We start from the raw sequence: 288358 nt of genomic DNA, 5'->3' as shown, positions 1-288358 counted from the left end.
AGGGCCTCGCAAAGACCTGCCGCCCATAGCCTCGCAATAGATAGGGCCGCCTCTGTCTATACCCACTGCAGTCAATCGCAATCCCCCTGAAAAGGTGATCTCCTACAAAGGTTACGAAACTTGGATGTAATAAATAATGATGAAAATGTAACCTTCAGGCAAAAACGTAATCAGTTTAAAGATCATTTATTCTCATAAAAAAAAACAATACAAACTGTCACTTACATGAGAACAATATTTAAAAATAATAATCTATGAATATTACTTATGATAAACATATATAAAGAAAAACAGGTATAAAAACTAAATATAAGTGTGTGCACTAGTGTGAAAAACGTAATGTAAAATAGTTACAATTACACGTGTTTTAATAATACATTGCATTATTTACAGTGCAATTTATATGAGCATTATTAAAAAAACAAAAAGACAGAAAAATAAATAGGGAAACCTCATTAAACTCCTGGTATAAATACGTCACTTCATTTAAATCCACGTCCTAATTTAAACCTCTATTCTATCTGCACACTATCTAATGCCCGCGACGTCGTCCGTATGAATGCTATGAAGCAGCAAAAATACAATGCCTGCATCTAGGCTATATGTGTTCTCGACTGTTTGTGAATAATCATGGAATATTCGAATTAATTACTGTTAATTATATCATTTTTGTACCATCTGTACGTACCTTACTCAACAAACAAATAATTGACTGATTGATTGAATGCCACGCTGCTAATGAAATGAAGGAAGAATGTGTTATGTGTTACATCGTATGCCCAAGTTATTAGCGATTCAGTATTTTTTTTTATGTGTGTGTTTTATTTATTTGTTTGTTATTAATTGCTGGCGTTCTACTTGACGCTGAGCAACTGCGAGCCGGCGAGCATTAGTTGGGCATGCTCATGCCGTCAAGAAGCTGCTTCTTCAGATGTTTCAGCGGCACGTTAAGAGGCCATTCCCTCTGCATTTTCTTGACGCCGAGAAGTTGCCACTTCAGGAGTCTCTGATGCAGGCTGTGTGCAAAGAACTTTCTCCAACTTTGACTTCTGCCTGATGTGCTTGAACGTTCGATTCTTGCTGTCTAGCAAATGTCATAGCTCTAGCTCTTTGAGAGCTCTGTGAAAGATTGGATTTGCGTTTGCAAGTCGTAATTATTACCTACCCTTAAATTAATAAACTTATCAAGCGATCTGAGTAGCTATAACCTAAAGAAATTACAACAAAAATAATTAATCTACCTTCGCTATTTGATAGAAACATTAAACAAAGAAATTAAAGTCCTGAACATAAAAATAATAATAACAAATCTAGAAATTACTTGTTGAAGATCACTTTTTACGTAGAAAAAAGTAACTTAAAAAATAAGTCATCAGCGTCGAATTCTAACGCGCCATCTACAGAAGAACTCCGGGAGTAGTAGGGAGATGGGACGGAGAATTCCGAGAATTCGAATTAGGGGAAGTCAAACATAAAATGTCAATAAAACCACCTAAAAACACCCAAGAATTTTATTAATTTTTAAAACATAAATGCAGTTTCTGTGGCAAAGCCGTATTAAGCATGTAGATATTATAGTGTATCGCAGATTTTTTTGTAGATATTTTAAATATACACATATAAAATTTAAAAGATATTTAGAATCAAATGAATTATGTAAATCACTCCAAAAAAACGTCAATGGCATTAATATATTTCACTTGAACATAGGTACGATCTTTACAGAAACATTTTAATGAGCTATTGGTTATGCTAAACAAAAGCATGAATTATATACATGTATTAATATTAACAGAAATAAATATAAAACAAGAAGAGGTAGATTTATATGCAATACCAGGTTATGATAATAAATTCTCCTATACCAGAGAAAGTAAAAAAGGAGGAGGAATTATAATTTACGCCAGGACTAAATTAAATATAGAATTTAAGAACATGCAATGCACAGCAGCCGAATGTATATATGGGAAATTATTTATAGGTAAAAAACCACTACATATCTTCGCGGTATACAGACCCCCTAGAAAAAAGAAAGAAAGTTTTGTGACACAGCTGGATATTTTATTGCGAAACCTGCCTAAGAGTGATGAGATAATTGTTATTGGTGACACAAACATCACTATATATACAAATAAAAATGACTCATTAACAAACAAGTACACAACTGCCTTAGCCGAATTAGGCCTAATAAACGCAATACCGAGTTCGGAAGCAACACGAGAGGAGATCGTGAATGGCCGGCTGGATACGTCATGCATTGACCACGTGTGCGTGCGAACGAGACAGGAGACGTGTGAGGCGTTCGTATTAGAGTGTAATATATCGGACATCAACATTCCGCATAGCAACAGCTGTGAAGGTGAATACGTACGAAAAGTTTTATATGATGAGAATCTTATCGCAGATAAACTAGATAAATACGATTGGCATAAACTTTTACTAATTACGTGTCCACTAATTTCATATAATAACATTTATTCTATTTTTAGCAGTATTTATTTGGAATCTCGAAATGAAAATATAGTAAAACAGAAGCGAAAAACTCAACCGTGGGTTACCAAAGACTTATACTGCATGCTTCTAAAACGAGATGCTTTTTCGCGCGTGGAAAGCGTCCTATAATAATATTAGCAATCGATTACAGTACACAAAATTCAGAAATAAAGAAATAAATGCTGCTAAAAATAAATATAGGCAAAGTCAAATAGAATTATGTAAAGGAGATTATAGGAAAATATGGAGGAATATTAATAGCTGGATAGGAAGGGTGAAACCTAATATAGATAATGTAATTATGAAGTACATAGGAAAAACCAATAATTTGATAAATATTTGTGATGAATTTTCAAAAAGTTTTACGAAAGAAATCATAGATTAAAACATGTTTGTAATATGAAATTGTTAGACCGAACGACATATGTAAACCTAAATAATGTATCCTTCAGATTTGCTAAACCCTCATCGAGGGATATTTATAAAATAATCAACAGACTTAATATTGAAAAATCTCCTGGTATAGATAAGATAAGAGTTAAAGACTTAAAATTTATCAACGAAAAGATTAGTCCAGTTTTAGCGCATTTTATAAATATTAGTGTTTTAACTGGATTATATCCGAATATATTAAAAAGTGCATTAATTAGACCTGTTTATAAAAGTGGTAGCCATTACGAATATACTAATTATAGACCAATAGCAATGTTATCAGTGATAAATAAGATTGTTGAAAAAATAATTGTATGACAAGTTTGCTCTTTCTTAGAAAAATTCAGTATGTTGACACCTCACCAGCACGGCTTCAGACAGGGGCGCAGCACTAAAACAGCGCTTATCAACTTTTCCAACTTTATAAATGATAGTCTAAATAGTGGAAAGCAGGTAATAGCTATCTTTCTAGACTACAAAAAGGCATTTGAAACTTTAGACCATGATATATTGCTGCAAGCCATGGAAGAATGCGGAGTGGGGGGTAAAATGAATCAGTGGTTCAGAAACTACCTCTCTAATCGGACAATAAACACGATGATAAATGGAACCACTGGTGAAGAGGCTAAGGTGACCCTAGGGGTGCCGACTGGCTCTGTATTTGGCGCTATTGGGTTTACAATGCTTGTCAACAGTGTAGTTAACGTCGTGCAAAAATGTAATATTTATATGTATGCTGATGACATGTGCCTATTATATGCGTCTGAAAACATAGATAATGCACAAAGGCCATCCAAGACGATTTCGAAAATATTATAAAATGGGTGCATGACAACAGCATCATATTGAATCTAGAAAAAAACTAAGTGTTTGCATATTTTTTCTACCTACAACAGAAATGCAAAAAATGTAAACTACAATAATATAGCTATAATAGGACATACTTACGAATGTTTACACCGAAATAAAGTAAATTGTAACTGTTCCGCAATATAATATGTAGAAAAATACAAATATTTAAGGATTAGTAGTTGATAAGAACTATAATTTAAAATTACATATTGACGCGTTATGCATAAAATTGAGAGCTATTTTAAGCAAATTTTATCAACTAAGGTACGTAACTAATAAACAAACACTTCGCACTGTGTACTATGCGTTAGTTGATTTGCTTATCAACTACGCTGTTGGTGTGTATGGTCGTACCTACAATACATATACTAAAGAGGTATATATCTTGCAAACCAGATTTATAAAATATTTGGTAAGCAAAAAAGATAAAAATATTGTGTTTATCGAAAACTATATTCACTAACTAAAATACTACCTGTTGATTTAAAAACCAAATTCCAAATAGCAATAGATTTTTATTTTGACGATAGTTTGAGAGTTCCTATAAAAAATAAATATAACTCCAGAAGCGTGAGGGAAGGAAAGTTAATGGTTCCAAAGACTAAAAATTACTACGGCAAAAGATTGAATGAATATGTGGTGCAAGTGAAATAAGTCATATATAACGAGATAGCGTGGCTGAGGAGTGTTCCCAAACTAAATAAAAATGCAGTTAAATTTAAGATGAAAAATGCGCTGTTGAATAGCATTGAATAACTCTCACTGAATGTTTTTCAATGTTATTCAACAATGCTTTATGCTAATATAGTATATAGATTTAGTAAATGTTTTCTTTTGTCTAATTTTAATAATTCTTATAATGTTTAGTTGTAAGTCCTAATAGTTTAGATTAAAGTAAGTAGTAGTTAAGTATGTACACATAATTAAATGTTTTTTAAGCGCATTAACTTGCCAACAAACTGTTGAAGTTTGGCAAGATATATTAATAAGTTAAAAGTGTACTTATTTAATTTAAAAAAAAAATAAAAAAAAATTAAGTTCTATAATTCCTTACAACTTCTTATACTTCCATCTTTGTCTATTTTCGCAGCGTTCGCCAGGAAAACTCTTTCTTATTATTTATTTATTGTAATATATAAAAAATCAACCTATATACATTTAAAAAACCTTTGTGTTAATCCAGGGTGTGAGCTTCCTCTATACAAAATTTTATTAAAATTGGTCCAACCATTTACGCGTGAAGAAGAAACAAACATACATACGCACTCACAAACTTTCACCTTTATAATATTAGTGTGATTTAGCAATTACATTTTATTATACATTATAATATTTGTAACTCAATGTGCAATTAATGTGCCGCACGCGTGAATACCTTTTAGATTAACTACCAGATTTTTTTTCTAATTACTGACACTTATCGTATTATTTTGGATAATTCACACTATATCTCAATAAATAATTGCCTATCTGTTATTCTGATATGCAAGCTATATTACTGTATATATTTCTTTGTGCGTCTGTTGTAACTGAACTCCTCCTAAACGGCTGGATCGATTTTGACCATTTTTTTTGTGTTTTCCAGTGAAGTTGAGATTGGTGAAGATTCTCAATTCCGTCCATATAATATTTGTCGGAAACAGATGGACAGATGGACAAAACTTTAGTACCTTTAGTAGTAGTAGTATTGGTTTTAGGTAACGTGTAAATATTAGGCATGAATTTTAAATACGTTATTTTCACTTTCATAAATTATATTGACTGAGAGAATAATATGTAAATAATACTATAAGTTTCACAAACTACCATACATTTGAATATTATGATAATGGCGATGTCATAATGTCATAAATTGGTGACAATCAATTTGCCAGAGTAACGTTATAAATGATGCAATGGCTGTAATATAATATTGGCCTACAGCGCGGTGTCCGGTTCTACGAGTTACAGAAATCGGTACGAGAAACTTTAATTTAACATGATTGATTTCATCTGACAAGTAAACCTATTGTCTTATCGCATAATATTTTATTCTCTCTCATTGAAATTGAAAATAATAGATAATATATTAATAAAAAAAAAAAAAAAGTACGGTTTTTGGTACGTGTTGTTTTTGGTTTTCATTTGTGTAGCCCAGGTGTCTTCTCTTGAAATCTAGATGAGAATAGCTTGACGTAGGTACCATTCTTAGAAGTAGTCTATTCTGTTTGGTTAAAAATTTTGGTGGGAAGAAGCGGATGTAGTACGTTTTGGAAGATCTGATGAATGAATTGAATCAATAGATTCTAGGTTCCAATTTGACTCATCTACTTGCAAACTAGCCCAACACATTGCTAAAGTATTGACACTTCTTAAAGGAAACACCACCATGTGAAGGGATCTTACTATTTTGTTGAAACTTTGAGAGACCTCGCGTTGTCAAGCAACTGAAGTATGTAATTGTAACAGGATTTGAAACTATGCCTACTTTTTTCTTTACTATTATGAGTTTATTATTTGAGAGTATTTACTTCAATATTATGAGTCTCTATTATTAAATTGAAGTTATCATTACATTATTCTTGTATAAAAACTATTTCATTTTCGTAAAAGTACTTATTGCACAACGAAGCTACTAGATAATGCTTTGTTAAAAATATCTGTTGTTATAATAATGTTACATTAACTTGCAAATTACTCTAATTAGTGTAAGTAGAATAAATTACGTCATAGTTGTACAGATTCTTATTATATAAATTAAAAACGTACAAACATCCACTTGCAATGTTAATTGCTAAGTGATCTTTGACTGTACTATTTGTATCTGGCTGGTTTTTATGACATTTCAGGAATTGATCAATAGAAAGGGTCTGTACTTTTATCAATAACGCTAGACCACACATATTATCTTTACCCACTCAGCAAAGTGATAATAAACAGGCAGGTATATACTTTAACTAAATGTAAATTTAATTTTGAAAAAATAACCTGGGTTGGTTCGTTGGCCGGGTAGTCGAACTTGCTAGATTTAATCTGGTTCCCAACAGAGAGCCTGGTGCACCCACCTAACAAAACCATCCAATTGCTATTTTTCTAAGATCTGTGCGTAGTAAAAAGACGTGTAGGTAAACGATTAAAACCGCTGAGTGCCCCGTGTCGATAACTAGCGCCAAGCTCACTTACTTTACCACATTATGGGTACCTCAACGGCGCCTATTTCTGCCGTGAAGCATTAATGTGTTTCTGTCTGTAGGGCGCCGTTGCTAATGAAATTTCGGGGCAAATGAGATTTAGCATCTTATGTCTCAAGGTGACGAGCACAAGAGTAGAGCCGCTCAGAATTTTTGGATTTTTTAAAAATCCCGAGCGGCGCTGCATTGTAATAGGCAAGGCGAATCAATTACCATCAGCTGAACGGACTGCTCGTATCGTCCCTTTTTTGATTGCTATCACTTAATTGTTTAAAGTTAAGCTTTAACATTTACGTTTATTGGAACGAGTAGCAATGACTTTCATGCTACTTCTTTTCATTAAACATACTAATTATTATTAATGTAATAATTAGCAACAAACGTTACAATCGTATTAGCAGGTACACTTTACAAAGACATTCTTATGATTACGTAATAACAATGAGGTGTTCCCGACATGCGCGTGCGACACAACAACCTCCTTCGAAAGTCATTGTCGGACTACCTGCTCGCACGCCCTCAACCCACTCGCACCGCACGCTGATTACACCCGAGCTAAGATGAATACCGAATCATCGTCGTGCTCGCTTCTTGGCTCGACGTTCTTGACTACAACATTTATAATTTTTATGTAAAATTATCAGAAGGCCTGATTTATCGGTTACCATTACTGGATATATTTATGACAAAAATCCAAAATGCTATACCATTATTTTATATACATAATATTTCCTGTGCCAGAAAAAAACAAAACTCCACAAACATGGTTCAAAGGAAACGAAATGTTCACAATGCTCCTTAATATTTTGTTTATTATCAAATGTCATTATTTTTTAAATCTACAGGAGATAATATTGTGAATTTTTATATCTTATTTTCTACATACAATTGAATTTCATAATTGGTGTTATTTTTTTCTCTCAATAAAGTTTCTTATCTTATTTAAAACAACATCAATAATAAATCGAACATAAAAAATACTACGTAATTGTTTTCAGAGTAGATAATATATTTTAATTAAATTATAACTGCTATATAAAGTCGCCGACAGAAATCCGAACATTGATCCTTCTGAGTGAAACTGTAGTTTATTTGTAACATAGAAATAAAAAAAAATCCTGCATCTAAAGAAATTAGCTCGAATTTAATTTTATAGTTAAGACATCTGCCATACTGAGCGGCGATTGGGTGAGAAGGGGCTTAAATTTTTTTTATTGGTCATTTTACGTCGCATTGGCTTCGGTACCAGGACATCGTGGTAAGTTGTTTTTTTTTTTTTATGAGATACTGTGTTCTTTGAAATGATTTTAGTAGTTAATTGTTTGTTTGATGCATTTATCGTAATTACACCACCCTTTTGTGTTTCAGATAAAACTAAAAAAATCATAATATTTTTTTTTTGTTTTGCGGGTATGCGGGATAATAAAATTACAAACATCTTAGAAGAATCAGATATTGATTTCTCAGATGAAGAGAACCCAAGAAAAGAAACCAATTCAGTGCGAAATGATGATAGCAGTGACTCTGACCCTGGTTCTTAGAATTCTTCGGACACAGAAGAAAGAATCCGTCCGGAAGGTAAACATTGTTTGTGCTGTTCTATTGCTGTTACCAACAGTAGTCGTGCCAGAACTATTGGTGGTAGAGGAAAAAACGCAACATCTGTAATATCATCAGCAACTCCTAATAATACTTGACACGATATATTATCTCCTTTAGAGAAACCTTTTTACCAGCCAACAGCTGATGCTTGACATGATGCCTTAAATAGAACATAATAACTTCTGAAAAATGGAGTAGAGTTGAAGATGACGTTTAGAGAGAATTAATTATATTCATCCTCTTTATTTATTTTATTTATTAGAAGAGGGTGGCTATTTGGCTAGTCCAGTTTGGGTCCTAGTGACACCGCGTCCACAATTGAACTATTATGTTCACCAATCATACTAATAGCTCGTCGTCAAGCCCTGCCGCATTTACGATCAGCAGTATTACTAACAGCACCTGGGAGCAGGGTGTAGTCTCCAAGGATGTATGTTTTTTTTATGGAATAGGAGGACAAACGAGCGCACGGGTCACCTGTTGTTAAGTGATCACCGCCGCCCACAATCTCTTGGAACACCATAGGAATCACAGGAGCGTTGCCGGCCTTTAAGGAAGGTGTACGCGCTTTTTTGAAGGTACCCACGTCGTATCGTCCCGGAAACACCGCACAAGGAAGTTCATTCCACAGCTTTGTAGTACGTGGAAGAAAGCTCCTTGAAAACCGCACTGTGGAGGACCGCCACACATCCAGATGGTGGGGATGATATCCTAACTTGTGGCGTGTCGTGCGAAGGTGGAATTCGGCGGCAGGAATCAGGTTAAATAGCTCTTCGGAACACTCCCCGTGATAAATGCGGTAGAAGACACACAATGAAGCACGTCTCTACGCAACGCTAAGTGATCCAGCCGTTCACAGAGCACTGGGTCCCCGACAATTCGAGCTGCTCTGCGTTGCAGTATGTATGCATTAGTCAGGTAAATTCGGGATTGTAATCATAAAATCAGCTATGAGAATTTATTTTCTATCAAGTGATCTTTATACATTATATATAATTATACGCCGACGCCACTCATCAAGAGAAATAGAACTAGATCTGGAAACAAACAAAGGCAGACGAGAGAATGACCGTTTATCGGTCATTGTGAAATAAAGAAAGGCGATACTTACTACCTTCCCGTACTATGCCTATACTCGTATGTACTATAACATCATTACATAAAATATATTTTTTGTTGTAAATATATTATATTTTACACATAAGGTGTACAGAACTGATGTTGTCTATATACAACATTGAGGAAATCTAGATTTTCCAACCGAGATTGTTTTTGAGAACATTTTGTTAGCTATTAAAACGATCTAGATAGTTTTCTAATGAAATTCCCAAAAAAAATGTGTTTTTAGGAGGTTAAAAACTCGTATTATATTTAAATATTTAACTTACCGACATAATAATATGTTAATGCTTTGAGCCACACTAACTTCTTAAATTAATACTTCATACTGTACTATTTAAATATTTGATTAACTAAACACTTATGGGTGGTTTTGTTAGCAGCCGGTTTACGTTATCATCTTTAAAATCTATAAAAGACAAGGTGACTCATAACAAAACAGACAGCGCGAATGGTATATTTGCTTCTTTTCCTATATCGAACTCTATTTATAACATAAAAAAATAGAATCAATATTTTCGCAATATGAACATCGAAACTGATGTATTTTATTAATTTTTCAATAGTAAACAGTTTTTTTTTTTCTATATCCTAAATGGGGCAGAAGATACCTGCAACTTTAAAAAAAAACAATATTTAGAAAAATCGCTATTTTTGTTCCATAAACAATTAATTATTTTGTATATTACGTAAATTGAATTATAAATTTGTAAGTCATAAACAAAACATGACTACATATTCTTTTTCGATTTGCCAATAAAATTAATTACATATTATTAAGGCGGTTGATTCAATAAACCTATTTACGCAGAGCTCAAAGCAATCTTATTATAACATGTGATTATGAAAAGTGAACCTATTATTTTAATTTGATGTGCCTTCCTACTAATAAATATTTATACGATTTGGTCTAGTTATTAAGGTTCGTTTGTTTTAGTTATTATTTGATTGCATAAGACCCCACATAAGCTACACACAAACTCACTTTAAGAAATAAACTGTTAACACGTAAATGGCCAAACAAGAAGTTGACTAGTTGCGTGTGGGTCGCTTTTAACCTTTCAAAAATATAATATTAACCTCAACGTTCCCTATTAAAAATTTTGGTGTTAGGAAAGTTTGACTTACGTACAGTACGTTTGTCAGGCGTACATTCCATGATCAGATTGTATGTACTTGGTAAAGGGTTTGGGAGGAGAGTACGATAAGAAAGAGTTTATACGGGTGGCAAAAAACCAGGAGAGTTAGAGATGAAGGGCGTTATTGAATGAAGATTAGCAAACAAAAGCAAAAAGCAATAGCAAAAAAATATAATTATTTTACTATCTGTTACTTAAATTAAGATTCATTCTGGACAACAACCATAATCTTGCATATAAAAAAGGATAAAAAGCATTTATTTTCTCCAAATTTATTCCTTAAGAATTATTTTTGATGTCATTCCAAATACTACCAACCCTTTGGAAATAAATGGCGCTCTGAGAAAGAAGAAGCGGTGCAAGAAACTTTCCCAGCATTCTCTTTTTACTAAAATATACAATATTGTACTGTCATTGTTGTTGCTATAAAATTATCATAATCTAGTCCCAGGCTATCCGATAACTTAAATATTCAGCTGTAGAGTACTACGATTTACGACAGAGACATTTTTTTAATAAAACATTTAAACGGCCTTTATTATAAAACTATATACATTTAACATTAAAGCCATTATGTATCTAGCCTAATAGATTTAGTTATAAGGAATCCCTTAGTTCTTGTGTTATATATATTTCTAGTTTTATAGGCACTCTATGTTAAGGAGAGAAGAATGCAGTAAAGATTGATTGTATTCTTGTGCAAACAGTTATCACACAATAAGTTACTTTAATAGCTTTTTCCTATTATACTATTTATATGACCTAATTCCTAATACTCAGTATAAATTAAAGCTACCAGCTTAATACCATAATAAATATAGACGAAAAGCAGCCACCAATACGCGTTTCGCTTCCAAATCAGTGGTCATCCTCAATATAATTCGTCCCCTCCAGGGTTGTCCGCAGACAGTCTTGTACAAGTATTTTTTCATCAATTACCTAGGTTTTTGTTCGGTAGTTTATATAAGAGACGGAAAAAGACATTTTGGGAATTGTTGAAATATTTTTCTTTAAAAATGTGATCAGGGCTTTATGAGACATTCACTTATTTCCAAAAAATATTATTGTTATTTAATTTTATGAATTAGGTATATTGTAAGGTCACCTATTATTTCAAGTTTGTTTGATGTGTCCGTTTGTGGGTTAATAATACGCACTCTTACATTGGACGTTTTTAAAGTTATGCGCAATTCAAATCAGGTCTATGTTAATGTTATCTTGTTAGAAAAGATTTATTCTTAATATTGTATTAGCAGTCGACACACGTTAATTTTTTGATTTGGTCCTAAGCAGATTTACTTTAGCTATATTATATTATTTAATTGAAAAATGTTTTGGGTGTTACTGTTGATTTCAGTTTTAATTGCATATGTGCTGTTTAGAATTCACTGGTATATGGGTAAGGTTCAAAATTATCCGGGCAAGCTGCCTATAATTGGACATTTGCACAAATTTTTGGGAAACAGTATAGGTATGTGAAATTTGAATTTATATGTATAATTTAAATAATAGTGTTTATTTATATAAAAATAATTTGAATAACAATTAAATAACGATTTGTTGGATTGTAAATAATTTTATTTTTGGAATTGTTACGATACGACATGGGTACCTTCAAGAAAAGCGCGTACACCTTCCTTAAAGGCCGGCAACGCTCTTGTGATTCCTCTGGTGTTGCAGGAGAGTGTGCGCGGCGGTGATCACTTAACACCAGGTGACCCGTACGCTCGTTTGTCCTCCTATTCCATAAAAAAAAAAAAAAGAAAATTGTCACTCAGTTTTAATTTTTTTTAATAATAGAAATTAAGCTCGGATAATTTCTAAATTTTACACTTGCAAATGATTTTTTAAAAGCACATAATTTTTTAATGAATAAGTGATAGATATTTTTTCATTCCATAGACTTTTATAAAATAAGAAACAAAAGTCACAAAAATAGTATAGTACAATAATATACCGATGCTCATTATATTAATAATTAGTTTTACAAAATTATATTTTATAAATAAAATGCATATTTAAATGCAAAAAAGATTGGGAACGAGTTCACGTCCACTAAAACCTTCGAATATTTTAGAATCTTATCATAATGTGGGAAATAGATGACCTTAAAATCAATTTGTATGTAATATACTATTTTATATATTTTATCCATTTGTTGAAATTATTTTACTATCCGTACTCGATTAAAAAATATCCAATTCATACAAAACAAATTTTATAGATCTGTGGAACCTTCTGAAGAACGTTGCGGAAACATCCTTAAAAACAGGGGAGGTGCTAGTGTTGCATTTCTCCGAGTATATCCCTGCATATGGTAATTATTAGCTCAAACAAAATATATTCACAATTCACAATAACATTAACACAGATTATACTATAATGTGAAGGTGATGCTCTAGATTGAATCCGATCAAGTGTTACGATTTAGCGTTACAAAAGCTTTCGTACCATTTTAAAAACATCTTGTTGGAGTATTTTATTATTGAAGTTGCTTTTATAATTTTGCGGAGAGCATTAAGTTCATCCATAATCAATGAAAATTTTGGAGTGGAATGTGATAAAGATAATATATTATTATGTATTGTAGGATGTTACTTGCGAAGACAGTGAAATCTGTTTAGTATTTATGCAAATATTTTAACATCTATCTAATAGATTTCTTTGAGTATTAGAAAGATGGTATTCATCAGTAAACAGTGGATTCTTATAACATATGCATAGGGAAAGTACAAATTATTTCAAGAAATTAAAAAAAAAGAGAATTATCTCAAAAAACGGGCAATTTTGATTTATTACAGTACGTTTAGTATTAACAGTTGTAAGTTGTAGGGATTTGTTGTAATAAAATAAGGTAAATATTATTTACTGATGTATAAACACGTAGGTATTAAGTCGATCTTAATTTGTATAATGTTGATTTTTAGGAGCTAATAATTTTGACAGGAAAATAAGGTAACTTTAATTGACTTTCTCTTTTAAAATTTACAAACAATAAAATAAATAATTAATGTCGAGTGTGGCCACCACCGGCTGAAAAGAATGCTGCAACTCTTGGTAGCATGATTTTGACGAGTTTTTTATGAGTTTTTGGGGAATATGCTCCCATTCGGTCCTAATAGGATTTTTAAGCTCTTGGGTATTCAGGTTGGGGCTTGTTATTGGCCAAACTAAACGGTGGATCCCAACTTCACATTAGTAAGCGTCTACTCGGTGTGATCGAGCATTGTAATTCATAAACGCAGCAATACTTCTTCTAACAGCTAACGCTGGTTGTACATGAGGAATAGGAGTTCCGTGATGTAGCTTTGTGCATGTAGATAGCCATTATCTACGAAAACTACTCTGTACGATCTTCAGAAGTTATTCCATCCCAAAATATGACATAGCCCCCACCGTACGGTGTAATTTATTCAAAACATACCTCTACATAACGCTCTCCTAGTCTTCTTAGCACTTTACGACGTCGTATTCATAAAATATATAGATTCTCGTTTCATCTGAAAATAAACACTTGCTCCATTCTACATCATCTGTTCACGTCGCAAAATTTTGGGAAAATCTTAACCTTGCAATACGGTAACAGAGTAATTGGACCTTAGGACTTAGGACCTTAGAAGCTTAGGGTCTTAGGACCCTAGCTGGTCTTCGACAAACTTCTTGAAACTTCAGGTCCAGGTCCTCTGAACAGTGGAACGACTAACACCAAACCGTTCCGACACAACATTGAGTACAGCCTTCCTGAAGAAGAGTCACTTTATTACCAGCGATAATCATCTTGTCTGCCATATTACGGTATAAAATTTGTCACGAAAAACCAATTTAAACAAGCTTACATCAACATTAACACATTAAAATAATAACAAACTCTTTTTTAATTTATTTATAGCACAATGTCTAAACACACACCGCTCGAATCGAATATAGAATATTTTTAAATAACTTTGAAATTTTCAAATTTGGATTTTATTTCAAAATAGTTTTATCTTAATTTTACAAATTAAGATTATTTGAATCAACATTATTAGACTTTTGGACTAGGACTATAGTCTGGTGGACATGCTAACCTTTAAATAATTGATCACCTTGAGTATCGAAAATTATTTGAATTCGAATTATTTTGAACAAACCGATAATACAGGTATTCTATATTATAGTTAGGCATGTAAAGACTCATAATGAAGTGTTCCTTAACTGAGGTAGGCGTCGAAGCAGCACGTTATTGTTAGATGTCACTTGCGTACAGAACAGTACTGATGATGCCGTTTACGCGGGCCGGGAAAATTTTTGTCTTCTATTGAGTCCTCTTTTGAGAAGGAGAACCTTACGCGCTTAAGCGCTTACCACTAAAAAAAAACCCTAGGGCAAAGCTAAATTGGCTTCGAATAAGCTGGGCGTCATTAATAGAGCACGGCAATACTTCAAGCCGGCCCACATTCTAGCGCTCTACAAAGCGCAGGTCCGGCCACACATGGAGTATTGCTGTCATCTCCGGTCTGGCGTAGTAGTGCGGTCAGCTTGAACCATTTGACTCGATCACCTGGCGTAGCGTAGAGATTTAACGCAATTTTAGTCACGGACAAAAGCTGTTTATAGTTATTATATATAAATGAAAAGTTTCGGTGTACATTTATAGACAAGTTTATCAGTTCCACGTAACTAAGTTATACCTACTTTTTGAATAATTGCTTGATCTGTTGTTGTTAAATACATTAAGTAACTTTCATATTTTTCCACAATTATCCATAGATTCCCCAATTCGACCTATTTAATAGAAAAAACATTAAATTACATAAATGGTGGATATTTGAGGTAACAAACAAAATCCTTTTTTGTCAATTAAAAGATAATTTATACGTCTAGATATAGCCAACGAATGACAACAGGCCAGATTTATTACTTTAGTGTGCATGCCAGCAACGTCTTACACTCGCGATACGTATGACACTTTGTTTAAGTGAACGTGCGTGCGCTGAAAATAGCATCTAGCTGTTCGCCGCTATTTTTTTAGACGTGTTCACACCTGTCACAGACGTATAATTTATCTTTTTTTATGAATATTATGATTGGTATTATAATATTATATACCATAATTTGACTTACAAATTTACTCAACCTATTGGAAAATAAAACATCTTGACTTTGACTCTTCTCTGGCCAGACTGATGTTAATTAATTAAATTTTTGACTACAAAAGAGCGTGAAAGTTCTGAACAATAAAATATTATAATATAGCAAATACAAGAATAATTAGCTTTGAAAACTAATGACAAATCTATTTTGCAGTTGTAACCGATCCCGATGATTGTGCAAAAATATTGAACAATGCCAATCACAAACCGATTGTTTTACGAAAGTATACAAGAAACTACCTTGGACAAGGAATACTGTTTGGTCCCGGTGAGTCATAACTACAATATTATCTATTTAATATATATATATATATCTCAAAGGTATTTTTGTCAGAATGCCATAATGTCTTTAATGTTTCAAACATCGTTTAAAAATTATGTCCACCTTTATTGACGAAAAATAGGCAAACATTTGAAAATTATACGTTTTTCCTATAAAAAATTTACAGTGCTATCTATTCATAGTACAATAAATTAATTTGTGTTGTAATCACGCGAAGATTACACGCATAGACTATGTTAGGATGAGCTACTAATAATTGTTATTTGGTTGGAGCAGTAGTCGGCAAAGTGTGGCTCCAGAGCCACACTCTCTCAGAGCTCTCTGGCTCCTTTACAATATTTTCATTTAAAAAGTGTGTACTTATGTATGCACGCAAGAAGTTATACTTCTTTGATCGAACGAAACAAAAATCCTTAAAATTATTTATTCCTCGTGCTATTCTACGTTTGTAGAAAGAACAATATTGTTAAAATCTTGCAACGATGGCTTTGAAAATGAATCATTAAATAATAAATACGGCTGGAGGAGCTTGAACCCTTTGCCTATCCTAATAATGGACGAGGCAACCAAAAAAAAAATAACACATGAAAAAAACGTCAGCCTGTTAATTTTGTGTTACAGCGATGCGCGCGTATCTTTAAATTTCATATTTTTTTCATAACGCGCCATAACAACGTACAACAACATAAGTACAACGTCAAAAAAAACTTGATTGGAAAAAAAATACATCTTAATTTGATAAATTAAAATTCGGTCAAACTTTCCAATGATATTATGCAAACACATTGTTCGCTTAGTAAATGTTTATTAAGTATGAAATAACATTTTTTTTAATGTACTATGTATCTATACAGGCTGTCCCAAAGTTATGGGACATGAAGGGAAAGTACCTTAAATATCGAAGATAGGCTATTTTACTGAAATAAGACTTTATGTTATTTTTAAAAGTTTTCTTCTAATTAAGTTATTTTTAAAACTTCTGCATTCAAAGATTTTCTAAAAATTACTTGCCTCGTCTGTTAATCGAACCGACTGAAATGTAAAAAAAACACCTCTACTTTTATAATGCCAATCGAAAGAATGGCCAAAAACTAATAACTCTTCTTAAGTAACATAGTATTTTAAAAGAAAGAAACATCGTAAAATTAATGTTTTCCTACTTGGATTGGTACCCGCACCTTACACCATTAGATTTCTTCTTTTGGGGATACGTGGAAGAAATGCTATACAAAAAACGAAACGAGAACGTGGGCGAGTTACAAACAGAATTGTGCCATATCATATCGAGTATTCACCATAAAATGATAAGAAAATCAACAGGCGGCGGACTCATTAAGAGATTGGCGATTTGCGTAAGACAAGAGGGATCACATTTTGAGCATTTAATTAATTAATTTACAAAAAAATACCCACTTAATTGACTAGTTTCTTTTAAAATACTATGTTACTTAAGAAGGGTTATTAGTTTTTGGCCATTCTTTCCATTGGCATCATAAGAGTAGGGGTGTTTTTTTTTACATTTAAGTCGGTTCGATTCCCAGACGAGGCAAGTAATTTTTAGAAAATCTTTGAATGCAGAATTACTAACTTTTAAAAATAACATAAAGTTTTCTTTCAGTAAAATAGCCTATCTTCGATATTTAAGGTACTTTCCCTTCATGTCCCATAACTTTGGGACACCCTGTATTTATAAAAGAAAGTCGTGTTAGTTACACTATTTATAACTCAAGAACGGCATAACCGATATGGCTGAAAGTTGGTGAGGGGGTAGCTTAGAGCCAGGAGACGGACATAGGATATAATAAGTCATAAAATATCAAAAAAATTACGAAAAAATATTATTATAAAAAAAAATATTTTCTGATACATTTTGTATGGATTGACATTTTGATGACATCTCGAGAATAGAAAGAATTCAATAAAGGTTTTTGTTAGTTTCACGCTACATGAGTTATAAAATACAACTGACAGTGCACGTCATGTTATTCAAGTTGACCGGTTGGTGTGTTTGTTTCGAGTTCCTATTAGCTTATTGTGCCGATATTATCATTAACAATGTCACGACCAAGACAATCAAATTATTCCCGACAAAGACGTAATGCAACTAGGATTCGAAATATTGCGAATGAAAGGACTGAAGAAGAACAAGATATTGCAGGTGAAAAGAATCGCGTTCCTATGGATCGCCTTCGTGCTATGAATCATAAGAGCAAAGCGTAGCAGCCCGTAAAACGGATCGGCTGGCAATACGAAATCGTCCAGCAAAACGTCAGAGATCAACAACTTATAGATAATTTTCGACGCACAAGAAGAAGTTTATGAAGCACTGATTTGAATCGAGCAGCGTTTCGATACGATTGCAGTACTTATACTGTACTGTAGTACTGCTAGTATGCAATAATAGCTTTCGCATTGGGCCGATGGACGTTGTTTGCGAGTATTCTGCGGAGAAACACAAGAATTGTGCTGTCATGTTCTAGAAAACACTCAAAAATACAATGTTTGTTTCCAAATGCCTCATTTGGAGCAGACATCTAAGAACGAGGATTTAATCCGACATTCAAGGTATTTATTTATTTACATACTTACACCCAATACAGTAAAATAATAACATACGTACTATACGTATTCCTATGTATTGTGTATGCTAATTCTAAAAAAAGTGTTTATGAATCAGTAATACGGGTTTTGCTTTTGATATTGTAGATATAAGGACAGATTCACCACCATATTGGATCGATGCAACCTCTCAAAGATGCACAGCTTAAATTTTTACAATTTACTTCATGGGCAATATGGACAAATAACTTGATCGATGTCAAGAGATCAATGCAGCAATAATAATAGCCATTCAGATCTGCAGCAACTACTTAATGAACATTTTGCATGACGAGTTAGCCCGCAAATCTTTAATATCCGATCCGTCTCTCATTCGCCCTGACCATTCAAATCTTAAGGCCAATCCTTGAAAGTTTGTGGTATGAATCAAGACAATCCATTTCCGAAGTTCAATCTATATATATATAAGAGATTTCCACATATATAGTCACTCATCACGATATCTCTGGAACCACTAGAGCTAAAGACTTGAAATTTGGTAGAAATATTCTTTTCACCGAGTAGAGGTAAAATTCCATCCGCAAGAGTTTTTTTTATTATGAACAGAACAACGTCTGTTGGGTTAGCTAGTAATGTATAAATATAAGTTTACTAACTAAGTTTACTGTCAGAGTATTGCAGTCACTGATTTTGAGTAAAACTATTTATTGCGTGAGAAATACTCGCATGAAGTACCTATTTGTCCTATAATTGATTTTAAGATTAGATCTTATAATGTAATGCGGTGATAATATGTTACGAGGTCATTCACTTTCGTAATGGCGTATCATTTTGAGTTACGTCGCAATTTTTACTTTCGTAGTAAAACGATTTAAATTTAGAGAGTAAATATTTGTTACATATTCAGAAAATTAATAAGTTTTATTAAAATTGTATAGTTTGAGTAATTATTGCATAAATAGAATAATGTTTTATTATATCATTACTTACGTACTAATAGTGTTCCTTATTAAATAAACTTACAATAACAGAGTTTTTTTTTATGGAATAGGAGGACAAACGATCGTACGGGTCACCTGGTGTTAAGTGATCACCGCCGCCCACACTCTCTTGCTACACCACCTCTGGTGTGTAGCTCAGATTCAGCTCAGATTCCTCAATCACAGGAGCGTTGCCGGCCTTTAAGGAAGGTGTACGCGCTTTTCTTGAAGGTACCCATGTCGTATCGTCCCGGAAACACCGCACAAGGAAGCTCATTCCACAGCTTCGTAGTGCTAGGAAGAAAGCTCCTTGAAAACCGCACTGTGGAGGACCGCCACACATCCAGGTGGTGGGGATGATATCGTAACTTGTGGCGTGTCGTGCGAAGGTGAAATTCGGCGGCAGGAATCAGGTGAAACAGCTCTTCGGAACACTCCCCGTGATAAATGCGGTAGAAGACACACAGTGAAGCGACGTCTCTACGCAACGCCAAGTGATCCAGCCGTTCACAGAGTGCTAGGCTAGGCTATAGTGACATATATACTGAAATTAAAAAAATTAAAAAAATTATCTTATCATACTGAAATTAAATCCATAGCAATATTATGGTAAAAAAAATATGAAAGAAAGATAAAAATAAATAATATATGTTCTATATTTTTTTGGAATATGAGAAAGGTAAACAGTACGTACCCGATGGTGAGTGATCACCGACGCTCCAACTCTCTTAGATCACCAGAGAAGAAGAGAGGAAATTGGGTGCACTAAATACAACGTGCATAACCACACGATAAAAAGTCGTCGTTAAAAATATGAAAAACCCTACTCCCGATTACTGCTGACATTACATGCTCGTTCCTACAATCGTTACGGCTCGGTGAAATTCGATATACATACAAGAGGCAAACAGGACGTTCAGCTGATGATAATTTGTACGCCCTGCCCATTACAATGCAATGCCACTCAGGATTATTTAAAAACCCAAGAATACTGAGCGGCACTACAATTGCACTCGTCACCTTGAGACATAAGATGAAATTTCACTAGCTACGATGCCCTTCAGACCGAAACACAACAATGCTTAAGCATTACTGCTTCACGGCAGAAAAAGACGCCGTTGTGGTACCTATAAATTAGCCGGCATCCTGTGCAAAGGAGCCTCCCACTGGTAAATGCCCTAAGTCGCCCCTTACGACACCATCGGCTCCTTAGGAGCCTCCAACCGGTATTGCTGCATCTGTTGTTGGGCTTGATGGTACGATTAAATTATATGGTAAGTACCAATCCCACCCGATAGCCTGAAGCCATAATATGCTTTTTTCGTATCCCAGCTCGTTTAGCGCAGTTATTTTTTTTAGTGTTCACATCTATCACAATCTATAAATACGTATATATTATCTCAGATATTAGGAATCAAATGGCAGAAATCGTGATATTTTGAGCAACTGTGAACTGTCTAAATTCTAAATGATCATCAGAAAACGTAGTAAGGATTTTTACCAGTTTGGTAACAAATTTTGGATTTTGATATTAATTGTTTACTCTATATCTTATTAATAATTAATATTATTATTAATAAGTATAATTATTATACTTTATACTCTTTGAATATATTGGGTTGTATATTGTTTCTCATATACATAAACGATCTTCCAAACTTGATAGACGATGATTTTACTCTTTTTGCTGATGACATTTCTATTTTGATCCCATGCTCTAATTTAAAACAACTAGAAGAAAACTTAAATATTACAATAGACAAAATCTCTTGATGGCCAAATAATAATAATAATCTTGAACTTAATATTAATAAAATGAAAATTATACCTTTTAAACATTATAAAAAATCCCCCTTAAATATATCATATTCTTACAAAAATTCACAACTTGAAACAGTTGACACAGCTACACTAATGCGAATTGATTTAGACTCACACTTGACATAGAAGCCATATCTACAGAAATTAAAAAGCAAAATGTCTTCTTTTACTTATGCTCTTTACCAACTAAAACGCGTAACAGATTTCAAATCAGCCCTTACTGCTTATTATGTATATGCACATTCTAGATTATCATATGGAATATTAATATGGGGAAACTGTAGTGAAATACATATTTACTCAACAGAAAAAATGTATCAGAATATTAGAAAATATTCAGCAGATGGATTCATGTAGACCATAATTTATTAAACACAAAATTTTAACTCTTACTTCAATTTACATCCTAGAAGCATGTAAAATTGTTAAAAAACATTCGGACTTATACTCATCACTACCAAATAACAAGCGAAATAATAGAAATTTAAACAAATTAAAAATTCCCCAAACAAGTACGTCATTACTATAATCGAGCCCTCACCACATGGCAATAAAAATTTATAATCACATCCCAAACGATATTAAAAATAAAGACAAGCCTTCCGTATTTAAAAGACATCTTAAAAATTTCTTAGTTTCTAAATGCTTCTACGATTTACCTGAATTTTTTTAATTACACTAAGTGTGAGAATTAGTTATAATATGGTCTGTATTTTTAATATCAGAAGAATGTATAAGACTTATTTATTTTACGTATAACATTGCTGTGCCCTTGCAGGGCGTCACATATTGTCTACCCATTAATATACCTACCACCCTATACCTATTGTAAAATGTGACATGCAATAAAATATTTTGATTTGATTTGATTTGATTTGAATGTTATAAATACAAATTAATGTCCGCTGATTGTTTTTGTTCTTGAAGCCGAAAAATTAACACAAAACGTTGTCATCAGGATTAGATAAAATGTATTATTCCAAAATAATATGTACACAAAGAGAAATAACCTAGCGTACACCTTTCCTAAGGACCGGCAACGCTCCTGTGATTCCTCTGGTGTTGCAAGAGAACGTGGGCGGCGGTGATCACTTAACATCTGGTGGCTTGTTTATCCTCCTCAAATTAAAGTCGAAACGTGGTCAGCTTCATCATGTAGTGGTCTAATTATTTACTTCTTATTATCTTTATTAGTAATTTGTATTTTCAGTATCTGTCTGGAAAGATCATCGAAAGCTCTTAAACCCAACGTTCAATCAACAAATCCTACACAGTTTTTTAGACAACTTTAATGTTCAAAGCAGACAGCTCATAATCGATTTAGAAGAAACTGTCGGAAATGGACCATTTGACCACAGACTGTATCTAGAAAAAAATGCATTAAGGACTATATGTGGTAAGTAACAACTATTATCTGATCTGACTACTTTATAAATATCACAAAGTACAGTTAAGTAAGATCCCGTGTTCATATTTATAAATGACAAAGTAAAGTTCACGACTAGTGCCGCAGCTCGGTATCAGCTCGAACCATTTGACCGTGTGCAACACACAACTTGTGTATCAACCGACCAGATTATAGGTCAAGATCGTCGGAATAGGTTGGATGAGGGCAGCCCAGGACTGATAGTCGTGGAGATCTTTGGGGGAGGCCTGTGTCCAGCAGTGGGCGTCTGCGATGATGAACGCAGAACTGCTCGAATTGTTAAGGATCCAGTGCTCTGTGAACGGCTTGACCACCTGGCATTCCGTAGACACGTCGCTTCATTGTGTGTCCTCTATCTATTACGGGGAGTGTTCCGATATATATAGAGATATATTTAGTATAATAGGTTAATGCCGCCAAATTTCACCTTCGTACGACACGTCACAAATTACAATATTATCCCCAACATTTGGATGCATTGCGATCCTCCACACTGCGGTTTTCAAGAAGCTTTCTTTCACGTACTGCCAAGTTGTGTAATGAGTTTCCTCTTGCAGTATTCCCAGGACTATACGACTTGGGTATCTACCTTAAAAAAAATCGCGCACACCTTAAGCACTCACCCAAGTACCTATATGTTTATAAAGCATGCTGCTAGAAAAATATAAAAGAATTATTAAAAACGTTTATGTGTTGAAGGTTACTACAACGTAAATACCTTATTAATGATACCATATCTTGGAATGGAGCGACCGCCCTGAAGCGATTTAATTGACAATTTTTTATAAGAAAGCTAAGCCGCTAAGTTTCTTGTCCCCGATTCTTCTTAAGTTTGTGGTGTTAAAATTTTTTGAATGAATGGTAGTTTTTGATGTTAAATATCAAAAAAAAAACAAATTCAAAATCACTTTATTCACTTATGAATGTCAAAAAAATATATATTTCTTATTGAATCTACCGCTACTTCGTAAAGGGTTGAGCTAATGAGAAGAAGTAGCAAGAACCTCATTGCCACTCTTTCATATCAAGATTTAAATTTACATCGATATACAAATCATTTCAATTACAATATAATATGTAAAATGATGCAACAAACACACTCAAACGTCAAATAGTCAATGACTTACAAGAGTAAGCCAAAAAAGTAAATGTAAATTAATACAAAAGTTATTGATTAAAGTAGAGGCATCATCCACATACACCATAAGTAAAAAAAGAAATGGTTTAAAATTCAATTTTAAAAGGAAAACATTTGAAATCGAAAATTTTAATTTCATAGAGCTTTTCTGCGTTGGTTTTACTTATTATTTTCTACACCAATTACCACCTGATAATTACCACCAATTACAACCTATTCTCCACACCAAATGAAGGCTTGGATCTACTCTTATTTTATTCATTTCATGTGCATCATATTTATCTGACTTTTTAGCAAGTTTTCGGATGTTGTTGGAGCCACTTCTGAAAGTAAATAAAAGAATGTTTGGTTATTTTTAGTATGAAGCGTGAGAGAATATCGTGAAATACATGCTGTGAACAAATATATTATATTATTATGGTTACAACACAGTTATAGTTATGGTTATGTTAATTTTGACCATCATTTCTGGCATAATTATGTACCTACGCACAAAACTAACACGAATTATGTATTCAATTTGATGAAAAAATGTAATCAATATTAAGGTATTTTAAACAGCCGGCTGATTCTTGTTTTAATGGTATTCAAATACAAGATTTATTGTTATTCTATTCCAATCAAATGCCATAAAACATGAGACTAAAGCTAACATGTATCATTTAGGAAAACTTTGTAGCTTAAGCACGTGGTCAGATTTGGTCCGGCCTAACTATCGGCGGTCCGGTACCATATTCGATGTTATGTCGGATTGTCCATCGCACAATATTTTTATTATTACCCTCCGGACCGTACCGTACGTTCGATGGTCCGGCCGTATCAAATCCGACCATGTGCGAAGGCCTTTAGATTGTTACTATATTGTACTATCAGATACGAATTTTTTCATGTTCAATTCAGAATTTATGGTGTATGTGGATGATGCAGCTACTGTACTCAGTAACTTTTGTATTAATTTACATTTACTTTTTTGACTTACTCGCGTAAGACATTGACTATTTGACGTTTGAGTGTGTTTGTTGCACCATTTTACATTTTACATATCATATTGTAATTGAATTGATCTGTAAATCTTGACATAAAAGAGTGGCAATGAGTTTCTTGCTACTTCTTCTCATTAGCTCAACCCTTTACGAAGTAGCGGTAGATTCAATAAGAAAAATATATATATATATTTTTTTGACATTCATAAGTGTCATTTCCGTGACCTACGTGAATAAACTGATTTTGAATTTGATTTTGAAAAAGATATATAGTCAGTTTGACTCTAGGAACATTATACCTTTTCTGCTCCGCTGCCATTTAACAGCCCATAAAAATATTTTCCGAAGAGCGGCTTAATCTTACTCCTGCCGCCAAATTACACCATGACACGATACAAATAAGAATGTCACCCCCACCATTAGGTTGTCTGGCGTTCCTCTACTGTGATTCCTCTGGGTTGCAAGAGGATATGGGCAGCGGTGATCACTTAAACATCAGATTATCAATAAGCTCGTTTGTCCTCCTCTTTCATTAAAAAAAATAAAGGAACTATAACATCCAAGAGCAATTGTAGTTTGTCTGCTTCTCGTGAATGATTTAATCTTATTTAAAAGAATTGGCGAAGTAGGCAATATATTTACGTGATGATTTTTTTTAAGAATATAAGGGACGAGACGAGTAGGACGTTCACCTGATGGTAATTGATATGCCCTGCCCATTACAATGCAGTGCCGCTCAGGATTCTTGAAACCCCCAAAAATTCTGAGCGGCACTACAACTGCGCTCGTCACCTTGAGGCAAGATGTTAAGGCTCATTTGCCCAGTAATTTCACTAGCTACGGCGCCCTTCCGACCGAAACACAGTAATGCTTACACATTCCTGCTTCACGGCAGAAATAGGCGCCGTTGTGGTACCCATAATCTAGCCGGCATCCTGTGCAAAGGAGCCTCCCACTGATAAGGTGCTGGGAAAGATTTTTTAGTTTATGGCGTGTGGCCGATGGTGGAATTCTCCTCACTACCATTTTGATATAATATAATACTAACTGACCCGGCAAACGTTGTTTTGCCACATAAATTATTATTTTTAGTGTTCGTGATAAGCTTCGTGTTTAAATATAAACAATGTCTAAGGCTAGGTGTATGGTCAGTCGTAGGTGACACAGCACATCACAGTACAGATGAGCAGGGCAGGGCAAGCGAGGCTATCTTACCCCAAAGTAGGCATATCCTGTACTATGGGTAACGACAAGACAACAATATATTTAATACAATATACTTACATAAACATGCATAAATACAAATAAACACCCATGATTCGGAAACAAAAATTCATATTCATCGTATAAATGATTGCACCTACACTAGGTAGGGTCACTAACCACTGGGCGATAGGGGTCGTCGAAAAACGTTTAATTTCACGGCAATTATTATCCATTATAACTCTTTGAATGTCTTCGTATACTAGTCTGGAGGATTACTATCATACAAACAAGGCTCATAATGCACTTATTTAATTAAATGATATGTAATTGAAATAAAATTAAGAATTATCTGAAAAAACAGATGTCCAAGCTTAATTAGCGGTAAAATAACATTCACGCATCGCGCAGAAAATATTGTTTAACGCCTTAGCAACCGAAAGACATATATTTGTAATAGAACTTTTTTTAAAACAATTAGTTTAGAATTCTACACGTCATATTTAACTTTTTGTAAAAACACTGGTTATGTCTACCATTCGGAAAAGTCGTGTTATTAAGTCTTTTGTTAGGCGATGTTTTTCAACATAATCTCAGAAATTGTTCAAAACAGTACCTACAGTAAACATGAACTATGATTAACTATGATTATAATAGTGAGCTAAAAATAAGGTAATTAATGGTCTTACATTTATATTCCTCAGGTTAGTAATGTTATTTAGACAAAGTAATCTGAAACGATATGTCATGTTTCAATGCGGTTTTGAAGACGTTTTACGCCAGAATTATATGCCTTGAATACAATGTATAAATAGCCCAACAACCGGTTTCAGCTGAGTTATGTGGTTTTGGAAGCATCCTATAGGAACTAAGGAATACTTCGTAACAAGGGATACTCATGCGTACCTAATACGCTTAGTAAACGACATAATCTTCAAATCATGTTCTTTACAGAAAAATTGATAATATTCTTTGGTTTATTAACCAGACTTATACAATTATCCTTTGTAGTAATTTATATAATGATAAAAAAAATACAAAAGGCACAATATTATCACTTACAATGGACGTGTGCGCTGCAACATACCGATTTCTTCGAACGAATCATTCGATCATCATCATCAACGATTTTCATTCCCATAATTGTTTTTTCAGCAACGGCACTTGATGCGGACATTAGCAATGAATACAGCGACGAGTGTCTGAAATCATTTCAAGAAATATTAAACATTATAATAGAAAGATTTCTCAACTTCCACTACTTCTTCGACTGTTTTTATAACAGAAGTGGCTTAAGGAAGCAGGAACAGCAATTTATTGGAAATACCCATGTATTTGCGGAATCGGTAAGCTGTTGAAGTTTTTCCGTTACAGTAACTCAAATGGTTTGTTTTTTATGGAAAAGGAGAACAAAAGAGCGTACAGGTTGCCTGGTTTTGATGTTACCCATGTCGTATCGTCCCGGAAAAACCGCACAAGGAAGCTCATTCCACAGTTTTAGTAGAACGTGGAAGAAAAGAAAAAGAAAAGAAAAGAAAAGTAAAAAGAAAAGAAAAAGAAAAGAAAAGCGCGTACACCTTCCTTAAAGGCCGGCAACGCTCTTCTGATTCCTCTGGTGTTGCAGGAGAGTGTGGGCGGCGGTGATCATTTAACACCAGGTGACCCGTACGCTCGTTTGTCCTCCTATTCCATAAAAAGAAACGTGGAAGAAAGCTCCTTGAAAACTGCTTTGTGAAGACCCGCCACACAACCTATGTTGGGGATGATATTCTTATTTGTGGCGTTTCGTGCGAAGGTCGAACAAAACAGCTCTACGGAACACTATCTGTGATAAATGCGGTAGAAGACATACAATCAAGCGTCGACTCTACGCAACGCCAAGTGATCCAGACGTTCACAAAGCACTGGGTCCCCGACAATTCAAGCTGTTCTGTGTTACACGCGGTCAAATGGATCGAGCTGATACAGAGGTACGCCAGGCCAGAGATGACAGCAATACTCCATGTGTGGCAGGACCACTGCTTTTTGCTTTATTAATGGCGCCCAACTTGGCGCAAAATTGGCGATCGCCATCGAGATTTTGAGACCCAGTATTCCGATACTACGCGAGGCTTTAAGGGAAGTGTTGTAGAAAAGCGGTGATATGATGTGTGGTGGTCCTCCGCAGGGCGGTTTTCAAGGAGTTTTCTTCCACGTCCAACAAAGCTGTGGAATGGACTTCCTTGTGCGGTGTTTCCGGGATGATACCTTCAAAAAAGTGCTTAAACCTTTATTAAAGGCCGGCAACGCTCCTGTGATTCCTCTGGTATTGCAAGAGAATATGGGCGGCGCGGGCGGTGATCACTTAACATCAGGTGACCTTATTATTATTATAATTAATATAATATATTGACTAGTCCATGAATATTCTCAATAAATTTGTACAACTTAAACGAAAACTGTAGACTTTGTTATGACAGCAAATGAGTATAAGCTCGAGTCAAATAATACAATTTACATCAGCGCTCTTTATATAGGAGTAATATATTTTTATTATTATGTAGATATAATGATATTATCTTTTCAGATTCTTCAGAAGAAAAGAACAGAAATAGGAAATATGTCCGTTGAAGATGGTTTAACTGGTATTTATTGTTTTATTATTGTTTCACTGCTTCTGTAATTAGCGTAGAAAACAGCTGGCAAAAATAAGTTCTATTAGCTATTATTATTTTTTTTTATTAACGCGAGTGTTACACATTTATGAAACACTTTTAAATTATATTAGCTATTGTTTAACTCACTTACTTAAGGACAACGCATATATGTTGTGATCTCTTTCTATGGATGGCATTATTATTTATTTGCCACATCCAGGTATACTTCATTATATATATATTATTATTTCAAACAAAATTCCTTTTTAGTATCAATCCCATAAACTTTAACATTTTTTCCAGATGCCAAATTTAAACCATTTATATATCAACTATTACAACAAGAGCATGTAACTTTAACAGAACGCCAGGTGAAAGACGAAATAAACGTTATGATTCTTGCTGGGTTTGAAACGAGTGCAACCATCCTTCTATATACTTTAATATTAGTTGGAACTTACCCTCACATACAACAAAAAATTTTTGAAGAGTAAGTATTGTATTCTATCAAAAAAATTATACATTTATTTTTAACATTTTCATGGCTTAATTCTTTCATGGATTTGATATTTCAAAGAGATCCCTAGATAGATAAGATATATGGGATTGGGCAGGATGATGTAGCTAATTATAAATGTGGAAATTAGTTTTTTTGTTGGTTTGTTTGTTACGCTTTGACAACTTAACGACGCCAACGCATCATCAGGAACTCGTTATAATGATAATTTAAAATAGTCACAATGAGGTTCTTGCGCTTCTTCGCATTAAAGCTCTAATGTTATAATAGATATATTGATTTGAGTTGTATAAGTGTAGTTTTTGAACTGAATGAATATTCGATTTGATTTAGTCCACCTGCTTACTTAAGGCGAGGTTTTCCCAACACTTTAGGTAAAAATCGCTCGAACGTAAGATTCGATAGGTACGCATGGACACGGGCGTCGGGCATGGCTGAGAACGAACCGAGCGATGCGGGTCAACGACCGCCGACCCGGAAGGACCAAGTAATATTTTTTAAAACTTACAGTTGCGCTAGAGTACGGAATTACTGTGATATTTTTTATGCATTTTTGAAGTAAACTTTTTTATCTACGTATGAGAGAAATGTTATATTACGCGCAAAATTATGATTTCAACATTATGGATATCGTATACGACATTCTCGAGGCTGCAGAGAACGAATTTGGGATCATATTTGAAATCCAGGATGGCCGCCACGCAAAATTATTTTTTCAACAATATGGGTATCGTATCCGAGGTTCTCGTGGGTGCAGAGAACGAATTTGGGATCATTTCTTAAATCCAAGATGGCCGCCGCGCAAAATTATGATTTCAACATTATGGGTATCGTATCCGAGGTTCTCGATGGTGCAGACAACGATTCTGGGATCATTTTAGAAATCCACGTTGGCCGCCACGCAATTTATGATAACAACATTATGTGTATCGTAACCGAGTTTCTCGATAGTGCAGAGAACAAATTTGGGATATTTTTTTAAATCCAAGATGGCTGCCGCGCAATTTTATGATATATAGATAGATATTTTACCGTGAACGAATTTGGGATCATTTTTAATATCCAAGATAGCCGCCGCACAAAATTATGATTTCAGCAATATGGATATCGTGTTTGAGGTTCTCGGGATACAGAAAACGATTTTGGGATCATTTTTGAAATCCAAGATGGCCGCCGCGCAAAATTATGATTTCAACAATATGGGTATCGTATCCGAGGTTCTCGAGGGTGCCGAGAACGAATTTGGGATCAGTTTTGATATCCAAGGAGGCCGCCGCACAAAATTATGATTTCAGCAATATGGATATCGTGTTCGAAGTTCTCGGGATACAGAAAACGATTTTGGGGTCATTTTTTAAATCCAAGATGGCCGCCGCGCAAAATTATTATTTCAACAATATGGGTATCGTATGAGAGGTTCTCGAGGGTGCCGAGAACGAATTTTGGATTATTTTTGAAATCCAAGATGGCCGCCGCACAAAATTATGATTTCAGCAATATGGATATCGTGTCCGAGGTTCTCGAGGGTTCAGAAAACTATTTTGGGATCTTTTTTGAAATCCGAGATGGCCGCCACTCAAAATTGTGATTCGAGAACCTCGGATTCGATATCCATATTGTTAAAATAATAATTTTGTGCGGCGGCCATCTTGGATTTCAAACATGATCCCAAATTCGTTCTCAGCACCCTCGAAAACCTTGGATACGATATCCATATTGATGAAATCATAATTTTGTACGGCGGCCATCTTGGATTTATCTAACTTCCCTAATATACATACAAAAATCCCGCGTGGCATAATATTCAAAATAATATTACGTACATTTTATTTTATTACTTTCCGACTTCCATTTACCTATATATTTTAACAAATATGCTGTCGCATCATCGTCTTTTTTTACTATGATTCCTGATTTGTACTTGTTTGCTAAAATCTTACGTAATGCGAGCCCGAGAGAAACGAACACAGTACCGTCCTTAACAGTGGTCACGGGCGTACTCACAGATACTACACTATATACTGCTGGCAGGAGCGAGCATACAACCAAGGCGTCGCGTTTGGTTTATTACGAAAAAAATTAATATAAAATAATTCACAAAGCGAATTGATAAAACCCACGATGAATATTTATAAATACTAATAAACTATCGAGTAAAATAAGTTTTGTGTTTATAGCCATCATAGTTTTATGATAATATAAAACAATTCATATAAAAAAGCCTATTTTACCAAAAATAAATCTATTGAGATTTTTTTTTCGTTATCGTGGTTTCGAAACTGCAATAATTTAGATAAAGAAATGAAGGTAAACATGTCAAAAAATTGGAACCGTAGTATTAGTAGAACTATTTTAAGTAGATTTTCAAAAATGTTACTTTTTAGGACTATAGCGCCTTAAGCGTGTTTTAAATCTATCATTGTTATAACTGTATATCAATAGTCTAAAATCTAGACTTATATTTAACCTCGCATGAGTATTGACATATTTTCACCATCGTGATCCTGGTAAGAATCATTAATGCCCAATGTGTACAAAATCTTCTCAAAAATATTGCTCGAACGTATAGCTGGAATACTTGACGACAATCAACCCAAGGAACAAGCAGGTTCTAGAAGTGATTTTTCCACAATAGATCATATTCACACTATTAAACAAGTGATAGAGAAGTGCAATGAATATGGAATGTCATACTACTTGGCATTCATTGATTACAATAAGGCATTTGACTAACTAAATCATAGGAAAATATGGGAAGCTTTAAGTGCACGAGGAGTTAACACCAAATGTATACGTTTAATTAGTAACATATACCTAAATATGACAGCAAAAGTAAGAACAGAAAGTACTGGTGAATATTTTCAAGTAAATCGAGGTGTCAAACAGGGAGACCCTCTCTCACCCAAACTATTTTCTGCAGTTTTAGAACTTATATTCAGAAATTTGTATTGGAATAATTATGGTATTAACATTAATGGTGTACTGCTTAATCATCTGAGGTTTGCTGATGATTTAATAATTATTTGTGATAATTCAAAAAGTCTACAAGAAATGACAGAAAAACTCATATACGAAAGTGAAAAAGTGGGGTTATCACTGAACTTTTATAATACAAAAGTAATGACTAACCAAAATAAAATTCCAATCAAAGCTTTTGACCCAATTACTATTGATTATGTAGATTAATACACATAGCCTCGGACAACAATTAATATCCAGAACAGAAATAATAACGAAGGTAGTATATAATAGAATAAACATAGCGTGGAAGAAATACTGGAACTTAAAAGACATTATGAAGGATCCGAGAATACCAATTAAAGCAAAATTTATGTTTATGCATTTTACCCAGCTTGGACTACGGCTGTCAAACATGGAGCCTAACCAATAAATATTAAGGCACCTGAAACTTGTCAGCATAGCATGGAGAGAAATATGCTCAATATAAAAATATAGGACAGAACACGACTTCAATCCATACGTGAACAAACAAAAATAGCTGATGTTAAATATTATATTAAAAACCTCAAATGGAGATGGACAGGCCACATGATCAGGAACAAAAAGGACAAATGGTCGAAAAACATCACAGAATGGTATCCTAGACAACATAAAAGGAAAAAAGGCAGACCACGTATTAGAGTGGAAGATGACATAAAAAAGCTCCCGCTCACTATGGAAAAAATTGTGGGAGGTCTATGCCGAAAGTCAAGACATCCAATAATTACCGGTGTAATTAGTAATTACCTGCAAATGGAAAAAAATATAAGTAGAATTTAAATATAGGTTAGCATAGACTAGTTAGGTAATGAATCATTGTACATAATTATGGATTGTTAAAGGTTTTTATTATTATTATATTGAAAATTTTCTTATGTCATCGGACCTTGATAAAGCCGCAGTTTAAATTTAATGCTACATTTTGAAGGTATTAAGGCGAAGCAAATCAAAAACGTATAAAAATGCAAAAGATGTTATTACAAGTTGAAATACGAATACGAAAATCCGTGCTGATTTTTTACATAATTTGAAAAAAAAAAAAAACAATCAATTAATTCTAAGCTCAAAAGGTTTTTTTTTAGTATACATTATATTTGGACTGTTAACAAAAACGGATTTCCAAATAGTCTTTTGAAGATTTTACCTAAACAAGATAGAGCATTAATTGCTATTTTTTTATTCTCAATATCAAATATTGATAATAACGCCAACATATCAACGCCATCTCTATTATAGTTCAAAATCACTGGAAAAATTTAAGAGACTACAAATTTGAATTTGACATCTGAAAGGAATTATGCAAGTGTTTCAATGATTAACCAGATGGCGTTAATTTGAAATTTTCGTACATCGAAATTCAATATTTTTTTTTGTTGTGATTGCATAATATACTGTAGACACATATATAGAAGAACTTTATAAGCAAATCCTTATATTTGATATTTAAAATACATTTTAACTTGGAATACGATGCATAATATATTTGATGATGAATCTGTTAAGCCTATTTGTTGATTACAATGACGTTCTTAAGCTATTGTAAAATGTAATCAATGATAATTGAAAAGATTGTCCGTTTCTTGTAAATTTTTTCTCACGACCTCTACTTTTTCCGTACATATGGTAGAGTCAGTAGTTTATATGAAATATTTATAAAGACATTTTAAATGCGTCTATAGTTAGAGCTTTTTGAATATAGTTTATTTGATTTTTGCAGCTGTAAACACTCAAACTTATTAATATGATTTGTAGGCCGTTGCACAGTTCGTTCGTCTGAGAAGTTTTTTCTAACAAAATAATGATAATAGGTCCAAAACTTTACTTAAATTATACTCTACCACATTGAGCTCAAATAAAGTATTATACTTCATTTATCGTATAAATATGATACTAGTATCATTTACCCATATTTCAGGATTGAAGAAGTATTTGGTGACATCGATAGAGATGTTTCAAAAGAAGATCTGGCTAAGTTAAAGTATATAGAAGCTGTGCTCAAAGAAACTACACGGTATTGTCCAGTTGGACCGATTACCGGTCGGAAACTGTTAAGTGATGTACAACTGAGTAAGTACAGAACATTTTATGAATAATGCCTAATTACGAGTATTTCTCGAGTGTTAATTCGGCTTAGATTTTTCTTTCACCAATCTGAAGTGTTTCGCCTCTAGAAGAGGCATCTTCAGGAGATGTCAACTCACCGAAATATGAAAGGAAACTCTATAAGTGTATAGAATTTAGCATTAGTATACAGAATTTTAAAAAATCTCTCACATCCTGCTCATAAGTTATTAAATCTCTTTTTTCTACAGGTCAAGAATCGAATAGATAAAAAATAACTGAAGTAAACTGAAATGTAAGAGAAACATTTAATGTAAATCTATATTATAATATAAAAGTCAATGTATATACTGTGTACTTATGTTAATCTAATAATGGAGAACCGCTGGCCAAATTAAAATGAAACTTAATACAATAAATGGCGATATGTCCATTTCGACAAACATTGTTAGTGCCGGATAGGTGGCGCTGGTGGCAGTGATTATTATCTTTTTTTTTGTTTTTTTTTTTTCGAGAGGAGTAAATTACATTTACGTATTGAAGACCCCGAAACGGGGCCCCTATGTCGGGCTCGGGTGTAAACACCCCCTACCGACTAAAAACCTCCTCTGTGCTGATAGCCCTGAAGGCTTTTATAGCGAAGCCGGGCGGGGGCCTTGGAAGCCGAAAATGTAGCTCACAGGCGCGGGGCGTCTCGGAAGGAGACTCGAACCTCGGACCGCCTGCTCACTAGGCTGGATGGAGAGAAGATCACTAACGATCTAATATATCTGGTAGTCCAGTGGACTCTAGGTTTGAAGCGACTCGCCGGCGAGTGCGGTGATATATGTATGTAAGTATGTGTAAGTGTATGTAAGTGTGTGACTATTTGTGTGTAGTGTTATTGTAGGTGTGTGATTTGTGATGTGAGTGTGAGTGGTGTTAAACGATTACAGGACGAGGACTATCTCGTCGGGCTTTTATTAAAGTGTTTGAATCGTATTATATTAGGTTGTGGCCGCTGGAAATAGTCAAAGTGACGAGTGGCAGCGGTTTGATGTACACGGCCGCGCCAACGTCTTCGAGGGCGGTGTGGTTGGTTTGGTGTCGGTATTGGTGATGGTGTTGGTGTCGCGTTCGCGATCGTAATATAGTCGTCCGGGTCGACTAGTACGTGTCGAGGTCGCCTCTGTTTGTTCCGACTGTGGTCTAGAGGAGTGTAAGCATATGCCTCCCTCACCAAGATATTAGGGTGCTCGGCCACCTTATCAAAGTAGCGTCGCGATATCTCCTTGAAATGTTGAGCGATGGTCGGCAACTCAAGATCGCGATGGAGATCTACGTTACGAACGAACCACGGCGCTCCGGTGGCCGTGCGCGTGAATCTATTCTGAACCACTTGCAAACGCCGCAAGTGGCTCGGCGGCGCGTGGGCAAACACGATGCTTGCGTACGACATAATGGGACGTACGATGGTTTTGTACAATGTCACCTTGTGTCTGAGCGGTAGTTTGCTTCGCTTGCACACAAGTGGATACAGGCGGCTAAGGACAAACCGGGCTCTATTACAAACCGTGCTGATATGTTTTGCGAAGTTCATGTTACTGTTAAACGTAACACCTAAATATTTATAATGTTGGGCCCACGGAATAGGGGTCCCATATAATTTAACAATATTTTAAAAGGCCAAAGATTTTATTTTATTAGTATTAGCAAAGAGTACCGCTGCACTCTTTGAGGGATTGACTTCAATCCGCCATTTTCTGAACCAGTCTCCTAGTTCATTAACGGCGGCCTGAAGCACTCTTATATGAGTCGCGAGGCGCCCCCGAGTGGCGCCATAATAAAGAGCCGCGTCGTCCGCATATTGTGCAATTTGCACTTTATGAGGCTTCGGGAGGTCACTAGTGAAGAGTGAGAAGAGGGTCGGGGACAGAACTGAGCCCTGAGGCACTCCCGACCTGATGGGTCAGGGCGTGGATAACGTGCCTTCTACTCGATAGTGGAAGCTTCGATCAGTAAGGTAGGCTCGTATGATGCGCACGAGCCTGTCTGGCATACCCAGTTCATACAGCTTAAAGATTAAGCCGTTATGCCATAACTTGTCGAAAGCTTTCGCGACATCGAGAAATACGGCTGCTGTAAAGGTACGGTATTGGATTCGTTTTGAAGATTTTATCTAAACAAGATCGAGCATTAATTGGTGTTTGTTCTTTCTTTCGATATAAGTGATGATAAAAATTACATATCAACGCCATCTCTAGTATAGTTCAAAATCAGTGGAAACATTTAAGACACTACAAATTTGAATTTGACATCTGAAAGAAATTATGGAAGTGTTTCAATGATTAACCAGATGGCGTTAATTTGAAATTTTCGTACATCGAAGTTCAAGAAAAAAAATTTGTTGTAATTGCATTTAATGTAGACACACTTATAAAGAAAAACTCAAAAAGCAAAGCCTTTTTTATGTTATTAGATTAATTTCAAAGATATTTAATAAAAACATCAAAGGTACATAATGTATAATATTTATGTTATAAAACAAATACTTATTTTTTTTCTTTATATTTCAGAAAATACTGTGTTGAAGAAAGGATTCAACTGTATGGTAATGTTGTACGGGGCTATGAGGCATCCAATATGGGGACCAGACGCTGATCAATATATCCCAGAAAGATGGTTGGATCCTGATCGTCTACCAAAGAATCCACATGCTTATATGGCGTTTGGATATGGAAAAAGAAATTGTATAGGTGAATGAAAATACGCTATTTTTTATATTTATCAATTTAATGAACGAACACGTATGGGCCTCACTACTTAGTAGGTAATCGCCTACAGTTATAACAGTAATCGAAGCTCGTAGGTCTTCTTTAATTGAAGATGAAGTATAAACTTGTAATTTAGCCTCCACGAATATTAAATTGTTTATGAGGAAAAGTGATCGGTTGAGGAAGACGTTTCTTGCCCAAAACAATACATAGCCGCTCAGAATTCTTAATTAAACCTGAAATTCCGTGCAGCATCGGATGTAAGGCCAGGACTCCATAAGGAGTAGCTGATTTTTCAAAAGACGATGAACTTCGCTATTCACACAACTCGTCTCAGATATTAGACCTGTGCCTTGTAAGCTGGCGGAGTGGAAACGAAAAGAGAAAGAGAGAGTTATGCATAGAAAGAATTCCTAAGATATGATTATATTATTGAAGTGAACTTTAATACAACCAACGCTGATACGAAATAATAATTATTTCCCTTATACAAACGACTAAATAGGAAAATTTTCTTAGAAAAAGCAAGTCATTATAGATATTGAACCTCATTTTTGGAATATTTGTGATAAATGTGATCTTTATATTTTCAGGTAAGACATACGCAATCGTATCAATGAAAGTAGTCATGGTGCACATATTCAGACACTATAAAGTTACCGGCGATTTCTCGAAAGTTCAACTTAAGTTTATGGGTCTACTAAAACCACATTCGGGTCACCATATCAATATTGAGTATCGTAATAAACAAGTTACAAGTTATTGGTTTTTTATTATTTTCAAGCCGAGTTCGAGTGTATTGTGTTAGAATGCAATGTGAGTAAGTAATTCAAATTATTATTTTTAATTACGACCTAATTAATTCAAATTCTATTTCACCAATACGCTACCAGCTTTTATATCATCCTGATCCTATACGTTATTTTAAGGACGAGCATCCTGGTCACCACCATTATACTTACCACAGTTACCATTTACACTTAAGTGAGTGATCACCGCAACCTATTCCTCGTGTAACACCAGAGGAATCACAAGATCGTAGCCGACCTTATAAAGCGTCGAATAAACTAAACAAATGAATTAGAAAATCGAAAACATATTGTTAAGTGGCGGGTGCGGATCAAACTGGAGGCTCCATGGTGAAAGTCAACGGTTCGTCCATTCTAAAAACCAAGAATTAAACTTTTTTCAGCAGTAAGGTCTTTGCAGGCCTATATGGCAGAAGTTCTTCTAATAAAAGATGTCATGAGACGAGCAAGACTGGTGGAAAGCGATTTGCCCTGCCCATTACGATGTAGTGCCGATGAGGTTTAATGAATGAACTCGAAATTTTGAACGGCATCACAATTTTATTGCTCTCGCTTATAGAAAGACTACCTGAGCTGGCACACGTTGTTTTACCATACAAATTATTTTTAGTGATCGGTCGTTTTCTCCGACTTATTTTTTAAATCGGATCACCGTGTAAAAGTCTTTTCATTTTTTGTGTTAATAATTATAATTTAGCCTCACACTCACTGAAAGTGTGTGTGTTTATATTGGTTATAGACTTTTCAAAATTAGTACTGGCTCTATAGGTCATCCGCTAGAAATTTGTGATGATGATGATAGAAGTTATTTTATTTTTTGTCAATATGTTAATATTTTTGTTTCAACCTTTTTATTCTGCTTTTCGGAAGACAATTAATGAAATTGGAGACAAATCCAACAAATTAAAAATCATTAAAATCGGTCATGGAACAGAGTATATTTATGATAATCTAACTAATAGGTATGTTGTCGAAAGCTGCTCTTGGTAACTTTAACCAACCGTCCATGCCGACGTTGCACATGAGGAATGACACCCTGGCCCAAACTGCAAAAGAGAAAGCCGATCTCCTGTGCGCTCTTTTCGCCTCCAACTCGACTCTTGGCGACAACGGAAAAACACCGCCGACCATCCCGCGGTGTCAGAGCTCTATGCCTGAAGTACAGTTCAGACAGAAAACTGTTAGGCGAGCTTTGTTTTCGTTGGACGTCAGGAAGTCGAGCGGGCAAATCATATCAAATCAAAATCACTTTATTCATGTAGGTCACGGAAATCACACTTATGAATGTCAAAAAAATTTTTTTCTTATTGAATCTACCGCTACTTCGTAAAGGGTTGAGCTAATGAGAAGAAGTGGCAAGAAACTCATTGCCACTCTTTTATATCAAGATTTTCAATTCCATCGATTTAATAATCATTACGACTGCAATATAATATATAAAATGATGCAACAAACATACTCAAACGTCAAATAGTCAATGCCTTACACGAGTAAGTCAAAACAGTTAATGTAAATTAATACAAAAGTTATTAAGTACAGTAGCTGCTTCATCCACACACACCATAAATAAATAAAGGTATTCTGTGAGCATTTTATAATGGCCGGATGGCATTTCTCCAATCGTGCTTAGAACGTGTGCCCCTGAGTTGACGCCGGTGCTAACGAGTTTATTCCAGCACTCTTATTCCAAAGGCGTAGTCCCTGACTCATGGAACTCAGCCCATGTCTATCCGATCCAAAAAAAGGAGACAGTTCGGATCCGGCAAACTACAGGCCTATTGCGATAACCTGCTCTCCAAAATTATGGAGAGCATAATTAGCCACCAGCTCCTGGTATACCTAGAGGGTCACTAGCTGATCAACGACTGACTTCCTAATCTTATAGAGAAAAAACATAAGGTAGTATTGCTTGCGGACGACACTACACTGATTTTCAACGTGAAAAGAAACCAAGCTATGTATGACAAAGTGAACGATATTCTATCTGACATCGTGTACTGGTTTAGTGCTAATAACCTGTTGTTAAATAGCAAGAAAACGAAATATATAAAGTTTACGGTACCAAATGTAAAAAATGTTGATGCAAGTGTTTTGTTAAACGGAGAGGTGATAAAATCGGTGGAATCTGCTAAATTTCTTGGCATTTCTCTGGATTCCAAATTGCAATGGGGCCCCCATATTGAAGGATTGGCGAACAGACTTAGTTCTGCAGCATACCCGGTTAAAAAAATTAGACAAATAACTGACATAGATACGGCACGACTTGTATACTTTAGTTACTTCCATAGTATTATGTCCTATGGTATATTGCTGTGGGGTAGCGCTGCTGCGCAGCGACATTACTACAATATTTCTGCTGCAGAAGAGGGCTATTCGCGCTATTTACAACCTAGGCAAGGTAAGTTAAGGAATCAATGAGAGCAAAATTCTAAGAAATTAACATCTTGACTGTTGCTTCTCAATATATTCTTGATAATGTGATGTATGTTCATAGGCACATAAGTGAATTTGCCAGAAACTGTCATAACCATAATGTTTACACCAGGAACAGACATAAGCTTATAATGCCTACTACTCGACTTAGTCGAGTTAGCAAGTCTTTTGTGGGGCGATGTATATACTTTTACAACAGGATCCCAGAAAATGTTCAAAGCAAAAGTATTACGTAATGCAAAAGAATTGTTAAAAAACGTTTGTGTGGTAAAGGTTACTATAACATAAATGACTTCCTTAATGATACCACAGATTGGAAATGGAGCGACCGCCCTCAGGCTATTAAATAATAAGTTTAATTGTACAATGTTACTTTGTTACTTTGTAAATGTTACTTTAATTGTAAAACATATTGCCCATTCTTCTCAGGCCTGAGGCTTCATTTTGGAATGAGTGGTAGTTTTTTGACTTTCAATAAGTGATTTCACATCCTATTTGGAATAGAAATATTTGAATTTGAATTTGACAGTACGGCTTTCGCCATGGTAGGTCGGCAGGTGATCTTCTGGTATACCTAACACATAGATGGGCGGCCGCTATTGAAAGCAAGGGGGAAGGCGTGGAGGGAAGGCGTGGCAGTTAGCCTGGATATAGCGAAGACCTTTGATCGTGTATGGCACAAGGCGCTCCTCTCAAAACTTCCATCGTTTGGGCTTCCTGAGAGCTTATGCAAGTGGACCTCCAACTTCCTCACTGGGCGCAGCATACAGGTCGTAGTCGACGGTTATTGCTCGAACCCGAAGCCCGTGAACGCTGGAGTGCCCAAAGGCTGTGTGCTATCTCCCACGCTGTGTCTTCTGCATATCAATGATATGTTATAATATATAATATTGACACTCAAGTTTGCGCGTTTACCACTAAAAAACCCCATTTGCCGTATCACCGCTCTTCGATATCACTTACCTTAAGGCTTCGCCTAATATCGGAATACTGGGTCTCGAAATCTCAAGCGATTGCCAATTCCGTGGCTATCTGGAGGGCAAAGCCAAATTGGCTTCGAAGAAGCTGGGCGTCACCAATAGAGCACGGCAATACTTCAAGCCGGCCCACATTCTAGCGCTCTACAAAGCGCAGGTCCGGCCACACATGGAGTATTGCTGTCATTTCTGGTCTGGCGCACCCCAGTATCAGCTCGACCCATTTGACCGCGTGCAACGTAGAGCAGCCCGAATTGTCGGGGACTCACTGCTCTGTGAACGGCTGGATCACTTGGCATTGCGTAGAGATGTCGCTTCATTGTGTGTCTTCTAACGCATTTATCACGGGGAGTGTTCCGAAGAGCTGTTTAACCTGATTCCTGCCGCCGAATTCCACCTTCACACAACACGCCACAAGTTAGGATATCATCCCCACCATCTCGGTGTATCAACAGTGCGGTTTTCAAGGAGCTTTCTCCCACGTACTGCTAAGCTGTGCTTGATGAGCTTGATGAGCTTCCTTGTGCGGTGTTTCCGGGACGATGCGACATATATAGGGTACCTTCAAAAAACGCGTATACCTTCCTTAAAGGGCGGCAACGCTTCTGTGATTCCTCTGGTGTTGCAGGAGAATGTGGACGGCGGTGATCACTTAACATCAGGTGGCCCGGCCCGTACGCTCGATTGTTCACTTCTTCCTTAGGAAGAATATCATATACATAATAATTTTGACTTTCATTTCATGTGCCATAGTAATAAATATTGAACCTAAATAGACCTATGTACTGACAGATCCATTATGTTGAATCATAGATATATTAATTCAACAATGACGGTAGATCATTATTAATTGACGGTTACTTGCCAAGACACGATATAGCTTAATTAAATTTTGCACATCCTCTATGTACAAGCGAAAAATATTTAATTTATTATTCATATGATAATCTCACAGCGATACAATTGAATAAAATTTTAAAAATGGTAATTTGTCCAACAGTGGCTTACATATTTCAAATTACAACGGAAGGTTAAACAGTTTCAATTGTGTAGTTGTGTTGTAGTGTATTGTGTTATATTATGTGTGCATCTTTATATATCTCCATCTTATAATAAATTATAATATCATTAAATTTAAATTTTATAGATAAATATTAATGATAGCATTGTGAAATCCGACATGTTTCAACGATATTCACGCTAATTTTGTCATATGTTGACAAAATTAGAAAAAAAAAATACCAACATGTATTTGTCCTCAAACGCGTATCAAATACAATAGGTGAGAACACAGCGCTAATGGTATATCATGCATTCGTGGTTTCAGCTTTACGATATGGATTGGTCATATGGGACAACTCGTTGACCATAGGGAATTTATTTATTGGATAGAAGAAGTGTATATCAGGGCGGTTTGTGGAGCCAGCCATACATGTCGACCTCTATTTAAATAATTGTAAGTTTTATCGCAGCCATGCCTATACTTTTATGAAATAAGCCTATTTCTTCAAAAACATAATATGTCTGATTTCTATACAAAAAGCTAGAAGGTTTTAAACACAAGGTATCCATATAGACTCATAATTCCGTTCTGTAGAAGTGCATCTTTAAGTAGAAATTGTTACAGCATATCTATGAAAATATATAATAAATTGCCGAATGAATTGAAATATTTTCCTTTCAAGGTTTTGAAAAGGAGACTGCTGGTTAATAAATAAGTGCTTCTTAGTTTAGTACTTGTATAGTTGAAATGAATTTTTCAATACAAATCAGAATTATTAATATGAACTAGTCTATTTGATAAAAATATGTTAATTATATACTTATGTGACATTAAATTTGTTGACGTTATACATAGGTACCTAATGATTTTTTTAATTATTTACATCTTGTATCATAATATTTTAAAATTTTAATTGTTTTCATATTAATGATAGAATTGTGAAATCCGACATGTTTTCGTATAACACTAGTGTAGTAAAAATCTTAAGTACAATGTATGTTGCAAATAAAATTTAATTTCATTTCATTTCATAAAAGCGCAAACCTGCGATTCCTCTGGTGTTGCAGGAGAATGTGGGCTGCGGTGATCACTTAACATCAAGACGTGATCGCGTGTTTGTTCATTAAAGAAAAATTAAAATAAAACTAAAGCCCATTAAAGTCTACAAGATAAGAAAGATAATTCAAAATCCGACTAACGATAACAATAATGTATCAGCTAACAGGTTACCTTATCAAAAGTTATTATTATACGTACCTACCCATCAACACATTGAGCCCATTACGTATTCAAATTCGTATTTGGTTATTGATTCAGTAGGTAGGTAGATATTAACTGTTTATTAAATTACTGTGACCCGTGTGTGATCATTGTAACAATTAAGCATTGCGTTACATTATACGAAAACATAGATAATTGAGTTATATAATGTGTATATCTTGTAGTATCAAATAAAGAGCACGTTAACGAGTTTTAAGTGTTATTAAAAACCTAGCGAAATTTAATAGATAATTAATGACACAACGTTAAAAATTATCTTGCTCCAAACTGGGCACAACCTGTGCTATTGGTGCAAAACAACTATAATATATTTAATACAATGCATATAAGTACTAAATCATATATAATTAATATAAACATCCATGACTCGAAAACTAACAGTTTAATATTCATCATACAAACATTAGCACGTCCCGGGATTCGAGCCAGCGACTTCTAGCCTTGTAGACAGAGTCACTAACCACTGGGCTAAGTGGATCATCTTAGTCAATTTGAATGAATAGCATTTTGTCTATTATTGATCTGTCCCCGGTATTTTTTTAAATTTTCTAAGGTATTGAAGGTTTTATTGTTTCAGTTAATAATAGTGGCTCATTTGACCGTGCACCTCCCTGCGTCGTACATCATTTATCGTATTTTAAATCATTAATATTGCGCCACGCTCAAGATTTCACATTTACATCAAGTACTAGGCACATTCATACACTAAGGTATTCTTCATTAATACTGAGACGAATACCACGTAGGACTCGTGCACGCTTCGTTTGCGGTTGGTGCCTTTTAGTGGCCTTTGGTTGGGTCGGTTGGTACTTTACGTCCGAAAAATTCTAACATACCTTACACACGGATAATCGGTGGCTTTTGAATTTAACCGAAACGGCTTAGCATTTAGTTTTGATATATCCCTTCGATTGTGGACGGCATCTCTCAAAATTTCCATAATTTATTCTTCAAGATAGTAGCAAGTAGATGACCAGCTTCTTTACGAGGTAAAGATACTCATTGTTGATAGTTGCTGCTAAGACCTTATTTTTTCTGATTTAAATTTGAACGGCTCAAACATGCATTTATAATATGCAGTGCCACTATGTGCTAGGTTCTCACGATATAAGAACATGTAACCGAAAAGTGAGAATAAATCATATAATATTCTAAGTCACAATTTAAAATCCATGCGTAAAATTTTTAATTAGTATAGCCAGCATTAAACCTATTCAAACCTCATCTTAAATTCAATTCATAAAATTTACATAAAGAAATGTTATTCATGCTCATGAAAACTAGGGAAATGTACATTTAATTTGCTTACTTTCAAAGAAAATTCATAAGTTTCAACCGTGCACTTTTCAAAACTCAGTAAATGAATTTAAAAGGTAAGAAGACGAGAGTATAAAATTATTTTGTATAGACTTCCATTTATTAAATCTAAATGTTAAAACAGCAACTTAAGTGTAGTCTGAGTGATTACTCGTATTATATAAAGAAAATAAAATGAATTTAGACGGAATTTTATCTAGACGATGCGACATGGCATATGGCATCACCGACACGTTGAATAGATGAAAAGTATGAAATCAAATTTAATATGTTTATTAAATCGTGAAGGATGAAAAAATACGGGTTAAACTCCGAGAGCGTCGACAAAAGTGAAAACTAATTTTGGCGCGTTGGACATTTCTTCGATGGGTACTAGGGTAATTGGGTTATGAATTGCATCTTAACTTTAAAATACATTATTATTATTTTATGAATCATCGTTAACAATTTCGACAACTCTTGTATCATCATCATTATCATTAAAATGATTACAATCCAAAATAGAAACTATAGGTTCATGGTAACTAACTAAAATAGAAAATTAAAAATTTTGATTCGTACAAACATACATAATATATATAATCACGTCTCTTGCCCGTGGGGCACGGCTAACACCACTTCTTTCCACTTGCTACGATCCTGACATACTTGTTTCGCTTCGTCCACTTTAATAATTCCCTTCATTCATGCTCTTCGGTTTAGGGTACTCCTACCTACTTGACCTGGCCTTTTTTCAAGAAGTCTCTGATTTGGTTTCGAAACGTCCGCATAGGTGTACTGGAAGACGTACACCTCACTTTCATTCACACTCGTCCTATACACTTTTTTCGTCAATGGTTCTTCATTCATTCTCACGACATGGCCAATCCATCTCAGCATAATTCGAATAATATATAATACTAACATATCTACATTTTATTTATTTGGACGTGTTCACGGTCTTCTATATGTACATGTATATATGCACACAGTGACACACTATAGCTGCATCTCGTAACGGTGTCGCGAGTCCAGAGATTTTGTCTCATCTAAAAATATGTGTACCGCGCTAAATGAGGTTTTCAATTAAAAATTCTATCAAACCTACATATAGTTCAATAATTTTTAATTTCGTTTAAAATACTAATAATATACCAGACCAAAATATGAAGTCTATCATACGAATAATGAAGAAGATAAAGGTTGATATTTTTTATATCATAACTTTCACTTGTAAGTTATAAACATGAAAGTAAGTTCTACTTTTGCACTAATATCTTGAAGAAAAAAAAAATAAACCTAATCTCAAAATAAATATCATTTATTATTACGAACACGGGTTGTTTCTGTTATAGCCTTGACTCAAAATGTACAGACATATCGCGATATATTTTTTAACATACTAAATTTGTTTTAAGTGTCTTTCATTAAACAGATCACTTCTCCAACAGAGTCTTTTTATTACAGGAACATTAGTAGTTCCATTTTAAGTTTTTAGGGACGCGGATGCAATACATAATATTATATTGTATGTCCGGAAGTCAGTACATTTTCACAAGACATTTTAAACTCGTTGACTAGTCTATTTAATTATTAGTTATAACTGTAGGTTAGTTTTGAAATTATTTTGCTAACGGAAATAGCTAAATTAACCAACAAAATACACTGCTGTATTCAATTTATCAAAAAAAACTGGCTAATCAGTTACCATTGAACACATGTATGAGAAGAATAAAATGAAAAACAATCCCATGAAAATTGTAATTCATTAAATAATTTCGTTCAACTCATAATATTAACTCCTAATCACCTAAATTGTTTTCCCTTGAGATATTTTTAATCAATAAGTAATACATGTTAAAAATATTTTGCAGGAGTTTTGAAAAGTTTAATACTGTAAGGTTCATATTAATAAAATATATATATTTTTGTTTTAGTCAGTTCTTATACCATTTTGTATCGTTTATAACTAGCTGCCCGGACTGACTTCATTATTAAATAAATATAAAGTTGGTATTTCCGAGTGATCCAGTTATTTATATCTCAACATTCATTTAAATCTGTAATATCTTTGAAAATATTCATTTCAATTACATGCTGTAAATGGCCATATTGATCTATATTAAACGCACAATGTAAATTTTTGAAGGGACTTATTTTTTTTTTATGATAATAAGGGACAAGACAAGCAGGACGTTCAGCTGATGGTGATTGATACGCCCATATAAGAATATTGAAAAACCCAATAATTCTGAGTGGCACTACAATTGCGCTCGTCACCTTGAGACTTAAGATGTCAAGTCTTATTTGCCCAGTAATTTCACTTGCTACGGCGCCCTTCAGACCGAAACAGTAATGCTTACACATTACTGCTTCACGGCAGAAAAAGGTGCCGTTGTGGTACCCATAAACTTGCCGGCTTCCTGCACAAAGACCTACCACTCATAAAATTACGTAATTAGGTTAGAATTAATGCGGTGTTGCTTAAAATAGCTTCTTAAATAAGCCATTATTTCTTTTAAAAAGTATAGGATCAAAAATGGTTATTGTGGGTTATTCCTAAGGGATAGACATGTGCCATCGCATACTTCTTTAAGGTGTATACTACTGTACTACATGATTTTGTACTGTAGGATTCAGGCAGCGTTTGCAATGTAAGCCCAAAAAATGTGTTCATACGTATATGAGAGAGAAGTTTCTAATGTTTCTAATTATGTCGTAACATCACATTATGTAGAAACCTCTAAAGTATATCAGTGTTTCTCTACCATATAATGCATGTACTATACATATCATCACTGTATCTATTAAAAAACCGCATCAAAATCCGTTGCGTAGTATTAAAGATCTAAGCATACAGACAGACAGCCGGATACGACTTTGTTTTATACTATATAGTTAATTAATAATAGGGGTTAATTAATGAAATTGCCGTTTTATTGTAATAGTTACTTCGAATTGATATAGAACCTTCATGGTTTGAGATTTTTGATCGAAAGTTATTTCACATGGTACCTATGTAGATCTTCTTTTAAAAATGTGCAACATTCGATTATAGACTTTCTGTTTTTTTTTGTAATTCAGCTTAGACAAGAAAGATGGGAAAATTTATTAAATTAGGCGTTACTTTGCGGAAATCCATAATTATATAAATGATTTAAGTTTTCTTTAGTGTTAATTCCGCCAATATTTGTTTTTAAAACAATTCGACACGTGTTTCGCCTCTACACGAGGCATTCTCAGGACGTGTTGTCTCGCCAAAATCTGGCACGAGACTCCTAAAGAAAACTTAAATCATTTGTATAAGAAAGATGGGCTTCAAAGTGCGAGTGATATTTGAATACGAGTTCCGACGTGGAACTAACACGGCAAAAACAGCTCGCAATATCAATGTTGCGTTTGGAGAGGAGACTGCTAATAAACGCATCGTGTGATTTTGGTATAAAAACTTTCGTGATGGAAACTTTGATGTGAAGAACAAGCCACGTGGAAGACCGCCCACACAGGTGAATAAAAATGATTCCGAATCCGAGCCAAACTACCCAGGAATAAGCGGCATTGTTGAAGGTTACCTAATCAACAATATTGACTCATTTGCGAGAAATCAGTAAAATAAAAAAAAAATAAAAATGGATGCCTCATGATTTGACTGATCTGCAGATAGAAAAGTGTGATGAAACATGTGTTGCCTTGTTGAATCGATACAGAAATGAAGGAATATTGGATTGAATTGTGACATGTGATAAAAAGTGGATTATTTACAGTAACTGTTAAATGTTCAGAAATTTATGAAAAAAAAATATATTTTTCGATAATGCTTTTTTATCATTTTACGAAAAATTTATATCAGACCATTTTTGGAGATCGAGTTTAAGAGATTCGAGATCGTCAAAACCATTTCAACCCTTATTTTCAAGATGGTGGCCCTGGAACAAGGGCGGCGACCCTACAATCTTGGTTTAAGCTTTACTCTGACCCCCCCTACACATCAAAAAAATAAAATTGCGTCCTCTAAAAAACGCAAGGTTAGGCCTAAAAAATATAACATTTCAATGGACTATTTATATAATTCTGTTATTTTCCAGAAGAAAACAGCGATTGTTATATTTACGATATTATAAATATTCAACACAGACCTTTGTAATTAATCATTAAAACTAATGGTGCTACATATTAATTTTAAGGGTTGTTTACCCAAAAATGTACCTTTTTAAGTATTATAAATAAATCTACTGTACATTTATAAATAAAATCATGAAAGTTCAATAAACAATGTAATAAATAATTTATTATCTTATAATTGCAGTATTAATAATAAAACACAGAACAACAATTAATTTTAGTATAATTCCTCATAGCCCTCTTCATTATCTTTCATCATCACCTCCGGTCATAACTTCCATGAACTCTGAAATAAAATTATTTATTTTATAAACAGTTCTTGTATTTGTAGTTTTTAATAAAATAAAAGATCAGCTGTACTAAATACTACGCGTCAGATGTGAAATCATCATCAAAGTCTACTACGAAATACAACCAAACACACCGAGTGAGTCCGACTTAGTCGACACGAGCCGACTTTAGCTCTATATAGCCTAGAGTGACAGCTCAGTATCAACGCGTAACTATAAAATAAAGTTTCCACTAAAACAATCGTTCTATGTATAGAACGTCATAGACTAAAATATGATGTTGTAGAATAAGATATTCTAATGTATTCTGTCGCCCACTTCCACCTTCAAACGACACACCACTAAGTAGAATATCATCCGCACTATCTGGATGAGTAGCCTTCTACCACAGTGCAGTTTAAAGTAAATTTCTTTACTACCAAACTGTGAAATGAACTTCCTTGTGCGGTGTTTCCTTGACGATACGACTTCCTTACCAGACCGATAAGTTCTTGCGATTCCTCTGGTACTCGTCAATTCTCCTTCAATAAAGAGTTTGACTCAAAGAAAGGCGCTGTGTGTAAGTATGTCTGTAGCTCCTGTCACTTGCTGAAAGCTATGTATCTGGTGAATGTTTGGATATTTTCAATTCTCGACGAATATGTATTACATAATAAAGTATATAATACAAAATGGGTTCCATATTACAAAAACATATTCTGAATAACTTCGGACTTAGGCGTTGAGTGTTCAAATTTTCTGAATTAGGTTAAACTTTTTGAGATGGTCGTTCTAGATCGTAAGTCATTACTTAAATACGTAATGGGCAGTCTTATTATATATACATATTATGTTTTATATTTCATAGATACATTTATACTAACGGGAAAAACTAATCTCGACAACACAGAGTCTGATTTATTAATATGTGGGCAAAACTTTGAGAATCTTTCCATATAATAAAATTATTGTAATAAATAAAGAAAGTGTAAAGTAAGTACATTGATTATTTTTAAGTTGCAGTATGTTCTTTAAACATAGAACCTATAGAATGTTTCTCTGTTTGTCCTGGCAAAATGTAAGAACTACTGAATGCCGCCGAATTTCACCTTCGCACGACACGCCACAAGTTACGATATCATCCCCACCATCTGGATGTGTGGCGGTCCTCCACAGTGCGGCTTTCAAGGAGCTTTCGTCCTCGTACTACGAAGCTGTGGAATGAGCTTCCTTGTGCGGTGTTTCCGGGACGATACGACATGGGTACCTTCAAGAAAAGCGCGTACACCTTTCTTAAAGGCCGGCAACGCTCTTGTGATTCCTCTGGTGTTGCAAGAGAGTGTGGGCGGCGGTGATCACTTAACACCAGGTGACCCGTACGCTCGTTTGTCCTCCTATTCCATAAAAAAAAAACATTTAGTTAAAATTTTGCGTGAATAATATCAAGAGGTTGAGACATTATAATAGAAAGAACGGTACATAATATAACGTTACATCTATATTCCTGTATCCTCTGCATAGTATTTTTGCAGTTTTATAGAGTCCAAACAGATGATGTCACAAGCAGTAGCCAGTGTAAACGTACCGTCAAAGTCCACAGTTCCGGAACCATCAGAATCAATTTCCTCAATCATCATATCCAAGTCCTCAGGGCTGATTTTGTCATCTAACTCCCTCAGAATTTCTCTCAAGACTTGTGTTGTAATGTAACCGTTACCTGAAAATTTATATAATAATAAGGGTGTTGACACACTTTTACTCAAATTAAAACCTAAACTAGGCATAGCCTACGCATGTGCTATGGGTGCAAGACAACGATATCTTCATTTGATTTGATAGTAAAAAAAAAAAAAACAAAGTTAATGACTAATTAAAAACTATTCGTTACTATTGGTTGGAATCCAAGTTCCATACCCAAAATGGATAAGAACGCCAATTGAGTAATGCGATTGAGATAAAAATGATCCGATAGTTATAAAGAATAAATTTTCAATAGAATATTAATATTTTATGCCATCAAAAATATAACTTGTAACAAAAATCATGTCTCGCAACTCGGTTCTTCTATTATAAAAAGTGGTGAGATCCATATACCAAGTCGGTAAATTTAATCAGTCCCTATTTAAAGGTCCTTCTGTCTGAGGTTATTACTAAATTAGTAAACCTATCAACATTTTGTAGTGACCATGACAATATTGAAAATATTTTATGTTTTAAAGAAATGTGTTTTCAAAGTGTGCCTTATGAGAGTCAATTTCTTTTCCGATACTACTTATTGAGCATTAGGCATTTAGTAAGTATTGCATAATATGTAGATGAACTTGAATTGTTTTGTTATTCAGTAGATTTCTCGTGACAGGTATCGTCATGCTCGCTTAAACGCCTCTGCTTGTGGCGGCGACGTGGGGCGGGTCGTTCCCTTCCCTAAAATATGGTAGAGGGAGGCGATGGCTGGTCCATGCGTCATGCTCGTGAACGGGTGCTACTCGTGGGGGCTGGATGATCTTGTTACCGGGAGGTCTGCTTGATGTGTTTTTTTATTATTATTATTTCATTTAAAGTTAAAGTTATTATATATTTTATTTTATGAAATGCTCACATAATGCCTCTATTTATTTACGGTGTGTGTGGATTGATGCATCTACTATACTCAATAACTCTTGTGTTTATAAGTATTAATTTACTTTTTTCTTTTTTTGAATTACTCATGTAAGCCTTTAAATTTTTGAAATTTGAGTATTTTTGTTGCGTCACTTTGTAAAACAACTAAATTGTAAATCTTGACTTAAAAGAGTGGCAATGAGTTTCTTGCTACTTCTTCTCATTAGCTCAACCCTAAAGGGTTTAGTAAACGAAGTAGCGGTAAATTCAATAAGAAACAATATTTTTATATTTTTTTTTGACATTCATAAGTGTCATTTCTGTGACCTACATGAATAAAGTGTTTTTGAATTTGAATTTGAATTTGAACTTCAACTACATTTTTTCTAAAAGACCTTCAATGTCTCTATGAATATATCTCTGAAGATTTAATCAAAAATCTGTACGGTAAGTGCTTCTTAATCTAATGTATGTATTCACTAATTGAGAATTCCTGCACCTTAATACTTCCAAAGTTGACATTAGATGTAACTCTAAAAAGTGCCACGTAAACTTGCATCACAAGCACCACCTGCATAAATAACGTTGTAACATCATATACAATAATATATGGGATTACAAAGTTATTTATACAACTGGTGTATCTAGAAAAATGGACCGAGAGATCGCAAAATATTTTAGTTTTTTCTAAATTTGAAGCTTCTATCTGCTAGAAATGCCTTAAACTTTTGATGATCGGCCAGTCAGTCAGTCAGTGAGTCAGTGACAGAATTAAGAAACTTGCTTGACTAGCTATAATTTCAAAAAAGGATTGGTTCAAATTGAATGAAATTTGAAATATACCGTCTTTATACAATGTCTGCTCGCTTGCTGAAAATTCAGGCTTTATTAGGCTAATTTTATCAAGAAAGTTATAGATAGGGTGTGGTAGATTGGCCTGAACTGCTTCGATTAAAGGATGGTACGGCTGATTCGCTTGTTTTTGCTCGACTTGGCAGATAAAAATAAGAATAGTAGGATAGACACGGATAGAGTTACATTAAGGAAATAGTAATAAGTTCAAAGGTTGCTTCATTACACATGGCCATCGCGTTACAGCTGGCAGTAACTACTAACCTTCTTTATCATATAAACGGAATGCTTCTTTTAGTTCTTGCTGCATTGCTTCAGTATCCTCTTCTACCATGAACCTAGATGCCAGAGTTACAAACTCTTCGAATTCCAATTCTCCAGATCCTAAAATATTATAAAAACACTAAGATTTCAGAGTGTTAAGACAGATTAATAATATGATATTCAAATTCAAATATTTTTATTCAAAATAGGATTCAAAATCACTTTTTAAACGTCAAAAACTACCACCCATTCAAAATAGACTGTCTCAGACCTGAGAAGAACGGGCGCAAGAAACTCAAGATAAGAAAGATAATTATGTAAGGCCTGACTTTCGAATTAGATTAGAGACTCAGATATTTAGTCAAAACTAAAGTAAATTAAATAGAGAAATCTCCACTAAGCAAAATATAAGAATTGAAAAAAAAAATGTTATAGATTATATAACATGGAACTGCTCAGATATTCTGAGATACAGTACCTACTGTATACTGAACTCACCATCCTCATCAACTTCGTCAATAATTTCTTTCAGCGAATCATCGTCAACAGGATGGCCCAACATCCCGAGGATTGTTCCCACCATCACAGTGCCAATACATCCTTTCTTCTCGTGATCGAAGGCTTCAAAGGCCTTTTTTAAGACTAAAAACAAACTATGTTTGAATCTTCTATCGATAACCACGTTACATCGAAGTGATGATATAATGTATAAGATATAGTTTTGTATGCATTAAATATTTTTAAATAGTGTATATTTTCTTAAGTGACAATTACTCACTGAATGTAACTACAATATTTGTTAAACTATTTTGTAATTACTCTAGAATTTCTTACGAATGAAAAGGTTAGGTACGTTAGAACTGAAAAGCTTCAATGATTTCTTGTTAGTTCTTTATATTCTGTTTTTGTATCTTTACGTCATTAAATACTAATAAAGTTTATTACGATACTTACTGCTTCTTAATAGAAGTCTAAAAAGAGCAAAAATTAATTGACACATATTTAATAGCGACATCTATCAAAACAAGCGTTATTCTGAATGCAATGTATACAATATATGTACAAACGGCATAATTAAGTCTTTAGAGCTAGTCATGTTGTTAGGAATGGCAATATTATAGACACATTAATTATTTTATGAATATACATACTATTAATTTGTTCCTGGGGTAGTTCTTCCTAAAAAACAACACATTGATTAGAACAAATTATTCCCATCACATATTTGTGATATAACACATTTAAATTCAACAGATGTAACCCCTTTAAAACTTATAAAACTTCTACGCACCATTTTCACGTCTTATTTGAGTGAAGATTAAAAGAACAATGAGAAATAATATATGATAGCTGTCAATAAAAGTATAAATACAAGTCCTTGCCACTGAACAAATTGAGCTACAGCTATGATTTGCGTAACAATCCCCAGACTGATCGATTCACATCCCGAATCGAAGCACAAGTACTTTTGTCTGAGCGTTTCATTCGCTTTTAAATAACGTTTAAAGGCCACCTCAATACCGTATTACACTTACGATCTAGAAACAAATATGGCAGTATTGCTAGCCAATTAAAATGCATTGAATATTTTACAACAGCAATATTGGATGTCTGCCAATTAATTATTAAAGTGAAATTGAACGCGCGGAAATTTTAATTTCGTTTAAAATACTAATAATATACCAGACCAAAATATGAAGTCTATCATACGAATAATGAAGAAGATAAAGGTTGATATTTTTTATATCATAACTTTCACTTGTAAGTTATAAACATGAAAGTAAGTTCTACTTTTGCACTAATATCTTGAAGAAAAAAAAAATAAACCTAATCTCAAAATAAATATCATTTATTATTACGAACACGGGTTGTTTCTGTTATAGCCTTGCCTCAAAATGTACAGACATATCGCGATATATTGTTTAACATACTAAATTTGTTTTAAGTGTCTTTCATTAAACAGATCACTTCTCCAACAGAGTCTTTTTATTACAGGAACATTAGTAGTTCCATTTTAAGTTTTTAGGGACGCGGATGCAATACATAATATTATATTGTATGTTTGGAAGTCAGTACATTTTCACAAGACATTTTAAACTCGTTGACTAGTCTATTTCATTATTAGTTATAACTGTAGGTTAGTTTTGAAATTATTTTGCTAACGGAAATAGCTAAATTAACCAACAAAATACACTGCTGTATTCAATTTATCAAAAAAAAACTGGCTAATCAGTTACCATTGAACACATGTATGAGAAGAATAAAATGAAAAACAATCCCATGAAAATTGTAATTCATTAAATAATTTCGTTCAACTCATAATATTAACTCCTAATCACCTAAATTGTTTTCCCTTGAGATATTTTTAATTAATAAGTAATACATGTTAAAAATTTTTTGCAGGAGTTTTGAAAAGTTTAATACTGTAAGGTTCATATTAATAAAATATATATATTTTTGTTTTAGTCAGTTCTTATACCATTTTGTATCGTTTATAACTAGCTGCCCGGACTGACTTCGTTATTAAATAAATATAAAGTTGGTATTTCCGAGTGATCCAGTTATTTATATCTCAACATTCATTTAAATCTGTAATATCTTTGAAAATATTCATTTCAATTACATGCTGTAAATGGCCATATTGATCTAAATTAAACGCACAATGTAAATTTTTGAAGGGACTTATTTTTTTTTATGATAATAAGGGACAAGACAAGCAGGACGTTCAGCTGATGGTGATTGATACGCCCTGCCCATTAAAGTGCCGCTTAAGAATATTGAAAAACCCAATAATTCTGAGTGGCACTACAATTGCGCTCGTCACCTTGAGACTTAAGATGTCAAGTCTTATTTGCCCAGTAATTTCACTTGCTACGGCGCCCTTCAGACCGAAACAGTAATGCTTACACATTACTGCTTCACGGCAGAAAAAGGCGCCGTTGTGGTACCCATAATCTAGCCGGCTTCCTGTGCAAAGACCTACCACTCATAAAAATACGTAATTAGGTTAGAATTAATGCGGTGTTGCTTAAAATAGCTTCTTAAATAAGCCATTATTTCTTTTAAAAAGTATAGGATCAAAAATGGTTATTGTGGGTTATTCCTAAGGGATAGACATGTGCCATCGCATACTTTTTTAAGGTGTACACTACTGTACTACATGATCTTGTACTGTAGGATTCAGGCAGCGTTTGCAATGTAAGCCCAAAAAATGTGTTCATACGTATATGAGAGAGAAGTTTCTAATGTTTCTAATTATGTCGTAACATCACATTAGAAACCTCTAAAGTATATCAGTGTTTCTCTACCATATAATGCATGTACTATACATATCATCACTGTATCTATTAAAAAACCGCATCAAAATCCATTGCGTAGTATTAAAGATCTAAGCATACAGACAGACAGCCGGATACGACTTTGTTTTATACTATATAGTTAATTAATAATAGGGGTTAATTAATGAAATTGCCGTTTTATTGTAATAGTTACTTCGAATTGATATAGAACCTTCATGGTTTGAGATTTTTGATCGAAAGTTATTTCACATGGTACCTATGTAGATCTTCTTTTAAAAATGTGCAACATTCGATTATAGACTTTCTGTTTTTTTTTGTAATTCAGCTTAGACAAGAAAGATGGGAAAATTTATTAAATTAGGCGTTACTTTGCGGAAATCCATAATTATACAAATGATTTAAGTTTTCTTTAGTGTTAATTCCGCCAATATTTGTTTTTAAAACAATTCGACACGTGTTTCGCCTCTACACGAGGCATCCTCAGGACGTGTTGTCTCGCCAAAATCTGGCACGAGACTCCTAAAGAAAACTTAAATCATTTGTATAAGAAAGATGGGCTTCAAAATACGAGTGATATTTGAATATGAGTTCCGACGTGGAACTAACACGGCAAAAACAGCTCGCAATATCAATGTTGCGTTTGGAGAGGAGACTGCTAATTAACGCATCGTGTGATTTTGGTATAAAAACTTTCGTGATGGAAACTTTGATGTGAAGAACAAGCCACGTGGAAGACCGCCCACACAGGTGAATAACAATGAATTGAAAGATATCCGAATCCGAGCCAAACTACCCAGGAATAAGCGGCATTGTTGAAGGTTACCTAATCAACAATATTGACTCATTTGAATCAGTAAAATAAAAAAAATTAATGATTTGACTGATCTGCAGATAGAAAAGCGTGATGAAACATGTGTTGCCTTGTTGAATCGATACAGAAATGAAGGAATATTGGATTGAATTGTGACATGTGATAAAAAGTGGATTCTTTACAGTAACTGTTAAATGTTCAGAAATTTATGAAAAAAAATATATTTTTCGATAATGCTTTTTTATCATTTTACGAAAAATTTATATCAGACCATTTTTGGAGATCGAGCTTAAGAGATATATCGTCAAAACCATTTATTTTTATAACCCTTATTTTCAAGATGGCGGCCCTGGAACAAGGGCGGCGACCCTACAATCTTGGTTTAAGCTTTACTCTGACCCCCCCTACACATCAAAAAAATAAAATTGCGTCCTCTAAAAAACGCAAGGTTAGGCCTAAAAAATGTAACATTTCAATGGACTATTTATATAATTCTGTTATTTTCCAGAAGAAAACAGCGATTGTTATATTTACGATATCATAAATATTCTACACAGACCTTTGTAATTAATCATTAAAACTAATGGTGCTACATATTAATTTTAAGGGTTGTTTACCCAAAAATTTACCTTTTTAAGTATTATAAATAAATCTACTGTACTATTATAAATAAAATCATGAAAGTTCAATAAACAATGTAATAAATAATTTATAATCTTATAATTGCAGTATTAATAATAAAACACAGAACAACAATTAATTTTAGTATAATTCCTCATAGCCCTCTTCATTATCTTTCATCATCACCTCCGGTCATAACTTCCATGAACTCTGAAATAAAATTATTTATTTTATAAACAGTTCTTGTATTTTTAGTTTTTAATAAAATAAAAGATCAGCTGTACTAAATACTACGCGTCAGATGTGAAATCATCATCAAAGTCTACTACGAAATACAACCAAACACACCGAGTGAGTCCGACTTAGTCGACACGAGCCGACTTTAGCTCTATATAGCCTAGAGTGACAGCTCAGTATCAATGCGTAACTATAAAATAAAGTTGCCACTAAAACAATCGTTATAATCTATGTATAGAACGTCATAGACTAAAATATAATGTTGTAGAATAAGATATTGTAATGTATTCTGTCGCCCACTTCCACCTTCAAACGACACGCCACTAAGTAGAATATCATCCGCATTATTTGGATGAGTAGCCAGTGGTAGAACCACAGTGCAGTTTAAAGTAAATTTCTTTACAACCAAACTGTGAAATGAACTTCCTTGTGCGGTGTTTCCTTGACGATACGACTTCCTTACCAGACCGATAAGTTCTTGCGATTCCTCTGGTACTCGTCAATTCTCCTTCAATAAAGAGTTTGACTCAAAGAAAGGCGCTGTGTGTAAGTATGTCTGTAGCTCCTGTCACTTGCTGAAAGCTATGTATCTGGTGAATGTTTGGATATTTTCAATTCTCGACGAATATGTATTACATAATAAAGTATATAATACAAAATGGGTTCCATATTACAAAAGCATATTCTGAATAACTTCGGACTTAGGCGTTGAGTGTTCAAATTTTCTGAATTAGGTTAAACTTTTTGAGATGGTCGTTCTAGATCGTAAGTCATTACTTAAATACGTAATGGGCAGTCTTATTATATATACATATTATGTTTTATATTTCATAGATACATTTATACTAACGGGAAGAACTAATCTCGACAACACAGAGTCTGATTTATTAATATGTGGGCAAAACTTTGAGAATCTTTCCATATAATAAAATTATTGTAATAAATAAAGAAAGTGTAAAGTAAGTACATTGATTATTTTTAAGTTGCAGTATGTTCTTTAAACATAGACCCTATAGAATGTTTCTCTGTTTGTCCTGGCAAAATGTAAGAACTACTGAATGCCGCCGAATTTCATCTTCGCACGACACGCCACAAGTTACGATATCATCCCCACCATCTGGATGTGTGGCGGTCCTCCACAGTGCGGCTTTCAAGGAGCTTTCGTCCTCGTACTACGAAGCTGTGGAATGAGCTTCCTTGTGCGGTGTTTCCGGGACGATACGACATGGGTACCTTCAAGAAAAGCGCGTACACCTTTCTTAAAGGCCGGCAACGCTCTTGTGATTCCTCTGGTGTTGCAAGAGAGTGTGGGCGGCGGTGATCACTTAACACCAGGTGACCCGTACGCTCGTTTGTCCTCCTATTCCATAAAAAAAAAACATTTAGTTAAAATTTTGCGTGAATAATATCAAGAGGTTGAGACATTATAATAGAAAGAACGGTACATAATATAACGTTACATCTATATTCCTGTATCCTCTGCATAGTATTTTTGCAGTTTTATAGAGTCCAAACAGATGATGTCACAAGCAGTAGCCAGTGTAGACGTACCGTCAAAGTCCACAGTTCCGGAACCATCAGAATCAATTTCCTCAATCATCATATCCAAGTCCTCAGGGCTGATTTTGTCATCTAACTCCCTCAGAATTTCTCTCAAGACTTGTGTTGTAATGTAACCGTTACCTGAAAATTTATATAATAATAATGGTGTTGACACACTTTAACTCAAATTAAAACCTTAACTAGGCATAGCCTACGCATGTGCTATGGGTGCAAGACAACGATATTTTCATTTGAATTGATTGTAAAAAAAAAAACAAAGTTAATGACTAATTAAAAACTATTCGTTACTATTGGTTGGAATCCAAGTTCCATACCCAAAATGGATAAGAAAGCCAATTGAGTAATGCGATTGAGATAAAAATGATCCGATAGTTATAAACAATAAATTTTCAATAGAATATTAATATTTTATGCCATCAAAAATATAACTTGTAACAAAAATCATGTCTCGCAACTCGGTTCTTCTATTATAAAAAGTGGTGAGATCCATATACCAAGTCGGTAAATTTAATCAGTCCCTATTTAAAGGTCCTTCTGTCTGAGGTTATTACTAAATTAGTAAACCTATCAACATTTTGTAGTGACCATGACAATATTGAAAATATTTTATGTTTTAAAGAAATGTGTTTTCAAAGTGTGCCTTATGAGAGTCAATTTCTTCTCCGATACTACTTATTGAGCATTAGGCATTTAGTAAGTATTGCATAATATGTAGATGAACTTGAATTGTTTTGTTATTCAGTAGATTTCTCGTGACAGGTATCGTCATGCTCGCTTAAATGCCTCTGCTTGTGGCGGCGACGTGGGGCGGGTCGTTCCCTTCCCTAAAATATGGTCGAGGAAGGCGATGGCTGGTCCATGCGTCATGCTCGTGAACGGGTGCTACTCGTGGGGGCTGGATGATCTTGTTACCGGGTGGTCTGCTTGATGTGTTTTTTTATTATTATTATTTCCTTTAAAGTTAAAGTTATTATATATTTTATTTTATGAAATGATCACATAATGCCTCTATTTATTTACGGTGTGTGTGGATTGATGCATCTACTATACTCAATAACTCTTGTGTTTATAAGTATTAATTTACTTTTTTTTTAGACTTACTCATGTAGGCCTTTAAGTTTTTGACATTTGAGTATTTTTGTTGCGTCACTTTGCATATATTGTAATTTAAATGATTTGTAAAACAACTAAATTGTAAATCTTGACTTAAAAGAGTGGCAATGAGTTTCTTGCTACTTCTTCTCATTAGCTCAACCGAAGTAGTAGTAGTAGTAAACGGAGTAGCGGTAAATTCAATAAGAAACAATATTTTAATATTTTTTTTTTGACATTCATAACTGTCATTTCTGTGACCTACATGATTAAAGTGTTTTTGAATTTGAATTTGAATTTGAACTTCAACTACATTTTTTCTAAATGACCTTCAATGTCTCTATGAATATATCTCTGAAGATTTAATCAAAAATCTGTACGGTAAGTGCTTCTTAATCTAATGTATGTTATTCACTAATTGAGAATTCCTGCACCTTAATACTTCCAAAGTTGACATTAGATGTAACTCTCAAAAGTGCCACGTAAACTTGCATCACAAGCACCAACAGCATAAATAACGTGGTAACATCATATACAATAATATATGGGATTACAAAGTTATTTATACAACTGGTGTATCTAGGAAAAATGGACCGAGAGACCGCAAAATATTTTAGTTTTTTCTTCATTTATACACTAAACACTAGTTTTTTCAAAATTTGAAGCTTCTATCTGCTAGAAATGCCTTAATCTTTTGATGATCGGCCAGTCAGTCAGTCAGTGAGTCAGTGACAGAATTAAGAAACTTGCTTGACTAGCTATAATTTCAAAAAAGGATTGGTTCAAATTGAATGAAATTTGAAATATATCGTCTTTATACAATGACTGCTCGCTTGCTGAAAATTCAGGCTTTATTAGGCTAATTTTATCAAGAAAGTTATAGATAGGGTGTGGTAAATTGGCCTGAACTGCTTCGATTAAAGGATGGTAAGGCTGATTCGCTTGTTTTTGCTCGACTTGGCAGATAAAAATAAGAATAGTAGGATAGACACGGATAGAGTTACATTAAGGAAATAGTAATAAGTTCAAAGGTTGCTTCATTACACATGGCCATCGCGTTACAGCTGGCAGTAACTACTAACCTTCTTTATCATATAAACGGAATGCTTCTTTTAGTTCTTGCTGCATTGCTTCAGTATCCTCTTCTACCATGAACCTAGATGCCAGAGTTACAAACTCTTCGAATTCCAATTCTCCAGATCCTAAAATATTATAAAAACACTAAGATTTCAGAGTGTTAAGACAGATTAATAATGTGATATTCAAATTCAAATATTTTTATTCAAAATAGGATTCAAAATCACTTTTTAAACGTCAAAAACTACCACCCATTCAAAATAGACTGTCTCAGACCTGAGGAGAACGGGCGCAAGAAACTCAAGATAAGAAATATAATTATGTAAGGCCTGACTTTCGAATTAGATTAGAGACACAGATATTTAGTCAAAACTAAAGTAAATTAAATAGAGAAATCTCCACTAAGCAAAATATAAGAATTGAAAAAAAAAATGTTATAGGTTAGGTAACATGGAACTGCTCAGATCTTCTGAGATACAGTACCTACTGTATACTGAACTCACCATCCTCATCAACTTCGTCAATAATTTCTTTCAGCGAATCATCGTCAACAGGATGGCCCAACATCCCGAGGATTGTTCCCACCATCACAGTGCCAATACATCCTTTCTTCTCGTGATCGAAGGCTTCAAAGGCCTTTTTTAAGACTAAAAACAAACTCTTTTTGAATCTTCTATCGATAACCACGTTACATCGAAGTGATGATATAATATATAAGATATAGTTTTTTATGCATTAAATATTTTTAAATAGTGTATATTTTCTAAAGTGACAATTACTCACTGAATGTAACTACAATATTTGTTAAACTATTTTGTAATTACTCTAGAATTTCTTACGAATGAAAAGGTTAGGTACGTTAGAACTGAAAAGCTTCAATGATTTCTTGTTAGTTCTTTATATTCTGTTTTTGTATCTTTACGTCATTAAATACTAATAAATTTTATTACGATACTTACTGCTTCTTAATAGAAGTCTAAAAAGAGCAAAAATTAATTGACAAATAGCGACATCTATCAAAACAAGCGTTATTCTGAATGCAATGTATACAATATATACAATGTATACAAACGGCATAATTAAGTCTTTAGAGCTAGTCATGTTGTTAGGAATGGCAATATTATAGACACATTAATTATTTTATGAATATACATACTATTAATTTGTTCCTGGGGTAGTTCTTCCTAAAAAACAAACACATTGATTAGAACAAATTATTCCCATCACATATTTGTGATATAACACATTTAAATTCAACAGATGTAACCCCTTTAAAACTTATAAAACTTCTACGCACCATTTTCACGTCTTATTTGAGTGAAGATTAAAAGAACAATGAGAAATAATATATGATAGCTGTCAATAAAAGTATAAATACAAGTCCTTGCCACTGAACAAATTGAGCTACAGCTATGATTTGCGTAACAATCCCCAGACTGATCGATTCACATCCCGAATCGAAGCACAAGTACTTTTGTCTGAGCGTTTCATTCGCTTTTAAATAACGTTTAAAGGCCACCTCAATACCGTATTACACTTACGATCTAGAAACAAATATGGCAGTATTGCTAGCCAATTAAAATGCATTGAATATTTTACAACAGCAATATTGGATGTCTGCCAATTAATTATTAAAGTGAAATTGAACGCGCGGAAAGTTACTAAAGTTAATAACTGTATAGAAGTTTTATCTCTCTTTCTGAAAGATTTAGTGTAGTTTAGAGAAACATTATAAGCGTTATCGTATCTGATCTCATAGCAACTTTGTAAGTCATGCCAACTCAGAACTAAGTTTGGAAATAAATTCAATAAGTCTCGCAATTAAGTTAGCTTTTATTGCATTCATTATTAGTTAAAAGACTCATAACATTTGGAGTTCTACATAATATGTCACTATGTATTGGTTTACTAGTAAAAATTAAGCGTGAAATGTATGTTTACGTTTACCGATCTTGATCTTTTGAAATTTTTCCCATTTTGAGTTAGATTAGTTTAGGATTTACTGCACTTGAGGCATTTTAAAGTTTTTATTCTTTCCAAAAAAATCGAATTTTATTGATCCCTTTATGATCGAAATGATTTATAATGTGTATCATTATTTGCTTAGACATTTAAATTTCCATTGAATGTTCTTTCCAATACTTACTTGTGTTTTTATGCTTTGTATAAGCATTAATTTTTCTGCTTGTCTGTTCCCGCATATTTAGATTATATTTACTTAGTGATGAATTAAAATCTTACTCACCTTAAAATCTTACCAGACATTTCGAAAATATATACCTCAGCTCTGCGGAGAACCGGCGCATGAAAATCAGACAGAGGACCTCTTTTATTTAATCAAATTTCATTACAATAAAATTTATTATTTATGTAGCCTGGGGGCAGTAAGTCCATTCGAAAGTTGTAATACTTTTAACAAAGTCATTTAATTTTATGTTTAGTTACATGTACCTACTACATGAACTTTTTGTAACTTATTATTCCCAAAAATTAAGTAAATTATTTAGTCAAAGACAATGTCTTAATTAATATTCAGTTGGAATTTTAATTGATATTATGTACAGTTTATAATCACTTAACAAATATATTGTTACTATAAATTATTTGACAGAATTCTCTCTTTCTCTTTTCAACCAATTATTGTATTACTTGTGTTTCAGCGTGAAAACATGTTATTTAATTATTAATCATTAATTTATTAGCAGACTATAATTAACAAAGAATCCGTTGTTTTTGCCGGCTACGGATGAAATGAATGTGTACGTGGTAGCTTTTCAATTTGCAATCTTTCCCATCATTTATGGTGATTCGTAAACCAGATAATCCAGAACCTCCTTTGCTGTGACTTGGTAGGCCGTATTCATTGAGTTATACTTTTAACTAGTCTTTAGAATCATCAGCTTGGGATAGCTGTGCTATTTTTTTTTTTATGGAATAGGAGGACAAACGAGCGTACGGGTCACCTGTTTCTCACCCACCGTCCTTATTATCTTGTAACACCAGAGGAATCACAAGAGCGTTGGCGACCTTATAAAGTAGCGAATAGACATTGGTACGTGGCGGGCGGGGATCGATGGCTCTCAATATCTTCCCAAATATAAATCACAAGTAGTGCCCGTTCACGAGCATGATGCATGGGCCAGCCATCGCCTCCCTCGACCATATTTTAGGGGGACTACCCGTCCCATGTCGCCGCCACAACCAATGACATTTAAGCGATATATGTATGCATATATATACGATATATTCCCAGGGCCTGGGAATATTACCTGCCCTATAACAGCATCTGTTCAGACCATAGACTTGCAATATACTAGCGCATAGGCAAACAAAGCATGCAAGTGAGAAGAAGAGATTGTACCGCCTTTTTTATTGTAAAGGAAAGAGATTGTATTGTGACTGTAACCGATTTTGGTTGAGAAGTCTTTAATCTTTTAGATATTATCACTAACTAACAACTAAGTAACGCACACATTGACAATTCAAAATTAATCACCAGTACATCAGTGGGAGGCTCCTTTGCACAGGATGCCGGCTAGATTATAAGTACCACAACGGCGCCTATTTCTGCCGTGAAGCAGTAAGCATTACTGTGTTTCGGTCTATAGGGCGCCGTAGCTAGTGATATTACTGGGCAAATGAAACTTAACATTTTATGTCTCCAGGTGACGAGCGTAATTATTGTAGTGCCGCTCAGAATTTTTGAGCTTTTCAAGAATCCTGAGTGCCACTGCATTGTAATGGGCAGGGCGTATCAATTACTGTTACTTCCCATATTTTCATTAAAAAAAAGTCACGCATTATCGGGCTGTCAGATCGTCTATGAACTGTATTGTTATATTGAAGGTGTATGGTTCAGACCATTTATGATGATCGGAGCTCTGAACTTATCACAGATGACATCCGTAAATGATATGAACAGAATGAAATCATTTGTGCCATCGATTTTATCACAATATTGGCACTCGCACAAGAATTTATCAAATTATGTTTTAAATTCAATGAAAGTTAATTGGCATTTGGATTGGCATTACATTTATTATGAGCGTTCATACAATTATTTCATTAAAGGTTTTATCAAATATTATGATGTTATTAAAATAATACTTATTAGTTAGATAAAGTATCTTTATGATATTAAGATAATAGTAGTAATTCGTTTACGATTTACCAACAGGATGGAGAAGGTTAGCGCGAGATAGAGATAAGTGGAAGCAACTGGGGTAGGCCTATGTTGAAAGACAACCTGACCAATAAAGTGGCTGCTGTGCTTAAACATAATTTTATTTAATTTTACTTTTTAATAGATATAAGAAAACATGTTTAATTAATAAAAAGTATATAAGTTTAAATGCATGGTCAGTGAATAAAGGCTTTTATTATTATTATTATTAGAGTAGTAATTCTTAGAAATAACAATTTGATAATGTATAGTATAATATATTAAATAACCGACAGCGCTTTAGTTATCTTTAGTTTTAAAGACGCTAAAAAAGGATTTGATATAATATAATTATTAATTTAACCTGGCTTGTTGTCATGGTTGTCAACAACAACAGACAATCTAGACAGACTTACAAGTAATTCATGAACGTTAACCAAGACTTAGGCTGCTAAAGATTAATTATAAAGGACAAATAATTACATTTGTAGGCAGTTACATCCGGAAGAAGAAGTCGTTCAAAAAGGCAAAATCTTGAATTCTGTATAATAAAAGCTAGTCTTCTTATTTACAATCTTAACATATGATATCTACCGCTACAGTGTCACGTCATTAAATTAATTTATATTAAAATTATGTTAGATTCTCATCGAACAGATTGAAGGATTTATTTCTATTAATAAATTGGTTTTTTAGTAGTTATCTTGGTGTTAGGGAATGATGATCGAAAATACGGACGGACTTTTGACTCAATAGATCTGAGTCATTTGTACTATTATTAAGGAGCTTGAATAAGACTACTATATCATGTTTCTTCCGTCTGTCTGACGGTGAGTTGTGAATGTTTTTATCCGCATTATGGTAGTTGTCCAATGGATGCTCTTTTTAAAATCTTTATGAACCTGGTAGCCCCACAAATCGCCTTACTATGACTTAATAAAACCATTCTTTTTATAACCTCCAATAAGCATCAGTGCCGCAGACCTATTATCTACTATGGCATAGACAAACAAAGTGTGCGAGGGAGAAGAGCGTCATTAACGGAGATACAGCGAGATAGAGAAGGTAAGCGAATCTATTGTTACTGTTATTATATTGACAAGTCGGAAAAAGTCCTTAGTATTTTGAATATAAAACTAGCTAATATTGTGATAATGTTACTGCTTATAGCTACCACGTGGACGAAGTCGCAGGCAGGAGCTAGTTTGTAATAATATAAATAAAAACTTTACTCTTGCTCAAAAGTTGACAAATAGGTATCTTTTTTTTAAATCTAGAAATAACAACATTTGTTTACATGGATGCATTACATATTTATAATACAGTCTTAATATAATGTACTTGATGTAACAAACAATTACAGGTATCTACCACATCATCATGATCATCAGCCGGAAGACGTCCAATGCTGGACAAAGTGGTCGCCATTCAAGGACTTTACTACCCCAACGGCCATCTGTCTGTTAAACTATGTGCCCAGCCCACTGCCATTTCAGTTTTGCAATCACTTGTACTATGTGGGTAACTTTGGTTCTCCTTCGGATCTTCTCATTTCTGATTCGATCTCGCAGGGAAACTCCGATCATAGCCGTTCCATTTCTCTCCGAGCGACCATTAGGTTTCTCATAAGGCCTATAGTTAGCAACCACGTCTGCGTAACGTAAGTCATCACTGGCAATACACACTGGTTGAATACCTTCGTCTTCAGACACTGTGGTATTTGGGACGAGAATATTGTACGGAGCTTCCCAAACGCTGCCCATTTGAGTTGTATTCGACGAGTGTCCTGTTTCACGAAATTGAACCTGCCTAACTGGATTGTTTGCCCGAGATATACGTACTCGTCGATAATTTCGAGAGTACAGTTCCCAATTGTTATGGGAGTAGGTGCGACATAGACCTTAGACATGATCTTCGTCTTGTCCATGTTCATTTTGAAACCTATTCCTTGGGAAGCTGTATTGAGGCCATCGAGCATATGGCTTAAGTCTTCCATGGAAGAAGTCGAAGAATCTACCATATACTTCAATAATTTTTACAAAGTAAATATTAGTTTAAGAGAAAAAAAACATATATGCTAACAAGTAATATTAGTTAACTGATTTAGTATTAAATTATTATTATTTAAGGCTAAGAAATATAATTATTGTGACTACATTTTATTCACATAACTAATACACATAATTAATATTCTGTATATTATTATATTTAAAACAATTTATCTAATATCGATTGTCTTAAGCTGCAAATACTGAATAATAAAAATTTGCAAAAGAAGTCGTTAAGGCAAATAGAATAGACCGTTCCATTGCGATCCGGAGAAACCAATGTTAGCGTAGTAAGTGATCGGAAACTCACATTTCCGTTTGTCAGTGATAGCAATAGTCGTTACTAATGTGTCGTTCTCTGAGTTTCATTTTCAAATGGGCTTTTTTTGACCTACTATTAATAAGTGCTGATTAATTATGGCAAACGTTGTTTTGCCAGATAATTTAAGTATCCCTTGCACGCTCATTGTATGAATTTTCATATGTACTGAAATATCATTTGTATTGCGAATATATAAGTACTTCCAAGTAAAAAATAAAGAGTTCTGGATAGGTAATTACCAACATACCATATGCCTTCTCCGAAACACGCTGCATCTTAAGGTATAAGTATTATTCCGATCGGTTCAATAGTTTTTGCATTATAACCTAACAAAACTACGCCTCTTCATTTATTAGCATAGACTAGCTGATACCCGGGACTTCGTTTTCGTAAACACATGACTAAACACGTAGTACTTATAAATATCTTTATATTTCATTTCATTTTATCTTTATTTCTTAAAACTTTATTAACTTTATATTAGATGAAGGTAACGCCCTATTTTATCAATTTATATAGAAATAATCTGATAGATAGATAACAACTGTAAGTAATCTATCAACTATAATAAGCTAAAATTAAGTTTCTTTTATACCTCCTAAGAGAAGGAAAGATATAAAAATTCTAATTTGTTTTTCATTTTTAACTATTCTTTCAATTTGATTTCTTAATGACGGGGGGTACATCGAAGGAATAATGAAATTGTTGTTTTTATTTCGAGCATCTTCATATTTATTCACCTTTTAAACCTTCTCTGGACTTCCACAAACAATTCAAGACCAAAATTAGCCAAATCGGTCCAGCCGTTCTCGAGTTTTAGCGAGACTAACGAACAGCAATTCATTTTTATAGATTTCTACCGATTTCTTGTTTTACCCTTGACAATGCAAACTTACACAATAGACAAATACGAAAGAGTGGATTTATTATTTGAAAATTACTTTTTCTATGGAGTAAGCGATATCAAGTAAAAGATTATTAAGATGCTCTACAACGATCAAGTCAGGCGACACTTGTAGTTCTCTAGTCTAGTTCTCTACTCACCCCCTTCTCTAGTGCACCCTAGCCTGTATCATATAGTTCCGTTTGACTGAATGAACACTTTCCCGAGCCCCACGACCTGTGTAAACGAGGCTTCACTACACATCTTTAATATAACAATATAATATTGACACACTTTTACTCAAAATGGCTTGCCCCAAACTACTACTACGGCTTGGTACTATGGGTACAAGACAACGATATATTTAATACAAAATACTTACTTAAACATACACAAATACATATAAACAGCCATAACTCGAAAACAAACATCCATATTCATAGTATAAATGTTTGCACCTACCGAGATTCGAACCCGGGACCTCTAGCTCAGTAGGCAGGGTCACTAACCACAGGGCTATATGCGTATCTACTTAAACTTTCTTACCATTTCACTACGGACAGATCTCATCCACTGCGCTGTTGCCTATCAACATTATCTCACTAACTTAGATCATTTATAAGTCTCACGCACACTTGCACGCATGTTTTCATCGGTTATCTAACACCAAGATACTCGATCTAAACGTATAAAGTATCTAAGCTTACAAATAACCAAGCCTTGGAAATAGCTTCGTAGCGTTTTCACGTTCCCATATAAATACCCTCCAAAACGCGTTACGATAATCGGCTGTAATCTCATAACATCAGAAAACCCGCGTTTGCTATTATGATTCAGATATCATTTAAAAGTCGTTCGCCCAATCCATAAATATCAAATACAACTGTTTTCAAACATTATATTTATTTCAATAATATTATAACAATTAAACAAAGATCACAGTTTATTTTAATACACGCTTACGTCACACTGGGCGAGTATCTACATCACATCGTCAATCTTTCTGTAGTTTAATTAATTACAAGACACCTGTACGATCAATTATGACCGTCTAGTACTAACTGATGCGAGTGCCAACACTAGACGACTCATGCACGTACATAACACTCTCATTGTTACACTCAGAGCTGATAATATAATACGTACAAGGTAACATGTTACTAGGAAATATCAGAATTAGCCACCAACGATGTGCTATATACAAGTTATAAGGACATATCATTCGCAGTCTAATAGCGGGGCGACTAAAGTGTGCTTAAAGACAATGTCACCGTCCGAATCAAACCTGAACTGAAAAAATGTTTTACATTGCTGCTTATTCAAAACAAATCTTGGTAAACTGTAGTGAATGCGGCAATTTATAGAAATAACAGTCTTCTAGTAATTTGAGACATGTTCCATATATTATTGCTAATGATGTCGTTGAAAACAATACTGTGGCATTCTAAATGCCTAAAGTATTTATGATGAAGTAACAGCTCGAAGAATCAAGAGTTTGAATTATTTCGAATAAAACGTGATCGGCAATAATATTATGTAATATTGACATGAAATGGCATTTTATATTAATTATTGATTTCGATAAAGTATAGCCCTTATTATTGTTTAACGTCTGTCCTCTCAGTTGCTGGATATTTTTTGTGGGAGTGATTTTGTGAAAAGGGACCGAAATGTTTTACATTTCCTGTCCGGGGACGCGCGTGTTATTTCATTTAACCAATGAGCGCGTTTGCTGAGCAAAGAAGTGTTTACCCACTTTTATATATATCTATAATAATTATTGTAATTCTTAGTAATCACCCAAAATTAAAGAAAATATTCGGCCTTTAAGCATTAATTATACTGAAAGGAAGAGAAGCGTCTAATAAATACAGATTAAATACATTCCGACATTTTGTACAACAGATAAAATGTATGTTCAAAACGTCTTAGATTATCTACTGCTACTAACTATTATCATAGAAGAAAAATTAATATTATTTAGATAAATTTTTATCACAGTTTCATTCATTGAATGAATACTTCAACTCTTATTTTAATTCAGAGACTAACAGAATAAATAAATAATTAAATAAACTGTTTTATTGAGAAAAGTTCATACAAAAAAATATTCTGTAACAAATATATCTGTCAAAACATTGCCAAAAGATGTAAGATATACTCTTGTGGGGACTACAGTTGATTTTGTACTAGTAATAAAAATAGAATATGTGCCAGTTGTGAGCCAAAACAATTGACAACACACGTGATTCAAACCTCGCTTTATAAAACAACTGTACGAAATCGATTCTCTGTGAAAAATTACACGTGAAGCGACCGTAACAGGTGAACAAGACCTCGTCACGTTAATACAATACTCAAGAATTCACCGTTGTACCGAATATGTTCTCTTTTAAAATCGGTATACTAGTGTTTTAGACAAATTTTATGGAATGTAAATGTTATTAATGAAGTTCAAATTACCATATTTATAGCTATAAATAAAGAAAAATCCTGGATTCAAAAGCAGACGACAATGGCTAGACCGTTTCCTGAATGTTGCACATTAAGTTCCTCCTTATTGTGGATCCACGCTATGTTTTTTTTACTGAGACATAGGGTATTAAAATACTCTTTTTGTAATTTATTTATGAATATGTCGTACAGAAAGTGCAAATAAAGCTACTTTATTAAGTTTTGAGACTGACACAATATATGAGGCGCAATTCAAATTGGAAGTGTCAATAGCTGACATTGGCTTGTATAGCTAAACGAAATTACATGAAATGTTTTTTGAGACATCATTCTAAGTTTTATCAAAACTATTTGAATTTATGTACTTATCATCATTAAGTGAGCAATAAGGTAATGATTCTGAATCAAACATGTTAGAAAAGTTATACAAATTGGAACCGAAAGAATGGTATTGAGATGTAATATCTTGGTATCTCCATTTATCTAACTGCTCTTTGGTGGGTTCAATAGCTGATATGTAACTGGCATCATAACTACTGGTGCTATGGAAGGATGTAGAACGTTTAAGATTTGTTAAGTTTTCATCATTAGAGGGCACATAGAATATTTTATTGTTTTCTTTTTCAGCATCTGAATTGGATTGTTTCCTTGGAGGTATTTCTGGTGGGAGTATTAATGCGTTTATTTCTTTATGTTTTACGAACAAGATACGTTTATTCCATCTTAGCAAAGACGGATTGCAGTGTATCAATAAATAAACACAGAGTGCTCCGGAAAGAATTCCAGCAAGGCAAAGTATTATGTATAAATAAAATTTATTGTATAGGACTACAATTAATGGTGACTGAAAATCGGATATACTATAAGAAACACAATTTTGATCTTGAAAAGAGCCACTTCGTAGATCGAAAGGACAAAACGTATATTGGATTCCCGTATTATTAGGATCAAATAATCTTAAAATTTGAGGTATTGTTGCAACACAATACAATTCACGTGGACACGATGTTTGATACCAAAGTAGTCCTTGTCCATGTGATTCCAAAGATGATAATTCCATCATTGTATGGTAATTGTTCTGCACAGAATATTTTGGTACCAACCAATTACTAGTTCTAGATGAACTATTTCCTATTTTATACTTCATTGCGCGTAAATCAGCTGCCTGAATTCTATTAAGGTGACAACTACTATGTCTATATGGTGTTATCATTTGTAGATCGGAGCCATTTTCTAGTCCCAAGCAAGCACCATTAATATAAATAGAATTTGCGAGAGAATCATAATCGGTTGTTTCTTTGTAACCTTTCCTACTTATATTTTCTATGTTTGTGTTTATATCGCAAAAGCCTTCAAAATCTGAGAAACTTAAACCAGTTACATACTCCGGGGAGTGACATATCGGATCAACCACTAAAAGACCATTTCTGTGTAGCCCACGTAAGTCATCATTAGAACAATCACAATGCCAAAAGTTATCTTGTAATGTAACGCTTGGACTTAGGTGTAAAATATTCTTGAAAATTCCATCTGGAACCGTCACTAAATAATTATTATTTAAATATAACATTTCAATTTTTTCTAAATAATCAAATGTTCCCATTCCGAGTGCAGTTATCTTACAAGAATTCAAAAACAATGCGATGCACGTTCGCAATGATGAAAAGCTCGACTTTCCAAGCGAACCATAAAACGGATTCAACGAGAAATCTGCAACACTTAGTCTCGTGAGATTTGTGGAGCCCGTTATGTAAGCTGGATTCCACTGAGAGGTTGCTTTGATATCCAAGAATTCTAAAGTGGCTCCAACAGCCTGTAAAGCGTTACTTGTTATATTTATAAGCTTGCATTCTTTGATATAGAGTTGTTTTAGACTTGAGAGACCTACAAAAGTGTCGGATTCCCATGACGTTATTTGTATGTTCTCCAATATTAAAGTATGTATCTTGCTTGAAAAATGATTTATAAATGCTTGTGGTCGTATGTGTTGTAAGTTTCCGCCAACTATAGCAAGTTCGTGAACACTTGTTCGAATCAAAGACAACCAGTTTGCTGAGAGTGTGGAGTTAACAAAATAAGGGTTTCTCAAAATTAGGATTATGCTGTCGCACTTGGCATCGGCTGTCTGAAAAGAAGAAGGAAATTTATTCATTATTATAAATTTAGTCTTACATTAATTGATCTTTTTAAATACTACATTTTACAAATGCCAAAAAAATAAATTTGATTTTATGTAAATTTACAGCTTATCGCTTGTAATTACAAGTTTGACCAAAAACTTATTTATGTTTTTCTTTAGAAAATAGGACCAATTATGAAAACATTGAAAGAAAACCAATAAAACCTTTGTGTTGCCGATATAATGCCTCTCATGTAAAAGACATTATTATGTTAAAATAGTGTCAAGCAGATTTAATTAATCAGAAGAGAGAACTAATGAATGTTTTTTTTCTGCTTGCTTTTACATTACAAAATTCAATTATTACCTGAGTAGCTTCTATAATATCGCTTTCATAATCACCATATAAAGGCGTATTTTCGCAAACAACACTGCATTGTCTTTCCTTACATCGAGCTGGAGTAATAAATACTTCTCTTGTATTATTCAATGACATCAGCACTATCAGAACAAAGCTTGAAACGATGACAAAGCCAAAGAAGGTTTGCACTACGCATCGCAGCCATCCTCTGCTACATGATGCATCTCTGTGAAATAATACATAGGTAATTAAGTATTGTTTATTAGTTACAAGTGTTGACTGACACGGCAAACGTTATTTTACCATATAAATGAAGTACCCCGCAGTAATTATTTGTATTCCGAATATAAAGGTATTTCTAAGTCAAAAAAATATAGATATCGAATAAGAAATCAGCAACAAATTAAATACTAAAACCTCTCCGTAACACGCTGCACCTTATGGTAGAAGTATCATTCAGATCAGTTCAGTAGTTTTCGCAGTATAAGTGAAAGAAAAACATCGGCACTTCATTTATTAGTATAGATTTATAACTAGGCTAATTTTAGGCTAGTCAACAAGTTCAATAACGTGTTAATTTTTAATAAAACTCCTTAGAGATATGGATGTTTTTCAAAATTCCTTAAATATTAATTGTTCTTGAGTTGTTAAAGAAAAACTATGTGCTTTTTTTCATCTTAATTTGTTAATGAACGCAGAACTGCTCGAATTTCGGTGATACAGTGCTCTGTAAACGGCTAGATCTCTTGGCGTTGCATTGAGACGTCGCATCATTGTTCTATACGGCATTTATCACGGGGAGTGTTCCGAAAAGCTATTTGACCTGATACCTTGTACCGCATTCCACCTCCGCACAACATGCAACAATTTAAGGCGAAGGATAAACAGAAAACACACAAACAAGGTGTTTTTAGACAAGTATTGTGGTGAAAATATAGCACTTGGAGCTATGAACACTACTTTATCATGTTACACATACCCTTAAGTCTTATTTGTAGGTTGATAATGTTTGCTTTTGGTTATAGTTAACACTCCAGAGCTATTTTAATCTACCACTTTTCTTTGCAATTAAACAAGTTTTTTCTCGGCATGACGCATTTGTTTAGTACGACTCTCAGAAAAGTTATTCTTATAGCTTGTACTTTTTTTGTGTAGGTACATTTATTCAGATCAGTAATCAATAGTGAGAATTGTAAGCATCTAAACTGTTTGCGCCTGATAAAATATTACGTTTTCCACGCAAGAATGTTCAAAATATCGGCATTGTTACACAGATGGCGGGCCGACAGCCGTGAGCTCATATCGCTCAAGGTCGCTGGCGTTTAGTTTCGCCTTAAGATATCATCCCCACCATTTAAGCATGTCTGGCGTTTTTCTACGGTGTTCTTTTCACTGTACTTACTTCCACGCACAACAAATCTGTGTGGATTGAGTTTCCTTTTGTGGTGTTTCAAAAATAATGCGTATACCTTCGTAACAGGCTGGCAATGCTCGTTTGTCCTCCTCTTCAATTAATAAAGAAGAGGAACTAACACATGAATATTTAAATTAAGATTTTTGGAAGTGACATATCGAATTTAAAAATATCTTTAACAAAGCAAAAACGTATTAATTAAAGCACTCAATAAAGGCATAAATAATATAATAAAATATAACAGACCTGATCACCGTTGAAATCTTTTGGTGTGGTTTAAGCAAATACCTAAAATTTATCAGCATTTTAGGAATACTGCAAAATATTAAATAAATTTTAAGGAAAATGAAATCCACTAAGCCTTTTCATATTCACACTGGTAGTGAAAGCTTGATTGCTTGGAAATACATTGTGTTAATGAAACAGCGCAATCCTTGTCATGATAACAGTAGATAATAACTCCATATCGTTCATAATACAACTATATTATGTGTTGAGTAAACATTAAAATGATCGAACACGTAATTTCATGGACAAGATAAGTGGTAACTTTCTCTGTAATTACGTGTATTGATATTGGGTCCATTATTTTTCATTTAAGGGTTCCGTACCTAAAAAAATCGCTCATAAGATCACCTTGTTGTCCGCCCGTCCAACCGTATATCAAGACCCTCTACCTCGGGAACGCGTGAAGGTATCGATCGAGTTGAAATTAAAACAAACAAACAAACAAACAAACAAATATTTATTTATTACAACAAAATACAAAATACAATCAGTGTTGGGGTCTCCTTTTAAGCAAAGAGTTGCCTGTAGTAGGAGGCCCCGCTCTTCCATAGCAAAAACATAATAATGAGGTGTTATAATAGATAAGTTGACCTTAACATATACATAATTAATTAGGGGAAAAAAATCTACTAACAATAATAACATACTAAAAATTTATTTATTTGTAATCTAAACTTAATGTGCTGTGTGTGTGTGGGTGTGTGTATGTATGTATGTGATTGTATGTATTGGTGAGTGTGTGTGTGTGGGTGTGTGTGTTACTTTGAAAGAAAACTTAAAGATTTAGTACGTAACTATAAGTAGATTTTCTGTGTCTTCATAATTAAATGACCTTATCCACTCAATTATTATTTTCTTGCATTCATAGTATGATTTTTCATATATATTCTATTTTATTCAATAAGTCTACAGTTTCTTAAAGCTGTGAAAAAATCAAACTTCTAAAAAAAACGATATGGTTACGCTGTAATATTAAAAATTAAAAATTTATATGGTATTTTCCTTTAACCGAGAGCTATGTAAGTTGCCAAGTAATACCGTCTTTAACTACAAATATAAGGAAAATCTGAAACAATACATTTGCAGTTAAATCATAAAAAAATTGTACGGAACCCTTGGTGAGCAAAATCCGACTAGCACTTGGTTATTAATATAGAACTTGTATGATTGAGAGGTGAGACGTTGACTTTGCATATTAATTATTGCAAGCCGGTAAGATTTATGATTCTAAAAGTCTGTGTCTACACGTGTTCTAATAAGACGCCCATGATTATAATATAGACAAATAGTTTGACTAGTAAGTGCTTTTGTTAGATGAGTGGAAAAGAGCTGGTTGTGGAATAGTGTAGGAAAAGCCTGGATACACAAAAATTAAAACAATTATTTGACATTATATTCTGAAGGGAGTGTACTAGTTCTACCCGGAGTGATGTTAAATAACAAATTACTTGGTTTCTAACTGTACCCCAGACCTACCTGACAGGAATAGGTCTAACCTAGCTGATAGTACAAAGTAAATTAACTCAACACCACACCTTATAGTTACGAATGAACAACGTAATGACTGAAATATTATCTTAGATCATTTATACGTCTAGATAAAGTGTGACAGCTGAGAAAACGTCGAATAAATTTAAAGTTGACTGTTATCCTCTATTTTAAGCAAAGCACGCACACTAACACAAACGCCGTAGACAGTGAAAATACTGGGCAAACGAGACATAACATCTTATTTATTAAGAGCACTAGCGTAATTGTGGTGCCGCCCAGCATTTTTGTTTTTTCATCAATCCTGAGCAGTAATGCATTGTAATGGGCAGGGCGTATCAATTACCATTAGCTGAACGTCCTGCTCGGCTGATCCCTTATCGTCATAAGAAAAGTTAAGTTTAAGACAATAATTGTTGACAGCTGATACAGACAGCTGAGCATACAAACAGACTTCGGACTTCACGGTGCAGCTAATTTATCTCGGACAGCGACTAGTCTCGGCAGCGTACAGCGCGAAACTCAATAGTTTTGTCTTCCCAAGATTGCTTTGCGGCCGTATAAGTCGTGTGCATGTGTGCGTGCGTCGGGCGCTCTAGTATGAAGTTAAACCACGTATTGTGTAAATAGTAAGCCTGCCTCAACTATTCTAAACACTTCTATGCACCCCTTCTTTCATTTATTGCCCGTACCAATAATTGTCTCTATATTTTCTTTTGTTCAACATTGCTCAGTAGGTCACATCCAAAAGAATCCACGTTTATATTTTTTTCTAGGAATCATACAAAAATGATTATTAAAATGCTTCCCCACTTGCATTATAACCAATCCTTAAGAGGGGACGCTAGCAGCGTTATTCCTAACAAACCTATTCCCCTTTTTTCTCCCTGGATAATAAAGAGAGAAGATTTTTTGTCAAAAAATCTAGATATGGTAAAGCTGTCTGTACGTTTTGTTTTTTTCAATCAACAATGAACGAAAAACGAAATCAAAAGAAAATATGAAACTTCAAATATCGTAGAAAATGCCATTTTTATACCGCCCGGTTTAGACGAATAAGTAACAATTTTGAAAGGTTTTTAAGAAAAAAGGAAAAAGTACGCACAAAGACTCATTCTTCCTGGAAATATTGTATCAAAAAATTTTTTGGTAGGTTCAATATTCTAGAGGAAAACAGGGAAATACGAAAACTATCGCACTCTTCGGGGGAAGGCTGGAGGTGAGGGGCGCTGGTTGGCCAGTCCGGAGTATAACTTATGAGTTATGGACATAATATATAGTGCATCGCCTAGATACTATGAGTTTGCTTGACGATTTAATAGAATTTATTTATGAATAATTTTTGTGAATGTGAGATGTATTGTATGTAGTGTGTGACTGATGATTATATTAATTTATATAGAATAAATCAATAAAAGTTACCTACGGTTAGACAAGCGTGTATAAATTATACACGCAATCACAAGTATAAGGGCGCGTTTCCACTGACACGGAGCTGGGCGAAACTGAACTTGAATTGATCAATCACAGTAATTGCTTCCATCAGCGATCCGGAGTAGAGATTTCGAGTAGGTAGACACTAGACTGTGATTGTTCATCTCTTGAACCGATAATGTATATATATATTTATTTCGATATATAGGTACTGTAAACATACTAAAATAATATATGTAAAAGGGGGTGCTTATTACACACAAAACATAATATAATTATTCTTCAAATAATTAAGTAATTTATTATATCTTTATTTCTACTCTTCCCCGTACAGGTAAATTTCTTGCAATACGACTGCCAATCAATCCGGGTAGCAGGTATTGGTAGATTTTTTTTCTAGATTTGCTTCCACGTTTTGCATAGATCCGTCATCTTTTTCAATTGTTTCATAAAGTTATTTTCTTAGGGCTCCATTAAAAATAAAATAGAATTTTGACTGTGTAAACATGATAAATGAAATGATAGAACATTAGGCCTATGTCCAGCAGTGGATGTCTTTCGGCTGATGATGATGAAGAAACATGATAAAAAAATTCTTTTCAATTTTAACATGTTTTTGTGAAGTGTATAAAACTAGTACTTAGTTTCATTTTCTATTCCAACTTTCGTATTAATTTCTTCAATTGTATATTGCATTTTACTTCCACAATGGAATCATCATTTATAAGGCAATCAGGAGTAGATAATACCGAAAAAAAAAATATTTATTTTTATTCTCGCATAACCCGCTTTTGACATTGTCCAGTCCAGTTTACTACGAACACACAGTCGTACCGTACATAGTACAGATTTGGGAGTATAACAATGACTTTATCAATTCCGCAATAATTGAGGTTATTTTTCGTAGCTTACAGACTTGTCCAAAATTTACGCAATAATACGCTTGCGCCTCTCTTTTACGCCTACAATTCATCATCACTATGATCAATTGTAGTGTGTTAAAGCTCTACAGCATTTGAACTATAAATTTAACTTACACAGAGGATGCATGTCACTTATCAGGCTCAAATTCTTGCCGAAACTAATTACATTCTTACCATCACCAGTATCCGTAAATTTTTACTTTGCAGTCCAACAATGCAGCACCAGGCGCTGAGCTATATACACTTTTGTATGAACTTTTTGCCAAGAATCTTCTACAACTACTGCTATCACAGGATAGCAATCTTTATCCATTTCTCTGTTTAAAATGGCATGCCTTTTTTCTTCTACCCCTTCTGCGATCAAAGAAGTGCCACTATCTCAGTGTTGTATCTACCAATATCTATCAATTGCATATTGGGCATATTTAGCGTACAAATCTTATAACTATATTTACAATACTACGACTACATAAAATTAAAACTATCATTACGTGGAAGCGTACCAAGAATACTGGCAGCATTACCCCGTTGGATAGCAAGGCTGATCCGTTGACCGAAATAGCTGCCAGCGCTTGGGTTTCCAGTAGCCTTATTGAGGCGCGAAGATAGTATTTTGAACATTCTCCGCGCCTCTGGGCCCCACGGGCCAAGTGTCTCGACACCAAACGGCACAAAGATGTATGACTCACTGAGACCAAGCGTACTACAAATTTTATTTAACAGCTGTGAATATCCATTTCCTGAACAGAAACCTACCCCGGATTCCTTCCACAGACGTGTTATTTATACTTTGTTACAAATTTAGGTTTTCATTATACACCATTTCAATATTTATATATATATATATATATATATATATATATATATTACCTATATTTAAAACAATGTAACGGATATTGATGCGGTTTTTAATAGATAGAAGATGTAGTGTTGGTAGCCCACCACTACAAGATGGTTCGGAACAGGTTGGATGAGGCCATCGCTGGACCGATCGTCATGGCGCTCTTTGGGGGAGGCAATTTGTCCAGTGTTGACGTCTTCGGGCTGAATGATGATATTGATGAGGATAGTAGAGAAACACTGATCATTTTAGAGCTGCCTAATGTGATGTCGTAAATGAACAATTTTGCACATAAATTGCAAACGGTGGCTGAACCGTACGAGATAGATCAAAATGTGCTAGAGTATTGTACAACATTGTTGTTCGACAAAAAAGTGCCCGATAGAGATAACCCACAATAACCATTTTTTATCCTTTATTATTAACGAGAATTAATGGCTTATTTACGAAGCGAATTTAAACAATACAGCATTAATCCTTAAAAAAATAAATTTACATTGTCATTTAATATAGATCAAGATAAATCAATTTAGCTGAATTTAATTTGAATGAAAATTTTCGTAGATATTAAAGATTTAAATTATATATTGATACATAATTTTTTCAGTGGACAGGTAGTGAAATTACTCAAAATTCGATTCACAAGCCGAGTCCGAGCATAGTCAAAGTATAGCTACATTACAAATCCGTGTATCAATAGCAAGGCTAAAAAACTAATTATGAGTACGAAGTAGATAAATGAATCGGGATTTGTGTCGTGCGCGCACCCTATTATAGTCCAGTCAATTTAGACATTCGAAGTTACATAAAGTCCCAACAATCTGAAAATCAGTGAAATTGTTCAAAACATAATTATAAACAATGTTCAAAAGTTCCCTATAATTCCCGTGTATGGATTTTTTTTTATTCAAGGTCAAAGTTCAAAAAAATGAATTTTTCGCGTTTTTCAGCAAAACGGTAAGTTTTATCATAAAAGGACCTATGACAAAAATTGTAGATCATAAAATTATCTATAAAAAATGTATGGATACTTTTTTTCTTAGGAGCCACCGTTTCTGAGATATAACGATTTAATAAGTTATAAAAGTTGTTATCGTCATAATATGCACACGTTTCCACGCGACCAGGTAGTTTACTTAGCGCGTTTTTTTATAACTTTTTGAATCGTTATATCTCAGAAACGGTGGCTCGTAAGAAAAAAAGTATTGATACATTTTTATAGATAATTTTATGATCTACAATTTTTGTATGAGGTACTTTTATGATAAAACTTACCGTTTTGCTGAAAATCGCGAAAAACTATTTTTTTTTACCTTTGACCTTGAATAAAATTTTTTCCATACACGGGAATGATGGGGAACTTTTAAACATTGTTTATAATTATGTTTTGAACGATTTCACTGATTTTCAGCTTGTTGGGACTTTATGTAACTTCACTCTCATTTTTTGGTCTAAATTGACCGGACCATTAAACGCATTACTCACACAAAACACGGGCTATTCACGCACACATAGATCGTTGTGTTTCAGGCGCGGCGCGACGGCAATAGTTTCTTCAAATACCTATTTTTCATATTACCCTTGACCTGGGTCCCCTCTTAACTTAAAATCATATTATTATAATCTAGCCTTAACTCAGGCTACTAAGTAATTCTATTTAAACTTAAACTGCGGGATAGGCTAAACTAAGAATATATAAATATAAATATATATATATATATATATATATATATATATAACTCAATGGAAACCATTAAAACTTCTCTAAATGTCTTTATTAAGGGGAAGCCAATTCGATCATGTGGCTTTTATAATATCACTATTTTTATATTGATTTACTATAATACTAATAATAATACTAGCACTACACTAATTTAACGTTGATAATTGAACAAGAAAATAAAAATGTTATAAAAACTAAAATGTCTTAAAAAGTCCTACATTAATAACTTAATAATCTCTATTTTAGCTTACCTAAGTCCAGTTTTAATTTTAATCACGTAGAATTGCTTATTTTCCTTTCAACTGTTATTGCAGGGTTCGCGTGTTGAAAATTTTTTATGAGTCGCATGCTAATGTTTATTTTAGCTTCAACTTAACCCTACTATAAAGATAACGCAAAACCGGACGTGAAAAAGGGTCAAGGATATTTCCTGAATAACTCAAGTGCTTGAAAAAGGTTCACCGCTAAATGTAAAATTAACATAGAAAATTAATGTATAAATTGAATTTTAGTGGTCATGTATAAAAATTAAGGAATTGAATAAATAAAAATATTTGACCTGAAAGACCGTTTTCACCCATTAGTTTACTTTATAATATTAGGTTGAATATATAATAATCATAAAATTTTGAGTGTCTAATCACAGAGCACGGTAGTGCACGGTTACACTAAAATAACTATTAGTTTTCCTACAATAAGCACGCAGGATAAGAGTAGATAGTAACAGGAGTGAAAAAAGTACTTCCTTGATTATTTACTATACTTATATTTTTAATAAAACCAGAGTTTACACATATACAACAAAACTTCATTAGAATACATTTTAACATATAATAAATGTGACTATTAACTGTACGGAACATGTCACTTAAACATTAAGAACAAGAGCACAGTATATTTATCAGCTAAAACAGTAAAGAAACTGCGTAAAAACATTCGAAACGACGCACGCACACAGACGCAGGTCTCAACAAGGTCACTAAGCGGACATCGCAGTGATACTAGCCGTGGAGCCCTGCGCTACACCTGCTTATGTGTGCGTGAGTCGTTTTGAATGTTTGTATGTAGTTTCCATACTGCTTTAGCTGATATATATATACTGTAACAGGTAATTTTAAATTATTCTAGAAATAGCTACCAGATCTTAACATTGATTATAGCTGTTAAGGTCATAATATAGACAGAATACACATTATTTAACACAGATATACATCGATTAAGCTTCACAACAATTATTAACATGAAAAATACGAAGACGTAACAATAAGTGTGTATATATTATATATGTACCTATATTAACTTAAATCTAAATTGATATGCATTTTAAGGTCCGAATTAATTTTCTTAATTTTCAAGCCAATTTAATGACCACTATAGTTCCAATTTGTGGTTAAAAATTTATATTTCTCAAATAGAAGAATCAATCTCATAATTATAATAAATATTATCATTTAAAATACATTTAAGACAGAAAGATATTGCAAATGCTTAAAACTATATTTATTTTAAGAGTTTATTGGCATTTAAAAACACATAATGATATCTTATAGCATTTAACGGTAGCTTTCATTAATTAATTGATTTAACTTGCGTCAAACATTGTTCGAAGATTAATAAAACACGACATTGAGAGATAAAGTTTGAGTAAATGCTACAATAGGTATAAAGACAATAGACATCTAACACCAATATTATTATATAGTTATATCAGATGAAGCTTATGAGTGTACTTAGCTCCCCCCCAGAAAAATAGTAACTTTTCGATTGCCTCCCTTACACTTTCTTTATATTTGCATTTTGTTAATACGATTACTGATACTGAAACCGGCATATACCATATTACATATTTCTAAAATAATGATCCTAATAAAAATAAAACCACTGAAAAAGTTACGTGCATCTAAATGCATCGTAAATTATATATTTGTAATATTATGTCCATTACTATAGCTTTTTTATTACACAAAAGTTAAATTTTACAATTTAGCAAACCACATCTGTAGTTCTTTAACTTAGTTAGTTGATGTAATAGAAAGTGCAATTAAAGTAAGTATACTCTTGCGTAAATCTTGAAAAGATCCTTTATCCTTTAATATTTTTAATATAAGGGAATTGATACTTCGAAATTTATAACGATATAGTAACACGTTATAATGGCATGTTTCTTTAAAATATTTATAATTAACTTAACTATGTGTGTATGTGCGTGCACTTATGAATTCATTTTGTTTTTATTTACCCATTTAAATATTAAAACGCGCGGTATAACAGGATTTTTATTTTGATAATAACAATGTAACAATAAATATTTATTTACTGTGGCGTTTCTCGCTTGCGGAGAGGAAAGCTTGGAAGGGTTAATTGTTGTTAAAAATACTAAAAGCCACCAATGCTTTGTCACAATACCAGCAATAGAACATTAACTCACCAGTCTGGGCGGCGTACGGCGTGGCACTCAATACTTGTGTCTACCCGAGATTGCTTAATGACCGTGTAAGTCATGTGAATGTGTGCGTGCGATTCGGGCGCTCTAGTATGAAGTTAAAGTACTGCACTTTTACTGTATTGTAGATTATAGGCGAGGAACCTCCACAAAAGTTTTATGATGTCGTTAGGAGTGCGATGGAAAGGAATCGATTATCAATGTCAACCATCAGCCACGAACATAAGTTATTTTGGATACGACCAGTAAGAAAAAGGTTCTCACGTAGTCTGGTACCATGCTGGCTAACGACACGTTAATATAAATAACGTCAAATTTCACTATACTCTAACGATAGTTAAACTAAAGTATCCACGCGTTTTAGGCTGGGTCGCACCAACTAAATTTAGCAATAACAAATATGCGAAAGAGCCGGTTAAGGAAATATGAGTTCCACAATTTAACAATTTTTACATGACGTCCTAAAATTAACTGTTAATCGTAACCGTGCAATCATCGCAGGTTGAAGCTATTGTTAATGTTAAATATCTAAACAGCCACCTGTCAAAAGTTTCAATTAAATATTCGATATTGACTTGATATTTCACTTTTTAACTTTAACTATCCAAGGAATACGATGGTGCAACATATTCCGCACTCTATGTTAAAGTCAGCGTTATTCTTAACGTCAAAATTGACTTAAACCTTAACTATAACAGCTAATATGATGCAACCCAGCCTAAATATTTCAATAAAGTATGTTAGATTTATCTCAATACATTATATCTTTTAAAAAAATTAAGAAATATACAAGATTACAAGCGTTTTATGTATCTAAAGTACATCAACTTTAATAAAATATTAAGACTAAGGGATATGTTTTACGTTTCATTATCACAAGGATAAATTAATATAAGTTTATTTAAATTTATTCTTCACTGATGCACAATCAGTTTGCAGTCACATTTATTAACTACGAAATTACTGCTTACTTAAAATAAATTTTGCTTTAAACTTCTAATTAAATCTACAAAGGTAACTAATACAGGAATCCATCTCATTAAATACGATAATATATCAAATGAGTAAGCAAGAAGGAATTCAAGAGGTAGCGAAAAAGCATAGTTGTTTTCAAGCAACTTTCACAGAGACAACGAGGGATTACTGGTTAGATTAAAACACTAGATTATGTAGACCGACGTTTTGGTCACTGAAATCTAAATTAACAATCTTATTATGAAGATGGTGAATATAAATACAATATTTTCGTGTTTTTGCCTATAAAGGTGACGAGAAAATGCTTGTGAATATTTTGTTTTTTAACTTTCTGCCTACGAGTATGTTATAATTTATAAAAATTGTAGGCAATAAAATAGAATCGCATTTAATATATTATTTCAGGTATTCCGCTTATATATAACACATTTGTGTTTTATCGTCTTTCTTAATACAAAATTAAAACAAGCAAAACTATATAGCACTTAAGTTATATTATTTCTTTATTGTTTTATCTTTTTACTGCATCAGAACGATCAATAGAGGCTCTGAAATTGTTTGACAAACATATGGATGTGTATTGAAATGACCAATATTTAAAATAAATACATCTATCGTGTGCCGATCTAATATACGTAATTTTACATTTAAACTTTATGTAATATACTCGTATTTAAATATTTAACATGGTAAATGCGCAAAAGCTTAAAATACATGTACAACGTTAGAGTTAGAGTAGGGTAAATAATATAAAATATAGGAAGATCTTATAATTTGGATTATTATTAAAAAGAAATTAATATTCCGCTATCAACTAGCTTGTGGAATCACAGTACCCGCATAGAAGAAGTTAAGCCAACTAAACAGCTTTGAACGATATCAAGATGTTTAAATTTACTCTAATGTAAGGCATATGCTACAAAGGTATTTAAAATACGCATATCACACCTACAAAATGTTCCGTATCACAAATTGCCTTCTCAAAATACTACTAATTCAGCTCACAATTGATATGTATATGTTATTGCACAAATTCATCACGTTATAAATTATTTTACTAATCAATCGAAGAACACGCATCGAGCTATCCGGCCACAGTTAGCTCGATTGGTTCTTCTGAAGTTTAGGAAGAGGGAAGGGTTAATTTTTAAATATATTACTTTAGAGCCATCTGTTGGCGAAAATAAGAACATTGACGAAGATCATAGGACAAGTATTTGTAGCGCTTGAGGGTCCGTAGCCCGGTTTTCGTTTGCAGTTCATTTTGTCAAACGGCATTTTGGCAACGCTGTACTCCCGGTGTTCATTGACCATAGTACACACTGTACGCTTTTTTTGCATCATCTCATCATCACGGTCTCTTAGACCCGACAGCCAGGCTTCGTACCACGCCAGGTCGCAGTCACAAATAAGTGGATTATCTGTAAATAAAAATATATTTAAATATAACACTTATAATTACTAAAACCTCATATTTCTTGTTATAAATTGAACTGAAATTTTTAATTGCTTAGATTTTATTAATTTAACTATGTCATTGCAATACAAAGACAATTTAAATTCTGAGCGGCACTACAATTGCGCTCGCCACTTTGAGACATAAGATGTTAAGTCTCATTTAATTGTATAGTGTAATTTCACTAGCTACGGCGCCCTTCAGACTGAAACACAGTAATATTTACACATTACTGCTTCACGGCAGAAATAGGAACCGTTGTGGTACCCATAATCTAGCCGGCTTCCTGTGCAGAGGAGCCTCCCACTGATAATATTGTTAGTTCTATCTTGATATTAACATGGCACTGCCTAAATAATTCTGAAGTGGAACTGCCTAGAGAAATTTGTGTGTGCAAGGTTGGTGCTATATTAAGTACATATGCACTAACACCACCCAGCCAAATTCTCATAACTTTTGAAAATCTAAAGATGTGTGTGGTCCTATTGTTCACGTGACGAAGACCACACCCTTTCATTGAGCAATTCCAGCCACGTTCTCTCAAGTACATACATTAATCTTATCAGATGTTGGCTGTTTAGAGATCCGAATCGCCAACTATCGAATCGGATCATCGACAGTTATCGTTCATTTTGTTTATTATTGGTCGTAATAGCCTATGTGCTTTTTAATTTATATATAAAATTCTAATGCAATAAGTTTCATAAGGTAGGGAAACCGGGGTTCATATCCCAGTACTCCTGCCTCATGGTCCTCAGGGATACACGCCAGCTATAGAGGAGGCGTGTTCTCGTTACACGCATCTATATATCTCTGCATTTCCTTTTATAAATCAAAATAGGCTTCTTCACTTTGGGCAAAATAGTGATAGCATGAACTATGGGTTCAAGGTAACGATATATTTAATACGATATACATACTTAAAACATACAATATTATATATTTTGCCAATTACCATATTATCATGAAAGAAGGATAAAAATGAAAATGAAACAAAAAAAAAACAATTATTTACGAAAACTTACAAAAAGTATCTGTAAATAGCAATGACGTTCTATACATATAGACAATGCACCTCATACAAAATCAAAGCCAAAATATGGCACATGACACAAATGACACCATAATAAGATTCAACTGCTATGTCTATACATTTCTGCGTTTACTCCAGTTTTTAAATATTTTATTAATCAATAGGCAGCAATGTAAATACTATTTCAGTTTCAGCTTATTTCAGCGTATTTTGAATTTAGAACCCTTTTGGACAGTGACATCGGTGGAGAAGCAGTTCGGTATTTTTTTAAACCCAGATGAAAAAGAGGGTTGCTAGGTTCAAGATCTGTTCAGTCGGAGGTTTTTTACGTTTTTAATAAAAAAATCACACTCATATTATAAAGAGGAAAGCTTGCATGTTTGTTTATTGGCTTGTGTTTATATTTGTTACTTCTTGATGTTCTAAAGGGATTTGGATTTAATAAGTTAAGGTAACCTTTAATGAGAGAAACTAATACTCGAATTTAATATTTTTATTTACATAAAATAATTAGTTGAACTGGTTATTTAAATACTTAGTTCCTTGAATCAAATAAAAAAAATATTTAGACTTAGATATCTTTTCCAGGGTATCTTTTTGGTATATTATGTAGTGTGAGCGGACATCAACATATATTTGTATGAAGGCTTTTGTCCTCCTATTCAATAAAAAAAAAATGTTCGCAAGGCCTTTAAAAAAATTTTAACATAAAAACAACCGACTTCCTTCCTTCCTTAAAGGCCGGCAACGCTCCTGTGATTCCTCTGGTGTTGCTAAGAGATTGTGGGCGGCGGTGATCACTTAACAACAGGTGACCCGTACGCTCGTTTGTCCTCCTATTCCATAAAAAAAAAACCGACTTCAAAAATAACAATAATCGTTACTAGAATAAGATAATTAGATTGTGCAAAAAGTACGTAATTATTTTTATACTTTTTGGTGCATATTATATCTATTGTTTTGGAATAGTGTTTTTGAATTCGGTTGTTTTTTGTTATTTTTTCATTTTTAGTTTTTTAGTGAATCTGAACTACACTAACTAATCATTTGTCTTAATTTGTGTAGATCTACTAAATTTTGCAATGCAGCAATGAACGTAACCGCGTTGCAATTTTATTACAGACAGAAATTCTGACATAGATCGCACCCTTACTGTAAGTCGTTAAGGAGTTCCATTAAAGGCATTTGATGTCATTTCTGATACTACTAGATACTACTACCGCTTCGGAAACAAATGGCGCTCTGAGAGCGAAGAAGCGGCGCAAGAAACTCTCCCAGCATTCTTTTTTTTTTGCGCTCTTTTCAATAATAATATACAATATTGTACAGTCATTTCTATCGCTATAAAATAATCACAATCTAGTCCCAGGCTGTCCGATCATTTAGATATTCAGCAGTGGAGTAATAGGATTTACGACAGAGCCATTTTTTTATAACACATTTAAATTTATTTATAGATAATGCCTGAACAGTGGCTGGGACTTTATTGTAGAAGTGTACACATTTACCCTTAAAGCTATTATGTATCTTATGAAGCCTAATAGAATTAGTTACAAGCAATCCCTTATTTCTAGTGTTATAATAATGAAAATCACTATTAAGAGCAAAAAGGTGACGATTTTTGTGAACATATATTAAATTTTCATAAATGTACTGACAATGAACAGTCATAATATGTATTTCTTTAATTTTTTTTTTGAGGGACTGTCTATAACCAAGCTAATATATAGCACGAACAGCTCTCTTTTGCAGTGCAAACACCATATCAATGTCAGCAGTATGACCCCATAGTAATATACCGTACGTCATGATGCTGTGAAAATAACTAAAGTACACTAATCTTGCGGTCGCAACATTCGTGTACTCTCTAATCTTTCTAACTGCATATGCCGCAGAGCTGAGTCTATCTGCTAGATGGGCAATATGTGGACCCCACTGAAGCTTTTTATCTAACGTGATACCCAAGAAGACCGCAGTGTCCACAAGTTCCAATCTCTGGTCATTTATAAGTACGTTGGTTTGTACCTCCGCTGTGTTTGGTGCAATGAACCGTAAACACTTTATTTTTTATACTGTTTAAGTGCAGATTATTCGTCTATAACCAACGCACTATCTTTGAGAGTGCATTGTTTACCTCGTCATCAAAATCCGCACGTCGCCTCACTTTAAAAATAAGTGAAGTATCATCAGCAAACAATACATTCTCATGGCTATAATCTACTACAAACGGTAGATCGTTAATATATATAAGAAACAAGAAAGGACCGAGAATAGAACCCTGTGGAACACCTATTCCCACAGGTTTACCCTAAGACCGTTTGCCATTTACATCGACTATCTGAACTCTATCGCTTAAATATGATTTTAACCGATTTAAGGCTCTATTTTTCACTCCATAATGTTTTAGTTTTAGGAGTAAAGTTTCATGGTGGACGCAGTCAAATGCTTTGGACAAATCACAAAAAATGCCCAATGCATCCTGTGACTCTTCCTAGGCGTCAAAGATGTGCTCAATGGGTCTAGTACCTGCATTAATTGTTAATAAGCCCCTAGTGAAACCAAACTGATTTTTGTTTATTAATTTACAAAAATGCATTTTTAGCTGTTGAAGCAAAAGTTTTTCAAAAATTTTACTAAAAACAGGCAGCACTGAAATAGGTCTGAAATTAGCAGGGTCAAAAGAACTGCCCGATTTAAACAAAGGTATAACTTTGCTGTATTTCATGAGGTCAGGGAACACACCCTCATCTATGAATTCATTAAATATTATTGCTAATTCAGGTGCTATAATGTCAAGTATGTTTTTTACAATATTAGTCGAATGGCCCCATAGGTCTTTTGTATTTTTTAGGTTAATTAATTTGAATATTTTTATTATATCGCTACCTGTAACATACTTAAATTTCAAATCAGTGGAAGATACTGGTACGTGTAATTTAAGCATATCATAGGCTGCTTTTGGCGAAGAGTTAAGGTCTTTGGTCGTGACAATCAGGATTTCGGAGAAGTATTTATCAAATTCATTTGCAATTTCTATTTCCGAATTTATAACGCGATTATTAATATTTAAACAAATAGAGGTGTTACGGCAATTCGATCTACCAGTTTCATTGTTAATTACACTCCAAGTCGCTTTTAATAATAAATATTACTGTTTTTAATTTTATCTGCAATGAACCGTGTTTTCGCTTCATGACAAACTACTTTAAAGAGCTTGTAGTATTTTTTACATATATTTAAAATTCTTCACTATTATTGTAATATTTCTCATAATAAAGGTCATATAAGCGTTTACGACTTTTGTGGATACCCATTGTTGCCCAGTCATTAAAACAATTTTTGTTGTTTACTGTCACCGTTACTGGAGTAAAAATCCTGTCAAATTCCTCACAGAAGGAATTGAAGACTAAGTTATAGTGAAAATTAGCAGTTTCACCACAGTGTAAAAATGGTATCGTATTTACCAAATTATTTTTAAATCTCTCAAGACGGCTACCCGTAACTGGTATAATCATCACCTTTTTTGGTCTGACATTGTCCAATCTTGTATTTACTTTTATAAGTTGCCCACTATGGTCGGACAGAAGATTATTAATTATGAGTTTTCTTGTAATAGTAACATCTGTAAAAATATTATCTAAACAGGTTGGAGTTGTAGAAATGATTCTAGTAGGTTCCCAAAATACATTGAACAAATTAAAACTTTGAAATAAATTTTGAAGGCTAGTACAATTGGCCGAAGGTTCAAGCAAGTTTATATTAAAATCTCCACACACTATAATTGACTTGCTGGTTTTGCTAAATTTTGATAGTACCTCATCAATTCTATGTTGGAATTGTTCATATGATGCAGTGGGGGGGCGGTATACACTTACAAAAATAAATTGCTCTAGTTCTATACAAGCTATCTCAATTATTCTATAGAGAGATTAACAATATCTCTTCTATTTTTACATTTTAATCTATTATTAATAATAATTAGGGAACCTCCGTGTATTGCCCTACTTCTACAAAACGAACTGACTACTTTATGTTCTCTAAAACTAAACTGGAGCTGATGACTCTTACGCCAATGTTCTGTAATACATAATATATCTAAATTACAGCAGCTCAAAAACAGTTCAATTTCTAATTCCTTACTTGAGATACCTTGTATATTCTGGTGAACAATATTTATGAGCTTTATATTATGATTATCCCTAGCAGTAACATTTATATTTGGTGAATGTTGCCTATTTTGTATGATATTGCAAGAGTTGTCCTCCCTTGTCAAATAACTTAATTTAAATTAATTGAAGAAAAATGTTCATTGTGATATTTTTGTACATTAGTACTAAAACATAGAGGCTTGTATGTCGATTATTTTACAATTTTGCCCAATAGAGGCATGTTTATTAAATAATACTACAGAGGAAGTAGTTTGTTGACTAAGACTATAAGCTACTAAAGTAGCCAGCTGTCGCTTAACTCTAAATGGTAGGTATAGGTTACCATTGGTTATTTTCAGTTTATAATTATTGAATTTATTTGTGTCAAATAAAATAAAATTTTCACTGTTGTGGAATGTCGCATTATACAAAGTTGTATTTAATTTAAATATTTTTCTATTTTTCTCCTGTGTCAAATCCAAGGAGTATGGAAATGTCCACATCATCACTTTAGATTTTGTGTTATTTGAAATATTAATTATTTTTTCTATATTTTTAATTAGGTCCTTATTTCTAATATTATGAGAGTTATTACCAAACATTAAACCTATGATCTATTTTTCTTTTAGATTTATTTTTGGTATGGAATTTATGAGGTTATTGAAAGTTATATTGGGTTTCCATATATTTATCTCCTCATAATTCTTTGCAACTGCATTATTTAATAAAGGTCCAAACCCATGGCCAATTTTGTCTGAAAATAATATAAACTTACTTAATGCACTTGTAGCCATACTTTGACTAGTTTTTAATGGGGATACACTTAGGTCTTGATCATTTTCTAATGTATGTTTAGTAGTTGTGCTGGAACAGTGGCACATATTATTATTATTATTATTGTTTATAAAGGATTCAAAGCGTCCCATGTTTTCATTGCCTAATTTAATTTAGCAATCAGCCTGCTTTATATGTTCTGATATTTGCTCCTGCGCTGAATTATGTTTTTGAGTAATGTTTTGCAACATTGTTTCTAGAGAAGATATTGTATTATTTAATATATCTGTATCAATTTTATATATTGCATGGGTCTCTGTTAATTCCTTATTATATTTTTGTAATTTTTTCAGCAACTCTTGGTTTTTTGACCTAATTTTACAAAATTTTTGGCCTAGGAATTGGTTATTAAGGAGTTTGCTACTTTTTGCTATAAACCTTTTGATTTTTAAATATTTCTTTATCTTTTTATGAGACTTTGTTGTAATATAATTCTTATTATTAGTGGAGTTTTCATTTGCTAAATCTACAGATACCATGTTTTGTTTTTGAAGCAATTTAGACTCAAGTATGTTTATTCGACTTAAAGCCCATTCATATTCAGAACTACATTTGTCAAATGAATTAATGATTTTTTGTAAGCTGTCCCTTTCTAAGGTTAAATGTAAACATTTTTGGTGCATATCTGCCAGCTCGGACTTAAGAGAAGAGTTTGTTTTAAATACTTTTTGGATCTCCAATTCACACTCTTCCCGTTCATTTAAAAGTGTTTGACAAAGATCCTTTGACTTCTTTAGCTCCTTAGCAGCACAGCTCAGCTTGTTTTCCATTTATTTCATGGTAGCCTTCCGGGTTTGCATAATGAGGCTTGAAGTATTGGGAACTTGTAGGCAGTAGTTAAGTAACTGTCAAAATATAAAACTATGCATAATCTTGTTATAATAGTGTGTGAGAAGAGGATACAGGTTTACAGAATCTAGAAATTAACTCCAAAAGTGCAGAACTCAATGGTTTACTATGGTTAATTGCCAATTCGATTACTATTTAATTTTGAGGGTAGGGACCTGTCCACTCTCTGGCTCCGCGTAGATTTAGAGGACCGCGTCCGCATCTATGCGTGTGTACAGGTCCCATAGTGGTAACGCAGAAACCGATCATCTCATCTCATCTCAAATCGTAGTCTTGGGTGATTTCAACGGGCACAATGCCGAATGGCTTGGATCACGTACCACAGACTACGTAGGGCGATCTGTGCATAATTTTGCATTGGCGTACGATCTGTCCCAATTGGTTGAGTCGCCAACGCGGCTCCTGGATGTGGATGGCCACATGCCGTCCTTATTAGATCTTCTGCTGACTACACATCCCGATGGTTACCAGGTCATTGTCGACGCCCCTCTCGGAACGTCCGACCATTGCCTGGTCAGCAGTGTAGTGCCTATACGACGCTCACGTCGCAGACCACCAGCGACCCGCCGCGTTTGGCACTACAAGTCAGCAGATTGGGATAGGATGCCTTCCTTTTTTGCATCCTACCCTTGGAGCAGGGTTTGTTTACCTTCGGATGATCCTAGTGCTTGCGCCGTTGCAGTAGCCGATGTGATACTACAGGGCATGGATATTTTTATACCAAGCTCTGTAGTACCGATCGGTGGCAGATCACAGCCCTGGTTCGATGCGTCAGTTAAAGCAGCATCTGACTGCAAAAAACAGGCGTATCGAACTTGGGTTGCGGCGCTGGACACAAAGGATCCGAACTGCATAGTTCTTAAGAGGAAATACAACCGTGCTTCCAGATTTTTTAAGCGGCAAATCGCCCGTGCAAAGTCAAAACACGTCGTCAAAATCGGCGAGCAGCTTTCCAGTTACCCGACCGGAACACGCAAGTTCTGGTCGTTGTCGAAAGCTGCTCTTGGTAACATCAGCAAGCCGTCCATGCCGCCGTTGCACATGAGGAATGACACCCTGGCCCATACGGCAAAAGAGAAAGCCGATCTCCTGTGCGCTCTTTTCGCCTCCAACTCGACTCTTGACGACAACGGAAAAACACCGCCGACCATCCCGCGGTGTCAGAGCTCTATGCCTGAAGTACAGTTCAGACAGAAAACTGTTAGGCGAGCTCTGTTTTCGTTGGACGTTAGGAAGTCGAGCGGGCCGGGTGGCATTTCTCCAATCGTACTTAGAACGTGTGCCCCTGAGTTGACGCCGGTGCTAACGCGTTTATTCCGGCACTCTTATTCCAAAGACGTAGTCCCTGACTCATGGAAGTCAGCCCTTGTCCATCCGATCCAAAAAAAAGGAGACAGTTTGGATCCGGCAAACTACAGGCCTATTGCTATTACCTCCCTGCTCTCCAAAATCATGGAGAGCATAATTAGCCGTCAGCTCTTGGTATACCTAGAGGGTCACCAGTTGATCAACGACCGACAATACGGGTTTCGCCATGGTCGGTCGGCAGGTGATCTTCTGGTATACCTGACACATAGATGGGCTGCGGCTATTGAAAGGAAGGGGGAAGGCCTGGCAGTTAGCATGGATATAGCGAAGGCCTTTGATCGTGTATGGAATAAGGCGCTCCTCTCTAAACTTCCATAATTTGGGCTTTCCGAGAGCTTGTGCAAGTGGACCACCAGCTTCCTCACTGGGCGCAGCATACAGGTCGTTGTCGACGGACATTGCTCGAACCCGAAGCCCGTGAATGCTGGAGTGCCCCAAGGCTGTGTGCTATCTCCTACGCTGTTTCTTCTGCATATCAATGATATGTTGGACACCTCCAACATTCATTGCTATGCAGATGACAGCACTGGTGATGCCGTATACACGGGCCATGCACGTCTCTCTCGGGAAATCGTCGACCAGTGCCGGGAGAAACTTGTGTCTTCTATCGAGTCCTCTCTTGAGAAGGTCGCGGAATGGGGTAAATTGGACCTTGTCCAATTTAACCCCCAGAAGACTCAAGTTTGCGCGTTTACCACTAAAAAAACCCCATTTGTCGCATCACCGCTCTTCGACAACACTTCCCTAAAAGCCTCGCCTAGTATCGGAATACTGGGTCTCGAAATCTCGAGCGATTGCCAATTCCGTGGCCATCTGGAGGGCAAAGCCAAATTGGCTTCAAAGAAACTGGGCGTCATTAATAGAGCACGGCACTACTTCAAGCCGGCCCACATTCTAGCGCTGTACAAAGCGCAGGTCCAGCCACACATGGAGTATTGCTGTCATCTCTGGTCTGGCGCACCCCAGTATCAGCTCGATCCATTTGACCGCGTGCAGCGCAGAGCAGCTCGAATTGTCGGGGACCCAGTACTCTGTGAACGGCTGGATCACTTGGCGTTGCGTAGAGACGTCGCTTCATTGTGTGTCTTCTACCGCATTTATCACGGGGAGTGTTCCGAAGAGCTGTTTTACCTAATTCCTGCCGTCGAATTCCACCTTCGCACGACACGCCACAAGTTAGGATATCATCCTCACCATCTGGATGTGTGGCGGTCCTCCACAGTGCGGTTTACAAGGAGCTTTCTTCCATGTACTACAAAGCTGTGGAATGAACTTCCTTGTGCAGTGTTTCCGGGACGATACGACATGGGTACCTTCAAAAAAAGCGCGTACACCTTCCTTAAAGGCCGGCAACGCTCCTGTGATTCCTCTGGTGGTGCAAGAGAGTATGGGCGGCGGTGATCACTTAACAACAGGTGACCCGTACGCTCGTTTGTCCTCCTATTCCATAAAAAAAAAAAAAAACTATGAGAAGTTAATTATATTATTGATCATCATGATATTCAACTACGTCAATTACTATTTAAATACTTTTATTATTTATAAAAAAAATATAAAACTATTACCAAACTATATTTGAAACCTTTCAAATAAAAAAAGAATTATCGATATCGGCAGGCGCGATATTGAGTTATTCGTAAATTTGTTGAGCACATACTTATAGCAAATTTAAGACTGTTATGGTTTTCTCGTGGTTGTCATTAACAGATCTGGACTAAATTGCTTTGGGACCACACGGGAAGCACCAGCTTTCGAATAAAATTTTCAAAGAATTATCAAAATCGGTTCAAGCAGTCGAAATTTCTGAGGTAAGTAACATAAAAAAGACATACCGATGAATTGAAAAATTCCTCCTTTTTTGAAGTCGGTTAAAAAGAGCGACTTTATTGTTTTCATTTCTGACTATGTCCTTTCATCTGTCCCATTCTGACAAGCGGGTCTTGTCTGTGGCTTGTCAATAATATTGTACCATATTTAATGAAAAAAATATTCGTTTTATTAAATTACTTTCGCTTTTTGCATATCAATCTTTTATAAGTGATTGAAGCACTTTTTATAGCACATTTAGGCTTGTTGATTGATACACAGTTGACACGCGACTAAGGAGTAAAGTGTGCTTACATTGTCTTTAAGCACACTTTTGCCGTTCCGTTACCAGACTGCGAATGATATGTCCATATGTATAGAACGTTATTGGTAAATAGTCATAAAATGTTCACAAGTGCGCAAAAGCGTCGAAAACTAAATTACGTTAGTAATTAAAAATACGTCAGTGGATGCTACAGGGTCTCAGACACTCGGGATATGCATGGTACCGTACTCCAAACTTCTTTATCCTCAATATATTCCTTAATATAATAGTAAGCTTTTCCCATAAAATCGGTTTTTATATGTGTCTTGAATGTTTTGTCAGGCAATTCTGTTATGGTAGTGAGGAGCTTATTATAGAATGTAACAGAATTCCCCAAAAATGACTTATTTGCGTTAGTGGTTCCAAAACTGGGTACAGCAATTTTATGTTTATGTCTGGTATCAAAGTTATGCTGTTCACATTTTTTAACATATTTATGCATATTTTTTCTAGTATACAAAATATTTTGATAGATATATTCTGATGGTTTTGTACGTAGGTATATTTATTTCTCTAAACAGATTTTCAATGAGTCTCGACCTTCAAGACCGTATATAGCGCGAACACCATAATATATAGACATACAGAAGAAACTCTAAAATAAAGATGCTAAAAATATCGGCCATCGTACCCCAGAGCAAAACACTGTGGAAGTACGCAAAATATACCAGTCTAGCCGTTGCTATAACCGATAGTTGCCTCATCTTCCAAAAGGCGTAGGAACTTAATTTAGATGATAGTTTCTCAATATGGAAATATTATCCAATAATTAACCAATATATCCGCTCTATTTATTAATATTTTTGTTGGTACCAATAAGTCGTAAAACTAATATTAACATAACATACAAACAGAGCATACAAAATTATATGGTAACTACCAATCAATCTATATTAACTAATATAGATTGATTTTATAACATGAGAAACAATTCACTGTTTGTTTGTATATATATATATATATGTTATTCTGTTGTATTACATTTTCTGATATTAAGCAATAGATATTAGTTTAAAGGGATTCAATTGCAAAAAACGTAAGTTGTAGTTTTATATGAAATATTACCATACAATACGAAATTATTTATTTTAATTATAATTTCATTCCGTTATTAAATTAAACGTGTTGTACTTCTTGGAAATTTAAATTAAAGGGAAATTGTAAAATAAATTCTAATATTTTCTTTTCGCATTCGTGAATAATTGCTTTAACTCTCCGTGGATTTTAAATGAAATAAAATCTCAACCATCTCGTTAGGAAACAGTTTGGTATTAAAAGAATTTGACAATTCATTTATAGTTAAATCCTGTATTGATGGCCAAGCAGATGATCTATCAAATCCAAATAGGAGATAAGGTCACTTATCAAACGTCAAAGATAACCCATTCAAAAATGAATGCCTCAGACCTGAGATGAACGGGCCCAATAAATTCTGCGAGCTTCTTTTTGAAGTGATAAATTCTTCAGCTGTCTTGAGCACTTTTCTTGGGATCAGACCACGTGTCTTGACGCGGGTTTAATATTTTATACCCATCCCAATTAAGTGCTAAACGCCGCTGAAGAAGTTTTCACATCAAAAACATTTATTTCACCATTTTTCGTTCAATCTTATACTTTGATTGCTTGTCGTCAACAGGCAGTATGTGTTGGATCAAACAACATACTTTATGACCATTTTCGCGTTTTTACTTTTGTGATTTTCAGTTTTGTAATCTAAAATACAAAACCGTGTTTTTTCGTATCCCTCTCCTGTGCACAAGTGAACACGGCAAGCGCTTCTATGGTCGTATGCTACCGTGTCCCCTTGGACACAGCAAGACAGCCGTCAAATAACTGCCAATATTTACGTATCCCTAGACAAAACCACCAAAGTGATTTTTACCGGATGTATAATTGATTGCTTTTGGTTCTAAGAGTCATAAAACAAAACGCATCGCTTTTGAAGACAAAATATATTAGTATTTATTTGGCTTTAGGTGGCGGCGGCCATTTTTGTTTAGTACACACCCGGAACATTTAACATCAAAGTAATAAAATATAAGATCATATTATAACATGTCCACTATAGTAAAAATAATACAAAGAATGCAATTGCAATATTTTTATTTTGACGCGTTTAGCAAAAAAGTCACAATTTCTCGTACAACTCTGAAAGAGCGGCGTCATTCCCATTATCTAGCAACCGGTAACATACACCGTATCATTCTACCTCGAGTATTATAAACACAGGTGGGTATCAAGTGGCCGGCATCAGGCTTGGCGCCAAAACAGCTCAACAAGTGGCTTCTACGGCCGCGGGGGACGTGTTGGCATATCCGAGGTTAAGTACTAAACTATTTTTTTTTGTTATTTTTAAGTGGGGTAAATATATAAATATGATTTGTGTCGAAATTTATGGACGATAACCCACCGCCGTTAACTAACTAGGCCAACCGTCCGAATGCCGCATGATCCATAAATCTTGGTATGTTTGTTCAGCTCTAGGGTTGTGACGTCATCTATAGGATTTACTTTACAGTTGATAACCTGCTCAACGCCAATAATTGCATATTAGGAAATTGGATGACGCTCTTTCAAATCAATATTTGACTTAGTTGGTAAGAGCAGTCTGAAGAGGCCGCTATCTTTCTGGGAAGGCCTGGGCTGGTTGGAATTAAAAGATAAACTGACGCGTGCATTGGCCCAATCAAGAACCTGAATGCAAAATAGCCCAGTCAAACTATGCTAGTTGCTAAGACTGCTGGGGCGTATTCCAACAGACATTGTTTCGCAAACCGCATCGTCCATAAATTTTGAAACAAATTTAATTGCTTCGTTTTTCCACATAATTCTTTAAAAGAGCTTCCTTTCCGGTGACAGTGAAAAGGAGTTTCCGGGACGATACGACATGGATACCTTCAAAAAAAGCGCGAACACCTTTCTAAGAGGCCGGTATTGATTTAATTTAGTTTAATTCCTCTGGTGTTACAGGATAATGTGGGCGGAGGTGATCACCTAACATCAGGTGACCTTACGGGTTTATCCTCTTCTTACATAAAAAAAATTGTGTATCGATTAGTATTGCCTTATAGGTTTTTATCTTTCGGTTTTATCGATATATGAGGCTGTATCGAGGGTGTCACTAGAGACGTAGATCTCGTCCCGGTGCTTCGCAGAGGGATAAAATTGTCAGTCTCATTCTATGTCTAGCGATATATGAGGGTCGTAACATATTATGTGGGATCTCATCCATGGAGGCGAAGAGTGTGGTGTACTGATGTGAGACTGTGTGGGTGTGTGTGTGTTTATCGAAAACCAAAAAAATTTTAACAAATCTAAAAAATCCAAAAAATTATAACCAACATCTCTTCTTGGCTTTGCTCACTACTCTTAAGCAGAACGTATAACATCACTGATTCAAATAGATGAGAAGGTTTATTTTCTGAATCATTATCATGGAGAAACAATAATATTGTGTTTAATGTCTACTCTGGGAGTACCTAATGGTATTTCTTAATATGATATGCTATAACGCTGGCAGCTATTCAATGTCAACGGATCAGCTGACCTATCCAACACGAAAATGCTGCATGTATTCTTGGTACAATTTCCCGTAATGATAGATTCAATTTAGTTGAATGATAGTATTGCATTTCCATGTCTTTTTAACATGATAATTTTTATATATGTGCTTGTGACAGCGTCATTGGGCGGGACATTCCCATGCGATAGCTGGTCCATGCGTCATGCTCATGAACGAGCGCTACTTGTAGTGGCTGGATGATACTCTTGTCGGAAGCTCTGCTACATTTTCTTAAATTAAATTTATTTAATATATTTATAGTTAATAATTTACGGTTAAGATTGATACATCTACTGTACTCGATAAATGATGTGTTTATATTTATCAATATTTAATTGAAATATTTTTTTAAACGCTGAACCTGTTAATATTGACGTAATAAAATGGATATAAATTTCGTGCCACTTCTTCTCATAAAGCTCACCCTTTTCCGAATTGGTTGTAAATTGTAAACAGGAAAAGTTTTGACATTCATTAGTGTCATTGCCGTGACCTAAATGAATAAAGTGATATTAATTGTGACTAGCTACCATTATATATTGACAGTACAAAAGTATTTTTTAATGATAGCTTACCGAATTCATTAATGACTAGATTTTTTTTTACGAAAGATTCAAAATAAGTAACAATTTTTATTCATTTTCAATATCATTATAAATCAAGTTCTTACGTAATATTTATTCTTTAATATTGGTGGAAATCTTACTTCACGAAGATAAATCGAAAAAAAGGAAAATTCAGCTTACAATTCGCCTTTAGCAATGTTAATGTCGTACCATTATTATCCATTTTGTTCAAATTGGGATTTTGTAAAGGCGTTACCTTTGCTTTGTATACATTTACAAATTATTAAAATAGGATCTATTTTCTTGCACTGTTCCAAATGTTCATCTTTTTCAAGTAAAGGGGTCTTAACGCTATGTGAGCTCTTTATTTCGTGGTTATCGAATGACGCTGATCTATCACGCCGCGTTTATTTTTATTGGTTATCATTAAAATCCTAACCTATGGTTTTTATTACTGTGCAACTCTGTATGTAGTTTTTATTACTGTGTAGCTCTAATGTTCAAGGAATGGACAGAGAGCGCAAGGATCCTCCAGGGAAATTTTAAATATCATCCGAATATACGTGACTACGAACCTCAAACTCGCGAGGAGAATATTGTCTACTAATCTATACTAATATTATAAAGCTGCAGTGTTTGTTTGTTTAAACGCGCTAATCTCTGGTACTACTGGTCCGATTTGAATGATTCTTTCAGTGTTGGGTATTCCATTTATCGAGGAAGGCTATAGGCTATGTTTTTTTTTTCAAAATTAGGGATCCGTAATAAAATTGCTATTTTGTAACACAAGGTGTAAAATTGAAAACCTATTTTTGCGTGCGCTGTAAAAACGATGACAATAGAACAAAATGATGTACAGGCTATAATATAGGCAATATTTTATTACTTATAAAACTATCGCGTGAATTATACTTTATATGGCAAAACAACGTTTGCCGGGTCAGCTAGTATAATATAACTACAGATCGGGAAAGCCTTTCTGAAATTAAAGGACTTACACACAGAGATATAGACAGACTGTTAGACAGTCAAAAAATCAATAATGATATGTGGTATGTTGGTGATTATAAAATTGCAAAGACGTAAGAGTGTCACAACTTCCTTTCGCATTCATCAAAATTATGCATAAAACACAACGAAAACTGATCTCACCGGTACGAAACACAGGACTGCCTGAAATATTCACAAAACTATCTTCTTTTATGTATACACATAATAGCTTACCCATAATATCGACAACACGAAGTGTATCTAAAATTGGTTCCATTATTTCTTCAGGGATGTGTTGCAACTTATTGTTCTGCAAGTTGAGTGTTTCCAGAGAGTTCAGATTGTCGAAGCCCATTGTTGGAAGTTGGTGGATCCTGGAAGTTTCACACCAATTAATTCAAAGAACACAATTTATGTACAGGTAATATTAATTACGCAATACAAACTATATCCAAAATAGTAGTAATATTCATTCCTTACAGTTTGAGAAAAAATTATGAAAAAAATTATCAAAATGTGAGACGGCTATTCTTTTTTTTATATATATATTTATTAATAAAAAACAAATTTTACATTGCGGTTTCAAAGCAATAAAAACCACTGAGGTTTGTACAACTGCTAAATTAAGTCTACACCAACAGAGTTAAATTAATAAAAGAAATAATAGTTCACAATCGTTAGAAACTTAGCTATACATTATAGTTTTACAAATAAAAGTAAAAGTAATTGATACAATTAATAGTTAAGCACGATAAGTTGATCGGTGGTTAGTCAAGTCTCAACGAGTCGGTCAAGTCACGTGGCAGTTTATTAATCAGTCTAGGTACTATGTACGCTGTTGTTCTTTCACCGAACGCATTGGATGCCCGAGGTATGTGCAGCCGGTTTAGACTAACAGCGCGCGTATGCACGGGGTTATCTATGGCTGTTTTTAATTTATTATTAAAATAATTTTCTTTTAGTAACGTCCTACGTATCTATTGCTTCTGATGCAATTAAGGTAAAAAACTCTTTCAGTTTTTTAGGGATTTTAGTGTTACCCGCACCAATGAGAGATTTAGTTTGTTTATTACATCGTGTCTGATGCTAAAATCATTCTCATAAGTAGAAATACATAACAAGAAATAACATAGATAAAATAACAAACGCCTATATTTGCCACACCTATTTGGTAACACTCCGTAGATCGTTTCGTATTAAAAAAAATTAATACTTGCTATACCAAATAAAGTACGGATAGATTATGACTTGTAAAAATTCCTATATATCCCAACACACTACTATTTTGGTTGAGCAGGTTATCAACTGTAAAGTATACCCTGTAGATGAAGCCACAACCTGAGAGTTGAACAAAGTATACAAGATTTTATGATGATACGTCACTCGAACGGTTGGTTCAGTTGGTTAGAGCATGGAACGCCGGAATTCGTGGAATCGAGTCTCGCATTGTTCATAAAATTTTGTTTTTCAAATTTTATTTGTGTGTTAAAAGGCATAAAAGACATAAAAGACATAATTTCTCAAGATTGATTCCTTTAAAATTCTTTTTATGTCATTTCTAATAACTACTAGATACTACTACCGCTTCGGAAACAAATGGCACTCTGAGAGAGAAGAAGCGGCGCGAGAAACTCTCCCAGCATTCTTTATTTGCGCTCTTTTCAATAAAAATATACAATATTGTACAGACATTTCTATCGCTATAAAATAATCCTAGAAGTGAGGGTTATCACTTTAAAAACATAACAAATTAGCTTCTATTTTTGAAAAAGTAAATGAAAAATCATGAAAATATTCAAGTAAATGAAATATCATCCTGATCGAGAAATGACTCGGTATTGATATTATTCAAAAGGTTTATTCAACGCCGCGCTACTCCGAATCCCTAGCGGATGTCTCACTGAAAATATCTGCCTAAATATAATAAACAAGGGTTGAAATTTAGATTGAATAATAAATTATTAATACTGTGGTGTCACTTTGTTGCTGTTAAAAATATTGTACGCGGGACATATTGTGCATAATTAAATTGCGGGTTAAAAGATTTACACTGAGATTAACATTGATGTGTGTTGTAAAGAATTCAATTAATTTTATTTTGCATCATTTATAGTTTTAAGTAGTATTTTGCCTTAAGGTTGTGCACTGTGATACAACTTGTGACATTAGGGCTTACTAATGACAGCCCGTTTGCAATAACCTAATATAATAATTTGTACGTCTTAATAGAGCCTCCTACTGTTCGGCAACGCATAACAACAGGCCTGGTTTATTACCTACTTTAGTGTGCATTACAGCTACGTCTTACACTCACGATACGTATGTCACTTTGTGTTTGTGTGCCTACTTTGTTGAAAATAGAGGTTAACAGCACGGCGCTACTTTGTTCGACGTGTTCACAACTGACACAATCTATCCACACTGATAAATTATCTAAGGTTATAACCTATACACCCGTGTATAACTCGACGTTTTCAACAACAGTTGAGGGAGTTGGTAAAAAATCAAATCAATGAATTAAATACTTTTATTTCAACATACGTACATTGGTAAATAAAAAATGACATTAAATGTGAGCGCTTTGAAGATAGTTGTTATTGTTTACTTATAAATTTAAAACTAAACTGCAAAAAAATGATCGAGCTCATAAAAGAAAGTCACGAACGCGGAATAGAAACATGGCTATGTAAAAGATTTTTTAAATTTAATATACGATGCACAAAACAAACACGTGCCTCGCAGGTTACGCCTCAGTGCTCTTCTCAACTGTCCAACCCACATCTCGGTTATCCGAGCAACGGGCGCGGTGGCCTTCAATTGACCTGAAGTAGATGGTTCCGAAAGGTTCCTCGGCGGTTACCCGTCAAACGTGGTGGAGGTAGCTTTACCGACACGGAGGCTATGGGGGAGGGGAGCTCACTAGGTATCAGTGCCCCTCCATTGGTGTCGGAGTCGTAGTGGCTTGGCGCAAATGGGATGTAGATCTTGATAACCGAAACGTTGGTAAGTCCATGGGAAGGGTAATGTCCAACCCAACCAACCGCACGATCCGAATCAGAAATTTGACTTGAAATATTGATCGTTGAAATGTATCATGGAATGGAAACAATTTTTTATTTGTGTTTTCATCTCCCACTGCTTTTATTTAATATACAAACGTTATTAGAAATTTGTATTTTACAACACATGTATTTTGTTCTACAGCTGTACACCATCTTACTCAGTTATCATAGTATGATTACTTTGAATTCCTTAACTCTAAAGCCATGTACTTGAAAGTAAATATGATTTAATTTCAAAAATCAATTCACACAATCTGATAGTTGTGAAATAGTGAAAATACGAGACTATTTTCTGATTTACGTACTTAAACGTAATGATAAATATAATGCGATACTAAATCTGAACCAGGTTATTTACAAAGCCATTACAATTATTTAGCTTAAGTTAAATCCCTCCTCGAATGAATGTATCCATAGCAAGACCCCGGGTTTATCTACATTATAAATGACGAAACTTCTTACCCTTAGATCTTCGCCACTTTGAGTCTAAAAACTTTGCTGTGATGGATTACCTCACTTAAATATATCAAATAGGCAGAATATTATTACCATTAACAAAGTTACAAACATATTTTTGGACTGTGATATACAGAAACAATTTCCTGATGTTAATCTTAAGAAAAATACAACGAAGTTTAAAAACACGTCTTATTTCTTTTTAATTATTATTAAACTAGCTGACCCGGCAAAGTTGTCTTCATCTCGATTAATTATATATTATATTCTAATTTATAAGCTATATTATTGTAAGTTTATATTAATTTTCTTTGAGTAAACACTCACAGACTTTTATATTTATAATATTAGTAAGATATGGAGAAAATTTTGTAGCGATACAGATGCCAATATATTTATATTTATTGAAACTAACTTGGAGAAGCTACAATGCACGTTTAAGTTTAAACCTTTGAGATGTATAGATTTCGTGTATATATATATATATATATATATATATAGCAACACAAAGCCATAATATAAAAATCGTATGCAATTGGAAAGGGCTTGCAGACAGAGCGAATCGGTACCGCGAACGTAATAAAATGGATGCGTCCGAGCTCATAAACGACCAAGTGAGAACAGGTTTGGCTATCACTGATATATTATATTATCAAGTATGTATTGAAAATACCAAAGGAAAATAATAACCACTGCTAAATATTGTCATAGCAGAACAAGCAGTAGCTGAAAGTTTTATTAAAAGTCTCGATATACAGACTATCATCAATAAAGTTATAATATTAGTTAAACGAAAAATATTTTTAAGTTCATCTCTTTCCCTGTTAAAGAATGGCATTAGTAATCAATTATAAAAACCTGAACTTTCAATATTTTTGCTGCACAAATAAATTGCTCAAATAAAATATGGATATGTACTCTTACTTACTTAAGGAAAAACATGGAAATGTGTTGTAGGCGTAGGAATATATAAGTATATACCTACAGGAATATACAAGTCAATCCACTAAAGGATCCTTAGGGTGTTGAAAGGAAAATTATACATATTTCTTGTATTAAATCTGTGGACTAATTCTTAGGCTAAATTTAGTGCTCGACCGACAGTCAGCGCTGACGTTGGCCGAGGGTAGGCATATCCGCTGACCATGTTGCGAGTGCTCAGCTTACAGCTAATCTGATTTTACGTGTCCAATTGAAGTATAATATTGTCGCTGTACGCGCGTAGCGATTCATCAGCGCTGGATTTTGCGCATTCATATGTTTTCATTTTTTAAAAAACGTTTGACCGACGTCAGCGCTGACTGTCGGTAAAGTAGTAAATGCAGCCTTAGTGATAGTTTTTGAACGAGTAGAAAAATGATTCTGATTGAAATAGTTTTGAATTACTTACATATTTTTCTGCAAGTTCAGGAATGTTATAGAGTCGCCATATCCAGTAAACGCATCGTCATTGATGTATGTGATATTGTTTGATCTGAGATCCAGATGGCGCAGACGATGAAGTGGCCGTAATGCTTCGGACGGGATCTCGTGCAGTCGATTATCACCCAAACGAAGGTATTGGAGATTTTCTGCGAGTAATAATTTAAAATTAGTGATAAATTATTAATGTAATCATTGTGCAACACAACCTCAAGCCAAAATGTAATTAAAATGTTATTATTTTAAGTGACTTCTTTATTACTTTACCTTAGGTCTAAGTATATAAATATTATTTGCACTCAAAATTTATGGGCTCACGTTTCTGAAAATTATCATTCCAAATGCTATACGAGTATCCGCTAAGCGTCCCATAACGCATGATGCATAATTATTGACGAATTTCAGACATTATTCCGTCAAACATTTATTTATAATAAAGTGATATTTATTCTTTAATTCTTCGAAAAAAAAACATATTTTGCAATATATAACAATGCAGTTTTTAATAATATATCATCACACAAATATATTTAAATTTCTTTTCTTTTCTTACAAACACTGATGTTCAAAATCCATTAATATTTACTATATCTATTCTAGATTTAAATTTTATATACAATAACGAACAACATTAAAATTTCTTTAATTAAAATCTGGGACTCGTTTATGTTATAAACTTTTCCCTCATCCCTCAATTTATTTACTTTTTGTTATAAATCATTTTAATTTGTTGCAGAACTTATGACTGTACAAAATTAGGAGCCATAAATTAAAAAAATCTCTTTTATAAATTTGTAGCCAATAAGGTGCTCCCGAAAAAATATAAACCATAATGTTTTATAATTTCTTCATAAATCTTTCACATATCAGTGTTGTATAGACTTCGCACATCCATTTGAGACGAATGTTCTGATATTCCTACTATATATATGATATACTTCATGCTGTTTTTCATTCAAATTCAACCTTTCATATATGCTCCTTTTCCTGGTTTCTTGTCAGTTAATTCGCAAACTGTTCGTGGATTATTCGCATAGGTAGACATATACAGTAGGTAGACATATACCAACACATTCTTACCACGGTCAATCTACCTTCATCTATCATTCGTACATAACAATCACTGTAACTTTATCTCCTCAATTATTCTCCAACGAAAATTTAATACTGATGTTTTAAGTTGTTATTTTATGAATCAGACTGATTCTATATTAATTAATGAGGAATAGGCCTAGGAATGTATACTTACCCTCAAGTCCCACAAATGCTTTTTCATCAATACGTTGAATAAGATTCCCTTCCAGCTCCAAAGAATTCAGGAACGTCAAGTGAGAAAACACTTGAGCTGGAACCTCTCGTAGCTGATTGTGAGCAAGACCCAGAGAATCCAAACTTCTTAATCCTGGCAAAAATATTTTGATTTGATTATATAAAGAAACTCATACTCGGTCCTCAACATCTGCCTATATTCTCAATATTTCAGAGATCATTTACCACATGTTGACTCGTCACATTTATCTGCATTACATATAATGAAATGGACACCCCTCATGAGATATTATTTCAGACAAGATAAAAAAAAATATAATTGAACCAATTTTGGAACATCATTGTTGTTATATCGTCTACAGTAATAGTATTGAAATAATAGCCTTTATAATATCAATTTCAGCGAAGTAATATTTTTCCAACAAAACAAGTTCTCGTGTCAAGATTACCCAAATAACATTCTTTCTTTTTTAAGTATTCCCTTTTTTCGTGAAAATATGAGCTCAATATCGTGTAACAAAGGAAAGTGTATTACCGGCAAAATCCCCTTCCGAAATGGAAGTAATGCGGTTTTCTTGCATCTCAAGTTTCTTGAGGTTCTCGAGTAAGGCGAGGGCTTTCTGTGGTACCGCAGTGAGTTCATTTCCGCCCAGGTTTAAGCGTTTCAGTTTCCTGGGAAATAGATAATTTTTATGCGGTCATATACTTACAACAGTATCATCTATAATTAAAAAGAGTAAAAAACGTGAGTGTTTCGTACTGATGAACAAAGAGCATATAGAAAAAGTGGGCAGGAACAGTACAATGTTCACTTTACGATATTATGAAGGTAGTATAGTTTGCGTTCACACTGGAACAAACCTTTGAAATAAAAACAATACTGAGATAGTTTGTTTCACCTTTTCTGAATCAGAAACGATCCCGAAGCTTTGATAGCGTATTAATTTACGTCAAAATTAATGCTGTTGGATTCAATTTTGAGATATTAAGAGTACATGTTTTTGGGTTACGAAGTGTTACAGAAAATTACGACTATAAGGTTACATTTAAGAAGTGTAACAGAAAATCATCGACAATAAATTTTTGATTTCCAAATTGTTACATACAAATGATTTAAGTTTTCTTTAGTGTTAATTCCACAAATTTTTGTTTTTAAAACAAAATTATAAATTACTTAAATCATTTGTATAATTATGGATTTCCGCAAAGTTACGCCTAATTCAATAAATTCTCGAATTGTTACGGTAAATTAACAAACATAAGGCTTGATTTACAAAGTGTTACAGAAAATAAACAACTGTAACATTTTGATTTAAACTGTTACAGAAAAAAAAACGACTAAAAAGTTTTGATTTACGCAGTGCTACAGATTATAAGCGACTATACGTTATGATTTACTTACTGTGAACATTCAAGGGCTGTCTCACAATGTCCAAGCAATGCTTATTGATAGGGTTCTTGAATTGATAGGGTGAAATACTCAAGCGCGTCAGATTATTATACATACGGTTCAACTTAATTTCCTTATCGTCCTGACATATAATATGACAATTGTGTGCAGGACTTCCCTTAACCTGACGGCTTGTAACTTTGTGACTTTTCGATTTCCTTATGTAACGCTCAAATTGATAGATTATTGCAATGTACAATTTACTGCATATAATTAACTTACTTCCAATCTGACGCACTCGAGTAGTTCTAAGGATCTATTTCTTTACTAATATGATCGGTCTCTCTAGAGTTCGACTACACTTCACAAGGTGCAAATTTGCCCCTCTTATGTTTTTCTGACGCATTCGAATAAATCCCAAAGTCCCCGCTTGGCTCCTCTACTATAATGTTTGGCACATGGGTTTGTTTATGTTAAGACTTATTGACAATTGATTAGTTAACATTCTCAAAATTCGTTAGACGGACGCGGAACACAATTATGTGATGATTCATTTTATTTTGAAAATAATATTAGAAGTGCTATTTAAAAAATAGAAAACTGTAAAATATGAAATAAAATTTTCATTAAAAGCTATTAAGCTTGTGTTACGTTATTTCGCATAAGAAACAGATTATTTTAATATTTTAATTTGGTCAAACGAAACTATTCAGTGCGAGGTTGCCAGACCTATTTGATTATGAAATGCAATATGAAAAGCAATGTTACATCAGGAACTTTTACGTAGCATTTCATTAATTTATCTAGCCTATAACAATCTACTACTTTACTTGGACATTGTGAAACAACTCCATAGGCTAATAATATAATCGTATTTTTTACGTATTACCTATATCTTCTTTATTGATTTGGTAATCTTACAGCGATACAGTTGAATTAAATAAAAAAACAAAGTTAATAATATGACCAAAACTGGTTTACACAATAAAAATTAACAATAGAAGGTCAAACTGTTCCTGTGAGTGTGTGTGTGTGTTTATTTTGTGCATTTTTCTTATTTCATATTTTAGTTTATATTTCGACAAATGAAATAGATCTAAGTTAGAATAATCATTCAGTCATGTTATATGTTTTAGCAATGAGCTGAATTTCAAGCATAATTTACTTAAATTTTTATTAACTATGTTGAATAAATACGTAATTCATTACAAATTTGTTCTTATTTTCATGCGTAGGTACAAAAAGTAGAGTATGTTATGTATGTGGTATGTTAGATAAAGTGGTCTTATTCTTGGGTGAGCTTTAAACCCTCGCTGCAATCAGGAATCTCTTCTTTTTAATAAGCTATATTTTTTATAAATCACCCTCGATCGGGAAATAACCATAGAGTCGTTCGTGACGCTCAAGATTCACGCTGCAACCCGTGACGTAAGACACTGCTTTATAATTTTCTTGGAGGAAGAATAAAATTCCTTATAAATGTAACGTATTATGCAAAATAACATTGTCAACATGCTAATGCAATAGTTCCAAATCCATGCAATGAATAAAATATAAAACAAAATCTTTAAACATACACTGGCCTGCAAAAGTAAGTATCACACTTTTCAAATTATTTTTTTTTCTTAACCATAGTAGGTAGAGACTTAAGATTAAAAAAGTTTTGTTGAAAATTTTATAGGCTTTTATTCTTAGAAACTAAAATTATACATTAGTACCATTTTTAACTTAAAAAAGATAAAACAATGAAAATAGACATTTTTAGTTTAGTGTAAAAAATTCAACTAAAATGTATTACATGTTATTTAATTTTTAATAACTGGTATTGCCTCCTCGAGCTCTGATTACAGCTTCGAGCCAGTTTGGCATACTGAACACTAGGTTTCGGAGCCGATGTTGGGGAATATTCTCCCATTCTTCTAGCAGGGCCTGCTTTAGTGCCCTGAGGGTAGTAGGTGGTGGTCTGCGATTTCTGACTAGCCTGCCAAGCTCATCACAGGCGTGTTCAATCGGGTTGAGATCAGGACTTCTTGATGGCCAAGCACTCACGCTGATACCGACCTCCTGAATATACTCTTGTACGATATGAGCCGTGTGTGGCCGGGCATTATCATGCATCCAGCATCGATCCATATCCCATATTTGCTAAATACGGCCCTGCATACTCATTGAGAATCTCTTGAGCATATCTTTGCCCAGTGAGGGTGCCATTTTCTAGGGCTACTAGCTCTGTGCGACCTTCTGAAGATATGCCAGCCCATACATGTACACTGCCTCCACCGTATTGAACTCTTTCTGAGATTCAGGCTTGAAGGTATCGCTCCCCAGGTCGCCTGTAAACACTTCGCCTTCCATCAGAAGTGTAAAGGGAGAATCGAGACTCATCTACAAACAAAATTCGTGACCATTCTTCTTCATCCCACTGCATGTGTTCACGGGCGTATCGCAGTCTCGCTACTCGATGCTGTCTCTCGAGTTTTGGGCCACTCGCTGGTCTTCGGGGTTTCAAATTTGCTTCAGCAAGTCTTCTTCTCACTGTACTGTCACTAATGTAGTCCCTCCGGGTCTGAAGTAGATGTTGCTGGACTTCAACTGCATTTTGGTGGCGATTTCTTTACACAGTGGAAATAATATAACGATCTTCTCGGGCACTGGTACACCTGGGTCTGCCATTACAAGGTCTCCTCAGATGGTGTCCAGTCTCTTCGTACCTTCGCTTTACCTTCTGGACCGTTCGTACCGTCACACCCACCATTCTTGCAGTGCGACGCATACTGATGCCTAGTTCCAGAAAAGCCATGATCCTAGCACATTCTTCAACTGAAAGAGGCATGATAAATAAATGTTATGTGCTTTTTAGCATAATTTTTTAAAACAAGACCCATCGATCTTGAAAAAAATTTAAAACAGAAAGAAAAATGTGAATGGTAAAATTGTAATTCGGAAACGTCCACTTTGAAAAAGGAATGGTTTTGTTTTTGAAGTTTTTTTTCAGCCAATTCTTAAAAGAAGGTTACCGACTATAAAGTACAAAATTAAATTATATTTGGAGTCCTTTTTATTTCGAAAGTATATAATTTTAAAAGTATGATACTTACTTTTGAAGGCCAGTGCATAATTTTAAACAATGTTACTAATAATTTCAATATAATATTCTCTACAACCTTAAACTCCAAAACTTTGTACAGGAAATTTTATTGTTTGATTATTCAATTTCCTTGGTTTAAAATATAATAAATATAAATATTTAAAATATAATCGAAGTTTGTATTTTTCAGTGAAAGGATTTTAAATCATAAAATATTAACTATTAAGTTAAGCTGTAATATTTAGTAAGTACGATGGTGAGAAATACACAGTAAACATTTAACAAACGAAAGGAAAATAATATGGAGAGCCATGACGCCACTAACTTCATTTGAATTTAATTAAATATTAATTTATCCATATATATATATAAAAATGAATAGCTGTTCGTTAGTCTCGCCAAAACTCGAGAACGGCTGGACCGATTTGGCTGATTTTGGTCTTGAATTATTTGTGGAAGTCCAGAGAAGGCTTAAAAGGTTGAATAAATGTGAAAATACTCGGAATTAAATAAAAACAACAATTTTGATTTTCCTTTGATGTGTCCACCATTGTTCAGAAATCAAATAAAAATAACAGTGAAAAATGAATCACTTATTTGAATTTTCATATATTTCTAACTTTCTCAGGAGGTAAAAAATAAATTTCCTTAAAACACAGGTAAACACATAAAAAGGATTCCTTTTGTTTGTTTTAAGTTTATTTTATACAAAAGCTTAGGTCTTTTATTTATCGATTGAGGCAGTACCATGTCTGCCGGGTCAGCTAGTTTGTAATAAAATTGTTCACTTGACTTCTTGCAAGCCTCATGCATCTATCGTAATCAAACTCTTATCATTGGACGGGTTCCTAATTCCCACCAGACACTAACTATAACTTCCGCATGTTAAGTATTTCGCCATAATAGAGAAAAAAACGTTGTCAATTATTTCCAATAACACTTCATTTTAATAAGAAAATTAAAATATCAAAATAACGATCTGAAACTCAATACACCTTCTAAAAGCTTTGAAAGCTAAATGAAATTACTAATGTTTTCTCATTCGCACCAATATTCGCAACATTCAGTTTTCATTCTTTATTTCACAATATTTTTTTAAATGAACATAATATAATTTTATATGTACACTCCTGAGATAGGCCTAAAATTGGATCAAAAGACTTAAAAAAAAGGTATAACTTTGCTGTATTTCATGAAGTCAGGGAACACACCCTTATCTATACATTGGTTAATTATTATTGCAAATTCAGGTGCTATAATGTAAAATATTGTATTTTACAATACTAGTCAAATGGCAGCATAGGTCCTTTGTATTTTTAGGTTAATTAATGACAATAATAATAATTAAAAACAATAATGACTTGGATTTGGAATACTGTGCTTTGCAATTATAAAATGTATTGTGTAAAATGTTCGTTATCCCAAAGCAATAAAATAAAAGGTACACAGTGTTATATCTTGTATATTTTATTCACATGCGGTTTCAACCTGAACTTGACCGCAATTTTATTTACCTTTAGCCAATAATATGACACAAGTTTGACAAACAGCCTTATTCCCCAACGTACCGCCCTACAAACTAACTACCGTATAACTTCAGACACCGCAACATTAGCTTCGGAACTGATGTTACGTTTTTGTATAAATCATTTCTTGTGACTATGATAAATGGCTGTATTAGATAATATAGTCTGTACTAATATCTTGCAGCAGGTAAATTATTATGGTATTATAAGTAAACCTTCTAATGAGACTTGTTGCGTTGCGTTAACCGTTTAACGCTACCATGCAGGGGTATAGAAGCACTGTTGCGCTAAACGTTCAACGCTCCTCTCCTGGGGGGAAGAATAGACAAAGAGCGAGAGTGAATGCGTAGCACTCGCACACATGCGCGTAGTATACTTGTTACACGCCAGCGCCAGCGTTAGCAAAGAGTAGCGTCCAATATCCCATCGCAAGAGGGAGAGAGAAAGAAAGATATACAAAGGTAGAAAGAAAGAGAGTGAGTTGGTAGATACCAAGCACATGGGCCTGGTATTCTTGCAAAGCAGTGAAATAAATAGTGTGATGGTCGTGAAATTTGCTGAAACACGTACTTGTAGTTCTATTTTTAAAAACATTGCGTGCGTACAAAGTACACATGTCAGAAGTGAAACCTGCATGGTGCATGAACCTCTGAACTGCATATGAATTCCTGGTACGTGTTGCTAGGATTACACATGATTTCAACCGTTGAAAGACATACCTACCACCACTCATATATATAATAATATGTTTTCCTGGTGTATATGTCGTAGTACGTCGTGCGCTTGGAGTCAGAATATATTAAGGTATACTTGCGCCATACTTAAGACAATCTCTTCTTTAACTATAATCGCCTGGTACCAAAACATTATATTATGCTTCCTATCTCATTATCTCCCATATTAAGTCTTATGAACGGATGTGACTGCTCTTACTCTGTTACTGTCGCTTTTTCGTTTCATCGACTTTCAAATCACAACGATGATAAAGAAGTTTTCACTTCAATAGTATGCATATTTCTGTCTCATTCTTTGCCGGCTTCATCCTTGACACATTTTTGTATTAGTGTCTCTTACCTGTCGTTTTTATTCGTCGATTCTAAAGAAGTTTCACTTCAACACCAATGACAATAGACCTAATTCTAGTTTCTAGCTTATTATTAATATGGAAACAAACACTGAAAGCGCGTTTAGAGTACATACATATTGGTGCGAACACCATCTATCAGCAAACGATGTAGACATACATAGTGCCGATATTGACTCTTCGCAATCTATCTCGAACAACGATGATCGCAAGTAGTGCTTATTAATTCACAATTATTTTATATATATTGAAGTGAAAACTTTAGCATCCGAAAAACGAAAAAGCGACAGAAAAGAGAGCAGACACGTAAATTCATAATATTTATCAAGGGAGATAATGAGATAAGAAGTAAACAGTGTTTTGGTACCAGGCGATCTTAGTTGAAGAAGAGATTGTCTTATGTATGAAGAGAGTAAATTTTAATATATTCTGACGCCATGCGTACGACGTATTACAACAAAGACACCAGGAGAACATAATATTTATATTAGTGGTGATAGTAATGTCCTTCATAGCGGTTGAAAGCATGTGTTATCCTAGCAACACGTACCAGGACTTCATATGCAGTTTAGAGGTTCATGCACAACGCATTTTGTTTTTGCTTGTGTATAAAAAGATATTGAAGTAATAGCACCTTATTTGCATAAAAGATCTCTTTGTGACACTGTTGGCCACACTGCACAGCTAAGAGAGACTTTTAAATTTAATCACGTACTCACATAATGAAAATAGATGATGAGTTTAAGCAAAGAGTAGGGATCGATACTTACGTATTGTTAAAGCAAGATTAAATGATTGTCTTACAACATTATCGTACAGACATAATATTACATTGCTCTATTGTGGTGTAGACAACCAGACAAGCCAATAATGTGTGATCAACTTTACGTGGTTTAATGGAGGAGCTAATACCAAACGTGGCTAACTGTTTACGACTTGTTAAGCAAAATCAGTTACAGTAACAATTGATTACCCTACCGTGTCTACCTCGCTGTATTTCCGTTAGAGATATTTTTGTCTATACGCTAATATATAGTAAGTCAATAAGCTAAGTTAGAACAATCTGCCAAAAAGTATATTATAAAATAATGAATAGAATTAATAAGTTACAGCAACTCAATGGAATAAAGAAGAATTATGTTGTAAAATAAGTTTTGTTTTATTGTTCTTTGAACCCACGTGAGCACAGTGGCCACATATTACTAAAACTTTAACTTAAAACTGAAACTGTGTAAATGTACAATATTGTACAAAAATGTTTAAAGATTACTATTTAAAAAAAATGGAGGCACCATAATATGCCTTTATCTTATAAACAGTTTATATTTCAAGGCACACAGTTAGTTGTCTATAGTTAGGCAAGTAGGCACATAAACCTTACAGGGCCAATACTAATACTTTATATAATTTATACGTCTAGATAAACTGTTACAGTCGTGATCACGTTGAAAAAATTGTGGCAAACTGTTAACCTGTATTTTCAGCAACGCATGCACACTTAAACAAAGTCACTATCAAATTGTGAGTGTAAGACGTAGCTGTCATGCACACTAAAGAAATAAACCAATTAATTGATTAAACTTATTTGCAACAAAAACATAATAACTATACAATATAAACAAGATACGGACTAATCAAAGATCGCCTCATAAACTAAAAAACCAGTAAAATTGTCAAATTATCATTGCCTAACAATATCACTAAAGTGTACCCGCGACATTACAATATCACTAAAACCAGGCTGTTAAATTGTAAGAAATGTAGTCGATTGACTATATACCGTTTAATTGTAATATCACGACTTTGACAATATATCTACGACATAAATAAAGTATACCTAGTCTTGCCATATATACTGAAACAATGTTTACAGTGTATTAGTTTGATACATAAATATAAAACAATTTATAATTTAACATGTTTATTCGAAGTGGTCTCCAATCTCCATTGGCTGCAATACAGGACCTTAAACGTACAGGCCAGTTATCACTGAAGTAGGATAGTGCCCACGTTGCACTCTGTCGACTAATTGGGAAGTTTTTTTAAAGTTCTGAGCGTAAATAAGGAATGTTGGATGTTAAAATGTTGCTCAACGTAAAAAAATTGATCATCCGTAAACAAAATTTTTCTGTGACCTCTCTTTGCGTACCGCTTGAGTAGTTGTTTCAATTTTACCACCCTATTCTTTTATACAATATCAGTTAAGAAATGACCAGTACGTCTCTTATAGACTGCAAGTCCTAAATCATCTTTAAAAATCCGCGACATGATTCTAGGTGCTATCTTCATCTCCCGAGATAAAATCTTTTGCTTTCGGACCGGAGTTCTTCGAATTCTGTACCTAACAGCTTTGACTACCTTTTTCGTACGTGGACGGCCAGATCTTTTTCTGTCACAAACAGAGGAGGTCGCATTGTACCTATTAATAGCCCGGTCCCTCAAATATTTTACTAATACCAACCGTATGGAGAGTTTTAATAATTACATTTGGCTCCAAACCTACTTTGTGTAATGCAATCACAGCGACTCGGTCCATTTTATCACCTCAATTTTAATATCGCTAAATATTGTACAATGAACAATCATATAAAACTAACAGATTCCAAATTCAAATATAATATTTTGTTTATTTTTAATTGTAGCAGTATTTATCGCCAGACTAAGTATATAATTAATATACTTCAGCTTAAATAATTAAATCATCAAATTTTGTAGCAGGTTAATGAACAATTTATATGTAGGTAGGTATATGTTACATATAGTATACAGGCTGTCGCAAAGTTATGGGACATGAAGGGAAAGTACCTTAAACATCGAAGATAGGCTATTTTACTGAAAGAAGACTTTATGTTATTTTTAAAAGTTAGTAATTCTGCATTCAAAGATTTTCTAAAAATTACTTGCCTCATCTGGGAATCGAACTGACTTAAATGTAAAAAAAAAACACCCCTACTCTATGATGCCAATCGAAAGGATGGCCAAAAACTAATAACTCTTCTTAAGTAATAGTAATAAGAAGAGTTATTAGATTTTGGCAATACTTTCGATTGGCATCATAAGAGTAGGGGTGTTTTTTTTACATTTACAATGTCACTTACTTCTCAAGTCCTTTAAATGCTTCACCATCCACTACAGATATTCTGTTCTCGTACAAAGTTAATATTTCCAATGTGTCGAGCCCAAGGAAAGCTTTGTTGTGTACCGCTGTCACCTGAACATAAAGAAACAATTACTTTACAATTTTATTCACTTTACATTGCGGCAATTTCTGTTTATAAATCAACTATGTTAGATTAAGGAGTGGTCTCCGCTGCGCTGCAACTAGGTACCGCACTACCTATGAACACTTGAGTGCGTGGCATATCTTGACACTCAATGGCATCTTTCAAATTTTGTAACATACGCCTCGTGTATATGATAGTAAAATTAATAAAATACAAAATAATTACTGATGATATGTGATTGATAAGTGTCTTTCTTATTTCTTGTAGTATTATTTTTACAAAGTTGTACTGCGCAACCCGGCATTTTAGTTTCAACTTTTTCAACAATTAGCAAAGTTTGCCCATGGGGCAGTGCGGCCGATATTAGTACAATCTTTGTGCTGCAGAAGAGGGTTATTCGCGCGATTTATAACCTAGGTCCTAAAGAACCATTAAGAGAAAAACTTAAAGAAAATAACATTTTGACTATTGCTTCTCAATATATTTTTGATAAAATTATATATATTCATAAGCACATTAAGGAATTTTCTAGAAACTGATGACATTCATAATGTTAACACGAGGAATGAACATAAATTTGTTATGCCTACTGCTCGGTTAAGTCGAGTTCGTAAGTCTTTTATTGGGCGATGTTGCTTCTACAATATGATCCCAGAAAATGTACACAACAAATGTGTTACGAAATTTAAAACAATTGTTAAATACGTTTGTGTGGGAAAGGTTACTATAGCATAAACGATTTTCTTAATGACACAACAGACTGGGAATGGAGCTCAGGCTCTTTAATTATAAATGCTTATTGAATGATATCACATTGTAAACCATATTTTTATATAAAAAAAGCCCGCTCAGTTTCTTGCGCCCGTTCTTCTCAGGTCTTTTTTGAATGGGTATTTTGAATAAAAATATTTGAATTTAACATTGTTTGAGACTGGCTTGAGTACGCCCACTTGGGCGTGGTATTCATTGTTGCACTTTGCGACTATGCTTGCGGTATCTAGTTGGAGCGCAGCGGAGACCAATCCTCAACCTTAGTGATATAATATATGTTTCTAGAATTTTCAAAAAATGTATTTAATAAGCAAGTAATTAACTAAAAGATGTTTTGCGTTTTCATTATTTTTTATGAGAAAAAGTGACGATATAAGCAAGATGGCCACCTATTTGTTAAGTGATAATTTATATACCCCTCATTATAATGCAGTACCGGTCAGGATTCTTGAATCCAATATTCTGAGCGGCATTACAATTGCGCTCCTTGATACAAAACATGTTAAACTGAACCATAATGTAGTAATTTCACTTTATAAACCACAAAAAAAAACTTGCGATCTAATGTTTGACGTTAGAAAATGCACCCAATCTATCCAGCATCCTGTACAAAGAATCCTTCCTTGATAAGTATTAGTATGCATAAAAGAGTGGCTGGTGAGTTTCTTGTATGTTCCTCTCTCGAGCTGTACTTTTTCCGAACATAACATTATAGTAGATTCAGTAATTTAAAAAATTTGCTTATTTGAAGTCTAATTGAATAAAGTTTATTTTAACACCATCAGAAAGAAGACATTTCATAGAACAAAAACTCCGCTGACTTTTAACAAAGAGCTGATGTTTGGACGTGAAAAGTTTAGATTCAAAATAATAGGGGCTTTTTCTATTTTAAGTCAAAATAAGGTGAAAAATAAATAAATAATTCAAATCAAAAATATACACACTGTGCTTGTGACACAAAAATACGTGGATTTTTTTGTAAGACCAAAAACTTGGTTATTTGAAGTTGTCACATTAACTTTGAGGTTATGTGAAATAGAAAGGTTATAGATCTATTTATTATAAGTAATCCTACAACTTTGCAATTTAGTTGTTTTTTTAAGCGTCAATAACTTGTCGTTTTACCAGGAATCGAGATAAACCCTAACACCTCCCCTCCTTTCCATTTTCCGACTTCAGATCGCCCGTTATTTATTTTTTTTGTCATTTTTGTTGTATTTTCTTCCTTGTTTAATGGGTTTCATCCAACTATTGATCTATAACATACTTCATTACTCAAATAATAATGTAATGTAATCATACAATAAAGAAACAGCTGTGTCATTCTCACAACAAAATAAATACTAAAGTAATTGTTGTCATCATCAACAATTTTCATTTAGAATATAGAGCGTTCATTAGTAAATTTTTCATGAAATAATTTTATTTCTAAGCGATAAGGTACATATATTTCAATAGCACTGATTACAACAGAACGTATTACAGCTTGAGATAATTTAAACGTCTAGATAGAGCCTCTTGCTGTTAGGCAACGCATGACAACAGACCAAGTTTATTACTATAGTGTGCATGACAGCTACGTCTTACACTCGCGATACGTGAGTCACTTTGTTTTAGTGAGTGTGCGTGCGCTGAAAATAGAGGCTTACACTTCGCCGCTCCTTTTATTGACGTGGCCACAGCTGTCTCAATTTATAAAGTCGTTTAAATTATCTAAGATTACAGCTATCAAATGACAGAGATCGCGCTATTTGAGCTACAGTGAAATGTTTTAATTCTAAAGCTCTCAGAATAACACGCAAATAGAAAGTATCAATTTGGCAACTAATTGTGGATTTTGATTGTCTATGTTGTTTAATACTTTATTCGCTTCGAATGTTATAAATACGAGTTGATTTTTATTGTTTGTTCTTCAAGCAAACCAAACAACATGAAACGACACACAACAACACTTTTCCTAAAGGACGGCAACGCTCTTATGTTTCCTCTGGTGCTGTAAAAGAATGTGGGCACCAGCGATCACTAAACACTCTTTTGTCCTCTTCCCGAATAAAAAACGGTGTGAGAGAATCTCAGTTTTTTTAAAGCTATAGGAATTCGTGCCATAATCATAATGGCTGCTGCAAAACCAAAATATCAAGACTTTTTTGCAGTATACTTATAGATTCCTTATAATTTTCTTAAATTACAAATTAAACGATCCACTATATGTGTGATTGTCATCACAGAACAGATCAGAAAAAGACATAAACTGTTCTGTGGTCGTCATACTAATCGCTCATTTACAGTTGAAAACTGTGTATGTTACCGGCCAAACCCGATTTTAGTACAAACTAGTTTTTCCCAGGCCAAATCATTTCATCCCTTAAGCGATAGGGTAAACCGGTACAGGCTAGGTTAAACTAGTTTCTCCTATCTTACCCTAGCCTAGGCGGAACTCGTTGAGCCTATCATGAAAATGTACACCTCAGGATAAACTGTTTTGGCCTAATTCAGCCTAAATTGGGGTTTGAGACGAGGCAAAACAAGTCTATCCTACTCCAGTAGGAAGTCAGACAAGGCGATGCTATATCGCCGAAGCTTTTCACCGCTGGGTTGGAAGATGTCTTTAAGCTTCTGGGCTGGAACGGGCTGGGCATCAATATAAATGGCAAATACATCACTCACCTTCAATTTGCATACGATATCGGAATCAATGCTGAGAACATGGTAGACTTAAACCATATGCTCGATGACTGCTAAAGGAGTTAGGATACAAAATGTATTTCGATACGAGTATCATGTCTTATGTTTATGTCGTCTCTATATCTGTAACGTTGGATGAGGGTCACATGGCTGATCATCGTGGAGATATTTGGGGGAGACCTTTGTCTAGCAGTGTACGTCTTCCGGCTGATGTGATGATGATGATGATGATGAGTTTTTCATTAGTTATAATAATTACCTTGTTATGATTCATGTTGAGAATGAGCAGGTGATTCAGATGAGTGAAGGAGGAAGTTGGTATTGTCGCCAGCTTGTTCTGAGACACATCCAACTGAGTCAGTTTGTTACCTGAAATATCTTTAATCTTAAAAACACAATATAATAATTATTACGTTAGTATATTATTATTAATGAAAATCCAACTGCTCTTTAAATGCTCTCTCTATCTCTCTCTCTTCTCTTCTTTATAACGGTATAAAAAAGACTTCCAAGAAGTTTAAATTTTTAAAATGGAGTATGGGACTGTACCACCATAGAGAAAGCCGTTCTCATTTACTGTAGAAGGTAATAAATCAAAGAAAGTATTATAGATGATTTATTTAGAGTCCTTTACTACTTCCAAGTTGCTTCCTAGGCTATCTATTTTAACTTAATTAAAAATATAAAATACTTTTAACTGAGGTAACTACTAACTTTTTACTGTTACTATTATATATTTTTTTTTTTAAATATAAGAAGGTACAAACGGGCAGTACCCTCACTTAATGGAACTGGTGAAGCAACCACACCACTGCTCATGGAGATCCTCAACCTACATTTATTATTTACAGTCACCTGTTTTTTTTTTTAATTTTAATACAACATTGAAGTTTTATATTTACGATAAAACATGGTTGCCAGTAAAAAAATGGCCATGAATATTAGTTTTATCAAAAAACACACATACCTGCAGAATCCAGCAGATCTCACTTAGACTATCAAATTAATATCGACAAATTTGAAACCTTTGACACGTCGCTATTTAACATCAACAACGCTATCTAAAATTAACCGGCGAACATTGGACGGTTAAAGCACAGTAGACATATGTACGTTACAGTTAACAGTTAAAGTTATGACGTCATCTAAAAATTATCAAATGGTGCAACAATTTTTTTGCTTAGCCGGTACATTAACATGTTTGTTATTGCTAAAGTTAGTTGAGGCAACCCAACTTAAATGTCTATCAAACTTATTTTTAAATTCTAAAACAGCGTTGCTTAGCAAGTCTTCTTTGGTGTCAATTTGTAATGAGAAAATTTAATTTTAATTGTGTGTCTTCTCCAGTATTTTTATTAATGTAGTCAAAAATGATATAATACGAAAGCAGACCTGTCATATAGCCATTAGAAGCCGCTTTTAATGGTGGGATGTTAATATAATTAAGGCAATTTTGTCTAAGAAACAGGTAAATTTATGCATTTATTTTACAATTTTTTTCTTTTCAGTGTTCTTTTTTTAATATTTCTTACCAATAGAGCTTAGAGAAGAATCCTCGATGACCGCCAGGGTGCTGTTGTGGACTGTCAAATGTCGGATATCAAGACCAAGGAAGATGTATGAAGGAAGCTTGGCCAGATTGTTGTGACGGAGTTTCAGATAGAATATTATCATTGGCTTCGAGCGAAGAGTATTCATCGCCTGTTGAAAAGTAATGAAATTTAATATTATCCTTAGTGCCTCGCTTAAGAAAATAATAATATTTATAAAATAATATTTATAGTGTCAATTCAAAAGAGCGTAGTTTGCGCCTAATTGAATAAAGTTTATTTGAATTTGACTTTGAATACAGTTTACATTCTAGATGTTAAATTTATACCAGTCTCTTCTATACGGCTAATTTAAATCAGCAAGCAAAAGAGCTTACTTAAAAAAATCCTCAATAGTATATTTTTATAGAAAACTTTGATTTACAACAGTTTATTATTAAGAACTTTATTATAAGTTTTACAAATTCATACATTTTAATATAATTTTCAATAAAACTACTGAGTAGAAATTAATTTCACAGCTGTAACATGGTTTAACACAGTTCTGAATGTTGGTTGGTTGGGTCATTTAGGTGTGTGAATTTATTATTATTACTATTATTATCATATACTACACGAGGTAAATTTTTGTAATAAATCCCAAGAGTGAGGGATATCACTTTAAAAAATAAAAAATATATATTACTACGTAAAATCCAGTATATGTATGTATGTTACGGGCAATTTGATAAGTCCGGGCACTATTAATAATGGCCGGTCTGTATTCATAATTCCCGACTCATTTGGACAATGTGATTAAAACAGCATGATAATTCACTTTTCCCGGCCATTATGAATAATGCCTACCCTATCTTGGGCAAAGTAATAAAATAGGTGAACTGTAGTGTTTTTGTTTAATAAATGAAATTAAACTGACAAAATTACCATGAAAAGTTAACAAAAAATAAACTATTGAACATAGTAGTTAAAAAATAAACATTTAAAAATGTGATAACATCATTAGATACCACTTTTATTTTGACAAAAATATTACTTAAGAACAATAGTATAAAAATTAGTAAACTGAGAAAAAACAACAAAAATATCTAAAAATTAAGGACTATGTAAGAAAGTTATTAAGTTTAGAATTATTTATTCTTGCAAGATGAGCTTTTGTGACATTTGGAATTGCAAAGAATGGAAGCCTTGTCCATCAAAATGAGAGTCTCTTCGAGTACCTACATTCTCGAGGAGTAATATCAACTTTTTCAACATCGTCGATCGAAATGAACTTTTCTTTACACACAGTAAACTGATTTCTGGAGTAGAGTTGGCTTAAAATACCGTGTTTAGTTCCAAGTTTGTAAAGTTTTTCTTTTTCGAGATATTATAATAGCAAGTATATTACGACTATCTATCTTGGCACGATCTACATCTGATATCCTTACTTGAACGCTTTGGCCTATTTCTGCAATAGGAAATTTTGCATGTGAACGTGCCAACATTTTATCACATTGCACGGTCCCAGTGATAAATTCAAGCTATCTCAAACACTGACTTATTACATGGACAGCTGGCTGTCGGGCATTATTAATAATGACCGGTCAAAGTTATAAATTAATCACTTTGCCCATCGCTCTTGGGCATTATTAATAAGGGCCGGTCCTTATTGATAATGCCCAGTTAATCACGTTGCCCGTAACATATACAATAACAGAAAAATATAAAAAGGAAAGGGTGTGCCTACGAAGGGTAATAATATTTTGAGAATTATTTTGTCCGTCTGTATATATTCCTAATTACCTCCGATACAACTGTACGAATTTTCATGTAGTTTAAATTATATATACTAAAGTCTAAGTTTTACTAAATTCGGATATTGGTTCAACATTAGGGTTATGTACCTTTTATACTTGATATAATTTTTTCTACGCTAAGCTAGTAAAAGCAATATCTATCGTTTCGGAAAATATTGGTGCCTTGAGAATTCAGAAAGAGACGTTGATTTGCAAGATATTTTCTCAATTTTTTTGTCAATAATAATTGTCTATCTTAAATAAAAACTTTTAATCGTACGAAAGGGCTGCGACTTGGCCTTAGATTAGCCATGGCTTGAGATTTGAGAGATGAATCATTCTTCACGTAAAACATTTACTCATTTTCATAAACAAAAGTATATTTCTCTATATAATCTAAGGTCTAAGCCATCAACTAAAGAAAGTATTGTAAAAACATGAAATCCGAACCACACAGACAGGCAAGAATTGTAATTACTTTTCTGGCACATGAACCGTCTTGTAACCAACCTTACCTTTTGTATATGCTGTTGTTCTGTAAATTCGCACAGTATATCGAGCCCATTCTTCTTGACGGTACAACTGCACGGGGTGATCGTGTTAGGGGCGGGACATTGCTGCACTGCCTGCTGATGAGCTGGTCTCACGAGTAGCACCGTGCAGCAGAGCACCAACCAGCGCGGCAACATTGTAGATCTGAACAAATTATTTATTTATTTGATTAAAACGGTATTACAAGACTTATTACATTTATCAATTAAATATACTATTGCTATTTACACTCCAATTATCACAAAGCAATTTTTAAATTATTAATTTTTATTTTTATTTAATTTTTAAATAACATACATTGTATTGGGTATATATCTTTTAATAAAGACTATTATTATTATTATTAAAGCAGCAAATGCACCGATGCCACAATCGATCAGTATATTTACTGTCCAGATGGGCTTTATAAATTTACGAGTCGATAAAACTATTTCTAGACTCGCAGCATCCCCCAAAAAAAAATCATATTATATATTATACTAGCTGACCCAGCAAACGTTGTATTGCCGATATTAAAATTGCGATACAAAAGTAACTGTTGATTGTAGATGGGTGAAAATTTGAAGTTGTATGTATTTTTTAATGATGATAATCCAACAAATTTAAAAAAAAATGTCAAAAAAATTAAAAAAAGAATTTCGTGTGGACCACCCTTAACATTTAGGGGGATGAAAAATAGATGTTGGCCGATTCTCAGACCTACTCAATATGCTCACAAAATTTCATGAGAATCGGTCAAGCCGTTTCGGAGGAGTACGGGAACGAACATTGGGACACGAGAATTTTATATATAAGATTTTCCCTGTCCATCCACGTATTTAAGGCTGTTCCAAATATATGGAAAGAAGCAAAAGTTGTACCTATTCACAAAAGTGATTCTAAAACCCAAATAGAGCATTACCGGCCAATTTCTATTACCAAAAGCTTCCAGATCTTCTTTAATCAATAATTTTATTAATAAAAATATTTTTTATCAGGTGTTTATAGGTGTCAAACTATTAACATCCATTTAACTACTTTTTTTTATCAAATTATATAAAACGTATAATTTTTATAATATTTATATCAAACGTGAAATACACGGGTAACAAATTTTAACACTACTCTCTTACTGCTTGTAAGAACAATCTGACAAATCGAGTAACTACTAATGTAATTTGTGTTACTCTCTACTTTGACGTAAAAACCAACAAATCGACATAAGACCACTTATGCTTTTGTTCTTCTCAAGGCGCGATATGAGTAACATAACTATAAAAACGGTATTTATCTACGAAATACGTATAATATTTGAATAGCAAGCACTCAACTCGTAGCATAACATTTAACTAGTTTCGTAGTGAGTTTCCCCGGGGAATAGAATAGTCATTTATTCTACATTCACGTTGAGAGTGTATGCGAACTCAACTCGAGCCGCAAACCTTAAATTTACATAATGGTAGTCTTAGGTGCTTAGACCCTTTTGATACGGGATATTAAGATCGCGTGTTTTATGGTTTCACGTTAAAATATACAACGTTTCAAAGCGCTGTATAACACGTATGGGTATATTTTAATGAAATAACGTGAACTTAATTAGCCGCATTTATACTCTATTTATGTATGCACTTATAGATTGGATAGTAATTAGGAATAATTATTGAATATTAAATGCCGATCTGTGCATGCATTCTGTGCAAACAAACTTCCCACTGGTAAAATTTTCTCAACTCGGATGTATGAGGCCCACGGTTTCGCCTTGTGTTGGCCAATTCTACTCTTAAAGCAAGCTTACATAACCTCTTGGTAAGCATAGTAATATATAATGTATTCCAATTTATACAAAAACATAAAACATTAGTGTTGGTATCTTCTTAAGCACGAAACGCCTGTAGTAGGAGGCCCGCTCTTACATCGCAAAAATGGAGATAAATTATATGATACAAGTATATTTGATATTAAATATTAGATACTAAGAGTAATGAGGCTTTACTAAAAGTAATATATATATTCATATTATAAAAGTTTATTGGTGTGGGTGGCATATTCAACTCTTTGTGTGTGCGCGCGTGTGTAATTGTGTGTGCTAATATATTTATTTACTTTTTTATTTATTTATGGACAACCAATTACAGTTACACTTAACGTTATCCTAATATTATAATTAAATGTCTAAACAAAACACAACATTCAAGTGAATTAACAAAAACTATCAAGTTCATTTAGTTCAAAACTATATGAACTAGCTTAAGAATTATAACAAAATTAAATACTATTTAACATTATTCAGAAATTTAATTAATATAGTGATGTATACTACAACATTATATATATACATATAAATATCTTTAATATGTATTGTTTATTGTACTTTAGTATGTATATAAGTACGTTGGTCACACTAAAAGTTTTGCGTAATTTAAAAAACAACATGTTATAACCAAAATATTATGTTTATTGCTTTTCAAAATACTCTCCTTTACATTTTAAACATTTTTTCATGCGATAGAACCATTTTTTAAAACATACACTACGTGCTCATTGAACGCTATCACTGCCTCTTTGGAATTGGTAAAAGTGAAACCTTTCATTAAATCTTTGATTTTTGGGGAAAATACAGAAATCACAGGTTGCTAGGTAGGGGCTATGTGCAGATGGGTGACGAGTTGTACTTTTTCGGAAGCTAAAAATGACTAAGTTTTGTTAGCCGTGTGTGAAGAAGCGTTGTCATGGTGTAGGAGAATGCAGCTTTTTGGTCGTCTTCCGCGAAATTTTTTTAACACCCTGGGTTAACAAATGGCACATACACTCGGCAAATACCACTCGGCATTAACAGTCTTTTGATCTTTAAGTGGCTTTAAGTAGCTGAGCAAAAAATGCGATTATTTTTTTTAAAACGTTTCTCGCCTACCTCACTTTTGTTGGCCTGTTCTCATTTTTAAACACTCATTCAGAAGATTGCTGTTTTTACCGGTTTTAAAAAAAATCCACGATTCGTCTCCTGTGACAATGTCATAAATAGCATTAGAATGTCCGTGGTCGTACTTCATTAGCATCTGTGAGCACCATTCCACGCGAGCCCGCTTCTGCTCCGCTGTCAGTTCATGAGGTATCCAACGACAACAAGTTTACGAACTTTCAATTATTCGTGTAAAATTTTCTGAATTTGGTTCATAGCAATCCCCAATAGTCCTCGAATTGTCCCATAGGTAACCCGCAGATTTTCTTCAATTAACCGCTTAACAATAGCCACAATATTTTCGTTGACCGCAGTTAACGGCCGAACTTCACGAAATTCGTCACGTAAAGAAATCAGACCTCACTCAAATTCAGCATAAAATCACCTCACAGTGCTCCAGCAAGGTGCTTCTCTCCCAAAAGCATTTTGAAGAGGAGCGGCACAGTCTTGCGTTCTCTACGTTTAAAATCATAAAAAATCATCGCTCTATAATCTTTTCGACTTAATTCCGTTTTCATCGCGTACGTAGAACTTTGATGCGTGATAAAAACAATTGACAAATGATTTCCTTTCAATTGTTTTTTTTATTACTAAGGTTGCAACGTTTCACAAAATATCACATTCGAAATTTCAAATTCGTTCCGATTAGCTAGTAGTGCAAAACTTTTAGCGTCACCCATGTATAGGTAGGTTTTCTATATCCTCGTAATTATAATATTTAATCCATTAAGTTATTATTTTCTTGCTTTCAGTATTGCTTTGGAGCTGGCTTATTAATCATTTGAATACCTAGCCTTTGATGAATGATATTAGATAACAAGTATTACGAGGGCTTATCTCATAAGCCTACTTTAGGCCTAACATGAGCAATCTACTTGTGTGAATGTTATGTCGAAATCGGTTCAGTCATTCAGCGAGATATTCATTATAAAAATTATTTAAAGGTACGTTTAAGTGCTGGTAGCTCTACAAACAGGAAAACGTACAACTAAATCACGGAATTAATACGAAACTCAACATCATCGCTAATGCCATAAAGAATGTCAAATGTAGAATTTTAATCACAGTTTCTATAACCGTATTAAGGGCATACTTCCAAAACAGATTGAAACTTCATGTTTGTGGCTTAGTCGCGCAGTAATCCTCTCTCACTCACTTCTAATAGTTAAATGAAGACATTAAGGGGCTGTTTCACAATGTACAAATGAAGTAGCAGATTTTCATATATACATACAGCTACATAAAAGTTCCAGATAAAACAAAGGCCGGCAACGCTCCTGTGATTCCTCTGGTGTTGCAAGAGATTGTGGGCGGCGGTGATCACTTATCAACAGGTGACCCGTACGCTCGTTTATCCTCCTATACCTTTAAAAAAAAAAAAAAAAAACAGATTGCGTTTCACAACGCAATATTTTAATTACTAGATAACTTATCTGGCAGATCAGTCCGACTACCGCGCAGTTCCATTTAACGAAATCTAAATATAAAAATAAAAAAATTCTTATACGATTTAACGTAACACAACCTTAATCGCTTTATCAAGAAAGTTTTATTTCATATTTTACAGTTTTCTATTTGTATATATATCTAAATAGTACTTCTACCATTATTTTTACAATAAAATAAAAGAATTCTGGAAATTTATTAAAAATAAATGCACTGATTCTGGTATTCCTCACAACATGTACTACGGAAGTAGTTTACTTACGAATGGACATGATATCTGCAATGCATTTAATGAATACTTTCAAAGTGTATTCCAACCTAGTGACCTAAATGATGAGACCCTGAACGAGGAATCAAATATTTCCGAAAATCTTCACACAATTGAGATCGATGAAAGAATACTTAGGAGGTTGTTTAGTAAATTGGATATCCGGAAGGGCGCCGGTACTGACGGTATACCAGCTATTTTTATAAAGAAATGTGAATCGGGCCTATTACCTCCGCTCCTAACACTCTTTAAGCGCTCCATTAATGAAGGGACCTTCCCTAGATGTTGGAAGGAAGCCCGAATAGTACCAATACATAAAAAGGAATCAAAAACAAATATTAGTAACTATAGAGGTATCTCCATTTTGAATATATTTGGTAAAATGTTAGAAAAAATTGTATATGATCATATTTATAGAAATTGCCTACAATGCATCCCTATCAACCAACACGGTTTTATTAAATCTCGTAGTGTCCTTACTAACTTGCTTGAGTTCACTCATACCGTTAAGTGTGACATGAATGATAGATCACAAATAGATGTAATATACACAGATTTTGAAAAGGCTTTTGATAGAGTCAACCACAGTATACTATTAAAGAAGCTTTACGCAGTTGGAATCAGAGGGAACCTTCTTAGATGGACAGAATCGTATATAAGAAATCGCTGTCAGGCCGTCGTCCTCGGTGGTTTTAGATCAGACTTTGTTGAGGTGACTTCTGGTGTACCTCAGGGATAGCACCTGGGTCCTTTGTTATACAATATATATTTATATGACATCAGTAATTGTTTTGCTAGTTCAAACTTCTTGCTGTATGCTGACGACAAAAAGATTTCACAAATAGACGATTGCTTTATGTTACAAGATGACTTAAATAGACTGTCACAATATTATAAAATAAATAAACAGTTAATATTGCTAAATATCAAATTATTACATTTTCACGAAAGCATAATAACATAAAATTTGATTATACTTTAAATAACGAAATTATTCCAAAAATTACTCAAATAAGGGATTTAGGTGTGATCTATGATAGCAAACTAACCCATAATAACCACATCGAAATAATAACACAGAAGGCTTATAAAAATCTAGGGTTTATTCTTCGCACTTGCGAACCTTTCAATGACATCTTGTGCCTAAAAGTGCTATATTATGCTTATGTGCGAAGTATCCTTGAATTCGCAAGTCCTATCTGGAGGCCTACATATCAATGTTATATTGACCGCCTTGAAAAAATACAAAAGATATTTATAAAAAAATTGAATTTTAAATCTCAATTCATTCCTATAGACTACAAAGAAGCCTGTAATTATCATAAAATCGATACCTTGGAAGATAGAAGAGATGTAATTGATATGTTACTCCTTTATGATATATTACATAATAAATTTGACTGTCCAGATATCTTAAATAAAATATCATTCCAGGTACCAACATTACGTACTAGGCATACTAATTTATTTAACATTCCCTTTGCTTCTACTAAGTATCTTAAATATTCACCTCTATTTCGAATTCCTGACATACATAATAAGAAATTTTCTTCCGTCGACATTTTCAACTTATCACGTCTGAGGTTGAAAAAACTGATATTAAACTGTTTAAATTGCAGGAGTTAATCATCAGTATATTCAGGATAAATTATTAGTCTCACATCGTAATTTAAACGTTATATTCGAACACTCACATTCACTCACACCACTCACATTCACTCACACTACTCACATTCACTCACACTACTCACATTCACTCACACTACTCACATTCACTCACACTACTCACACCACACAACCTACTCACCGTTTCAGTTACTCAATATGGATACGATTTCTTCTTTTCTTTCTATTTAATTTTTTCTTGTAAGTTTTTCTAGTATTTTTCGTTTTTGTCTTAAACTACTTTGTCACATACTTATTGTACTGTTAATAGCATTCCTTTTAATTGGCGTATCTATTCTGTATAATTTTTAATATACTTTTTTTAGTTAGCTGTAAGGAATCATAAATAAATAAAATAAATAAAAAATAAAAATCAATCATCACAATAAATAAATTATTGTATACCACTTTCGTGTAAAGAAATTTGACAATGACAACTAATCAATTGTCGATAGGTAAGTTTCAATATAAACAAACCATTATAGTAGAGATTTTGTGATTTATTCGAGTGCGACAGAATAACATAAGAGGGACAAACTTACATCTTATGATGTACTCCCAACATACCTGAGCCCTGTATATAGGGTCTAACATCAACTCTAGTTTGAACAACTCGAGCGCGTCAGATTGTGGTTAAGTAAGTTAATAATTTGCAGTAAGTTGAAATGCACACTATTTCAATAAATAAATAATAAAGTAAAGATTTGAGCGTAGCATAAGGAAATCAGAAAGTCACAAAGTTTCAAACAAAAAAATTTAAACCGTCAGTTTAAGGGAATTCGTCCACATAATTGTCAGATTATGGTTTCATGGTCATGATTTCTTTGCATTTTTAAAAATCGTTCATAACTTTTGGCCACGTCCAAATCGTCAGTCTTTTGAGTAGGAGCTACAACATGGTTAACTTACTATCTCGTCTCAATGATGCGGTTCATAAGATTTTTTTGAGTATTTCTTAGTGACTGTTTATTTAACATTATTGTACAACCTCCCCCCACCCGTGACAGGGTACACATCATTACTACTATTTTTTCTGCTTGACATGTAATCTTCACAATCCAATAGGTGTCCACGAGCCTCGAGTATATCTCTATTTAGTTCTCGGGCTTCCCTACCATTAGGTATATAAATTGACATTATTTTGTATAATGCTTTTCACTCTGTCAGGCGATCCGTCAGATAACTATGATATTATCTGCTACTACATCCATCATATAATTTAAATGGCCGTTAAAATAATTAATAGTCCTGTTTTGTATGTAGACGCTAAAGAGCGACCAAACAGTCAACATTATTCATTAAAACACTCGTACAATATGGCTCGTGATTATGGAGTTTTTTCGTAAATTCCATAATAAATTACTGATAGATATCTTATGCATTATAGTTAGTTTTCAATCGAAGCAAAAAGTACAATTTTCAGGAAAGAACTTCAGTATAATCCTCCAAATATCTGCTTCTTAAACAAATTTAACCTGAACTTTATTCCTTCATAATGTACTCACAAATAGTAAATGAAAAGAAAATATTACGATAGAAACCTTGTCATGTAATGGACATTCCATAAGATTAATATTTATTTCACAATTTTTTAATAATTACCCTAAAACAAGTAGTTCCTGGAAAAAAAATGGAATATCTGCACACTATTTTTCAATGTCGTCAACAAACGATATTCGTTAGATGAAACAACATGCTCTGCGACCATTTTCACATTGTCGATAGACTGACCGGGAAGGGTCCTCAAATATTCAAAGCAGCCACCTATTTAAAGCAGCAATAGTACGACTTACGTGTGTGTGTCTCGGAGTACGAGGACGTGTTTGTGCTTGGAACGGTTCGGTCATGGGGCACTAGGTCATGGTACTAGGGAGTCAGCAGGCGTAGACGATGATTTCACCTACCACCACAATACCACCCTAAAACAAATTTAATTAAACATTAACATATTGTTGTCACACAAATCCAACTTAATTTTACTAACATTCAAATGAGATAAAGCTTGGATTTGCCTATGCAATAATTTTCTGTAGATTTACATAGATAGATATATGGAAAAAATTAAATTTATTTACTAAAGGGAGTATCTGTAACATAACATATTACAACAACAGTTGGTAAACGTCATCAAGCTACATCAGTTTGTAAAGGCGCTTTGACATGGAGAGAAGAACTGATAAGAAACTCCCAGTCCATCTTTCAAATCATATAACAACTTAGCCTACTTAGTAATTTTTTACAATTCAAGATGGCCTGCGCAGATAGCCCTATTTATTAAGGAGAACATTGTTTAGTTATTGTAATACGGACGCACTATATAGTCATTAAAACCTTTCCAACACAAAGCTCACAAACAATATGTTATGAGGGTATTAAATGAAATTTAATTACCATTTTGTATTGATAAGTTGGGATCATATAAAAAGGAGTTTTCTAGCGTCCCTAAATTCTATGTATTTGTGGTTATTGTTTTATTGCGGTATCTTATACGCTGGTGTATTTTATACCAATAACGTTTATGTTTGCGATACCATCCGCGTAAATGCTAGAAGTATCAAAAATACTTTGCATTACGCGTGATAGTAATATATAGTCTACTAGCTGACCCGACAGGCGTTGCTCTGCGCATAATAAATAAAATACTGTTTTTTTATTAGTTTTTTAATAATATTTCATAACACCAAGAATTAATAGGAAAATTTGCTCCCTGTTGTTAAATATATTGAAATTGTTTCACAGCAGAACTGTCAAACCGTGCATCTATAAATTTTCTCACAGAAAAGATCTCCGTACAAAACAAATATTGGAAATAAAAATAATTATAGGCCTAAATCGAAATAAAAACTATCCTATCTCTCAAGTTGGACTAAACTGCACTCCATGAAGTAATCCCCATTAAAATCCGTTCATTAGTTTAAGAGTCCATCGCGGACAAACAACGTGTCACGTAATTTTTATATATTAAGATATAATTTTCTGGCTTCTTGTTAATAATATTCATGTAACATTAGAATTTAATCTATTCGGTAGTTTTTCCTATTATATATACATACAGATAAACACACAAAAATTATGTAAGGTACTTTTTTTGATTCGATATTCTTTGTATATCAGACAGAAATCTTTTAAAAATATTCATTGTACAGTTTTTTGTGACGATTTTTTATGTGATGTATAACAAGTATAATAGATAATTAACACTGTTATTCAGTGTTAGCTCAGAATCTATCAATAAATAAAATCAGCCCTAAGTTAAACAGTTTTTTATTATGTTATTATTCAGTACATTACAAATTATAATTACCTAAAAGATATTTCACAATATCGAAATTAGAAATTAATGCTGTTTAGTATTATTAATAATGTAATATTATTATTATTAATAACAAGCTTATTAATATGTATAACGTAATCAGAATTCATCAATACATGTTATGTTTAGTACCAATATTTCTATTATCACATTCTATCGACGAAAACATGTGGTCTATTCACAACAAAATTATTTTATTTTTTTAATGGAAGGGTAAATTTAATTATTTTTCCTTTTAACTACAGAGGGATCACTACAACTTTAACGTCATATAGGTAAATATAATATACTCGTACATATAATGCGTCTCACAAACGTAAATATGAACACATAAAAATGTACAAACCATCTGGCACGATTCTGTACATTGTGGCACCGAGAGCTTTTATGAATTTACATGAAAAAGCTCTAACCGTGTTTACAAATTGTTACCAGCGAAGAATTAAAATAAACAAATCTGTAAAATATATGACTGTTGTATTTTTAACATCGGATGCAAGCTGAAAATAAGAACTAAATTTATTGTTTGCGTTTTCCATTATTTAACTTTCTACTACAATCAAATATGTACTTAAAAGAGATAGTAAGGTAGTATTTCATGCGTTTGCTGCTACGTAAATAATACTGCCCTAAATCAGTCAAAGAAAATGCAAAAACGCGAAGAATAAAAACTCTGAAAAATGGAAAAAGAATATCTTTCTTTTACTAAACTCTTTTAGTTTTTTGCCCTTAATAATGTGAGGAGTCTGCGAATATATCGGTAATGTTCTGAAATTCTGAATGGGCTAGTTAGGGGTAACTGACAAACACTACACGCAACATGGATCCAATTAAGGGGCCTAATGGTGAAAACAGGAGCCCCATACTGTACCATGCTCCTAAAAACCCTTTCGGTGAACGTTTAACCAGAATTGTTAATTTAATTTCCGGGACACATAATAATATATAAATATTATATAATATTAAACTAATGGCTTTTTTACCGTATGGAAGACCAAACTTTACTCACTATTTTATTAATTGCAATTTCTTAGGTGGTATGACTTCACAACTAAACTTATTCGATGGCCAAACCTGAGTAGGTACAACAATAATAACAAAATTTATTATTTTATATATAAAATTCTCGTGTCCTGGTGTTTGTTACCAAACTTCGCCGAGTTCGCCATCTAATAATTTGTTTTAAAATTTGTGTGTATATCGGGTAGGTCTGAGAATCGGCCAAATTCTTCATACCCCTAAATGGTAAGGGTCCACCCACCCCTATATATTATTTGTCAATTTTTTTATCTTTATTTTATTATAACTCAGCATTAAAAATACATATAACTTCAAACTTTGACCCATCTACGATCAACACATATTTTTGTATCGTGATTTTAATATTATTCTTTTCCATCCACAGATACGCAATAGAGTTGCAAGATGGCAATCGAATATAATGATTATTGTAGTACGATAAATTTTATATACAATATATTTGGTAGGTCTGAGAATCGGTCGTCATCTATTTTTTAAACCCCAAACATTATGATTTTTTTTTCTATTTTTCTTACTTTATATGGCAATACAGCGTTTTCTGGGTCAGCTAGTATAATATAATATATATATTATTATTATTATTATAAACACGTAGATTATTTTACTTAACGTGGAAAACTTGTAGAAAACTAAGCAAAAATTAAATATTATGTTTACCATTGCAGGAGCACGATTTTAGTCTGGTTGGTTAAAAAAATAAATAAAATAAATTCTGAAAAATTTATTTAATTACGCAATTACTTTATGTACAAAACACAGTAAGAATTACACGCGTGTCAATCCTATAAAAAGTATTTTATTAAAATGTGCAATACTCGCGTTAATCGAAGAAAAATAAATTGTTAAATTAATTGAGTACGATATAACATCTCCAGAATATTTTAATGGAATTAGAAATAAAAGTGTAAGTTCTCAGTCAAATCAAACATTCAAAGGAGGGTTTCGACCATTTCGCCGATTGGCAGATCTCGATTGATTTCTGATATGCAGAGTAGAATTCATTCCATGCAGACATGTCGAATCAATGTTAATGGACGTATAACGGAACATCAGCTCGAATAGTGCAAATTTTCAGGCAAGACCTGTTACATAGATGGCTGAAATTTCACATGCCTTGATAGAAGTTGACGAGCGTATGGAACTATGGAGCCTGTTCAAAGCCGATAAGCTTACCGTTACCGGAAATTCTTATGAACTTAAGCGAAAATCTATTGTTATTTAAGATGATATAAATAATTATCTATAGTGTTTATTCCATTTGGGATAACAAAATCACTTCGACATGTATTTCCCCTCTACACGAGGTTTCTTTATAAGTGTGTATTCGATTTTGCGTAGGAACAAAATTAAATGGAGTGAGTCGCTCACTCTGTCGAAGAATCAAGCAGCAGGGAAAAAGGAGGAATGTATTTACATAAAATAAATATATTAGTTATGTTTCTATTCAATGTTGGTAAAAAAATTGGTTGTATTCGTCCTGAAAGATAAATCTAAGGTATACTTTCGTAAAACGCTACGAAGGATTTGCGTTCTCTATAATGTACTATATGATAGTTTGTCATTAAAATTATATTTTCACTTTGTTGTTCACTAACGGCCGTTCCCAATAATCAGTCTATCTCTTACTTGAGATAAAAATCGTAACTATCGTTGACTTTTCTGTCCCAATAAACTTATCTACGGTAACTCACCTTATCCGTATCCGTCTGTGAATGGGACGACCTAAAGCTTACCAGCAATAGAAGCGTATAGCATTACAATCGGCCGCGAAGCCGATTGGTAGTAGTAGGGGTGAACTTGTATCATTAATTTCAAAAAAATACAATTAAGTCAGTCTGGCCGCGCGGCCCAAAGCGCCAGATTTAAGCTCTGGTTGCAGAGAGGGAGGATAGTAGGTTCGAACCCCACCCCTGACCGAAGTTATTTATCACATTATTTTTAAATTTTATATTAAAGAAAAGTTAAATATTTAAAGTTATTATGCTGATGTTAATATGTTATTTTGTGAAACAAACTTTCATTGTGGTTTCATAAAACCACACAATTGCTTTTTTATTTACGACCTTACAAATAAATTTGGTGTAAACTTATACTCATAAACCAAGAATGTACAAAATATTTACAAATAGACATTTTGCTAATGATTGGCTTATTCGGACGTATTTTTTTCGTTTCCAAAGTTTAATTGAAACGTGGCTGGTGGCTTGACATTCGGAAAACTTCAAAATTATCATTGTTTTGATATTGCTGTCAGCTATATTGTCAACATTTAGCACATTCTTGGTTTATTCTCAGGTGAACTTTATTCCAAGTTTATTTGTAAGCCCCTTTGAGATAAATTTATTATTAGCTTCACTTACGTCATTCCTTCGAGTTTTTTTAATAATGTAATATCTTTATAACTCTTTTAGTATATTTGTTACACCGCTATATTGATTATATTTATATTGTAACATACTGAAGCTGTGAGTAACATACGTTGATTCAATTTGGTCGCACTTGCCTCTTCTTCTCTTTTAAACTCAAACAAATTTGACGTTCTTAATTTAATTCAAAAAAGTGTAATATGATAATATTATAATGTTCGGACAACTTAAGTCTGAGTGTGTCAATATCGAACTTATAAAAACAAAGTTAAATTTGTAATAACCGTTAAGTCATACCGTATTATTTTAGGTCGGCGATCCGAAGATGAAACACAAACAGTAACACAACCACTTAATGAAAAACCACACTTTTCTCACTTTCACGTACGTAAATTCGAGACAGAGCACTATTTTAATGCAAGTTTTGTTGTAGTCAATAGTCGATATGTACGGATGGTATCGGCAGATATTAGCGACTGCGGCCCCTACAGTTATTTCTCTATTATCAAATGATAGTCCATCTCCGTTCCGAGTATATTGTTTGACGATTACGTGAAGTACTCGTAGAAATCTTGGCTACGGTCATTGTGAGTCGGTGAACTCATTCACTGTATCCGCTTATGTTTTTGAAGTGAAAACTTACTCAGCGGTATTAAGGTGTAGGACCTTTACGTTACCTGGAAGAGATCGCTGTTGCCAATTTGGCTAAGACATATTTCATAACAGCGAGTGTTTATAAACGGACGACGCCGTATGTAATACGCCAAATTATGCGATTTTCCTGCGACACGTATGTTATATTTGACGCAATAATCAAATCTTATTTAATTTCATAACATAATAATTAATGAACAATCCATCGCGGCAGGGCCACTATTACATATCACATGACTGCAGATAAACTGGCGTCCACAAATAGTAACATAATAATATCGTAACATACATTTCATACGCCCCCTATTACATCATTCGGAATATCATTGCGGAAGCCCAGTACTCTGCGAACGACACGATCACTGTAGAGACATCGCTTCATTGTACATTTTCTACCTACATACTACTACTACCTACATATTTTGAACGAAGTCCGGCAACGCTCCTATGATTCCTCTGGTGTTGTACCTGTACGCTCGATTTGTTAATTCCAATAAAATTGGTAGGGTGCTAACATAAATTGCCGACCATATAGCCGAATGGTTAGTGACTGACTACTAAGCTAGAGGTCCCGCGTTTGAATCTCATTAATTATAATATGATGAATATGGAAGTTTGTTTCAGAGTTATGGATGTTTATAAGTATTTATGTATGTTTAAAAAAAGTTAAAAACCTTATTTCTTATCTATGTAGAAGAAAGAGTATTTTGCTACTAATTCGACAAAGAAAAATATATTTTCATAGCTTACGAAGACAAAACTTGAGAGATATTTCATTTTCTAGTGAAAATTTTAGTTGTTCTATAATCCCTGAGAAAACTCAGCAATGTCATATTTGGTTTTCATTAAAACTTTAATTAATAATTTCATTACTTGGGACTCTGTTTACAGTTTTATTCAACACTAATCCTTATTCACATTAAGTTGATAGTATTCTAAGGCATGTGATTGATATTATAATTTTATTTCACACAACATTATTTTTTTAAATACTTTAGAAAGTATCAAACCTTAAAACAACTCACATTTGACGTAGCATCTTATACCTACAATACACTCGCGTATAGTCAAACAAAGCGTGCGAAAGCTCTCTAATGAAGCAAAATTTCTGTCTCAGGTCAGCAAAACTACTGCTACTGTAACAGATTTTGATTGCCAAGTCCTAAACGGTCAGTCCCGTTAGTATTTTGTATATTAAACCGCTAGCAAACACACTCATTGAATAATTAAAATTAGTCACGGATTAACGAGCTGTCAAGTTGTTTATACACCAGTATATTCTAAGTCTATTGTGAGATCATGGACAAGTTTATACGTAGAACTTTCAGTCGTTATTTGCTACGAAAATTTGTTCGTATTTGGTATTATGTAACAAAAATTGAGCTAAAGCTCAAAATGTGCTTAAAAGCACAAAAGATCTCTTTCATCCAAACTAACAGCTTTACATAGCCGTGGTAGGTCGAAAGTATATTATATTACTTAGTATAATAATATGACAAGCTGGTTTCTCTGCAAAATATCAGCCTTTCATAGACTGACAAAGAGTTCTATCGTAATAAAAACATTGTAACGTAATAGATAATGTTTTCGCGCCATTCACTTGACTAATGTAATGTAATGGCGTAGATGTTTTGGGCTTTTATAATAATATTATACTCATTTGAACTGACTTATATAAAATGGTTTATACTATTAGATAATTTTGTTGTTGTACCTACTACTCTCGTGGTCGGAAATTTAATAGGAAACGCTATATGAGATTATTTTTGAAGTGATAACTTCTTATGGGAGGGTAAGCCGCTTTGTTAGCTAACACGTTACTTGAATCTTGAAAAAAATCAATTGAAATAATTTTTAACCGTTACAATCTAATGGCTTTGAAAAAAAAAATATTCAAATTGCTCAGTATTATTTTTTGCAAATCACCAAGTGTAAAGCAGTAAAGTCCTCGAATGGCGACCACGTACCGGAAGACGTAGTGTTGGTAGGCCCCCCACAAGATGGACCGACGATTTGGTCAAGATCGCCGGAATAGATTGGATGAGGGCAGCGCAGGACCGATAGTCGTGGTGATCTGTGGAGGACTTTGTCCATCAGTGGACATCTTCCGGCTGATGATGATCATGTTGAATTTTCCATTACAAATAAGCTCTAAGTAATAGAAAATATAAATAAAACTGTAACGAAACGTGAATATGAAAATGAAATCAAAGGTTTAATTCCAAAACTCCAATATCTCAATTTTCTTATTGTGTACATTCTCCGTAAACATACGAAAGACCTCAAAGATTATCAGGCACGAAGCCGGGAAATTGTATTGGATAATTTTAGAGGTGTAGGTAGGCTATCGATCGCGGCCGTACGTGATACGGCTGCTCATGTCACGCTAGGGTCACGTGATAATTCCCCAACTTAGCCAAATATACTCGCGATAGATTATTATCTCCCCATTCTGAATATACGTGTGTGTGCTACTTCTGCTGTTAGTCATGGTAGAGTCATTATTTGAGGCCAAATACGAGGAATATTTTATCGCGGAAAAAATAAACTGTATCATGCAGATATATAAGTAGTCTCAATCTATATATATAAAAATGAATTGCTGTTCGTTAGTCTCGCTAAAACTCGAGAACGGATGGACCGATTTGGCTAATTTTGGTCTTGAATTATTTGTGGAAGACTAGGGCAGGTTTAAAAGGTGGATAAATAGAAAAGTGCTCAGAATTAAAAAAAAACACCAAATTTGTTTTTCCTTTGATGTGTCCCCCGTCGTTCAGAACACAAATTGAAAGAATAGTTTCAAATGAATAATTAATTACAATTTTTACGAGTACATTACTTTCTAACTTTCTCAGTAAAAATAGACTTAAACTTGATTTTATCTATCTATAGTTGGTAGATTAGCTACAGATAACTAACTATCTATCAGATTATTTTTATGTAGATTGATAAACCATATGTTTTGTAAATTTCTGATACTAACCTTAATATTTGAGATCCATTCTCTATGTCGATCGATACCTTAGACAAAGAGTGCATCCTTCTATCCTTGTGACTGACGATTACCATGCGATTAATTCTTTACTTCCGTTATCCTTTGTGATAGGGACATTTTAAGTTGCGTGCTCTTTTTCACACGCTTTTTATTAGCTTCACCTGTATGTATGTTTGTTTGTAACCGACTCATTTGTGCGCCTGTTTATTTTTTTTCAATATTTGTTTTGTATGGACATATTTTCTATGAGAGTATTATTTAACGTAGCGGTTTGACAGTTATTCTGTGAATTTCATTACAACAACAGGGTGCATATTTTACGAAATATTTCTTGATGTTATGATATACTATTGACAAATTCATAAAAAAACATTATTTTATTTGTTAAATACAGAACAACGTCTGTCGGGTCAGCTAGTATTATATAAAAATTTCGTGTCACATTGTTTCGCAGCGCTGAAGTCGTGAACTACTGAACCGATTTAATGAAATTTTGCACATTGTATGCAGATTGATCCAACTTGAGAGATACGATAGTTTTTATTTCGATTGATAATCGATGACCCTAATATTTTTTAATTTCAATTTTTTTTCTGTATAAAAATTCTTTGAGGTAAATTTTTGAACCAAAGCTTAACAGATCTGCTGTGACATTATTACATTACAAATAAAGGAAAAAACGAACTAATTATTGTAATGACTGAACTTCTACTAATTTCTTAAATGTTTTATATTTTGATATGATATATAGGTGTGAATTTGTTCAGGTGAAGCCGTTGTCAAAAAGTCATATTATTAGGGGTTAAAAGTATGTAATTGCCGATTTGTACTGAAAAATTTAAATTAGTTTTTTTTAATAAAACACATTTATTTAATCAGAATGATTATTATTATTATATATACATTGTTGCCATCTTATATGAAGGTCATTTATGGCTTTGCGATAGAACTGTGGTGATCTAGATTCGACAAACTGTGTGAAAGCATTTTGTACTGCCTCCTGAGAAGAAAAATTTTTTATCACGTAAAAAATTGTCCAAATAACGAAGATGAGAGTGATGAATGTTTTCTAATTGCAGTTCCTGTAGAGTTAACACGGTCTCGCGTTATCATGGAGTAGATCGATTCATGAGTCGGGGCTGTTTCACTGCTAGTTATGCTATTATTGTTCCGAGTTCGGCACAGTAGATATGTGTTGTTATTGTTTGACCAGATCAGGGAAAAGTATAGTGAATAACACCATCCAGAAACCACCAAACAGGTCACTTTACTTACCTTTTTATTGGTATGTTTTGCTTTAAGACGCTGTTACAACGTTTGACCTGGGGTCAGCGATTGCATTTTTCGCTTACGGCTATCGTAAAGAATCCACTTTTCATTGCATGTCACATTTCGATCCAATATCCCCTCATTTCTGTATCGATTCAACAAGGCATCACAAGTTTCAATTCGCATTTTTTTCTGCAGATTAGTCAAATCATAAGGCACCCATCTTTCATATTTATTTCATTTTATTGATTTGACGCAAGTGAGACAATATTGTTAGTAATGTAACGTTAAGCCATGCCGCTAATCACGAAATCGTTTAAACCAAAATCAAACGGTGCGTTCATTAGCAGTCCCCTCTCAAAACACAACATTGATTATTGCGAGCTGTTTTTGCCGCGTTAGTTCCGCGTCGGAAGTCGGAACTCGCATTCAAACATCACTCAAATTTTCAAGGTATCCATATTCCTCGTTAAAGCTGAATAAAAAAACAACTGAAAGTTGATAGTTAAATGTTTCTTCTTTCTCTTTTTTTTCTTTTATTTATACATTTTCATTTCAAGTTGGTTTCAATGAAATCAAACCTCTATTCTATTCTTCCTACTGTGGTTTCTGTGGAAGTAATACCACAAGACTGAATATTGGGAACGGCTGTTAGTCGATAACTTTGAAGTCACTCGTGGGTAGCACGTCTGAAATAACATAGGAACTAACAATTAATTTGTAAAAACGTTGAAAAAAACTATTTATTGTGTTTATTGCCATTATAGATTAAATTTATTCGCCTGACCTTTTGATCTGATTAATATTATGTTAAAGCAATCGTTGAACATAGCATATTTCGAAATGTATTTTACAACCTCCTGTTAAACTAACACGCCATGCAAACATTTGTTAAAAGCTGTAACGTTCTAGAACAACAAAACCAACTGTTGACTTTGCAAACTGCTCTGTTGAATAAACGAACCGTATATCAATGGGTAGAAAAAAATGTGTAACTGGTTTAAATTTAATTAAATTGCGAACAAACTGAATTTGTTGTAGTAAAATTGTTTGAAAAAGAGAGGCTGCTCTTGTGTTTCATTAAATTATTAGGTTATATGAGTATAGACGAACACCGTGTGTGAGAGAAATCACGAAAGACTCTCTTCAACAGAGACCGAGCAAGATAGAAAATGAAAGCGAATCTATTGTTACTGTAACCGATTTAGATTGACAAATAGGTCCTTAGTATTTTGAATAATAAACTATTTAACACACACATTAAGAAATCAAAATTGATCACCTATCAGTAGTATATTCTAATTCGGGAATTAAATCATATTTCAATTAAAAATATGTTTGAAAAGTGAAAATATGAATTAGTTTTCTGCAGAGAACAAAACGCGTTTATTAATTTAACTTTATCCGATTAACTTTATTTCTGCCGCCGAATTCCACTTTCAAACTAAACGCCATACACTTTGACATTCACACCATCTGGATCTGTGGCATTACAATAATTATTAAACTATCAAATGAATTTCTTTGTTCGGTGTAAATACGAAAATAGGTACGATCAAAAACAGCACGTACTACTTCATTAAAGGCTGGCAACGTCGCTCCGGCTATAATTATTTTCCACAATAAAAATTGTTTTTATGAGATGGACAGGGATTAAATATGTATTAAGTCCTATTAATATTATAAATGTGAAAGTTTGTATGTCTGGATGTATGTTTGAACTTCTTTAACGCAAAGACTACTGAATGCATTTTGATGAAACTTTGCAATAATATAGCTTACACACCAGAAAAACATGTAGGATATAATTTATAAAAATATTGTGTGAATTATCTATTTATTGAAATAAAATTGGAGTGTATGTTTGAAATATTGAAATAACCGTTTTTTACTAAATGTATATTATGAATACATATACGAACCGTATATGCACTGAAATAACATTTTTTACAATTTTTGTCTGTCTGCCTGTCTGTCTGTCTGTTTGTTCCGTCTAATCCGGCGACTTATATTGGCAGGTAGCTGATGTAATAAGGAGTAACTTAGGCTACGTTTATTTTAGAAAAATAAAGCAATGTCCAAGAAACGGTCTACTTCTAAAAATAATTTAAATGGCAAAACAACGTTTGCAGGGTCAGCTAGTATAATATAAATATAATTATTAGAATTATTTTAAAATCATAAAATAAATTTAACAATGTATTCATTTCCACCGTAATATTGGCGGTGGTATCCAAAGGAGCTACAACAAAATTTTGTAATATCAGATATTTAAAATTGATTGATTGAAATTGATCGATTAAAGAAGTTTCAGATTCTTGATTGAAAAACCTCACTATATGCATTATGTATGTTAACTCTGGGCGACAATTTCAGATGTAAAATTTGTTTTAAAATAATTTAGTTATTCATATTAATACATTTTGTTTGGTATAATTAAGAAAGCAAGTACATAAATAATTGGTCGGCTTTAGATAAATTTATAATGCAACAGGCTTAGTTCATATGATCTAATATATTTTGATAATAATTAATGCAATTACATATCACGAGAGAACTGTTTGGATTAACGCGCGACTATAATTAATTATATTAATTATAACATAATATTATTCATTTGCAATATGAAAACGTTATTAACACAGTACTGTTATCATATGGCTATAGTGTATTGTTTAATCTGTAAAATGTTGTTAATAAACAGTATTAAATGAATGGTGTTTAATTATTAAATATTTACTTACTATTTATAATAAGCCAGCATAAAATATAAGTTAAAAAATAAATTGTTGCTTGTCTCACCTTACTAAATATTTTATTCGTTGTAACCTATCCCAATGAAACTTTTTATAATGTATCCAAACTATATTGAAAAACACTTCTTGTCAAGTGTAACTGATAAACCTAAACGGTTTATTGGACTGAACTGATGATGCGTGGATTCAACTTTCTCGCTATAGATTGATCTGACAACTAATGATTAGGTACAAAGATATTCGAAACTCCATTATTTTTTTAGTAGTCGGCTATTTAACGCTTTTTCGGGCAAAGTCCACTAAAGACGACTTGCTTGGTGAATGAATGCATTTTATTGTAATTTATGTTATTACTTTATTAAAAGAAAACTAAAAAAGCTTTCATTTCGTGTTATTAACATCACCTTGAAGTAGTTTTTACTTCTGTTGTGATTTTGATCTAAAAACTTCATGTTTTTTCCAAAGCTATATCGGAATGATGTGAGCAGATTATTCAATGATTGCTGATGATGAAAGCTTAAGTCTTGATTAAGTGCACAACAAAATAAAAATATAAAAATGATAGTTTCTATAATATTAGACGTCAGAGATATGTTTCACGACAAATACCACCACCACCATAGTATTGTGATAAAATGTTTTATTTTATACGTCTGTCCAGCGGAACATTTAGTTTTAAAGTACATTACAGAGACCAATAACGAATTCGATTCCCTTTACATTTTTAAAAGTATTTGAATAGAAACGTAACTTAAATATTTATTTTATGTAAATACTGATATTGCTAAATATATAGTTACATTTCAGTAGCTTTTATGAACCGCTTTATTTTTACACAAATAAAATTTGAAAAAACAAAATTTTTATGACATCGTTCATAAAAATTTGGGGGATTCGAACCCACGACCTCCGGCGTTCCGTGCCGGTGCTCTAACCACCTGAGCTAACCGTTCGAGTACATAAAATTCTGTTTGCTTTGTTCAAATCTCAGGTTGTGGCTTCATCTACAGGATCTACTTTACAGTTGATAACCTGCTCAACCCCAATATTTGCATATTAGGAAATTGACTTGGGATGTCACTCTTGTAAATCTAAACAATATGTTATGTTTTTAAAGTGATAACCCTCACTTCTAGGATTAATACAGAAATAAAATTTGAAAAATAAAATTTTATGAACGATGCGGGATTCGAACCCACAACCTCCGGCGCGGGCGTTCCGTGCCAGTGCTCTAACCAACTGAGCTAATATTTTTATATACTGCTTTATTTTTCACAGTTATTTTAAAACATTATAAATCTTCACGCGCCACCATCTGTCGATCAGTTAGTGCCGAGTGGTCCCAGCGACAGGAAAGCGGCGGGAAAAAGTAATACGCCCTACTTTTTCCCGCCGCTTGCTCGTAAATATTATTAGAAAAGTAAAAATAATGTGTCGCACAAGGCTCGTTAATCCTCAGCGAATCTTATCGAAGAGCACATAATATTATACACATAGATGAACAGAGAATATTTAATACATTCGAGCATTTCGCTTCGCAGTAGTTTTGAATATTTATGGTAGTTGATGTTGCTGTGGTTTCCTGAGTAACATTGAGCAAAATTGACAGAGCTTGCTTTGCACTTACCGGAGAAAAGTCTTGATGTGTTCATATAAAATAAAAGTTATTGTAGGGGTACGGGTATGTATACGGGTCGCTCCCAGGCGTCCCGGATTTTTTTTTAGAAACAATCTAGTTCTAAAAGATGTTTGAGACGAAATATCTAAAAAAATATTATTTTCAACATTATCAAAATATTGTCGATGACAAATCGTGATAACTTAAATTACTTTTTCTGTATACAAATGATAATAATATGTCCATAATATTTTAGTTTACTCAATGTCTCCACAGTTTTGCCCATATTGTAATTTTTGGAGTCGGTGTCATCCAAGATAGGTTTGTTACTACATACATAGTTATAGGTGAGATGTGCTTGAGTCGTGAGAAGGCGAGAGGCGAGAGTGGGTCGCAGGGGAAGGACACCGATTCCAAAAATAACAATAATCGTAACTAGAATTAGATTAATTAATTAGATTGTATAAAAATACGCAATTATTTTTATACCTTTTAGTGCACATTATATCTATTATTTTGGAATAGTATTTATGAAAACGAGTGTTTTTTTGTTAAATTTTTTTTTTGTTCTAGACGAAGCTGTCTAGAACAAAATAATTTCCCGCTCAAAGTCACGCGTGGCGAGTTTACACTATTAACGTATCTGCTATTATTACACTTGGCTTCAAAACTATCAATAGGTTTGCATAGGAGGTATATTAAATTAAATCTTTATTAAGTTATTTTATACTTTTTAGTTTTTGAAGTCGGTTTTTTAAACTTATTTCTTTATTTTTACTTTTTAGTGTCTGTAATTATTTTTTCTGTAAGCTACAGTAGGATTTTTCTAGATTACATCAGGTAAACTATTAAAATTCATTGCTTTTTACTGTCATATAATATATAGCATTTTTTTAAGTAGCTACGAGTAAGCCTTCGAAAGGTCTCGCGCGCCTTAAACAATATAGAAGTATAATATCTCAAGAAACTGGAACAGAGAAAAGGGATCGACTCAGAAAAAAATTAACCTAAATGAATACTCCTGAAAAAGCTGTACACAAACTATAGTTACATCGTCTACGTAAACAAGAATATTCATAAGTGAAAACTACTCGGCAAAAATAAGTCAAATTTTTAATGGTACCAAATATTCTGCATCAAACTAAAGAGTCATGTAAACCCGATCATAAATCTAAGCGTCATCCCCGTACATACAAAAAAAATACCAATCGGACTGAGAGCATCCTCCTTTTTGAAGTCAGTTAAAAAAAAACTTTCGCAAACTGACTATAAGTGCAGTAACAGATATTGATGTGTGGGAAAAAAAACTTTGTGTTTTAGAACACTAGAAAAAAACTAAAGCAGACCGCTATGAAGGTAACAGTAAAAACGCTAGAGCAAGAGAGAATAGATCAGAGGAATGAAATCGATGAAGCCTTTGCAGAGGTCTAGCAAACAGACCAAGTCAATCTTATCAAGTTACTCACTAGACTCATTACCAGTTATTATTATTATCATGTCTCCAAATAATGGCTAAAACAATTACTTTAAGATGAAGCTACAAGATAAGCATCTCATTTGTTTGATAACAGTCATCATTATTATTTTAGTACCACAAGCTCTGTTCAAATGTAGTAACATTCAGAGAAACTCGCGCTAACGTAGAAGTTTAAATTCAATCTAATAGTTGTGCAATAAAGTTGAAGTGCCCGTTTGTGAAGATAACGCTAAAAGCCAACATTTCTCGTCAGCGTGAATTTTGCTAAGCCCTGGCTACGCGTCAAGCACTAGAAAACTGCTCTAATGACATCTCCACTTCACAAAATTTTTAGCGATCAAAAAGAGTTTAAACTAAGCGACGTCTATCTGGATGACAATATTTGGAAAAGCAAATTTCGTTCAGGTTTTTATATATTCCAAAAACAGTTAAGAGTACTTTCAGAACACGTTTCATTACGGTTTTTATGTAAGCAAGAAAATTCCTTTTGAAACATGTAAAGAACATTTATTTCAAGGCGGAAACAAAAACATATTATTTTTATTTTGCTTAATAGACTGACATCAGTTCGATTCAAATTTCCATTTTTAAATAATAGTTTGCTTAAAAATGATTATTATATGACACAACTAGGAGAGCACATTGTGATGTAAAATGAATGAGTAGAAAATCACAGCTTTGTATACACTGTAGATTATTTCATTATGTTTATGTAGTAGTATAGTCGGCCAAAGAGTAGATTAACCTATTTATAATTTTAGATGAGGCAAACGGGCAAGAGGCTCACATGATAGGAAGCGGTGAGGCAACCACCTTAAGACATCCGCAAAACCAGGCCCAATAGATATCGCTTGTTCCGGACTTGAAGTTGGGAGTGTGCTCTAAGCTTATTATTGGCATTTTGATGTAATGTCCAGTGACGTAAATTCGGCTAATGGTATCAAACCGAACAACTCTCCAGAGCATTCCTCGTTATATATGGCGGTACAAGATGCAGAAAGAATCATAATATCTCTATTCAATGCACTACGAACCTTATGTTCCCAAGTAAGTAAGATTACAATAATAAAATTTTCATGAAAAAAAAAACAATAATTTATGCAGTGATTGGTTGAACGGCGAAGGTAAGAAATGATAACATGTCGATTAGGTTAAGATATATATTAGTTAAAATATTCAGAAAATTTTCAACCTGTAATTAACCCTATGGAAGAAGAAAAAAAGAGATGCAAAAGAACTCGTGTTTTAGCCCGAAACTTACCCGGCGTGAGTTGTGGGTGAGTTGGCTATCTGAGTTCTGAAGAGAGAGCCAAAATAAAATTTGGTCAAAATTTGGGCTGACCCTACGGAAGACAGGTATGTTTTGACAAAATTCAGAAATATTCAAATAGTTGATAATTAATATCAAATTACACATGATTAATAACTAATCCGTTTCCGCAGTGATGGTAAATGTTAAAACTAAGTGTCATTTCCTTGGCCTAGTTGATTAAAGAGATTTTGATTTGAATTAATTACGTCCTGGATTGCTAAACCTTTCTGTTAATAAATTATAAACGATAGAATACTTAAATTCAAGTCAATCGAAAGAAATATATAAACAATATACGTTCAATGTCGAGCACAAATGAGCTTTCTTTATCAATATTTTCACAAAGCTGTGTTACGAGTTCACAACACGAGACAGATTATAATTTCCTCAGAATATCACGTGAAATCGAAACAGGCTCTGCCAAAATGAGATACCAAATCAGCCTCGTAGATTATAATCACGAAAGGCGTGAGAGTCCTTTAAGCTCATAAATGTCGTAACTTCGCTCTAATAAAACCTTTAAGGATATTGTGTTATGAGCAAATGAACCAATAAACCTTTCTATTTTGCTATATTGTGTTTTTCTTTTACCGTTAACAATATTGTGGTAAATAGTGATGCTTGCTTCACTCTATTTTCCTTTTACACTAACTAAAAGCTTATGGTTTTTGTGTTATCTTTTTTTGGCCTTACAATAGATTTAACATCTACTTGACAAGAATGTAAAAACTAATCGAAGGCTAACTTTTACTTTTAATATCTTTAAAGAATATGACTTTACTAATTCAGTATCTACAAGTATATACAAAATCTATAATGAAATTTATGTATACATTAGGAGATAGCCAAAAGAACGAACGAAGCCAATTTATGTTACAGAAAGCCTGAATGTATGTAGTCTTCTAAAGAAAGTATAAGTCAAATCATTAATCAATTTAAGATTAGTGTTGGTCGTAATGTACTATCAATTGTTATTCCAAAATTTTAAAATTTGTACAGTATAGTTAATATTTAGATAAGTGTTTTTGGAAATCTGTACAGATTATCTAGTACGTTTCGTTATAGTTGAAGTATTGATACAATCGTTCCAAAAACAAACACTCAAGCGTGGGGTTCTCATAGTGGTAGAACTTCACCACCACACATACAGTAACTGAGGATTCACGAACTAAATTTGAGCGCTTCGCTTCACCTTAGCATATAGGGACATAGTTTATATATTTTTTAATCAAAGTTACTCTTGGGTTTTGTTATTCTCATTATATTGTTACTATTTATATTTATTTATTTTTTGACTTACTCGTGAAAGGCATTGAGTATTTGACGTTTGAGTGTTTTTGTTTTATCACTTTACATAATATTGTAATTGAAATGATTTGTAAAATAATGAAGATGTAAATGCTGATTTAAAAGAGTCTCTTGCCACTTCGTCTTATTAAAACTCTAGCTTTTACGAAGTGGTAGTAAATTTAAAAAGAAAAGAAAACTTCTGACATCATGTCATTTTGTCAAGATTTTTATTCTGGTGTAATCTGGGGCATGTTCCATATTTAGGCATTGTTTTTATACGACGTGATTTGTGTATATATCTAAAAAGACATTGGTTTTCATATACATATATATATAATATTATATGAATTTGGAATTTATGTTTACTTATAATTAATGATAATGCAGATTCACGATCGATTTCCGGGTGACAGGTTATCTGAATTCTAAATAATATTTAATTAAGATTCTATTTGGAATGCAACCGTTAATAATATTTTAAAAAACAGAGATCTGCTAGAGACTCTGATGCAAGGATTTAAAATGTCTACTACAAAGTTCTTCAGAACGCAAATACTATTATTTTTATACTCTTTGATTTTGAATATCGAGACAATCGTTCAAACCAAAAAATAAAATGTAATCTTATAGCCAAATTACAGCTTCATATGTTAAGAAAATCGGATAGTTAATACGATGTAGATAACTCTACAAGAACTGCAATTAGAATCCTCCGTATTCGCCAGACGTCGCTCCAATCGCTCGCAAGGAATAAATGACCTTCCTATTAGATGGCAGCAATTCATAGGTAATGGTAACTATTTTGAATAAATAAATAGGTTCAATAAAAAAAAGTGAATTTCGATTTTTCGAATCGGCAATTTCATACTTTAACCCCTAATATTTAAATAGTAAATAATAGTATTCTTAAACTATATGTTATTTTTAAGATGAAGTGATTAAGTTCCTCCGGGAGTTAATATACAATTTGGAGCAAAACTCCGGGTTGATGACCACTAGCGCAGTTTCGAATTCCATATCTTCCATAAATTTTGTTAAAAATTAAATTTGTATAATTAGAAAATAACTAATTAGAATTGTAATTAAACATGACACTATGATATCAATATTATTTGTCAGTTTTCGGATTATTTTATTTTATGATTGTAGGACTATTGTAAGTTTTGATTTGCTTTTGCGTGCTAAAATCAATTTAGTATTTCATATTAATTTCAAACTGTGTCTTACACGTCTTCCTGATAAAAATAGTGCTGAAAGACGGACATTCGGTAAAAGAAATGAACCGGTACGGATTCTTCTTTCAAATTTAAAATCTTATATCCCGCTTATAGAAATTTCCGCTTAAAGAACATCAAAAATGATATGAAAAAGCCTATTAATAAATTTGCTCTTTTACGAAAAAGTTTGACCCATGTGCTCGCTCAGTTGTAATTCAGTTGTTAATAAATACGGGAAAAGTTCGCATTACATGTCGACTGTCGAGTTGTCACAACTTGGGTTGGATGGAGGATCTAATCGGAATTGTAAATGTAAACCTGGACACAGAACGTGACATGTGATGCAGCTGTTTTATATAGCTTTGGAGAATACACGAAAGACATACGTTTGACAAGTTTCTAAAAAATATATGATTATAAAATGAATATAAAAATTTTTGAAAACAAAATTTTATGATCGATGCGGGACTCGAACCCACGACCTCTGGCGTTCCGTGCCAGTGCTCTGCCAACTGAGCTAACCGTTCGAGTGACATATCGTCATAGAATCTTGTATGATTTGTTCAACTCTCAGGTTGTGGCAATATATTGCAAGTCTGTGTAAGTATATGCACTTGACTCTCGACTGCAAAATGTTGAAACCGATGAAGAAATTTTCAAAATAGCCAAACAACGTTTTAAACAATCACAAGATCTTAAACAAAACAAATACATCAATGACACTTCAGGAAAATTATTAACTACAGACAAAGACATATATAACAGGTGGCAGGAATACTTTCAAAAACTACTAAATGAAGAATTTCCACATAGTCAAATATCGCTTCTTTCTCCAATTTCTGGCGCTATAGAAGCCATTGCACCTAGCGAAGTTACAGCCGCTATTATTGCAATGAAAAATGGCAAAGCAACAGGCCCGGATGAAATACCTGCAGAGCTATGGAAAAAAGCAGGTGCCTATGGTGTAAAATGGCTAACAAAACTATTCAACCTGATTTTATCTAAAGGAACTATGCCAGACATGTGGAGACTGAGCAACATTTTACCATTCTACAAGACTAAGGGAAACATAGCAGAGTGTGGAAATTACAGAGCGATCAAGCTAACGTCACATACCCTTAAGATCTGGGAAAGAGTTATGGTCAAGAGATTGTATAAACTCACAACAATTTCACCAAATCAGTGCGGCTTTACTGCGGGAGTGGCCACTATTGATGCAATACATATCTCGAGGATACTAATGGACAAGTACAAAGCCCTTAAAAAGGATCTGCATATGGTCTTTATAGATCTGGAAAAAGCTTTTGACCGATTTGGCAAGCACTCAGGGCCCAAAAAGTACCGGAACAGTACATAAGTATCATTCAAGACATGTATAAAAACGTAACCACCCGAGTTGTGTCACCTGCTGGCATGAGTAACAGCTTCGAAGTGAAAGTCGGCGTTCATCAAGGATCTACACTCCCCTGCTATTTAATATCGTCATGGACTACATCACCAAAGATCTCCAAAAACCGACCGTGGACACTTTTATATGCGGATGATGTAGTCCTAGTAGAGGAATCACTGCTGGAACTTCAAAGAAGCCTCGAAGCATGGCTGATAGCATTGGAGGGAAAAGGTCTAAGAGTGAGCCGACAAAAAACTGAATATATGCACTGCAATTTCACTGAAAGCGACACATATACCCAGCCACCACCCACAATCGAGGGCAACCCCTTGAATAAGGTAGACGAATTCAAATATCTCGGGTCCATTATTAACACAAAAGCCAATATCGAAAGTGATATTCAAAATAGAATAAAAACAGGATGGCTGAAGTAGAGATCTCTTACCGGTGTTCTATGTGACGCAAAAATGCCAATTAAAACTAAGGGCACCGTGTACAAACGCGTAGTGAGACCAGCTTTGCTCTATGGATCCAAATGCTGGGGAATGAGAAAGTGTGACGAACAAAAAATGCATGTCACCGAAATGAAAATGTTGCGATGGTCTGGAGGTGTTACACGGTCAGACAAAATTCGTAATGAGTATATCCGAGGCACCTTTAAAATTACACCAATACATCATAAAATGCAGGAAGGCCGATTACGCTGGTATGGACATGTAATGCGTAGGGACGAACACCATATGACGAGACGAGTCATGGATATAGATGAGGCAAAGAGAGGCAGAGGCCGCCCACCAACTACCTGGACTAGAACAGTTAAGAAAGACATGACGATGCTAGGCTTAACGCCAGTAATGACCCAAGATCGCAAACAGTGGCGATCTTGTATCAGGAGTGCCGACCCCAAATAGGGAATGTGCCAGGGGATATATATATGTGTAAGTATATGTACCCTTTTATAATTAAATAAATTAAAAGGAAATTGTCATTATTATTGTAAGAATAGTTTAATTTATATTATTCGAACATTTTTATGCTTGTAATGTTAACTTAAAAACACAGGGATCAAAGATAAGGATAGTCAAATGTACGTTTTGAACACAGGTCGGAAATTTCCTCAATCCTCATGAAATTAACACTAAGGAGCAGAGCATAATTGAAATATACTATTTAAATATAATTGAAATATACATTTAAGCACTTTTGTGCTTGTAATGCTAAATTTTAAATAAACGTTTTCAAATCACAAATGAAAAGATTAAAGTTAAAATATGTACGTTTTGTATCATCATTCTACAAGCGACTCATATACAAATATTTTCAAGTGAATGAACCCCATGACATTTTTATTAGATTAGAAAAAAAATGTCTGAATACAGTTATTCATTTATAGTTGATATATAGTGCAGATTTTGAATTTCTTTTCTGTTTTTTGTAGGGTAACGTACGTAAATAAATTAAAATACCATGTTGTAAATGTTTCACAATAACTACATAATATATTTTATTTAATGAAGAACAATTTATGAAATAGAATGAATAATATTACGCTTATAAAATAAAAATGTCAGACACTTCTCCGAGTTACTTATGTGTCAACAGACTTTCCGCTAAACTTAATTAAATATAAAAATAGTGCCAACAAACAGAGACAACAAATACAACTTCATAAAAAGCGAGTAAAACTTTCGAGTGATATTTTTCTTTGTATGCAACAAGTAATATGAATATTTAAACAAAATGATTAGTCTTCATTCAGATGCTATTCATTTGGCCGTTTACTTTTTATTAAAACAATCTTTTATTCATTTAATGAAATTCTACTATACGTATTACAGAACTTGCCATCATTGTAAAACTGAGAACCTCCAAAATTTTAAATCTAAAAATTATCGCAATGTGATTTTCTAAAAATAATAAAGAAATGTTCTAATGAATTTAATAGTAGGGAGAAAAGAAAGAAATTAGAGTTTTTACTGAACTGAATAACATTATGTGGAACAATTAACGTTTTTGTTCATATAAGGAACCATTTAGTTGTGAATGTTGCAACGCAATCTACTAATGAGATACAAAATAGTAATAGTGCAAAAATCTTCATTTTTAATTTAATTTAAGTAATTTCTTTTTGAAACATTAAAACTAAATTTCATGCTATGATCATTTTCCTTTTAGAAAAAAATTCGAAAACTACAAATAACCTTAGGTCATAGTCACAGTGGTCGTACATTTTTGAGACGATAACAAGTGGTTTCATGTAGGTATATTGTTTAAAAGTTTAGTGGGAGCCACGCAAATATGAAACTACCTTCAAATGTATAATAATATAGAAACAATTTTTGATTCGTTTGCTTAAGTATTTATGTGTTTGTTAAATATATTAGCATACTTAACCTATAGATAGAGTGGTCTTCCCTAACAAAGATTATGCGAACTAAAAATGGAAGTCCTTCAAATTCTATTTACTAAAATGCTCAATAAATAAATTGTTGATTTCGATTTTGATTATATAATTGACAAAGTCAAGTCAAAGGAAACAAAGTAGATGCTGTTGCGAATAAATACCAAGATACAGAGGGCACAGTTCAATAAGCGCTGACTAAAAAGGTAAAAACTCTTTCATCGAGACGAAGAAAATGAAATAAAAGATCGTAAAGTGTAATGAAAAAAAGCAAATGAATGAAGTTATCCTAGATGATACAGAAAACAAAGTGAAATATTACACTAAAATAAACACTGAAAATAATATAGAGCTGATTATTCAGCAAAATAAACAAATAATTGATAGACGGACACTGAAAATACAAAATAGAAAGGACAAGCTGCTGAAAGGAAGCAAAGGGAAGAAAAAGCTGGACCGTTAAGGATGGAAATATTAACGACAGAAAAAAATCAAGGAGGCATTATATAAGCAACGTCAGCAATCTGTAATGTATTTGTTGACGCAGAAATTAAGCTTTAGTTTTATAAATATTTTAGAATAGCTTCAATGTCTTAGGTCAGTCTCCTTGCGAGTTTGCCAGGAAATTCACAAGTCCGTTTACTCTACTCTCTTGAGAAATGGAGTTCGTATCATAAATACACAAATAAAATTTGAAAACAAAATTTTATGAACGATGCGGGACTTAAATTCCCGACCTCTGGCGTTCCGTGCCTTTGCTCTATTATCTGAGCTAATTTATTATGTATGATGCTATTCGTGTATTAATAGTAGTAGGGATTCGCCGGTTCTGGCTCACAGTAGTAGGGATTCGCCGGTTCTGGCTCCTCGATTCTGGCTCACTTGCTCGTGATGCCTACTAAAAAAAAAAAAAAAAGAAGTTTGGTGTCAAACTGGGGGTTTTGATGTATTTCCGAGCGATTGCGCTGATCCGTTTTTCGATATCTCTTATAGTTTCAAAGTTAGCATTTTAAATTAAATAGAACCATAATCATTAATAATCACTGGTCATTTAGCTAATGATTGGTGAGCGACTCAATGTCTAAATTTCCATGAACGTGATACAGGTAATTTACTAATTACCTCTATCACATTCGTTACTACGATTAAAAAGACAGTTTCTGTATTTATTATTTATTTTTAAAACATGATTTAAATAAAGTATATAATAAAACATCATTGCAGATTGTATCATTTTCAAAATATTTGATGAAATCATTCAAACTCTTCTTATTAAACTTAAAGTATAGATACATTATGCAGTACTCGCCACACACTGCGGTATATTCATTCTGTACTCTTGCAGTATTGTAGTTATACATTCTGCAATTCCTTTGTAAAAACATCAGCTGGAATCCCTGAGGTGGACGACCATATGAATCGAAGTATTGTCCAATACCCTGCTCATCAATGTGTATTACAACCCAGTGAGTGCCTGGCTTATTATCACTATCTAAATTGCTGACAATATAACAGGGCGTTACAACATATATCGGCAATCGGTTTGCCGCATAAACATTATTTTTAATACTGGGATCGATTTTGTTCAAATAATTCTGTATCTCGATTGTATTCATATTAGTTGAGAACAGGGTCTTGTCAGTTGAGAGGATTGAATAGTTATGTGGATCATAATAACATAAGCACTCAATAAATAAGGCTTTAATGTATCTTATTCATGTATTTAAAACTTATATGGTTACAATAAAACAAAATATCATTACAAGCGATTCAAATATAAATCTATGAACATTTGATGAAATTATATTTTCATCAATTTTATTATAATATAAAAGCTGATTGAAAACGAACTTTGTACCTACATACTTACGTAGTCATTAGTACAATCTGGAAATGTTGACTCCATTAAACTATCAATAATTGAACTTATCATTTAAGTGCCATTATGTTTCACCATAATAAAAGAAAATATCATTTTATATACATATTTTTATTATATAAATTTATAAGGTAATCTAGTATTTAATCAACATAAAAAATACACAAGGATACAAACGATTCAAACATTAATTATTATATTCTAACTGCTGTAATCTACAGAAATATTACGATTTTTATCAATTTCAATAACATTATCGAATTCCGCATAAACAATACAGTTAATTGTTTGTGTAAGAGCTGATTCAAAACGAACTTCTAATCTTACACTACCATGTTTTATAAGATTCCAATGACTTGAAGAATTTGCTGATAAATCGGGTGTTAAGTCGAAGGCTAGCAAGCAAAACCCTTTGGCATATTGCTCTCTTGATACTCCATTGCCTTCATTTAGGAAATGTATACCTGTTCCTGAGAATAACGTATGATAGACCGTAGTAAAAATATTATTGTCAAACGATGGCTGTAAGGCTTTTGAAGGTATCTGTTGTCCATCTATGTATAAACAAAATGTATTAATATCATAATTTTCGAAATTGAATGGGTTTTTTGTGAGACTACCATTAAAGGATGCATTATTCACAAAACCGACTATACACCTTTTGGGTATTTGGCCAAGGAATATGTTATCAAGGGTTTTCCCCTGAATGCCTGATGGTATAGTTAAAACTTTGACTTCTGCTCGCGTGATTGGATATTTTGCTGTGGTAGATGATAAAACTTTTTGATGTGCAAGTAGCACAGTTGGGTTGATTCGTGCTCTTCGAATAATAAGAGTTGCATCTGTAATAGACACTTTAAATTTATGGTCAGTTGATGAAGCCATGAGATTGAAATTTTCTCTAGAACGAACTAACTTTACGCACATGTCAACGCCATTAATCAAAAATTTTTCTTGGTTGAATAAATCTCCATGTAAATGTCCTATCATTTCTATTTCTTTGCTTTCACTAGCCAATTCTTGTCTTTTAATAAATCCTTTATTTTGTTCATCAGTTGCATCCATTTTTCCAGCTGTATCTTCATACCATAGACCACAAGTGAGATGAGATTCTTTTGCAGCAGGTGCATAATTCAATAGAGTTTCAATATAAGCTCGATATGCATATGTATTATTCGGTGGCGATACAAGTTTTTGATTTAAATATACATCAAGTTGACTGAAAAGTGTATGTAACCAATTATTAACTGGGGCCACAACTGTCGGTACTGTCAGTTTTGTATAATCTTGATTCAAAACTTTAGCTTTTATATGGAGTAAAGTATGGGATAAATCCACATAGTCATCACCTGCCCCAGGTACTTGAAATTCTATTGGTCCATCATCAGCAAGTGATGAAATGGGCTTATAATGAATCCATAGTCCACTTTCAATGCTAGTTTGAGTTGATGGTAATGCAAATAAATCCAATTCGGACTTAATGCATTCACAAGACTGACTATGTAAAAATGACATATTTAATCAGTAAATATATCTTTGATTTGTTTTTGATTCAATTTTAATTTTTTAATAGCTTTCGCTTTCGCAGTCAATGATGGAATGATCGCAGAACGACGTTTTCGTTTTGTTATATACCCAGATCCAAACATGTTGATATTATCTATTTTGGCATCAGCTTTTCGTTTCAAATTTGAGCTGACTTCTTTTAGACGAGTTTTTATTGAATCTTCCATGGGGCGTGCATTAACCATATCTGATAATATACCTACACCGGTACTTAATGCTTCTTTACCAATAGTTCGAACACCACTAGACAGTAGTGGTAAAATAGATCTAAACAGCCCCCCAAGAAAACTTCCGATTCCATGACCTCTTTGATACGGTGCTCCTTTATAAATAACTCCGATACCTGATCCGGCCTGGTGAGTATAATAGTGTTCATATGGACATGAAATATTATCACGTTTGCCGTACATTATAATTTTTGAAAGTGGAGTTTAATGCACACTGTTCCAAATTGGAATGGTATCTTTTGACCGGTGCTTGTTCTTATATCTATTTCAATTGTATCAAATTCTCTACGCATCACAGGTAGGTAATGGGGAGGAGAGAAAACGTGCATTTTGTACGCTCCATATATGTATTTTGAGGGATCCAATGGTATTATTCGTAAAAGGGGTGTCATAACATCTCCAACGATTTGAGGCTCCACTATGTCACAATAAACAAATAATTGAGACGGTAAACCCAAATGCAAATTAGCTGGACACTTTCCAAAATTTTTTTCAACGAGGTTCCTGTTTGGTTCGAACCCTAGTTGAAGACATAATTTAGGTGATAGAGTTACAGATTTTATGGATTCATCCGTTATCGTAGCAACTACAATCCTTGAAACCTCATCGCACTTAAATTTAATTTTTTCTCGAGTGTTATTCAGTGCCATCAAAATATGATTTATGTTATCGTAATTTGTGGCTGGAATATGTGTCTTGTAATAAACATATGACGGTTTACTTTCATTGGGTACTTGCATCAACTTTGTTATATAAATAATGTTTTCATGTTCTTGAACGGTGAACATAGTGCATGGGTACTGAAATTCTACTACTCCAACCCTCCATTCACCTTCTAGTATTGTTGGTTTTGGCAGTTTCGTAGAAAATAATGTTGTTGTATTATCAGGAAAATAATCCATAGAACTATTGCTTAGTAAAGTTAAATAAAAACTATCTTTATTCATATTTTTTTCAAAGTAGAAGCTAATATCCAGCTATTAAATTTATTTGGATAACCTCTCCACTTCACCAACAATTCTTTTCTGTTACCGGTATATCGAGAGCGTATTATTTTATCTATTTTGTATTTAGTAGTGGGGTCGAATATGATTTTTTGTAACTCTTTTTCATAAAAAGTACCAACTATCTCTTCGCCTTCTAAATCCTTTAAAGTAAATACTACAAACGGAGATCGGTGTATTATGGTAGATACGATGAATATTTCGTCACTCCAATTTGATTCATATCCTTTTTGGAAAATATGTTTATGTTTTGTTATTCTAACATAATCTCCAATGTGAATTCTTGGATTCACCATACTAATTGATGTTTTTATCTTACTTTCTCTATCATATAAATTTTGCCATACACTCATTATATTTGTATTATTAACATCACATGGACACATTTTTATACTAGAATGAAAACTATGATTATATGAATGCACTAGATCTTGTAAAACATCAATGTATTTATGAGTATTTTTGTGTGTAAAATAGCGCCACATTTTCGTTTTAAGAGTTCTCTGAAATCTTTCGACAATACTTGCTTTAATATCTGGATTATTGGTTGTATAATAATTTATGTTTTTTAATTTAAAATATTTTTGTACATATTTGGAAACAAATTCAGTTCCTTTGTCAGACTGTATATGTGTAGGTGTAGTATTAGCTTCAGCAAAAATACTTTCAAAGCATTCCTTAACTGTTTCAGAGTTTTTCTTTTTCATTGCTCGAACATACGCATATTTACTAAAGACATCAATAACACAAAGTATGTATTTGAAACCATCATTATATTCAGAATAAGATCTCATATCACTTAAATCGGCCTGCCATAACTCATTAATATTAGACAAAATATATCTGTTACGAGAAAATTTTCTTTGAACAGGTTTATGTAATGTATATGTTTCTTGTGATTGTAACCACTTTAAGACACTATTTCTGTCCATTTTACCCTTCATTGCTTTTGACAATTTATCAATAGTGCTGTAGCCAGCAGGATGTGATGCATCATAATAAATTTTATTTATTTCTAATAGGGGGTCCATTTTTCCCAGTCCGATCTTTTTTTTAGTTTCCCTGTGTACTTATTACTTGTTGGTGTAGAAAATTCTTCGTCAGGTACTGATTTAGATTCAACCTCTTTTAATTGCAAATGGTTTATAAAATCCACTCGCTTTGGGTTCCCGATATAAGTGAGTGGTACTTTTATTTCCTTCAAAGTTGTTGCGAATTTTTCCCAACCTATAGGTTCACTTTTCTGAAGAGCTCTCAAGGTATCACTCACCAAGTCCACAATATTACTCCCAGGTATTTTTTCATTATCTATAATCACGGTACCAGATTCATCCCAGCTTATTTTATTTTTATTCAAGGAAATCAAATTTAGTAAAAGTTCACCTTTTTTAGCATATGTTTTCGGTATTAGTTTCAGTATTTCAGAGCTCGTGTATATTTCCCCAATATTTTTGTTAACCTCCACTGATGTTTGAGAAGGAACTACATTTATTTTATTCACATCATGATTTATATAATCAGTATCGATTTCATTATGACCTTGATTAAAACCAATATATGAATCATTATCATTTATAAGTGGTATGTGGTATGGTTGTCGATCCTCTTTGACGAAGTTTAGATATCTTTGAAGGGTTTGCAAATATAAAATACATTTCTTTCGATCTTCTATGTCACTGCTTAAGATATTTTGCATATCAGTATCTAATCGAGATCTTGGCGTATCATTTTCTTTGTGTTGTTTTAACTTCTCCAATAATGATGGTTCAATAAGTAACATTTTTTTAGCATTATCCATTTTCTTAAATAAATGAATTAATCAACCCACTTAGAATAGAACCCAATATTATCGGTAGAAATGAACCTCCTTTTTGTACAATTATATTTTTTCTAATTTTATTCGTACCTTTTCTTACCAATTTTCGAAGAATATTTTTATATTTCTTTAATTTAGATTTTTCTTTCTCGGCCAATTCAACGTTACCCCGCAGTACGTTATGAATACATTCACAAATGTAATTTATTTCTGTTTTGTTACATGATTTTAATAAAGCTTTTTGATATTTTGGCTTCAGTTTATGTAGAGCAATTAACAAATCTTTATGCGTCTTTAAACGTCTATGCATCATTTATAAATGATCGAAATTTCTTGATTCTTACCATATTTAAACCCTTTTGTGGGTACATAAACAGTGCAATATCCATCGGATGGAAATATCTTTGTCTTAACGCGACACAATTCATTTGTTTCTTGTTTCAAATCAATCATTAAATAACCATGAGCTTCATTGGTAGCATCTCTGTAAGAATCTTCCAAATATTTCGGATTTTCAGGGAATACTTGACGAGATAAGTATCGAATTTGGGTTTTATCTCGAGGATTTTTGAAATATATTATATAACTTGAGTTGAGTGATATATCTCTTTGTCCTTTACCTTGATGAAACAAATTTTGAGATAAATAAAACACACTTAAGTTTCTATGATGACTTCCTTTCGTGAATATATCAACAATACGACCATCTGATTCCCTCATCAGGTCATCAATTATTACAAGTTGAGGATTTTTTCCGTCAAACATAGATAAATCAGGTAAACCTTGAAGATAATTAATGTGGTTGAGATTATATAAAGGCTGCATTTCATCAAAGCACCAGGTGATTTGGGTAAAATTTGCATCACAGATATCATTCAAAAATTTTATAAAATTATTTACGAAAACTGATTTTCCACATCCACTTGGACCAGCAACTATTGCAGTGAATGGATGATTGAAATGATTCATTATCTACTACGTCTATGTGTGTTAAGGTTTAGTATAGTAATGAAACAATCTGTTATTAAACCACCATTTATTTAAACAGAAAAATCTATAATTGAAACAATATACAGTACATCATGTTTTACTCCGCAACTTATACATCTAAATACAATAATCTCTCATTTGGTTTTTTAAAACTATAATAATTTATTCTTAAAATTTAATATAATATTTATTCTATTTTATGATGACCCCAAGCTAAGGTATCAATATTATTTGGTAAAATGTACCGTTTGGTATCATTAAATGACAGACTAGATTTATTTATTCTTTGAGTAAAAATATTATGCTTTATTGACTTAAATCTAAGCATTGAACAATATTCGTTCTTATTTTCAAATAAGCAAGTCTTATAATTTTCCATTTTCATATTCTTAGTAACACTTTTATTAACCCCCTTAGCTTTAGCTGTGAATTTTCCCTCAACATCTAATGCATACATTTTAGATCTAAGTCCTACAAATTCATTAAATATGTTACCATTGTTTTCATCTTTAAAGTAGCCTAACTTCTTTTTATTGAGTTTTGGATAGCCAAATATATTGTTTTCTGTATAGTCCGAGGTATCGAAACGCAAATGTAAATCAGGTTTTATATCTCTGTAAAAATCATCTGTAAAAATTTGATATATTAAACTATCAGTATCTGTGTACAATAATTTTAATTTGTTTTGAAACTTTTTAAACATATAGTTATAGTGAAAGTCGTACATTAGAGTTTTAGAAATATCCAATATACAAAATCCCAAATAAATAGGTTTATTATGGAACAATTTCGTCTTTCGTAATTGAACTGCAACCAAATTTTCATTAAAAATAGATAAACTATGGAATTCTGGCTTAGCAATTAAATCTTGCGCGCCTAGAATTTTACCCTGATTTTCCCAATGACTCAATAATTTTACATTTACTCTTTTTTCGATATTTTCCATTGTTTTTCCAAACACTGAGTTATTCATTAATTTATAAAAATCTTTTTCGAAATCAGATGTGGCTAGTTTACGCATGCTTGTATTTAAATCTATATAATATTGTAACCATGCGCATTGTTTGAATTTTAAAATTCTATGAATTTTTTGTAATTTTAAACCCATTGTCAGACATTGCTTTAAATTTCTGTAGTGAATCACATATTTAATTTTATTACGAAGGTTTGGAACTAATTTTATGTCTTTTGTATTACCAATACATATATTCTCGGGACATAAGGGTAGGTCAGAATGTAAATCATGCAGTTCAATAGGATATTCTAGATCTACTTCCAAAATAAAACCATATTCATAATCATCAGGGACATCAAAATTAGTTGTGACATCTACCCACTCAAAACCTCCTGTAGGAAGGAATTGAGACATGGCCCATCCGTAAAGGTTATTAGCATCAAGATAAGTTAAAAATGAGTTTGGTGTGTCTTTATCATATTCTCGCATATATTTGTTATTAGCTTTGGCATAACGATTGCTACATTGAGATACACCTCCTCGAATGCCCGATCTAATAAAAGCTATTTGTTCAAAGTCTTGAAGTAATTCTAATTTAATTTTTGTGCATTTTAACATAGCATCCCAACTTAACCCAGGTGCTGTATAATAATGAGCTGGATCTAGACCATATGTTTGCAAACATAAGGCTCGGAAATTTTCAAACACATCTGTTAAAAGTAAAACATCGGTTTTAAGATATAAATCAGAATAATCTGACATATTTTGACAATGAAAGTGTTGCCAAACATCCTTGGCATGTTCATAATCTTCATCGGAAATATGTGTGTCGGTTAATGTATTGTAAAATTTATCGCGACTAGGGAGTGCTGAAAGTTTTAAGGAATCATGTGATGACATAAATTCATATGGATAAATTCCTTTTTTTCTAAGACGTAAAAAATCATTATTATTTGGAAAATTATATTTTAATGTTTGAAATTGTTCTTCCTTCAAATTTTGAACAAGTTTGTCTAAACTACAAGGTAAAAATTTAAACGAATCAACGAATCTCAATTGAATTTTATGATTATTTAATTTTATCGTTTTTGTGAAAGAAATGTACTTTTCTTTCGTTTGTGGAATAATATCAATTTCCCCTTCAATAGAATTTAATGCATGAACAATAAAATGAGAGTCATATTGACTAAGATTGTGTAAAAAAACTGGAATGTGATAGGGGATTCTAAACTTTGTCTTACATACTTCGTGTGCAACTCCTCTAAAATTTCCTGTATGCGAGTCAAAGTATAATGCACATTCACCATTTAAATTAGATTGACATATAAAGCAGTCTTTACATTGTGAAATAATTTCATTATCATTGGAAGTCAAAGGTTTTGGACTTATGACAAAATAATTTTTTGTGCAAATCACTTCTAAATCTTTATACAACTGATTCATAAAGACATGAGTACAATGAGGACCACTATATGTTTCATATTTTGATAAACTATCATCATATGAACATTTAATATAGTACCCAAAACTATAAACTTCGTGTTTGTGAACATTAGTTGTATAAGGTTTTGATGGATCGTTAAAGCATGTCTGAATTGGATTAAGGAAAGCTTCAAAATCCGCGTATATAACAAAGGGTATTTGTAACATCTTATTAAATTTATCAAATTTTAAGACATTGTTTGAAATTGGTTGTTCAAACCAATCTTTTAAAGTTTTTTCTGTATTAGGCAATTCCACTTTAATATGACAACAATCATTCAATTGATGAGCTGATAACTTATCATTTGTTGAGAAGTGTAAAAGACAACCGTCACAGATGTAGATTGCATGTTCATGGTTTGAAATTTGACCACTTACTAAACGCGATAGGTTTTTAATGTAGCAAAAATGATTAATTGTTCCGTGCGAAATAAATAATAAATTGATATGAACAATTTTCCGTGATTTTGTTAAATACAATGGACCAACTAATTCATGTACTTTCTTTTTACAATTGTATTCAAGACCAAAAACATTTACACTTAAATTATTTAACCTTTCTACTTTCTGTATATCTGTCATTTTAACAGGAAACGTAACTCCGTCAAAATTTAATTTATTTGAATATTTACTGTAAGATGAAACTCTCTGAGAGTTCTTAGTAACTGGATATAATGCAGAAAGCAAAGCCCATTTAAAGCATAAATCATCCGAGTTTTGTACATTTATAACACTTTTTTTTAATTTGATTTCTTTAGGTAATTCAATATATGATTTTCCACGTAATGGATTGAATTTGTTTATATTCATGTCTAATGCATTTATTTTCTTAAGACTCCAACCACTATCTTTTTTCTCAAATGTGCTAATTTTAGTCATCAACATATCACATAAGGACGAAAAGAAAAAATTTAAATCCTCACCCTGCATTATAGTATAACTACATGTTTGAAATTCAAATTCATTAGAAATATTTTTTTGTTTCTTGAACAAAATTAGCGTGCAGAATAAAATTAACTTTAAAAATTGTAAGCAATCGAACAGATTCCTCAAATAGTGAAATAATTTCATTTTTAATAGAATTCAAAAACATTTCTGGTGTTTCGAATGTTTGTAATTGGTTGGATTTACTCTTAATTTTATATGAGATAATTCTATTACCAAAAGCCGATTCGTGTACTGTGACATTTTTTAAAGTACTATGTAATTGCATTACGTTATTCTTATGGAGGTTACTTCTAAGGTGATTTGCATAATATCTTTTCCGTATTAAGATTTGACATAAAGAACAGTTCACCATTTCATCGGTCACACTGGTGAGCCCCGATGATGTGGATGGTTCCCCTTGTCGTCCTCTCTTTGTACTTGTATCATTGTCTTCACTGCCTTGTAATACTGCACTTCTTCTCTTAAAACCTCCTCCACTTTGTAGAACAGGTTGACTACAACATAAGTGAATGATATTAGCCACATTTCATCAATAATATAATACTAAATAATTTACAAAGAAAATAACTCACTTGATCATTTTTTCAACCTCATTACATACAAAGCAGAGTTCCATATCGTTATGTTTAATTTTCCAAATGATGAGAATATAATAATATTATTTGTATAAGAGAATAAATAAACTAATAACTAAACTGAACTAATATTTATGTATTTCTTCATAGCTACCTACTTATTGTTAAAATTATATTTCTTATAATTTTCTGTTTCTAAAATTTTCTTCGTAACATTGTATAAAATCTTTTTTATGTCCTTATAACTTTCATTATTGTCGATTGTATAATATTTTAATCTATAATCAGCGTATTTCCATTGTTCTTGTGCAGGCGTGTTTTTTATTTTATTGAGATCATAGATTTCTATTTTAACCAAATGTGATGCATTTCTTCCGTCATCTGCATTAGTTGTAATGTAAATACTTCCATTCTCATGTGCTCTGGATATTGATGATGATATTTTCTTTTGTTTTGTTTTTTTCACTTCGAATAATGCATCTATATTTTCATTTGAGCTGGCCCTCTTCAAGGATTTAAGTTGAGGAACTTTTAATGAATCCTGACTATCTTCAGATAATGGATAGTAAAATGTTTTATATGTAGTTTCTTCCATTGTTGGGGTGAATGCATTCTACAACAACAATTAGACTGCTTTAGAATAGTATTATACATACATATCTTAATATAACAAATGATATTACTTTTTAATTTCAAAGTGAATAATAGATAAAACTTACCTCCATTGCAGCAAATCACTCAACAATTACACAACACACAAAATATATACTAATTTGACTGAATACGCCACTTCAATGATTATTTTTCTGAACAGTTCTAGCATTTTATACTAAAATATCGTAAAAGTAAATTTGTTTATGATTAGTACTGGTTTTTAAATATTGTGGTGAAACATAATGGCACTTAAATGATAAGTTCAATTATTGATAGTTTAATGGAGTCAACATTTCCAGATTGTACTAATGACTACGTAAGTATGTAGGTACAAAGTTCGTTTTCAATCAGCTTTTATATTATAATAAAATTGATGAAAATATAATTTCATCAAATGTTCATAGATTTATATTTGAATCGCTTGTAATGATATTTTGTTTTATTGTAACCATATAAGTTTTAAATACATGAATAAGATACATTAAAGCCTTATTTATTGAGTGCTTATGTTATTATGATCCACATAACTATTCAATCCTCGCAACTGACAAGACCCTGTTCTCAACTAATATGAATACAATCGAGATACAGAATTATTTGAACAAAATCGATCCCAGTATTAAAAATAATGTTTATGCGGCAAACCGATTGCCGATATATGTTGTAACGCCCTGTTATATTGTCAGCAATTTAGATAGTGATAATAAGCCAGGCACTCACTGGGTTGCAATACACATTGATGAGCAGGGTATTGGACAATACTTCGATTCATATGGTCGTCCACCTCAGGGATTCCAGCTGATGTTTTTACAAAGGAATTGCAGAATGTATAACTACAATACTGCAAGAGTACAGAATGAATATACCGCAGTGTGTGGCGAGTACTGCATAATGTATCTATACTTTAAGTTTAATAAGAAGAGTTTGAATGATTTCATCAAATATTTTGAAAATGATACAATCTGCAATGATGTTTTATTATATACTTTATTTAAATCATGTTTTAAAAATAAATAATAAATACAGAAACTGTCTTTTTAATCGTAGTAACGAATGTGATAGAGGTAATTAGTAAATTACCTGTATCACGTTCATGGAAATTTAGACATTGAGTCGCTCACCAATCATTAGCTAAATGACCAGTGATTATTAATGATTATGGTTCTATTTAATTTAAAATGCTAACTTTGAAACTATAAGAGATATCGAAAAACGGATCAGCGCAATCGCTCGGAAATACATCAAAACCCCCAGTTTGACACCAAACTTCTTTTTTTTTTTTTTTTAGTAGGCATCACGAGCAAGTGAGCCAGAATCGAGGAGCCAGAACCGGCGAATCCCTACTACTGTGAGCCAGAACCGGCGAATCCCTACTACTATTAATCCTAGAAGTGAGGGTTATCACTTTAAAACATTACAAATTGTTTAGTATAATTAAATTATGATTAATGTACAAATTTCACTAAAACCACTAATGTTTATTGAAAGAGAAGAACTAACAGTAATATAAATGACGTGGTAGAATATTAATACTCTCAAAATCTGTTTACGTTTTAATACCTAATAAAAATTTAACAGAAATTCTAAAAAATGTAAGTTCATCGCAACAAAACTTACATCTTAAGTCGATCCCTTGGAGAACGAGCCAAGACTGTTATTAATTTTGATAGCCGCTGAAGTTTTAATTAGTGCTGCGCTGTTTTCACTCAGTCCCCAAGTAAATGTTAAATATTCACTGCACGTCTCTGAAACCTTGTCCTCCAAGTTTGTATCACTATTGCTGTCTATATCAATTAAATTTATGCATTCATTTTTGCCAAAAATTTTACTATTTTGCCTTTAGAGTTCAAAAAGTTTAAATATTTTTGTTCAAAATAGGATTTAAAATTACTTATTGAACGTCAAAAAAGAGACTGCCTCAAAAGAGACCTGAGAAGAATGGACGCAAGAAACTCAGCGGGCTTTTTTTTTTAAGTTAAAATTTGGATTACAACGTAATATCGTACAATAAACATTTATAATTAAAGAGCCTGAGGGTGTTCGCTTTATTCCCAGTCCGTGGTGTCATTAAGAAAATCGTTTATGCTATAATAACCTTTCCCACACAAACGTTTTTTAACAATTCTTTTAAATTTCGCAACACATTTGTTTTGTACATTTTCTGGGATCATATTGTAGAAACATATACATCGCCCAACAAAAGACTTACTAACTCGACCCAACCGAGTAGTAGGCATAACAAGTTTATGTTTGTTCCTCGTGTTAACATTATGAATGTCACAGTTTCTAGAAAATTTCTCAATGTGCTTATGAACATACAGAACATTATCAAAAATGTATTGAGAAGCAACAGTCAAAATGTTTATTTCTTTAATTTTTTTTTAAAGTAATTGTACTTTTAGCATTTGAACAGCATAAATACGATAAATATTTCCAACTTAACCCGGGTGGAAAAATGGATTGAATTCTCATGAACAACAAACGCATGCATTTGATCTCGTGTAAGTGACACGTCTAAATGCGAGAACCGATTTGCAATCGAACGAATCGGTAATGCAGCAGCCGATGCAGCTGACGAGAAATGCCACTTTTCTTTATTAAAGCACCCCCATTGTTGCTCTGTGTGATGACCGAGTTGAGTCGACGTATATTACGAAAAGTTCTGAATTATATTTAAAGTATTACGTTACCAAATGCTATCACTGATGAAATTTGTGAAATCGCACACAAATACAAATACAAGGCGACAATAAAAGAGTTTAAAGATAAATCTATTTTTCTCATTAAAAATATAACGCCACTTTAATGAGAACATAATAAGATAAAACCAAGAATAATTTATTTTGTCGAATGTAACGTATGTGTTAAGTCGCAGTACATGCATACCTACTAAAAATATTCTTCTTCACAAAATAATAATGCAATAATACTCACAAACTGTTTCAAACTTATTTTTACAATAACTTTGAAATAATTTGATCTGATAACTTAGATTTATATCTTAAACGACTCAATCTTTTAAGAAATGATAGATATATATAGGTAGACTGTTAAAAAGTAATGCGCGGTCGTAAATAAACACACGTTTGCCATAATTTGTTCTAGTCTCAGGTAGTATCAAGTAGCTGGCCCGTCTCGTGCTGCGTTTAGACAAATGTTTAGTTTGAGTGAGTAAGATTGATGAATGGATGAAAATCTTTTGTAACAGTACTCATATACATGTATGTTAAGCGTAAAGTTGTTTTATATTTATGAGGTTAGTTTGTTTGTATATTTTAGAAGTAGGTGTTAAATAAGCATTATGATTTCAATATGCATATGGTAATGTTATTTATATTTTTATGAGTCTGCAATTCAGCTAGCCTAATTTCAGCACTGCCCAATTTTCAATACGATGTGGAAGGTGTGATTTAGCTAATGAATTATATATTAGCATTCGAACTTTATCTTTATCATATTTATTTATAATAAATCATAATATGCCACGAACGGACTCATTAGAGAAGAGACTTATTACGGTACAAATTGTATTGAGACTAGAAAAATAACTGAACAATTTGCTATCTTTAAAGTTATATCTCTCTCTTCTGGGATTAATTTCATTAAATTTGTAACCAAAATTTATAAACGATGCGGGACTCGAATCCGCGACCTCTCGGGTTCCTTCCAACCGCTCTTCCACTGAGCGAACCGTTCGAGTGACGTATGGTTAGTCGTGGTATGTTTTTTTCAATCCTCAGGTCAATCTTGATAACTTGCTCAACCCTGATTCTGATAGTTTGAAATTAACTTGACATGTCTCTCTTTCAAATCTAAGCAATTTCTTATCTTAGAGTAATACTCCTCACTCTGGGATTAATAAAATTTATTTTTCAATCAAAAAACTATCGTCGCATCGTTCATCGTGTCGAATCACGCATCGTTCATAAATTTTGGCTACAAATTTTATAAAAAAAAAATATCTTCTAAAAATCCTCATCAGTGATCTCTTACCTAGCTGGTTAATAAAGATATATTACAATTGTCAGCTGAAATAGAAAAGCTCACATTTTCCATCTGATTACAAAACAACATAAAACAACAGTTACGACATTCTGTAGCACCGGTAATAAACTGGAGTAATAAAAGTAACAGCAGGAAGAGTAACGAAGTGGATTTTACAATATTTTATGGATTTTAAAATAGATGAGTAGCTGGAAATAATTCCAATTCAATGGGTGAGCTCTCTTAATGGAGTCGGAGAGAAGACAAAGTAGTTTTTGGAAGAGATTCAATGTTTGTGTAAGTTTTAAAGATATATAATATAGTAATGAACAATCAGTAAGTAAGTACAAAATCATACTACGAAAAGGGGTAGGTAGTCAATGGCAATGTTATTACTACGCCTCTGCTGTCTGTCCGTCTGTCCGTCCGTCTGTCAGCAGTTTGTATTTCATAAACCGCATGAGGCAAGAAGCTGTAATTTGAACAGGGTCTATTTGTATTGACGGTATCACACTGTACATGCAAATAAATTTTTGTAGTTATACTTCTTTTGGTTATAATTTTTACGATACGCGCTCAAACCGTCACGTAAATTCGAAACTCTGATGTTAGCTGTCAACTAGACTATTTGTATCATATTTCAGCTACCAATCCTCTTGTAACTCATATTATGTCTACTGAACCACAACCAATGGACATGAATTAAATACATTTCAATTTATATGTACAGGTTTATAAAAAAAATCTCTCTAATTGTATAAAAATATTTTAATGATAATTAATTACATATTATTTTACTTAATAATGCAGTATAGTAATATTTTCATTGGTTATATTTAATATTTTCTTTATTTATTTATTTATTAAGGCTTACCAACTAGATACATAATTTTACATATATGAATAAGATAAACATTAATAAGTGTTACTATTTACATATCTAAATTAAAGGTATGCACGTCGTTACTAAACTAAAAAACTAATGCTAAAAACAAATTAGAAAAATAACAATAATGAATTTACTACTAATACTAATTACATAGTTACTAATCTATATTTAAGCCTTTTAATGACAAGGACAGCAGTTTTTTATAAAAGTTAATATTTGAAAATATATAGATGTTATGATCTAATTCAAAATATTTTATTATAGCTTACACATATGAGTTGAATGCGAGAGTTTTCTATAAAATTTTATAAATATTGGGGAATAAATACCTGTTCGACAAAATAAAAATTATGTTTTTCTAAAAACGTAAAATGGCACGAGGAATTATAAATATAAGGATTTTTGTTTTATTACGCCTATTGAGTGCCACGACGTACGCTGCCGAGACCGTTCGCTGTCATTAGCTGCGTCAGTAACGTAGCATAAGTAATAAAATTTAACAACAGAGCGTGTAAAACTTGTTGCAAAGAACACAAAAAAATTTATTACCAATATATAATATTATAACTATGTAATAAATAATCATTAAATAAATATGTTTCACTCCCAAACGTAAAGCACACAATAAAAAAACACATACAATAAAAATTTAAACATAATATATTTTACTTTTTTTTCGGACCAACCCTAGCGCTCCACGTAGGTATATATTTCAAGGCGACGTTACTGTTCTAGTACTTCTATTGATTCACCGGTCTTGTGATTTCTCTAATGTTACAAGAAAGGTGACACCTATAAGATGAAAGCACAACCAGTGAGTGCTACATACATTTTATTAATTATTATATCATAACAAATATTTGTGCCATTTTCGGCAGCTCGTTCACGACCGCTGTTAATTAGGTATGTGCGAGCCAACAGTCCCTACACTGTCAGAATACGTAATCAAGCCCCGGGATCCTTTCAACGAGAACAAATTAAAAATAGAATCCCTCGTTTGTATTCAATCAGTGATACGTCGAACATAATTCATGAGTTTCAATCCAAAAGATTACAAAATAATTTACCAATCGGTAACCGGTATTCGATTTTAACAACGCTATTTAAAATGTTATTTAAACCATAGTTAATCCTTCCATACATACAAATAAGATTAATAAATCAATGAATGTAAATAGTTAGTTGCAATAGAACTTCCGTAATTTATTTTATATCGCATTTAATTTCATTTAAAACACTTTTTAAAGGATTAAGTTTGTGATCTTTTCAGAGCACGTTTTCGGGGGCACTGCGGTTGAACGCTGGATTAACTAATATAATAATTATAATGTAACCTTTTACGCAAAAACTAAATTGAAAAATACTGTATATATAGTTACAATTACAAGCATTTTAATCCTCTTAAAGTATTTTAATTCATTAACTTAATAGTATTACTTAGTTTTCATCACATCGTACAGATTTGTATCTAATTTTCGCGCTCAGTTGGAGAATGTAAAACTTAAATTGTATTCACGTTTTACATGTACAAAGATACCACGAAAATATCACCAACTACTGTAGGTCTAGAAATTTTCAATCTGTTTTAATTCCTGTATGCAGACTGCAACATCAGATTAATTTTTAATCGGCGAAAGGCTTAAAAAATAGCAAATATGAAATTTGAAATGAATTTTTTTTTATTTGCAAGAAACATTGTACTTAAGATGTTAACATAATATAATAATATGATAATCCAATATGTTTCGTCAATTGATATGCAAAATATATTATAAAATTGTCTAAATACCAACACACTACTGTTATACTGAAACATGTCGGATTTTACAATGCTATCATTAATATTTATAAAATTAAAATATAATGATATTATAATATAAGACGTAAGTAATTTAATAATCTATTTAGTACCTATGTATAATGTTAACAAATTCAATATCATAAATAATTTATTTATATTATTATTAAATAGGCTAATTCATAAAACCTAATAATTTATTTTGTATTCAAAAGTTCATTTAAACTATAAAAGCACTTATTTATTAACCACTGATGCAGTCTTCTTTCAAAAACTATGAAAGGTAAATCTTTAAATTCATTAGGCAATTTATTATATATTTTCATAGACATGCTGTAACAATTTCTACTAAAAGTTGCAGTTTTACAGAACGGAATTATGAGTCTATTTAGATACCTTGGGTTTAAAACTTTCTGGCTTTTTTGTATAGAAATCAGACATATGTTTTTGAACAAACAGGCTTATCTTATATATACATGCAGATGTGATTGGAATGAAACAAACACTTAATGTTCCATGAAGATTGCCAATACACCAGTGAAGAAAGCATTCAAATCGGTTAAGTCTTTGCTGAGATTAGTGTGAATCAATAAGTAGTCAAAACTTGGGACTACTTCTTTTCAGGCCTTGGTTTTATATATATATTATATAATATAAATCATGTTTGAGTATATAATTGACAGTCGTGGCACGGCGCTGGTCCACTGCCACTATTGCCACTGCTCTTCAGCCAAAAAATGCATTTATGGATGCTGGATGCGCTCTCTAACCAACAATCTACACAATAGCCGATGGATAAACGTTTCAAGCTGAAGACAGTTAATAGAAGCGATACCTGCACTATCACTCAAACTGACACGTTGACTTATCAGCTTAAGCAGATATGATAGCTGTATCATGGTGGTTACTCATCACCAGCATCGGCGTAACGGACATCCCTAAGTGCAGAACTGGCCGAACACGAAACCATCACTCACGTAATACTGCTATGTGAAGGAGTCGTCAACTGAGGGGAATAAGCCTTAATAAATACAAGGTCACTCGGAGAAGTTTGTGAACATCCCGGGAGTGCTCTGAGCTCCTGGGTGGAGCTGGGCTGGACCCAACTAAGTGTGGTTTAATTGGAGATACAGGATCCCCTATATCATACCAGTAATAGCACAGCTACGATTAGATTATATTAAAAAATATAAAGTAAAAAAGAATAAGGTGTAAAAGAGTGCTTTGTACAGCTCTGAAGTATTTGCATCAAACAATATCCAAGCTATTCCAAGTAAAGCTCAAAGCCACTGTCATTGTATGTTCCTAGTTAAACTTCATTAGAGACACCAAAATAAACAACGTCGTCATTTTGGGTGCATCTAAATCAAACTTAATTTAAGCGGAGACTTAATTGCGCTTTAATCAGTTAGCTTGTCTAAGTTAAACAAACTGGGCTAAGTTAAACACGCTCACCGCGTTAGCTATAAGTGCGCTTCAGTGTAAGGTTGTACGGCGGCGTGACATTACACGAGCCAGCCAGGCAAATCACATTCTATCTAAAGCACAATGAACGGTGTTTTCACGCTCTATCGACCTCTGTTCATTTCACAAACGCTATAGACTTGTTAAATAAGTTTTCAAATTCTCTTTGATCGGACCTATTATGTATAACAGTTTACTTCAGTTAAGATGAATGATGATTTATGGATATTTTGCATGCACTGACCCCGAAGATATAGTCTCATCAAGATATCAACTAATTTCGGGGTCAGAGGTCCGATCCATATTGATATCACTGCAATACCGTTTTTAATTTGATTACAATTAACAATAAAACCATGCAAATAATTAATTTATTGCGGTGAGTGTAAAGAAATGGAAAAAAAGTATTTATTATTATCTATTTTATATAGTTATTCCGGATCTTACCACTCAGGCATTGAATATCTAGACTTGAGTTTCGTGTATAAGATCTGTTTGTGTGAAAAAAATCTTTTAACACTTTATTTGTCTTACAAGTTTAAGTTTACTTCTGCATGTCTATAACAATATTAAGAAACGGTTGTACAATAGATTCCACACTGACGACAGTCAAATTTTTTAAATGATTATGAAGTGTTCTTCTTATGTCTTTTTTTTTACTTTGTGGATATTGATCGCGACCGATCTGTCATGCTCAGATATGTAACGATCGTTCGGGCAATTTCGGCTTGAGTCGACTAAAATAATGTGAAGAGTCATCATAGTAAATTTATTACATACCCTTATATATTAATATAAAATATGATACAAGTGAGATAAGGTGCTCACTATACAAGAAGCTGTCTGTTCACTAGACACTCGGCTGATTTAAGATGCTCACGAGTTTCATACGCACTTTTCTAAGTATTTCTGGTGGTGGTAAATCTATCAATTGTTGATATTTTGTGGTAAAATTTGACATTTTAACAATTATTTACCACACAGCAAAAACTAATGCGATGCAAACAAAATATGGAAAGTATGGGAAATGGCGCGCAAGATATTTTTTGCAGGCGCCACATGTATACAGCCTGCTTTAAAATTATTATTTAAGGAACAAAATGCATATATTTTACAACAAATTATTGCGAATTATAAATAATTTGATAAAAATTAATGTTTTTTTTGTCTTATTAGGGACACAATAACATTTGTTTATTCCAAAAATGTAAATGGATTTTCAGTGGCATTAAACCTCTTTGCCTCTTTTTACAAAAAATAACTGGATGACACGGGTAAATTGATATATATATATTGCAGTTAGGTAGTAACTTAACTGTGTAGGGATAATTATATTAAGTACTTGTGGGTATATTAAGTACACGTGATTATGTACGTGTGTATTATAGTTCGGCTTATGGTCCTAAAACTATATAATAAGAGCAAGGGTGTTGAAAAATATATTTACCCCCTCATTAAATAATACAACATTATCTCACGTAAGCCGGGCTCACCTTCGTCAAAGTAACTCAAAACTCTCAACATTATTTTTAGTGTTTTGTATTTTCTTGAGGAAATTTAAATACAAGAAATTTGCATGGAAATCTTTTATGCATAAGGAAAACGCCCTCTCTATTATCTTGTTATTTGGATTCTTAGATTGTACCGGCAATAAGTAACTACAAAATTGTTCGTGATAAGTTATTTTTTTTTAAATTAGGAATTAAACTTACATTGGAGTAAAGACGTAATTATTTCTTTATTTTTTTGGATTTGATTTTGAAAATTCTGTTACCAATAGAAAGGCCCATTATTTGTGAGTATTATGGGCTAATATTAACTTTTTCCTAGTCTTTTTCGTAGTCGGATTTTCAAAGTAAGTTGGAGAAAAAACAAACGAAAACGTTTCTTACGAAAACAGCCTTAATAATGATAAGTATATTAATAATAATATATCTATTTATTTTCTCCTCACAAAAGATCTTAAAATTAAAACAGTACATAAGTGTTACAATTTTAACAGCTGGTATTTTGTGAGGAGCTGGTGTCTGAAGTAAGTTGATCCCGTATAACAGATTACCAGGAGGCCCTTAGATATAAGGATCAAAATTTGTAAAACTTTACACATGACGTGTAGTATAGTTACGTATATAAACGTCATTTATGTTAAAAGCTTACGATCGTTACTAAAATACGCTATTAAATCATTCACAATAATAAATAGATAATATCATTGTCGGTCGGCAAGTAAGGTGCTCATGAAGCTGGCAACGTTACCTCTCTGTATGGCCAAACTCGTCATTTTATAGAGGTGCTTTTTATGACAATAAAGAACGACGTTTTTCTTTTATATTAAGTAATACACATTAAATTAAACTTATATTATGTATTCCGACGACCTTTTGTACACGTTTAAACACGAATGAGTTTATGTATGTACAAGAATTATGATATGTGTATGTAATTTGTTAAAAATAAATATATAAATAAAATAAATATGAACATTGAATCTCCATTACATTTAGACAGGTACTTAAAATGCTATATATTTCCAAAGCATCAACAATAAAAAGAAACGTCCCTTATATCATAATATTATGACAGACTTGTGACAAAAGATATCTCACGTTTAAAAGCTTCCACGTAGAAATGTGTCACGAGTATAAATCCAATATTAAATGTGACATGACGCAGAAAGCAACAAGTGACAGGGACATATTTTTGGAGAATTATCCGACACGCTATTAAATGGTCGGCCTTTCCGATACCTGCCCACAAAAGAGGCTTATATAAAGAAGGTATTTGAATACAGGCTACCTCGTTGACAGACTTACTTATTACGTAAGAGTTCGCCTGATGAAGTAGAGTATTATTGCTTTTTACTCTAGTAAGCATTGAAAATTGTATCTTATTGTTTATTTCAATAAAACAATTATTACAATAAACCTTTAGTGTTAATGGAGAAATTCCATTCAGCCTAATACAATTTTCTAGGCTTTTCTTAATAATTATTCGCAAATAGATCGCATTTGCTTAATAATTATTCAAACATGATTTCATTCAAAATTGTTTTAAGCAATTATTTTGTATGATTTGCTTGTTTTAATTGTGTATTAATTAATTTGCTACTTAAAAATGAAGCTTATTACAGTGTCTAAATATAATAAACTTAATAATGTTTGTATTGATGGCTTGGCACCCTAACTACTGAGCTAGGTTTAGGGTTCGAATCACGGCAGTAGCTAATGTTTGTATGATGAATATTAATGTTTGTTTGAGTCATGGATGTTAATATGTATTTATGTATATTTATTGTATTATATATCGTTATCTGGTATTCTACCGGGTATAAGTAATTTAGAGCTAGACAAGACTATTATGTTAAGTGTGCCCATAAAATTACTATTTTTAAAACATAATATTTTTTACTTAATTTTTTCGGCAAATCCTTTACTCACATATGAACGAGGCTATGCAAGTAAATACATGACTGCATAGACGGTTGCCGATAAGTATGGGCGACACACGGTCACGTTACGGTCACCGTGCCATGTGAAAGCTGTCATGATTGTAGCTCATACATATCTACTTAACACGGCACGGTCACCGTGCCATGTGAAAGCTGTCATGATTGTAGCTCATACAATTCTACTTAACACGGCACTGTCACCGTTCCATTTAAAAGCTGTCATGATTGTAGCTCATATATATCTACTTAACACGGCACGGTCACCGTGCCATGTGAAAGCTGTCATGATTGTAGCTCATACATTTCTACTTAACACGGCACTCATACAATTTGTAACTCAACACGGTACGGTCACTTTTGAAGTGAAACTTCTTTATAGATGCATGAGAGAAATTTTATAGCAAATCGTCACGATTCTCAGCTACGCACCATTTTTCAAGATGGCCGCCGCGCATATTTATGATTTCAATAATTTTAGTTCCATGTGGCACAAAAATTTCCGAAAGATGCCTATAAGTTGTTTGGCATTAGGGTTATCATTATGCATGCATACGTATAGCCGAGATAAAGAATTTTTCACCGCAGCCATCTTGGAATTAAAAAAATGATCCCAAATTCGTTCTCTGCACCATAGAAAACCTCGGATATAACTGGGAACGGCGCTTCTATCGTATCGCTTTCTCGTTTCATCAAGTTTCAAAAAACAACGATTCTAAAGAACTTCTTTTCTAACACTTCAAAAATTATTGCAACAATAATTCAATACGTGATGTTTTTTTTTAATTCATAATTTATATTTTATTTCTTCTTTCTTTGTTACATATAATCTAATATTGCTTACAATTTACTCATTTACGGTAATGTCTATTTACTTGCAACATTATTTGGCTGTCTGTGTGCGTGTTGGCGAATGTAAGTACGTGACGCTCACGCACACATTAATTATAATGTTACTTCTATATTGACAGGAACTATGAATGAAACTATCGTTCTGAGCGTTATTATTCTATGAATTGCAATATTATTTTGCTATAAGTTCCGTGCAAATAAAGGACGTAAATAACTTGAGGTCAGACTATTTCGTGTTCGAATGTTACGTGAGCTAAGTTAGTAAGAATATAGAGTTAAGTTAAGTGGCGCGTTTTTAATGTCGACATTTAATGAATACAAGGGTAGAACTACTTAACCATAATATTAAAAAAAATGGTTTGCACCTGGAGTGCCGGCAGAAGTGAAAACTTAACATTAACGTTGTGCATTTTTGAAATTTTGAAATGATTTCGCACGAATTGATTTACTTAACAGAATAAAAAAAATGTTACTCGAATAACACTGGATTTCAACTGCTATGAAAGATATTACTACAGAGTAGTGATGGATACTTACATACATACATGTAAATGAGATAGCAATAGTCTGTGACGTGTGTTATGTTTTCTTTCTGGACGCTTTGTACAACGTAATAGACAACAACGCCCCATATTTTAATAATAACTGAAATCACCATGGCAACAATTATTTGTTGGGAGCCGATGAACTGGGTCCAAAAAAATTGCATACGTGTAAGGCATAGCAGATATTGTAATGTATCTCGCTTACTCTCAATGCAAATCTAATTTATGTATCTTTGTCACATTATTATTGTAATTTTAGTGCTGCATCTATTGTTCATCTTCTATCTACGCTATCACCGCTACCATATTTATGTTCTCCTGGTGTCTATGTAGTAATACTTCTTGCGAATGACGTCAGAATAAATTAAGGTATTTAGCGTCATACATAAGACAATCTCCTCTTCAACTGTGTTTCCCTGGTACCAATTTTTATTTATATAGACGCATTCGCGGTCTGCTATATATACATTCATATATGCACACACTATAACTGCGTCTCGGAACGATGTCACGAGTCCAGAGATTTTATCTCAACTAAAAATATGGGTACCGCGCTAAAAGAAGATTTCACTTCAAAATTTTCTTAAAATTAAAGTAAATAATTGATATTCAAACAAAGAAATGATACATTTAGATAATAAAATTTTAATCACCCTTACGTGGACGCTATTCTCCTACGAGTTGTGACGGCTACGGCGCGGCGCGGCGTGGAAGAAGTAGATGTAGGTCTACGCTAGCTCGAGGCTACAAGATTACTACAGGATGTTCTGAATAGATTATAGAAAATTGGTTTATTTAAGTGAATTATGTGTTGATATTTTTGAATTGACTTTTTTATGATTAAGGATAAGTAGCTCTACCGTTGTATTCATTTAATGTTGCCATTGTAGGGTCACACTGTATACAATACGAGTTGAGCCTTTTTAAAATGTACAAGTATGGCAGTAACCTCATTAGTGTTGTTATGAGAGGCTGAATGAGCATGAACTGATGTGAATAATGAAGTTATATTATGTGCGAATGAACATACGTCATTAGGTTCATTTTGAAGTAACTGGATTATTATGTTGTGATTTATTTATTATGTTTGAAATGTTTTCTGTTATAAAAGTTGATATTTGGTGGTAGTCATCATTGTATTAAAAAAATGTTTTTTTTTGTTATAAGCTAAGTGAAAAATTACTTTAAGTAAAGAAACTTATTCGATATTAAGTACAAAACGATATAATATATAATGAGGTAGCATTTGTCTGTTGATAAGTGACAGAGAAATTTTAGTAAGTAATATTTATAATCTATAATGTCATGATTTTTAACGAAATATTACATGTTTGTTTGCCTCTAATATTAAAACATGAACAAAACGTGCGACTTATCTTATTGCAAATTTCAAAGTTCTAGGTCAACAAAAATACCCCATTAATTTTGATTCAGTTGAGAGTGTCGATATATACGTTTTTTACGCCATGATCGGCCGTATCTTTTTTTACGTTACTGATTTTACTTAGACTGTGTACTTACTTGAGAATATCTTTTTAATTTAAACTCAACAACGGATGGATGAACAACAAAGTGATCCTTACAATTAACCAGTTTCAGTGTATATAACTAATATTTATCTTCGATATTCCACAGTCCCAAGCCAAATTATAACAGCCCTAGCCGTACACATTAACTTATAACAATAATTTACATATATACAAGACAATTTACATGTTTGTAATTCAAAGCATACGATACACTTAACGTAGTAAATATTTAACAGAGGAAAACTAACTCAGCAATAGCTTAATTGTAGTGAAACATCGTTGGTAGCACTTATTACGTATAAACAAGGTCTATTTTGGCGAGTAGTTTTAGTAATATTTGCCATCTCCGAGCTTCAAGAACAAACTAACAGTGGAATATGGCGGTAAATAACTAGAAACTCATTTTCCCTAATGTTTATTTATATTATGTGATATACTTGGCCATTAGAATTTAGTTTTCATAATAATTATTGCGAAACTGAAGTGGCAGTGGGCGGGGCACATAGTTCGACGGACAGTTGGCCGTTGGGGCAATAAGTCCTTGAATGACGACCACGTACCGGTACCCGGTCGTCCCAGTGGCTGACCCAGCAAACGTTGTATTGCCGATATTAAAATCGCGATACAAAAGTAACTGTTGATCGTAGATGGGTGAAAATTTTAAGTTGTATGTATTTTTTAATGCTGACTCATAATCAAACAAATTTAAAAAAAATAGTCAAAAAAATTTAAAAGAATTTTCGTGTGGACCACCCTTAACATTTAGATGTTGTCCGATTCTCAGACGTACCCAATATGCACTCAAGATTTCATGAGAATCGGTCACGCCGTTTCGGAGGAGTTCAAAGTTTAACACCATGACACGAGAATTTTATATATTAGATATATAAATAAAATGATAGAGGTTTTCATTCCATTCACGGAAAACTTATGGATAGATTTCAATTAAATCTTCAAAGTTTTAGGAAGAAAATATCCTGTGCATATAGTATAGGAACAGAAAAAACTAGTATAAGTGCTATGTGGGCGTTACCCTGTCGTCAGTATTGTGTACAACTGTACCTACTCGAGGCTCAAGTGAGACCAGTCATTTGATGTCAAGTGAAGCATAATTATCTTTAAAAAAAATACAAAATACGCAGTAAAAATATGTCCAACGAAGGGAATTCATATCATCAGTTATCATAATTTTCCGATTTAAATTTAATTAATATTTTTATGTGTTGTACAAAAATATACAATGAAAAATGAACCATAATATTACGACGTATGATTCATTTAGCTTTACGTTTAATCGATGTAACTTATGTTAGAGTAATTAATGTAAGTACAATAAAAATATCTTGGTGCATGCATGTACATAAATATATAATTGTAATAAATAAATTTTATCTTTACAAATTGTATTCACAGTTTTTTTTATGGAATAGGAATTGGAATACAAACTTTCAAAGTGGCACTTCAACTGCGCCCGTCACCTTTAGACATAAGATGTCAAGTCTCATTTGCCTAGTAATTTCACTAGCTACGGCGCCCTTTAGAACGAAAGACAGAAATATTTACACATTACTGCTTCACGGCAGAAATAGGCGCTGTTATGGTACCCATAATCTAGCCAAGTGCAAAGGAGCCTCTCACTAGTAAATACGTCACATCATGGAGTAGAGGAAATACGTCATAGAATTGTTAAACTTAGATCGAAAACCATGAATTCTGGTAATGTTTGCCATCATTGTAGCATATGTACACCATATTAATATGTATTATAATACCTAATACATAAATCCTATTAATATTATAAATGTGAAAGTTTGTATGTCTGGATGTATGTTTGAACTTCTTTAACGCAAACACTACTGAATGGATTTTGATGAAACTTTGCAATAATATAGCTTACACAACAGAATAACATATAGGCTATAATTTATAAAAATATTGTGTGAATTATCTATACGTTTAAATAAAATTGGAGTGTCTGTTTGTAATATTGAAATAACCGATTTTTACTAAATGTATATTATGAATATATACATACACCAAAATAACATTTTTTACAATTTTTCTCTGTCTGTCTGTCTGTTTGTTCCGGCTAATCCGGAGACTTTTATTGGCAGGTAGCTGATGTAATAAGGAGTACCTTAGGCTACGTTTATTTTTGAAAAATAAAGCAATGTCCAAGAAAAGGTCTAACTCTAAAAATAATTTATATAGTTGGAAGCTGACATCGCTAAAGTCAAACAGAATTGTTCATTGTTCACAGCGAGGCTTCATTTTACAGAATTCTAGTGCTCTTCTATATTGTCAACTAGTAGATGTTATTATTGCTACTGTGATTTATTTCAAGCTGAGTAGTTTATTACTTTATCATTTGAACATATTTTCTTGTAATATATTTAACTAACGTACAAAGTCTCTCTCTTGTTTGTTCAAAGTTTGTTCCTGATTTATAGATATATGATAGTTAGTCTTTCCATCTATGTTTATAAGGGAAACTTAAACGCAATATTCCTAAATTTCTAGACCTCAGATTTACTTGGAAATTTACACACGTGTCATGTCCTTTGTAAATGCAATATTTTCCTCACTTTGATCATAAACCTAAGAGATACAAAGGATACCAAAAATACCTTTTGTAAAATGATTACAAGAAAGTTAAACAGGGCAATTAAAGTGCATTAATAAAATCAGTTTCCGTCTTCTCATATGATTTGTCTTATAATTAATTTGTGACATTTTAAATTAATGATATATCTTCATTAATAACAAGTTACCATCAGTCTACAATAATCGTATAGTCAATTAAAAAGTCAAATACTGAATTTGTATAATTAATTGCAGTACTGTCGCATTTTGTGTTGTAAAATAATTATGTTTAATTATATTACTTACAGTAAATAATGACACATTTACATATGTTGTATAAATCTGTGATATGAATCAGTAATTCAGTATTGGCATGACAACACGATGGCTCCACTGGGAGAAACGTGTATAGAATTTCCGGTGAGAGTGGTTGAATAACAAATTCACACAGATTGTTCTACCAGAAGTGAATAATTTGTGAGTTTGTTTTTATTGTATTATCTTTGATTAACGCGAGTGTTACACATTTAAATAAAACACTTTTAAAGGATTAAAACACGTGTAATTGAAAACTGTTTTTACATTAGATTCTTGCGTAAAAGTTACATTTTTATTTTAGTTAACCCGACGTTTCAAGACCTTTCCAGATCCTTTCAAGGGGACTGCAGATGAAACGCAAAAATCTAATGTAAAAACAATTACAATCACACGCGTTTGAATCTTTTACAAGTATTTTATTAAAATTTCTTTTTATTGTTTGTGTATCAAATAATTTATTAAACTGTTAAATCGCACAGTTGTACTCTTTCAAATATTTTCATAAATCTCGCAATTCATTATTTATTTATTTTTTAACATAATTATTATTTCAAAAACCATTACAAATACGTTTGACACGGCACAAATTGTTTGCGCTTCAACAATTAACACTTGCACAATAAGTTTCAAATTAATGTGGTCCTCGTTTAATATATTATATAAGCTTGGTTGTAAATTAAAATTATTTGTTCATTGATGCACCTACAATAAATTTTAAGTTCATGTGTCACTGGTTGATTGTTATTGTAAATTGAGTGTAAATAAAAATATTATGTGTTCACGGTGATACTGATTATGGAGACATTCTTATGTGCTTATTTCTTTCCCATTGCGTCCTTTACGTGAATATGGAAGTATCTTTTTTTGTTTCTAAGTAAACAAATGATCATAAATTTGATGGCTGTAACCGTAGAAGTAATTTTATATGAAGGTATACAATCAGTCCAAAAAAAATTATAAACACAAAAAATGTGTAAATAAAATTAAAATCATACTTTTTTAAACAACCTGTATATTAGTTTATAACTTTTTGTCTTGAGTTGCCTTTCGTTGTCTAAGTCGCGATTGGTACGTAGCGTGTCGTGCCACACGCAATTGAGAACTTAATTGAACATTATAAAGAAGAATATTGTTTACTCATTAATAGATTTAAACAAACGGTCTCTCTTATGTAAACATTGTCGGTAAACAATAATAGTTTTTCCTCTTATGCTGAACAAACCTCTTAAGCTATACCCTCGATCGTACGTGTCACCTGATGTCAAGAGATCCCCGCAGTCCACATTCTCTTGCAACACCAGAAGAATCACAGGAGCGTTGCGAACCTTTAAGGAAGGTGTAAGCGCTATTCTTGAAGATACCCATGTCTTATGGTCATGGAAACACCGCACATAGAACCTGATTCCACAACTTGGTTGTACTTGGAAGAAAGTTGAGATGATATGATAATGAATCAGGAATGTTATTACGTAAATACTGTTATTGTTACAACCAATCATATTTCCTTATTCTATCTGATATCAAATTTTAAATAAGAATATCTTAAACCTTGAAACATATAGCGTAATTATCTGAAATAGTGATTCAGATTTATCGATTGAGTTTATTAATCTGTCTTAAATTGGAAACTCGTACGTGACACGAACGAATTCGGTTTATTTTCGAAAAGGAACTGAATTATTGAAGATACTTTATTTTAACGACACGATAAAGTTGTAATTATCCGAGTAATAATGGAATTTTAAAGCTACTTTCATTTTACGCAATACCTGACGACCCTGTTAAAATGTTTGGACACATTTTAAAATGTGTAAAATATTTTCATACAATTTTGAGAACTTTTGATTAAGTTGAAAATTTTGATAACGGGTGAGCTTTAGTAAGAGATGTAATTAATTAGTCAGATAGAATCTGAGTCCCGAGCAGCAAATAATAGTAATACAGAAGCAATTCCTAAATTTTTCGCAAAAGTAAATGTAATTCATTTAAAAAATTAATACGTTGTGGAACTAGTTGTTTTATACTATGTTTGTTATTTAGGAAAAATGTTATGTATTAACCGATTTTGAAAGTTTTTCCTGGGTTTAAATTACAATTACTAATAATAGTACTAACAATAAGTGTTGGTAGGTCGGTTAGAGCGTCGGACATTTATTGTTGATATCACCGTTTCGTGTTATGATAACCTCGTGAAAGCCGAGATAGACAAATTATCGAAGTACGTAGCCCTCGCACACGAGGTTACAGACGTTGGATATTGATTTAACAATAGTCCTAAAAGTCCAAGTACAATTTCCGTAACCGGTCTAATAGCAAAGAGTCTCGAGCATTAACTAAAGACACTTTCGCTTACTAATTGGGCTAAGGAGCAGATACAGAATGGAGCTGTTTCAGCTTAGCCTGTCGCCCCAACCACGCACCGGCGGAATTCTTATTTGCCGGCGGGACTCTAGTTTATCTTAATATATATATTTCTTTTGTTTGTCTGTTGTAACTGAACTCCTCCAAAACGGCTGGACTGATTTTAATGAAACTTTCTGTGTTTCTTCTGGTGGATTCGAGAATGGTTAAGATTCACAATTATTGAACTACCTCCTAAACCGCTGGACCAATTTTGATGCTTGTTTTGTGTGTTTCAGTGAATTTGTGATAGGTGTGAATGTTCAGGTGGATTCGAGAATGGTTTAGATTCACAATTGAACTACCTCCTAAACGTCTGGACCGATTTTGATGATTTTTTGTGTGTTCCAGTAAATTTGAGATTGGTTTAGATTCTCAATTCCGTCCATATAATATACTTCCCCAGCTCATGTGTATGTTAATGAACTCCTCCTAACGGCTGGACCGATTTTTCAAATTTAAGACGCTTGTACAGGACAACGTGTGTCGCGTCCACTATTATACATATATATATCATCAGGACGTGTTATCTCGCCAGTCTCAGAGACTCATGCCAGATTTTGGCGAGACAACACGTCCTGAGGATGCCTCGTGTAGAGACAAAACACGTGTCGAATTGTTTAAAGACAAATATTGGCGGAATTAACACTAAAGAAAACTAAAATCATTTGTCTAAAAAGTTAGTCTATATGAGCCAAAATATGACCGCATTGTACAAAATGTGCCGTTGTATAGTCCTATATCAACTATGCTTTGGCACGGGGAAGGGCGCTGGGACGCAACTTGCGTTAACACTCTTGCTTCTTCTCATATCCAAGTTACGTCAGTTGGTACTGGGGTTGCTGCTTTGACTACAGAAGATAGCAAACATCGTTAATATGTTGCCGTTTGGTTTCGAGACACATGGCCCGTGGGGACCAGAGGCGCAGAGAATGTACAAAGTACTATCTACGAGCCTCAATACTGCAAACCCAAACGCTGGCAGCTATTTCGGTCAACGGATCAGTCTAGCTATCCAACGTGGAAATGTTGGTGCACTTCCCCGTAACGATAGTTTTAATTTAATGTAGTTGTAGTATATGCGACTATAAATACATTTTTTTTTTCATTGAGTTCTATTTATCACACTTATAAACATAAGAAGTTGCCACTTCAGCAAAGTTTCAAAAAAATATTTTTTCACTTCTAAATCAATTATTACAGATTTAACACACTATATTATTAACAATTTATACAAATCAGTGCAACATAAATACTCAAAAATTAGGAGGTGCTATCAAGCCTTTTCCAACCGCCAAATCCCATCATGAACACAAACAGACAACACGCTCCTCTTTTGTTCTGGTGTCAGTCAGTCAGCTGTGAAAACTGATTTTTTTCATTTGCAACAAACAGAAACTATCAGAACGTTATAGGGTCGATTAAGTAAACAATAATAAACTATGGATTAATAAAGGACTCGGTAGAATATATCCGTTGTAGTCAATAATACTTTAATTAATGTGTGTGAAACTAGTGAAACATGTTTACAGCAATGTTTTACATTATTAAGTGGCTTTGCGATGCTTCATGAATGATTAAATCGCGTACCGCACACATTCCGGTTATAGTCGAGAGTTATTTTCATAGTTGAATATTGATAACTTAGGTTTAAAATAAAATAGCTTCATTGTACTCCTGCGCTTCGTAGTTTAGTAGTTATTGATTGTGATTAACCAAATTCTTATTTATTTGTTAGGTTTGTCAAAAGATTTACATCTTAGTTGTGACCAGAATTCACATTCATGTTCAAATAGAGATGCAGATCCAATTAGAGACAAACACAGCTTCCGTTTAAAACAATATCGGTAGGTTATAGTTATAAGATTTGTTTTGATCGGTAGGCTAAGGATTAAATATAAATAAAAATATAGATCCCTAATAATTATATGGACAATTTCGAATATAAAATAATTTTGAGTTCAGTTAAAGTTTTACAAAAAATATCTACACTAGTAGCGTGACAGAGTGTTGTTGTGTCCGCGACACATCCTGGACACCAAGCCGTTTTGACCCAAATTGGTTCTGGTCTTCATTACATTAAAGGACAGAACAGGTCTGGGGACAACCAAGAATATCTGTGCTAACAAGCAAGGGCAATCCATGAATTTGAACAGCAATATTTGATCCGAAAACTTTCAAACTTTCCACTGGATTTTTTATAAGATATGTAATAAATAACCTTCAAAGTCTGAAAGTAATAATTTTAAACAGTCGTACCTATTAATTGGGATGATTTAGGAGCTTGTCTAGTTTCAAAGAAGCGCAAAACCATGATTTAATTTTCTCCACGAGTTTTTAACAAATAATGATTAACTGATTGTGGAATTATTGTTGTAGAACCACAAAACAATGAAAAACAACTTTGTACCATAGTTACAGTTATAGATATAGGGACACAGTAGTTCGAACAGCTATGTAATTATATGAAAATATTATTTCAGTGTAGTCCGCAAAATCCATTAATCTACCTTAAATTAGAATTCACGCGTGACACAGACAAATAGGGAGTGTGTTGATATAATAGTAAACTGTACATTTATGGATACTTTGTTTAAACGACATTATAGCCTTGTACTGCATAATAATTTCATTATAACTCTAGGCTTAATAAACATAACTTAAAATGACTCTCTGTAAATTTTGAGTGATGAAAAATACATCGCTCACTGACACCTATATTACTCGTTTCTTATGTGAGTTTTTCTTGGAGCCTGTTGGTCGATTCAAATACGTCACTACTTTGTGAGCACCATACTGTAAGTTGAATCCTATCTAAGAACATTATAAGTTTTTCCACATCTAGCTTATGCTTGTAATATTTAAATTAGTGATACTTTTTACCGCGTTGTTCTCGTCACAAATCTTATTAAAAAAGATGGCCGCTGAAAGGACTCAGATTGGATTGTTGTACTCTGCTGTAATGTAAATCATTAAATGAAGTAAACACAATAAATATACAAGAATAGATCGTCTATTGTAAAATGAAAGTAAAGTTAAATATTGAGCGATTGTTACAAGCTTGTTGAGATAACGTTAACTCGCAAGTTCGTTTCAAATGATCACGTTATCCAGTTGGAAGCCGACATCGCTTAATACAAACAGAATTGTTCATTGTTCACAGCGAGGCTTCATTTTACAGAATTCTAGTGCTCTTCTATATTGTCAACTAGTAGATGTTATTATTGCTACTGTGATTTATTTCAAGCTGAGTAGTTTATTACTTTATCATTTGAACATATTTTCTTGTAATATATTTAACTAACGTACAAAGTCTCTCTCTTGTTTGTTCAAAGTTTGTTCCTGATTTATAGATATATGATAGTTAGTCTTTCCATCTGTGTATATAAGGAAAACTTAAACGCAATATTCCTAAATTTCTAGACCTCAGATTTACTTGGAAATTTACACACGTGTCATGTCCTTTGTAAATGCAATATTTTCCTCACTTTGATCCTAAACCTAAGAGATACAAAGGATAGAAAATATTTATTTTTGTATCGTTTAAAACAGATGTAAATAATTTAATGTGTACAAAAAATCTTCAAAAAAGCGTAGCATAATTTTTAGATATAAATTACATTTACATTATTTTTAGATAACTTATTCTATAACAATGTAAATTTAATTAAATCTATCAAAATAATGAAAAGGTTTCTGAGAGCTGTAGAACAAATCCCTACATTTTAATATTATTTAGTAGTTACAAGTGTTTTTTTTTAGGCTTTTTCTGAAGTGTAATTTATTTCATTTTATATCAATTTCTGTGTGACCCCAAAAAACGGTCTCCTGCTCGAATGTAAAATTTTAAGATTTATGATCTTTGATATATTTATTATATATCAAAAATATAACGAAATTCTTTTTTTACAAAATAAGTTAATAACGTAATAAAATAAATTAGTTATTAGTATCTTTCAGTGTGTTTAAGTGTCTTAAGGTAACTACGCCTAGGTTGAACATAAAAAAGTAACTTTACTAGTAGTAACCTCTTTATATATCAGACATTAATATAAAAATAATAAAATAAATAGTAGCAAAAGTTCTGTTTTGGCCTCTTGTAGAGTAAGTGAATAATAAATTTAAAAATAAGTTTTTATTTCATTTAAATTAAATTTAACACATAACCATGTAGGTGATATAAATTAAAATTTAATTGGATCTTATCACGACTTTTATGACATATATCAATATCTTGAACAAATATCGTAAGCTTATAAAATACAATGCAACATGAGAGCCATTTAGAAAGTGACCGGAATATTAAAATGACTTCAAATTTGTAATGCATTTCACATTATTTTATCGTCTGGAGACGACGGCACAAGTAATTTGAATGCTGATGCAAAGCGTGTCTTGTTGGTAACACTCGTCTAGACAACATTACTACATTATTATGTTTTTTTTTATTTAAAATTTAACATTTAAGCCTATGTTTGTTTTTCTTTTCCATTAAAAGTAATAATTGAGACCATACTTCGATTAATTATTTATGGGATTATACATAAATTAAAGTATAAAAATATTATATCAATTTAAATCAGCTTAACAATTTTTTATTCTTTTTAAAGTGGTAGCCCTCATTTCTGGGATTCATTACACAAATTAAATTTGAAAACACAATTTACAAGCCATGCGGGACCCGCGACCTCTCAGGTTCCGTGCGAGCGCTCTTCCACTGAGTTCGAGTGACGTAAAATTCGTAAATCTTGATATGTCTTTGTTTAACCTCAGGTTGTGGCTTCATCTACAGGATCTTCTTTACAGTTGATAGCCTGCTCAACCCCAATAATTGCATATTAGGAAATGGACTTGAGATATCGCTCTTTCAAATCTAAACAATCCACGAAGCCTGTCAAAGCCAATCTGTAAGCAGGAATTATTCACATATTTCAGGTCACATAATGAGGAAGAGGAATGAATGCCTTAACAAGCTAGTGGTCCTCTACCAGATGGAGCGATCAAGGGAAAGGCCTACCCTTGAAGAAGTTATATTCGGTTTTCAGAGATGCAGTGGAAAAGCATCAATGAAGGCAGATCTTAAGAAGAACTTCAGCACCAGTATCCTCAGCCGACAATGATGACGATCCTCAGAAGCCATGAGGGAACATTCATGAGGGAACTACCGCACAGAGAAACATGCCTACTACTCGGCTTATTCAATTAGTTTATCTTTTGTTGTATGCTTTTACAACGTGACATTTACAAAACAGATGTGTTACATACGAAATTCAAAACAATTGTTAAAAACGTTTGTGTGGTAATGGTTATTATTTAAAATATAAATGACTTTCTTAATAATACAACACCTTAGTAATGGAGTGACCACCCTCAGGATCCTTCAATAGTACATTTTATTGTGAATTATTGTGTTTATGAAATGAACTCTCAGTTCATTTCATAAACACAATAATTAAGAAACTCATTTCTTGCGACCATTATTCTCAAGTTTGAGGCACACATTTTCGAATGGGTGATAGTTTTTAACGTTTAATGAAAAGATATAAAATCCAGATTTGAATTAAAATATTAAAAAGCCTCGTCGGCTGTGAATTCCGCTAAGATTTGTATTTTAATCAGTTCAACACGTGTTTCACCTCTACACGATGCATCCTCAGAAGTCAACATGACTTGCCATATTCTAGCATGAGACTGAATTGATTGAGAGATTCACAACATTTGGATAACTATGGATTTCCACAAAATAACGCCCAATTCAACAAAAAATATTTTAATGTTGAAAGATACTTGTCTGTGGGTCAACAATTGTAATTCTAAACAACTTAGTTATTCTAGATAACATTAAACTACAACACGTTTGCGGGAGAATCAACTGATCCTCAAGCCATTAAATGAATTACTTTATCTGTTTTAAAGCCGCTTAACGAGTCTAGTTCTAAGTTATTAATAGAAAATTCAGTACAATCGATTCTTATTCTTTACATATCCAACTAGGGTTTAAAGAACTGACTTTTGTCTTTGACGACATATTGGATTCTTATTGCAGCGAAGGTTCCTGGAGTCGTAAGTGATGGGAGGGTTTCAAGCCGCTCAAGACTAAGGCTCTATAGAGCGTACTTACACTTTGCTCAGACTTTACTTACGTATAACTTAGCTGAGTGTAAGCTTAGCATAATCTTTGATTTTGTTATTATACGGCCGTTTTCCATAACATATCTCTAGTATCCGTAACTATTTATTTCTTCGGTGATTCTTTTTTAGTGCTTCATGAAAAACATTAAGTCTTCATACACATACTATACACTAAATAAACTAACATATAGCACCATATCTATATTAAATGATAACTTTATCAAACGGTTTTCTATATGTCCAATTATATGTAGGTATATTATTATAATATGTACTAGCTGCCCGGACAGACTTCGTTCTGTCAAAAGTTTTATAGCGAAAAATGAATAATTATAATGTAAATTCAGTGTGATACCGTTATTTATATCTCAACAATAACATACAATAATAAGTTTCGTAGACTGCAATATAATATAAAATTGATGATACTCATTCTAATGCTTTCGAGTCCGGGACCGCCGCACCCGCTATGGATCTGCATTTTACATATTCTGTTATCTGTGTAAACTAAGCGTATTCTTTAATTATGTTTTTACAGTCAATTTACATCTGAAATTATGCTGAGTTTAAGTTAAGACATGCATAAGCCAAGTTCGTGTTTTTTCACACTCAGTTAATTTTTATTTGATAAAAGTCTGAGCAAAGTGTAAGTACGCTTTATAGATCTCAGCCTTAATATGAAGACCGAGTTCCTGCACAGAAATAATGTTTAAGTTGAACTTTAACATTCTGTAATACGAAACCAAAGATTTAATATTCACCAGACCCAGATTTCTAAAGCAATTTACTTTAACATATGCATCATTAAATATTAAATTGTACCTTCCAGCTTACATTCTACGTTACTGATGTAATTCTAACTTTTATTCTTGGAATACTACGTACTCGTAGACCAATTTTTGATTCGTGATTTCCGAAACATTTGGTATTAAATATACAAATTAAATTTACATACAAAAAATTATTATTATTTGAATATGTTATTGGCGATACAACTCGAGAGTTCAACAATTCATTAGATATCAAACCCCACATTGTCCATAAATTTGAGTACGTAACTTGTATTTGTATATTAAAAATCATTTATTCAGACACATTATGGTGAGGTTGGTATTGTAATTTGTGGCGACAATGATGCGAAGTCTCGAAGCAACGCCGAGTGCTAGCTGTTCACAGAGCACTGGATCCTCGACATTCATTCAGCTCTGTGTTGCATGTGGTACAGTGATTCAGACTGATACTGCATCAAATTAGAACTGAGAGCAATCGTCTGTATGTGGCCGCATCTGCGCTTTGTAAACACTAAGATGTGGACCAGCTTGAAGTATTATCTTGTTCTCTTCATGACCACCAGTTACTTGGAAGCCACTTTAGAGTATCAAAAAGATTACTTTTTTTGGTTTATAGAAAATATATTATGTCTCTTCATCCCGACGTATACGTGGGTAACACTGAAAATGTTTAGAACTGGCCAGTTAGAAGCATTGCTAATGAAATCCTTTTTTTAATTTCAATTTAAGAAGTCTTTAGTGACCTAATGTAGTACATTCGCAGCGACTACTGAAGATAATATCAGTGCTGTATAACACATGATAGAGTGACCTATCAGCAGATACGGGCAAGTCTAGGCATTGGTATGAGTCAAGTTTAAAAAATATTATACGACCATTTAGGCGTCAGGAAGCTTTGTACCAGATGGCTTCCCCATACTTTAACCGAAGACCAGAAACACCACCGCATGGAATGTTAGATAAGTTCAACGGAGGTGACTCAAATACTGTATTTGACATCGTCACAGATGATGTAAGCTGGATATATTGCTACGAACCCGAAAGCAAAAGACAATCAGCTCAGTGGGTGTTTCCTTTCGATGATCGGCCAACTAAGGTAAAGAAAGGAAGAAGTTAAGGAAAAAAGATGATTGCCTCATACTTTGGTCATAAAGGTCATTTCGCGACAGTTGTGCTAGAAGATGGAAGGACAGTTACTGCAGACTGGTATGTCAATCGCTGTTTGTCTGTTGTCTTGGAAAAAATTCGATCGATTCAGCGCTCTCGAAGCATAGTCTTCCATCACCACGACAATGCTTCAGCGTAATTCGCAAAACGGTCTGTTGAATATTTGACTATGGCAGGTGTCGAGATAATGAGTCATCCGCCATACAGTCCCGACCTGGCAGCCTGTGACTTTTATTTATTCCCAAGAACTAAAAATAAAATCAAGGAATTCGCTTTACGAGCCCTGAAGGTGCAGTGAAAGCGAACGAAAAGCCATAGAAGAGAACCCTAAGGAAGAATGGGCCCACTGCTTTTCTCAGTGGATCCATCGAATGCGACGATGTGTAGAGAGGAACGGAGATTACTTAGAAAAACAATAAAAGTATTGGCAACTTTCTACATTAAGCCGTTTTTCTAAACATTTTCAGTGTTACCTAGGTATTATGTTCAATCAACGACCCAAAAAAATATCCAAAAGTAAAAAGGATCCCCTGGCACATAAAATAAATCTGAACAACCATTGTACCCCAAATAAAGCTCACTCCATCTATGTAGATAGTATGTAGTTTACAAACTGTTATAAAGGTTCTGAGCTCGATGTACACGGCAGCCTGAAATGATTGTGTCCACAAATAATATACGAGGTAAAAATCGTTGCAAGACAAAGGAACGTTAATGTTATGTTTAAACTAAATTATGATTTAAATTACTTATTACGGAGAAAACGTATACGTTAGGCTTGGAAAAAGGGTCCATTAGGCGAGGTATTTGGAACACAAACCTTATTATCCCTAACAAACATAACTTTGTATTACGACTTTAAATATCATCAAACTCATTAACGTTTAGTATACGGTTTTTATTTAGCAGTAATAATCCTTTTACTGATCCTAACTGTATGCAGTTAAAGCTCATTACGCCTTACGACTGCCATTAACACTAGATCGTAAAACTATAGCTCGTTAGAAATTAAATTCTAGCGAAGAAAATATTAATATTGTTAAATATAATTGAAATAGCAAGCTATTTCAATTCAATTCAATTGAAATAGCAAGCTATTTCAATTATATTTGGTGTTTTGATTACCACCTCAGATAAAACGGAATAGCTTGTTAATGTCAAATCGATACAAGCAAAACTTTCAGTCAAGAAAGGTCACGATGTCGAACGCCGAATGAACAAGCCTTGAACGTAAGGTAATTTAACACCAATTAATAAAACTCAATTTAATCGTCTATGTAGCTCTTTTCATAACGACCTTTATATAGATGAGATATATGGAGCGTGCTCCGACTTTACTTACGTAAAACTTAGCTAAGTGTAAGCTTAGCATAATCTTTTGTTTTGTTTTTATAGTCGATTGACAGTTAAAATTATGTTGAGCTTGATCTAAGACAGCTTAATGAAAAGTCATGTCTAAGATCTATAGACCGTACAAATGACTATTAAAAAGAAATCAAAGATAATGCTCAGCTTACACTCAGCTAAGTTCACTTATCTCAGTCTTAGATATAAAATGTTGTTTATTAATATTGCAGGTAAAGGAACTACGTTTATATAGGTACTAGCTGACCCGACAAACGTTGTTTTGCCATATAAAGTATAATACACGCGATAGTTTTATAAATATTAATAGGCTATGTGTTATTCTGGTGTGTAAGCTATATTATTGTAAAGTTTCATCAAAATCCAATCAGTAGTTTTTGCGTTAAAGAAGTTCAAACATACATCCAGACATACAAACTTTCACATTTATAATATTATAATAGGATATATTACATATAATACGGTTCGGTTCGGCTTCATAAAAGGCATTTATTTTCTCAAAATTGATTCCTTTAGAATTCATTTTGATGTCATTTCTAATATACTAGATACTACTTCCGCTTCTGAAACAAGCGGAGCGGCGAAGCGACGCAAGAAACTCTCCCAGCATTCTTTTTTTGCGCTCTTTTGTAATAAAATATACAATATTTTACTGTCATTGCTATTGCTATAAAATAATCATTATCTAGTCCCAGGCTGCCATTTTCTGCTGCAGTTTTCGCTAACCGATACGCAACCAAAAGACCAACAGCGTATCTCTATCGCCCTGCAGTATCGGGTGGTTGTCACACCACTTCCCATCACGTGAGTCTATTGCACGTTTCCTGCTCCAATATAATGTATAATATGTTTTAATGCGAGCGGCGTTGAAATGAACTACTACATATAAATGTAGTAGTTCATTTCAACGCCGCTCGGACATTTTTTGATGACCTTTTACTAGGTGATCGAAGTCTAGTTCTTTAAAGGACGTTAATGAAAGATACATATAAAGTTGATGTATGGATCTTGATGACATGACGATCTTAAACCACGATGATCTATTTTGGAACATTTTAATATTAATTTTGTAGAATCGATTATAAAGAGTCACATGACAGATGTGTTTCAAAATAAGATACTTTCAAAACAGAACTATATTACAATTTATTTGATATAATACTGATAATCATTAGATTTGAGATACTGTAATATTTACCACTAATTATTAACACGGGATGAACTGACCAATTTAAGTAAATTATCAAAAAGTATATAATAATTATTCATATAAATTGAACCAATGTAATGATTCTACAAGAGTTGTTATGTGTAACTATGTAATTTGGTCTATGCTAAGGAAATAGTTACGACTAAAACAAATGATAGTGTAAATGGAGCGGGGTTAACGTGGGGTTAACTAAGTACCAACTAATCCTAACTTATGTTACAGTTGGTTTAACGATTTCTGTTTACGTCACTGGCTTGGAACTAATGTTAAATTTAATACTGTTGCTCTTCTGATTTTCAATGCCCATATTATTGCCAAAATGTTTAATTGTTTCAATATTTATCACATTATTAATATTACTACGCGACACATTTTACCATTTTCTGCAAATTTGGAAAATTTTGAGTTTTAATGAGAAGAAGTGGCAAGAAGCTCATAGTCACTTCATTAAATCAACACTTACAGCTTCATTGTTTTATATTTTTTTTGACAATCTATGTGAAGTGATGCATTAAAAATGCTTAAGCGTAGTAATCGAGTAAATCAGTAAAGTAAATTTAAATTAATACAAAAAATATCTACATTGAGTAGACACACTGTTAATAAATATAGGTATTGTTGCACGTATGTGTGTGTTATTTTATATCAATTTTTTTTATTATATATAATTATATTTATCATTATAATCACTTTGTATTATATTAAATATTGGGCCGAAAGCCGACCGTTCTTACTTTATTTCATGATGTCAGATAAATATCTATATCGATTGCTTTTCATTCGCGTCATTTAATTTTTTTTAATAAAATCTTATTCCACCGTTACGGTCAACCGAATAACAATGAGTTCTTATACGCGAATAAGAACTCATTGATATATCATAATACTGCAACAAGTACTATGCTAGCCTTATATCAAATACTATAAATATATCTAAAGCGTCTGTGTCGCATTAGTTTGAACCGTTGTCTCTCACATGGAGCCTCCGGTTCAATCCTCGCACGCCACGTACCACGTGTTTGTGGTTTTCAAATTCATTACGTTTTTCGACACTCTATAAGGTCGGCAACGGTCTTGTGATTTCTCTGGTGTTATAAGAAAGTATATACTACAGGGATCTGTAACAATCGGGTGACATCTGTTCTCCTTTGCCCTCCTCTATCATAAAAAAATATATAAGATAAGTTAAATTTTAACATGTTTGGTTTTATAATGAAGTGGAGTTCCCCATTACAGGACCATCGACCCACCACAACTAGCGCCCGTTCACAAACATGAAGCATATATTAGGGACGGAAACTACTTCATGTCGCTGCAACAGCAATGCCATTTAAGAGAGCTCGTCAAAGTCTGCTATCAGAACTGAACCAAATAACTAGCAACAGTTTGTATCTCAATGTGTAACGAACTTATATATCAGTACAGATATTTCAACGACTACTACTACTCGACTACGATTGCATTCATAAATTTAAATAAAGATGATATCCTTTAAAATTTAAAACTTTCGTGAGACATTAGTTTTATTTATTAGTACAGCCTTTACTCATGATTTATCGGTGTGGGTACCCACTAGTTTCGGACCATTCTTCGGTCCTTCATCAGGGTGAGTGCAGTGGGTTCGCGATAACGTTCCATCTGTTATTGCGAACTTGTACTGTTGTACTACTTGAACTTGAAATTCCTGGTGGAACAGGATTTATGATCTTATAAAATAAATGTTAGAAGCACCAACATAATCACCTTAATACTGAAGCTAAAAACAAAACCACCGTTTGACAGCTACCAAGGCGTAACTAAATCAATTCATAGTTTCAAACTCGAACAAACCGCAAACTATTCAATCGAAGTTTGAAATATTCGTATTCAATATTTCATATCGGTGCGAATGGAAATCTAAAAGTTTTCGACAGACGGGCTAAAATGTAACACTTATGTTCCAATCATCTAAATTCCAAATTAGAAATACTAATGTAATATGCCATAATCTTAGATTAAGGATTGGTCACCGCTGCATTGCAACTAGATACCGCACAACCTATGAACAATGGCATTTTTATTAGGGCAACTGTTAGATGCTTTTGTGCGTGGCATTTTGACACTCAATGACATCTTTCAAATTTTGTAACATAAGCTTCGTGTTATTTTACATTGAAATTAATAACATACAAAATACTTACAGATGATATTATGTGATCCCAGTGTCTTGTATCTTATAAAATACTTTGTAAAAATAATAAATTTTTACAAAGTGTTACCTCGTAACCCGTTTTTTAGTTTAACAGAATATGTGGCACAAAAACGTCACACATTGTTCGAGACTGGCTCGAGTACGCTCACTTGAGCGTCGTAGTAGTTGCCGCACATTCGTATGAATTATATATAGGTATTTGTTATTAAAAAAATATAGGTTCCGGATAAGTAATTATACATATAATATACAAACTTCGTCTCTGAACTACGCCACTATTCCACCTTCGCACGACACGCCACAAGTTAGGTTATCATCCTCACTATCTGGATGTGTGGCGGTCCACCACAGTGCGGTATTCAAGGAGCTTTCTTCCACGTACTACAAAGCTGTGGAATGAACTTCCTTGTGCGGTGTTCCCGGGTCGATACGACATGGGTACCTTCAAAAAAAACGCGTACGCCTTCCTTAAAGGCCGGCAACGCTCCTGTGATTCCTCTGGTGTTCCAAGAGATTGTGGGCGGCGGTGATTTACGCTCGTTTGTCCTCCTATTCCATAAAAAAAAAAACGCTGCATCTCAAGGTATATATTAAATCGGTTAAGAAGTTTTCGCAGTGTAACCGAAGGAAAAATCCGGTAGATATTATTGTAACAAACGGTTCATTTTCTATTAAAATATAATAAGGTTGTATTATCGAACCTCTTTAGAAGCGCTTTTGTTCAATACACTTGTCTAACTTTAATAAGAAAGACTAAATGGGAGAAAAGCCCGCGGTGCTATTGACAATTGCGCACCATTTGATATTAGAAACGATAAAGATTGTGACTCTTGTACGAGTAACAATCTTTATCGTTTCTGAGTTTATTATTAGAAGTTTGTTACGAAACTTATAATTGTACTTCTTATACGCTTATGTGTTCAGAAACTTCTGTGTCACATGCGTGGAAATTGGTATTTATAGACTCGTAACTCGTAGTAATTCCATTTAATACATATCAGACTTAGTATCAAAATATCAGACTTAGGATGAGAGAAATGGTGAAAAACTATTATGTATTGGTATCTCAGAGCCAAAGTAACTAACAGACCATTAAGGAGATGGGTGGACGACAAGCAGTTGCGGGCAGCACATCGGCCAGAACAGTTGAGTACAGGAGTCGATGGAGGCTGTTGGAGCAGGCCTATGTCCTTAATACACTAACAGACAAAAAATGATAATAATTCAACGAATACAAAAATTAATTTATAAAGGAAATATATTGTAATTTAATTAATATTAATAATATTGTTCTAAAAATTATTAAATATATTCAAACAAAACAAATCTTATAACTACATTTACAATACTACGACTACATAAAATTAAAACTATCATTACGTGGAAGCGTACCAAGAATACTGGCAGCATTACCGCGTTGGATAGCAAGGCTGATCCGTTGACCGAAATAGCTGCCAGCGCTTGGGTTTCCAGTAGCCTTATTGAGGCGCGAAGATAGGATTTCGAACATTCTCCGCGCCTCTGGGCCCCACGGGCCAAGTATCTCGACACCAAACGGCACAAAGGTGTATGACTCACCGAGACCAACATATTTGCGACGCTTGCTGTCTTCTACAGTCGAAGCAGTAGCCCCAGCACCAACTGACGTAACTTGGACATGAGAATGAGCCAGAGTTGTTCTAAATATATTAAATAAATAATCAAATTGATTTTCAATTGTGCATGTAAAATTTAAGTATATTGTCTGAAAAAAGGCTGATTTATTTATTTATTAACTTGTAGTAATGATAAGCTCCCGACTACCTCTCGGGCTCACATTCGTCAACTTGTTTGTGGAAATCACCCTAACTTACTAGTGTCATATTTAAGAATATATAAAATTTTAATTTAGCCATTATAAATTTTTCCATCTTAGATTTTACCATTTGTCGATATAACGGCTCACTCTACCTATAATATTCTGTTACAATTCAGTAACTATTCCGGTTTGTAAGAACAGATGGACGAACAGATATCGGAGTTTAAATTCTGATACACATGGGAGGTTTTATAATTGTTATAGATTGTTATATATTCTTGTACAATTTTTGTATTTGGTATAACGAATGCCTTATAATATTTAAAAATTATTTTCTACATTTTAGTGCGCCTTGCTTTTAAAGCGTGTTTTGTTTTCTAATTTTCAACTACATTTCCTAAGTTCTTTAACTTCATTGAGTTTAATACAAAAGATTTTGAACTTCATCAACATAGTATAAACGTACATAATATAAACTATAGTATATTCTTGTGTTCAACAAACTAATCTGGAGAACGATTTATCGTCCTCCCTTATCTTAATAAATTAAGTCGAAGCGAAGGCACATGTTCTCGAAGCCTAATTATCACATTTCTTTGCGTGAATGGTGATGGTATTATGTTATCAGAAAAAACGTCATACAGAATTTGCTGTGATTTTATCAATAAAGAAAATTTTATTCAATTGCCTTGTGGCTCTTCAGACCTGTCAGTAGCGAAAAAAAATAATAAAATCAATAGATTTTTTCGAAAGCAGGCCCTCATAATCTAATGTTCCTATGATTGTTTTAATGAAAATTCATTCTACTTACTCAATTTTATTCTACAAACAGATAGATAATTTGGTTTTAATAAGATAAGATAATGTAAAACCAAAAGCGTTATACCTCCTTTAAAGTAACTGTGATGATTTTTTCCCATTACATATTCATAATATTTATATATATATAATTTCATATATTTATTCTGGCAGTTATTTCGGTCAACGGATCAGCCTTGCTATCCAACGCGGTAATGCTGCCAGTATTCTTGGTACGCTGCCACGTAATGATAGTTTTAATTTTATGTAATCGTAGAATTGTAAATATAGTTATAAGATTTGTTTTATTCTTATATATATATATATATATATATATATAATACATCAAACTTTATAACATTTCAGCACCCAAGCATAGAATAAAATTTATATTAATTTTTTCATTTGCCATATAATTTGAAATGAAGTTATAATACGTCGAGACCCAGAGCTGTCGTTTATTTTCATTTGATCTCGGAAAAGAGGATTTGTCCTTCTACAGCACAATGAAATTAGATTTTCACTAGTGTTTTATCTATTACAAGCTTTTTGTATAACTTTTCATACTGATTTTAAACCAATCTACTACATTAGAAGTAATTATTATGTAAAATATATGTTCAATATGTAAGGTGTACGTTATGCGAAACGCATATAAATCTGATAGCCGTTCGTGAGGTTATTTTCATAGTACTTAAGTTTTATATTATTTTGTAGACATCACTTTTGATGTGTGTTCCATCGATAGAACTACGACTTCTTATGTTTCCAAATTACATGATTTATAGATTTAATCCTTTAAAATATTATATAATTTAAATGATATAATCATAGCATAAATAATAATAATACTCCAATCAAAGTATTTATTCCAAAATAACGTTCTTTATTATTATTACGTTAATAATTCTTCTAACATGCGCGTAATTAAAACTGATATTTTACATTAATTATGAACATAGCGTATACTGACATTTCATTGAATAAAGAACGCGGCGTCAGTTTTTGTGCTACTAATAGATTAATCTCATTTTAATTTGTATTATACTTTATTAAAATGAGCGTAAAAAAAGGATGTTGGGAGAGTTTCTTGCACCGCCATTGTTTTCCGAAGCGATATAAGTATTAGATATGACATCAAAATTAATTCTAAAGGAGTTAGTTTTGTAAAATAAATGCCTTTTATGGATTTTAAACTTATAATAAATCTACTGATTTACGATATAATATCTAATAATGACGCTATTTTTAATTATATTTAAAAGCGTTACGATATAATATCTTTTAATGACGCTATTTATAATTATATTTAAAAGCGTTAAGATATAATATCTAATAATGACGCTATTTATAATTATATTTAAAAGCGTTACGATATAATATCTAATAATGACGCTATTTATAATTATATTTAAAAGCGTTACGATATAATATCTAATAATGACGCTATTTATAATTATATTTAAAAGCGTTACGATATAATATCTAATAATGACGCTATTTATAATTATATTTAAAAGCGTTACGATATAATATCTAATAATGACGCTATTTATAATTATATTTAAAAGCGTTACGATATAATATCTATTAATGACGCTATTTATAATTATATTTAAAAGCGTTACGATATAATATCTATTAATGACGCTATTTATAATTATATTTAAAAGCGTTACGATATAATATCTAATAATGACGCTATTTATAATTATATTTAAAAACGTTACGATATAATATCTATTAATGACGCTATTTATAATTATATTTAAAAGCGTTACGATATAATATCTAATAATGACGCTATTTATAATTATATTTAAAAGCATTACGATATAATATCTAATAATGACGCTATTTATAATTATATTTAAAAGCGTTAAGATATAATATCTAATAATGACGCTATTTATAATTATATTTAAAAGCGTTACGATATAATATCTAATAATGACGCTATATATAATTATATTTAAAAGCGTTGAAGAGCCGTCCGTGTATTCTAGAGATTCTATTGATCGAGGTGCGCCGGCTTAAAACACGTATCACTGTTTACGGCTTTTGAGTAGGTACATATTTATGTACGTTTATTCGCTTTTCCTACCGCGCTTACATACTAGCGACAAAGGTAATTGCTGCCAGTACTAACTGCCCCATATATATGGCACTGTGCCACAATACAAGTAATAGAGAGTAACGTAACTCAGCAGAATCCTTGTTTGTACCGTCGTCTGGGCGGAGGTTTTACTCGGACAGCGACCAGAACTCAATAACTATTGAAAAAAGACAAAACTTTGTCTTCCCAAGATTGCTTAGCGGCCATGTAATCAGGCATCGGTTAGCGAAAACCTGAAGCTAATGAGAGATGGACTTGGTAACCTTCCACGCCTCAGATCCATACAGCTGACATAAGTATTGCTCGTGCTTTAAATCAAATAAACGTCAAACATTATAATTGTGAATGTATGTTATTATTAAAGCTTACAAGCTTAGTTTGATTATTGTTTGCGCCATTGTAAGTAATTTTGAAAAGCATCGCATTGTGCACCGGAAGGTTTCTAGAAATAACTAGCTCATTTGATAAAGAACCTTCACAGCGCCAGCACAAAACAAATTAAGACAATAGTAGAATAGGTAGAAAACGTTCTGCGTGAGACGTGAATACTCCGTGGAAGGTCTAACGGTTGCGATCAGCGGGTTAGATAAATAGAGAATAGGCACTTACTATACTCAAGGATGTGATATTTGGTGAACATTTGTGATCATACACTATGAAGCAAAAAATTAAATAAGAAATAAATATGAATTAAGTACTTAGTAAAGGTAATCGAAAGAAAATTATTTAATAACGCAGCTAATGTTCGCGCTGAATGTTTATATTAGATTCCACATGCCATTTATGAGAAGAAAATCATTTACTCTTCAAATGCACATATGTATATGCATCAATCCACACACACTATACAAAAATAAAAGAATGAAATCATTATATATGTTGTCCTCGTTACGGGATCATCCGACCACCACAAGTAAAACCCGTTTACTAACGACTGACGCTTGGGCGAGCCATCACCATCATCAACCATATTTTAGGGAAAGAAACAACCCATCCCATGCTTCTGCAACAGCAATACAATACCAGATCCATCAAGAATGTAATATGGATCAGTACAGATATTTTTTGAACACTTTTCCTATTTAAATTTTTTTTAGTTACAAAATTTGTGGACGATCCGGGACTTGAGCCCACGCCTCTCTGAGCCAACCGTCCGAGTGACGCATCGAACATAAATGTATGTCTTGTTCAACTATCACACTTGTTATCACAGTTTAATGACAATCTTATCTATCCATAAAAGGATATCCGTAATAGGATAAATTTGTCTAGTACGTTTAACTAAGGATAGATAGGTTATTGAAAACGGCCGTTAGTATGATAGGAAAACCTATCTTAAATTATTTAGAATAGATATTTTTCACAAATACTTAAAGCAATAATCGTAAGCTCCTTTCACTTGGACCGCACGATAATATTTTATTTTCTTTGAGACTGCCACCTCATTAAAGCTACGAGCATCTGGCTACGAACTAAGCTACGATCTTCAGTTTCTATTTTTATGGATATAATCTAATTTTAGATAAAAAAAAACGTAGACATAATTCTACGATATAAGTGAATATATGAAGTATCTTTAATTGATGTTAAATTATAATATGGCTGCATGAAATGCATATGCGAAAAATATTCCTTAACGACTAGGATCAGATAGAAGAAATATCTCGTTATTGTGTGTAATGAAGTAAACAATGGAGTATTGTGATCGTACTTAATTACTATTTCTTTATGTTATAATTTTAACTTCACGACATAAATATTGGATTATACAGTCCACAGAAACACAAGCCAACTTCGTACTTGATGCACTTTCGGCGACGAAGTTGAACGTTTAGCCGAAACTAGTGAAACCACGTGAAGCCGCTTAATGTATTTCATGACTAACTTTAAATTGAATACACACTTCGCTGTATATAATTTTCCATAACAACTTTGTATTATATTCATAGAGAAGATGGTCTGAAAGGCACAGGCTACTTATTACGATTTCTGGAAACTTCCAGAGTCTCTGGAGAATAATAAATGTTTTGGGGTGAGGGTGGCTGACAAATGTTGCATGTAATTTTAGATATTGCAACCCTAAAGTAATAAGGGTGTTATATTTCAACATTACGACTTTATATTACAGAAGCTATAGTGTAGTTGTATTAACTTCAACATGTTTTGATAGTATGATCACTCGTATGTACGTATTAAACCGAATGTTTATATGGATAATTTATAGAATTGTTCAAAATATAACCATAATTACGCTCTACCACCGCTTTGTAAACAAATGATGCATTGAGAGAGAAGAAACGTCGCTAGAAACTCTCGCAGTCCTTATTTTTTTTTTGCGTTTTAAAAACAACTATTTAATCAATATTATATTGTGATATTACCATTGCTATAAAATACCCATCATCAGAATCCAGTTGCTGGCTATTATCCTATTATACTTGAAGTACTTAATTTTTTTTATGACATAAAATAATTCAACACTAAATGATTAACATTAACATTAGAAATAACATTAAGTAGTACATACTTAGTGCATAACCTATAACAATGGTCACGGGCTAATACACGAGTACAAGAAACAAAAGAAGACTCCAGTTACTTTCATTATGTTATATTTTTTATTGTATGGTTTACCAAGAAGCCTGCATTGTATTGGCCAGGGCGTACTTACCAACATATTAACGTATCGTTCGTATCATCGATCTTTCTCATAAAATAAATACATTGTATTAATATCATAAAGCTACAGGAGATTACCCTTGGGTTTCTCTAACGACACTAAATTACTAGAGTTTATGTCCCAGGTTATAACACTATCTTTTACCGTGAGCTGTTAACGTTTGTGACAATATTCTCAATATAATCTAGATGTAACAATGTCGGTATTATGTATTCAGTCCACACAATGTGGTAAGAGCATGAAGTTAGAACAATATTCGCTAGCTGAGCTTGTTATTCGTGACTATTTCACTTGGCATGTCGCCTCACTCGAATTGTATTTTCATGATGTATAAGGTGAAAGACATTAAGGTTGATTTTCGAATAGATACAAATATGATCTATCGAAAAGCTCCCTTACGGTACTTGATTTATTTCAATTGAATTTCGTAATAAATTTTCTATTGTCTTCTCGTGTTGTTGTATAATATAATTTTCAGAGTTCAACAAACATACCGAGATTTACGGATCATGCGTCATTGGCCTAGGCTAGAAGAGTGCTGGGACGTAACCCGAGGCGCGGGTTCGATTTGTTCATAAATTTTGGTACGAATTAAATTTGCTTAAATCGTCAATTATTTAGTTGTTTCCTAGTAAGTGCAATCCCTTTGTATATACATTTTTATTTAAATCGGTGCAATAGTTTCGAGTTTATCCCGAAATTACATTGTGACAAGATTTTTATATATTGTGTAAAACATAGAACAAAAATTATAGGCGTAATCTCACCTTATCGAAGTTCTATTGTGAGATTTAAGGCAACGACGTTCAACGTATTTTTAATTAAATATTTGTATTTAATTTGACATGAAACAAAGTTACTGTGACAGTATTGACCTATCCAGACATCAATTACCCACGAGCTAAGAGCAACAGCTTATTCTGGCATCCAGCCAAAGTCGTGCTTTCACAATCAAAGCTGTAAATACGACTTTAGCAATTGAGACATAAAGTTTATATCTTTTCTGTTCAGCCATGATTGAATAAAAGAGCTAATTTTCTTGACCTCATAACAATTCGACATTATTTCAGAAATTGGTACAAAATGTTTAAATGAAAAAAGAACTCTTACATCATTTTTTATTGGAGACTGTCCGTTTATGTTATTTGAGACTTAGTGAAAAATTTAATTATTACTGCATCACTTACTAGTTACTACGCTTTTTATAATGATATAAGAGAAATGGAACTGTTTCTTGTCTGGTATTTATGTGAGACTAAAAGAGAATATGCATCACTTCCATAAACTGAGAGTTGAATAAGACATACCAAGATTTAACGGACGATGCGCCACTCGGATGGTTGGCTCAGTTGGTAAGAGCGACCTCAGACGCAACCCGAGAGGCGCGAGTTCGAGACCTACATCCTCAATAAATTTTGGTACAAATTAAATTTGTACATCACTTTCTTGTCCGACGTTCTTTACGTTCTATACGTAATATAGACAAATCATATCGTATAAAAACAAAACTGAAATATGGAACATGCCACAAACGATACTAACATATTAAGCTTCGACTGTTATATCTATACATTGCCGCATTTACTCCAGTTGCTTAAATTTTTTTTGGTTTATAAGCAGCAATGTAAATCATTCATTCAATTTACAATTGTTTTGGACAGTGACAGTTGACACTCGATTAAGCAAAAAACTGTGCTTACATTGTCTTTAAGCACACTATTGCCGTTCCGTAATCAGACTGCGAATGATATGTTATATGTGTATAAAACGCCAATATTCTTAACAATTTGTTGTTTTTTTAAAGTATCACTTTACCTTTATCCTCACTTCTAGGATTAATACACAAATAAATTATCAACTGTAAAGTGGATTCTATAGATGAAGCCACAACTTGAGAGTTGAATAAATATACCAAGATTTTATGACGATACGTCACTCGAACGGTTAGCTCAGTTGGCAGAGCACTGGCACGGAACGCCAAAGGTCGTGGGTTCGAGTCCCGTACCGTTAATAAAATTTTGTTTTTCATATTTTATTTGTGGCCGTTGTTCTTGTCCATCAGCAGCACGTTTTTCATTAATTTTACTTGATGGCGAACAATTATAAACACGAGGGGCGCACTCATGTAACTTATATTTTACTGTAACCTTGAAGACACCCAGATTATATTGTTCGGGAAAAACAAACGTGGGATGATAATCCCACAATCACGCCGTTCGCATAATGAAGCTACACTGGGCGGCAAAGAAAGCGGATTGGTTATAAAAAGGCGCTTTATTGTTGAATAAAAATGCATTAAAGCTTATTTACTACAATTAATGTAGGAAGAAATGGGAGCATAATTTTAGCTGTCACAAATTTAGTGGAAAGCATGCGAAACTGTATAACAGCTGTATTTAAAGTTTTAGGTTTAGGACTAGAATATCTTATTCAGTAAAATTACAAGGATTACATTGATCTGTCAATGTACAAACAATACTTATCAGAATATACATAACTTAAGCTGACTTAAGGATAAAAACATCATCAATCTGGCACTGCAAGATCGTGTGACATCTGGCCAAGCAACTTTCTCTTTTACACAATCATCTATTTTAATACCATTCCTTATTAAACTTCTATTAATACAGAATTAAAAATGATGGAATGAAAGCTCTATAGGACGTAGTAGAAATTTATAAATCTTACAAAATATTTTTGCAAACCCAAAGAAAGATGGGCAACTTAGCAGAGTGTTATTAAAAAACTCTGCATTCTTGAATTTTATTTAATTTTATTCAAGCACTGTAAATATTTCTATAAAAAAGTTTTTATTTCATGAAATGAGTACCAATATTTTGGAAGTTATTCAGGTTTTTGTTACCGACCCGGTTTAATAATGGCCTAATCTATAAAATATTTTTAAACGATAAAGGAAGATAGATACTAAATACATCTAGGTAATGTAACTATGATTCGCATGCGTTATATTTCAAGAGGTTCCTGACGAGATGTTGGAGTAGGACAGAGTGCGAAGTGCAAGAAAGGTCACACACAGACACCAGTCAGGGAACAAGGGCGTAGAGATAATACCTCGTTGTGCAATACTATATAATAGCGCAATAATTAAAGGTTATAATAAGGTTCAAAGTTAAGAGAGAAGAAAATTGTATAAAAATCTTCGTTTGAATACAAACTACCTGTAACCTAATCTAACAATAATGACCGAAGTGACCGTCGAGGTGAAAAGGTGTGTTTCTTACAACATCATTCTATCAGTTCATCCAACTAGAGGAAATGTCAAAAGTGCCAGTGTCAAAGTTCAACAATCAATTAATTATTAAGACATAGACAGTTATTTGAACAAGTAATATACCAGACATTTAATTGGTTACGTAGCTAGGTATATGTATGTGATATTAAAGCTATAAAGTTTGTAACATATAGAGGTTTCTTCGGCTTATTGTTCGTCGCCTGAAAGGCACGCTACCCACTAACCGCCCCGCGTACCACACGTGGCTTTTGTTAAATACAACACCTTTATTTAGTAGGCAAACAACACAGAGTTCACAGTAATTATTACAGGGGTTAATTTACTTGCTCTGTTGGAACTGAATAGTCAAGAGAGAGCTCTTATTGTGATTGTTCTAGAAGTCCCTTAATTACGTCATTGTAGATGCCTTGAATCTGTAGCGTGTAGCTTGCTTGATTATCTAGAATAGCGCTAACAATGCTAATACTGATACAGCATGTTATACCAAAGTAAAAATAAGAGATCACAAACGAAGAGAGCATATTGTATGACAAGGTTTGATAGTAGTGAAATAGCCAGGCAAGTATGTCAAGTCCGTAATGTCGATATTTATTATTGTTTCTTTGTTTTATTTAATACGAGCATTCTTCCACAACGTAGATTTCGGCATTTAATTTCAATTATACAGGGTGGTCCAAAAGTCTGTTATCATTTGAATCGGTTGCCGCGTCTAGCAGCGGCGGCGGAGGGGGGTGAAAGGGTTACGCATTGCAAGAGCGGCCAATGGGAATTTAGTACCATGGCGTCGTTTAGCGGTAGTTAACGTGAGTTTTGTGTACGCGAGTACTATCGAAACAACGATTCTGCGACCTTAGCTCAACGAAAGTTTTGCAATCATTACAAGATACGACACAAAAATCAAGCTCCATCAGGTGTGTTAATTAAAAAATGGGTGCTCAAGTTTGAGAAGACGGATTCACCAATGGATTTACCTCGATCTGGACGGCCTAGAACGTCGAGGGACCCCGAAAACGTGGAGTGAGTAAAATCATCTAGTCGTGACCAACCTGGACTTTCAACACGAAAGCGGTCTGCTGTCCATAACGTGCCAAGATAATGATGTATTAAACCGCATTCTCAAGAAAGATTTAAGTCTACATTCCTATAAAATCCAAATGGTGCAGGAATTAAGGCCTCAGGACCATGCCACTAGTTTGCAGTTTGCGAACGAAATGGTAGAGCGATTCACCAGTTTTACAAACATTTTTGTCTCAACGAGGCACACTTCCACCTAAATGGGCATGTTAGTAGATAAAATTGTCGTTATTGGAGTGACACTATGTCATGGTGATCAAAAACCCCTGCATTGCAGCCAACCAACCCAGTAACTCTTGACGAATTAAAGGATCGTATTCCCACAGAAATCCAAAACATCTAAACAGAAACATGTAAAGCTGTTATCGAAAATTTCCGCTCTAGATTGCAGCAATGCCAGAATAATGAAGGATTACATATGGATGATGTGATTTTTAAGAAATAAATTCCCCTTTTGTTTACTATCGAAAACAATAAACAATTTTGATCTACTATAATTAGTTTTTTTTAAATCATCATTCCAATTATAAACAGACTTTTGGTCCACCCTGTATAACTGGGAACTTGCCACAATACGTTACGAGTATTGAAAAACCTTTTAATCGACTTAACTTAACTTCTGGAGATTAGCGAGTTCAGACAAACATTCTAAATATTGTGTAACACTGTTCGATGAATGAATGATATGAAAACGTGTTCACAATTCCTTACTCATATAAAAACTTTTCAAAGCTTAGAATATAAACTTAATTTTTCGTTGTCAAGTGTAAATCAGCATGTTTCAAAAGACGAGCTCAAACTTATTTTAGTAAAAAAGTAATTAGATTTATAGTAAAGAACAGATATAAAAATAATAAAGAATGCGCTGGAAGCATCATCTAAATCCATTCATAAAAATGGTATTATCAACTTATCATGTTGGTACACTTCCTCGTTATGGTTGTTTTAATTTAATATAGTTATAAGGTTTGTTTTTTTTGAATAATGTAAATTCATCAATATAGTTAATCCTTGTAGTTTTATTTAAAGAAGATTTTTATAAATAACAAAAATAAATTTCGTAGCCATAAACCATTAGGATAAATTTCGCATCGAATGGTGATAGTTTCATGTCGATACGATCAGTGGTTTAGGCGTGATTGAGCCTCACACATAGACCATTTTTATTATTTATATATATATATACTAGCTGATCCAGCAAACGCTGTATTGCCGATATTAAAATCGCGATACAAAAGTAACTGTTGATCGTAGATGAGTGAAAATTTGAAGTTGTATGTATTTCTTAATGCTGACTCATAATCAAACAAATTTAAAAAAAAATGACAAAAAAATTAAAAAAAAAATTTCGTGTAACTCTTTACCTTTAGGGGGATGAAAAATAGATGTTGTCCGATTCTCAGACCTACCCAATATGCACTCAAAATTTCATAAGAATCGATCAAGCCGTTTCGGAGGAGTTCGGTCCCGCACACCGTGACACGAGAATTTGCATTTGAATTTGTATATATATATTATATATACAAATATATAGACCATTTTTATTATATGTAATATATAAAATTCTCGTGTCTTTATATATATATATATATATATATATATATATATATTATAATTATTCAGAGCGACAGTAACACTCCTCATTTTAGGGACAACCTACACGTGACCTTTTTTCATGTTATGTATTCGTACATATCATTGAAACAGATTTGATTTTTATTTTGTTTGCACGGTGTGAAGCTCGCCAAGAATTTTACTGAAACATATTATTATTATCAAAAAGAAGACATATATAGAATTACTTCAAATGTTCTTTATATCTACTTCACGTCCTTTTCAAAACATTCTTCTGTTTCCGATTGTAATTTCGTTTTCTCGTCCTGCGGGTAAGTTCATACTGAAAACTGACATAATATTACATTTCGAAACAATGTGTCTCACCTTTAAGTACACAACTGTTCTGTACAATAATTTTATTCTATACGAGCTTATACACGCAACTATGTCCGCGTGGACTAGTCAATCTGACTCAGCGTTGTTGATGATAGATGGTGTTTGGGTGATGCTTGTGCCCAAAGCTAACCAAAAACACATGGAGTCTAGTCGAAACTGATTTTTTTAAATTTGTTCCACCATGTCTCTCTGACTTGAGTTCAACTTTCATATATTAACATCCTATATTCAAATTCAAATTCAAGTATTTTTATTCAAAATGGGATGTGACATCACTAATTGAAAGTCAAAAACTACCACCCATTCCAAAATGAATGCCTCACACCTGATAAGAATGGGCGCAACAAACTCATAATTTGCGCAATTACATTTGCACAATAAACATCATCATGATTGCTTAAGCTTTAAAGGCCGGCAACGCTCCTGTGATTGCAACTGAATGTCAAAAGTGTGTGTGTGGGCGGTGGTGACTCGTACGCTCTTTTGTCCTTCTTTTCCATAAAAAAACTGTAAGCATAAGAGATTAAATTTTCATGACTTGTAATTGCGTTTGAATGATATAAAGTATTTGTATATAAATATAACATGCGAGGTAAACATTAAAACTTAACAAAATAAACTTAAACTACGATTTCTTTAAGTTCAAATGAGGTCGAGCTGACCTTTTTATTGCTTTTAATAAAACTTTGCGCTTAATACATAACTTGCATACACTTAGGAGTGTGCTTTTTAAATTTTATTATTTAATTTTACATATGTGAAAGTTTTCTTTTAACTCTACATTTTATATCATAGATATTTTACATACAGTGTGATTTTTATACGGTGTTTATTATTTATTATTATTTTTTTGAATTATATTATTTTTTGTTTTATATCAGTGAAACTAGGCATCGTTTTGTTGGTAGGAAAAACAATCAAGAAAAATCAAAATAATGCTGAATTTATAAAAAATAACATTTTTATTATTGAGTGTGGACCTTGTATTAACAAACTTTTAAAAAAGAACTATAACAATCACAATAACGTGTTGCAGTTACACTGCTCTGATTCAGTTTGAAGTGTGTGGCCTCCACCTTAATAATAAGCAATCTATTGAGACATTCCACCTTTGCGACTCAGAGTTACGTGTAACCATTGAATTCATGTAAGTGTAACGTAAAAATAACGAATATCTTTTAAGGATAAAGTACTATATCCATGTTAATACTTTAAAAATGAAGATGTGAAAGCATCACAAAAATTGAGTTGAAAACTAACCTCTTTTTTGAGCATTTCACGCCTACTTACACAAAATGTCATGCACATCGCAAGTGTAAGACGTAGCTTGTCAGTAATATTCCTGGTCTGTTTTTACCGGTTGTCAAACAGCAAGAAACTCTGTTTATCTATATATATAGAAATGAATTGCTGTTCGTTAGTCTTGCTTAAACTCGAGAACGGCTGGACTGATTTGGCTAATTTAGGTCTTGAATTATTTGTGGCAGTCCATAGAAGGCTTAAAAAGTGAATAAATAGGAAAATGCTGCTAAATTAAATAAATGCAACCAATTTGTTTTTCCTTTGATGTGTCCATACATAATTTCTATGAGAGAATTTATTGACGCACGGTTTGCCAGTTCTGCTGTAAAACAATGTCATTATAACAACAGGGAGAGATTTTTTACGAAATAATTATTGACAAATTCATAAAAAACATTATTTTATTTATTATATACAGAACAACGTCTGTTGGGTCAACAAGTCATTAATAAATATTAATTGGAGAATTCCGGTCGAAAATGTTCTTGTAATTCAGTACGACTACGTCGTAGCGAGGGGCAGACGTCTAAGTGATATAACCGTTTGTAAACTGTTACACAGATGAGAAACTAATTTAAAATAAATTAATAGCAAGAAAAAGTGGTTTGCAATCGTAAAATGAACGCGATTAAACAGTTCATAATTATTCAACACGATATATTTTTAACCCAGTCGCAAACGCATTTCTGCTGTATAATCCATTGCGCAAAATACATTGCGCAAAAATTTCATTTGAAATATTATGGGTGCATCCAAAATAGATTGTGTTTTATATAGAAAACACATAATTGAATATTGTAATAACAACGTGATTGACGCTTCAGTAAATTTCATCACCCGAGCTTCAACAAATAAACAAGTACTTACAGAGTCTTAACGAAAATATTCCTTTTATGCTGTATTTTGACGTGAAAATTTCTTTAGGCATTCTTGGCATTTACATTAGAAATGGCGTTGACATGAAGACTTGACATATTCTCTTACAATACCAGAGAAATCACAGGAGCATTGCTGGCCTTTTAGAAAAGTGTACGCGCTTTTGGAGGCACCTATGGTACAAGGTACGTGTTTGAAACACCGCACACGAAATCTATCATTCTACAATATGGTTGTAAAACAGGTACTTACGTATTTGAAGCGTTCCTTTTGTATTCTTTTCTTGAAATTTAATTTTGTTTGATGTATTTATACGGCCTGATGAGAAAGCTCATGGTCGCTCAAAATTATTTAAATAGGCTGTAAGTCTTTGGAATAGTCATGATAAATATTTTATTTAAATTGATGAATATACAATACATACAATACAAATATGTATCGAAACAGTAGAGCTCGTGAGAAAAACAAGAAACTCAACGGCCAAAGTATTGAATATATGAGTATTTTACAATAGCTGTAATATAGTATTTTAAATAAAACACTTTTAAAGGATGAAAACGCGTCTAATTGTAACTGTTTTTAAGTTAGATTTTTGAGTAAAAGTTACATTTTTTTTAGTTTGGCCGACGTTCCAAGACCTTTCCAGGTCTCGTTTTCAGGGGGACTGCAGATGAAATGAGTCAAAGATAGTATTTGTCATAGTTGTCATTATGAAGTTTAGCGCCATTTATTGCCTCGGAGGTGGTATTTGCTGTAGAAAAATGTAACTTTTACGCAAAAATCTTATGTAAAAATATATACAATTACACGCGTTTTAAACCTTTAAAAGTGTTTTATTTAAATCTGTAATAAACATAAAAAGTCAGTTTTCATTCAATATATGAATCATCTTCAAAGCTAAACAGTGTTTTAAATAAAAAATATTTCATAAGAAGTACTAAAAAAAAACTGTATAGATATAAATTGTCGTATATGGAATCATTATAATATATGTAAGGATGCTTCGTGAAATGATGGCCGTAATTAACAAATATCTATAATAGAAATAGTCTCCTAAACTAGCTTCAGTGAAAGACTGCACGCAAGCAAATAATTACATTTTACTAATCCTATCAATTTACTAAACAAAACCGGCCTGTAATTATTATCGAGAGAATTAATTCACTTGCTTCGCTGCAAACTGAACAATCAAGAGAGCTCTTATCGAGATTGTTCTAGCAGAACGTTCATTAAGTGATTGCGAGCGTTTAGCTTCTCATGTAGCTTGTTCTATTATATAGAATAGTGATCTATAAATACCTTGCCGTTTCCGAATGAAGTACTTCAAATAAAATATTAAAATCTCATTCGAAGGAACAATATATTTACAACAATGTTTTGATATAAACAGGAAACGTCAACTGAGAACTTTTTCAGATTTAAGAATTCTGAAACAACATACGGTCGCGCAACTGCAAGCAATAAAACATTAGTGGGATAAGGACAACTGCAGTTCTAAAATCGTGAGTAAAACACTTAAAAATCGTGCTCGACAATATCCTCTGCCAAAAATTAAAAAAATCTTTCAAAACTAGGGTGATATTTCTATATCTATATATTTTTACCCCTATCTTTTTTATCATAAAGCTGTTTAAAGCACCTTTTAAAGTACTCTAGCACTTACAAAACTAACAAAAAAAGCAAACAGAGAGACACAGGTAATAATGATATTGATTTAATTTGAAATTAATTTTCTTCTTCTTATTGTTTTTGAACGCTTTTTGTGAACGTTTGTGGTGAAAAATGGTCACTATTTATACAAATTTAATTTTTTAATAGACACGAACCCGCGCTTACCGTCCCATTGACGTATTTTGTTCGTGAATCGTGGTATGTCTTGTTCAAGTGGCCACAACCATCTACATTCGATCACTCGGATGGTTGGCTCAGGTGATAAGAGCGCTCTGAAGGAACCCGAGAGTTTGCGGGATCGAGTCCGACATCGTTCATAATTTTTGGTTACATATTTAATTTGTATAATGAATCTCAGAAGTGTCATATCACATTAAAACAACAAATGGCCACCTATGATTTTTCTTGTTAATATTCAACATCCACTTCGAAACTGATTTAAGAGAATAAGGTAACAATCGAATAGGAATTGTGTAGAATTCTAAAAAATACAACGAAGAAGAATAATTTAAACTTAATAAAAACATACATAAACTTTGTTTCTTGAAAGTCCAAACATGAAACTTACGATCTCTACCCAACCATTTATTACCTTCAATAAAACTGAATTTCATTGCAGCTATAAATTTTGCTTTTAAATTCTAATTTTCAAACGTGAAACAGTTGAAATCTTTTATTTGACTACTTTTATTAAAACTCGTATATTCTGTGTATGTCTTGCAAAAGGCAAAATATTTGCATTCACGTGCAGTTAATTAATTTCTTCACTAAAGATTTGTTTTTGAGAAAACGACTAGGAAATATTGTTGCAGGCAATTGAGGCTTTTGATATAAAATTCACGAAAAACAATATGCATTTTTAGAACAATAAGTATTTCTGACCACTAAAGATGGATTATTAATGACAAAATTGGAAAGAGATTGTTCGCGGTTCTGATTAATATGCCTTCCGGGATAAGTCTTCCGTTATGAGACGCTGTATTAGCTATTTATTGAAACACAATGTATTAATTATTGAGATTGAATCGTTTGTGGTGCACGGTTTATTATAAAGAATATGAACAAAAGCACTCGGTATCAATAAAATCTAGGATCACAGTAAAATCAAAGAGATGGAATTGTGGAGTTTCACCCTTTCAAATTACAGAGTAAAAGGGATGTGTACAGATTAAAGTTAATCTATAAAATATATGAAGTATAAAGACGGCTTTGGAAATTGTATTCGTCAGAAATCGCAATAGGTACAGTCATTACAGTCAGTTTGAGATCAAAAGCTATTCAATTTAAACATTTTCAGTAGAGTTACATTGAAAAAGTTGTTTGTTAACTAGAACGTGCCGACAATGGCCGTTTTGAACAAATTGGTTTGTTTACAGTGTAAGTCACAAGCTTTTGTTTGTAAACAAGGAATCACCTGTTTTACGTTTCGAGATCGTAGAGAGTGGACATATTTTTTGATCTAATTGGAGCATTTTTTCTATGTTGGAGGATGATGACTCGTTGGCCCATGAAACGTCTCTTAGACTCCCTCTTCACTTTCAACTCGACTTTGGATATCTGACCACTACCACATATTCCGCGGTGCGAGTCATACATACTTAAGGGCTTAAGGGGCCTTGCACATTCATAAATCGACCGGGCTCAATGTTATTCGCCCGATAGTGCTGCAGATATGTGGTCCGGAATGAGCACCGGTCCTTACCGTCTTTTCCGGCTCTCATACCGAAATTATGGAAGGCGAGTTTAGTGCACCCGATTCCCAAGAAAAGTGTAACCTCGGATCCATCCAACTACCGCCCCATTGCCATTACCCCATCTTCTCCAAATCTATGGAGTCAACCGCCAGTTAATGGGGTACCTAGAGGAGCACCAGCTGATCAACGACTGTCAGGTCGGTTTCAGTCAGGTACGCTAAATATGAATCTCTCGTGTTATAACGTGTGAACGTAAGACTCCATCAAGTTATCGGTATGTATGCTCATTTGTCCTCCTCTTCCATAAAAACATATTTTGAATAATAATTTTGTTACTTTCAAACTGAAACTGTTTCCATTGGTGTTACTTTGCCTCAAGGGCCGCCATTCATCGGGCTACAGTCATCTCGACTATAGACATATGTCTACTGTGACTACAGCCATAGTCTATACTAGTGTATAGATAGCCTGATAGCCCGATAGTGAGTGAACTGATTTATGATTTGTTAATGTGTGCGTCAGTAAGTGGTTTGATATTCAAAATACTAAGATGCTAATTCCAAGCGTGGCTGACTGTTTAAGACTTGTCAATCAAAATCAGTTACAGTAATAATAGTTTCGCTTTACTTTATCTTTCTGGTTCTACCTTAGAGATGTTCTTCTCTCTATGTTTGTTATTTATTATACACTATTTATTATTATTATTCACTATTTATTATACACTAGTATATTTTAACTCTCTTATTATTATCTATTAACATATTTAATTTATTATCGCCTGTATAATATAGGACGTGTTATATAATAATAATTCTTTTTTTGCATAATGTGTGTATAAAATCCTATACGAATCAACTCAATAGCCAAAAACGGCATGCAATCACATCAGGTCAACATTATTAAATTATAATAAAATTCTAAGATTACAGCACATAATATTTCATTGTTACATTATATTAACATCTACACAAAATACACATGTCATATATATTATGTAGTCAAAGTTAAACACAATAAATTCAAAATCACACATTTAAAAAGTCAGATACAGCATAGCAATTGTAATTAATTCATATAATTGAGTTTTAAAAGGACCGATATTCAACATTTTAATAGCATCGGGAAGTTTATTAAATATTTGATGGCATGACAATTTTTAGTAAACAAATTAGTCCTGGGTGCTTTTTGTATACAAGTCCATTTGGATGTCGTTGGTCGCGGTCTTACATTTCCTTGGCATTGGTGAAAAGATATTTATGTCTCTTTACAAAATTACTAATTTCATAAATATATAGGCACGGCAAGGTTAACAATTTTAATTTGATTAACAACGGTCTACACGAATCGCACGGACCTACCCCACAAATCGCATGGATACACTTTTTTGCAATAAAAGCTTTTTGGATGTTTACGCCATTTCCCCAAAATTATAAGACCGCATCTCAAGATAGATGCAACATGAGCGTTGTAAGCTGACAGTGTTGTGCCTAATTAGTACATTATCCATATTATTTATAATGCCATTGCTAATTAATTTTAATTATATATATATAACTATATATATATTGTTATTATTTGTAACGTCTTTAATGTCATTGATATAAAACAAAAATAGAACAGGTCCCAGGACACTACCTTCCATAGATGTATAGAACTTTGAAATGGCATGACTTTTAAATTGACATCCAATTTACTTTATTCGAATGATAATCACTGCCACGATTGGCTCGGGCTTACTCTGATCTGGAAGTTTATAGTCACTCTGGTATGACCACGAGTCGGGAATGAAATTTCGATGACTTATTCCAACATTTGTGGCCGTATATCGGCAATAACGTGGCAAATGTTGTCCTCTAAGTGGTCAATCGTACGGGCTTGTCGACGTAGACTTACTCGCGGTTAACAAACGTTTCATTCAATAAATCAATTGTGATACAAGCTGTGTCACATGTTGCTTCGTCTGGTTGAAACTACAGTTCCTGCACATCACGGGTGCTCAATAGATGAACGGGGAAGTCAGTACTCATGTCTGTGTAGCGGTCGCCATTGAATGTAACATTCTGACAGACATCGTTATTAAAGAAGTACGGATCCATCAATCCATAAAGCAATCAGTAAGTTTTTCTAGATGTAACGGTGCCTGAACATACATTTGAGGATTATCATCACTCCAAATACGGAAGTTTTGTTCAGTGACGTATCCATTCAAACAAAAGTAAGATTCATCGCTACACAAAATTCGCTTATGAAAATCGTGATCAACGGCAATCTTTTTATGGGCTCATTCACTGAATCTACGCCTTACTAGGTGATGGTGTGGCTTCAATTCTTACACGAGTTGGTTTTTGTTAGCACGCAAGCCACGATCAATCTTCAATAAAGTGGATGGACACAAATCCAATTCCTGTGCACGATGTCCGATAGACTGATTCGGGTCTTGCTCTACGCTGCGCTCTTCAGCAACGCTGACTTCTATTGTTCGCAGTCAGTATACGACGTCTTTATCATTTAGAGTAAGTTGGTGCAAAAACATAGCTAATTTAATTGCTCTGATGGGCGATTATAATGACCTTAAAATAGACGTAGTGTGTAAAACGTATTTCGAACATAACATGATTTTCAAAATAAACTTCCACAATTTGTCACAACGCACGTCAGTTGAAATGCCAAACCAAACTAAATATAAATCACTTAACATCTGACCGAATGGCCGTCATTTAAAAAAGTGTTGCCAACTTAAAGTTTTATACCTCTATAAAAACAGATTAATAAGTAATGTATATCTCGGTATGTAAAGTTAATTTTGTAAGAATGAAACATTTGTGAACATATTAATAACTCATAATCCCTCTAATACTCTCGGGTGCCTCGAATCATAAACTCATTTATAAGTAAGAAGCCCGCCTAACTTCCTGAAAAAGTCCACTGTTGTTGATTTTGTCAATAATAGATGTAAGATTTAAATGTCTGCAAGAATCTGTTTGTTATCCTAAAATATTCACTTACAGAGTTTTCCGTAATGTCCGTATCCGTATACGAGTTATATCCCTGTGTATAAAATTAAAATATGTAAAAGCGTGTTAATAACAAAAGAGAATTTAATGAATTTTTTGATAGAATATTGTGTTAAAACAGCGCGGTCTCAAAATATAATGTAATAATATATAATTGTTACATTCTATGTATAAATAAAATTGATTTAGTTACTCAATTAATTGAAACCAGAAACAATTATTAATTATAAATTATGTTTCTCAGTATTTCGGAATATTGCATATTAAAATTATTTCAGTGCAATTTGAATCGAAGTTTTCACTCATTTTCATTCTACACATTTTTATTTTCTATCAATATTGGCTGTAATTTTCATAAGAAATCGTGCAGTCTAAGCCTACAACCCGGAAAGTGCTAAAAATTGTAATAGTAAAACAATTATCGAATCCGTTTTCTTTTAGTTAATTAACTTAATTGACCAAATGTTCTATTTAAAATAAATAAATCGATCTAACGAACTATCCATACACAAGTTCATAGCTTACATTTTATTATTATTAATTATATATTATTAGAAATCATTAACATTTTAGAATATGAATAACAAATGGCGTGACACTTCTTTGGAAAAGTAATTTTTAAATCTCGTTTATATCAATTATCCAAATCTGTTCTCCAAACGAAATGTTTTTCGTCAATATTAGAAATTATTACATATTCAACTTACTCGCGGCCACGCGCTAACGTGCACGATACAACGCTAGTAGGGAAGATGTTCTATTATTACGCGGCCGCGTGCTTAACCTGCACGATACAATGCTAGGAGGGAAGATGGTCTACTTACTTGCGGCCGAGCGCTGAACCGGTATGATATAACTCTAGAAGGGAAGATGTTCGACTTACTCACGATCGCGCGCTTAACCTGCATGATACAACGGTAGTAAAGAAGTTGTTCAACTTACTAGCGGCGCCATGTGATTCACGCTGCGTTCGCCCTTTCTTACTCTATCTTAATCGTATTGTTGAAAACATAAATTTGCGCGGTGGCCATCTTGGATTTCAAAAATTATCCCAAATTCGTTCACTACACCCTCGAGAACCTCGGATTCGATATCCATATTGTTGAAATCAGTGTTGTTAGGGATATCCATATCCGTAACCAAAACTATCGGATATCCGAAATAAAAAAATATCCGTAACCGTAACCGAATCCGAAATAAAAGTTTTGGATAGTTTCAGATAGGGCGGAGTCTAACTTAATACTACACTCGTACGAATTAACTGTGCACTCCGCTGGAATGCGACACCGCTCCCGCTACTTAATGATGTCACAGCGCGAGGTGCACAGCAAATTCGTACGGGTTATACTTTATAGTAAACTAGCTGCCCCGACACACGCTGTTCTATAGATATTAAAAAAATACTGTATAATAAGAATTTGCCAATAATATTTCAAAACATCAAGAATTATTTCGTAAAAAATGCTCCCTGTTGTTATAATGAAATTGTTTCACAGCGGAACTGTCATAATTATGGGTCCCAAATCGAAATAAAAACTATCCTATCTCTCAAGTTGGACCAAACTGCACTCCATGAAGTAATCCCCATTAAAATCCGTTCATTACTTTAGGAGTCCATCGCGGACAAACAACGTGTCACGTAATTTATTTAAATTAAGATATGACACGTCGTGACAAGTTTTTGTTTTTGCCCGGGCGGCAGATTACCGCGCGCCCGTTTAGTCGTTACTTTAGTGTCTAAAATCTAGAGTTTAGAGGTTATTGTGGGATTACGTTACGTACGATGTAATTCATTTTACGATTACTTATTAAAGGACTGGAAAAATGCGTCCTAAATCTAGTTAAATTTGGTCATTTTTTGATGAAGTGAATGTAAATTTTGCAAAAGGTAAACAGTGTGGGAAACAATTTTCACGCAAAGGAGGTGGCACTACTTCACTTAAACTTCACCTTAAATCTCAACACAGTGATAAGTATGAAGAATTGTTGTTGCTAGAAAAAGATAACCCACAAAAACTGACACCTTTACAGGAGTGTAAAAACAGTTATCAATGATGTTGATTCATATTTATAACAAATTACGAATGTTAATTTTGATTTTGCATTTAATTAGTTACCTATATATTATATAGGTATATAGTATAATAACACTTCAAAACGAGTAGCTCTAAGTAAGAATTACTTGAATGACAGATTGCGAAACCTACAAGGTACAATTAAAGTCGAATATAATCTTATTTGTATTTCATTTTACAGTTCCTTAATAAATTAATATCCGTAACCGAAACTATCGGATAATCCGAAATAATTTAATATCCATAACCGTAACCTAAAACCGATATTATATTTTACCAATATCCATATCCATATCCGGATCCCTTGAACAAAAACCTCCTCCTCTTCTTGAACAAAAACATCTCAAATTTTCGTGACGCTCTATTGCGTTTAATTTGTAAAAAATTTAGCTAGAAGTTTCACTTCAAAATTATTCAAATTGGAATAACTTTGCAATAATATGTTTATATGAAATTAAATGCTTTTTCAGTTTGAGTTCATTGTACCATCGACTAAATTTATTCATCACCCACTTTGCTGATAAATCTTATAAAATCATTAAAACAGTCTAAAAATATTGTTGCGTAGCAACCCTTCGTAGTATATGACGAGAGTTGTCAAACTTCAAGACATTGTTAATTTAATACTCGTAGCTCAGCGGAAAAGTGTTTACTTAGACGCTGTAGACCCGGGTTTGATACACCTACCAGTGTATGGATTTTTTTGTAAAGTTAAAGGAAATTTCTAGTAAGTTCAGGATCAAATCGAACAGAAAAAAAGGGATGGAAAATGTGTAAGCAGGATAAAAATAGTTAAAAGAATTTTCTAGTACAATTTAAATTTAAAGATGGAATGGGAGAATCATTTTGAAAATAGAACGGATCCGGGGGTATATAAGCCGTACTAAGCGTGGCCTACGGCAGTTCTAGTTCTGACTCGAAAGTGTAAAGAAGAAGAAGAAGAAAAGAAGAACTAGTGAAAAGTGGAAGTGTTACAAGAAGAAGAAGATAGAAGAGACTTAGTGTTCGGTGCGGTGTGATGCGTTGAAGGTACCGCCCGCGCCGCCCACAAGTGGAACAGCGGCAGACCGGCGAAGTGCAAGTTCAGAAAAAGTGAACCCCAAATAAAGGCTCGTTCCTATAAGCGGAGTATTATTTCCAATCCCTGACTCACTCTTGTGTCAATATTTAAAAAAATAAGATTTGTGTGGCAATGCCAAGTTTAATTCAAGTTTAATTGGATTGTTCCGGAAAAAATTAATTAATTGCTTTAGTTTTAATTTAAGATCATAGTTTCACTACTTTTTGTGCTCTGTGCTCATAGAGAATTAATAGTTTGTAAATCTCCGTGTGATAGGACTGCGCGTTAGTAGCGCTCCCTGGGTTTCCACGGAAGACCAGCGTTGTGGATTCTTTCCAAACCACAACTATGCTGAGTTGGGGCCCATTGGCGTCATTAATTCATAATTAGAATAGTATAACTTTAAGAACTATTATCAGAATGTATAATAACGTCAATAAACATTTTTTCTTTTCTTTCTTTTTTCTTCTTTTCTTTAGTTATATTCATATTTGCACGAAAAAGATTGAATCACAATTGGTGGATTGACACTGTTATTACAAAAAAATTAAACATTTGTTGAACACTTGTATAAATAAAGTTCTATTACAAATCTGTTGTTTAGTGTTAAACAATATTTTAGACATTGCTTATATTTAAACACGAGTCGAAGCTTGTCTTGTGCTCCCTGTTTAACACGTGTCTAAGTCATGTTTAATTTTTTTCTGAAATAACACCGTTTGTGTATCAAAAATGATAACAGCTACTTAGTAAATGTACGTTCTAGCAAATTTCGATCTACTTGCTTATTATGACTGTAGGAAATAACTTAAAGGTGGTTTACGATTCAATATTGGCGATATTACATTGATAATGTCAATATTCTATGAAACATGAACGATCCTCTATAATATTTTACAATTTAAAGACATATGGCACAAAAACCAACAATTTATACCCGTTCACTGCATTCAACAGCTCGACTACGAAACATTCACAAGAATTTACGACAACGGTCCCATTTCCAATAAAATTGCATTTATAAAAACAAACTGCAATGTAAAATATAGTTAAAGTGCATTCATTTATTGTTTTCTGATTTTTAGCAATGAGTACATTTCCATATTTCATTCATAAGGAACTATATTATGTATTACATATAATACTCAAAACATTATGTTTTTAAATATTATAAAGATACTTAAGGTATTTTCATTTCCAGCCAACGATCAGCTATCAAAAGCGGAATTGATGCATTCCTTGTAGTGATAATTTTAACTTTATTTAATTTTATTTTTTTAGTTATTTAAGTGATGAAATGAAATGTTTATCTCACAACATGGTTTGATATTATAACCCTTTGTTTTCGTCCTGAATTCAATCTTTAATCTTCTTTAGCACGTATTTTCTGTTTTGTAACGAAACAGTCTATTGACGATAAAATAATATCGATTTAACATATTGTGAAAATTACATTGATACCTCATTGTCCAACGACACAATAGCAGTAATAAACTAAAATTTCATTATTCATCAATTCTTTTATATTGTTACCACGACACTTTATATCATTATAACCATCAACAGCTATATACCCTATCATAATGATATTATAATAACCACCACATAAAACTGACATGACATAGCGGCCTACCACCCCTATATTTTCATTGGATATTGTCGAGTGCCGGCGCTGAGCACAATTGATCGGAACTGCAAAGTTCTTTCTTTATATAATAGGGGACAACACGGCAAGAGGCTCACGCGATCGTGAGCCAACCGCCCATTGACATCCGCGATACAAGAGATGCGTTGCTGGCATTTAAGTTGGGAGTATGCTGGTATCTTTAGACAAACACCTCTCATTCTTAGGTCTCAGAGATTGCAGAGCATGTAGATTCTGTAATAGTGCAGATGAAACCCCGTCACACATTCTCTCTGAATATGGTTGTAGCATCTCTCTGGTAAGTCCAGTCCAACCACTTAAGAATGTCAGCTCACTGCAAAATATATAATAAGATTCTTGAAAAGAATCAATCTTAGCAGTGAGCTATTGTTAACAGTGGCTATCACAAAAAATCACATGGTCGCAGTCAAACATCAAATCGGTTCCAAAAAATTGCAGTTGGTAATTGATTCCACTAAATGGTTGTGGGAGGCAGCAATCTCGCTTAACGCACGCTTGTAGAATGCCAGATGTCATGCGGCTGGAATTTCGGATATTTTGACGAATGTCCTGTGGTAGTTCAGCCGCTGGTATCAACCTGAACAGCTCCTCTGAGCACCTGATTAATGCGGTAGAAAATACAGAGAGCACCCACATCTCTACGCAATGCCAAAAAAAAAGCCGATCGGAGATGACTTGATCGTCTATCTCTTCTTGGTGACCACGGTTTGATTTTCGCTCGACTTATCGACGCCGAGAATGCTGACACAGGCTATATGAAAATGAATTTAACTTTGTCCCCTGATAAAGTGGTAGAGCACCCGTGCAATACCTGTGCATGTCATCAACATCATCAAGCAGCTAACAAGTGATCTGTACAGGACTTTCAGCCAGAACATGTTCTGGGCGTTTTTAAAATTTACTTTTGGTATTTCTGCCACGTACAGCCAAAGTTTGACATCCCTGTACGGTGTTTCCAGGACGATACAACACCTTCCTTAACAGCCTTGACGTACAATATAACTAGACTCAATATCACGCCCAAAAACTTTATGAAGAAAAATTCGACCTACGCGTTTATTAGGCAGACTTTTCGTTCAGTTGTGTTTCGACCACGCTTTGAATACAACGCCACGCAATGACAAAGTGTTCAGTGAAAAGATATAGTGTCCAAATAACAGCATAACGAAACTTAAAATGGATGGAGTGTCGTATTTCGAGTTCCCCTTTATATTAACAAAATTGTATATGTAGCTTGAAGTTTTTAATCATTTAACAAAATGTTCTTGACTCGTGTTCGCGGCCATCTCATGCGTGACGTAGTGCTAACACTTCTAATGAGCGTATAGCATTACTGCCACGAAATAAGGTGTTAATTTGAATGAATGTTTTAATTTTATCTGTATACATATATACAACGCCGCTCGGATATTTTTCACGACCTTTTAATAGGTGATTGAGAGTTTAGTTGTTTATAGTACTTCAATGCTGGTGGATTACCTTATTGATGTTAAGTAGTTATACTTCCGGTCGTGTCTTCTTCTTCCATAAATAATATTCAATGCACACAAATAGTTATGAAAAGCTTTGTTGGCTTAAATACCTTAATGTGTCCAAATTGGACAAATACAGAAAATGATTTGGTATCCACAAAGCGTCTGATTTCCATTGTAATTACATGTTCATGGATTAACGTTTGTAACATGAGTGTCGAATGAGATAATTGGTGTCAACCGAGCGAGAATAGATCAATTAAGTTGAACATGCTCACTGAACTATTAATAGTGATCTGAGAAGAGAGATTAAATTGTATGTGCCGTTTAATAAGTTAACAAGAGTTACGGGCTCCATTATGAGTGTTGGTATTCAATTTTACAATAAAATACCAGACAGTGTGCTAGGACTTACTGAGCATAAGTTTAAGAAATATATTAAAGCTTCTCTGACAAAGAATTCATACTATAGTATATACATTATAGATGATAATGATGCACGGATCTTGTGTGCAATTTTGCTAAAATGATTTAAATGAAGTGCTGAGAGATCTCCAACTTCTCTTGACTTCCGGTTTTTATTTTGTTGCTGACTCTCTCTGTGAAAACAAGCTGCACTATGAGGAGCAACAAATTTTTACTATAGTTTTTTCACGGAAAACTCAAGAGTTAAGCTGGCGCGGATATTATTTATTTTGGCATAATTCAAAAACATCAATTTTTTTTTCTTCTTAGCATCTTTCAGCAGCAAATTAGCAACAAATTGACCCCTATTTGCTTGATTAATCAGTCTACATTCAGTGATTCCCACGCTATCTTAATGTAAAGTTAGCGTTATTGCCGATTTATTGCGATCGCTTAGAGCAAAAAAAATGATTTTTTAGCAACTAATTAGCAACAAAAAGTTTTGTGTGTCGGTGTTTTTTTTTTTTTTCAATTTCACTTAATTTACGTCGCCATTTTTTTAGACCTCTTTTCACTCGTATTATTCGTAACCCCAGTTCTTCGGATCTAAGCCTTAACTTGAGGCTTTGAGTGATTGAACGAGCAGTTTGACGTCATTTCGTTAACTATAACGGTTGAAATTTATACTATGCAAATGGTGAACTATTTAATAGTTTTATTCGTGAATACAAACGCAATCAAAATGACGTATAAACAAATTTTAATACGTTTTCGGTTATATTTGATAAGTATGTATACACAATACTTGTATATACGCTGATTGTGGACAAAACGTTGTAAAATATCGGAAAGCAAAGAATTATTAATTTTTAATAATTCATTTTTATAGATTATTAATTGAAAATTTCGGCAGCCCTGATATAAAAACAGCCACTCAAAATTCTTGCAGCAAGTTGATAAAAAATGAACAATAGATATCGCTGTTGTATTGTTAAATGTACTTTATTATATTAATTTTAAACTCTTCATTAATTAGAAATACGCCCTACTCTTGGAGCGACGAGTGTTGTTATTGTAACCTGAAAGTACTTACTTGTAAAATGCAAGAATTATATTTGAATCGAGGTTCCTATTTTCAAGACAGATTGAAATTTACTACGACATGGATGGAGCTTGGAACGATTCGAGATTCTAGAACGTTCTCCCTTGTCGTTTATTAGATCTGGTAAAATTTATTCTCACACTCGCTTATTCTGAGAAACGATATATTTCCATTACATCTAATTCTATCTGTGCATATTATATTCAGTAGTATATACGAGTAGTGTATTTTTGTAACTGGGACTGTATGAAGAAATCCTAATCTCATCGAATTGACTCATTTATAAGTACAACTCGCCCTGGACCAAAAAAAGTACTATGGCAAAATTGTTTTCACAGAAAAAAGGCCAAATAGTTCGTAAGACACTTTTCTGTATCTGTTCTGGATTAAAAGTCTCCAATTAAAACACCTTGAAGTTTATATAAAAAATTATTTTAAAATCTAAATCACTTATATTTCATGTTGTATTTTTTTTGCTTATTAAGCGTACATTTTTGTAGAGCCTGAGGCATTTCTTTTTTTTTTATGGAATAGTAGGACAAACGAGCGTACGGGTCACCTGGTGTTAAGTGATCACCGCCGCCCACATTCTCTTGCAACACCAGAGGAATCACAAGAGCGTTGCCGGCCTTTAAGGAAGGTGTACGCGCTTTTTTTGAAGGTACCCATGTCGTATCGTCCCGGAAACACCGCACAAGGAAGCTCATTCCACAGCGTTGTAGTACGCGGAAGAAAGCTCCTTGAAAACCGCACTGTGGAGGACCGCCACACATCCAGATGGTGGGGATGATATCTTAACTTGTGGCGAGTCGTGCGAAGGTGGAATTCGGCGGCAGGAATCAGGTTAAACAGCTCTTCGGAACACTCCCCGTGATAAATGCGGTAGAAGGCACACAATGAAGCGACGTCTCTATGCAACGCCAAGTGATCCAGCCGTTCGCAGAGCACTGGGTCCCCGACAATTTTCAGTTCTAACTCTCAATAAGTGAATAAATATCAAATAAAAAAGTGAACATGTTTAATTTTAATATTTAATACATGATCATAAAACGGATTGAGAATATTAAAACAGATTATAAAGAATGGTTGATTGAGCTCAGCCCGAGGTTGAGGTCGGTGTTGCGCGCCTCGCTCAAGCCAGCTGTGAAATTAAAATAATATTAAACTCCCACAACAGTATATATACACTTATCAGTTTTTGTTTTCCATTTTATTTACTAGCAATCTTTAACTAACTGTGAATTAAACGATCATACTACTGTCGAACCAACCATATTAATATAATAGTATTTTATGCAACAGTTGTATAATGAGGGCAAAAAACATAATTGGCGTGGGTTGCTATGTGACCAATGAATGGCGACATGATTGCTGCCTTAATAGGCGTGGTATGAATCTTTTATAATATACTTATCTCTGGTGAGTGGTTTCATTTCTCTTCAAGAAATGTCAAAGATTGGTTTTCCTTTGCCATTTCCATACAGCCACAACGGGAAAATTGAAAATTACAAAATATACCTAGAAGCATCTTAGTAAATTACATTAACAAGTTTTTTTAAAGTTGACAAGTTGACAAGTTACAATGTTTAGTGTAATGTCTTAAACATGAAAATATTATTATTTATGTTATATAGTATCTACTAGGTATTAACTAATATTTCTATAAACCATACCTTACCTAGATTTAGTTTTCTGTGTCACCAAAACCACTTTCCTTTTTTGGCGACATTATAGTACGTTAAACAATGCTTTTTTAGGCCATAGAGTTTCTATAACTCTCTTTATCAAAGAAAAGTATGTACTTATATTAGTGATTTGATTTGATTTGAACGTGGTTGTATAAATAGCAGATAAAAGAAGAGGTAGAAAAATAATATTAATTATTTTGTTTGTTGCAAACAATTCAAGCAAATTCGTACGGCGGGCGAGGATCGAACCGGGGGCACTGTGTGAGGTTCAAAAGGTTCAACCTACTGCGCCATCAATGCTTTTTTAAATCTTTCTCTCCTTTTCCCGACCTCTCAGGTCGTATCAATTTTTCACACGTCATAACATTGCGTCCTGTACGGCGGACGGTAGATGCGATAAATTATTTTGATGATTTTTCGTTTGAAAATAATCAACGAAATGCGAACCTCTTTTCACTTCTCTGTTTACAAGTAATCCAAGTATTAATGATTAATTGAATATTTCAAATCAAAGCTTATTTGTTTCATACTAGAACAAAGCTTAAACTAAATTTAAAATACTTAATATTAGTGTAATCACACGAAGAAACAACTATCACTACGGGGAAGTGTACCAAGAAAACTGGCAGCATTTTAGCGTTGGATAGCTAGGCTGATCCGTTAAACGAACAGCGACTGCCAGCGCTTATGTTGCCAGTCCCTAACTATGTTGAGGCGCGTAGATAGTAAGTACATTGTACATTCTCCGCGTATCCATTTTAATGAATAAATAAGGCATACAAATAACGTAAATTTGCCAATGCGCACCCTTGAATAAACATAAAAGCATTATGCAAATTTGAATAACGTATTAAACCCGAACGTAATTCAATGAATTAATTTAAATTATAAGTGCATCGCACACAATACGATGAATAATGTTATCATAGCCATTGCGAGTTATTCTCAATTAAATAAACAATAATATTATTTTTGTTTCTCATAATAAAAAATACAACGGATATCAATTTACTAACAGTATTCTCTTTTTATTTATAATGTTCAGTTTGTAATATCAATGGATTCCAGTTACTGGATACACTTTTTTCTCTTTGTAGGGGCTTAGATGATCGCACTCTCACACTCGCACGTCTTTACACTTGGCTCTATTGTTCGAATTTGTATTTATCAAGTGATCCTTAGAGCTGTTTGACGTCATCTCTGTCGTGACCTTCATACCAGACGCCTTAAACTAAGATATTAATCTCATCATCTGGATTGCTTTTTTCGAAGGAGATCGTGTACGCTCACCTTAATCGCAGTCAAGACTCCTGTGATTATTCTGATGTTGCAAGAGATAATGAGCGTACGTAGGTGACGCTGGTTTGTCCATCTGTTCCATAAAGAAAAAGAAAAGAAATGTGACCGCCTTTTTTCATCATTGTTTGCATTACAAGCAACCCTGCCTAAAACATAAAACTAATCTGGTAATCCAATCACAACTACACAGAATCACTTGCTAAAAATTTCATCAATATCAGTCATATTGCCTTGGAGTACAAACAAATTGTTGTAAAAATATATTTGTGGATCTGTATTAACTATTACATATAACATTATTAGTCTGAGGCTAAAAGAACTGTATGGTTTTTGTAACATTATCTTTAGTTATTATGTGAGTGAATACCATAATTGACGCTTTGAACTTTAATTAAATGTATAATACTTGAATTAACACTGGATATTTGATTAATAATACACACATATTGAATCTCAAATATTTTAACTCAAAATTGTATTTCGTATTGCAAGTTAGAATCTAGCTCTTATTGTAATCATAATTTCATAGTATATCGAGTGTATATAAAAAAAAACTACGTTAAAAAAACCGACTTCAAAAACTGAAAAGTTTAAAATAACTTGTCCTCTTAATCAAATCTTAAACCTTTAATATTCATAAAATACTTTTAATATACTGTTCAGTTATTGAAGTCGGTTTTTTAAACGTAGTTTTTTTTTATTTTTTCTTTTTAGTGGCATAAGTAAAGTAAACTATAAGATTTTGTTGCATTTTATTGTCATATATTAGATAGTATTTTTTTTAAGCAGCTATGGGTTAGCCTACTAAAGGTTTCGCGTGACTTACGGCTGTCCTAACCTTTCTGTCTTTAGTTTAACTTACGAATACATTGCTGTCACCGTTTAATGACAAGATCTTATCTATCCATAGTTATAGTCCAATGTTATTTGTCAATAGGTTATTGAAATGTAAGTAGGCGTAAAAGGATAGATTTGTCTACCTCTAGTAAGTTAAACTAAAGATAGATAGGTTATTGAAAACGGCCGTTAACTTAATACTTTACTTTAATATAAATACCCTATTTCACGTTCTTGTGACACACTGAAATATCGTGTACAACGTTTTTTAGCTAGGAATGACAGGATGCCTAAGACCCACTTTTCGGCAAACGGGTTAGTAATAATAATATATAATCAATCTAAACGAATACTCCTAAAAAAGCACTACACTATCAATATTAACATCATCCACGTGAACAATAATAAAAATGTTAATAAAATAAAAACTACTGAGCCAAACTATTTCAAAATTTTATTGGAACAAATGGCAAACATTCCGCATCAAACTAAAGAAGAATCACGAAAATCGGTCCATAAAATATCTCAGCTTAATCGATGTACATACATAAAAAAAAACCAATCGATTTGAGAACCTCCTCCTTTTCGAAGTCAGTTAAAAAACACTTGAAACTTATTTGATATAATCGCTCTCGAAAGATTTTACCTCCTTTGAAGAATGTTGCGAAATATAAATCTAAAAGTATGTGTTCCCAAAAGTAATTCTATAAAAGGCCAAGGAATAATATATATTTATCCAATCCTTTACATATAATATTATTCAATAATCGTAAATCGTAACTCAACGTTCGTTTTGTACCTGAACATTAAACGTGGTTCTCGTTCGTAACAATAACAAATACAGGCCTTTGTTTACGAACTCTGAATTTGTTTTCAACTTAGAAATGCATGACACGTTTGCCGAAACGAAATATTTCTTACGATAAATCTTTTTTTAACTACCTATGTGTGATTATACACTGGCCTGCAAAAGTAAGTATCACACTTTTCAAATTATTTTTTTTTCTTAACTATAGAAGGTAGAGATTTAAGATTAAAAACGTTTTGTTGCAAATTTTATAGGCTATAATTCTTAGAAACTAAAATTATACATTAGTAACATTTTTAACTTAAAAAAGATAAAACAATGAAAATAGACATTTTTAGTTTAGAGTAAAAAAATTCAACTAAAATGTATTACATGTTATTTTATTTTTAATAACTGGTATTGCCTCCTCGAGCTCTGATTACAGCTTCGAGCCGGTTTGGCATACTGAACACTATGTTTCGGAGCCGATGTTGGGGAATATTCTTAAATATTCCCATTCTTCTACCAGGGCCTGCTTTAGTGCCCTGAGGGTAGTAGGTGGTGGTCTGCGATTTCTGACTAGCCTCCCAAGCTCATCCCAGGCGTGTTCAATCGGGTTGAGATCAGGATTTCTTGATGACCAAGCCATCACGCTGATACCGACCTCCTGAATATACTCTTGTACGATATGAGCCGTGTGTGGCCGGGCATTATCATGCATCAGCATCGATCCATCATCCATATTTGCTAAATACGGCCCTGCATACTCATTGAGAATCTCTTGAGCATATCTTTGCCCAGTGAGTGTGCCATTTTCTATGGCTACTAGCTCTGTGCGACCTTCTGAAGATATGCCAGCCCATACATGTACCCTGCCTCCACCGTATTGGACTCTTTCTGAGATGCAGGCATGAAGGTATCGCTCACCAGGTCGCCTGTAAACACTTCGCCTTCCATCAGAAGTGTAAAGGGAGAATCGAGACTCATCTGCAAACAAAATTCTTGACGATTCTTCTTCATCCCACTGCATGTGTTCACGGGCGTATCGCAGTCTCGCTACTCGATGCTGTCTCTCGAGTTTTGGGTCACTCGCTGGTCTTCGGGGTTTCAAATTTGCTTCAGCAAGTCTTCTTCTCATTGTACTGTCACTAATGTAGTCCCTCCGGGTCTGAAGTAGCTGTTGCTGGACTTCAACTGCATTTTGGTGGCGATTTCTTAACACAGTGGAAATAATATAACGATCTTCTCGGGCACTGGTACACCTGGGTCTGCCATTACAAGGTCTCCTCAGATGGTGTCCAGTCTCTTCGTACCTTCGCTTTACCTTCTGGACCGTTCGTACCGTCACACCCACCATTCTTGCAGTGCGACGCATACTGATGCCTAGTTCCAGAAAAGCCATGATCCTAGCACATTATTCAACTGAAAGAGGCATGATAAATAAATGTTATGTGCTTTTTAGCATAAATTTTTAAAACAAGACCCATCGATCTTGAAAAAAAATTAAAACAGAAATAAAAATGTGAATGGTAAGATTGTAATTCGGAAACGTCCACTTTAAAAAAGGAATGGTTTTGTTTTTGAAGTTTTTTTTAGCCAATTCTTAAAAGAAGGTTACCGAGTATAAAGTTTTTATATACAAAATTAAATTCTCTTTGGAGTCCTTTTTATTTCGAAAGTATATCTTGTGAACTTAAAACGTTATCCCAATTATAAAAGTGTGATACTTACTTTTGAAGGCCAGTGTATATTATATTATTATTATTATATTTTTACATAAATTTGAAGCAGAAGCACTTAAATCCAAGGCAGATTTTATTTTTATAGAAGAGGAGGACAAACGAGCGTACGAGTCACCTGCTGTTAAGTGATCACCACCCCCCACAATCTCTTACAAGAGGAATCAAAAGAGCGTTGCGAGCCTTTTAGAAAGGTGTACGCACTCTTTGAAGGTACCCATGTCCACAACGTAGCTCATCCTATACAGTGGAAGAAAATTCCTTGAAAACCTCACTACCGAGGAACGTCACACATCTAGATGGTGGGGATGATATCTTAATTTGTGGGATGTCGTTCGAAAGTTAAGTTCGACGTCAGGAATCAAAACTTTAAATTCTTGCCGTGATAAATGCGGACCTTTATGTAAAAATTAGACCTTGAATGGTGTTCAAATCGAGGCTGTTGGGATCAGCTATTAGGGACCGGGTTCACTCGCTTTGCTGGTGTTTTAAATTACATCCTTAAGACCGTTATTAATTACCTTATTGGAGTCTCAGGGTATTCGGGTGGAGTTTGTTCTCTTCCTAAAAAAAGGACTTAAACCTACCATTGGCCCCACGATCTGGTGGTTTTAAGATCTGCAGTAGCTTGGCAGGACAACCTTCACGGGCAGGATTATTTGAGACCAATTTGGGTAAGCTGACCCATTCAGCTGGCATTTATAAATAGAATTTGGCGACAGGAATCAAGTAATTAAGCTCTTCGTAGCATCCTATGACGGAAAAAATGAATGGAAAACCAATTATTACTTATACTTGTAATAATAATATTACATTTTGAATATGGCTTATGTATTTGCATGCACTAGTATATTGATTAGTATAGCATATAGAGAAACCTGTTTAATTCTACATCAAGAACTAACTTACATATTAATGAAACTTTAAGGAGTTGAGCACTCCTAACTCAAGCGCCAAACAGACAAGATAAATAGATTTCAAAAGCCACTCTTAGCTAAGAGATAAATTAATATATAACACTTTATGAATCAAAAAGAGATTTAAAATACGGTGTGGTTGGTTTTAGGTCCCATACAATTGTAATTCGAGCTAACGGTAAGGTGGAATTGAATGAAATGTAACATGAGTTTATAAGGGTACTCATCGAAAGGGTAAATGTACATTTTCCGGTCAAAGGTTGAAATTGGATAGATCTTTATCGGTTGTTGTTTATTAGGAAAAGACTCATGGCCGTTTCCAGTCGACTTGTGTTTTCAGCACTGACCAAAATGTCAGATTGCTCCTATATAGCTTCTCTTATTTGGTTGGATTTACAGTGTGACCGATGTTTACCTGAATATAATAAGTTTATAAATAAGCTCTTATCTAATCTATTAATTTCTAGCATGGTGTGCCTCCTTTCTAGATTAAGTCACTGAACACACTGTCTCAATTTATTTGTTTTCTAAAGATTTGATGTGACTGTATCTACAAACAAAAACTCTATCAAAGATTTTAAGCTTTCATCAAGACCTTTCCAACGATATATTGTGGGGGTCTGCACCTGATGTGGTTGCTGAGAAGTAACATTTACAACGCCGGTTTTGTGCTTATTAAATTACTATATATTATTATTCCAATTAAGTTTTTATCTCATTGAAAATTATTATTTGAATAAACCCGAAATAATCCTTTGCAAAGAAGCCTCCTTAAGTAAATTGGCTGACATCGATAGTTGAAGACTATAAAAGATAACTTAGATCACATACTATCAACACTACAAAGGCTTTCACAGCTATTAAATCAAAATTAACCGAAATCATATTCCAGAAATAATAACATTTTATGAGAAAAGACCTCTCCCGCTATGACTCTGTCATCCGGTAGAATCACCCTGAGGCTTAGTGTTTAATGTCGCTATTTCAGGACTTCCCTTTAATCGATCCTTACAGATAAAAAGACTGAATGGCGCAAATTACCCTGACGCGGGTGTATATTATCCTGTTTATTGAAGAAAGAATGTTTACAATTTAAAAACACTATAAAAATGTGACACGGTTTCGAATGTGCAAAATATTATATTGAAAAACAAAAAAAAATGTGAAAAGCGAGAAATTCTTTCAGCAATTATACACTTAGATAATAACGTGTTATTTTACCCTGAAATTCTGTGATTAGCAGCTCAATAATACTTCGTAAAACCTTTTAAACTGTCCGAGATAAAGCTGTCGGCGGAACATATTGGATGCTCCAACTTTTATATCTCGGTAGAGAACATGATTCTACAACACTTTGAAACAACTGTATTTTAGAAGTTTAACAAACTAGATGCAAGATTGTGGCACTGAATTGCAGTAAAACCTACGAAAAAATAGTAATGGGGTTACTTTTGTATTCAGTGCATTCTGACTAAGATATAATTCATGAGGTCCCTATATGATTTTTATCGCCACAATCTTAATTTAATAAGGATAAAGATAACTGGAAAATAAAAATAAATTATTGAACGTAGCACTGTGTGGTAGGTAATACATTTTTTATGGAATAGGAGGACAAACGAGCGTACGGGTCACCTGATATTAAGTGATCACCGCCGCCCACGTTCTCTTGCAACACCAGAGGAATTACAGGAGCGTTGCCTGCCTTTTAGAAAATTTAAGTGACCCATGTCATATTGTCTTGGAAACACTGCACAAGGTTGTACGCGGAAGAAAGTTCCTTGAAAACCGAACTGTGGAGGAACGCCACAGATCCAGACGGTGGGAATGATATCCTGATTTGAGGCGTGTTGTGCGAAGGTAGAAGTCATTGACAGGAAAAAGCTAGATAACTCACAGCAAAGGAAAACTTCCTCCGAATCTAAATAAAACAAGTACATAAATATTTACATGTCGGTGATGCGACCTTGAAGGTTTTCCTCGCTGTATCACTATACATTGAATGTGAATTTGACATTTACAGTGAATTTTTATTTAGCACTTTGGGAGTGCCCAAAGTGCTAAATAAAAATTCACTCACAGAAAATTATTATATATATAGGAATATATATATATAGGAAGTGATAACATTTTTTGTACTGCAAACTCAAGTTGACAGGAAACGGGCATAGGAACATCATCCAATAAAAATCTTTCCAATTTCAATCAAGTTTTTGTGTTATTTTCTGTCCGCATCCTTTGACCGGAATTTCTAAATTTACCCTTTTTCATAGTACCCTTATAAACTACATTTATATTTCAATCAATATGACCGTACGGTTTTTTTTATAACTGTATGAGACCTAAAATCATAGACTTGGAATATCCTAACGTTAAGATAACCTGGCAGTTAATAATCCGTGACTTCCGCAAATTTTGAAATTCCGCCTATTTCTGCCGTGAAGCAGTAATGTGTAAGCATTATTGTGTTTCGGTCTGAAGGGCGCCGTAGCTAGTGAAATTACTGGGCAAATGAGCTCTAACATCTTATGTCTCAAGGTGACGAGCGCAATTGTAGTACCGCTCAGAATTATTGAGGTTCTTCAAGAATCCAGGGCAGGGCGTATCAATTATCATCAGCTGAACGTCCAGCTCGCCTCGTCCCTTATTGTCATAAAAAAAAACAATTTTGATCCATCTATCAGTGCGTCAGTTAGTAAAACATTCAAAATACTAAGGAGCTAATACCAAACGTGGCTGACTGTTTACGACTTGTCATTAAAAATCAGTTACAGTAACTAAAAATTCACTTCCCTTTCTTTATCTCTATTAGATTGTCTTGTCTCTCGAATTTCTTAAACAAACCACGCCGTATTTAAAGTTTAGTATAAAAACAGTTATTTCTTTTCTCAACTGTAACGTAGAGAGAGTGGCTCTTAAAGGGATTTATTTATCTTGTTTGTTTGGCGCTCGAATTAGTGAACACTCCTCCATGTTTCATGAATACGTAAGTGAGTTGTTGCTTTAGAATTAAACAGGTTTCTATACAAGCTAAACAAATTAGACATTGTTAGACATATCCTTTCTTATCATATTATAAATCTCAATATGAGTTTATTTTATTATTTCTTTAGACTAGATTCACAATCACGCTAAAAAATTGTCTGAAGCAAAACTACGTGTCCACAAGGCAGAGTTTTCGTTCAGTTGTGTTTCGACCGCGCTTTGAATACGCCACGCAATGACAAAGTGTTCAGTGACAACTGTCCAAATAACAGCATATACAAATTGAAAAAGGATGGAGTGTCATATTTCAGGTAAGTGCCCCTTTAAATAAACAAAATTTTGTGACTAACTTCATGTTTTTAATCATTTTGCTAAAAAAAAAATACATTTCAATTATTGCTATAACGGCACCATAGTAAATGACTCCTTCTTAGGAGAATTTGAACTTGTCACACTTGCACACACGTTATCAGAGGTACAGAAAAGGACACAGGGAACTTGTATTTGATTCCCGATTTTTTAAAAATGTGATATGCAGTGTGTAATTGTTAAGTGTGACCAAGTGATGATTCCATTACTATAACATATATAAAAAAAACTTTAAACCGATGTCGTACGTTATTTAATCAGTAAAATGACATCAATATTTTTTTTTCAAACCTGAAGTATCCAAAATATTGATATTAAACACTCCCATACATTTAGTATAAGATTAGTAGAAGGGTCATTGTGACAACAAGGACTTCATTTCGAATATTACTAGAAAATAAATATGATTCCATTAAAAGATTCTATTTCCTTCAACGGATCAGCCTAGCTATCCAACGCGGAAATTTATCTGGTATTAGAATTTCTTGCATGTTTGCATGCGATTACTACCACTAGGTCATACGGACGGTTTTACATATTCAGCCCATAATTATACAATGTTTACTAAAATATCTGGCCTCATAAATTCACTAATATACATACAGCGAAAATCGTCTTGTCTAAAATTCATTATAATTGTATTCCGAAAAGATAAATATGAAAACAATCCTTCAAGCTAAGCCGACATGTTGGCAGATTTTCGTGATTGGATATCCATTTGCTTAGTATAATCACTTCCAGAAACATTCGGTACTTCTTAAGTAATCTACTGTTTCGATAAGTATTCATTATTTATTTTTATGCATTTGCAACAGTTTATATATTTTACATTTACAATATCCATAAATCTAATTTATATTTTTATGTGTTACCAATAATAGTGGAACACATCATTCGCTTTCTAATATTAAGAAAAAGCAGTATTAAAATGCTAAAATTTACTAATAAAATCCAGAAAAAAAAGAATACAATTTAAAACAACACTCATTACTTTCAGTACAAGTAAATTAAATAAATAATAAAGAGCTTAGAAGAAACCCTTCACCATTTTTTTATAATTTGTAAGAGCCTCTCATAATCAATGTCCAAACATTTGATCGACCAAGTATTCGATGTCTATCAGAAACGGAAATGTTTAGCATAAGTAAATAATATTACCTATATACAACGACGAAATAATTAACAACATTTTTGTAATATACAAAGCAGTGGAACCATCAAAAGCTTAGAGTACATCAATTTAGACGTCGAGTAGTCTGGTGGAAAATGTTTGAGTTTTCGGCTCCGTGATTCGCGGGCGGAGTTTTCCCACAACTTAATTACTTGATGGACATGTTGCCAACTTCCGCAATATTACAGCCTCAAATTGATTTTTAGGTGAGCAGGAAGTTATTAATATTTTTTATGAAAGGAAAGTATATTTTACGCTTGTATACCTTGAACAGATAAAACGTGGGTGGCGCAACAGGACCGTTGACTTCAACCACGGAGCCTCCAGTTCGATCCTCGTCCGCTATAAATTAACATTGGTGAATGTATGATGCATCAATTTCCAATTCAAATACAGTACTTTAGTTTTAGCTCGGTATTATTATTTTGTATGATCTCATTGCAATCATTAACTGTCAAAGTCAAACTTCATAATGTGGTTAAAATCAATGAAATATTAAAACTTTAAAAATTAATATCTCATAAAGTAAGTAGCGCGAGAGGCGCGGGTACGAATCCCGCATCATTCATAAATTATGGCACAAATCAATTATTTATAATTAATCCCCTAAAGTGAGCGATATCATTTAAAAATAATTAAATGTTTATTCTGTCTTATTTTTATTTTAAAATCTAATAGTTTATTTCAACTTTTAATTCGTGTATTAATCCTAGAAGTGAGGGTTATCACTTTAAAACATAACAAATTGTTTATTTATATTGTTTTCATTTAATATAAACTTTTAAGCTTATACACTAATTCTACTTTCTTATAATACCAGTGGCATGACATGAGTATTGTGGACCTTATAAAACATTGAACAGAAGTACTGTATTTGAATTGGAAATTGATGCATCATACATTCACCAATGTTAATTTATAGCGGACGAGGATCGAACTGGAGGCTCCGTGGTGGAAGCCAACGGTTCTGTTGCGCATTCTATTATACAAATTTTATCCAGAGGAAAGATTTTTTGAAGTAAAGCTTCTTTAGGCGCAACTTGACGGTGACTTAGAGTCAGATATTTTTTTATGACAGAAGTAACGCGAACTTCCGGCAGAAAAAAATTAATCGTTATTAAACCTTTGAAATTTAATGGTTTGAAAATATTATTTCAATTTGGTCAGTTATATTTTTTTATTGCACCAAGTGTATTGTTTATATCTCACTATGTTTGTAAAATAAAACTGAAAACTTTTTAAATTACTTATTATTCAATAATTTCTTGTAAAAAAAAATATTTGTTTTAAAATTGAAAATCTGTTTGACATTTTTTTAAAACTATTTAAAAACAGAAAGGAAAATTATCATTGAGTAACATGGACTGTACTTTTTTTAAACAAATAACCAAGACTTTACATTTCTTATTTTCTATGCTATCAAATTGAGGTTGAAAGAAGTCGGGGTGGGCGACTAGTTGAAAATATGATTAATTGTTAGGAAAGTCGATAACATTTTGGCAGGCTTCTCTCTAAACAACAAAACTTTAAATTAATTTTATCGCAAGAACTTCAATTGTAATCAGCAGACGTGAAAAGAAATACCGCGAAAATTCACAATAATTATTCTATTAATACGAAGGCAAGTTCGTATAATTTATCTAATCATTTATACTTTTTTATTTCATTTATAATAGATATTAAATTACTGATGGATAATAAAGTATTAGGTACATAGATAAAATTGATGCGTGAAGATACGATTTTTACTTTGTTTAATTGCTGAAAAGATGATAATTCCATTTTATGTTCACTTTATTTGAGCGATCACATTCGTCAATCTAATAATAATAAGCAGATAATAATAATAAGAATAATAAAAATAATAATAAGAATATAATTTGCTGTTCAACAAAAATTATCCTCTGTAATATTTTATGTAATATTTTAGTTCTGCCGTATTTAAGTAACATAAGTTTTGTTCATTTAAATTAATTTTCACTTTATAGAAACTCATTATATAATTGAATTGTATCTTATTGTTGCGTAGCAACCCTTCGAAGTATATGACGAGAGTTGTCAAACTTCAAGACATTGTTAATTTCAACAGCTCCGTCAGCAATACTCGTGGCTCAGCGGAAAAGTGTTTACTTTAGACGCTGTAGACCCGGGTTCGATACACCTACCAGTATATGGAATTTTTTTGGGTTTTGTAAAGTTAAAGGAAATTTCTAGTAAGTTCAGGATCAAATCGAACAGAAAAAAAGGGATGGAAAATGTGTAAGCAGGATAAAAATAGTTAAAAGAATTTTCTAGTACAAGATGGAATGGGAGAATGATTTTGAAAATAGAACGGATCCGGGGGTATATAAGCCGTACTAAGCGTGGCCTACGGCAGTTCTAGTTCTGACTCGAAAGAGAGAAGAAGAAGAAGAAAAGAAGAAGTAGTGAAAAGTGGAAGTGTTCCAAGAAGAAGAAGATAGAAGAGACTTAGTGTTCGGTGCGTTGTGTAGTTAGTGTGTGACGCGTTGAATTTGAAATTGAGTATTATTTCCAATCCCTGACCCACTCCCGTGTCATTATTATATAATTGTCTTGTATTCTATTATATTATATTTTAGTATAAGTTCTAATATTGCACCATTAAAATTTAAAAATGTTGTATAGGTTTGTTATTCTTGCATGGCGTGGTCGTTGCCTGTAAGAGCAATAACACTTAGACTTTGACTTATTTAGAATAATATTTAATGTTAATAATTTTTATTATTTGGAAATATCAAATAGGCTAGCCCAAGCCAGATATAGGCATGCTTGAAAGGCGTCGTGAGCTCAAATTTCGATCAGATATAGTCCTGATGATATAATATAAATCAAAAGTTATGGTTAACACTAGAGGACTGTAGACAAGCACGGGAGACACTCCCCAACATTGATGACAATATGGCAAATCACCTTATTAGTAATAAGTGTAAGTTAAGTAGATAACGGGTACCCTAACTGGTCACGGTCCTTATAATAAACATCTATTTGATATAGGCAGAACTGACAGCCCCCTGTGCAGGGCCTGCATGGTGGCAGAAGAAACGGCTGCGCATGTACTTCTTTCTGCATTTTCCAGGTGTAGCAACTTACCGGGCTCAACATCTCGGCACCTCCAAAACACTCCCGGAAGTCTTTAGGAAGAAGATGAGGTTGCTAAGGTTTCTGGAGGAGTTGGGGTGGCAGGAATTACATATATTCCTAAAAACGGAAAATAGGCGCACAGTCGGCAAGTTGCGGTAAATAGCTCGATTATACCATACCATACCATCGTGCACGCGATAATAAGAGAATAATTTGGACAAAACATAAGATTATTTTTATCACCGAGGAGCATGTTTTAAGTCAACATAGATTCACCAACCACCTTAACCTCGTTATAAATCTACATAAAAACATTTACGGAACTAAATTTTTAATATACATGAAACAATGCTTTAAAAACGAGAAATTCGTACAGCTATTATGCACTCAATTCAAGAACTTACTTTTATTTTACTCTCAAATGGTGTGATTAGCAGCTCAAGAACACTTCGTATAAAACCATTTAAACTCTCAAAGATAAAGCTGTCGACGGAACATATTGGACGTTCCAACTTTTATATCTACCTGGAGAAGGTGATTTCAGAAAACTTAGAACTTACTTTATTTTAAAAGTTTAACAAAACCATCGCAAAACATAACTTATTGATTTTGCAGCGACGCAAGGCTGGTACTGAAGTTGCAATTACGTTATTTATCTATTCCATCTTTTGCAAATACGTATTTAAGTATCACTTCTTGCCGCGCTTTAGTACAAACAACTTTCTATTTGGTCATTTTTGTCTGATACTAATATTTATTACGTATCTCAAAGGTAGGATTTACCTTTTAGAAGGATATTTCCTTCAAGTCCGCAAATAGTTTAATATGCGTCTTGCAAGTAAACATTTTTTATGTAAGATATCTGCCTGACATAATTGTTTTTTGTATATAATATACATAAAAATACCATGGTTCTTTTTATGTTTTATCAGAAATATAAAAAAAAAAACAAATTGCTAAAAAATTTGAATCTCCTTAGTAATGGAGTCTAAAATATAAAAATGGAGTAATGGTCTAAAAATATTTCACTTACAAAATATTGATATAATTACCATTACCATTTTTAAGCAAACTTTGTATGAACTATGTCATTATTTACTTGGTGTACGTCTTTAACAAATCACATGTCGTTATAATATTCAGAATATTTCTCTCTGTTATTTTTTGAATTATTCAAGTGTAGTATTATTCAAGTACGGGGTGTTAATTTACCGCGCTCTGATCTACAAATTTGAACAAATTGATGAGGATGGCAGCACTTCAATGCGAGAATATATATTTTCACTTGACTGTGTGAAATCAATAAATACTCAAGCTTTGACATACATAAATATTGAGTATTGGTTCCAATAATTATATTTAGAAAGTACTTTAGATGAACGAAGTTTTGTGGAGGGTCGACATAAACGTAATTTACGTTTTAGGATGAGATAGCTAGCATTAGAGATCCGACATACGTTGAAAATAAACGCAGCTAGTATTTAACGAAAATATACAAACTACGACACACAAAAAAAGCCCGCTGAATTTGCGCCCATTCTTCTCAGGTCTGAGGCATTCGTTTTGGAATGGGTGGTAGTTTTTGACTTTCAATGAGTGATGTCACATCCTATTTTGAATAAAAACATTTGAATTTGAATAGAGTCGAGGCATAACGCTATTTAGTTACGTGACATTTTCTGACAGTTCACACCTCGCCACGTAAAAAAACTTCCGTTGAATATTTTTCTTAATGTAGTATTTATATTTTAAAAGTACATACTGCAATGAAAATACCATATGAAATTTTGTTAGGAAGGTTTAGGAAGTGGTTAGTCTCAGTAATAGGGTCATAAAAGTCCTTGGTACAACATTACGCCGCCCCGGCTAAGAGCTCACCTGTGACGAGAAAAGCAAATAATTATTTTGAAATTAGAACAAGAGTTTCTCACAAAATAATATTTTATAACAATAAGTTTTTTAATAAAAAATCGTTGGTGGCTATAAATTGTACCGTTCACTCACCCACCAGGGTGCACCCGGTTACATCCTCTGTTGTTATATGTGAGTCTAGGCTGCGGTGATCACTTAACATCAGGTGACATGATAATTTATCCTCCTTTTCCATACAAAAAAAATGGATAATATTGATAAATATTATATTTTATTTTATTTATATTACTTTTTAGTTAAAATTTCGATAAATTTACGGTTTCGTTAATTTAAGGTCATATTCATTCATAGGTAGGAAACTCTGGGTGTGCATGTCAGACTCATAAAACAGAGCCGCTTTTGCCAAAGGAATTAAAAAAATCTACACTGTTTGTTATTGCTCTATTGTATCAAATACGCATTCTAACCGAGATAATTTACATTGAGGTCACTCATACGATCGAAGCAACTTCTATTCCATAACAGTATACAGAGTGTCCCAAAGTTATGGGACATGAAGGGAAAGTACCTTAAATATCGAAGATAGGCTATTTTACTGAAAGAAGACTTTATGTTATTTTTAAAAGTTAATACCTCTGCATTCAAAGATTTTCTAAAAATTACTTGCTGCGTCTGGGCATCGAACTGACTGAAATGTAAAAAAAACACCCCTACTTTTATAATGCCAATCGAAAGAATGGCCAAAAACTAATAACTCTTCTTAAGTAACATCGTATTTTAAAAGAAAGTAGTCAATTAAGTGAGTATTTTTTTGTAAATTAATTAATGAAATGCTCAAAATGTGATCCCTCTTGTCTTACGCAAATCGCCAATCTTTTAATGAGTCCGCTACCTGTTGATTTTCTTATCATTTTATGGTGAATACTCGATATGATATGGCACAATTCTGTTTGTAACTCGCCCACGTTCTCGTATCGCTTTTTGTATAGCATATCTTTCACGTATCCCCAAAAAAACAAAAACTAATGGTGTGAGGTCCGGGAAGCTGGCCGGCCATCTAATCGGTCCATTCGTACCAATCCAAGAAGGAAAATATTAATTTTACGTTGTTCCTTTCTTTTAAAATACTATGTTACTTAAGAAGAATTATTAGTTTTTGCCCATTCTTTCAATTGGCATTATAAAAGTAGGGATGTTTTTTTTTACATTTCAGTCAGTTCGATTCCCAGACGAGGCAAGTAATGTTTAGAAAATCTTTGAATGCAGAAGTACTAACTTTTAAAAATAACATAAAGTCTTCTTTCAGTAAAATAGCCTATCTTCGATATTTAAGGTACTTTCCCTTCATGTCCCATAACTTTGGGACATCCTGTATATACTCATAATAAATATTTACTTAGAACTCATAGTAACTAATGTTATTTAATGATAATTGTCTTTTGAAGCTGTTAAAGCACAATTATTACACGAGACTGAAAGTGACAATAAAAAGACAATGTTCTCAAAAAATAACAACATATCTTTATATACACTCCAACCGTTATGAAATAACTTCTAATTAAATAAAATTAAACAAAAGCACAAATAAAGAATTAAATAAAGTATTCGGAGTGAAATTTTGCGGCGAAAAACAAAGCGAGATCGAACGTGCCCTGAGGATTCACTCAAGTAACCAATTTATTTTCTATTTCATGCAGACGGCTATTTAAATCTTTTCAAAGCATTTTATTTTCTTCTAATAACAAGCTTCTTTCAGAAGCAAAGAGAGAGGTTAAAACTTATGTTTTTTATTTGTGACTTAAAACTTTGGAAACTTACGAAGTTGATTTTTTTTTTCATTAGAAAGGGAATACTTTCGGAAAAAGCTTCCAGTTTTCATTCTAGGATCCATGAAGAGTTGGGAAAATTCTTCAAATTTAATAGACATATAACAATAATGCTATAATCGTCTCTGACACAGGAAGATCATTAAGTAAATTGGAACTGATAAAAAAAAAGAAAAAGGCATTGAGATTCCTCATATAATAGTAATATAAGTAGTATTTTTAGTTTGGTATTTGAGCAGGGGATGTCAGCTCGTGAAAGAAGTGTGTAATAGTACATGGCCCAACTCTTACAACTGTTTTTCTTCAAAGCAATTCACTTGGTTTTACTTTCCAGATAACCGGAGTAATGGATTACCATTATTAATTAAGGATTACCTTAATAATATAATAATTGTAACTGTCAGTTTTCTCCAGGCCCTTCTGGCAAAAAGAGTAACAGAAAATCAATTTCTCAGTCTGTGGGGACTCACACTTCTCCGGGTATTGTAAACCAACCTCCACAAATACATTCTTCCCAGAAGAAACATATAAAGATCTACAGAGATGATCTGGGAAGAAATATGGGGTTGATTTTTCATAAAATAAGTAACGGGCAGTAACCAATACTTGCATGCCAGGGGCAAATTATTATCAAATTATTAAACGAATTTTAAGTGATACTCACTGCTCTAATACTTCTATTATTGTAATGATTGGAAGAAGAGATAATTTAAATAAAAAAAATCTACAAAAACTATACAGTAAATTAAATAGCTTAAAAATAGCTAATCTTATAATGTACACATTGCCATATATGCCTGATTTGCCACAGGAAAACAAAATACGATACAATTTAAACAATTTGTTAACCCTATTGCCTAATTCTCATTATTTGACATGATTATTATTATGATAATAATAATATATTATCTAATAAAATACAGATAATAGACATTAATAACATAATTAATTATAAAAAATGTAAGGTTTTGACATCTGATAGGTTACACCTATCTAATTTCTATAAAAGACAGATAGTAAAATCGCTATCATATTATTTATACTATAACACAGCCAACTATTTGGCAACCCCTGCTTCTTTTGAGCAGTTTAGTTGTAAGTCGATAAGCACTGCTCCTATTGAGCAGTGTGATAACTTTATGGACTCCGCTTCTATTGAGCAGAGTAATAATTTAATAACCACTGCTTCTATTGAGCAGTGTACTAATTTAAGCAAAGATATGGAATATTTTCCAAAAAATTAAACAATAAGACAATAGGGGACTCCTCTAGCAGTATAAAAACACAATGTAATATAACAAGTACTAGAATAAGTAATAATTGTAAAATTGCAAACCTGATGCACCAAAACATGCAAGGATTATTAGGTAAAGAACTTGAACTGGAGTTATTTATAAATCATAAAGATATACATATTTTATGTTTAACAGAGCACTGGCTCAGAAAATATGAGCTCATCTTTAACATCAGTGTTCATCAGGTGGCAAGTGCGTTTAGCAGAGAAAAAGCTACACGTGGCGGCTCTCTTATTCTTGTAAGTAAATTATTTAAATTCAAAGAACGAGAAGATATTGTGGGCCTCTCTGTTGAACGTAGAATTGAAATAGCCTGTGCAGAGCTCGAGCGCGCCATTATTGTTAGTATATACAGACCCCCAGATGCAGTATATGAATTATTTGAAAGTGTATTGGAGGAGGTTTTATTAAAATTATCTGAGTATAAGAAGTATATCATGATATGTGGTGATTTAAATATTAATTTATCAGAAAAATCCTCAACCAGTATTACTTACTTTAAATCTCATAAGTTACTTCATTTGAGACAATTTGGCTTTACTAGGGGACGTTCAACAACGGATGCAGGTGTTGAGCTGATCAAGAATATTTTTGATACCTGGGAGGAATCGCAGAATGCACTTGGCATCTTCTGTGATTTATCTAAGGCTTTTGATTGTGTTCAACATTCAACGCTGGTCAGGAAGCTATACCACTATGGCATAAAAGGAACTGCGCTCGATCTTCTGACTTCATATCTAAACAATAGAATTCAGAGGGTCGACGTGAATGGCAGGAGATCTCCTGGGACTCCTCTCAGTATTGGGGTACCACAAGGGTCTATTCTTGGACCGTTCCTCTTCCTTATCTATATAAATGATCTTCCTAATCTTATAAAGAAAAAACATAAGGTAGTATTGTTTGCGGACGACACTTCACTGATTTTCAAAGTGAAAAGAAACCAGGCTATGTATGACGAAGTAAACGATATTTTATCTGACATCGTGTACTGGTTTAGCGTAAATAACCTATTGTTAAATAGCAAGAAAACTAAATTCATTAAATTTACCGTACCAAATGTCAAAAATGTAAATGCAAATGTTTTGTTAAACGGAGAGGTGATAGAACCGGTGGAATCTGCTATATTTCTTGGCATAACTCTAGATTCCAAATTACAATGGGGCCCCCATATTGAAGGATTGGCGAACAGACTTAGTTCTGCAGCATACGCGGTTAAAAAAATTAGACAATTAACTGACATAGACACGGCGCGACTAGTATACTTTAGTTATTTCCATAGTATTATGTCCTATGGTCCTATGGCTATGGGGCAACGATATTAATACAATATTTGTGCTGCAGAAGAGGGCTATTCGCGCTATTTATAACCTAGGTCCTAGAGAATCATTGAGAGCAAAATTCAAAGAAATTAACATCTTGACTGTTGCTTCTCAATATATTCTTGATAATGTAATGTATGTTCATAGGCACATAAGTGAATTTGCCAGAAACTGTCATAACCATAATGTTAACACCAGGAACAGACATAAACTGATGATGCCTACTACTCGGCTAAGTCGAGTTAGTAAGTCTTTTGTGGGGCGATGTATATGCTTTTACAACAAGATCCCAGAAAATGTTCAAAAGGTGTTACGTTATTCAAAAGAATCGTTAAAAAACGTTTGTGTGGTAAAGGTTACTATAACATAAATGACTTTCTTAATGATACCCCAGATTGGAAATGGAGCGACCGCCCTCAGGCTATTAAATAATAAGTTTAATTGTACAATATTACTTTGTAAATGTTACTTTAATTGTAAAACATATTTTTGATGAAAAAAATAGCCCGCTGAGTTTGTCGCGCCCATTCTTCTCAGGCCTGACGCATTCACTTTGGAATGGGTGGTAGTTTTTTTTGACTTTCAATAAGTGATTTCACATCCTATTTTGAATAAAAATATTTTAATTTGAATTTGAATTTTAATCTCGATACTCACTGTTCTAAAATATCATTTTGAGGTTTTTAACCGCCTTCGAAAAGGAGGAGGTTCTCAATGCGATTGGTAATTTTTTATGTTTGCACATCGATTACGCTGAGATTTATGAACCGATATTCGTGATTTTTCTTAAGTTTAATGCGGAATATTAGCCATTTGGTCTCATAAGAATTTGACATAGTCTAGCCCAATAGTTTTCATTTCATGAATATTTTTGTTTACGTGGATAATGTTAGTATAGTTTATGTACTGTACAGTTTTTTTAGGAGTTTTCGTTTAGTTTTTTTATATATTATTATTATTCCTTTTGCCGATAAGTAGGTCTTAGGCTACCTATCATTCATACTTAACAAACTTTCTTCACAATATTTCAATGAAATAGGAGATCTATATTGTTTAGAGCACGCAAAACATTTCGTAGGCCTAATCATAATAGCTACATACAAAATTACTACAATAAAAAGCAACGAAATCAAATCCCGACTAAGTAAACTCAAAAGTATAAAATAACTTATTACAGATTTAATTTAATACACCTCATATGGAAATCTTAGACCTTTAATTTTAATTGAATACTATTATTTGTTTTGTTAGGTTTGAAGTCGGTGCCAAGCCAAATGTAATAGTAGGTGCCCTCGCCACGCGTGACTTTGAGCGTGATAGCTTCGTCTAGAACCAAACAACCCAAGCGGGCAAGCACTTCCATAAGAGGTGTATTCAATTTAATCTCTATTAAGTTATTTTATACTTTTTATTTTTTTAAATCGGTTTTATTTAACGTATTTTTTTTATCATATCCATAATAATAATATTCTTGGGAGAAGAAAATTGCAGATGACCCATAGCAAGCTAAGGGTGGCAAAGCCACGTTACAAGAAAAGGAGGTTCCGGGTCCAAGATGTATTTAACCTGGCAACCTTGAGTGGAGTAGTGGCCAGGACAGCAAATGTTGAAAATATGTCATAAAATGAATTATAATGGCGGACAGGATGCATGTAGATGTAGCCTATGATAAGAATTTAAAGTTCCAGGTAACTAACCCCTACATTGTAGAAACTAGCTACAGAGAAGAAGAAATCATACAAGCTCCGTATACTTAAGCCAGGCTACTTATATAATCACAGTTTGAAACAGTATTACTCTACAAACACGGAAAATTTTGGAATTAGAAACGTTTAGCGCAAAAAATGAATAAATGTATACCAAAGCTTTCTTAGTCAATTATTTAAGTGAAGAGCTATTTGTAAAATACCTTGACCTGCATTACGGTTTCGCCCATCAAATTCTTTAAGCTTAGCTGAGATTAAAATAGAACAGACATGTTATAGATTGTCATTTAATATTTATTTATATTAAGACAGGTTTTGATATTTCATGTAGGCCAAACAATTTGAACCAAGAATATACCGAATTGAAGACCTCGTCTCCGACTTTGGTAACCAAAACCCAGCCAAATGTTTGGCTAACCACCAACTTTAAAAATATCTTCAAGCTCATATGGTAACGTTATTGGGATTCCTCTGTTGTTGTTACAAAGGGCTCAGGCATGATTTTCCTGCGATTACATAAAAAAATATGTTAATGAACGTAACACTTGTTTGGATTATATTGTATTTTTAATTTATTTTTAAAACTTATTATCAATAATAATATGTTAATCAAACAAAAACACTATTACAACATTGATCTTTTCACTAAACCCATTCATTTTTACGTATAAGATATACACAGCACTAATGTTTCACAATACGTCAGCTGTATAGCTACAGATATACTGCTGACGGTTAAGCATTTCGGTGACGCGAACTCACGAGATTTTACCCATCAAAAAAGTGTATAACTTTATATTTTTTCAATTATTTATATATCGCGTGCTCCAGTATGAACGCGAACCTATAATATTTAAAAATGCACAACGCGGCTAATGAAGTTTTTTTATCGCTGAAAAGGCTTTTATCGAAGGCTTATTTTATCGCTGAAAGAATCTTTTTTTTTTAATTTATAAAATTAAATTATAGAAGATAAAACAAAAATGTCATCACGCCCACTGTAACAGCGAACCATTATATTATATAATATATAAGTAATCATTAATACTCACGCAATTCGTATACGCTATTAAATTAACTTTCTAATTATTGTTGTCTATACTTGAAGAGTAAATAAATTTAAATTAGGAAACACTAAAGTTATCATTAAACTACAAATCACATAAAGGAGTAATCAGTGAAATGTGTTCGCGGCCCCAGCCTGGGGAAATTACCCCTCACACGAGTCACTAGTGCTCATTTACGTACGCTTTCCGTTAATATCAGTATGAGGGAGGTTCTGTTCTATTGATGTATGATAAATATGATTATTTTCCTATCTACTATTAAAATACCGTGTACAAATTAGATGTTCCGGTACTCGTGTATTCTCATTCTCGGTTTATAACAATATCTTATAATTATAAAATGGATTAACTAAAGGCTTTTGGTATACGTTCGACGACCCCTATAGCCCAGTGATTAGTGACCCTGCGTACTGAGCTAGAGGTCCCGGGTTCGAATCTTGGTAGGTACAATCTGTATATTTTATTAAATATATCGTTGTCTTGCACCCATAGTACAGGCTATGCCTTGTTTTGGGTAAGATAATTTGTGTAAGAGTGTGTCAATATTATATTATTATTATTTTATATGTTTCAATAATGATCTGGTCTAGATTGCCGGAATAGGTCGGATGAGGGCAGCACAGGTCCGATCGTCATGGAGATCTTTAGGAGAGGCCGTTGTCCAGCAGTGGACGTCTTCCGGCTGATGATGATGATGATGACATATTTATGTAGGTCTCTTTGTAATAATAACATTATTTTAATGAACTACCTTCCGTCATACTACGAGTGTCTTTATCACATCTTAATATAGAATGTGTTTTATTGGCATTTTGTCTCACATTCTGTATGTACAATCAATATTATTATAACCCTTATCATACATAAGGGTTAAGATATTTATTCTCAAAAAGAATTATTACAATTCACTTTCATGAGAATTTGACATCAACTAAGTTATATTTAATATACACTAGGCTGTTAACATATAAGCCAAGATGGTAAGTCCACAATGTATCGGTAAGCGCTGATCTGAGTATTTTTAGTTTTATATAAATCGAAGATATAATTTAGGCCAAAGATATAGACACCATGTACTGGATGTGGTACCTGCCCGCTTTTATGTTTATAAAAAAAATATGTTACATAAATAATTTTCAATAAATTTAAATTAGGAATAATGTGATTAATAAAAAAACTTGATGTCAACTGATTTCTCGTATTTACAGGTACATAAGAAACAACGACCTTCATCGTGACCTAAAGGTGGATTTTGTCGCAAAAATTGTGCAAAAATATCCAGAATTACTCTTCGACAAAACGAGCCTAGTGAAAAAGACTCAAACTAACAGCAACTACTAAACCTTTTCAGTTGGTGTAGTGAAAGTCTGGTGTAATATAGTACAAGTAACATGTACTAAGTCTTAAGAGCACAAGGACACCGTGTCTTACCCTTACTAGAGACAATTACAACAGTGCAAATGTACACTTTCTTAGTTTTAGTGTTGTTAGTAAATTCATTAAAAATTAAACTGCTTATACGCCTAAACCTATATTGTATTAAAATGGTAAACTTTTGGCTTTTATCATAAAACAACAAAAAACCATTATTTATTTTTGCTATCTAAGCCTTAAAACGATAATAATTTCTTAGCAACGAATTACCACCTTTTTTGTGTGTTATATGCTATAAAAAGGCTTTATGTATTATTTTCTTCCATGAAAGCTATTTGACAGGAGTCAGATTCCCTGTCCTCTTAAAAAAATATAATATAATATGTAAACCTACTTTGTGCAAGATAGAACGGTATCTTCGAATACAAATAAATATATAAAGCATGTGTATGTCTACAAATACACAACTGGACATTAGATATATAGAAAGTCGCAAACCCTTAAGATCCTAGCATCGATATTGGGACAGATTATTTAATTATCGTCACCAGTCCTTGCGTGCAAAGTTACACTTCAATTTGACGTTTAAAAGGTAAAAATCACGTTCAAAGATTCAAATACAACATAAAATGATAACATTATACAAAAACACATTTTTAATACATTGTTATTGGTACAAAAACCATACCAAACCAAAAGTTGTCCATGTAGTTAAAGGAAATATTTTCTGAGTCATTCATTTCATCCCAACGACATTTTTTTATTGCAAGATCTTTCTCATATGGGTAACCCAAGGCTTTCTATTTGTAATGCTGTTTAACAAATTTGACACTACAATATTACCCAATTTCATACTTCAGAGTTGGATAAAATTTATCAGTTTAGTGGGTCAATCAATAGTCCTTTTTAGTATGAATTGAGTCCCTGCAATCGGAGTGACGCTTTGCAAATGCAAAATCGAATATTGAAATTCCCCTTTGCTTCAGCCAGCCGGCTGTATCGAATAAATTTGTCGCTTTTAGAGAGATCTCAAAGGTCTGACGTAACTGCTATGGCATGGCTGAGATGTTTCCCTTAATGTTGAAAGTAACAGCTTATTACTACAACGCAAGATACAAAGTTAGGTCATATTATGTTTATAAATCATTGTGTGAGTTATTGTTTTCAAATAAATTTTATTTTAATTTTTGAGGTTATTTTTTAGTATAAATTTGTATACTTTATTAAAATTTGTTTAAATGGCGAAATTGCCTAATCGCTTCATTCCAAACTGTGGTATCATTTGATAAAGTCTTTAAGAACCCAAAAAATGGATACAAAATTTGATTCAAGGTCGGGTTGCATCGTAAACAACATCGAAGCAGGCCCAGTTACTCTTAATAATTACTGATAAATCATATTTCTAATGTCGTATATTATACAGTATGACTAGTTAGCTTTATTTATAATAATTTCTTGACACGTTATTTATCCACGATGAACTGTTTAGCTACTTAACCGATTTTAATCCAATTTTGCACACAGTTTGCATTTATCTAACTTATGAGAAAGGATAGTTTTTGAAGTAAAACTTTTTTGCGCGCATGAAGGTAAAATTCTTACGGATGAAACGCAATAAAGTGACACTAAAAAATGGGAATGTTTTTGTCCAAAAACAGGGAGAAAGCCATAGAGACCGATTGAGTGAGATCGAAAAAGGGCGAACATAGCATGAAGCACATAGCGCCACTAGTGAGTAGAACATCTTCCCTACTATCATTGTATCATAAAGGTTTAGCGCGCGGCCGCTAGTAAGTGGAACATCTTCCTTACTAGCGCTGTATCGTGCAGGTTTATATGTAGGTAAAAGTCCGTTTGCCAAAGAAGTTTTCTTTTTTTTCATTTCTGTAATCTTAAGAAATAAATTTTTGACGCGCAGTTTGACAGTTCTGCTGTGACATTATTACTTAACAAGAACAGGGAAAATGGTATAATCATTGCAAGGATTGAAATTCCACATATTTTGTAATTAACTCAAAATATCTCAAATGTTGATATGAAATTTTATATCTATAATATATGTATTCGTTTAGGTGTAGCGAAGGGCGCTCTTTGCCAGCTAGTTATTTAATAAAATAAAGTGTTTAAATTGTAAACACATTTCCCTATAAATATAAATGAAGTTTCAATACATCACTGCACCTTTCCGTTAGTTGATCGCAAGCGCCGACAGGTCCATGCTTCCACCCTTCTGCTCTGAAGATATGATACGATGAAGTAAGCTTCATCGCCCCGCGATTAGAGTGTAATCCATGCGTCCACGTGTTAACATTATGGTGGCCATTATGTAATTAGTTACTAAGTAGATAGTAAGTTAATATTTATTTTCAATCTTATTTTTTCTTAATATAATTTTAAAAGCGCGTACACCTTCCTTAAAGGCCGGCAACGCTCCTGTGATTCCTCTGGCGTTGCAAGAGATTGTGGGCGGCGGTGATCACTTAACAACAGGTGACCCGTACGCTCGTTTGTCCTCCTATTCCATAAAAAAAAAGACAGTACCATGAGTGTTTCACGTTTAAAATCACTTATTGAACGTCAAAAACTACACTCCATTAGAAATAGTATATAATATTATAATATAGCTTTCTGGTTTTTATTAATTTATTAGAGAGATATAATATGTAGTATCGTTTAATAAAATTTATAATTATACAGTCTGAAGGCGTTCGCACCTTCCCAGTCTATGGTATCATTGAGAACAACATTATTAACACACTTGTGCATTTTTTTATTTATACTATTAATAATAGTGTCCCTAATTATGTGTTCCTGACTAAGACGAAAAAACATTTATTATTATCAAATTATTTATAATTCACAATAATTTGTTATAAAATACCTTACATTTGGCACGGGTGAAAAAATATTAAGCGCCATTTCCCATAATTATTGTCATATTTTGTTTGTATCGCAATTGTTTCTGTGTGGTAAATAATTATAAAAATGTCAAGTTTTAGTACTGAAAATGAACAATTGATAGATTTAAGAAACACTAAATGCAGCACAAAATCCAAACGAAAGGCCTAATACCTGCAAAATCTAGAGAAAAGTAGTTTCCTACAACGGAAGCGCAATTGTTATAAAAAATTAAACGATATATACAATACATGTTTGTTTTTTCCTCGCAAATGTGTAGCTGAGTAGTAGGCACAAAAAGTTTATGTTTGCTCCTGATGGTTAGTTAACATTATATTTCTATCAAATTCGTTAATGTGCTAAATAACATTATCTAGAATATATTCAGATACAAGACTCAAAACGTTTATTTCTTAGAATTTTTAGCAATAGTGCTAATAGATCTTTTTTTCAAATATGGTATTAATATCGGCTGCACTGCCCCATAGCAATATTCCATAGGACATAATATATGTACATCCTTCTTTTAAAAACATGCTTTATACGATATATATTTTTAATGATGCTCATAGACTAAATGAGTTCCTTATTAGGATTTCGTACCCAGCCTAAATAGAGGGGAACTTTATTAGTCCTCATCTTCCATATCAAAAACAAACTTAACAAGTGCACATAAAATTATTAACGGAGGTGATTGACATAAAAGCAATTAGCTTTTGCACACCGCCTTTTAAATTTATAAAGGTTGATTAATAAGCTGTTTAACATAATTTTAATTAAAATTGGCATCCAATGCGCTTTAGGGGTGTACCTACAACATATTTATCCCCGATCATATTATATTGTGATGATTATTTAACCAGGCGAATATGGTGGTCCTAGTTGTAAATTGCCAACCTTACTAACTTAATTGTGAGCAACACCATACTTCATAATTTTTTGTGAAAAGCGGGCGTAAATATACGACACCAGTCGTAGCTTACGGTTTAAAGAAACCATTGCTATTTTAAATAAATAAAAAGTCTACATTAATCCGACTTACAATTAACATTTTATATTATGTAGCTTAGGCTTCAGTAAGGCTTGAGCGCGTCGTAAATTCCCCCGGAGGCTGTAAGGACCAACAAATTATCACACTTGCCTCTTTTAATACAAACAAGAATTGGCTCCAGGGAGGCTTTACGTATAAATGGAAAGCTTTCAAGCTATGACATAACATGGAGGCTACCTACGCACTGTTGCGGAAAATTTCAAATAAGATAGTCTATTGTATAATAGGTCGGGGGTACAGTATGTATTAGTTTGTAATAATATCTCTTTGGCTGTACTCATTGTAGGCCTTTGTCCAGCAGTGGACGTACCGGCTGATGATGATGATGATGGTTGTAACGACATTCCAAATAAGAAATTAGTAATTAATTTAGAACTGGCAAAATTACTGGTCGCGTTTATGATCAGAAGTCGTATAATTTCTACAACAACGGGACCATGTCACTATGTGTAAGATGAAAAATAGTATTAGAAGAATATGGCACATAATATTAAATACTGTACTTAAATGTAAGTAAACTTAAAAAACGAGTGTACTTTAGACCACAGGAATAAAGTGAAACAAAATATTAATTTATAAAATTGTTCTAGAACAAAATGTAATTAGAAAATAATCAAGAAATCACCGTTCGCGTAACGCTAGAGTTCGTAACGCACTCGCTACACATTCACCAACTTGCTCCCCAAGTCTGGTGTGCGTTAAGAAATTTTAATTAAAAAAAACGTCTAAGTTTTTATATATATCTAGCTGACCCGACAGACGTTGTTCTGTATATAATAAATAAAATAATGTTTTTTTATGAATCTCTCATTAATATATCATAACATCAAGAATTACTCCGTAAAATATGCACCCTGCTGTCGTAATGAAATTGTTTCACAGCAGAACTGTCAAACCGTGCGTCAATAAATTCTCTCATAGAAATTATGTATGGACACATCAAAGGAAAAACAAATTTGTTGTTTTTATTTAATTTAGCAGCATTTTTCTATTTATTCACCTTTTAAACCTTCTCTGGACTTCCACTAATAATTCAAGACCTAAATTTGCCAAATCAGTCCAGCCGTTCTCGAGTTTTAGCGAGACTAACGAACAGCAATTCATTTTTATATATATAGATGTGTACATACTTTTTCCCTTGCCCATCATTTCAATGATTAGTAATACAATCCTAACTAAAATTAAAAATTCGAATATCATATTTCTTTATAACGTTTCCACACCGTTACTAGTCAACCGAACATCATGAAATTTTGCAAACACGTTTGCAGGGGTATAATAGTACAATAGGGTATATTTTATCTCAATTTTTTTAAGATTCTCAAATGGGCTCTTTTTTAAATGGTCTATCTATCTTATTTGTATCTATGTATGTTATAATGTATCTGTCTACCTAGTTGGTTACTAGTCCACTGTTCATCCGATAAGAAAGTTACCAGTACGGAAATAAAAAAAAAACATTAATATTAACATTACAATGAGACACTTCAGAAAATAAACGCAGTCGATATGATATTGTATTGTTTCATGACAGATTGTCGGATAGATCATATGACAGCGAGGTTATAGCGAAACACACAGGCACACACGCGCGCGCGCATGTGAGATGAACAATTTAAGCTTAAACCGTCATTTCAAATCCACTTTTGGCCATATTACCTGCTACGTTTCATTAACATTACCAAACAAATAAATTAATTAATGTTGACGGGTTTTTAAATAATCAGAAAGAATATGAGTAACACATAATATTCAAGTCACAATAAGTATTTTAATAAAAAAAAATATTACGAAAACTTTTCGAGAATGTTCAAAATTAGAAATTCATGAGCAATTCCATAAATTAATTACAGCTATGAAAATAAAAGGTAAAAATATATTTCCCCTTGTCCTTCGAGAGTCGCGGTAAACGTTGAGAAAAACTTTGTAATACCAGAATATCGCGGCATTATGTAAATGACGCCTTTTAATCTTATCGAATCCCTAAGAGGACAATAAATGAAAGTTAACCTGATTTAACTTTGTGTGGCTCGAAGATATTAGTGACTTATTGGGACTTTGGAAAATATTGACTGAATTGTTAATTAACACAGAAATATACATGCTATGAGTCAGGGTAAGAGGTTGAATAAATAAGGGGAGAGGTAAGACGTATTTTCCTTTCAAACTAAGTCGCTGGCAGAATTACGTCATCACTATATATTAAAAAAACAAAGTCCTCCGCCACGTACTGCGCCGATTTTTATGCTGTTTCCACCAATAAATAGCTTGGTTCTCGAGGAAGGTTTTAGTACCTATATTAAATATACAGTATCTATTTGTTAAGTTTTATATACATTAACGATATTTGTTGGAGATGATAAGATATATCGGAGCTATACTTTGGGACATAAAAAATTAATGTATGGTAAAATTGTTTAATTTAAATAGGTCTACAGAAAAGGCAATTAATTATAAAGCGATAATGTAAAAGCTGTTTACACGAATACAATATTAATCTTCATCATTTTATTACTACATATTATAAAATCATTAATTTTTAACTCATTTACTTTGATTACACAATATTTCCGATGCCTTTAGACTACATTATTCCCGAATACATTACATATTTTTTTCTACTGACAGAACAGCGTCTGCTTGTACAGCTCATTTCATATAATGCATGTATTTCAATTCTCTAAGATATTATTTCAGTCCGTATATTACATAACTTCAAATCAACAATTCAGATCTTAGAAGCGCTCGCTTGTAACACAGAGAATGTGTTCATCATTCTTTGTAGAAGATCAAACTTTAACGAGCTCATGTTATGGCGTAGAGCAGGATGGAAGCGAGGGTCTTATCCGTATTCAAAATTACGACTACAAATGTGCTAAGAATCTTGTTTTCAACAGATGTATTCAGTCAACCATATTGTTTGTGTTCATGCTCGACCATTTCACCATTTTATAGGAGAATAAGCCACGAATTTAACTTTGGGCGTTCGCAATTTTACAGCCTTTGTGTTTTAAGTCTTTTAGCTTAATCCGGAAACGTGTTAAGCCAGTTATGTACACATATTCGCTATTCGATTGTAAAAAGTAAGTCGTGTCTCCAATATAAATGCCTAAATTTAATTTAATGGGCCGTAAAAATTATTTTTACTGTTGTATGAAAGTAAGTTTTGACAGGAAAATAAGGCAAGAAAACATATATTCGCAAGTCACAATAAGACCGCATTTTTCTTCACATTTCGGAGTTCTTAACATGTGAAAATTAATAGAACAAATTAAACGGAACGGCGAATATAAAACTTGTTATCAACGAAGATTTTTTGTAATTTGCTTGTATTGGAAGCCCCAATGGGCGTGGTCTTTGGCCTTTTTGAAACATATTTTGACAGATAGATTAAAAAAAGCGCGTACACCTTCCTTAAAGGCCGGCAACGCTCCTGTGGTTCCTTTGGTGTTGCAAGAGAGTGTGGGGGGCGGTGATCACTTAACAACAGGTGACCCGTACGCTCGTTTGTCCTCCTATTCCATAAAAAATAAATAAAAAAGATTTTAGAAGTGGGAGAGTCACGCTGCCGTCTTTTGACGTCAGCACAATCGGGCCAGACTCGTCCGGGTTAGTTACCACACTCGCACAGAATACTGGCGTGAAGTAGCGGCCTAGTGCCGCTATGTTTCGCATAGGTTAGTGTCGAGGACCGGTGGCCGGACCACGTACCACAGACTACGCAGGGCGATCTGCGCATAATTTTGCATTGGCGTATGGTCTGTCCCAATTGGTTGAGTCGCCAACGCGGCTCCCGGATGTGGATAGCCACATGCCGTCCTTATTGGATCTTCTGCTGACTACACATCCCGATGGTTACCAGGTCTTTGTCGACGCCCCTATCGGAACGTCCGACCATTGCCTGGTCAGGAGTGTAGTGCCTATCCGACGCCAACGTCGCAGACCACCAGCGACGGGCGCGTTTGGCACTACAAGTCAGCAGATTGGGATAGGATGCGTTCCTTTTTTGCATCCTACCCTTGGGGCAGGGTTTGTTTCCCTTCGGATGATCCTAGTGCCTGCGCCGTTGCAGTAGCCGATGTGATACTACAGGGTATGGATATTTTTATACCAAACTCTGTAGTACCCATCGGTGGCAGATCACAGCCCTGTTTCGATGCGTCAGTTAAAGCAGCATCTGACTGCAAAAAACAGGCGTATCGAGCTTGGGTTGCGGCGCTGGGCATAAAGAATCCGAACTGCATAGTTCTTAAGTTTTTTTATTTAATTATGATTTAGCATTGAAAAATACATACAAATTTAAAATTTTCGCCCTTCTATGATCTACAACTATTTTTGTATCATGATTTTTATATAATTCTGTTCCATCCACCAAACCGATATAGGGTTGCAAGATGGCAATCGAATACAATAATTGTAGTACGGTATATTTGGTAGGTCCGAGAATCGGGTGCATCAAAATTTTAATAATTGATTTTTTTATATGTTATATGGCAATACGACGTTTGCTGGGTCAGCTAGTATATATATAAAATTCTCGTGTCGCGGTGTTTGTCACTAAACTCCTCCGAAACGGCTGAATGCCGATGTGTATGAAATTTTGCGCACACATCGGGTAGGCATGAGAATCGGCTAACATCTATTTTTTATACCCAATTATTTTTTTGAAGGCAATTTTATTTATTAATTTTTATGGCTATACAACGTTTGCTGGGTCAGCCAGTTATATATAAAACTAGCTGATATCCCGCAACTATGTCTGCGTACACACAGGACAAAAGAAAAAATAAAAGAACACTCGTAACATAATACACTGTCGCAACACTTTCTGTAAATAGTTATGTGTTCTGCAAAGCCATTAATACTATTCGCATCACACACGATGTGAAAAATATTTTAGGTAATTTTTTTACTTCTCGGGTTACATTATTGGAATTTTAGTAAGGATCCCTAATTAAAAAAAATATAATATAGCCTATGTCACCCGGGGTTAGTATAGCTTTCCAACAGTGAAAGAATTTTTCAAATCGGTTCAGTACTTTCAGAGCCTATTCAATGCAAACAAACAAACAATCAAATATTTCATCTTTATAATATTAGTACAGATAATTATTATATTCCGCTAAGGCAGTGCGAGATATTCGCAATACAAGTGTCCTATGACAACTTACTAGGAAGTCTGAAAAAAAAAGAAATTTATTATTGAGCAAAGCGAAGCTGAGCGGAGTTCCCACCGGCTGACTCCAATTTATTTCTGTGTTAAATTGTTTCTCGGCCAGTTCTGGACCGATTAAAAAAAATTGAACTCGAACTTTCGAACTTTTCTAGGTTATTGTTGAGACAGAATTTAGTATTTCGACTTGATTCAATTATTATAATTTAAAACAAACAAGATTCACAATTTGTTCTAAATGCTTATTTATTTTTATTTATGCAAGCTATTTATATTTATTAAAAAAAAAGAAATTCTCATGTGACCTAATAAAGCGCTAATACCTCATATTTAAATATAGCGCCAAATACCAAAAGATTGTTTTTGTTTGCTTAATTTTGTTTTGTTTTTGTACACAGACTTAGTTTAGCTCGCTTCGCTCAAATATTCGCCGCAGAGAAGTGGTACGACGAGCGATTGCGGCATTCTAGTATATTGTGACAGAAACAGTCACAGTATGATGTTAGCTGTAGCGAACCGCAACACAAACACAAAACCGTCATACTCACAATCACTCTAACTTATAAATAGTCTCATGTCTGTAATAATGCTAATATAATATTATATGAATATACAAAGAAGTCATAAAAGGCATTTATTTGCTCAAAATTGATTCCTTAATAATTCTTTTTCATGTGAATTCAAGCAATACCCCGCTTCGGATACAAATGGCGCTCTGAGAGAGAAGAAACGGTGAAAGACAATCTCATTCTTGCGCGCTTCTTAATATAATATACAATATATTTATGTAGAGTATTCAGATACAAATAACTAGATAGGTCTTCATGATGAGCTTAAGTCACGCCATTTTTACTTTTCACGATAAGAAATAATCAGGGCAGATTTTTTTCGAAAAATAAAAGAAATAATCGCACATAGTAAGCTACTATATTACTAAAATACCTAAATAAAAAACATACTTAAAATATACTTCACCGTTATAATAATTTAACATAATAAATATACTTTGCAAAAGAAAACCATAATAAAATATTAATAAAACCTATTTTTATTCCTGTCACAAGAATTTATCCCCTTGTCATAAAAACCTTTGTAAGTTAAGAGAAAATTCAAAACGTTAACAGTCGTATACTTTACTCACGAAGCGGGAATTAATATTTCAGCGCTTCTTATAATACGATTTCAGTTGAATCACGAAGATATTCTCGACGCTTTGAATCGACGTAACAAAAGAAATTGTACTTACCAATATTTCGAGAGGATTTTTTGGCGACCTTGAAGGTTGTATGACGGGGAAACACACTTTCCAACCGCGAATACCTTTTTTCGCACAAAACTAAGCAGTGTTCATTTTATGATTTCCTTACGTGATTCTATAATTTTTAAATTTGAGTTCAAGTTGGAGCAAAACTGGCGTTCAGCCGCCGCAAGAACGCGTCCGAATCTGATTGTTGCGCACCCCCCCCCCCCCCCACCGCACGCCCCGCCCTCTTAGTTCTCTTCCTCCCCCAGCCACCCCTGAAAGCCTTCGTTCGTTTAGTCCTCGACTCCTGTCGCCCTTCGTGACACTCAACACCATTACACAAAAATGAACATCGTTCCATGGGACTTTAAAATTCGACAAAGTTATTGTTTTACTTGAAAAAAAAAAACTCTTATTTAAAAGTGATAACCCTCACTTCTACTACTAATTCAATTTGTAACCAAAATGTATGTACGATGCAGGATTGTGTCTTCATCTACAGGATCTACTTTACAGTTGTTAATGGGGTTGAGAAGGTTATCAACAGTAAAGTAGATGGAGCCATACCCTTGGCTCATTTGGTAAGACAACACAACAACACACACACGGACAGAACCCAAGCGGCGCGGTTTCGATTCCCGCATCGTTCATATATTTTGGTAACAAATTTGATTTACGTGTAGGCTACAGTTTTTAACAAGATTCTTTTCAAACATTTGAATTAAATATTATTATCTTACATTAATAATTATTATTAAATCCGTGCGGAAAATAATGACCTCGACCGTAAGACAAGTAGCTTGAAAAAGAAGTAATTTCACGAGGGACAATACCGTTACCAACTAATAGGGGCTATTCTAATTAAATTCAGTAGTTTTCATAACAATTGTAATAGGCCTAACAAGCTAAGGAAACTTGGTAGTACGATACAAGTGAGATAAGCTGCTCATTATTATTATTAGTGACCAAGTTGCTCACGAGTTTCATACGCATTATTTCAACACACTTGCGAGGAAAAAGAAGACATGTTCATGAAAATAAATCGTTCGAACAAAGTTTTGCATTCGCAAAAATTTTCTCAACTATTTAAACTCAAATACTATGGTGAAGTTAGCGCTCTGTAACGAATTACTTCAGATCCCGAGAAAATTATTTGGTCTGTATTTCATAGTAAACTGATACTCATTAGAGCCCTTAATTCGGTAAAGACGCTTTATTCGGTAATTTGCCGACTACGTTAAACCTTCCTGCCCCGGAAAACATTAAAATCTGAAATAAAATAATGTTTCTTTTCACACCAACACTATTATAGTAAACTTTAAAAAATAATGACTTAAGGTAATCTAAGTTGAACTATTTCATTTGTAAGACTATGTATATGTAAGACTATACTAATATTTTTGTATGAAAATACGGGACGAGACGAGCAGGAGGTTCGATAATAGTAATTGATACGCCCTGCACATTACAATGCAGTGCCGCTCAGGATTCTAGAAAAGCCCAAAAATTCTGAGCAGTACTACAATTGCGCTCATCACCTTGAGATATAAGATGTTAGTAATATCACTAGCTACGGCGCTCTTCAGACCGAAACACAGTAATGTTTCCACATTACTGCTTCACGACAGAAATAGACGCCGTTGTCAAATCTTTTATAAATTATAATATTAATTTTATTCTTAGTTACAATTCTTGAATACATCATTATTTAATCCTATAAAATAATATAACAACTGGTTAGAGTGAGAGAGAAGATGAGCCAGTCTACCGCTGCCGTATGCGTGAGAGAAAGGGAAGCCAGACAGACTGGCGCCGTTACGTGTTACGTTACGAAACGGTTTACCCTCCCATAAGAGGTCAAAAAATCAATAAGTCACAAAGAATCACTTAAAAAATTAATGTGGTGGGATGATGTAAAATAAAATGACTTTTTACGTAGCAAACCGTTAATAATAACGTTACAAAATTGTCCATATGTTCGAAAATAAATTAACGTTGTTACTACATTTTCGTCAAGCCGACGAAGTGTAGTTCGCCGACAACTAGTTAGCGACTAATAATTGAGTGATCGCGGTTAGGTCGCACGTTGTGCAGTTTAGACCAACATTGATGTGCCAAAATAATGGTTTCTGAAACAATTTCTCACTCTCTGTCGTCCCGAGATTCTTGCCGTTATTTGAATAATTTTCCTGGATTATAAAGTGAATTTTCGGTATTCAAAACTTAAATATTTTATTCAAAATAGGATTTAATATCACTTATTAAACGTCAAAACAAAATAGTATGTCTCAGACTGAGAAGAACGGGCGCAAGAACCTCAGCGGACATTTTTTTTTTCTGAATTTAGTTACAATATATAGTATCTTACAATAACATTATAATTAATAGTACAATAACATTTAAAATTAAGTCTGTGGTATCATTAAGAAAATAATTTATGTTACAGTAACCTTTACCACACACACACTATTTTTAACAATTCTTTTGAACTTGGTTTTTGAATATTCACAATCAATTCAGGTCTTGAGTAACAATAACAGTAACCAGCCACTGAAGAACGAACCCGAAAGCAGCGCCTGTTCACGAGCAAGACAAAACATGAGCGAGTAACTCAGAACTCTGAATATTTATCTGCTAATGCACAAATTGAAAAATATCGCTTGTTTTTGCAACGTTAGAAAAGTAATTTTAGTAATGGAGAGGCAATTTAAAAAATGAATGAATGAAGCTACCGGCTTCATAATATCAATTTCTAAGCATATTCAAAGATAAATTAAAAACGAAATAGATTATTTTGTGTATGTTTTATTATCTATACTATCTATACTATTAATTATAATATTATAAAGCTGCAGTGTTTGTTTGTTTGTTTGAACGCGCTAATCTCTGGTACTACTGGTCCGATTTGAATGATTCTTTCAGTGTTGGGTAGTCTATTAATCGAGGAAGGCTATAGGCTATATTATGTTATGTTATTTTTCAAAATTAGGGATCCGTAATAAAATTGCTGTTTTGTAACACAAGGTGTAAAATCGAAAACCTATTTTTGCGTGCGCTGCAAAAACTATTGACAATAGAACAAAATGATGTACAGGCTATAATATAGGCAATATTTTATTACTTATAAAACTATCTCGTGAATTATACTTTATATGGCAAAACAACGTTTGCCAAAATTAGTAAACGCTGGTCATCAAGCAACCTTTAGAACTCTTCGACCCGTGTGGCAATGACGGAAGTCGGAAACAGACACATAAGCTGTAAATATTACAGTCCAACGTGAAGACCGTATTGGTGTATGCGTGTAAGACTTGGAAAGTTTCCAAGAACTAGCATCAACTCCAGGTTTTGGATGTCCGATGCCTTCGCAATAATCTCAGTAGTACTGGTCTGAGAAAATCTTTTCTTTGGGCAGTCCCAATAGATTAGCGCATGCAGCTGGATCGGCCAAATATGCGCACTCCTATGAGATACAACCATATAGCTTGGCTGGAACCATCAAGGAAAACGCAACCACAGCCGTCAAAAGGTGCGGACTGTCGTTGATGAAACAAAAATTATTCAAGAAACAAAAAAAAAAGATGAGGAAAATGGGCAACATGCTCACTAATAAGAAGTGGTGAAGTGAACATCCACAAAACCAGGAGTCAAAAAATGCGTTGCCCGCTTTTAATGTGGAAGTATGCTCAATGTTTCATGGTCCCTAATTCGTATCGGCTCGGGAAAACTGCAGCCGGTAATTGATTTCACAAAGTGGCTGTGCGATACGGAGAAGTTTCTCATAAAACGCACTGTTGTAGAATGGCTGACGTCAACATGTTGCGGGCGGAATATAGCATTATGATGTGATGTGTGGCTTACGTAAGACACGTTGAAAGACATTAGCTAGTAGGTCTTAAAATTAAAGCGCTTAGAAATATAAATTGAAATGTACGCAAAGGTAGTGATTATTATATCATAATGTCCAACTCCGGATCAAAGGAAAAAGCTTTTTGAATGTAAAAGGAAAATTAACTTCATTTGAAAGGTAATTCATAGAATCCACCTTTCATAAAATCTGTTATAAATTTTATGGAAACCGAAATAAATCGCGATTAAATAATCATTATAGGTATAGTGTAGTATGGAGAGTAGTTTAATTAAATGCTTTTTAAATCTAATATGTTTAATAGAAATTAGTTTGATGACATGAAGATAAGTGTCAAGGTGTGTGTGGTAAATAAACTAATAATTTATGTTTAGATAATTTATGCGTGTAGATAGAGCCTATTGCTTTTAGGCAACGCATGACATTAGGCAAGTTTTAATACTTTAGTGTACATGACAGCTGCGTCTTACATGTCCTTGTTTTAGTGTGCGTGTGTTTGCTTAAAATAGAGGCTCATAATCTATCTGTAATAGACGTATAAATTCTCTAAGAATAGTTAATGTTGTAATATCATTAAAATTATATTCATTTCTTTCACTATCAAGTCATAGCCTTTTTTGTAATTCAAATATTAGATATCTATATATTTATAACGAAATGCCTTTTAAAAAAAATGCGCCAACGGATGAACGTGACATAAAGTTTATATGAAAAAGAAATGCATAAAGCATTTTTTTTTTATATAAAATGCCTTATAAATACATTATAAATATATATTACACACACTACTACTTGAATGACACTCAACATACACACACACATACATAATAGAAGTATCTATAGTCTTGATAAATAAAGACTTATAAATTTCAAACTAAAAAAATTAATTGAATTATGGTCGAATTTCGACTTCTGGGCTACCATCAGTAAATAAGCAAAGATGGATTAATTATATAATAATAAATTATACATCACTTTAAATTCAACAACAAGAAGAGAAGATAGTTCTTGTTATAAGTTGACCCCTTGTTTCTTCGAAACAAAGTTCGCTTTGCCTTCCAGGTGACTATCGATATACAGTATCGATGCTAGGAGAGATTATAAGGAGTGTTATCGAAGAGGTATATGAAGATATATAGGAACATCGTATCATCACGTTTGGACTACGACAGATACGGATAATTAATAAATCATTCAGCCCACACTAGAAGCGCGGGTTCCCGAGCATGACGCGTAGACCAGTCCCTAGACCAGGGAAGGGAATGACCTGCCCCGCCGCCTAAAGTAATGACATTAAAGCGATTCACCAAGGTTATGGGAGCATCACATATCAGGAAAAATGCCTGTAAATACGTAGTGAAGATGAGGATAAACGAGCATGCATACGGGTATATGGTAAAAAATAACCCCGGACAAGAGTGAGTCGAATTTGGGAACCCACCGAGGGTTCCGTACATTTTTTTAATGTGAAATTTAAAATTATTTTATTACAAATACTTGTTGTTTTCAGATTCTTCCCTGTTCTTATATTATCACTCACCAAATTTCATATTTTGTTGTTTTTTGCGGCATTAATGGTCGTGTCTTTTTTAACGTTAACTTAATTTGAATTTTTTTCACAACTTCAAGAGACTGTAGACTTTACTATATTGTTTTAATTTCAACTCGATACCTTTACGCGTTTCCTAGGTAGAGGGTCTTGACAAACGGACGGACGGACTACTGAGTGATGTTATAAGGATACCGTTTTTCTCCGTTTGAGGTACGGAACCTTAAAAATTACGTTTCTTATGAGATGTAAAGCAAAATTCAATGACATTCTATACATTATAATAGACAAATCACTTCGTATAAAAACGACCTCGTTACGTATGTTGAACTTAGAACCCCATTCGGACAGTGACAGTTGACACACGGCTAAGGAGAAAAGTGTGCTAACAATGTCTTTAAGCGCACTTTTGCCGTTCCGCTATCAGAGTGCGAATGATATGTCCTTATATTATGTGTATAGAATTTCATTGGAAATACACAATATTTTTTGAAGGCACTCAGAAAAACTCACTTAGAAAAAATAAATATCCGCAATGTTATACAGGAAGTGGCGTGATATTGGAGCCTTCGTCGTAAAGCTTATTATGACAGGTATTCTGACACATTACAAAAATATATTAGCTACTTCCTGCGGAACATTGTGTTGCAACAAAAAGTATATTTATTTGTATGACGGTAATCTACAAGACGTGATATTAATTTGGGTGTGTTTAGGGCATCACTTACACGCAATGCGAACTGTGCTTTTGTTTCTATAATATGCAACATTGTTTTCCATAAAATAAAATAAAAACAAAATAATATAAAGATAATATAATAAATAAAAAATACTCCAAAGCAGAACTTTACGCGACATTTTACTGCAAAACAATGCACTGTTTAAAGTTGTGATTAAAATTATAATGTATACGCTTAAATGGAGAGCCGTTTTTTTTTGTTTTCCTGCAATAATACTGAATCTATCAGAATAATACTTGTACTTAACAATGCAGCGTGTTTTGGAGAAGGTTTTAGTAAATGACATGTAAGTAATTCCCTATTATGTATTTTTTTTACTTAGAAACACCTCTATATTCGCAATACAAATAATTCAGTCAATGACATTTCATTACATATGACCATTCATACAATTAAAATTAAGTACGCTGCGCCCGGCAGGGTACTTAATTTATATGGCAAAAAACGTTTGCCGGGCTAGCACTTGTTACAATTAAACAGTAAAAAAATCCTTACAAGAAAATATTATCACTAACAACAACAGTCAACATGTTGCCTATATGGCGCATGTAGCTCACTTTTGTAATATTTGCTCACTGTCATCTCTTTCACCAAATTACTAAAACACTACGAATATGACAAAACATATTTTTAAATTCATTCGGCCTTACAAATAAAATTGGCATGAAGTAATACCTGAGCATAATCCAAGAATATGCAAAAAGTTTAGAAATAGACAAAATAGACATTAGTAGGGCAGATTAATTTTATCACAGGTTTATTAACGTAGGTATACAGTGGTTGGTAGTATTCGAATTATTAATTATAAATAAATTCAATCTAAATATTATATACTTCTACAAAATATTAAGTACTTGCAAAACAATTGCTTCTTTAAAATGTACTTTTAATTGGTATTTCATATGCTGAAGCCATCAGCATACATTTGAACTTAACATAATGAAGTAATCTTATTAATACGTGCGTTCTACAGAAAATTTCGACCGATAGCTTCCGTAAGCAAAATGGCGGGTCATGATTAATAAGCCAATAAATCTCGTGTTAGCAGGGGTTACCGTTCAACAATGGTTAAATCTACTTCGGTTAGCAATTCCATACCTATTTCCAGGTAGAATAAAACACAGCTATTTCGAGGTTCTGTAGATCATATTACTCACACTCCAAATCTCAAGACATTGATGTATACTGTAACGTGTGAGCCCTTCCTTCACACGTGGGATCGAAGAATAATATAATACAAGTCTTCTTTCTCATATGGTTTATTCCATTGCTTTTACATAATACTTGTTATATGCAAATCAGATCTCTTTGTTACAATACTTACAGTTTACTCGATATGAAAAAAAAAATAAAAATAAAAAAAAAAACATTGCGTGCGTACAAAGTACACATGTCAGAAGTGAAACCTTCATGGTGCATGAAGCTGCATATGAATTCCTGGTACGTGTTGCTAGGATGACACATGATTTCAACCGCTATGAAAGACATTCCTACCAATACTAATATATAATATAATAATATGTTCTCCTGGTGTCTATGTAGTTATACGTCGTGCGCTTGGAGTCAGAATATATTAAGGTATACTCGCGCCATACTTAAGACAATCTCTTCTTTAACTATGATCGCCTGGTACCAAAACATTGTATTATGCTTCCTATCTCACATTATCTCCCATGTTAAATATTATGAATTGATGCGAATGCTCTTTTTACTGTCGCTTTTTCATTTCATCGACTTTCAAATCACAACGATGATAAAGAAGTTTTCACTTCAATAGTATACATACATATTTCTGTCTCATTCTTTGCCGGCTTCATCATACACATTTTTGTATTTGTGTCTCTTACCTGTCGTTTTTTCCGTTGCATCCGATTTGAAATCACAACGATTCTAAAGAAGTTTCACTTCAAAAATTTACTTGGATTCAAATTAAATTTTATTTTTCTATTTAATATCTAATTTTATACAACTTTTGATTAAAGTGCTGTAGAATGAGCTTCATTGTGTGGTGTTTCCTGCACAATATAACATGGGTACCTTTAAACAAAGCACGTACGTCGCACACTTTTCTAAAAGGCAGCCAACGCTCCTGTGTGATCATTTAATATCAGAGTGACCTGTACGTTCATTTGTCCTCCTTTTCCACAAAAAAATAAAGATTTTTGAGGTGGAATCTTCCTTACCATCATTGTGATTTGAAAGTCGATGAAACGTAAAAGCGACAGACGTGGGTGAAAATGAGATTAGACAGAGAAGCATTATACAGTATTTCGTATGTTCGTGTTTCTCTTTGTGCTTTTTTTTTGTTTTTTTTTTCCTTTTTTTGCCTCATACGAGGGTCGGTGGAGTTGCAATCTGCCATAATTTGAATGACCCGTGTTGTTACATTCACAAACAGGACAACTGGAAACATTATCAGCTCAGATTTCTAAAGTGGGAGAAATGAGATGTGCATGTCAAACCAATTAGGTAAAATCACTTTACTTTGCGTACGTCCGGAGTATTCTTGAATACGCATGTAATGTCTGGACACCCCAATATATTATAAAAATCGAAAGGCTTGAAACCATACAGAAACAGTTTATTAAATACTTAACTTTTAAATATTTTAAAGAATTCAACAGTTATGAGTAGGCGTGTTCTCACTATGGTATCGACACCCTGGAACAAAGAAGGAATCAAAGTGACATGTTACTTCTGCAAGCAATTTTGAGTGGCTCCATCGTCTGTCCTAGTCTACTGTCAGCCTTTTCATTAAACACTCAATCTTTAAGATCGCGTCACACGCGCCTTTTGCATGTTCCCAAACCTAATACAAATTATGCCCAAAATTCCATAATTCCGCGTCTGTCACGAACATATAATAAACAGTACGCTGAGTTTGACGTATTTCACTTATCAAAAATTAAGTTAAAAACAGAAATAATTAAACATCATCGTAAAAAATAATACTAATAGGTAACGCAACACTCACACACAAACTCACACGCACACAAAAACACACACACACACAAACACACGAGCGCGCTATTGTAATCTTTTATTTGTTAGTATATATAGTAAATTCTTAAGTCTATTCTGTTAATATAATATGATTTCTTTTTATAATTTAAAATTTATGTAATCCTCTGTGGCTTTATGTAAAACCTAAATAGGTTAAGATTGTAAAAATAATTGTTGTGTACGCTGCTGATTACTTTAATAAATAAAAAAAAGTACTTCAGTATTGATTTTAGCTATCTTCATTTCTCCCAACGAATCAATGAATACAGTTACTGAATTCATTCACCAAAATTTAATTAAATACACACCAGAAGTATCATGAATTTTTGAAAAAGATTATGATAAAATATCGATGATTCTAAGTGCGGATTTTTATGTAAATTTTGCATCAGGTACAGCTGCGTTGATTGAGCTTTTGGACGCCATTAGAAAATGCGCAGCAGTCGCACTGTATCAAAAACAGTTATACAGTATTCCAAAGATATGACCATATTAAGACCAAAGCATTTATTTCATACTTTAGTTACCAGCCGCTTGAATCATTTCTCGAAAATGAAAGTTCTGAGTATGAAAAAATAAATCTTTGTAGTATATACGAATAAAATGTAAAATAACTATCAAACTTTGTATCAATATGATCATTACTTAAACCTACAATTATCCACTTCCATTAACTGTACATTCGTCTCATTATCTAGAAGCCGAAATTTTTGACGGTTTCACTTCTACCACGTGTCAATAGCACACCTGTTCCTTCAATTGATAGCTATTTACGGTATCAGTGGTATAATAAACTAATTAGCTCTTATATGTATTTTATTATTTATAAAAGAAGCCTGAAGTCATAAATGAGTGTCTTGGACATTAGTCAGGCTTATTAGAAGTAACTCAAAATTACATGACTGATTTGATAAGACTAACACCAAGGTATTTTGAAAAGGGAAATGGCCTATATTTTTATTAAATCGTGCGTTAAATATATGGTATAAGTGGCCAACCGCCAATGTACTTGTACGCTTGACAACTGATCCTACGTTGCATGTCCCTTTTCCCTAATTGGACATCAAAGCAAATGCGAAGTAACGTTAACAAAAATGGTCTAACGAAACCAAATTTATTTCCGAACCGCTTAGAGATAAAGGGGAATGCTTACAGAATCACTTTGTTCTGCATTTGTATGTATTTTATGCAAGACCTCGTTTCATCAGGAACACATAAATATGTCAATTTGATATTTATATTATATACTTACGTCAGCGGTTGTAGTCTCAATCTTGAAGTTGTTTGTAATAAAACTAATCAAATATACAGTTATACATTTGTAGTTTACTCTTGGCAGAGTGATTGTGGCTATAGTGTTGTCCTTTAATAATAAAAATTAAAAAAATATATATTTGAACTAAATATAAGTTGCAATAATATTTCCGTGCGAGATCGAATTAATGAAATAAGAAATTTCAGTAGCAGAACCAAAGTCACTGACGTCCCCGGATGATTTTGAAACTGAAGTATCAGTAGGCAAGGCTCATAACTAGAAGGATAGATGGCTTTTGGGGCAGTAAGGTCCTCCAATGGTAGTACGTGGTACCGGAAGATGCAGATCGCTGGAATAAGGTGAGGGCAACGCAGAACTGATTGTCGTGGAGATCTTTGGGCATTGGCCTTTGTCCAGCAGTGGGCTGGACAATGGCCTTCCTTCTCTCCGGCTGATGATGATGATGATAAACGTCACCTTGAAGCAATGTAACTTCTGTCGTGTGTTCCGCAAACCATTACTTTATTTTAATTATTTAAAACTGTATATTGCGTTGGTTGCAAAGTTTTGATATTCGAAATGTGAATGGGCAAATAAACATCCGTAAAACGAACTGTATTAGGCACAAGATAAAATTCCTGTAATGGCACGTGAAAGAGTATTAAATCCATTTTATTATATTCCAATAAACGAAATCGTGTGTGAAGCTCACTTATGCTGATAACACTTATCGCTGGAAGAGCTTTTAATGGAGCGCGTGCTCTTTGATCATATTACAAGCCAACACTAGCCACTCAATGAATTCAAAATATTTTTTCTGTATTATATACTTCAATCATAAAATATTATGTTCAAATACATTACAATTTATGTAAAACACGTCAAATTTAGATTAAAAAAGAAGAAATTTTCGAACCCATACCCACTTGTATGTTTATTTGATGCTTTATAAGCTAGACGACCTATAAAGCCACTAGATTAGTGACCCTACCTACTGAGCTAAAGGTCCTGGGTTCGAATCCCGGTAGGTGCAAACATTTATATGATAAATATGGGTGTTTGTTTCCGAGTCACGGATGTTTAAATGTATTTAATATGTATGTTTTGAGTATGTATACTATATATAATATATTAATAAATAGTATACATACTCATGCATATTTGAATTTGATAATTACAAAAACATCATTAAATAGCACAATATAAATAAATAAATTCCATCTTCGCACGACACGCCACAGATAAAGATATAATCTCCACCACCTGTATGTGTGACGGTCCTCCACAGTGCGGTTTTCAAGAGCTTACAGCTTAGAGCTTTCCTCCACGTACTATAAAGCTGTGGAATGAGCTTCCTTGTACCGTACAAGGAAGCTTACGGTTCCGGCACGATACGCCATAGGTACCCTCAAATAACCGCATACACCTTCCTTAAAGGCCAGTAACGCTCCTGTGATTCCTCTGGTGTTGCAAGATAATGTGTGCGGCGGTGATCACTTAACACCACATAACCTCCTTTCTCCGGCTATTTCCGCAGTTCGTCGTCTACTACCTATTTTCGTGGCGGGACGATATACATGGACAATCTCTCTAATAACCCCCAGTTAATAATGACTCAGATATATTACCTTCAGTGTTGCCTAACAGTAAACGACGGTATCGCGTGACGATAAAACCCATCAATGTGATCATACAATTAGTCTATTAATATAATCTCTGATTTGATTTTCTATTATATTTTTAGCATCGCCAACACAATAATCACTAACTAATTACATTAAATATATTAATAATAATTCACCTCTCAATCTTAGGCCTCAGAGATTGCCGAGCGTGTAGATACCATAATAGTGTGCAGTTACACATCCTCTCTGAATGTGATCCTCAGATGCGTAAACGTAGCATATCTTTAGGAAGACCAATTCTACACCCAACTGAGATACATCAGCTCACTACAAAAGATATATAATACTCATGAAAAGTATCAGTCTTAGTGGTCACAATAGATCATATTGGTCGCCGTGAAATAGGACTGCACTGAACTGTACTAAAGCCGCTTTACCGTCCATAACATAACAAACTCATTAATTTCAAATCAAATCAAAATCACATTATTCAAGTTTTTCACCTTTATTCAAAATCAATTAAGTCAAGCACATTTATGAATTACAAAAGGTGTTTTCTTTCTTCTATTATAAATTATAATTGTGGAACATAAGCACTTATACTAAAACATAAAAATTAACGAAGTAATTTTTTTATAAATAATGCATTTTTTGCAAATGCATTAAATTTCTGTTGAAAAATGCATAATGTTTTAAACCTATCCACAGTATATCTATGCTGCATGCATCTGCTAACTGCATTCAAATAAAACACTAACTTACCCGTATAAATAACATTGTTTGCTCGCAAAACTAAAAACAAAATATTTCTTAAATTCTCATGAGAAGCTGTGAATTTGTTAAGTTGGCTTATTTATTATATTCACTCTATATCCCAAATTGTATCAATTAATAAATGGAGGTAATTAATGTTTAATTTATAAATTGAGTTTATTAGTACATAATAATTCTAAATAAGGTTCGAAGAGAATAAACAGTACTTACAAAATGCGAGTATTTAGTGATTGAGTATATAGTCTTCAACCTTGAGTTAGGAATCTGACCCGGGACTACTTTTATCGATGGGAGTATTCTTTGCACACGAAAGGGAGTAATTGTGAACTACAGAACCACTTTTTACTGCTGTGATGCAATAAGGGCGCCGTAGTTAATGTAACTTAATGGCTGATGAGATATAACATGTTATGTCTTAAAGTACGTAAGTATTCGTCCCTACTATGTGCTTAAAGTAATGAGTGCAGTACTGCTCTTACGATAGTCACAGTAGACACTTTCCAGATAAAAGCGGTATTATTTTTGTACATTTATTGACGTTATTCTCAAAGTACTATTATCTACTTAAGTATTTTAAACTGCTCTGTATTGTATATGTGTGTGTGACCGCCTACCACGCCTACACACAAACGTGGCTAAATAAACTACGGCGTTATAGTATGGAGCAACAGTGTGGATGTACACAAACTTTTTATTTTACAGAAAAAAATTATTGGTTTCCTTGCAAATATCAAACAAAGTGTAAGCTGCAAACCTCATTTTCATAATCTCAATATTCTAACATTACCGTGCACATAGGTACCTATATACTCGAAATTTGTAAGTTTGAAAGGAAATACAAAATTTTTACACCTAAATCACAGATGCGCCCCGGCACAACATATCAATAAAATAAACCCTTTCAAACTAAATCTAAATTAATATACAACATGGGTAGGTCTTACCCAAAGTTAAAGAAAATTTATAATAAGTTACCAGAACACTTCAAAGCCGAAACAACTATTAAAAAATTCATAAGCCCTTTGAAAAAACTGTTAATGGAAAAAACGTACCTATTCTATAGTAATAATAATAGTTCAACGTTTTGCTAATTAAAATTAAATCATGAAACGAAGGCGTAACTATTATTGCTGGCTATGAAATTTAACTATAAATTTACAACAACGAACTTTTGCTCAACATTTAATGTAGGATCTTCGCGAACATTTTTCAAACTCCGATTCAAGCTTACTAGTATTAGCGGTGATATAAGACAGTTAAATAATGAAAAACAAACAAAATTAGAAGTCAAATTGTACATTATAGATACACTTTTATTAAAATCTTGATTATAAAATTTATTGTTAAAAACTGAGTGTTTGTTGTAATTTGCATATTTATTTTTACTAAACAAAAATAAAATGTTTTAGTTCGATCACTTTATCATTTTTGCTACTTTAAAGGTTTTTCTTACGCCGAAGAAGCATAACTTCTAATGTGTGGACATCAGTACCTATATACATAATCTTTTATGCAATATCCAAATACTGCTTTACAAATATTGTTCAGCACGAAATTACGTGGTAAGATATTCAATGGGTGTATGATAGGGCTGGGAACACCACGCGCTGACTTATTACTATTGTGTATGGTGACTTATTACGTGTATGGTGTCTCACTCATGAGATTCAGTAATAAGTAGTAAGTATCAATATTTCAGTAGTAAGTATCAATTTAAGATAATTCTTCATCAGATTATTCTTTGTTATTATGATTAGATAGATTAGAGTAAGGCTAAATAAGGATGAACCCACCACTGTTTTCTATTTTCTCTTAAATTTTCTTTACCTACTTACATTCAGCAGTGAGTGCATCTCTTCGAGGTACATTTTAATATTTTCTCAGAATGGTGTGGCGACTCTGGTGTTTGTTTGGTGTCTAGTTTGGTTGCTTGCGGACTCTGTGAAATATAGCCCTTAAATTGAGCAACTCGCTCTAGTATTGAAGGGCTTGAACCCAGGGTGTTTTCACGGAAAATAGGTGCACCATAGATGTCGAGTTGCGGTAGGAAATAATCGAAACATAAATCACTAACCAGGCAGTAAGAGATATTATTTAATTGATCTGAAGATTACGATAGAACTTATCGTCTGTATGGTGCAAGTCTTATGTATGCAAATCGACATTGAGTGCCGCTCGTCGGTAAGCCCCAATATCCATTGAAGCCTGTAACGTGAATAAGATAATCCAATGATATGCAACATCGCTCGGATCAATCTGTTTCTATTTACCTTATCCAAAGTTCAATCAGTCTCCTTGTTTACAACGGAGTAATCAATACGGATAGCGGGCATAAATCTGATGCATATTATGCGATATTTTTACTAGCAAAATATCATATTTCCTGTGTGCCTATACCACATGAGTTAATAAAACAGTACAGAGACTAAGCTTCATACAACTACGCAAAATGGTTGCACTACAACAATGATCCGGCGCATGGCAATCCCACAATCAGTTGACAATCTCCGGGGTTAGCGTGACACACCTATTATTTTAATTTTTGCAAGCATGAATATTTTAACATAAAAAGTGATATTGTATATTTAGTATGGTTGTTGACTGTACTGTATGCACGATGTACGAAAAAATAAAAATGTATTATTTTAACTGATAATAATAGAACGGACTAAAATAGGTATGTAAAAATTTGTGAAATATTATCTAAAAAAATGCGCACCTGGGTGGTAATAAAGTTACACAGCGGACCAAGGAACAGCCCAATAATGCGTGGCCAATTTTCATTTGTCAAAATGTGCATTAACGTGATTTATACTCAAAATACTAAGGAGCTATTGCCACGCGTGGCTGACTGCTTACGACTTGTCAATCAAAATTGGTTACAGTCATAATCGAGTCACTTTTGCTGTATCTTCGTAATTTAGGAACTACGTACGTCATCCGATGACCCCGGGTACGTTCTATACATATGTAAAAAAATATAACACATGTACACTTCAAGCAAGGATATACAAATTTCTCGTATAGATTTCAAATATAAAACAAATACGCTAATGGAATTACAGAAATACTAGTATAAAGGGTTTTTGAAGAAAGTAATTCATTATGTGTATGAGACTTACAAAGTGAGCATTTACCTCTAACTCCTAACAGATTTGTGAATTATGTTTTATAACGTATCATTAAAATTTGTGTAGCGAAACGGGTTCTCATTATGACCCCGTATTTATTATTATGACTTAAACACTCAACAACAATATAAGGCATCTATTTTATCAAAATGATTCAATTATTATTCAGAAATATGAAGAAATAAAAATTAAATTTTACACTATACATTCAATGAAAGTGGATTCGTATCGAAGTGACTGGTTTGAAACTGTGTCATTTTATTTCCTACAAATATGCTGTCAAAAAAGTTACATGAAAGTCTATTTCGATCCTTCTTTTTGAATATTTTCACTGTAAAAGATATTGATCAGTTACAATTATATATTTAAACTATTCGATTCGATATTCGAGTAGTACAAGCTTCAGAAAGGAGTCCGACAAAGTTGTGTGATCTTCCCTCTTCTTTTCAACATCTGTGGCGAATGCATAATGAGACGCTCTTGAGGACTGGGATTGTGGCATTAAAGTAGGAGGACAAGAATATCAAACCTTCGCTATGAAGATGACACAACTAACTAGGTAGCTGCGAACTGAAATAATGTGATGACTCAACTCTACAAAGGATGGAAAGACGGGAGCATCACTAATACGACAGAACTAGTCCGTACTCTAGTTGTCTCAGGTTTGCCTACAAATAATCCTGAAATATTTCGAGCACATTGCTCGCAGAGCCTAGATAGGCTAGAAAAACTGATTGTGACGGTGAAGGTAGAGGGAAAAACCCAAGAGGCTGAAGTCCAAAGAGATAATCAGATCAGATATCCTAATATCTGGATATCTCTGTCAACGTAGCACTGTACAAGGCCACCGACCGTAACCGATGGAGGCGCTCTATTGAGAGTCTACGGAGTCACCATCCTCAGCAGTATAGAAATTTTCTATTTTACCTTCGACGTATTTCTGAAATGTCAATAAAATAATAGCTGAGCAGTTGTTCTAAGAGTTAAATCAATTTAAATCTATGATAAATTTATTAATAGAATATAATGTAAGTACAGCCCTAAGTATAATAGTTGTTATTAATGTACTCCTAACAATACATTCACCATGATAGCGTTTCACATCAACATACATTTACCGTTACTTTGAAACATCATAATTTACATGTCAAACAGAATTGAGAGTGTGACAATGCAATCAATAACTTTCAAACAATACATAGTTGATTAGGCAAACATTTGAACAAAATGGATAATCAAATATGTAGAGATGTTGAGATAGCAAATAAAATTGTAATCTTGTCCTCCTTGTTTTGATAACAACGTAGGTATTTCAGTATTAGGCAATATAGATATAGATATAATAAGGTAATAAGTAGAATGTAGTCAAGGACGTGCCCTACCGAGTTACCTAAATCACATCGAGAACATTGATGTGAAAGATGAAGGTAAGCTTTTAACAAAAACACTGGCAAGATAAATGGATGCTAAATTGGAAAATTGGAGAAAAATTGATGGGTTGAGATAATTTCATTTGATGGTAAGACGCCCAGCCATTTCCAATACAGACCCGCTCAGAATTCTTTGAATGAATCCTAAATTCTGTGCGGTATCGTTACTTTAAGAATGGATTGCATCAACTAACCATAGCAGCAGCATATATGTTAAAGGACCAGTTAAGTATATTCAATGTTGACAAGAAATTATTTCACAATTTTTAACTTTAACTATGCCAATCCCACAGTCTAAGTTTAAGTCAGCGTTAAATTTGAGGTAAACCTTCACTATAACAACTAATTGATTCAACCCAGCCTTAAACATATGAAAATTAAAAATTAAAAAATTAAAAATATTTATTTCAGTAACAAAAATGGTACAAACATATAACATATAATTACAAGTCTCATCATGAGGGATACCCTGGATACTTGAAATGGTCCACTTCTTTTAGCTGGGTGACCTACAGACAGATGATGTTCTTACTCTTAACGCCACTAAAGTTACAATGCATGTACTTGGTCTTCTCTGACATTTCCAGAGCTTCTCTCCACTTTTCTAAAGTCTGCTTGTTCACATCTTCACTGATAACGACGACCTCTTCCGCATATTATATTATTATATTATATATTATATTCCCATGATGGCGCTCGTTGCAAATTTAAGGTGAGGTGATTCATTAATCATCAAAATTATTAATTATCATCTCTATACGGCACAAAATAATTAGTTATCATCATTCATCACGTTCTGGATGTGTGGTGTTCATAAACGTACACAGACGTCGTTAACGTGGTATCGAAACCACGAGAAGTTACTGCACATATTATCGATACAATATCACTCATTTTTGCAACGTAAGAAAAGTAATTTAAGTAATGGAGAGGCAATTTGAAAAATGAAGCTGCAGACTGAACAGCTGCCGGCTTCACGTAATATCAATTTCTAAGCACATTCAAAGAGAATGCTGCTTCCGAAACATGGACGGGTACTTCCAATTTTGAATAGGTTTAAATCGAAATAAATGAATTATAAGGCTTACTTATATTTAAATTCTAAATGAACTTAAGAATCTCAAAGATTCGTTTACCAAATGATTCAGACTTACTACTCCGCGCCGTGCACGAAAGATGTTCTTTAATAATATATTTCAAAATATAAATAAGATTGACAGATACGCCTTCGAACCGATTAACAATTTGTTTAATATCATCATCGCTCCAACTATTTTAATGCGGGGCACGATGTGTTTAAGTCATAATATGGTGAAATATTTTCGGATATTGTGGTAAGACCCTCGCTGTCTTATTAATAAACGTAGTGAAAAGTTACTCCAAGTTTAAAATTACTTCCCCCTGTTATGTAATTCTGTTGTGTGTATTTTGGTTTGGTTTAACATAGTAGATATTCCATTGTCGATAAAATTATTATTTAGAGCAACTCTGTAGCTCGTGTACAGACCTATAGCTTTGACCCTGGCCACGGTGCTTACAGTTTGCACTCCTCTTCCATAATTTATTTAAACCTCATAAAAAATTCTTAAGACATTTATAATTCATGCTAGGATTCAATTAGACAAGCATGTTTGGATGACCTTTAATTTAAGAAAATTTATAGAAAATAATACGGCCTTAGAAATAAACTCGTGATAAAGTTATACCTGAGAATAAACCGAGAATATGCAAGATATTGACTATATCACTGATATCACTATCAATGCAATGATAATTGTTACTAAAATGTCTATTTGTAAATATTTTGTATTGTCTTGGTTTTTTCTCAGGTATAACTTTATACCAATTTTATTTGTAAGGCCGATAAAATATTAATAGGTAGTAGTTCACCAAGAGCTGGGAGTTAGTAACGAGGGTGCAATTTGTAGCCTTAATACACTTAATTATTGGAATCGCACTTTCCCCGACTGTTTTAGTGATTAATACGAGGAAAGTACTAACAAATTATTTCAGTTTTAGCAAATTAATAACGTGAATTTAACTACTAACGGAGGCGAGAAAACAGGCCATGTTTAATACTTGAGTGTACGGACAAGCTACGTCTTACACTCGCGATCTGTATGTCACTTTGTGTTAGTGTGCGTGCATTGCTCAAAATAACTTAAAATAAATAAGTTGACTGTAAAACTCAATTCTTTTTAATCTTTTCACAGTCTAGACGTATATATGATCTAAGGTCAAAACATTCAACACAGAAATAAAAAAAAACAAATATAGAACCCGTTAGAAATGGATTTCCCTGTCCACATATACGTAATAAATGCACTATCGGCCCAATTGTCACATCAATACTAACGCAGTTTCCGAGAACGTCCGGTGTGAACTATATTTTAAAAGCGGCGCACTTCAAAACTAGAAAACGTAAATGTTGGCTTACATCTACATAGTAATTGGTAATGTAATTCAAGGCCCCTGTTTATATTTAGTACAAGCTTCACACTGATTT

At 33.4% G+C, this 288358-nt stretch overlaps 4 protein-coding genes and 1 long non-coding RNA gene across 10 annotated transcripts; 2 read left to right on the top strand and 3 right to left on the bottom strand.

Annotated features, from left to right (window-relative positions):
• Window positions 1–22779: 22779 nt before the first annotated feature.
• LOC126969154 (cytochrome P450 4V2-like) lies at window positions 22780–38107 on the top strand (the record flags this gene model as incomplete). Its single annotated transcript, XM_050814477.1, has 7 exons — window positions 22780–22978; window positions 27488–27678; window positions 28899–28956; window positions 29272–29458; window positions 34401–34552; window positions 37102–37281; window positions 37893–38107. Coding segments are annotated over 7 exons (1182 nt in total), but the record flags the coding sequence as incomplete, so codon positions are not given.
• Window positions 38108–49426: 11319 nt separating this feature from the next.
• Window positions 49427–63403, bottom strand: LOC126969110 (troponin C, isoallergen Bla g 6.0101). 4 transcript variants are annotated; one of them, XM_050814421.1, is made up of 6 exons: window positions 63204–63403; window positions 63063–63090; window positions 53705–53848; window positions 53207–53326; window positions 51075–51206; window positions 49427–49506 (listed from the first exon to the last, which is right to left on the bottom strand). In XM_050814421.1, the coding sequence occupies exons 1-6, from the start codon at window positions 63204–63206 to the stop codon at window positions 49466–49468; spliced, it is 468 nt and encodes a 155-aa protein (XP_050670378.1). In that variant the 5' UTR covers window positions 63207–63403; the 3' UTR covers window positions 49427–49465. The 4 variants fall into 4 exon arrangements, with proteins under 4 accessions (XP_050670378.1, XP_050670377.1, XP_050670376.1 ...); XM_050814420.1 differs by lacking the exon at window positions 63063–63090 and adding an exon at window positions 54358–54385; XM_050814419.1 differs by lacking the exons at window positions 63063–63090; window positions 63204–63403 and adding exons at window positions 54358–54385; window positions 54498–54678.
• Window positions 63404–71512: 8109 nt separating this feature from the next.
• On the bottom strand, window positions 71513–80115 carry LOC126969153 (uncharacterized). Its single transcript, XM_050814476.1, has 3 exons — window positions 80003–80115; window positions 74262–74481; window positions 71513–73900 (listed from the first exon to the last, which is right to left on the bottom strand). The coding sequence occupies exons 1-3, from the start codon at window positions 80113–80115 to the stop codon at window positions 72107–72109; spliced, it is 2127 nt and encodes a 708-aa protein (XP_050670433.1). The 3' UTR covers window positions 71513–72106.
• A 2997-nt stretch (window positions 80116–83112) lies between these two features.
• On the bottom strand, window positions 83113–268660 carry LOC126969107 (protein slit). Of its 3 annotated transcripts, none has more exons than XM_050814413.1 (11): window positions 268481–268660; window positions 134686–134811; window positions 126539–126719; window positions 124231–124399; window positions 122958–123067; window positions 119117–119229; window positions 109466–109602; window positions 108911–109063; window positions 107630–107810; window positions 102956–103095; window positions 83113–87205 (listed from the first exon to the last, which is right to left on the bottom strand). In XM_050814413.1, exons 3-11 carry the CDS (start codon window positions 126710–126712, stop codon window positions 86946–86948), a joined length of 1437 nt encoding a protein of 478 aa, XP_050670370.1. In that variant the 5' UTR covers window positions 126713–126719; window positions 134686–134811; window positions 268481–268660; the 3' UTR covers window positions 83113–86945. The 3 variants fall into 3 exon arrangements, with proteins under 3 accessions (XP_050670370.1, XP_050670371.1, XP_050670373.1); XM_050814414.1 differs by lacking the exon at window positions 268481–268660 and adding an exon at window positions 139910–140068; XM_050814416.1 differs by lacking the exon at window positions 134686–134811.
• Window positions 151659–202072, top strand: LOC126969112 (uncharacterized). Its single transcript, XR_007730349.1, has 2 exons — window positions 151659–151737; window positions 201796–202072. It is a non-coding gene; the product is annotated as an uncharacterized LOC126969112 (long non-coding RNA).
• Window positions 268661–288358: the final 19698 nt, after the last annotated feature.

This window comes from Leptidea sinapis, chromosome 17, assembly GCF_905404315.1.
Source record: "Leptidea sinapis chromosome 17, ilLepSina1.1, whole genome shotgun sequence".
NCBI classification, from domain to species: domain Eukaryota; kingdom Metazoa; phylum Arthropoda; class Insecta; order Lepidoptera; family Pieridae; genus Leptidea; species Leptidea sinapis.
Note: the sequence above shows the minus strand (reverse complement) of the source record. Positions and strands in the feature narration are given on the sequence as shown.

Bases quoted from the DNA above. Each gene is read 5' to 3' on its own strand.
- LOC126969153 (XM_050814476.1), bottom strand. From the start codon at position 80,115: ATGGATAAAGATTGCTATCCTGTGATAGCAGTAGTTGTAGAAGATTCT. The intron at 74,482-80,002 runs GTAAAAATTTAC...ATTATTTCACAG, and splicing joins CTGCATTGTTGGACTGCAAA to AGATGCATCATGTAGCAGAG. The intron at 73,901-74,261 runs GTAATAATTGAA...TCTTCTTTTCAG, and splicing joins ATATTATAGAAGCTACTCAG to ACAGCCGATGCCAAGTGCGA.
- LOC126969107 (XM_050814413.1), bottom strand. From the start codon at position 126,712: ATGTTGCCGCGCTGGTTGGTGCTCTGCTGCACGGTGCTACTCGTGAGA. The intron at 123,068-124,230 runs GTAAGAAATATT...AAGATATTTCAG, and splicing joins TTCTTCTCTAAGCTCTATTG to GTAACAAACTGACTCAGTTG. The intron at 109,064-109,465 runs GTAATACACTTT...TATTTTTGCCAG, and splicing joins TTCGGAAGGGGATTTTGCCG to GATTAAGAAGTTTGGATTCT.
- LOC126969110 (XM_050814421.1), bottom strand. The intron at 53,849-63,062 runs GTATGTATATTC...GTTTGTTTTTAG, and splicing joins ACCCCAGGAACAAATTAATA to TCTTAAAAAAGGCCTTTGAA. The intron at 49,507-51,074 runs GTACGTTTACAC...ATTTTATTTCAG, and splicing joins CGGAACTGTGGACTTTGACG to AGTTCATGGAAGTTATGACC.